Source organism: Scaptodrosophila lebanonensis, unplaced genomic scaffold (assembly GCF_003285725.1).
Source record: "Scaptodrosophila lebanonensis strain 11010-0011.00,11010-0021.00 unplaced genomic scaffold, SlebRS2 tig00000053-arrow-pilon, whole genome shotgun sequence".
NCBI lineage: Eukaryota > Metazoa > Arthropoda > Insecta > Diptera > Drosophilidae > Scaptodrosophila > Scaptodrosophila lebanonensis.
Window position 1 is genome coordinate 7,914,927 of NW_022060548.1, and position 242,514 is coordinate 8,157,440.

The 242,514-nt window shown below is 37.5% G+C and overlaps 32 protein-coding genes and 1 non-coding gene across 42 annotated transcripts; 18 read left to right on the plus strand and 15 right to left on the minus strand.

Annotated features, from left to right (window-relative positions):
* Positions 1 to 1,659: 1,659 nt before the first annotated feature.
* Positions 1,660 to 5,037, plus strand: LOC115624309. Its single transcript, XM_030518932.1, has 3 exons — positions 1,660 to 2,746; positions 4,464 to 4,643; positions 4,719 to 5,037. Exons 1-3 carry the CDS (start codon positions 2,719 to 2,721, stop codon positions 4,751 to 4,753), a joined length of 243 nt encoding a protein of 80 aa, XP_030374792.1. The 5' UTR covers positions 1,660 to 2,718; the 3' UTR covers positions 4,754 to 5,037.
* A 5,791-nt stretch (positions 5,038 to 10,828) lies between these two features.
* On the plus strand, positions 10,829 to 17,601 carry LOC115623915. The gene is made up of 9 exons (XM_030518471.1): positions 10,829 to 10,832; positions 11,659 to 11,896; positions 11,950 to 12,195; positions 12,269 to 12,463; positions 14,003 to 14,025; positions 16,468 to 16,602; positions 16,658 to 16,895; positions 16,950 to 17,089; positions 17,170 to 17,601. The coding sequence occupies exons 1-9, from the start codon at positions 10,829 to 10,831 to the stop codon at positions 17,469 to 17,471; spliced, it is 1,521 nt and encodes a 506-aa protein (XP_030374331.1). The 3' UTR covers positions 17,472 to 17,601.
* Positions 17,602 to 21,050: 3,449 nt separating this feature from the next.
* On the plus strand, positions 21,051 to 24,695 carry LOC115623916 (protein takeout). The gene is made up of 6 exons (XM_030518472.1): positions 21,051 to 21,247; positions 21,306 to 21,445; positions 21,531 to 21,743; positions 23,883 to 24,120; positions 24,179 to 24,318; positions 24,388 to 24,695. The coding sequence occupies exons 1-6, from the start codon at positions 21,051 to 21,053 to the stop codon at positions 24,693 to 24,695; spliced, it is 1,236 nt and encodes a 411-aa protein (XP_030374332.1).
* An 822-nt stretch (positions 24,696 to 25,517) lies between these two features.
* LOC115624139 (protein bag-of-marbles) lies at positions 25,518 to 27,334 on the minus strand. The gene is made up of 3 exons (XM_030518735.1): positions 26,804 to 27,334; positions 26,379 to 26,749; positions 25,518 to 26,169 (listed from the first exon to the last, which is right to left on the minus strand). Exons 1-3 carry the CDS (start codon positions 27,262 to 27,264, stop codon positions 25,679 to 25,681), a joined length of 1,323 nt encoding a protein of 440 aa, XP_030374595.1. The 5' UTR covers positions 27,265 to 27,334; the 3' UTR covers positions 25,518 to 25,678.
* Positions 27,335 to 27,897: 563 nt separating this feature from the next.
* On the minus strand, positions 27,898 to 28,991 carry LOC115623696 (40S ribosomal protein S27). 3 transcript variants are annotated; one of them, XR_003995425.1, is made up of 4 exons: positions 28,940 to 28,991; positions 28,270 to 28,489; positions 28,123 to 28,213; positions 27,898 to 28,057 (listed from the first exon to the last, which is right to left on the minus strand). XR_003995425.1 is itself a non-coding variant. In XM_030518171.1 (3 exons), the coding sequence occupies exons 1-3, from the start codon at positions 28,943 to 28,945 to the stop codon at positions 28,185 to 28,187; spliced, it is 255 nt and encodes an 84-aa protein (XP_030374031.1). In that variant the 5' UTR covers positions 28,946 to 28,991; the 3' UTR covers positions 28,118 to 28,184. The 3 variants fall into 3 exon arrangements, 1 of the variants encoding a protein (XP_030374031.1); XR_003995426.1 differs by having other exon boundaries at positions 27,898 to 28,060; XM_030518171.1 differs by lacking the exon at positions 27,898 to 28,057 and having other exon boundaries at positions 28,118 to 28,213.
* Positions 28,992 to 29,449: 458 nt separating this feature from the next.
* LOC115624199 (40S ribosomal protein S27) lies at positions 29,450 to 30,701 on the minus strand. 2 transcript variants are annotated; one of them, XM_030518802.1, is made up of 4 exons: positions 30,568 to 30,701; positions 29,904 to 30,123; positions 29,804 to 29,847; positions 29,450 to 29,700 (listed from the first exon to the last, which is right to left on the minus strand). In XM_030518802.1, exons 1-3 carry the CDS (start codon positions 30,571 to 30,573, stop codon positions 29,819 to 29,821), a joined length of 255 nt encoding a protein of 84 aa, XP_030374662.1. In that variant the 5' UTR covers positions 30,574 to 30,701; the 3' UTR covers positions 29,450 to 29,700; positions 29,804 to 29,818. The 2 variants fall into 2 exon arrangements, with proteins under 2 accessions (XP_030374662.1, XP_030374661.1); XM_030518801.1 differs by having other exon boundaries at positions 29,517 to 29,700; positions 29,770 to 29,847.
* A 499-nt stretch (positions 30,702 to 31,200) lies between these two features.
* On the plus strand, positions 31,201 to 41,495 carry LOC115624197 (E3 SUMO-protein ligase RanBP2). 2 transcript variants are annotated; one of them, XM_030518800.1, is made up of 6 exons: positions 31,201 to 31,513; positions 31,922 to 35,015; positions 35,395 to 38,717; positions 38,784 to 39,663; positions 40,060 to 40,983; positions 41,060 to 41,495. In XM_030518800.1, the coding sequence occupies exons 1-6, from the start codon at positions 31,442 to 31,444 to the stop codon at positions 41,365 to 41,367; spliced, it is 8,601 nt and encodes a 2,866-aa protein (XP_030374660.1). In that variant the 5' UTR covers positions 31,201 to 31,441; the 3' UTR covers positions 41,368 to 41,495. The 2 variants fall into 2 exon arrangements, with proteins under 2 accessions (XP_030374660.1, XP_030374659.1); XM_030518799.1 differs by having other exon boundaries at positions 31,205 to 31,513; positions 38,784 to 39,672.
* Positions 41,496 to 41,613: 118 nt separating this feature from the next.
* Positions 41,614 to 42,925, plus strand: LOC115623592 (protein RER1). Its single transcript, XM_030517992.1, has 2 exons — positions 41,614 to 42,066; positions 42,131 to 42,925. Exons 1-2 carry the CDS (start codon positions 41,989 to 41,991, stop codon positions 42,671 to 42,673), a joined length of 621 nt encoding a protein of 206 aa, XP_030373852.1. The 5' UTR covers positions 41,614 to 41,988; the 3' UTR covers positions 42,674 to 42,925.
* Positions 42,926 to 43,625: 700 nt separating this feature from the next.
* LOC115623733 (eukaryotic translation initiation factor 2-alpha kinase) lies at positions 43,626 to 50,815 on the plus strand. The gene is made up of 4 exons (XM_030518243.1): positions 43,626 to 44,110; positions 45,718 to 46,456; positions 47,033 to 48,199; positions 48,877 to 50,815. Exons 1-4 carry the CDS (start codon positions 43,890 to 43,892, stop codon positions 50,302 to 50,304), a joined length of 3,555 nt encoding a protein of 1,184 aa, XP_030374103.1. The 5' UTR covers positions 43,626 to 43,889; the 3' UTR covers positions 50,305 to 50,815.
* Positions 50,816 to 55,139: 4,324 nt separating this feature from the next.
* LOC115623365 (ras-like protein family member 10B) lies at positions 55,140 to 124,160 on the minus strand. The gene is given in 7 exon segments (XM_030517651.1): positions 55,140 to 56,170; positions 56,540 to 56,607; positions 56,676 to 56,789; positions 56,869 to 56,982; positions 63,143 to 63,265; positions 69,964 to 70,712; positions 124,028 to 124,160. Coding segments are annotated over 6 exon segments (972 nt in total). The 5' UTR covers positions 70,396 to 70,712; positions 124,028 to 124,160; the 3' UTR covers positions 55,140 to 56,049.
* Positions 86,326 to 87,397, minus strand: LOC115623366 (probable proteasome subunit beta type-2). Its single transcript, XM_030517652.1, has 3 exons — positions 87,282 to 87,397; positions 87,001 to 87,226; positions 86,326 to 86,936 (listed from the first exon to the last, which is right to left on the minus strand). The coding sequence occupies exons 1-3, from the start codon at positions 87,370 to 87,372 to the stop codon at positions 86,594 to 86,596; spliced, it is 660 nt and encodes a 219-aa protein (XP_030373512.1). The 5' UTR covers positions 87,373 to 87,397; the 3' UTR covers positions 86,326 to 86,593.
* On the minus strand, positions 103,542 to 105,868 carry LOC115623364 (casein kinase I). The gene has a single exon (XM_030517650.1). It carries the CDS (start codon positions 105,773 to 105,775, stop codon positions 104,348 to 104,350), a length of 1,428 nt encoding a protein of 475 aa, XP_030373510.1. The 5' UTR covers positions 105,776 to 105,868; the 3' UTR covers positions 103,542 to 104,347.
* On the plus strand, positions 106,434 to 108,869 carry LOC115623363 (dynein regulatory complex protein 1 homolog). Its single transcript, XM_030517649.1, has one exon. It carries the CDS (start codon positions 106,517 to 106,519, stop codon positions 108,737 to 108,739), a length of 2,223 nt encoding a protein of 740 aa, XP_030373509.1. The 5' UTR covers positions 106,434 to 106,516; the 3' UTR covers positions 108,740 to 108,869.
* LOC115623367 lies at positions 109,423 to 110,507 on the minus strand. The gene is made up of 2 exons (XM_030517653.1): positions 110,390 to 110,507; positions 109,423 to 110,322 (listed from the first exon to the last, which is right to left on the minus strand). The coding sequence occupies exons 1-2, from the start codon at positions 110,395 to 110,397 to the stop codon at positions 109,722 to 109,724; spliced, it is 609 nt and encodes a 202-aa protein (XP_030373513.1). The 5' UTR covers positions 110,398 to 110,507; the 3' UTR covers positions 109,423 to 109,721.
* Positions 124,161 to 132,311: 8,151 nt separating the features above from the next.
* On the plus strand, positions 132,312 to 138,308 carry LOC115624222 (odorant receptor coreceptor). The gene is made up of 8 exons (XM_030518836.1): positions 132,312 to 132,444; positions 133,999 to 134,303; positions 135,258 to 135,394; positions 135,459 to 135,836; positions 135,900 to 136,134; positions 137,274 to 137,478; positions 137,546 to 137,701; positions 137,815 to 138,308. The coding sequence occupies exons 2-8, from the start codon at positions 133,999 to 134,001 to the stop codon at positions 137,863 to 137,865; spliced, it is 1,467 nt and encodes a 488-aa protein (XP_030374696.1). The 5' UTR covers positions 132,312 to 132,444; the 3' UTR covers positions 137,866 to 138,308.
* Positions 138,309 to 148,180: 9,872 nt separating this feature from the next.
* On the plus strand, positions 148,181 to 155,125 carry LOC115623494 (alpha-tocopherol transfer protein-like). Its single transcript, XM_030517870.1, has 3 exons — positions 148,181 to 148,307; positions 153,448 to 153,752; positions 154,315 to 155,125. The coding sequence occupies exons 2-3, from the start codon at positions 153,448 to 153,450 to the stop codon at positions 154,934 to 154,936; spliced, it is 927 nt and encodes a 308-aa protein (XP_030373730.1). The 5' UTR covers positions 148,181 to 148,307; the 3' UTR covers positions 154,937 to 155,125.
* Positions 155,126 to 156,713: 1,588 nt separating this feature from the next.
* On the plus strand, positions 156,714 to 157,573 carry LOC115624268 (granzyme M-like). The gene is made up of 2 exons (XM_030518894.1): positions 156,714 to 157,259; positions 157,320 to 157,573. Exons 1-2 carry the CDS (start codon positions 156,753 to 156,755, stop codon positions 157,521 to 157,523), a joined length of 711 nt encoding a protein of 236 aa, XP_030374754.1. The 5' UTR covers positions 156,714 to 156,752; the 3' UTR covers positions 157,524 to 157,573.
* Positions 157,574 to 157,891: 318 nt separating this feature from the next.
* On the plus strand, positions 157,892 to 159,604 carry LOC115623918 (odorant receptor 83a). The gene is made up of 4 exons (XM_030518474.1): positions 157,892 to 158,449; positions 158,584 to 158,783; positions 158,841 to 159,387; positions 159,545 to 159,604. Exons 1-4 carry the CDS (start codon positions 157,892 to 157,894, stop codon positions 159,602 to 159,604), a joined length of 1,365 nt encoding a protein of 454 aa, XP_030374334.1.
* Positions 159,605 to 160,395: 791 nt separating this feature from the next.
* LOC115623920 (odorant receptor 83a-like) lies at positions 160,396 to 162,040 on the plus strand. The gene is made up of 4 exons (XM_030518477.1): positions 160,396 to 160,947; positions 161,110 to 161,309; positions 161,369 to 161,915; positions 161,978 to 162,040. Exons 1-4 carry the CDS (start codon positions 160,396 to 160,398, stop codon positions 162,038 to 162,040), a joined length of 1,362 nt encoding a protein of 453 aa, XP_030374337.1.
* Positions 162,041 to 163,010: 970 nt separating this feature from the next.
* LOC115623572 (ubiquitin domain-containing protein 1) lies at positions 163,011 to 166,783 on the minus strand. 2 transcript variants are annotated; one of them, XM_030517968.1, is made up of 5 exons: positions 166,605 to 166,783; positions 166,143 to 166,351; positions 165,824 to 166,076; positions 164,566 to 164,806; positions 163,012 to 164,509 (listed from the first exon to the last, which is right to left on the minus strand). In XM_030517968.1, exons 2-5 carry the CDS (start codon positions 166,225 to 166,227, stop codon positions 164,327 to 164,329), a joined length of 762 nt encoding a protein of 253 aa, XP_030373828.1. In that variant the 5' UTR covers positions 166,228 to 166,351; positions 166,605 to 166,783; the 3' UTR covers positions 163,012 to 164,326. The 2 variants fall into 2 exon arrangements, with proteins under 2 accessions (XP_030373829.1, XP_030373828.1); XM_030517969.1 differs by lacking the exon at positions 166,605 to 166,783 and having other exon boundaries at positions 163,011 to 164,509; positions 166,143 to 166,588.
* Positions 166,784 to 177,435: 10,652 nt separating this feature from the next.
* On the minus strand, positions 177,436 to 177,525 carry Trnar-ucg. The gene is given in 2 exon segments: positions 177,436 to 177,471; positions 177,489 to 177,525. It is a non-coding gene; the product is annotated as a tRNA-Arg (tRNA).
* A 657-nt stretch (positions 177,526 to 178,182) lies between these two features.
* LOC115624117 lies at positions 178,183 to 179,548 on the plus strand. Its single transcript, XM_030518712.1, has one exon. It carries the CDS (start codon positions 178,286 to 178,288, stop codon positions 179,387 to 179,389), a length of 1,104 nt encoding a protein of 367 aa, XP_030374572.1. The 5' UTR covers positions 178,183 to 178,285; the 3' UTR covers positions 179,390 to 179,548.
* A 2,399-nt stretch (positions 179,549 to 181,947) lies between these two features.
* On the plus strand, positions 181,948 to 190,356 carry LOC115624290 (chitin synthase chs-2). Of its 2 annotated transcripts, none has more exons than XM_030518914.1 (11): positions 181,948 to 182,069; positions 183,513 to 183,756; positions 183,816 to 185,045; positions 185,113 to 185,383; positions 185,439 to 187,366; positions 187,458 to 187,634; positions 188,961 to 189,161; positions 189,226 to 189,439; positions 189,822 to 189,973; positions 190,028 to 190,129; positions 190,195 to 190,356. In XM_030518914.1, the coding sequence occupies exons 1-11, from the start codon at positions 181,948 to 181,950 to the stop codon at positions 190,354 to 190,356; spliced, it is 4,803 nt and encodes a 1,600-aa protein (XP_030374774.1). The 2 variants fall into 2 exon arrangements, with proteins under 2 accessions (XP_030374774.1, XP_030374775.1); XM_030518915.1 differs by lacking the exon at positions 187,458 to 187,634 and adding an exon at positions 187,822 to 187,998.
* A 744-nt stretch (positions 190,357 to 191,100) lies between these two features.
* On the minus strand, positions 191,101 to 192,448 carry LOC115624294. Its single transcript, XM_030518918.1, has 2 exons — positions 192,277 to 192,448; positions 191,101 to 192,218 (listed from the first exon to the last, which is right to left on the minus strand). The coding sequence occupies exons 1-2, from the start codon at positions 192,293 to 192,295 to the stop codon at positions 191,440 to 191,442; spliced, it is 798 nt and encodes a 265-aa protein (XP_030374778.1). The 5' UTR covers positions 192,296 to 192,448; the 3' UTR covers positions 191,101 to 191,439.
* Positions 192,449 to 192,653: 205 nt separating this feature from the next.
* Positions 192,654 to 193,987, minus strand: LOC115624292 (zinc finger protein 436). The gene is made up of 4 exons (XM_030518917.1): positions 193,830 to 193,987; positions 193,138 to 193,760; positions 192,979 to 193,077; positions 192,654 to 192,929 (listed from the first exon to the last, which is right to left on the minus strand). The coding sequence occupies exons 1-4, from the start codon at positions 193,953 to 193,955 to the stop codon at positions 192,779 to 192,781; spliced, it is 999 nt and encodes a 332-aa protein (XP_030374777.1). The 5' UTR covers positions 193,956 to 193,987; the 3' UTR covers positions 192,654 to 192,778.
* Positions 193,988 to 194,684: 697 nt separating this feature from the next.
* Positions 194,685 to 196,688, plus strand: LOC115624291 (protein downstream neighbor of son homolog). The gene is made up of 3 exons (XM_030518916.1): positions 194,685 to 194,824; positions 194,900 to 195,051; positions 195,105 to 196,688. Exons 1-3 carry the CDS (start codon positions 194,777 to 194,779, stop codon positions 196,615 to 196,617), a joined length of 1,713 nt encoding a protein of 570 aa, XP_030374776.1. The 5' UTR covers positions 194,685 to 194,776; the 3' UTR covers positions 196,618 to 196,688.
* On the minus strand, positions 196,647 to 197,292 carry LOC115624295 (DNA-directed RNA polymerases I, II, and III subunit RPABC2). Its single transcript, XM_030518919.1, has 2 exons — positions 197,157 to 197,292; positions 196,647 to 197,099 (listed from the first exon to the last, which is right to left on the minus strand). The coding sequence occupies exons 1-2, from the start codon at positions 197,183 to 197,185 to the stop codon at positions 196,733 to 196,735; spliced, it is 396 nt and encodes a 131-aa protein (XP_030374779.1). The 5' UTR covers positions 197,186 to 197,292; the 3' UTR covers positions 196,647 to 196,732.
* Positions 197,293 to 197,440: 148 nt separating this feature from the next.
* Positions 197,441 to 198,680, minus strand: LOC115623603. Its single transcript, XM_030518015.1, has 2 exons — positions 198,548 to 198,680; positions 197,441 to 198,464 (listed from the first exon to the last, which is right to left on the minus strand). Exons 1-2 carry the CDS (start codon positions 198,549 to 198,551, stop codon positions 197,554 to 197,556), a joined length of 915 nt encoding a protein of 304 aa, XP_030373875.1. The 5' UTR covers positions 198,552 to 198,680; the 3' UTR covers positions 197,441 to 197,553.
* Positions 198,681 to 200,522: 1,842 nt separating this feature from the next.
* Positions 200,523 to 201,682, minus strand: LOC115623604. 2 transcript variants are annotated; one of them, XM_030518016.1, is made up of 3 exons: positions 201,629 to 201,682; positions 201,253 to 201,564; positions 200,523 to 201,193 (listed from the first exon to the last, which is right to left on the minus strand). In XM_030518016.1, the coding sequence occupies exons 2-3, from the start codon at positions 201,254 to 201,256 to the stop codon at positions 200,700 to 200,702; spliced, it is 498 nt and encodes a 165-aa protein (XP_030373876.1). In that variant the 5' UTR covers positions 201,257 to 201,564; positions 201,629 to 201,682; the 3' UTR covers positions 200,523 to 200,699. The 2 variants fall into 2 exon arrangements, with proteins under 2 accessions (XP_030373876.1, XP_030373878.1); XM_030518018.1 differs by lacking the exon at positions 201,629 to 201,682 and having other exon boundaries at positions 201,253 to 201,576.
* A 717-nt stretch (positions 201,683 to 202,399) lies between these two features.
* Positions 202,400 to 212,521, plus strand: LOC115623454 (ceramide kinase). Of its 2 annotated transcripts, none has more exons than XM_030517811.1 (5): positions 202,400 to 202,768; positions 208,989 to 209,322; positions 210,282 to 211,846; positions 211,945 to 212,156; positions 212,218 to 212,521. In XM_030517811.1, exons 2-5 carry the CDS (start codon positions 209,055 to 209,057, stop codon positions 212,366 to 212,368), a joined length of 2,196 nt encoding a protein of 731 aa, XP_030373671.1. In that variant the 5' UTR covers positions 202,400 to 202,768; positions 208,989 to 209,054; the 3' UTR covers positions 212,369 to 212,521. The 2 variants fall into 2 exon arrangements, with proteins under 2 accessions (XP_030373671.1, XP_030373670.1); XM_030517810.1 differs by lacking the exon at positions 202,400 to 202,768 and adding an exon at positions 204,226 to 204,291.
* Positions 212,522 to 212,919: 398 nt separating this feature from the next.
* On the plus strand, positions 212,920 to 214,051 carry LOC115623479 (proteasome subunit beta type-4). Its single transcript, XM_030517847.1, has 3 exons — positions 212,920 to 213,142; positions 213,203 to 213,704; positions 213,769 to 214,051. The coding sequence occupies exons 1-3, from the start codon at positions 213,003 to 213,005 to the stop codon at positions 213,934 to 213,936; spliced, it is 810 nt and encodes a 269-aa protein (XP_030373707.1). The 5' UTR covers positions 212,920 to 213,002; the 3' UTR covers positions 213,937 to 214,051.
* A 22-nt stretch (positions 214,052 to 214,073) lies between these two features.
* On the minus strand, positions 214,074 to 215,613 carry LOC115623480 (uncharacterized protein CG1161). The gene is made up of 5 exons (XM_030517849.1): positions 215,472 to 215,613; positions 215,158 to 215,330; positions 214,982 to 215,090; positions 214,788 to 214,913; positions 214,074 to 214,491 (listed from the first exon to the last, which is right to left on the minus strand). The coding sequence occupies exons 1-5, from the start codon at positions 215,538 to 215,540 to the stop codon at positions 214,333 to 214,335; spliced, it is 636 nt and encodes a 211-aa protein (XP_030373709.1). The 5' UTR covers positions 215,541 to 215,613; the 3' UTR covers positions 214,074 to 214,332.
* A 102-nt stretch (positions 215,614 to 215,715) lies between these two features.
* On the plus strand, positions 215,716 to 216,753 carry LOC115624060 (stromal cell-derived factor 2). Of its 2 annotated transcripts, none has more exons than XM_030518644.1 (2): positions 215,716 to 215,883; positions 216,016 to 216,753. In XM_030518644.1, exons 1-2 carry the CDS (start codon positions 215,823 to 215,825, stop codon positions 216,606 to 216,608), a joined length of 654 nt encoding a protein of 217 aa, XP_030374504.1. In that variant the 5' UTR covers positions 215,716 to 215,822; the 3' UTR covers positions 216,609 to 216,753. The 2 variants fall into 2 exon arrangements, with proteins under 2 accessions (XP_030374504.1, XP_030374505.1); XM_030518645.1 differs by having other exon boundaries at positions 216,019 to 216,753.
* The last annotated feature ends 25,761 nt before the right edge of the window (positions 216,754 to 242,514 follow it).

Consider the following 242,514-nt stretch of genomic DNA (forward strand, 5'->3'; position numbering starts at 1 on the left):
CATCTTTGATCTTGAACTCCCATATCAGTAGTGGTGCTCGTAATTTGTTTGCTTTTGTGTTGAGGAGACATTTTGCCAATTTAAATGCTGTTTTTGTTATTTATTAATTGTGCAGGAATTGTTTACTTTATAACATTTAATTAACATGCTGTCCCCAATAGGTAAAACCCCAATGAAATTATATTAATTTTAAATGTGCAGCAAACCTCAAATGGAAAATAAAACGGTGCGCTTAGTCACTAAACCGCAAAATATAAATGCATACATACATATATATATATATATATATATATATATATATATATATATATATATATATATATATATATATATATATATATATATATATATATATATATATATATATATATATATATATATATATATATATATATATGTATATAATACAAATTTAATAAAAACAAAATCATAAAACGGACCAGACTAGGAAATGCTCTTTGTAGAAGGAACAATATGAACAGATGATTGTAAACAAAAATTGCGAAAATAATAATTGTGATAGAAAATGAGAATATATCAAATAATAACAACAATAAAAGCAATAATAATAAATTATTCAATATAAAAGATTTAATATTTAAAAGAAATATTTATATTATTATTAAAACAAATTATAATAATTATATGTACTATGTAAATCCATACCACGGATTTCATAGCATAATAAGAATAACGGAAAATAAATAAAAGTATATGCTATTAATATAATTAATTAATTAATTATAATATTAATTTTATAATATTAATTTGGACATATGAAAGAGTAATGTATGGGAAAAGGTGCCTTTGGAGAAGCAGACTACTAGACAAGAATATTAAAGTCAAAATAAACAGCTTAAAATATGCATATTTTCATAAATAAATAATACCTGTATACTAGGTTTCATTCACTTAGACATTATCCTTCCATGCACTATTAAATACCCTCTATATACAAGTAGGTACAGAGAACAATTATTAAAAAAAGTGTGAATGAATTATGACACAATATTTGCGAATACATACATACATTATAAGTACATATGCAATATATAGTATATGTACATATACTAGCACTTTTTTATATGCATGTTCAATCGAAACTGATAAACGACGAGCGCACAAAAATGTGAGGAAAAGCAGTGTAGAAGCAAATCAAAAGCGTCGCGCGCTCATAAATTAAACATTCATACATCGCTATGTACATATGTACATACATACATATGCATGTATGTGTATGTATATGTATGAAAGTATGCTATGTATTATGAGCGTGTATGTATGTATGGAATTAATATTCAAATATTTTATCATCAAAGAAAATTCGTAGACGGCAATACACTGAGGTGGTTGGGTGGAGTGAACTCGTGGCGGCCGCAAAATAAAAATAAAACAATTCGAGACACACATTTTTCTCGCATACTTGTACAACAAAATTCTCAATTGGGTGATAAGCGTGCGGCGGCGGCGGTGGCGGCCAACAAAGTTCATGAGGAATCTGGGCATCAGTAACAGTATTGAACGGAACGTGAATCAATTAACATCAGCAGTCAGCAGTCGCGTAGCAAAAAAATAAATAAATAAATATATAAATAAAAAAAAAGAAGAGAGATGCGAGAATTTTAGCAATAATGTTCTGTGTGACTGCATAAATGTTTCAAATACAGAATTCACCAATTCACGACCACATATGTACATATGTATGTACATGCACACATAAATACATATCCAAATACAATTACAGATGTGTGCATAGGTCCGAGAACGTGACGTGGCACGCCTACAAAATATATACAGAGCTCAGAGCGTGTATCGATCGATCGATCGATCGATGGTTCGGTCGATGTTCCAGCCAAGCTAACAAAAGGCAAAATGTATAAAACAAAAACACCAACAACAATAGCAGCAGCCGCAACAGCAACAGCAAAAGCAACAACAATAACAACAACAAGAAAACTGAAGACGACGACACGAGCGTAAATCTTTTTAGCGTGAAAAAATTCTATAAAACTAACAGGCACTGTGTGGTCGCACATCATTCGTGTGTGCTACGACAGCAGACGACAGCCATCCATCCAGCCAGCTAGCCAGCCAGTCAGCCAGCCAACCAGTCAACCAATCAGTCAATCAGTTTGATTGATTATTGAACCCAAACTCGAAACAACAACAAAAATCGTACGGCTCTCTGGTTCCATATCTAACAGCAGCAGCAGCAGCAGCCCAGTCAGTCCAGTCCAGTCCAGTCATCAGCATCGTCCAGCCTCATTTCATCAGTCAGTCAATAACTAACTGGCACTCGCTCTCCGCTCGCCGGCTAGAGGATATCTTTGTGCGACGCTTTAGTTTCAGTTCGCATTTGGACGCGTGCAAGAGAAATTCGTGCGCGAAAAAATTCAATCGCAAATATTTCGAGTGTGACAATTTTTCAAACAATCTCTTCAAACAATTTGCGCACACACGTGCCCGACATTCGCGCTGACTAAAACAATACAAATAAACAAATCAAAAAAAAAGCAACTAAATTTGTTCTAAAATTTATAAAAAAAAAAAATCCAATTCAAAATCTACGTTGATTAATTTGTCTGACCCCTGCAGTTCAACTGAGTTAACTTTGTGCTGCAGTTGTGTTCGAAACATTTCCGGTGTTTCATTGTGAAAGCGATATCTTGGAATTATTGGAAAATATTTGGAGAAAATCCCAAGCTACAAGAAAACAAAATGAAGCTGTTTGCAGTATTGCTGGCATGTACGTAGAGTGCACAAAATAAATGTTTAATTGGAAAGCAGTACTAGTAGTTACAATAAATTAGTGTATTTTTAAAAGAAGTGAACATTTCTCCAGTTAAATTCTTAATAAAATCATCACTTGATGTGTTTGTTCTTTACTTAAGAATACCTTGGCCCGGTTTGGAAAAATTTGTGGAAACCAGACCATTTTCAATTTGATATTTATCAACTTTAAAATTAAAAATATATTTCTTTTAAGTTTATAATCAAAGCCCTTTTCATTTTTTTTTTTTTCGCATAGAACATTTTGAATTGAATGAATTTATGAAAAACTGAAATTTTCGTTTACAATAAATATGCATTTTTAAATTTAAAGTAATATTCTTAAAAGTATAATTTTTTTTCATTAATAATATTATGGCAATATATGTTTACATCGAATTGAAATAATTTATTAAATTCCGAAAATTTTCAAAATACTATTTATAAATTTTCAGTTTAAAGTTTCAAAATTGAGTTTTTGTTCATTTTTGTTTTTAACGAATGTGCTTCGAAAATGATTTTCTTGAAGATTAACTCTATCATTTAAGTTACGTTCTGATAGTTACAAAATTTTTAAAAATTTATTTTTGAAAAAATTAATTTAAAATGTTTAACTTCTTTAGAAAAGAAAAATTTTAAACAAGCTTTAATTTATTTCAATTTAATTGATTTTCGATTATATTTTTCTGCTTTATATCAATTGATTTTTCAAATATTTTCTTCCTTGTAGACCAAATTGTTTAACAACCTTGAGTACAAACACTTTAAAAATTCGGTAATCATATTGTTTAAACACGTTCAATTTTAATAGTTCAAAATCTAGTGCTTTTAATAATAATCTACAACTTTCTTTGGGTATTCGATTGAAGGAATAACATTATGAAATATAATAGGGTATTATTAATGATTAGAAAACGACTGGTTTTTTTTTACGAATTTTAATTTAGAAAAGTTATTAAAAAATATGTTTTACTGCAAAATATAGTAAGAGTAAATTTAAAGGTGTACTTGGAATATTTAAAATTTGAGTTACACTCAGGAACTTACGTTTATCCGAGTAGTTTATGCCAACAAGTAAATAAAACAAATTAGTTCAGTAAAGCTTTCCTTAAATACTCCACTTGATATACTCACTATCCAGTTCATGGAAAATTTACTCTAAGCCAAAAAATTCCTGCTAATTTCTACAGCATTATAATTTAATCGTTTCCTTGGAAATTTAGAGAAAATTCGGTAATAAATTGAAATGTTTTTTATGGCCATATAAATGAACGATGCCAACGTTGCGTGCTTGCATGACTAATTAGGCAGACGGTGTGAATAATAATGGCTAGGTGGGCTAGCACTGTGGTACGAGTAATTACCATTGGCTGGCACACCCACACCCACCATATCCAGAACGACAGCTAACGCCACCACCACCACCATCATCACCACCAGCGCCACCGCCACCGCGTGCTGGCAAATAAAATGCCAGACGCTCTGGCGTCGCCAAACGATGGGCGTATACGATGAGCGAATACGATGAGTGTCAAGATAGGTGGCTATGGCACATTTATTGGTGGTAGTGGTGGATTTGTGGCGCTGATATCATTTGCCTTATTCGTGTGCCGGGCACGTTATTGGAGAGTGATTAATGATGAGATTGCAGTCTAATTTATTTTGATGTGACGATCTTTTTTAACTATTTACAGTAACGCTGTATGCTTTGACGCTGGTGCAGGGCCTCAATCTGCCCGATCCGAATGTGAAGTGTACCATGGAGTGTGATACGCAGGAGTACAAGAAGATCTGTGCAGCAGACGACAAGGGTACCACAAAGACATACCTGAATGTTTGTGTTATGAAGACGGAGAACTGTCTACAGAATGCAAGTGAGTGGGCGTTAAACGATCTATAAGTCGATATATTTTCAGTTAATAATTCCTCTTCAATTTGCTTTAACACAGACTTTCAAAAGATAAGCGACAAAGAGTGTCCTTAGATGCTAGACCGGATGAAATGGAAGCACGTAGAACGGTAGAAACTTAATCAAGAATATGTTGAGATGAAGATTTATTTGGTAACACGACATTCGAGATTTTGTTGTAGAGGCCGCTTCAGTTATAGAAATTCTTGCGTGGTATTTGTGTGTGATATGTTTAAGTTGTGCTCTAGTAGAATACTATACTAAACGCTCCCCAATCGTAATGCATAAACTATTTTGTAATATTAATTTAAAATAAAGTACATTTTTATACATACAATAAAATAAAACAAAACACCAACAACAACAACAACAATAGAAAAAACACGCTTTTGTTGCTATGAATTTCGACTTTGACGCTATAAATGATGATGATTTCATTCTACCCCACTTCTTATCTCTGTGTGAACGTGAATTGTTTTTGAACCTAGCATTTGAAAATAAATAAATAAAATACAAATTCTATGAAGACACACACCCATACACACCCATACATACATTGAGGCAAATGTTATTCAAAAAACCCATCACGTGTTGATAAAAATTCAGATGGGGCGAAGGCAATCGCTTCCAAATGTGACCAAATGTGGAAGTTCAGTTAGAAAACGCTGATAACGGCCTCTCAGTGCCAACGGAGATGCTCCAGAAATATGTATCATCTGCCTACCCGAAAGCAAAATGGCAAAGCATACCATTCAGTGCTAGTTGCGATATCCACCTCTAGCTGCTGATACCGCACAGCGACAGCCGCAAAGTATGTGACATTTCTCAATTCTGCGACACAGTCATTAATAATCGAATGCAATTAAATAAAAAGCAAAAAAATCAAACCGATAACAATTCGTTATTGGCAGCATTTTCGATAACAAAAATCGATACGTGGATAATACCAAAACATTTAAAGAAAAAAGATAAAAATAAGACAAAAGAGGAAGTTTAATCACTTCTGAATGGCTTCGTTAAAAATAGCTAAAAAAAGAAATAATTTAGGAAATAAGACCACATGATATTTGTAATGGGCCCGTTTTGGAAAATATTTTAAAAGGCAAATATTTCAGTTTTATTTTATCTTTATCGAACATTCAAACTACTATACTTTGGAAAGAACAGAATTTACTTCGAACAAAAGAACAATTACATTAAGAGCTAAAAAATAATGCCAAAACATTAAAAAAAAAAGATAAAAATAAGACAAATGAGGAAGTTTAATCATTCAGAAATGAATGATTAAAAATAGCTAAAAAAAATTAAAATAATTAACAGAAAAATTTTAGTTTGTTTTTTAGTTAAAATGCTATGTTTTCGAAATTGTTTTTTTTTTCATTTCTATATTTTTAAATAAAAAATATAGAAACATATTTAACAATAAAACTTACAGGTCAATCAAAAATTACGTTATAAATTTTGAAATCAGGAAAACGACTGTGGCAGTGGTTTATTAAAACAATTTTCGTACAACGTAGTGCGATATCTTTGTATATGTTGAAAGAAACATTTTAGTGCCAAAGAGCATCCCTGATAAGAAATAAATTTTGAATATGTTGAATCGTCATATCTAATCATTCATCTGAATTTTTGTGGGTAACACTGAGAACAATTTGTTCGCATGGCAGCCATCTAGATTTTGTTTACTAATTCTACAAGTAATAGTTGCTTGCGCCACCAGATGGATTTTATGGCAACTACATATAGTCATTCAATGGGGCTTTTATATTTGCCATAAACTTAGTATCTGTACAGATAAGTGTATACACCAACTATATGGATATGGATGGACGGGCAGACGAGCTTGCATACTCGTACATACATATATGAATGAACAACCGCATTGACTAGTGCTATTAGTATTAATTTATGAATTTAGTTTTGAGCTTTGTTTCGCGTATTTGTTTTTAATGTGCGAATAACTTCAATAACAAAAAGTCAATGCACTGCAATGATGAGAACTACAATGTCGATGGAAAAAATGATTCGAATAATAAGTACTAACTTAATGTGCTCAAGCGAATAAATAGTTGACAATTTTGTCGTCATTTTTATTATATACTAGTACTTTAGAATAATCAACCAATTTTCACGACAATGACTACTGGAAATCGCACTTGTAGACAAAAAAAAAAAAAAGCAACGAGTCTGAACACAAATCGCTCTAGAAGTTTCCTTTATATATAGGCCTTTTTATTGATACCACGAGATTGTTCCAAAACGCTGCGTAAAACCAATCACCATTCCTATTAGACCTCTTGGTAAGTTCCAACCTACCAATATAATTATTGATTTGTTCTTATTTTTTTATGTTTACAAACATTTTACTGACTGCAATTCAACATAGATAAATATATTTTTTTTATAAATCACCAGTCTTACCTAAATTTAATAAGAATTAATTAATATCAAGTGTTGTTCCTCCATCAACCTTTAATCGTAGGTATTTACTTTTGAAAGTTGTTTATTATTTGTTTTATAGCTAATATAGCTAGCCGAAGAGTTCCCCCAACATGTCGGATACTTATTAAAAAAAATTTTGGGAATTTTATTGCATTTTGTTAATATACTCTATACTTGAAAAGTTCCTGCTTCCTCCCTTTCCCAAGCTATTATTGATTTTACATAGCTCTTTAACCAAATTCGGCAAATTCCTTCATTTCCAAAGAATGTATAATTGTGCAAATTTTTTTTTAACTTAATATAATTATTTTATTTTTTAAATTATAAATTAACTATACGAGTATAAAAAAACACACACTTTAATCTTCTATCTATTTTTACTTCCTTGGGTGTCGAATTTACGAAACATTTTTCCTTTATTTACAGTATACGATTGTAAGGTGAGCGGGCTGCTGGATTCAAAGTCCACCTCAAATTGCCAAACAGATGGATTATAAATAATTCAGTTCCAGTTTTAAAAACGTCATGTTTCCATATTATTTAAATGCGAGTATTTAGATGAGACTTCGAGACGTTAAATATGTTTACGTCACTCAGCTACCTCTCGTAGCTGGCGTTTAAAATCCATTAGTCACTGTGAGAAGCAGCAAATTGTAAATTCTACTATAGACTTAAATATGTACGAAAATATGTATTTGTTGTATTTACATTATAAACCTTAGGTAGGCATATGGCTGGCGCCAACAATAAAAGCGTGTGTCGAATATTTGTAATAAACGTAAACTTAAAAGCGGCAGCCATTTAAATATTTTCCCTACGAAAGCGGCTAAGAATTTTGTATATAAACAAAACAAATGCCAGAAGCGAACCGAAACTAAATTCAAATACGGGTCTGTATGAAATCATGTGGCGTCAATTGGAAATGTAAACAAACATATTGTATTGTATTGTGGCACAAACAGACAACGGACAGACAACAAACGAGTAAGAAGCCGACATCCAAACAACGTAAATCAACCGACTTTACCGAATTTACGCGACTGATATGCAAATTGGCGATGACGAATGGCTCGAAACTTCAGGCAAATGATTTTCGTGTTTGCACGCAAAATACCATTCGAGCTGCAGAACATTTGAGATATAAAATCTCACAAGAGTAGATAGTGAGTTAAGGGTAGTAATAATAATAGTAAAACCAAAAATGCACAGATGCTGATGACGCTGGTCTGACTGGCTATGCGACAACTTTTTCCCTCGTTATCATAATGGACAAATTTGAACACATACCCATTATAGATTCAAGCGCCTCGACATGCGGAACCAGTTTAACATCCTATGCCTCATTATATCCAATTGCCAAAGCTTGGGGCAGCAGCTGAGCAGCATCAGTTGGGGCTAAATAGAGCTGTTGGCGAATTTTGTCTAATGGTCCAATGACGTCGCCAATCGGAAATTCTGTGATCAGCATGCTTTTTCACCTTGAGCTGACACAAGCATGCGATCCGTTAAACATTGAAGTTGGCCGTATGGCGCCAGCACGAGAGCTGCAAAAACTGATCAGTAGATATATGTGAAACATATGCACATCAATGCTTTTAGCTTTAGGGTCAATAAAGCAAAGAAATTAAGTCATAAATCTAGAGATATATTTTTGCATATGTAATTGCTTCTATTCAGTATAACTCAGCCCCTAATTGGGTGAAAATGGCACTAAAAACAGTATGGAAATGTTCAATAAAAAACCATCTAAATATTCCTAGTTCGTAATTACTGTGGACTTTCAAATAATGATGTCCTATGAAAAAAACTAACAAAGTTATGTATTCAACTCGTAATTGGGTTAAATTGCCACTACAAAATTGTATAAAAAATAAATGCACTCAAAAAATGTGTGAAATGATGGCCTATGAAAAAGAAAACAGTCATTTGGAAATGCTTTGGCTATAGAAAAGATCTCTTTTTGGCTTTAAATAAATTTTAAGACTATCCAAGTAACAAACTGAGCGAATTCAGGAATACAACATGTGAATAATCAGAGAAACTTTGTCGCTGAATAGACTGCCTCAGCAATTACTTTTGTGTGTATAGCATTGATTTTATTTCTTAACGATAATTTTCATTTATAAACTGTTTTACTGGATTATGACATACATGATGGCAAATGTCAATAAATATCTAATTAAGCTTGCTTATTATAGCTGCCAACCTAACTGCACATTTGTTTGTTAAAACTTAAGCCAACCAGATTTCGCATTTCAGAAAATATCCATAAAAAATCATTGTAGCCCCACAACCTCTCCGGAAATTCCAAAATTTGTGCGGGATTGCATAAATAATTATGACTTAAAAAGCTTTTTCTTCCAAAACTTGATCGCAGTGGTGATGTCAAAGCAAATAGTTCATAAAGTATATATGTAAATAAATGTGAATTAATGCAAAAATTGCAAGTTCTACTCATATTTATATATAAATCAGTATTAGCACTTCATTATAAAAAAAATTGTTTGGAACAAATAAGTCAATAACATAATGGCGTTGAAGGCAGACAGACAGACTGGCAGACGAGTGGACAAAACGCACACAATGAGTGCGACTTAAAATTCTATAAAAAGCCCATTTAAAAACAGTAACACGGGCACCGATTCCTATAATAGTAGATGTCTATCAAGTCTGGAAAAAAAAGTACACCGCACTACAACACAAAGGCGCGACAAAAGCGCCCAAAACTGGCTGAGGAACGAGCATTAAAATTTATAGAATCACTTTTGCTTTATCGGTGTTGTTGGGCTTGGACCTGTTAATAATATTAATTAATAACATTGTCGTTGTCTTTGTTGTTGTGTTGTTTGCTATTGTTGAGCCAACTGCGAAATCGAAACCGATAAACATTGTATCTACTCGCAGTTTTTATGGCCAATGCTGAGAAGTAAAAAAATATAGAAAACAAGAGCGAATCTTATATGTGGATACAACAACTTTTAAATACTCTTTACCAGAAAAAACGTAAAAAAATATGTGTGCGATAAGGAATTTTAACAGAAAAACAAAATGGATAGAATGGTTAGAAATAATAAATAATTAAGGAAACAGCGGCCATAAAAATAATTTTAAAAAAACCAACCTGATAGAAATAATCAATCAACATCAAAAGCAAATTATTCAACTATTAAGTGAGGGAACAGAGAAAAGGAATCGAACTCTGGAAAGAAAAACTAGCTGAGTCTTATAATCAAAATTTCAGAAACATATTATCAGATTTTTAAAATTGATAAATTACTTTCAAGTTAAATGTTAGGCTAAATAATTAATGAAAAGACAACTCTCGTTCTTGGCTTGTTGTGCGGAACAGCTCATGAATTAGGATTAATAATAATCAATCTATGAATATTGGATCAAAATAACTTATCGTATATGATTGATGATATACATATATCGATTTATTTTTAATAATTTCTTTTAAATGTGTCTAATAGCGTAGTATTCGGGCAGTGATCAAATCTTTTTGATGCTTCGATACTTATACTTCTACTGCGGTACTTATACTCGAGTATACGATACATCTACGATACTTCTGCTAAGATACTTCTAATACGATACTTTTGCGACGATACTGCTACTACGATACTACTACCACTATGGCACTTCTACTGCGATGACTCTATTACGTTATTTCTACTTTGAAACTTCTGCTACAGAGCTTATACAATGAGTAAGTAATGCTTCTTCAACGATACTACGATGCAATTATAAGACTGATACTTGTACGACATACTCATAATAATCTTTTGGGCAGGGTATCATAAAACAACAGCTAGCAGAGAACAGGAACACCAAGCACTACCATAATAACGACCACACTGCCAACGATGACGATGAGACAAGTTGAGAATGAATAAACTATGAAATGTATGGGTTGGCTAGCTTCGTGGCTGGCTGACGGACCGGCCGGCCGTCTCTGAGCGACATCGACGACGACGACGACGCCACTGTGAGTCGAAACCGAAAGATGCGAGACGTTTCAAAAACAAAAAAAAAACAAAAAAAAGAAGCAAAACGGCAACGAAAAAAAGGTTATAAATGGCTGCGTATGTCCCGAGCCAATTTACAGTTTAGCATTGAACTTGGACTAGAGTTCGCCAAAAAGCGAAGCTCCCGCCGCGAAGGAGCAAAACTAATTTGAGAATAACTTTACCTCCGCAAAGTGCAGTGCAAAATTCGAATTCCACAATTTGTGTGTGTGTTTGTGCTCTGAGTGTTTCTGTGTGTGTGTGTGTGTGTGTGTGCGGGTAACATTGTAACCGGGCCATCATTATCCTTTTGAATTAAACATGCGCGCTTCCAAATTGTGCCCTCAAGCGCTGGCAACGGCCTTCGCCTCAACATCATTTAGCCTCCTGAGCCTGATCTGTTTGGCGCTATGTGTGTTCACTGCTCGTGCGGCTTCAAATTTTCGTGAGTTGCTTGCCTTCCCCGTTTTTTAACAAAAACATTTGATTATGCCATCAATTAACATTCCTGGTTCTGGACCCTGTTAGCTGCCGAAATACCACGCTGTCATAATGGCGATACCGATTGCATCATAAATGTTTCGCACACTTTGATCCGACAACATGCCCGTACTGGCTATCCGTCGGCCGGTTTTCCCCAAGTCGAGCCCTTCTTGGTGAAGCGTTTCGACATTTCGGACGGACGGACCGGTTCGCTGAACCTGAAACTGGCCTTCCGCGATGTGAATGTGGAGGGATTGTCGGGCGTGAAATTCGATCGTGCGGTGTAAGTACTGAATAGAGTTTGGAAACCAATAATTCTAAACGTACTCGATGCAGTGGCTTCGGCGCCAATCCAGCAACCACCAAGTTCGAGATGTACGGCTCGTTCCCGAAAATTGTGCTGCGCGGCAAATACAATGCCGACGGCCGAATTCTGATTCTGCCCATACGCGGTGATGGAGACGCCGACATAACTCTGCACAGTCCGAAGTTCTCGGTCAAGTTCAAGCCGGGCGTTCAGCAGCACGATGGTCGCACCTACCTGACGGTGGACAAGCTTAAGGTGCTGGTGGAGCCACAATTGTAAGTGCCACAGCACCACACCTGACATGTATACATATATATATTTTACGCTCTTCATTAATCTTTTCCGCAGAATGAACATTAAGCTGACCAATCTGTTTAATGGCGATCAGGCCTTGGGCACTAATCTAAATCAATTCCTGAACGAGAATTGGTCCGATGTGTGGGGCGAGCTTCAGCCCTCGATTCATGTGGCCATTGCCGAAATTATGAAAAGCATCCTGTCTACCCTGTTCAAGCGCTTCGCCTACGAGGACCTCTTCCTAGAGTCCTAAATGGGTCTCGCGTAGCAGCTTTAGTCTTAGCTAGCATTTGTGTACGAGTGTACGAGTATTTCTTCACAAGCATTTCATTTTACACCAACCAATCAATACATCAACAATGGACTGTTTCCCGTTTAACAAATAACAATTAAAAACACTTAAAATACTTTCTTTATATTTAAGTTTAGATCGTAGCATTAAACTACTTATAATAAATAATCAAAATACAAGTATACGGCTTTTTGTCTAAGCTTTTAGATTTGTTATATTCGTTTTATTGTTTTTTTTTTTGTTACGACCTTTAATTTGTGCTGCGAAAATTAGTTATATATAGTACATACATATAACGCTTATAATGCCAGTCACGTGAGCAAACCGATTTCCATAATAAATAGCTCACACAAACAGCATTTTAGCCAGTGGCATTAATATTATATACAAGTATGTTTGTTGTACATACACTCGACGAAAAATATAACATATTTAAGGCCTGATTTTGGGATTGAAAACAAACACAATATCAAGACGACTAATAAGAATTGATAAGCTTGCTAATACAATTCCAGTTAATGATTCTATGGTAAATACTATAAAAAAACAAATCGTACAGCTCATAAAGTTTCTGGAGAATAACAGAAATATTTGATCTGAAAGATAGCTAATCATCCGAAAATTGTAATACCCTTTTGTACTGCAATATTAATAAATAATTAATAAATAAGCTCGTCTATGTACTATAGACCCCATAAACCTATAGCAGCAATTATTCCCAATGAAGCGAAAATTCCCTTTTAACCTGAATCCTATGTATATAATAATAATATAAATTATTTCAAATCATTCCGAACGGCACTCGTTCTGCAAAGAATCAAAATGAATGTTGCTATAAAAAAATATCTCCCCCTGAAATGAAATACTTAACTTCTTCTTGGCCTATGTGCTTCTATATTTAAAGAACAGGTCAAAAATGATGGTCCATTAAGTGTAAACTTTATATAATGTGAGATTTTCCATGCCAGTCAGATGAATCAGCAATCAGAACAGTGAGAGCGGCATTGCACAATGGGGTGGAAGATAAGAATTTTAAATATAAATGCGTTTCAACATTTAAACTCTGTGCGCTACTTAATTTACAAATTAGTCTTTATTTTCCTTTTCACATAAAACCACTTTATGTATTGGTTAAATTTTATAAAAATTTGGTTTTTTTATTATAATCGGAATAATGCTTGGCATCCACATACCCTTGGTATTCTGTCTGCAGGAAAAGTTAAAACTAGAGTTACAAAACTAGGCATCGAAAGGTCTACATTTACAATTTGTTTGTTATCTGGTGAGAACAAAGAGATAATAATTATTATTTTATGTTACTTAATTTTTTATATTCACTAATTCACGGCTTTCATGAACCATCTGGGCATAAATCTATTATTTTGATTTCAATAAATACAAGTGTATTAATTTATATTCATTTTTGGTTCGCCAGTCTACTGTGCGACTGTTGCCATTGTCTTAACTATTCTATATCCTCGATCTATGTATAGGTTGCTTGTCATACAAAGATCAGGTTAAACAAGTTATTGAGATTTGTATTCATGTTAAGTGTTCGGAAGCTTCTCGAAGAGGGACAGTGGGATTAGGAGACTCTTGAATGCAAGAGGGCGTGAGTCTATAAATAAGAGAGTGCTCTGATTTTGAATTATACACATTTATACATACATTTGTACCTATATACAAGTATGTACTATACATAAAAAACATTACATGAACGTATTATTTTGTATTTAGATGGAATAACTTACATTTTCCAGAATACTTTGTTAGGTCGCAATATTGATATTAATATCTGTTATCTTCTTATTAAATACACTTAGTTGATAGCTATTCTTTGTTTATAAACGGTATCGGTATGCTTAATTAAGCGTTGGTATAATCTATTGTATCTACTAAACTACTAAACTGTAGACTCTTGGAAATAATACCCTAATGGAAATATAGAGTAGCCATTGGGTATAGTGTTGGGCAGATCATCCAACTTCAGACGGACATCAAGCTCAGATACTTAAGTTATTTATATGTACCTTTAAAATTTTATTACATTTTGACTGTATTCTGTAGGCTCTGATAATTGAAAAAATTATTACATTCCCTGTCGGCCAACGCTCTTTTTTTTCACCTTCCAGTGATCCCAGTAATCCCTCCTTTAAATACTAGAAATTATGAAAAAAAAGAACACCTTTCTGCTTATTGCCTTAAAATCTGACCGTTGACATTTATCAATGGCGTTAAATAAAGCTATCAGTGCTAGAAAATAATATAAAAAATCAATAAATTAAGAACCAGTTTTAAGACTATTCAAATAATGCTATACTTCTTTACTTTCCTCTGATTTTCGAAAGATATTTCATATTTAATTTACCTGTCTGAATAATGTAAATAGTTTTAATTAATAACAGGCGCCTGGTTAAGTGGACAATAAAAATTAAGCCTTTATCCGACCCGAAGCCTACAAGTCAGTTTTTAGCATATACTTAAAATACTGCCTGTCAAGAAAGTGTTCTTATTCTCGTCTTTTCGTTCTCCCCCATTAATACATACTTGGATGCACTTCTTAAATCTAAAATGGTGTCATTTGTAGTAATTAACAACAACAAAACAAAACTGACAGACTTATTCCTAATTTCATACTTGAAATTGAAATACAAAAAATTGAAGTATAAACTGCAGCACAATATTTTGTATTAAATATTTTTCATCAATTTTCAATTTTAGTTCGAAATTCCAAGAATTACGGGAGTTAGAAAAAATCGCAATTTGCATGGGAGAGGGGGGAGGGAGGGAAATTCCAAAATATACATTTTCTGCGTATTCACACAAGGCATCTTGGACTAAAATTTGGTGTTCCTAGGTCTTATAGTCTCCGAGATATAGGCGATTATACGAATGGAAATTCGGGAAAACCCCCATAGGGGGGAAGTGGGGGGGGGGAATCAAAAAAATAAAACAAGCTCGTATAGAATACACACATAAGGCATCTTTGTGCAAAATTTGATGTCTCTACCTCTTATAGTCTCTGAGATCCAGGTGTTCATACGGACGGACAGACGGACAGACAGACAGACAGACAGGGCTAGATCAACTCGTCTCGTCATGCTGATCAAGTATATATATACTTTGTGGGGTCTGCCACGCCTTCTGTACATTTCATGTACAGAGTATAAAAATACACCTTTTAGCTGTTATTGTGGAAGAAAAGAAATCAATTTCAGCATGTATTGTATATACTATTCATACTATACATAGTACGATTATAATAAAATTGAAGTCAATTTAAAACTAGTTAATGACTTCTGATTTACTAAAAAAAAACATATGTAAATGCAATGTTAATTCTAGTTAATCATTAAAAGTGACTTATATTGGATTCTAATTTACTAAAAAAAACGTATGTAAATGCAATGTTAATTTTAGTTACTCATTATAAGTGACGTATGTGGCCAATTAGATGGAAATCACTGTTGTTAAGAACAGAATTTGACGCCCTAATATGGTTCAATAGCCCCTTAATAATTACAATAGTATTCGCGACTGATCGAACTCTACTTAATTAATATTAAATGCAAAACAAATTCCGCTGTATTACACAGTTGGCTTATGAGAAAATCGCAAATAAATGTATCTCAGCAATCTCCTTGTTAAGATCGATACAAGCAATTAAATCGCTTCAAAAGGCTTAATTGCAGTCCCAAAGCGTAAATAAATAGATTAATTAATTAAAATGGGGTCTGATATGTAATATGAATCAAACGGAACAGGTTTAAGTTTGAATAACATACAGATAGAGATGCTGCGACTCGCACTTTAAATAATTTATTTATGTACTACTATATAGAAAAAGGTTAAGTAATATCAAAGTTCAGTTAACTAAGCTAGCACTCGCGTTTGCCAGTACTAAAATACTATATATGTACTCGAATTAGTTTATTATTGTTGCATTGAAATCATTAAGCGCTCTATAAAAACAAGGCAGCAGCACGAGAAATTGTTAGTTTCGCAAATGCATGCATAAGAATAGGATTAGAAATGTTCCGAGTTGTAGGCTTGTTGGTTCTTTGCTTAATTGTGGCCGGTCAGGCAAAGTTTCGTGAGTAGGAAAACCTATCCTATTTGAACCAATCAAGCGTATTCCCTAATCACAGCTGATGATCCGAAGCCTTGTAAACATGCAGATAAGAAATGTCTTCTAAACATTGTTAACCACCTTCTGTCCGAGAAGGCTGTGGTGGGCGATAGTTCTATAAATCTGGTAAAGCTTGATCCGCTGCGTGTCGCCAAAATGAATATTAAACAAGGCGCCGACAGTCCTGTAAACATTGATCTGACCTTTACGGATAATGAAGTGTTCGGAATAAAAACCTTAAAATTGCTTGATATCAGGTAAGTTAAAATTAATTACAAAACGCAACAAAATTGTACTATTTGTTTTCTCAGAGGCTTCGGCACCGATTTAGCCAAAAAGCATGAGTTACGCATGAAGTCCGATGCCGTCTCCCTGGTGGGTCCTTACAACATCAAAGGCAAAGTTTTGATACTGCCCATAAGTGGTTCTGGGATAAGCAACTTGACGCTTGGTAAGCATTACATATTTGTTTAAAACTAAAGCGATTTAACTTCTCCCTCTCTCTCTCTTCCTCTCGTTGAAACCCATCAGTCAATTGTAATGTTGTGATCGTATTTACGGGTAAAGCGTACGAGAAAAATGGCGAAACCTACATGAAAGCTACCAATCTGAAGGTGGAAGCGGATCCCGAACGCTTGATTTATAATTTTACCAATCTCTTCAATGGCGACAAAGCATTGGGCGATAACATGAACGCCTTCCTAAACGAGAACTGGAAGAGCATTTTTTTGGAGGTACAACAATCCATGCAAAATGCCTTTGCCAAAATATTTGAGGCTATCATCTCGAATGTTTTCACAAAGTATCCCTATGCCAAGTTCTTTGAGGCGTGAAGTGAAGTGAAGAAAAATAAAAACATTAAAGTGTTGAATTTTGCTTAAATGATAGATATTTTCTCCTTAATTCAAAATAAAGTGCAAGGAAACTAAAAAACAAATAAACAATAAATAAACAATTTAAAAATATTCGTTTGATTATGAGCTTTCAGCTTTGATTAATAAAGTGAATCGGTATGGATTTCATTGCCATTTGATAGTTGATTCCCAAGACAATTTTATAGGACTCTTCGGAGAGGGTAGAACTATCAAATAAATTGCTTCTCTAATATGATTAAGACAGCAGTAATAGCGGCGATAAATAGCGTCTAGAATTAAAAATAATAATTCTATAAAAAAAACTTAAAACCGGTTTGTGATGACCTTATTCAAAGAAAAAAATACAGACTAATAAAACGTTCTACTTCTGGTCTACAATCAAATGTCAATGCGATTCCTTGTTTATTTATAAATGAAATTGAAACTTATTTCGTTGATTTGATCCATTTAAACACAACAGTAATCAACTGAATAATTGCTTATTAAAAATGCAGAATAGTTTGAGCTTTTAAAATTGTGTCAGCTTTGTATGTTCTAATATCAAATGTATAATAATTTCTAATTTGATGTAATAAGCAATTAAGTATGTAATATTTATTATCGTATGAAAATATTATGGAAGCCCTTCTCTGCGATTCTTAAACTAAGCAGCTAAGTGATGACATTTGGCGAATCAATTTTTAACTTTATTGTGGCTTTTAGTTTTATGAAAAGATTCTGCGTGCTCTGGCTTCTCATACGAAGGAAATTAGTGGCGAATAGTTGGAGGATTATCTTTTGATTTCGTGTGAATTAAAAAATAAAGTTTGCTTATAAATATAAAAGTGCATCTAAAATAAATTTTAGAAGAGATTTTTGGAATGCCCCTCGAGCTACTTTTGTTTCTGCAGCCTAAAAGTATGCCATAAATTGTTACTTGAAAATTTGAAATAAACATTCAATATAAATTATGTGCCAATAATAAATAATTTGAATAAATAAATTGAAATAAATTAAAAATGTTTTGACAAGTGCAAGTTTCGTAAGTGCTAATAAGGAAGAGTTTATCAAGTTTATGAAATGAATGAATTATTATTTGTGCACAGCTGCAGATCCGAAATTACTATTAATTAATATTTATGAGAGCAGCAAATTGAAAGACGCATATATTATCATTTCGATAATATATTCAATGCCGAATAACCCAAGGGCTAAAACATACTCAGGTGTACTTTATAATATAAGAGTGCATAAAAATATAGCAACATACAACAACAACATTTTTCCAAACAAAATACAAACATTCGTAATAAGTACTAAGAATGCTGTTATTGATTTATATTATTTCAAATTTAAAAATATTCAAATTAAAAAAATTAAACTTATTGAAGCCTGAAATAATTCAAAGCCTTTTCAATATGTGATTAATTTTCGTTGCTTTTCAAATATGGTATTTCACAAGAAGCTTATTCGATTTCTATAAACAAAAATGCACTGAAACTGGATATTTTTTCGTTCAAACAATTTTTGTAAATTAAAGTAAATAAATGGGCTTCGTTAGCAAATATAAATGCCTTTTAAATGAAACATCAGTTGACACTTGCTAACAACAATTCTAAATACAATTGTGTGTCCACTCATAAAACAAAATTATTTATAATATTATATTTAATTACCTCAAAATTCAAAATAAGTATATTTAATCAAACTGGAAGCAAGTTTCTTCATTTTTATCTCAGCCTTTAACTCATTAATATTTAACAGACAAAACCATTATACTTATTAGGCTTTAACTGGTTTGTTTAAAGTAGATTTATTTTACTGTGCTATAATTTAATTTGTTTTTTGTTGTTTGCAACCCTTGAATATTAAAACATAAAGAGAACTTTTGTAAGGTACGATCAAAATCATAATTTTATAAGTTACAGAAATCAAACACTATATATTTCTAATTACGTAGCCATAATTTATATAATATATCAATGGTTTTCTTTGCTAGTTTCTTAAAAAAGAGAGTAAAAGTTAACATAAAAAATGAATAAGCAAAACTGCAATATAAAGTCATGTTTTTCTTTGTATTTGTGTTTGTTTAAGTATATTTTAATCAATAACTTAAGTAAATAATGAACTGTGTATATATTTCTAAAATAATGGCATTATTATAAAAAATAAAGTAAAAAGTTGCTTTAGAAAACAGGTAAGTCTGCCGAACCGTATATAAATATGAAGTCATACTCAATAAAGGTGGCCGTATTTATTATAAAAATATAATAAATATATTTAAGAAAAGTGTAACTTAGAAAACAACAGCCGATTCGGCGGGAAGGATTACACAGCTACAGGGTATACGAAGTCAGACTCTCCACTTTGTTGGCCCTAATGAGTGCTGTTGTAAGTTTAATGCACAACATGCATATATTAAAGTAATACGCATTATTTGAAGTGTACTTCGAAAGCAGGAAGCACGTTATTAAAAAATTTTGCTGTAGCAATTAAAGGATGTCAAAGGTTCAACGCTTATGAGTGCAATTGTGAGGGGAGTGAACGGTAATTGGGAACAAGTTCGTCAGTAATAAAATGTATTATTACCTAACCTATTAATACATGGAATCAACTACTTAGTGTAGTTAATTCATTATAATAATCAATAAATGAAAAATGTCTCATATACTTGTAAATATCAAAAAGTATGGCGTGATTCGCACCCACAACAGAACTAACGCGGAGGTTAAAGTTTCTTTGAAATCGAAAGTTAATTTAGAAAAAGTCTTAAGAAGTGTTTAGGAGAGGCAAGACTTTTTAAATTTGCCGTGATAGATTCTTTGTAATAATTTGCATGCAGCTTTTTGTTCTTCTGGGCCATAAAAATCAAATCAGTATATAGTATATATATATATTTTCGCTAACAAGTCAACGGCTTTTGATTAAATAAAAAACGCTAAACAAATGGCAATGCAGGTAAACAAAACAAGTTCAACTAGCAGCCGCAACGAAAAATTAAAACACAAATTAGAAGCTTTTTGGACAGCTGACGACTTTTAAAACAGCACGATATATTTCAATATTCAATGAATGCGCTAAAATGTGTGAAATGATTACAATTCTTCACATACTGACAAAGTCAGAGTCGAGGTGAAAAAGCGGTTTGTGCTTTTACAAGCGAACTGCGTCGATTACAGGAACAATAAAAGGACAAAATCCATTTCAATATAATACTTAAGCATTTTAATTAAAGCCCACAAGTGCCACAAACAATGAACCTATATAAGTAGCCGCATGTCAAGGTGAATTCAACAGTCGACAGGCAGCAATTGCCGCAGTGAAAGTGAAGATACCTTTTCTAAAAAAATCGTAAAATTACCAAAATAAATAAAATGCACGGTCCTGTAGTTGTTGAAGTCGCGTTGCTGCTGAGCAGTGTTTTCCTTTTATGTGCTGCAGTCGAAAATGAGTTACGTATGTTAATTTTCTTTTTCCCCCACAAGTTCGTTGCCTAAGTCTTTTGTTTTGCAATCAGCTGCCGGGATTAAACAATGCACGCTTAATGACGAAACGTGTATGAAGGATGCGATGCAGTATGTGCTCAGCACTCACGCCCAAACTGGTATCAAGGAACTAGGTTTGGTGCCCCTCGATCCGCTGCATATCAAGAAATTACAAATGGGTCGTAATCCTACTAGTTCGGTCAGTGTGGATTTGGTGTTCAGCGAGGTGGACTTGTTGGGATTGCAGCATGCTAAGATGAAGCATTTGAAGTGAGTGGTTTACTGTCGTTACTTAAACAATAATCTCACTTGCCATCCATTATCTTAGGGGCTTCACCCGAGATCTAAGCAAGCCCATTGAATTTGATTTGGTTGTACCCAAAATTGTGCTCAAAGGTCCCTACTCAGTCGATGGCAGAGTCCTGATTCTGCCTATTACTGGCAAAGGGGATGCCGAAATACTTCTGGGTAAGCATGCAACACAGTTAATACACGAAATAACTTAGAAAACAACATATATTATATATATAATATATTGTTTGATTACGAATAGAAAAATCACACTTCCGCTCCATACTTAAGTTGAAAGCGCTGCCGAAGGGTGAGGGTCAAACATTCGCAGAGGTCGTCAGCATACAGCTGATTATGGAGCCGGGTCATGTCACCTATAAGCTGGGCGGTCTCTTTAATGGCCAGAAGGAGCTGAGCGATAACTTGCACGTGCTCATCAATGAGAATTGGCAGGAAATCTTCAACGAGATCAAAGGTGATATGGGCCATGCTATTGCTCTAATTTTCAAATCGGTACTAAACAGGTTCTTAAGCAAGCATCCACTGGAATATCTGTTTGTTGACTTTTAATTATTTCCCTGTGATTGTTAACATACATGTTTTATAATAAAACATAAATTTGAGTTTTGTTTTCAAACTTAATTGGCTTTTTGGCATACAATTATTGTTAACTTGTAAGTAAAGGCTTCTATGTTTGTTTTCGATTAATATTTATCCACTTTTAAAAGCTAATTCAAAGTATTCTTTTAATTAGCCTCACTCATTAATATTTAACAGAACAATTATTTTTAGGCTTGAACAGGTTTGTTTAGATTTGTTTAACAGGGTTTTAATTAGATTCGTTTGTTGCTGTTGTCTACGTTTGAAATGTTTAGGAGTGTATCAAGATACAAATGTTGCTATCGTTAGAAACGAACAGAATCTTTAGAAGCTATACTTATGAATCAAATAATATATATTTTAAATAATCCTGCCCAAGAATATATATAGTTTGTGGGGTCTGCCACGCCTTCTTCTTTATGTTACATACATTCGCACAAAACTAGATATTTTAAACTCATTTCACTGCTGAAGCTTTATCTGCTTGTAAGTATTTAGCTATAATAATAATAATATTATATTAATATAAATTATTTTTTTCAAGTAACTTTAAAAATGATTTATATCCAATATTTAGTATATGAATTAACCTAATTTTCGGAACTGATTATTAGAATTTAGAACTAAAACTACTAGTTTTAAAAAAGAGTGACTTGGGTAAGCCGAGTCGGCAGAGACTTTAAAGATTTTATACTACTATAGGGTGTACTAAGTCTGACTCTCCACTTTGTTGGCCCTAATGAGTGCTGTTGTAAGTTTAATGCACAACATGCATATATTAAAGTAATGCGCATTATTTAAAGCGCACTTCGAAGGGAGGAAGCAGGTTATTACAAAATGTTGCTGAACATAGCAATAAAAGGATGTCAAAGGTTCAACGTTAATGTATGCGAGTGTGAAGGGAGTGAGCGGTATTTTAAAACAAGTTCGCTACTAAAAAACTTACCCTATAAATAAATGGATTTGAACTCGTCTACTAAGTGTAGTTTATTCAATGTACACTAATAATGATTCTTTCTACATTGATTTATAATCAGGTAGTGGGTTTCTTTGTTTGGATGTTATAAAAATGAATTATGAGTATGATGATTTGTTTGCATTATATGTCGATTGTACTGGATTGTTTTTGTTTTTTAATAATATGGATTTTAATTTAGTTATTCATCGAATAAAAATTTAATATTTTTTTGAAATGGGTAAAAAGTGAAAATGAAAGTAATTTTGTGATAAATAACTAATTTAGAATACAGGCTTTGGAAGGATTTAAGGAATTTATAAAAGTGGTATGATCTTAAGAATCTTTTACTTTAAGATGACTTTTTTGGAAAACTTTGAGGTCATAGTTTCCTTGGAATGGGCTTATACATTTTTCTTCTCAATTTTAAAGTGATTATTTAATTTTCTAGGCCATTAAAGAACAGCATTTGATTAAATGTAAAAAGGAAAAAAAAATTCTAAAATAATAAAAGCTGAATAATAACACAAAACAAGTTAAAATAGCAGCCGTAACGGCAGACTTAAACACAAATTAGAGATTTAGTACAGCTTGTGGCTTGCAAAACAGCTTGATATAATTCAATATTCAAAGATGTGTGCTGAATATTGTGAATTGAGAACAATTCTTTGTTTTAGTAGCGAAACATTATCACATCCACACAAACTAATGAAGTCAAAGCGAGCGAGCTACAACGATTACAGCAACAACAAAAGCACAAACCCCATTTTAATTAAAGCCTCCATTGTGACAAATAATGAACCTATATAAGTAGCCGCACGTTAAGGCGAACTCAACAGTCGTCAGGCAGCAATTGCCGCAGTGAAAGTGAAGATACCTTTTCTAAAAAAATCGTTAAATTACCAAAATAAATAAAATGCACAGTCTTCTAGTTGCTGAAGTCGTGTTGCTGCTGAGCAGTGTTTGCCTCTTAGGCGCTGCAATCGAAATCGAATTACGTACGTTAATTTATATTCCTTCCCGCATGTTCGTTGCTTAAGTCTTTTGTTTTGAAATCAGCTGCCGGGATTAGACAATGCACGATTAACGACGAAGCGTGTATAAAGGATGGAGTGCAGTATGTGCTCAGCACACATGCTAAAAACGGCATCAAGGAACTGGGCTTGGTGCCCCTCGATCCGCTGCATATCAAGAAACTGCAAATGGGTCGTAATCCTACTAGTTCGGTCAGTGTGGATTTGGTGTTTAGCGAGGTGGACTTGTTGGGATTGCAGAATGCGCAAGTGAAGCGTGTGAGGTGAGTGGTTCACTATTATTTATTAAACATTAAGTGCACATGCAATCCATAATTTTAGCGGCTACACTCGAGATCTAAGCAAGCCCATTGAATTTGATATGTTTGTTCCCAAAATGGTGCTGAAAGGGCCCTATTCTGTCGATGGTAGAGTGCTGATTCTGCCTGTTACGGGCAAGGGAGATGCTCAAATTGTTTTGGGTAAGCACGCAACAGAAAATATATCATGAACATACTCTACGTACTTATATTGTATTTGATTGTGACCAGAACAATCACACTTTCGCGCCAAACTCAAGTTGAGGGCTGTGACGAAGGGCGATGGTCAAACATACCTGGAGGTTGCCAATATTCATCTGAATATGGAGCCGAGACATGTTACCTATAAGATGAGCGGCCTGTTTAATGGCCAGAAGGAGTTGAGCGATAACCTGCACCTACTTATCAACGAGAACTGGTTGGACATATTCAACGAAGTCAAAGCTGATATGAGCGAGGCTGTTGGCCTTATTTTCAAAGCAGTACTAAACCGAACTTATGGCAAGATTCCAATGCAGTATCTATTCGCTGACTTATAATTATTTCCTTGCTATTGTTAGGCTTAAGGGTTATTTGTTTTATAATAAAACACACATTTGAGTTTTGTTTCTCTATTCAAATAAATGAATTCGTATCTTGTTGGCAACTTATAATAAAGAGGTTTTATAAATACAAGTATGTTGTTTAAAATCTGTATCCCCTTTTAAAAGCTTCTTCAAAGTATTCTTTAAATGAATATAAATCATTCATTTTCACTCATAGGTTTACCAATGTTTTCTGCCTTCAAGTTTACTTTTCTTTTATTTTTTTTTTAATCTTATATTATTAATACGATATATAGCATATCCGACATTTATTTAGCACCTCAACTACTTTTAAATTCTATTATTAAATAAAATTGTTTTTATAAAAATTGAATAGGTATTTGTTCACTTCTCAATAAGCTAATTTTTTTTATTTAAAAGTTGAACTAAAAAGTGTTGTGTGTGCCGAACTTTGGGTTTGTGAAATTTGTAAGCGTAATCAATTTATAGTTTTCCTGATTAAATCATAACTCAATACCATTTTGGATTTATTACAGTAACAAAATATTCAATACAATACAATTGAATTCAATTCAATCATAATTCATTCACTTTTCACATTCAGTTTGTCGCTAATTTTTGTTTTTTTTTTTTCAATTCAGGTTAATCTTAAACTCATTTTCTGTTGTTTCTCAATTTGTGTGTTAATATGAACTTAATAATACTTTTGATTTTTAGCTTAATTTTATTTATACAATTGTGGTTTTATCACCACAAAGGTTTAAAGTTTTACAACTTTATTTGAACATAAACGTCAAGCAAGCTTGTTCAATTTACTTTTAAAGTACTTAATTTAAAATTTTTAATTGGAGATCTGAATACGAAACAAGTTTTCATTTAATGAATCGAAAACAAAATATACATTACATCAAATTGAGAAAGAAAATAGATGCAAGCATTCATTCTGAGAAGCAAAGGAAATCAATTTTCACTTACGGCTAGCCCCTGTAGATTTGGGGATAATGTCTGCGATGACTTATCTTCGGTGGCGATGTGGGCACCTCAATAATATCAACATCGGCCCACAACTCATATTCTCCGCCAATCGTGCCATCGAGCTGTGTTGTTGCCTTATTTTTGGTATTGAATTGGGCAACAATTTCCGGCGGAAAGTAGTTCTCAGGCATTTGAATGAGTGCATTCAAAGTGTCCTCAAACTCCTTGGCACACATCAAAACATTTTCCAACTGGTATACCTCAGCCAGGAACTGCTCCTCGGGTGTCATTTGTGGCGACTGCGACGCAGCCTGCTTTTCATCTTCGCATGCTTCCAAAGCGAATTTATTAGTAGTCTCACGGCTCTCGGTCATGGCCAGGGAGTAGCGATGCTCTTGATCCATTTCCCAATTGAAAACAAAGATGTTGATATAGGCCGCTCGTATCGATTCACGCAGTTTCAACATCACCTCCTCCAATTGTGTGGCACAGGCTGTGGGGAGAAATCGTAATACTAATATTAGTTTTAAATTCATAGTATTGTATTCTAAAATTCTGAAATGTTATAAATCAATCATATTATTAAGGTATGATTTAAGCAGGAAAACTATTAATTGTTCACGTTTTAAAAGCTAAATATCGTTTTGAAATATGTCTACTTAATAAAAATACTAATGTATTGCCTTCTATATTTTAACTTACCCTTTGCCTTGGAGTTCACAAACTTGCCCTTAAAGTGCCGCATTTCGACGGTGCTAAATTGTCTTAAAAGCTGCGTCCAGGCCGTTGCTGCACACAATAAATCGTCGCACTCATTATATTTGACTAAGTCGAAGTGTCGGTTCGACTCCAAGACGCGACGTTGGGCGCCTAAAAAGCGCTCACATTTGTTGACCAGCACCATCACCTGATGGCGCACATTAATGCTTTTGGGCAAAGTGCATTTCTTCGGCCAATCGAAGAGATAGTCGGATGGCAGAGCGTTCATTTGAGAGCTCGGCAACTGGGAATTCAGATGGTCGTGCAACGAACAAAATAAATTCATGAGCCGCATGACAGGATTGTGCTCAACGCTGGGTGAGGAGGAAATATTGTTAACTACACCAATCACAATTAGATATACTCACCCATCGCAGTGCAAGCCAATGGACTTTAATTTTTCCATTGATATTTCTTCTTCCCCATTGCTGGGATTGATCCAAACATTTAGCTCTTGTAGTTGTTGTTGCTGTCGCGAGTTTTGGCGCGCAACAAATTCATGAGACTGTATGTCGCCACCTGACTGTGCATGTTTTTTGTTACCAACAAAAGCGCGCGAATGTTTCGGCAGCACATTAAGACAACCATAGCCATGAAACTCCAATACCGGAGCATTCGCATCTAAATTTAACTCGGCAAAATTACGCTTTAATTGCGCCAAAACACCTTTGCTACTGCCTCCCGGTCGCTGGCTCTGTACGTTTGACGACTCCTCGTCCACGCCTTCGGTGAGAGAAATTAGCTGAGTGCTTAGGTGCTGCATATTGAGAGAAAGTTGTATATCGTCGGAGTCCGTAAAATCAATGCACTCAGTCGCATTCTCATTCATATTTATCGCACGAAATGTAATTTAGAATGTGTAATTTTTTCTATTTAATATAAACGGATTCTCCTTTACGTGGAATTTTTGCATCGGCGCCAAGCTGTCTGGAGCGCGCGAATTTAATGTCTACAGTGCTAGACAGAATTGAACTAGGCTCGATAATAGTTTTGTAGCAGGTAGCTTCTGTGACATTTGTGTGATATTGCTATCGATAAAGTACGAGGGATGGAACACAATTTGTAGTCGCGCGAAATGGCAATATTTCAAATTAAAAGCCGTTTATATTCGCACTTGACAACGACAGACAGGTGGGATGGGTTGGTTAAAAGAAGCTGCATAATCATAGACAAAAAAAGTCATTGAGCAGGGCTATTAAAATTACATTAAGACCCATAATGACGACATTCCCCTAAGTCTGCTGTATACAAGATATATCATGAACGAAATATTTGGTCCAGCCAAAATGCCTTTTTGTTTAGCAAAACACACGCTTAGTCACAATTACTATTTTAAAATATTGCAGTTAAATACTGCACCCCGTATAGCAAAATATACACTTTGATTACATTACCAATCACAATTTTATAATATTTTAATCTACAGGAAGGATCACATCATTAAAATGACAAAACGTCTATATTACATGTTTATCTATTTTATAGCCAGTGTTGGGTTGAATTTAGGTAGTCAAGATGTGTCTCAAACACAATTGTTGTTATAAAACTACCTTTACTTAGATAACACAGATGCTGCTTCTGCTGCCACTAATCCTGCTCTCGTTGGACATTTGTTGTATTTGCTGCTAGGAAAGAAAATCGGCGATTAGTTTAAATGAAAGCCTTGTCGATTCTTCAGTTTATTTACGTTTTTTCTTAGAGTTTTTATTAAAAAATGATTATATTGTGGTTCAATTTGAAGCAATCCATTTACTGTGGCTTCCTACGGAACGAGCAGCCTGCAATGAAAATGGGATTGGTTTGTTGGTTGATTAAATATTTCGAGCTTCCATACCTTCTGTCAGCTTAGCACGTCCTCCAGTAGGCTGGCATAGAATGGTGGCGCAACCTGCGCAGACCACAACGCCTTGTGCGTGACTGAACACAGTTGTAATTCTGTAGCATCCAGGGCACTTGACGTCCATGAAGTAGGAGTTGGGGTGCTGGACCAGGCGCTTTAGCTTGTGCTTACGCTTCTCCTCAGCGGGCAGAGGGTGCAATAAATCTTTTGCTAGCTGCAATAAGACCCAAGCAAAATTATCACTGATGAATTCAATCGACAGGCCAAAACAAATAATAGCAACAAATTTGCAATGCATTATTTTTTAGGTTATGTTATATTTGCTTGCATTGTACTCAGTTGATTGCTGCAAAGTTTCTTTACTAAAATAATTCTGAATTCACTAATTCACAAGTCTGCGCAATGCATACATATGTTGCATTCCCATCTATTGCACTAAAAATTTACCGCTCGCCATGCGTGCTTCACGAACGCACACACACACGCACATACACCAGGGCAGTGCGACCACGCAGAGTGGACTGCATTTTTGAGGGGTTTGCACGAATGTTTTCACAGCACAACCACCTTTCAATATAGCGAGATTTGACCATCACAGCTCTCGCGTATGCATTTGCAATTTATCGCTTTTTTAATGAATGTTTTAGTAAAATTCCACACCCACCGGCATGTTTTTTCTTTCACAGCTAACACGGGAAAGGAAGTAAGATAAATCGCAGCCAACTTAATAAGCAGTATTTTACATTATAAAACCCTAAATATTCCCAAGGCAACGCTGCAAATAGTTTTTTTTTGACGCCCTCCAGCACTGAACTAATACCTAGTGCGCGATGCCTAATATCGATATACATATATATTTATTGTTTTCAAATCGAAGTGTTTTAAGAATGCGAAAAAAATTTAATATATAATGATTTTAGTACTCGCGATGTGTTTTTAAAATTATTCTGTTTTTTGTATATGTTTTGAGCAACAATCACCGTATGTTCTAGGAATAAACTGCACAATGACGATATTCCCCCTAAGTCTGCTGTATACAAGTTATATCATGAACGAAATATTTGGTCCAGCCAAAATGCCTTTTTGTTTAGCAAAACACACGCTTAGTCACAATTACTATTTTAAAATATTGCAGTTAAATACTGCACCCCGTTTTGCAAAATATACACTTTAGTTACAGTACCAACCACAATTTTATAATATTTTAATCAACAGGAAGGATCGCGAGATTGCATACATCATTAAAATAACAAAACGTCTATATTACATGTGTTTATCTATTTTATAGCCAGTGTTGGGTTGAATTTAGGTAGTCAAGATGTGTCTCAAACACAATTGTTCTTATAAAACTACCTATACTTAGATAACACAGATGCTGCTTCTGCTGCCACTAATCCTGCTCTCGTTGGACATTTGTTGTATTTGCTGTTAGGAAAGAAAATCGGCGATAATTTAGTTTAAATGAAAGCCTTGTCGATTCTTCAGTTTATTTACGTTTTTATTAAAAAATTAATAAATTGTGGTTCACCTTGAAGAAATCCATTTACTGTGGCTTCCTACGGAACGAGCAGCCTGCAATGAAAATGGGATTGGTTTGTTGGTTGATTAAATATTTCGAGCTTCCATACCTTCTGTTAGCTTAGCACGTCCTCCAGTAGGCTGGCATAGAATGGTGGCGCAACCTGCGCAGACCACAACGCCCTGTGCGTGACTGAACACAGTTGTAATTCTGTAGCATCCAGGGCACTTGACGTCCATGAAGTAGGAGTTGGGGTGCTGGACCAGGCGCTTTAGCTTGTGCTTGCGCTTCTCCTCAGCGGGCAGAGGGTGCAATAAATCTTTTGCTAGCTGCAATAAGACCCAAGAAAAATGATCACTGATAAATTCGATCGACAAGCCAAAACATTAACAACAAAATTTGCAATGCATTATTTTTTTGGTTATGTTATATTTGCTTGCATTGGGCTCAGTTGATTGCTGCAAAGTTGCTTTAATAAAATAATTCTGAATTCACTATTTCACAAGTCTGCGCAATGCATACACTCCTTTTGCACCAAAAATTGACTGCTCGCCATGCGTGGCTCACGAACGCACACACACACGCACATACACCAGAGCAGTGCGACCACGCAGATTGGATTGCAGTTTTCAAGGGTTTGTACGAATGTTTTCACAGCACAACTATCTTTCAGATACACTACAATACAGCGAGATTTGACCATCACAATTCTCGCGTATGCATTTGCAATTTATCCATTTTTTTATGAATGTTTTATTAAAATTTGCACCCACCGGCATGTTTTTTCATTCACAGCTAACACGGGAAAGGAAGTTAAATCGCAGCCAACTTAATAAGCAGTATTTTGCATTATAAAACCCTAAATATTCCCAAGGTACCGCTGCAAATAGAGTTTTTTGACGCCCTCCAGCACTGATCTAATACAAAGTGCGCGATGCCGAATATCGATATACATACATATTTATTGTATTCAAATCGAAGCGTCTAATGAATTCGAAAAACATTTAATATTTAATTAAATAAAATTTGCTGCAAATTGTTTGTAATGATTAACCATTAATTTAGTACTAGCGATGAGTTTTGAAAACTCAATGTTTGATGTATATTCATATACATGTTTTGAGCAGCCGTATGTGCTAGGAATAAACTGCTCAATGTGAAAAATCGAAGGTAGCACAGATTCTGCCTAATGCCTGCTGCAACTGAAATAAATAATATAATTTTATACATTTCAATTTCATTTAAAATTCAATTAAATTGTATACACAAAATTTCTTTCTTATATCGGCGAAACTTACGCCGATTGGTAAACCGATATACCGACACATAGCATTTCGCACACCACTAGGCACATAATCTTTCTTACATTCGGTCGATGTGCTAAAACATTTAAACAGTATATAATCCAGAAGTCTCATATTATATTGCATTATTCTGGAAAACGACTAAATTGACAATCAATAATATCAATTCGATTGAATAAATTAAGTGTTTTATAGCAAGAGAAAATAATATAAGTGCAAGCTCGCCGCTTGCTCGTCTGTTCATGACGAGTGAATGTAAAAACGAAGCGCCGACAAGCACATTTTTGCAACTAAAGCAATTACCAAATTGAAGGTGACAAATAGAAAACCCAAAGACATTAAAATGTTTACAACTCGAAAGGAAGTGGACGATCACGTCCACAGGATGCTCAGCAAGTTGCCGTTCGGCTCTGAAGTAAGTGTAAAGGAATTTTTAATGATGTGTACATGCAGTTGCGAAATCGAGGCTCGTTGCCGCCATTCGTCTGCTTGTTTGTGTGTGTGTTCGACGGCGTCACTAAGGTGGCCTTTGTATGCATATATGCATACATACATGCATATGTATGTATGGATGTTGGTATATACATACATATGTGCGTTTTTTTTTAAATAAAGTTAAAAGCGGGATTCCTAAGTTTTTTACACAAGCGGAAAATTTGGTCCTTTCCACATTTTTGTTTCTCTATTGTTAACGATTAAGAAAGGAGAACGTAATTTAACTAAGAAGCAAATTGAGGTTAGGTTTTCATTTAGACGCCGGCAAGCGGCGCTGTTAATATTTGAATGAGAAAGCAAAAATACTAAGTCATTTTTACATCCACAGCGCGATATCAAAGGACTGACTGTGGCCAAGCTCTACAATAAAATTGGGGAGTATCCTAAGGCCATTGAATACTTAAATTCCTATCTGAAGATCAAGGACGAGCCCTTGGCACACAAATTAATTGCGCATTGCTATAAGCTGCTGAAAACGCCCGATCGAAACAAAGCGCTACACCATTACCAGCGCTGCATTCAGCTGAGTCCACGGCAGGTGGATGTGATTAAGGAGGCCTGTCAGTTGCTTCTAGATGACGAGAATAGCAAAGGAGGCGTTTACAGTGACGAAAAAGCCAAATACTGGTGCGAGTTGGCCACCAAGGCTGGTTTGGCCGAAAACGATTTGGTTTACGCTCTAAATAGCAAGCTCGCGCTCAAGGAACATAAAGGCGGAGGTGGCAGTGCAGCAAATAACGGCGAGGAGCATAGCATGGAGATGCTGCTGCTTAAGGAGATACAGTCACGGCCACAGGATATGTCAGTGCGTGTCCGCCTGTTGCGAAACTATGTGGAAAAGCGTAAGCTGGATGATGCCTTCACCTACATCCAAAAAATAGAGCACGAAATGAACACTTCAGGTGCGAGCAGCGATTGGCACAATGCCGTCTGGATGGTGCTCAGCAAAATTGAGCAAATTAAGGACACGAAGCGGGATTGGGCCTTCTGGCAAATTACACTACACACACTCGAACGTCTCATCTATTTAAGTTTGGGTGGTGACGATGGCAACACGGGCATAAGCCTCCCAGAGTCCAGTGGCATTCTATTCAAGTTTGACCAGTATCTGCACAAATTTAGTCTGAACTTGGAGCGTCGGCCGCAGGAAACGCCGCAAAATGAGCTCCAAAACTACTGTTTGGAACATTATGTCGGCCAATTGCTATTGCATGCCGCCACATTGCTTATCAAGCGTGAGCTGTTGAGTAATAAAAACAAATGGCGCGACACGATGCGGAATGTGTTGCCATTGCTCTTCCTCGGCTATCAAATAAATACAATGGGCAGCAAGTCGAATCATTGGATAAAACACTGCGAAAGCAGTGCCAGAAAATTGATAGAACAATGGCGTTTGGAGGGCGCCTTTCGAAGAGCCCAATTGGGTCGCACGCTGTTTGGTTGCGTGCAGGAACAACAGAGCGCCACCGTAGGCCAGGAGAACCAGTCGGATTTCAATTTAATCGAATGCTCGCAGCCCACAGGACTCTGGCAGAACAGCGATGACATACTCTCCTTTGTACGTCAGATATGCCTGGAAAAGACCTGGCGCCGTCAGCTGTTCCAAACACTCTTTACACACGCCGAGCAAAAGCTGAAAGAACAGAGCTCCATGCTCGTCCACTACGCGCGCCTCCAAGAACCGATGTACACTTGGCCGTCTTTGGCAGAGGTTGAGGCCAATGAGCAGCAGGCACTGGCACTGAGGCCCCAATCCCTCTCACATCATGTTTATCTGGCCATGTGCAGTGAGGATCTTGTGGAAGCGCCACGTATCACCTTTTATGAGGGCATGCCCGAGGACTGCAAGCAGAATTTGAGCTATTGCGGTCCCGATTCGCTGTCTAAATTGGACTTGGACACGTTTCTATATGCCGTTGTGCTGCAGTCCCAACGTAAGCTAGAAGTGCAACGCGCAAACTATGATAGTTACAATGTAGGCAGTCGGAGTGCTACCGCCAAACCGCACATGCTGCCCTTTGTGAACATTGCCGCCCAACTGGCCACCGATGAACAACTGAACTGGTGGACTCTGGCGTACAAACTGCACACGCATGCCGCTCTCGAAGGTAATCGCGCCGAGCAACGCACGATACTTCAGTATGGTCTGGAAGCAGTGCGTGGCATCAATGGACCTCGTGCCGATCTCTACATTATATTCCGTTTGGGTCAGTTGCTGGCGGTTCGCGCACAAGGTGTCGTGCACGCCGCTGCCCCGGAACGTGTCAGTTTGGAGGCACGCGCTGAGTCGCTCTACCTTCAAGGCTTTAACATGTTGAAGCGCGAGCATATGCAACAATTTGAGCCCTTGGTGCGATACTTCAAATACGCCAATTCGAATGCAACTTCAGTCAGGAAGCTTGTGAATAGCGCCGCCGAAGGAGCAATTTCCTTTTTGAGCAGCCGCTATTTCAAGGTGGGAAAATACGAGGAGTTCATCGATGAGATGCGTGGTCTTAACCTGCCGATGGCGACATACATGCAAGCCGAGGCTTATCGCATACTCGAGGACTGTAGTCGCACGCCTCGCGTCTCGCGCTCCCGTTTCCTCGAACGTCGACAGGAGTGTCTGCAGCAGACCCAACAGCTCCTGCGCAACGACACAGACCATCCGCTCAGCTCGTTGATTACGAGTGAGCTAATGCGCACCTATCCAGTCGGCATTGGCTCCAACACGCGCTTCAGTCTGGGCAAAAACGACTTGGACCCGTACGGTTCGGATCCACATAACAATTCCAGTGCTTATGAGGACGCTGAGGATGATTTCTATGCGGCTGCCGCACACCAAGTCGCTTCAGTGCCCGCGCTCAATCGCTCGAAACGTGCTCCAGAAACACCGGTCAACCATGAGCTTGAGCAGTCTGTCAAGCAAATGAACAAAGAATTGTGTGTTTTTAAAGAGGATGTGGGTGGGAATATGGAGGCCATGCGAAATGACATCAAAATTCTAACTGAGAAATTTGCCAACCTGGAGGAACTACTCAAGAAGTGTCGCATTAGTCGTGAAACTCCCACTCGCGAGGTAGATGCGGCAGCTGCCGCTGCGGCTCTCGGTCTCGATGATCTCTTCATTATTGACGAGACTTTGGAACAACAACAGCGCGAACAGCAGCAGCATCAACAACAACAACAGCAATTGGCGGCGGTCTCCCAACCAGCTCCTATCCATGCAATGCCCCCGTTTGGTCCCGGCTATTTCAACAGTCCGCATGTAACGCAAGATCGATTCTTCACACCAGCCAGCGCCACTCCTAATGCCTTCAACAGTCCTATTCCCTATAATCAGCAGCAGCAGCAACAAATCTACAATTATTATCAATATATGCGCCCATCTCCGGCAACGCAAGGCCTGCCGCCAAATATGCCGCCCGCCAATCTTTTTGGTAAGTCAAAACCTGAGCAAACGTATGTTTAAGTTTCAACCCAAATGGATTTGATTCGTATTAAACTCTTAAGAGGCAGCGCGCATTTAAATACCGTCATAGGGAATCTTTTGTATATTTAAAAGGCTGCCACGACTTTAACGTAACACGTCTTTTATTTAATAAGCACCTGAGAGCGAAAAAAAGCGGACAACTTTAAATAATACCTTTACATATAGACTTCTGACAACACTAAATTAATTATTAATAACCCCAAAATAATTATTGTTTCCCTGCTCCTAATACCATACAGTAAACCCTAAAGTAGCGTATATAAGTGACCTAGTTCAATAATTTGAGCTATTTTATATTTTTATTTTTTCAATCTTTCGATTTTCAGGTCCCCGCGGTCCGAACTACGGAATGCCTAGTATTTATCCGCCGAATGGCGGTACTTTCATCGATAATTATGGTATGCCGCCTGCAGCTCCACCAATTTTGCCGCAGCAGCCACTACTGCCACCAGTGGCGCCGGTGGCACCTGCAACCACACCAACATTAGGCGTACCCTTAGGTCTGGGCGATGGGAAGACGAGTTTCTTTAACAGCTCACCATTTGCAGCAGCAGTCTCAACACCGACAGCAGCACCGCAGACCAGTGTGCAACCGCAGCCACAATTACCGGCAGTCAAACCAGCTGTTCCACAACAAGTACAGCCACCAGTACCCGCGGCCACATCAGTGTTTAATCGCGTCTTAAATAATCAGCCAGTGGAAAAGGAACCGCCGGCCAATGTGGTGATCACTAATTCAGATCCGTTGCCCAAGCCTGGGCTAGCTGGCTCCAATGTAGTAGCTGTGCAGCCAACACTAAGCGTAACGATACCGTCGCAGCATATTAAGCCAAGTGTGGTGCCGGCCAGTGAACCACCACCAACCACTGCACCCATAGTACCCAGCGCTTTGCCCACGAGCGGATTCAGTTTCAATTTTGGCGATGTCGGTCAAAAGGCGACTGCCAATACTAACAGTGGTACCAACTTCTTCAGTGTTTTCCCGAGCCAAGCTGGCACCGGCGCCACCAACTCGGTGACTACACCATTTGGCAGCTCCTTCACTAATGCGTCACCACCAGCTGACAGTACTACCTTCTCTTTCAAGAATCAAGTGGCTCAAGCTGTGGCTCAGAAGGAAAAAGAGGAAGCTGAGACCAAAACCACTCCCCAGAACGACAGCACCAACAGTGATCTAAACAAAAGCTTCTGCGCAGATGGCTCTGCAGAGTTGGACTATGATCCGCGACCAGATTTTAAGGGCATCATTCCATTGCCTGATGAAATCGATGTACGCACCGGTGAGGAGGATGAGGAGATTATGTTCAGTCATCGCGCTAAGCTTTACCGTCATGCTGAAAAAGAATGGAAGGATCGTGGTACTGGTCTTATTAAAATATTAAAGGATAAGTCTGGTTCGTGTCGTATTTTGATGCGTCGCGATCAGACACACAAAATATGCGCCAATCATAAGATCAACAAGGAAATGAATTTAACCACACCCGTACAGGATAAGGAAGCCAAATCCTTTATTTGGGTAGCCAACGATTTTGCCGATGAGGAACTACGCCTAGAGAAATTGTTAGTGCGGTTTAAGCAGGCAGATACAGCTGCCCAATTCAAGAAGGCCTTCCAAGAGGCAAGCGGTGCATCGGACGTGGTTGACAATAATAAAGGACAAACTAATGGTGAAGCACCATTGGCGGTGACAAAACCATTTGCGCTTTCCAAGAGTACAGCCGTCACGTTTGTGACCAGCACACCTGCTCACAACAATGCTAGCAGTGGTGGTACTGTGACAACAACAACCAATGCTCAACAAGCGGACAACAAGGAAAAGAGCACCCCCGCCGAAGTCACAAGTACCGTGTCCAAGACTTTGTTCGGAGGCATAAATATGAAAGCTGCTGTGGCCGCCACTACCACCACCTCAGGTAGCAACGCGACCTCTATTGTCAGCACCACACCAACCACCAGCACCTCCACAACGGCAGCGACTTCAGCTGCATCATCGCCGTTTGCAAACTTTTCCTTTACCAATATGAACGCCAAGAATGGTGCTTCGCCTTTCGGCATATTAACATTTGGAACCACATCGACAATGTCATCTTTCCTTAATACGGACACCGTAGCTGAGCAAAACAAATCAGCCAACGAAGTAGCGACTACACAGAGTGCGGAAGATGCGGAGGAATATGAGCCAACAGCTCAGTTCACACCTGTCATACCACTGCCGGAGCTAATCGAAGTGGTTACCGGTGAAGAGCACGAAGTGGTGCTTTTCGAGCATCGTGCCAAGTTGTTGCGTTTCGTCAAGGAGAGTGGGGAGTGGAAGGAGCGTGGCCTTGGCAACATTAAGCTGCTACAGGATCGCGACAATGTGAATCAGGTGCGTCTGGTAATGCGTCGCGAGCAAATCCACAAGCTATGCTGTAATCAGCGTTTGCTTAAGAACACCAAATTTAATCCGGCTAAAAACTCCAAAGTGGCTCTCACTTGGGCTGGTCAGGACTACTCGGAAGAGGAGCTGAGCACAGAGCTACTGTGCGTGCGCTTTAAAAACGCGGAGATTTGCGAACAATTCCACAATGCTGTGTTAAAAGCTCAGGCTGCTATGAGCGGTGATGATGATGAACCCACTGAAACGCAGTCGGCGGCATCACAGGAGCAGAAAGTGAAATCAGAAGCGAAAGAAGCCGTAAAACCCGTAGTTAACGCAGAACCCAAGAGTTTCGGCGATGCTTTCAAGCCCAAGGCTGGCTCCTGGCAATGCAGTGGTTGCTATACCACCAACGATGGCACCCAACTTTATTGCCTCTGCTGTGAGGCACCCAAGGACTCAACAGTGCCACCTAAGCAAGCAAGCTTGCAGACAGGGGGTGCCATCAATCTAAGCACCAGCAGCGCAGGAAAGTTCACATTTGGCTTTCCGAGCGGCACTAATAATGCAAACATAACCACCAGCACTGAGCCGAAGCCATTTAGTTTCGGTTCGACAAAACCTGCGGAGAAAACTAGCATCACCAACGTGGTTAGCACCACCAATACCACCAAAACCACCACCGCCAGCGGCGGTTTTGGCGATGCTTTTAAGCCAAAGGTTGGCTCCTGGCAGTGCGATGGTTGCTACACCACCAACGATGCCACTAAGGACTATTGCATTTGCTGCGAAGCGCCTAAGGATGCGACAGTGCCACCCAAAAAAGATAATCAATTGTTGGGAGGCACTGGTTTGCAGCTGCCTGCCACCACCAAGTTTACATTCGGCTTTGGAGCACCAACGACCAGCACTTCCGACACCGCAAGCGTCGGCAGCACCGGAACAATTATGAATAATCTTTCGTCCACTTCAGTGGTGACGAGCAGTATTTTCGGCGCTCCATTGACCAGTTCAAAGAGTGAAGGCACCACCACCACCACCGCAACGCCCTTTGGTTCCAGTTCTTTCAATTTCAAAGCACCCTCACTTCCATTGACAAGCAGCACGCCAGCCTTGGGCTCCAATACCTTTAGCTTCTCCATGAACAAGGCGTCTGGAACGCAGCAACCAAAGAGTCCGTTGGCCGCTGATGCTGATGCAACCAATACTGGCGATGATGAATTGCATGAAGAGGTGGAGGAAGAGGAAAACAACGCCTACTTTGCGCCCGTTATTCCCCTACCTGATAAGGTAAGCTTTATCTATCGGTAAGACTGTAATCTTTCTAACTAACTTTCACACTTCTTTCCCACATAGGTTGATGTTGTAACTGGCGAGGAGGATGAGGAAGTGCTCTATAAACATCGTGCGAAGCTTTACCGTCTGACCGATGGCGATTGGAAGGAACGCGGGCTTGGCGATGTAAAGATACTGCGTCACAGAAAAAATAAAAAGCTGCGCGTGGTTATGCGACGAGACAAAGTCCTAAAGACTTGCCTCAATCATATACTGAATTCTAGTGTAACATACAAGGCGAAGGATGACAAGTCCTGGTTGTTTGTGGTGCATGACTTTAGCGAGGGAGAGAACGTTCTCGAACGCTTTACATTGCGTTTCAAGAATGCTGATGTGGCGAAGGGCTTCGTTGATGCCATTAAGAGTGCTCTAAACGGAACAGCGCAGCCTATAGCGGACGATGAGGATGCCTCCACGAACACCACCGAAGACTCTCTGTGCAGCGCCAACGTTTCCATATCCAACGACCTCAAAGCACTCGCCGATAAATTGAAATTGGATTATGACTTTTTCACCAGCGAAACAAAGTGTCCAGGCTGTCGTGGCTGTGATCCTGACAAATTCAATTATGGATCAGTCTCTCCAACCACAGCAACAAATGTGTCCGCCTTGCCACTTGTTTTGCCAGCTTTACAAATACCGGCGCCGCCATCAACAACTCCAGAAAGTCGTTCAGTACTCAAGCCTGCCGCCTTTTCGCCTGCCACAACTCCAAATGCCAAGAGCTTCAGCCTCTTCGGCTCTGCTGCTTCGGCAAATTCCACTACTGTGGCACCTGGGACACCTACAACAGCAACAACAACGTCAGCGCCCAAGACGGATGCTGTGAATTTCTCGTTTACAAACGCATTCAATGCATCACAGGAAGTCAAGACGCCATCCAGTGGAGGTTTCCTCTTTGGTAACACAGGTATTTTTTTTTATACCGAACAACCGAAGCGTGGAAGAGTATACCAGAAATTAGAAAAAAAAGACGAACTTATAGTTGTATAAATGTCGTATTATGTTCGTCTGCCGTTCCGTCCGACTGTATGAACGTTTATATCTTTTAAGTTATAATAGGTAGGGCCACCAAACTTCATCCACATTTTTCTTAACCATACACAGTCCGAGTTTACTACAATCCATGAACGTCTCATTATTTGATATAGCCATATATGTACAAATATAGCCATAGGAATGATCGGTGGAAAAATCACAAAGTAGTAATACTTTCTTGTCTTTGACGATATTTTAACGAAACAAATTATTTATGTTTATTGTTTTACTAACTTTCTTTTAAATCTATTTATTGCAGAAAAATCCGTCTTTGGTCGGGCGTGCTTTGGCAACACAACAAGTCAACAGTCGATTTTTGGCGGCAACAACTCTACGGCTTCTGACAGTAACAGCACTATGAATATTTTCGGTGGAGCGTTGAATAAGAAGAATGAAGTTGCTACAACAAATCAAACAGAAACGAAGAACGCTACCGAAAACAGCACAAAGTCAATTTTTGGCTCATTTAATACAAATGTAGGTTCAGGAAACTCCCTCTTCTCTGGTGGCAATATTTTTGGTGGTAGTCCCAATACCAATGCCAGCCAAGGCAATTTTTTGTTTGGCTCGGCTGCCAACGCAACTCCGACGCCAACGTTTGGAAGTGTTGCGGCTAAGGAACAGACTACGATTACGTTTTCTGATTTAGCCAATAAAAAGGAAGTCATCGATGATGTCAAGGAGAATAAGGAAAACAATAACGCCAATGTTAAGCCGACGGCTTCTGTGCCACCAGCAAATAGTTTCGCAACGTTAGCAGCCAAGGCAAGCGAAAACAATAATACTGGAAATGCGACACAGACGAACACGTTCGCTGATCTGGCGGCTAAGGCGGGCGACGATTTTGCTACCTTGGCTGCTAAGAGTACTGCGAGTCCGAATGCGTTCCAGAAGTCTAGTACTGGCGGCTTTTTCGGACTGACTCATCAGGACGCATTCAAGAGTTTTTCATCGCCGGCATTTAACGACAGCGCCAAGAATAAATCCCTAGGTGGTAATAATAATGATGCCAGCAATACTGAAGACGCAACCGATGAGAACTATGATCCTCATTATGATCCCATAATTGCATTACCCGATGAAATTGTAGTTTCCACGGGCGAGGAACATGAGACGAAGCTGTTTGGCGAGCGAGCAACACTCTATCGTTTTGATAGCGATCTAAAGGAGTGGAAGGAACGCGGTACGTATAATTCATTCCAAAAATTCAATGGTGTCATTACAAAGTTGGATGTCCTTTTGTCTTATTTCTTTTTTAGGTGTTGGAGAACTAAAGATATTAAAGCATAACGACCTAAAAACTTGCCGCATGGTTATGCGACGCGAGCAAATCCACAAATTGGTATTAAACATGCAGATTGTGGAACGATTCAAGGTTGACTACATGAACAACAACAAAAAGAGTTTTGTGTGGGCGCATTTAAACTACGCCGAGTCTAGCGAAGGCATTTTGGAGCGCTTGGCATGCCGTTTCAGGAAACAGGAGTCTGCGGATAGTTTCCTTGAGGTTATCAACTCATGCATACCGAAGGGCTCTTCGTCGGATGGTTCCACATATGATGTCTAGATGCGCCTGGATTATATAATTACACAAGAATTACGTACGTTAATTTATAGCATCTAAAATTAAATGTAGCATGTATTGATTGTTGTATCCTTGCAAAATTACACGGAATAAAGATACTTTGAAAAAGGCTTGTTTCTCTATAAATGCGCGCCCATATCTGGCAATCTGGCAACACTGCACTGGCGAAAGCAACTCTGCAGTTTTGACACATCAGAGAGTGAGTGAGAGAACGTACTTGGCTTATGACGTGTACGTGAAAAAAGAACAGAAATTGCCGACATAAAATTTTGTGATTTTTTAATTAAATTAGTTTCAAGAATTTCGTAATTAATAAATTACCGGCTAGAACAGAAATTTGTTTACTTGTTGACAGCGTAGGCAGTTAGAATAAAGCCAACACAAACACAAAAAGGCGCTGGAAAAAAAGTGCTCTACGCTTGGCGAGAGTAAGCAAGAAAGAACAAGAGCAAATGATTAGAAAACAAGAGAACACGAACACGGCAATGAATTAATTAAAAAGTGAATAGACTTCACCTGTTTGTGTTAGTGCCTTGCGAGTTTTCCCTTCAATCGGCGTACTTGTGCAAATTGACTGGCCGATCACAGGAGTGGGAGCCAGCCATGATGAATGAAGAAAGAAGTGCCACGACGTCAAGTGGCGGCGGTGGCATAAGGATGTTCTTTCAACGATTGTCCCAGGTGAGTGTTCCAAGTGTCCTTATTGAATGACCAATAAAAGTAGTGATCTGGAACTTAATTGCAGCTCTACCAGTCTACACTTGATCGTTCGACACCACACACACGTCTGCGATGGACGTTTGCCGGGTTTCTTGTGCTGCTCTTTGTCCTCCGCATATTTATTTACCATGGATGGTACATCATTTGCTATGCGCTGGGTATCTATCACCTGAACTTGTTTATTGCATTTCTAACGCCAAAAATAGATCCGGAGTTTGATCCGTATGCGCAAGACGACGAGGATGAGGGTCCAAACTTACCAACACGGAGCAATGAAGAGTTCCGGCCATTCATACGCCGCCTGCCCGAGTTCAAGTTCTGGCTGTCGGTGACAAAGAGTACAATGATTGGTGTGTTCTGCACCTTCTTCGACTTCTTCAATGTGCCCGTATTTTGGCCCATACTGGTGATGTATTTTATTACATTGTTCTGCATAACGATGAAGCGACAAATTAAGCATATGATTAAGTATAAGTATTTGCCCTTCACACGGAATAAGCCGCGATATCAGCGTGTCAACGATCCGGCGGGCGCATCGTCTGCAGGCATCGGCGGTAGTGCGAAGTGACAATTAGCCGCACAGACGCCGGAAACACAAGCAACAGCAGGAGGAGGAGCAACAACAAGCGACAACGCAGCGACCAAGGATATGGGGTCGCCAGTAGTATCAGGAGTAGCAGTAGGAGCGACGGTGGCAGCGCCGTCCGCAGCGGCGGTTAGCGCTAAACCACCACAAATCATAGCAATTGAGGACTACTAGGAGTTGAATCAAAAACTAAAAACTAAAGATAACATGCCCAACAAGAGAAATGAAAAAGCAGCAATCATACATATGTATATTTTGAGTTCACACTTTTGACTTTAGTGATCAAATTTTGTTAGTGTATATTGTTTTTAGTTGGTGATTTGAGTTCAATTTGTAATGGATTTGCGAAATGGCTACTACTATTGAGTTGTCGCTCGGCGTCTTGTGCAAAGAATTGTTTATTGTTTAAAAATCATTTTTTGATTAATTGTATTTATTACACTGCAATCTAACTTAATTTCCAACCACATCGAGCAGTTTAACTAAAACGGAAAATATGTTAATTTACAAATGGCACGCATCCCATATGCATACCTGCAAATATTAGTGTATTGTTTTCTTTCATCCAAAAAGTAGATTTATTAAATCTAAAAATTATTTCTATTATTTTCCGTTAACAAATTTTTGTTAGCTGTAATTATACAAAAATGTTTAAGACGAAAACTATTTGAGTAAGTTTAAACCGGGTGCGCATATGAATAAAGCTAAATGAAAACAATTTGTGGTTTTTGAATTTTGTCAACGAATGCAGTATTTGAGATTTAAGAGGCTGCCGAAAATGTGTATGAAAGTGCTGACAGATTGGTATGGCCAGACACAAAACGTAAACAAAACACCAGGGCTGACATGAAATGTCATATTTTCATACAGGTGGCAACACAGGAAGCATTCTGTGTTTCGCAATTGTATAGGCAGCGTGTCGCGGACGGTGTTAATAATTAACAAAACAAACATTTTTAACATAATAACTTTAGTTTAAAATACTCGTTATCGTTCAGTGTACATCTCCTCCCACCGTTCGCATTCAAGGAATGCGGCAATGTGCGCTAATTTTAATGGCTGCCACTGCTGCTATTACACCAAAACCAAAGACCCCAATCACCAAACCTTCGCCACACGCATTAATTAATAGCTAAATAGGTTGGAGAAACGCGTACGACGAATCGCTGTACATTTATATGTACGTTGATCGCGTATAATGGGAATACAACATGATTTGAACAGCTTCATCGAACAGCGTCGTGGCAAACGTCTCATTCTTCAGCTCGCCATGCTCACATCTCTTGTTGCCGCCGTAACCGCAACTCCCACTCATTCTGATGCAGATCTGCAACGACAGGAAAGCCATCCGCCCCCTACCGCCCCCGCTGCTGCCATTCCCTATTGCGTGGAGCAGCAGGAGCGCAGAATTGGACGCAGGTAAGATTCTGGCGTCAGTTATTGCTTTAATTGTCGCCGAAGGGCACTACGAAGGCAATATAAATGTTCTCGAATATTCCTGAGCGAACGAAAGTAGAAACGCAGTAGAACGCATTGATAAAAAAGGCGGAGCTAAGCAAACGCATAGGCATAATTCAAAAGTTTTGCAAAAAGCATAAAAAAAAAACTAATTTTATAAAAATTTGTTTTCGCGTCTGCCAATTTTTAGTGCTTATCAATAATGCAGTGAGTCATGCCAAAAACAGTCGACGACAGACAATAGTTAACACCGACATGTGTATGTATGTATGTATGTGTGTATAAGCTTGCATGTGTAGTTGTGTTGTTTTCATTTTAGTACAACAATTGAAATTAGCTAACAACTACTGTGCAATTAGCACACTTAATAATTGTTTGTTGCTAAATTAAAACCACTTTATTTAGTTGTTGCTTTGTATTTGCATTCAATTACATACATATGTATGTATGTAAGCTTAGTTAAAAAGAAATTTGAATTTCACCATTCTTGCCGCCTCTGCTTCACACGCTTGTACGCAGACAGCAACAACAAGAAAACAACTTGGCAAGCGTCGTGCGCCATCTTCTGGGGCCGTCGTCTTCCGTATACCAATTGTGTTTGCCAAAACACGCGCGCATATAATTTTTTTTCAACGTATGTATGTGTGCGCTCGTATATCTACATATATCAATGTGGGTAGCCAACACTTGTTGCCCCAATCAGCTGTTCATTCCAGCTGACACAACGCTGATGTGGTCTTCTGCCATTTGTAACCCACTAACCTTTTCGTGCTGGACCTCCCATTTCCCCCACATACATACATACATATTTACGAGTATATATGTATGCGTGTCCTGTGCCCATGCCGTGCTGAATGATGCAATTGCAAAGTGCATTGCTTGCGAAATATATATGTATGTATGACATTTGTATATCATACATACATATGTAGAAATATGTACATATGTATGTATAGAGCACGTGTTGATAACAGTGAGTTTATTGATTAGGTCATGGCCGTAAACTAGCTTGAAGGCGCGCCAAATACAATTGAGTTTATTATTTTTTTAAACAGCTGATTAGTAATCTAATTTTGAGAATTATTTGCAATGGATTTTGTGTAAACTTAGTTTTGGAGAAATTATTGAGTGATGGGAAAGGGTTTTACATCTCTTCTTGCTTTAAACAGCTGATTATTAAATTATATATTATTTATTAAACTTAGTTTAGTTTACAAAACAAGGACTGACTACAAACGTATGTACATAAGTATGTACGTAAAAAAATGTTCTTTAACTTATTTGGTATTATGTGAAATAATATGAAATTTAATTATTTATTATTAACAAATTTATCATTATCTGTCAACAACTTGTAAGCTCTTACTTTTCTGGTAATATGCTAGTTTAAAAAAATTGTAATTAATTATATCACTTTCTAGAATATTTTTATTGTCCTTTTCACGTGGAATTGAAACTTATGTATAGCTTTAAAAAATTATTCAAATTTATGTGAATCTTTGTCAAAGAAATATTTTCGTTGAAATCTTTGTTACACAATGCCTCTTTATGTTGCCTTCTCGTCACAGGCTGCTGTATATAAGCACACTGGATGGACATCTGACAGCCCTCGATATAGCGAGGTCGGGAAAAGTGCGCTGGAGCATACCCACCGGACCCGGGGCACTCATCTCATCTAGCATACATCGTCTCGAGCTCACTAACAACGGACAGTTTGTTCGCATGATTCCCTCGTTGAGTGGCGGCATCTACAAGTTTGACGGCGAATCCATAGATCCTATACCCATAACCGCCGACCACTTGCTTAGTTCGAGTTCCAAGTTTTCGGATGATCTTGTTATATCTGGGGGCAAGGAGACGCGCACATACGGCGTCTCAGTGCGTACCGGTCAGCTGCTCTACGAATGCTCTCTGAATGGCTGTGTGAATGCGACGGATGGAGGACGTGCCATCCATGACGATATGGGCGATACCATTGACAACGTGGATGACGCCAATAATGAAGATCATTTGCGTGATGAATCTGGTTACATTTTGGCGCACGATCCATTGGTGGACGATGTCATTGTGGTGCGTCGTCAAACCCAAACGGTGCGCGCAGTGGAGTCTCGCACGGGCATAGAACGTTGGAACTTTAGTGTGGGACAGCACGAGCTGGATGTAGTCAGGGCTGCCGAATGCCCTAACCAACAGCGCAGCGAACTGGAGTTGGCTGTCCTAGATATTGACATTAAGGTGGTTGTCCCGGAGGGCGTGATTTGTGCATTTAGCAAGAGCGAGCCACATACAATGCTATGGAAGTACAAGGTAATCCAAACGGAGCTTGACAGAAGAAAATAATTTATTTAAGAACCATATTTTTGTACCTGACATCCAAGGGTGAATGGGTGAAAACCAAAAAAATCTGAATGCATCAATATAGGCATAAACATCTGCCCGTTGATCCTCTATCCGACTGTACGAACACCGTGAACATTTCAAACATAACAGATAGGAGTACAAATTTTGTTTTTGTTCGTTTTGTATAAAGCCTTATCACATATTGCGGTGGCTCAACAAAGTCGTTGGACTATATCATATAGTTCCCATAGGTCTGATCATGCAAAGATAATCTTAGTACCAGAAACTTATTTGCTTTATAAGATATCATACCAAATTAATTCACCATTATCAGCAAAATCAAAGCACTATGCCATACAGACGATTGATGCAGCAAAGTTTGTTGAAGGTCAAGGACTGGGGACTGGAAAGATGGGCGGGTAAAGGGTATGCAAAAAACCGGTTTGCACATGTTTAACGTCTTAATCGTTATTTTTAAAAATACCATCATTGATCTTAAAATAAAAATTTCGTTTTAATTGGATTCTCTTTAACTTATTTTAGTTCGATCATCCTATCGTCAGTGCCTGGCATACGAATGCAGCTGATGAATTGCAGTCCATCGATCTATTTAGTTCCTCGCAGTGGCTGTGGGAACAGGATCAGGATGATATATTTGAGGCTCCAATGCCGGGACGATCACCTGCGATGTATCTGGGCATGTATCAGAAGCAGTTGTACATACAAGAGTCTGTACAGCTGCGACAGGAAATTGTGGATAAGTCGCAGCTATATCAACAGTTGACTTCGGAGACAAATCACATGCCCAAGATACCATGGCGACCCATAGCGGCCAGCAGCAACTCACTGGTGCTATTTCAGAGCGAGGAACAGGCTTTGGTGGCTGGGGCACTGCCGCCAAACGATGATAATGACAACAGCAATGGGAGAGAGTTGGTGCCCTACGATGATCAGAACTTTGCTGTGGCCGCACAATCCGTGCTGAATGCTTCGGAATTTGTCAACGGCAATGGTTTCTTCTTTTACACAGCGACGCAATGGGAGGGCGAGGGAGGTGCACTGGAATGTGGCGCTAATGAGACACCCACTGGCTTTCCAGCTATTCAGGACACTCCGCCAGATACACAGTCGAGCAACGAAACCACCGACAATCGCACCATTAATGAGGATTTGGGCCTCAGTCTCGATGTGCCTGTGAATGTCGTAATCTTATCGCTGTGGTTCTGGTGGAAGGAGATCGTGGTGATTGCTTTTACATCCGCCGTACTGCTGAACATGTTTATGGGCCATCGCAACCAGCGAGTGGAACGGGAATATCTTGTCATTGAGCGTCATGTGCCAGTACAAACAGCTATTGAAGCTACGGAGGCATCGACGCAGGCCTTGTTGGGACCTGTGGTGCCTCTTTCTAGAGGCAATCGCTTTAGTTTGCCCCTCAATTCTACTGGCGCACAGCGTTCGATATCCGAGTCAACCACACATTCGGGCGAACAATTCACCTCACGTTTCCAAACAGACTTCGAGCTGATGCAGTGCTTGGGTCGTGGTGGCTTTGGCGTTGTCTTCGAGGCAAAGAATAAGTTGGACGAGAATAAATATGCCATAAAGCGCATCACGCTGCCAAACAAGGAAACATCGCGACAACGTGTCCTGCGTGAGGCACGGACCCTGGCCCAGTGCGAGCATCAGAATATTGTGCGCTATTTCCATGTAAGTTGTGCCACTTAAAAATAAGTTTCAATTACTAGCTGGGTTTGTTTAATGCTGCTTACCTACATAAAGATAAAAAACCATTTTAAACAACAGCATAACCAATTTTAAGCAAAGTTTCTTATTTTTATATTAATTAAATATTTAACGTAATATTTTATTTGCCGTTACCGAAAATGAGAACATGTCGACCAACGACAGACTAATTCCAAATTAAATTAATTACATAATATTGTTGTTCCTAATCAAAATTTCTAATCGAGGTTCAATTTATGAATTAAATTGCATACAATAGATTTTTTCATTATGATAATGTATGTATAGATGGTTCGTTTTGATTTATGATTTCACTCTTAATCAATCGAAATGTAATATATTTATTTTAATATTCTATTTCCAAACCAAAACACTTAGAATCCCTAATCTGGATTCTAAGAAAGGAAAAGGGCGTTTAGTAATTACCAGGGGAAAGAACAAATGCTTTTGATTAAAATAATATTGAAATACTTTCTTCAGTATACATTCGTGAGTGTTTAATAGAAATGTGTTTACTTCTATACAATTACCTAGTTTTGCGAATAGTAAACTGCAGAATAATGTTTAATTGCTATAAAAGAAATATGTATTTGAATTTTTAAAAACAAATTAAATTATTCAACATGTATTTTCTTTTGCAGTCGTGGGTGGAAACACCGCCTGTTGGCTGGCAGGAGGAGGAGGATCGCAAGTTGCTGGCCCACGAGATGTCCACATCGATACAAATCGAGACTCCCGATGGTAGCACATTGCCATCGCTGGCAGATGGATGGGCCAAGCATCAACAGGATAAACGTAATCAGTTGATCTCATGGGTCTCGGATGCGGCAACAAGCACGGCCTGTAGCCATGAGTATGGACATGAAGACTCTGGCTTGCATAATATCAGGGAAGAGTATGACGATGAAGATGAGGACTCTTGTGTTGTGTTTCGTAGCGAGTCACAGTCGGCAGCAATGCGTGATAAAAATGATGAGGATGACGATGATGAGGAAGACGAATATGATGAAGATGATGAAAGCACGCCACCACTTCACCGCCGAAAGAGCACTTCTGTTTCTATTGACATACATTCAGTGTCATTTGATCTTAAGAACATAAACTACTCACAGCATCAGCTGTCTAACTCATTTCAAATCGAATCTGTGCGCTCCAAAGACAGTAATACCGACGATCTGAACGACAATGGACATTCCCAGCTGCCCAGTTCTGCCAAATCCAAACCGCTGACCCTAGCTTTGGCTAAAAACCATAACAACAATCAGAATGGTAGCCAACCGCCGGCGTTTTCAACACCTACACAAAGCGCAGCCAATCAAAATTTCAGCGGAAACAGCGTCAGTAAGCCCAGCAAGGTGTATCTCTATATACAGATGCAGCTGTGTCGGAAGGAGAGTTTGCGGGACTGGCTGCGGGATAATACCACCGATGCGCGCTCCTCGCACATTGCTCACATCTTCCATCAGATAGTAGATGCGGTCGATTATGTACACGTGAAGGGTTTAATACATCGGGATCTGAAACCGAGCAACATATTCTTCTCACAGGATGGCCAAATAAAGATTGGCGATTTTGGTTTGGTCACCGACATGTCGGATATTCCCAATCTGGTGACCGAGTGTGGCGACGGTACGGGCCTGCCGTCCTGCGCTCGTCACACCCAGCAGGTGGGGACACACCTGTATATGTCGCCGGAGCAGCTGCGTGGTGGACATTATGACCTCAAGGTAGATATCTATTCGCTTGGTTTGATTTTCTTTGAGCTGCATGTCTTCTTTGGCACCGAAATGGAGCGTATTAAGACATTGCGGCAATTGCGGGATGGCAACTACCCGGCGGAGTTCGTCAACAACTATCCAGCAGAGTATGAGTTGCTGCAGAAAATGCTTGCGACGGAACCATCGCAGCGGCCGCAGACAAAACAACTAAAACAACAGCTTAACGACATCCTGCGCCTTCCCGAACATCTCGCCGATGGACGAAGCGAGCAGGCAGCCATGGCGGAGGCTGCCCGCAGACTCAGTCGTAGTCGCACCTTCAGCAGCAATGAGTCGCCGTCGCCTCAGTGATAAAGGACCAACAAAGATGCGCCATTAATTAGATATAAGTTGAAAAGTCATCATTTCGCATTTTGCTTTTATAATTATATATCACTCATTTAACGATCCAGTCTGATTATTAGGGTATGAAGTATATGTTCTTCGATTTCAATCGCTCTAATTCAGAAACAAGTTTTGTTATGCCTTTCGAACGCTATCGCTTTAATCCTAATTTTAATTTTAAGAATTGTTATCACCACTCCCTTGACGTCCTCTTGCACTACAATCTACAACGTTGTATCTTTGTCTTTGTTCACATCTTCCGATTGCCGATTTCTTGTACTGTTTAGTATTTATTGTTTAAATATGCTGTCGCAAATACAACTTAAAACAACAACAGTCCTTTCTTTATAAGACTTCAACTTAGCAATTAGAGCAATACATACATATGTAATAATGCGATTTAAAATACAATTGTAGATTATTTGGCACTTAGCTACGTAAGATTTTAGATAATAAATCATTTTTTTGTGAAATTCAAGCAACAATTGTTCTAATTTAATTAATTGGCATTAGTTCAAATATTTTTAGCACAGTGGAAGGCCGATCCTAAATGTTCAAATCCCTTAACAGAACATTAGGGATTATGGCAAATACATAAATGAAATGGTTTTGACAAAAAGTAACTCTAAACAAATGTGAATGTTTCGGGAAAATACAAACCTCTATGAGTAGATCAATTATTTTTGGCTGATTTGCAAAGAATAACTACAGGAATTGGGGGAACTGTGAATCCAAAAAGTTGTAGTTATATTAGAAATTAAAAAATTGATCAAAATAAAAAAAAGAATAATTGCGCTGTGAATGATTTTGAAATTATTCTTTCGATTCTTTATGTGTTTTAAAGCTGTTTGCTAAAAATGTCAAACAGTAAACGTAAGACAAACTCTTTTAATTGACGAGTTTCACACTAATAAAGTATTTAAAAATTGTATTCGATTATAATGCCAAAATGTACTTACTAAAGGGTGAACATTTCAAAACTAGATCTTGAAAAATTTTAATTAAGATATGTTGATTATTGTTTTCCGAAACGCAATATATAATATTAACATACTGTTTAAGAACCATGACCTAAGCGAAGCTGCGAGCTTAATAAGTTTATTAATAAAAACGCCACTGTAAGAATATTAAAAATATGTTAAAAATAAAAACAAATAAATAAAACAAATGTTTTATACATTTCTGTATCACTTTATTTTCCTTTTATGTTTGCTTTTCAAAATCGTGTCTACATTGCTAAACGGATTAGTCGTCGTTATATTTTTTCTGCAAGTTTTTCAAGCTTATAAATGGTGTGCGCGAAGCACATACAGACATACATATATGGTACATATCATTTCCGTTACTTTTTGAGGCTTCAATTTGCATTGTTTAACATTATTAAGTTACTGTGTGTGTGCATAGCTCCTGTTAATTAAATAACGATTAGTATCCTCAACTGTCCGCTGCTGTGTTTTGTTAAAAAAAGAGATCATTCACGGCTTATGTTGACTTATTATACATATATTGTATTTAAATAGTTACGTTACTAAGGCTTATTACGAGTATTTGCTTAAATAAAGCATATTACTTTTTATTTAACGCTCTGAACAAACAACAAGCGGATTAAGCATTTCCTTTTATGTATTAAATTGTTTTATCCTACATATTTAATATTTGTTATTTTTATTGAATGGTGCAGGCAATGCCTCGCATAAATGTTATTTTAACAATATTTGTGTTATGCATTGCATTTATTTATTTTAAATTATTGTTATCTTATTTATTTTTCGTTTTTAGCGTACGTGTTTTCTGGTTTTTTTCAAAAATTAACAGCCATTTTGACGAATCCGTAAATGTTGAAAATGATAAGAAAAAACTTCAACTAAATACATATACATATTCGTATTTATTTGTATATACTCGTATGCATGAATATTACTATACTTAATGCATAATTATTATTTTTATTGCATTGCTTACTCGTCTACTTTCACTTCAGAATCATAAACAAAATCATTCTCGAAAACAGTTATCTATTAGTGATGTCAAAGGGTCGACATAATTTGGTTCATGAACATAAGAAAATGATTTTATAGTATTGACGTAAATAGAAGAAAATCATCACAGGGGATTCGAAAAAATGTAAAATAATTGTTTAGAGTTCAATTTGTCGATAGGTGCCTTAGAAATGAGAATGTAAGCTTCGAAGCAAATATTTGAAGTTAATAAAAAACTATTTCCCGATTACAACAATTAATAATATTGAACAGAACAAACAAATAATCTAGGCAATGTTTCAACACCATTCGATCTTAAATCTAAAATTACTGAAGTTTCTTTACGTATTTCTATTAGCATACCTCTGCTCTTATGAACACAATATTTATATTTATGTATTTTTGTAAAATGATAAAAAAAGGAACATTTTTTTTGATCTGTTAAAAAAATACGTATATTCTTCACGTACTATACTAGCTTTAACATTTTGGAATTAATCAGACAAATGAGAGGGATAGAAAAAATTGTGTATAATTATATGGTTACTATTCATTAAATTAGTTCTAAATCGGAGATTGGCAAAAGGTTAATAAATAAATGTTAAGCCTTAGTGCTGTGGATCCTTGAATAACATTTAGGAAGCCTCAAATGGAATAAGTATCATTTAAGTTGTATTTGAATATTCAGATGATTCGATACCTCACTTTACATCACTAATTTATGTTTATATTGCAGTCAAATGCTTTTTGTTTAATAAAACAAAGAAAGCGTAATCCACAAGCAGAACAAAAAAACTTATTGTGCATTGTACTTAATTTCTTATGTATGTATTGTAGCTAAAAAAAACCCATAATTTCAACAAGTAAGCAATTACGTAAGCTACTATTTTATAATTACATTATAACTAAGTATTTATGAGCTTTTGAATGAGTTCTTAGTAGCTCCATAATGAATATATATTTTTATCAAAGCCAGCACACTAGACAATGTATTTAAATGATTTATTTATTTTGTTACCTAAGGTGGCGCCAAATCTGCTTTCTTTAAATATTATTATCGCTATTACATGTTACCCTTTAATTAAATTCTAAAAATGTTTATTTCTACACATTTCTAATGCAAATTTTTTGTTTAGTTCACATAAACATGAGCGGGCTTTTTAGACCCATCCGCTTATCAGCTCGGTGTTTCTTTAAGTTTAGATGATAGTTTTAATTGCTGTTAAAGTTAAGTATACTGTAGTTTAATGCATAGTTCTTGAAATCTTTATATACAAAGTCAGCCTTGATTGCTTCTTGTTTTGCAATACTCTTATTGTTGTGTGTTGAGTTAAATAATACTTGTATGTTTGAACAGAGTTTGAAACTGTACTGAAGAAATTCTAATTGCAATGAAATGTAATTATGTTGAGCTTATTTATTACTAGAACTTTTAATTATTAATTAATATATACTATTGCAAACGATTTATATCCCTATGGTTTTACAATCTGTGGGCATTCAATTTTTCAATTATTTGTTAGCTAATTACATAACTCTAAAGATAATAACACAATCAGTTTTTTTTTGTGCGCTTAAATAGGTGTATTGTTAAATGTATGTAATTATAAATTAATATAATAACTATTTGTATGTTTAGTCTACGAAATATTTGCTTATTTTTAGCATAAGGCATTACGCTAAACTTTGTTCATAATCGATTTGAGGAAATGCCAAATATGCAGCATTGCAATGAAACTCTTTTAAAAATAGTCAGGCAGTTGCAAAGGACTATAGTACTATTACTAATAAATTTAAGAGGATTGAAAAGAAGAGGAGCTTAAAAGGAATGCATATAAAGGATAAAAAGTTTTTAAAGTAGGACTTAAAAGACATTTAAAAGTTACAAAAATGTGAAGCAAATCAAACGTTGAATTACAGTATCCTCGAAGTATTGTATATTAAAAAGTTTAAAAACCCAGTTTGGGTTTTTCATATACCTTTTATGGTATAACTCTATAAAAATGGGTCAGCTTCCTGCCGATATTTTGGCGAAATGTTGTCTGTCTTTAAAGGAAAGGCAGTCTGATTTCTGGTATAAATATTTAGATCGTTTACACTTTAGCCTGAGCTGCAGACACTTTTGTAAAAATGAATTTAAAAAACACCTAACAAAAAATTCAAAATCTAATAGCATCAACAAATAAGTACAAAAAATAATTTTGATTTATTTGTATGTTTTAACTGACTGAAGAAAATAAAATGTGAACATCATGTATAATTAAAAATGCTTCGTAAGTTTTAAAATGTCAATTAAAGAATAATTTATAATTAAATATTATTTGTTTATCAGTCTTTGATAACAAATATTTTTATGTCAGCTAACTGAGGAGTGAAATAAATTACTTCTAAAGGTTAGAAACTGCCGTTTTTATTAAGATATTGGGGGCTAAAGAACTTTCATTGATTTTTTAAATATCTATGGCTTTAATGATTTTATATTAAAAATTTGAATAACGTGTAGTTATTTATGGCAGTCGAGTTTGATTATGATTTGATGTTGTCTAACATTATTTGTTCTATTGCATTTTTTGTTTTCATAAAATTGATAAACGAAGAATCTATAGTCGTCGAAATGATACAAGTAAATGCAACTACCTGTTGGAAAAAAGAAATTCTTATAAATTTGCATTATTATTTGTTCTGTCTAAAGTACCTTTAAGTGTGTTTGGGAGCACTCGGCTGAGATTTTACTTGACTTATTTCCACTTGAATTATTTTCTTCGTGCTTAAAACTAATTCTTGAAATGATCACAACGTTAAAGTATTTTTATATGTGTATGTCTTACAATTAGGCATATTTATTTATTCACTATAGTCGTATAATATTTATTTAAACGCTATTGCCGTTTTGTTAATACCAGCATTTTATTCATTCGGTTTTTTGTTTTTTGCTTTTTGCATAAAATGTATTGTAAATTGTGGTGGGATAATTACCTATTTACGTACCACGAGAAATAATTCTTCAATATGTCTATTTGGTAACAAAAACAATTATTCAATGGCAGATTTATATGTGTGTGCCTTTGGTGTGTGGTGCATTCTTCCTGCTCCTTGCAGCCGCTCAGTTGAAGCATCTAGATAGGGACAAAGTTTCGTTGCTTCAAGTTAATAGCAAAGTGCTTGCTCAAAATTGAAATTCAAATGAACGAAAGTTGTCAATGAGATGCTCGGGATGGCTATAAAGAGATGGTGCAATGGCTTCACAAACGTTCGCCATTTGCAATGGTGAAGCGTTCGTTTTCCATTTAAAACGGCAGCAAACAAAAGGAAGGAAAGGAAGCGGGCAAACACAAAGGGGCCCCTTAAACAAAAGCAGCCAGCAAAATGTTGTAATAATAATAACAAAGGACTCGGCAGTAAATGCAGCAACTGCAAGTACTGCAGCGTCCAGAGTATTGCCCGACAGTCAACACTAAAAATATGCTAAAATATGCATGAGCAAGCAGGAAAGCGGGAATAGTGTATTCGACGTGGTGATGCCCGGGCCGGGACTGGTCTACAACAATGTAGCAGCAAACTTTTTTGGCTTTTTTTCTACTTCTGCATTTGCACTTGGCCCATTTCATGACACGTTCTCAAAAATTTCGCTTTGCGCGTTGCGCATACGCCCCGTGAACTAACAATACAGTCGTAGGTAAAGATAAAGGCGCTTACATCAAAGTGTTGGCTTTAAAAACTTATGCAGCATTTGCTAAAGTATTGTACAACGTCCTTTATTTCTAGTTGATTGTGAAAATTCAGTACCAACCACGCCTCCCGTGCTAGTACAGCCCATCAGCTCACGAAAGACGTCGCCGATTTTGTAGTTATATCTGTAAAGAAGCAAGGACTTCCGTAAATTATCGTAATACTTCAATTCAGGAGTAGAGAAGTAACCAAATGCAAAACAATATTGGGAGAAAAAAAAAAAAACAAATAAAAATGGCGTAGCTTACGCAATTCCCAAATAATTTTTAAATCAGTTTCTTACTAGCTATGAATCGGAAACAACCTAACATCTTACCAAGAGACTTTAAAGTTCTGACTCAAAATTAATGAACACAAAATATAGTTTAGACGAGAGTTTTCTGTAGAGATTATGACTGTTTCTTTCCTGGCTTAACTCAACTGGAAAATTTATGAAGCTTGGATAGACCTGTCTTTTTAACAAATAATTTCTACACTATATAGTATATACTCACTGCGCGGAACACTCGACGTAGCCGCAACGCCAATGCTTGCGCACCAGTGTGGAAATGTCCTTGAGCTCCTGCAGATGGATACACGTATGTAGACATATTTCAGAAATGTAAATAAATTAGTGTGTGATTGACGTACCTGCGAGTTGGCTTGCGCCTCAGTCACACTATCATATTTATTGCCGACCACAATTATGCTAAAATCACGATGACTGAAACTATCCAATATTTGATCTCTCATCGAGCGGCAGTACTGCAACAATATATACCATAAATACACCATGTGTGTGTGTGCTTGTGTGTTTATTGTGTCACATGGCAAATCAATTTACCTGAAATGTTTCCAAATTGCCCATGTCGTAGACGAGCACATATGCGTGCACCGTTCGCAGCCCCAGCGGATGTCCATTATTCCATTCAGCAAAGTTATCAGCCGGAAATCGCTTCTGGCAAGAGTACCGTTCAAAATGTGTTCATATATACGTGTATATATATATGTTTTTGAGTATATGTGTTTATTTTTCATCAGCACCAGCGATGCCCATATCATCATCAACGGAAGCATAAGCGGGCGGAATTGGGGGGCGGCGAAGAGCAACAATTTCGTCGTATATGGAGCGGCCATATAAATTGTGTCAATATTGCCGCAGTTGTGTATTTGTTGCATATTTTCGAGCGCACATGAAAAGCAAATAGTACAAGCGAAAAAGTATTTAAAGAGATTTTCACAAATGGATTCCAAAGAACACATTCACACATTCCTTGTTGTTGTTGTTGTTTTATTGAAAGGGTATTATGAGTGAAATATAAAGGCAACGAAAACAATCGCGCCTTGTATGTAACTCTGCCTAACGGTCTCTCCACATGTTGCCACTTACCAGCCGATAAAATAAATATTGAACATTACTATTTTTACCATCAAGAACAATGCAGTAATGTAGGCATGGTCGATAGCATTTAAACAGTCGTTTATTAAAGGTAATTAAAAATCTCAATGAGTATTGCTTTAAATGAATCTTTATTAAAATGAATACATGAACTTTGTTTGCGAAAGGGAAATTAATTATCTGATATATAAGTTATATAACATATCAATTAATAAATGAGTGAAAATTTACGCATATGTTAAGAGCTTTTTGAAGAACATATAATGTAAAATAAAAACTTGATTATGATCGATTTTTGCATATTGTTAAATAAATATGAAAGCAAATCTTCACACAATATACTTAATTATAAATTCAACTCTATAGTAAGGGTATTTTAGCTTCGTTGAGAGAAAAGAAAAGCACTTTTATTTATTTGTTTTGGGAAAACTTGCTGCAGAACATGTGGAGCGTGTGCGACTTAAATGTGTCAGATATCAAAATACTAAAAGCTTTAATGAAAAACTGTGGAGACAGGGAGAGAAAAAGTGAACGACAGTCTGACCTTAAAAATATATTCATTTCTGATACAAAATTCGATCAATTTCGCTTAGGAAGAAAAACCCCGAAACTTGTGTGCATTTAATTTTTTAAATTATTTTTAAAATAAAATCATGGATCATACCAAATATATTTTTTGCCGGCGTGGCAATTACCTCAGCAGTAATTAAAAGAAATTAATGTTTTAATCTAAAATCATTTGTTATACTTAAAAAGCAAAAATAATTGCTATAAAAATCGACTTAGTCGCTGATGCAGGCACTTTTTCGAACGAATTTGAGTTACTTTACTAATCGCATTTTGTAATTTTGTGAAGTTAAACATTTTTAATTATTACATTTTTATAGCAATATATTGAAATTATTGCTAGTGGCAAGTGCATGACATGAAATCCGATGTGAAATCCGATAAATTTGTGTGGAAATTATGTTCCTACATATACCTTAGATTAAATTCTTTTCTGAATTCAATGCTCGAAAGGACTCATCCGACCATTCCAATGTTTTGGGGTCACTTGGAGAAGGCGCCGCTAATGAGCAGCGAACAAACGACGCTCAAATGGCGGAGGGGAGGGTGGGGTGCCCTGCTCAAGAAATATGGCGAGCGCAGGCAAACGTTATAATTAAATTTACGCGGCAGCATTTTAGGCGCCAACAAAAGTCAACGTCAAAGGCACAGAGCAAGGAGCACAGGCAAAGACACCTACAACAGGAAGAACCACAACACCACAACACCACCACAACAACAACAAAAACAATAAAGTACGCCGTGAGATAAGACACCGATTGCCTCACGCGTTTATAAACGCTACAAAAACGCGTCGGTGTGCATGACAGAGAAACGCGTGCCAAGTTGTGGCGTCCAGCCTGTTTGTGTTAGCCTGCCTCTGGCCATGGGTGTGTGTTTGTCTCTCTATCTCGTCCATGCTTCTCTTTGTGTTTCATTGCCCGCCAGCCCTGGTAGTGAGTTAGCTAGATTTACGTTTTTGATTAAATTTCATTTAATTTGCGCTCTGTTCTACGTCTGCGAGTAATCTGTATAGTCTGGCCTTGTTTTTGTTGCTGTTTGTTGTTCTTATCGCTGCTGTCTTGGATCTGATTGTTGTTTTGTTGGTTGTTGCTGTTGTGTTGTTAATTAACGGTACAGTTAACTGAAATGCGAGCAGCTCGTTAGCCAGAGCCGCTCTCTCATTGGCAGTTTGAAATTGTTGCATTGTCCCATTGAGATTTGTCAGATTGCCTTTTTACTTGGGCAAACATTTCGATTGGAACCATTTCTGGGCTTAACATCATTACCTCCCAGTGCTGCTGCTGACTAGACATTATTAGGAATTTTGGGGACAGCTGATTGAAGGACAATAGTGTCCAATTAAAATGTTTTGGCTGCTAGATTACGTACAATATGTTTTAAATTATAAAGAAGATTATTTAAAATTTCTTAAACGATAACGAGCTGTAGATTGTTTCTTAGAGGGGGAATACACTAATGATTCAAAAAATAAGACCAAAATTAATTTAAAAAAATAAAAATTATAATGTAATAACAACGACAACTTATTAATACCCATAAAGTTATGTGGAAATATTAACAGTTCTGAATTCAGGAAATGGATTGAAATATTCTGAAACACTTTCGAGTCCGGATAACTTGAACTTTGCGCGATTGAGAACATTTAACAAGTTTGCATCATGTAAACGAATTCGCCAAGGGAAAAGCTCTATTTTAAATGTATTTTGTAAATAGGCTTACTGGGATTGTGCTTAAAAATATTTTCACGATCGTACAAATTATATGCGTGGCCTGTTCTTAGTAGCATCCTTATATCGGTTTATGAGTTTTTTGTATATTTTCAAAAAAGAGAAAGAAATACAAGATGTTATTAATGTTGATTGAGATAAATGTACATTTATTTAAATTTTGTTTCAGCTACAGCACCAATTGCACACTTCAAAATGCTGCTGAGTATTCACAACAAGAAACTGAGTTAATTTCGAGAGTCCGGGGAAAGCACTCTCTAAATATGACTGAACAACAACAATGGGAATGGGCGCTATAAATTGTCGTTTTAAGTTACTCTCGACCACTTCGACTAAACAAAAGGCAGCTAAATCGCCGTGCACACACATACATACATACAGACACACAAACATTGTCACACATAGTCGTGTGAGAGCAAAAATCTGTTGGAAAATAAATGTTGTTCGCACAAGTGGAACCATTAAGGTGGACTTTGAGTTATGACTGCCAGGCATTGCACTTGACGATGAAAAATTTCACCACAATAAACAGACGTCCGTCCGCCGCCGAAAAACACATACACACACACACACACGCGAACACGAACACAAACACACTTCCCCCACAGCCATGACACCAAGGCGGCCATTGTACAGTCCAAATAAAAAGGCAGCCAAATGGTTGCCACACAAACACACACACACACACACTCACACCTACAAAAAGAGTGAGCATAAAATATACTCGAAAACAAATTCACGCCAAAATGGACATGAATAAGTTAAAAGGCATTGGCAAAGGGGGTGTGCCAGGGCCCGGCTGCCAGTTAATATGACAATGGCGGCTCTTTGCCATCTACCTATTATTCTTTTTGTTGTTAGCCACCGCCAACTTTTTGCATCTCAATGCAAATTTTTCGTTGTTTTGTGGTTTCAGTGAATGCTTATATTTATAGTTGTAACTCAAGCCGAGCTCATCCATTCATTGTTGTTGTTGTTGTTGCTGTTGCACCGACATTGTCAGTTCACTTGGCCCAGTTTCGTTTTTATTATTGTTGCTTGAATGGCGCCATTTCTTTTTTTAGGTTTTCATTTCATCTATTTTTATTTTGTTCTCGCTTTTTCAAGCTTCTACTTGGTGCTTGCAACCTTGCCGTCCAAACAAAATGCAACCAAAGTCAGGCCAGTGAGCAACCAAAGTGAAGCGCGTCTTCTAAATATTTTATGATTGTAAAACATGCACAAATACACATATATACAAATACAGATACATACGCACACACCCATTCATATGCAAGGGAGTAGAGAGAATAGACAGGCGGACATACTCGCATGCGAGTATAGACAGACTGGACACATGCAAATGCCTGCCAAGCCACACAAATGAAAACACATCCTCACACATATACTCAGTACAGTGGCTTCAAGATTGTTTAGTTGAATTTGCAATTTGGGTGAAATAAATACCCTGAAATATATTGGGGAAGTTGAAACACAAAATACTCATGTCTTTAATTAATTTCTTGATATCTGAGGAAAATAACACACTCTTTGCAACAGCGGTGAGGTCAGCTTGGTTGCCATGAATAATGCTTGCACCACTGTAAATGCATAGCAGCATGTGGCATTCAGTCGACTGTTGATGGCCAACATGTGCTTCGCCTGACCGGTCCACTGGACGTGCGTTACCGACTCTGCTGGTTGAGTTGTTCAGCTGTCGGACACGACGATTTAGTTTTCAGTTCAGCAAACCGCACACAGGCGCCGTTTTAAAAAATGTTTCCTCTCTCCCAATGGATCGCACAGTTTTTTCTGTCTGTCATTTGTGGTTTGTAGAAGGGGAATAGGTAATTCATGTGGTCATGTAAATTGGTCAGATTGCTTGTAACTATCAGACAATGGGCAAGTTGTCACGGCTTAGAGTGTGTTTGGCTTTTTGTGGCACCAGCTGCCAAAAGTGGGCCATAAAGATCCTGGGGTCTCAGAGCCGACACAGGCTGGGGGCAGGTAATAAACTTTAAGACACTCCTCGGCCTGACATTACATTGCAAGGATACATATATAGTATGTAGATATAAACGCACTCACGTGCCTTTACGTGCCCTGCGGTTAGGCCATGGACCCACTGGCCAACTTACGAGCCTACTTTATGACAGCAATAATTGCGCCTTCATGTAGATAATAGCACCATAAACAGTCGAGGCTTGGGCGTGTTTCCACGAACAGCAATTTCAGGCAATTAAAAATTAATAAAATATGAGGCTCTAAACCGATGGCGGCAGCTTAACTGCTCATCAACAGAGGCAGTATAATAAATAAATCTATTATTTATAGATATGTTGATATTTAATGTATTTGTATGTAATTTACAAAAAAATTAGTTAAGCAGAAAAAATCAAATGATGAAAACGATATGTGAGCGGATGGGTTATTAATTGAAATATAATTTATAGATATTATAGATATGAGAAGACAATGTAAAAGCAATTACAAATGCAGAATCGCTGTTAACTAAAGCAAATATCAATTATCATTCACTTATGAATGATAACAATAATATAAATAATACTTCTATTAAAAGGCTTAACAAAGTTCTAAATTCGAAAATAAAATATATATCGCTTTCTCTACCTCTCTATATACTTTGTAAGGAAACTAATGGGATTTCTTTAGTTTGTTGCTTAACTTTAAACCTAGTTAAGAGAGTCTGAGAAGAAAACACAGTCGCATATTTATTGAAAAATAAAACTAGTAAGCCGTATAAAGTGGAAATCTGTTTTTAGATACTTTAATAAAAGTTAATACGTGGCAACTGGAATTTGTGCTTCACCCTTTATACATAGCATGTGCCCGTAAGTTTAATAAAAATAAAACTGAAATGGTTCCACGACTGCCGCGTGGCTAACACAGCGCCATTTTGGGTTGCGGTCGTTGTCTGTGGTAAGCTGTTGCTGCCATTTGATTATTAAAAAAACTGTCGGCTAAAATGAAAATGCAGCAACCTGTGTCTAGACGGCGACTGTGACGGCAACTGTGATGGCGAAGGCAACAACCGCAACAACGGCAACAACAAAAACAACTAAGAGAACACGTTACCAAACGCTTTGAATATTTATGCGTCATGTGGCGTTACAACTTGGCCATAAGGCATCAACGCCAGAAGATTGCAGCAGCTGTTGGCTGTGGTGTTTGTGGCAAAAATATTCTCCAATTAAATTAACGTTTAAATAAGAATGGGGGATGAGGGCTAGCCGATTGAATTTATTGCCGCAAAAGCTCTGTTCACAGCTTGCCTCCAACAATATTGCGACGTAATGCACCGACAAATTTTGTTCGGCCACAAGCCAAAAGTTTCAGCAATAAAATGAGAGACCACATAATCAAATGCATGCCAGCTGAAAGTTTTTTAATGAAATATTGTTGGCCAAAAGTTGGCGACTCACCTGGGGCGGAACGTCCAGTACCATCAGCTCCCGAATGCAAGTATCGCAGACCAGACAATTTTTGTAGATTTTGCGACGTGTCGTCGTCTGATGAGTTTTGGGAAAGTCATGGTAGAAAAATTGCTGTAAAGTGCAATGGAAAGCAAATTAGTGAAACGGCAAGGGCAACCAACATGGCGGAGGCTTAAAAACTAAAAGCAATATTGCGCATACGCCATGTGAGCATTGCAAGCAGTGAAAGGTTTTCATATCTGAAAAGTATTTATATAGTTAAACAGATTTAGAAGAAAACAATCATTAAACTATGCTGTTTAGCCATTATTTGAAATATCCTCCAACTATTTATTCTTATTTTTTTGCTGTATTTAAATACAATTAAAATAAAATTTATTTGTTAAAACCATTCACCAAATAATGCCATTGTGTTTTTGCAGTCAAATATAACTTTTTCGATATTTAATCAGCATTCAGCATTGACTCTTGTTTGTTGCACAATTTTATCTTACATTAAGGAGAGAAATCATGTTGGCCCGAGTTTATTTGATTTCTACGAAACGGATGAGTGGTTCTGTTTCCGCACATTTGTATTTATTTAGCCTTCTTCAGATTGCAGATGGCGCAGACATTTCTACACATTTCAATGCTGTCCTCTATGTCCCTATGTTTGTGTGCACATATTTGAGTTTATGGTTGACAGAAAAATGCATAAGCATGCATAGCATTTTACCTTTTTATTTTTCGAAAAAGCGTTTACAAACATTTTGTTGGCTTTGAAAATGTTTAACGATGCGGGCAAAAAAACAACTTCAGATTGTGTGTAGAGTTATCAAAAGGAATGCGATGCGTATTTTTAACATGTTTATTTGGATTTCAACTTTTTGAGTTGACATTTCGAGATTGCTTGAAAATGGGTTTTTTACAGAAATTAATTTTAATTTATGATAATACTTAGAACAGGATGTAAGAGTCGAGAAGTTGCTGATATGTTAATAAACTGATTATATAATGGCAGGAGAGTGGGTATATATTGAGGGGTAAAGCGGAAAAATGAAGGTGAACGAATCAATACCGGTCAAACAATTTGTCTTAGGAAGATTCAAAACAAAAAGTTGAAGTCTTTAAGAAGAGAAACTAACACTTAACGAGGACTAGAGGCTATGCAAATTTTCTCGAAGTGCCATTGGAACTCCAATTACTGTTAAGCATGGAAATCGCCAATGGTGAAGATAGATGGTGAAGAAGAGTTCAAGAAGTAGTTGAAAATACATTTCGATTGTGCCCTTTTTTTCACACTTGGGGAACAAACTAAAATCAGCTACACATTTTAGCAACTAATGCCTATGTAGACCGGTTGCCTTTAAACTAACGAACTGGCCTCCAATCCATTGCAGTAATCAGCGGAGCATTCACTTTCAATCCATCTGTCATGTGCAGAAGCAGTTGCTCATCCATGACCGACGCTTTTATCTGCTGCCACATTGCCGCCGTAAACCTTTTGATATATTGCGCTAATCCTTGCAATAAAAACCAAATAAAATTGCATTGCACGCGCCGGGACGCCAAGGGAGTTGAGGGAGAGATGAGGCTTTGACTCCAATGGCGCATCATAGTCGTATAAATTACAGCATTGCCATGAATAACCATTTGAGTAAGTTTCCAAAGCGGCACCACTCCGCTTATTTATGTGCAATATAATATAGCGGGCTTTATTGTGGCATTGAGAAAGGCCAACAGCAATGGCCGAGCACGGGCAGAATGGGGAGCCTTGTCGCTGGCGGGCGACCATCAATGTCATTCCTTATTCAATTACGGGCTCAATAAACATAAAATTCAATGATATGCGTGCTGGTGGCGGGGATGCATAAAACTGGAAACTGAGGCGTGCGAGTCGGTGTACGAGTCGGTGTTTAAGAAAATGTGTGCAGTGTATAATTTTAAAAATTGCCAACTCGTTTGATGCTTGTCGGTCCGTATGTCTGCTGCTAAACGCGTTTCCGTTTTGCGTTGGCCACTTCCGTTTCCGGTGCGCAACATAATTGAATTGGAGCAAGCATAAATTGTACTTGATTTTATGACTATTAGCGCGACAATTCTGCTGATTGGCCAACTGATTGACGAGCGCGTTATCCGAGAGCTTTCCCAACAAATTTGCATATAAATTCAATGAGAAGATCAAGTAAATAAGCGATGGGCCGAAGTCTGAATACTCTTGTAAATGCACAGAGAGCATATTAATCTATAAATATATACATAAAAAGATTGATTCAAGGACGTTTTCAGAACCTGCTTTATGATATAGTGTATTATTGATTGATTATTTCTAAAGGCCTTCCATTAGCAAAGGCGATTCTAAAATCTTTCTATTCAAAAAAGTGTTTCAGAACTAGATATTCGCTTGGAAATCATATGATAGATTAGTCTAATAGTCTGATAGCATTAAATACAAAAAATCAGCCAATAGTTTCTATGATATCTATGGCATTCATTTCATGGACAGACCAAAATTGTTTCATTTTTCTTATAATTTATATACTAGTATGTTTTCACAATTCACAAATTTGAAACCAAACGCAACATACCCTCTCAAAGGGTATATAAAATAAAGAAAGTGGAAAGCTCCCAAATGATTTTGTCTTCATTATTAGCAAATGTTTTCTGGCCTGCTTATCACACCCAGCCGTCGTCACATACTCGAAAAAAAAAAACAAAAATAAATCTGAGCCAAGGACATTGCCTGCTCGCCTTGGCTTTGGCTCGTTTGCCTCGTTTGGCCAAATGGCAGGGCATCACTTTAAAATGCAATCAAGCGTTAAATATCCTTTGAGCCTGTCAGCATCATCAGCACTGCCTATCCGTCGTTGCGACTCTTTGACTCATGTATTGATATCCTATGCGCAGCCATTCACACACACGCACGCATAAACATTGCCGCCCATTTTAGCCGATTTTTAGAACAGCTTCTCCCTTTGGGGTCATTGGGCTTTCCTTTTATTTCATGTTGCTTTCCCCGTCAGTCATTTATTTTGGGCGCCTTAACATACTCTCCGTGATTCCTATTATATTAGTTTGTGAGACTCGCACGCCTATTCCGACACTGATACCTAGAGATTCGGCTGTCTAGATAATGTTCGCTCAGCCTTGAAATGTGCGGTCATACAAAAGTACGTCTAGGATTCTTGTCTCACATATGGGAGGGCTGATTGAGATGGCAAAGTTGGCTTTTCAAATATCGATCTCTAGTGCAATTACCGTGATTAATTGCTTGCTGTAGAGAATTCGTATAATTTGTTGAATATAAAATATTTTTCTATCTGAACGTTTCGCAAAATATTTCTTATTATTGCAGTTAAGAAACGAGTAACTCGAAATGTGCATTTCATTTTTGAATGTGAGCTTAAACTTTTAGATATATTAGAAAAAGTTAATAAAAAAGCATTAGGGAACTGTCCATAAGTGCTGCAAACTTGTGCAAGAAATGAAAAACATAGTTCGGAACAATTACATATATTATAATTGAAGTCAATTTGTATTCAAGTATAATTTTTTATAAATGCTTCAAATTTTTTTCTGCGATTGCAATGAAAATCTTTGTTTTTTGGGGTAAGTAAGCAGTAAGCAGATTAATCAACATTTTTATCAGTACACTAGTTTGAGTCTTTCAGTTAAATAATTAATTGTTTTGGAGGTTGCTGATCTCCAAAAAAATAAGAACTGTAGACAGGAAATAGTTGATAAGAAATTTTCCAAGGTTTGAACTTATCAAATAATATCTAACGATTACCTAACTGTCTTTCAAAAAGTAGTTAGTTTCCAAGTAAAATATCATATTTCAGAAAATTTTCAGAGTTTTCAAAAGTGTATTGATATTTGAAGAAAATAAATTTGTTAGGTAAGATCCCTGCAAAGCGCTTTGCTAGTCCTGTCTTCATTTCGCACTTATTATGTGTATATTTTAATTACTTCAGTCTCTTATGAAGCTGTGTATTTAAATTTAATAATTAATAATTACTAATTTTATTTCAAAGTAGTCAACTAACACTTTAGCCAGCAGTGGGGTTGTAAACAGAGCTTACAAATAAATACGCATTTGTTTTTATCAATCAAAGCCCACGTAAGTTGGTGGTAAAACATAGAATTATATCGCCAAGTGAATATTTCCTGACTTTGTCGACCTGCAACACTTATGAATCGGCCATTAAACCGCTTGAAACCGATTCAGAGTGTTGAAAACGTCATAAAAACAGCAGCGAAACACATTTGTGAAACTCTCGGCTTAGACGCAAAATCGCGATACTCGTGGCGGCTGGGCAGTCGGGCAGAAACTCGTAAATGAGCATTAAGTTTATGCACAAACACAAAAAGGCACATTAAATGCAGTGTTGTAAAATGTGCGCGGAGCAAATGGCAATTGAGGGGGATGTGTCACACATATGTGTGTGGAACTGCAGTTAATTGAATGTTCGGATCGCAAATGTGTAAAACAGCAAAACGACACGAGAAACACGGTCCGTTCTGGCATTTTGTAATTACAAAAGATAAACCACAAAAGATGTGAAGCGAAACGAACCAACCGAGCGCAAATCAAATTAACGGCATACCCACACACATGCACATGCACACACAAATGCAATTAGAAATGAGTTCACGACACGCGGCGTTAAATGGCCGCTAAATGAGCAGCAGGGTCGACAAAAGGGTCGAGGGTGGCGACGACACTGCATCTGGACGGGCCCATTAAAAAGTTTGCTGTTAACCGGCTAAACTTTTCAGCTTTTATGGCGCCATCACCACTAATAATTCAAAGCCAGGTTGCATCCACACGCATAGTTGCAACGCGAACTGAGGGGTGGCGGCGTTCGGTCCTGCAAATTATAAATGCTCGTTGCATACTGTTGCACATCAGTGCAAATTATTGATATTAATGGAAACACACACGGCTGCAGAGCAGCAAAATGATATGAGTGGAATGAAAATGGTTACATAACATAACGAACATTACATATACTCTCCCACACCTTTATTTTTAGAACACAAGATTGATGGCAGCTAGATTCTGCTTATTATTATAACATGTAAGCAGCTTAAAGGCATAATTAATGTATAGATTGTAGCCCAGACTTTAAACTTAGTACATATGATTATGTAAAGAAATGTGTATCGATTGCAGGGGTGACAAAACGTAGTTCATTTTAAGCCATAACTGTACTACTCTGCGTATGAGTAATGCACTATTTCATTGCCAAGACTGAATGTATATTTTGATTTATAACTGAACAATAAAATATTTGAGTTGTATAAAATGTTTGGCTTTACGAATATAATCGTTTGTAAAACGTCCGTCCTTGCCATGAACGTTAATTAAATTTTAATGAAAGGCATTTAATAAACATTTCGCAAGCCATTCGATTTTAATAACCACAATTAATTGAAATTTGAGTTTTGGCATCTATGATAAAACAAATTGTATGAACATTAAATTTTACTGACCCAATTCTGATTGAAATATGAACGTACAGCTTTTGTTTGTAATTTCCAAAATAATGACACACTTTAAAGAGGAATTGGTTTTTAGATGCTAAAGTTTTAAATTTAATATTAAATAAAAAGTATTACAGCTCGTTAGAAATATTATCATTATCTCTTAGTACCAGTATATTCAATTGAATTGTTTAGTTATCGAATCTATTGAATCCACAGCGTTAAAAGACAGAAATGATTAGGAAACTTACACAGTAATAAATCCAGTCATAGCCATAGCACCAAACCATTTAATTAAAATCTATATTAAGTATTGTCAAGATTTGCAAGGTTGGTATATAAAATGTCATTTTGCAGAGAGTAGTTCGTATTTAGTTTCTGAACTGATTCTGCCCAACATAAAATTTATATTGTTTTGTTAAAAAAGGCTGTTCTACTTATTTATACTTCAGCTTAAGAAGTCATCTCTGCTAAGACAATGTGCCAATAGGATTATCAATTAAGTTCGATATTCGCAATCTTTTATGTGTGTATTGCTTTTGATAATAAATAATGAAAAATAAATAATGAATATTGAATAAATATATATTTAGTTGATTCATAATCTAGTTATTATTAAAAGTTGATTTTTTAAAATATCTACTAGTGATATTTCTAAAAATCCTTGATTGCTTTCAACGCACAAAATCAAAAAATGAAACTATCTTGCGTTACCCAAGGATAAGGAGAGTTTAAAGGATATGTTAATGTGGACTCAGCCGTTGTCAGATGGACGGACAGATAGGCGGATTGATTTGTCTACATCGTTTTGTCTTGTCATGCTCTTAAGAAATACCTATACCTTACGGGAGATGCTTCCTCCTGCCTGTTACGTACTTAGCATAAACCTAATATATCCTTTTTACCCATCCGGTATAGGGTATAAAAAGTTGTAGTCATTGTTATGCTTTTCTGTAGTGGCCTTCCGTTTTGCGGTTAGCATTGTCGCTCGGCAATTACGAAAAGGCAACAATGGCGACTGGTTAACCAGTTCCTGCACTGAAGAAGCTCGTTGTATTACAATAATGGCTCTTTGATTCACGCAGAATTTAAACGATCCAGCATTGGAGATACAAGCACATTTTATCTACAAATTATTCTACTTAAAAATAGTGTATAGTACATAAATATTTTGTTTTTAATGCCAATTCATTTATTTACATTTAAAATTATTTGTAGTTGAAATAAAACACACTTTATCATTATTATTGGCTTAAGATTAATATTTTTTTTTCCTTTCCATATTGGAGCATCTATATCTAATAATGGCAATAGCTATTTATGATTCTCCATTGCTGACTCACCTGTAATATGCTTGTTTTGCCGACGCCAGTAGCCCCCAAAAATGCTGCTTTAAGGGGGCCCTGCAGCCATGGCGGCTCCGCACCACCCTCCAGAGTGATGCGCTATGCCGAAATGCACTTATTTTGTATATGAAGTTCCATTTCAATTGAGATTTTAGTTGTTGTGTTTGTTGTTGCTGCTTGTGCTGTTGTTGTTGTTGTAGTTGCTGTTGCTGTTGCTGTCGCTGTTTTGTTGGACACCACCGTATACGCTTTAGCCGTTGCCGTTGGCTTTGCTCCAATTCCTGCTCCTGCTCCTGTGGCTTGGATTGTTTTGGCTTTGGGTGCTGATGTTGCTGTTGTTGTTGCACTATCACCGACATAATCGACGCTTCGTGTACTACCGATTAACAGTTTCTTTGAGTTTGTTGGTGATATCGTACTACTCCACATTATATTGTTATTATAATTGCTTATATTGTTGTTATTTCGCTTTAGGGACGCCAGCTTGACAGATTGCAGTTCACGCTTGTGGGGAGGAAATAATTATGTAACAAACAGCACGCTGTGCGCTTTCAATTGCAGTTGTTGTTCTTGTCCTTGTTGTTGTTATTGTTATTATATTGATAGTTGTCGTTATTGCTATTGTTGGCGCTTAGCCTTTGGAATATGGCAGCATTGCAAGATACAGATATTTCGTTGTCCTTTATATTGGGGTTTCCTTAGTGTTGTAGATGTAGTTGCTTGGAATTAAATCAAATCAAAAGTTGCTGTAAAGAGAAGAGCAGAAAAACTGTTAAAGATTTTAGTATGAGTTTGTTTTCAGTATTTTACAATATTGCTATATGTTTTATTATATCATTTAATTTAAATTTATTGTGACTCCAATGAGAGTTTAAGTTACTCTTCCAAGATCACATGTTTTATTGATGGAATTAAGAAGTTCTTTAAATAGACTCTATGGTCCCCCTAACTATAACTTAAAAATTCATGAAATTCTCTAAATGTAACTCTGTTTTTATACCCTGTACCCGTAGGGTAAAAAGGGTATATTAGGTTTGTGCAAAGTATGTAACATACAGAAGCATCTCCGACCCCATAAAGTATATATATTCTTGATCAGCATAACGAGAGAAATCGATCTAGACATGTCCGTCCGTCTGTCCGTCCGTCTGTCCGTCTGTCCGTCCGTCTGGATGAACGCAAGGATCTCAGAAACTATAAAAGCTGGAATAACCAAAGTTGGCATCCAGATTCTCCTAGGTCCGAGTAAGGACGAGTTTATTTTATTTTTTTTAATTTTCCCCCCCCTTCCCCCGCTACAGAATTTCGTCAATAGCGTCCACATTTCAAATGCTACCTAAACCAAACTTTGCACACATAATTTATATATAATTGTCTACTGTTGTTCAAAATTTATTCAATTCGGTCAATTCTAAGAAAAGTTATTAGCAAAACAAATTTTCGCCAGTACAACCCCCACAAACTGCAGCAACAAGTTCGCTCTTCTTCTTCCTCTTTTTGCTGCTGCTATGGGCGCATATAACTCAGTGACGCAAGTTTACCTGGGTACAGGGTATTACACTATCGGGCTTGCTCGACTGTAGCGTTCTCTCTTGTTTATTGTAGTATTATTTAACTCACCCTAAGTTGTCTTATAATAGAATTAATAACAATTATTTCGATTGTGGATTGGAGAATAAAAAAGCCCGTTTTTCAATTACTTTTATGGCTTTGTTTTCTATTCGTTTTTATTCAGTTCGAGGCCTTAAAAGCTTAGACCCTGCCATTGGCGATTAATCGTTGTAAATACATAATTTGCGCACACAAACAAAACAACAGTTGTTGGTTTCTATGGCCATACCATAAAAATTAATTTTCCCTCAACAAATTATTTTCATTCAAGCATTTCCTTTACAGCCAAACATAATGTATCATATATCATTGCTTTGAAAATCTGTTCGCTGGCACGTGCTGCTCTCTACGTACTTCACTTTCTATTCCAATTACAGAAATTCATCAGAAATAATAATAAAAATACAAAAAATACTGCCTAAAAGGCCTACAAAACTTTGCCTCTCAGTTTAAACATCATTAGAAGTACATTTTACAAATCAAATGCAATTTCATTTCATTTCAAACAGCAAAACTTTTCTAATTATAACTGTGCTCGCTTCGCTGTAATTTACATGTAGCCCCCAACCCCTCTGTAAGGACCAGTATGAACGCTGGGCCCTAAAATTTAATGAAAAGACACTTGACTATGGTTTTGTTTGAACTTTAATAATAATGATTTTGTGGATAAGTAATTATTGAGAATATGTGATTAAATGACCGTTTTAAATTAAATTCAGATAAATTTCAGTAGGTTTCGGAGAGTTTCCGCGAGTTTCAATTTCGTGTTTTGTCGACGACCAGCTTCTTCATGACACTGTGTGACCATAATTCGATTACAATACAATAACAAAATATTTCATATGACTTAATCGATAACATTAGTATAAATTGGTATTTCGATCTTTACACCCCCCCTCCTGGTGAAGCGCTCCGCGATTCACAATTAAGCTTCAGTATAATAAGTTTTGACACCGGACGACGTAAGCTGCTGGTTGCTGTTCTTATGTCCACATTACGAATTTGTCCATCTTTGGCAGGATATAACTTTGTAATTCGTCCTCGCTTCCATTTTTCTCGTGGGGTGGATTCATCCATTATAATGACCAGATCATCTACTTTGATTGCTTCTGGGTTGTCATGCCATTTGCTGCGACATACAAGTTGTGGTAGATATTCATTTATCCACCGTTTCCATAAGCGGTCCTTGATCGATTGCGCAATATGCCACTGTTTTCGCAAACAAGTTATATTTTCTGGTGGGTATGGCGTCTGTGTCGAATTTACGCATCCCAATAGGAAATGATTTGGCGTAAGTGGCTCATCATCCTCGTGATCGACCGGTAAGTCTGTCAATGGGCGGGAGTTCAATATGTTCTCAACTTCGATCAGCGCTGAACGTAGCGTTTCCACACGTGGGGCGACGTCCTTCAATGTTTTTCCAAGCAGTCGTTTCACTATACGTATTAGTCGTTCCCAGCAGCCACCAGCACTTGGGTTTGCAGGCGAATTGAATATCCATTTAATTCTTTTAGCAGAGGTCTCATCTATTAGTGTCTCAATATTCAGCAATCGATCAGTTGTAGTCAATTCCTTTTGCGCGCCAACAAAATTGGTACCATTATCACTTCTGAAGACTACTGGTACTCCACGACGATTAATAAAGTTCCGTAAACTAATAATAAAGGCGTCCGTCGAAAGGTTTTCAACCATTTCCAAATGGGTGGCACGTATAGTGAGACATGTAAATATGGTTACCCAGCGTTTTTCGCATCGACGTCCAATTGTGACATTTATGGGCCCAAACAGGTCTACACCACAGTATGAAAATGGGCGTACATAAGGTGTTAATCGGTCAATTGGGTGTTGACCCATAAGTGGTTGACGTGGTTGACTTCGATCAATAATGCATCTATTGCATGTCTTCTGAACTCGTTTAAGTAGACCTCGAGCATCCGGTATCCAATATTTTTGGCGGCATTCGTTAATTATGACAGCAATGTTCTGATGATGGTACTTGTTATGAAAGTGTTGCATGATTAAAGATGAAAACAAATGATTTCTTGGCAGTATGATGGGTCGTCGTGCACCAAATGGTAGATAGTAAGCTTCATCAATTCGTCCAGACAGGCGTAACAGGCCATCCTCTTCCAAGTATGGTGACAATCTGTATATACTGCTTGTCTTTGGCAGCAGTTGTTTCTGGCGTAAAGTGGAAACTTCGTCAGAGTAGACTTCCTGTTGTACAATTTTGCATAACATATTTTCAGCATCTACCAACTCTGTTGATGATAATGGCGGGATCCTCTCACTCTTCTTCATGGAGGTGCGGTAGACCAGGTTGTGTTTTGCACGCAAAACCCAGGCAAAGACTCTTATACAGCTTGATAGAGAAGAAAATTTAATAAATTTTACAATGGGCTCGCTTACTTGACAGCTTAAAACGGTTTTGGTCTCGATTTCTTCCTCAAGTATTCCACTCTGCGGTTCACTAATTGTTTTTGGCCATTGGTTTGAAGACTTCTTTAAAAATTCAGGTCCAGTTAGCCACATACTATTGTGATTAATTTTCGGCACTGCAACTTGACGCGTGGCAGTGTCCGCTGGATTTTCGGCAGACGGCACCCATCTCCATTGATCAGCGTGGGAGATGGATAAAATTTCGGTTACTCTGTGAGCCACATATGGCTTAAACTTTCGATCCTTTGAATGCAGCCATTGCAAAACCGTTTTTGAGTCACTCCAAAAAACTGTCTTATGCAATTTGAATTGCTGATGCTTGACCACCAGCTTATTTAGGCGTACTCCCAAGACTGCGGCTTGCAATTCCAAACGAGGAATTGACAGAAGTTTTGTTGGTGCAAGGCGAGTTTTCCCAATGACAAAGGCAACATCAGTTTGGCTTCCATAGACAATGCGTAGGTACGCGGCGGCGGCAAAGGCGCTTTGACTGGCGTCTACAAATATGTGTAACTCTATGTAGTTACTACGGCTCAAATTCGGTGAATAACAACGTGGTTTTCGAAACTCTTGCATGTTCTGCAGTGCTGTCCACCAATGACCCCATTCGTCCTGCAATTCACCCGGTAATACCTCATCCCATTGAATGCGACGACTCCAAGTTTTTTGTGTGAGGATTTTGGCGAATATGCAGAAATCCGCTATTAGGCCAAACGGATCATAGACTGCCATTACAATACCCAGCAGCTCTCTTTTGGTAGGAATGCGTCTCCCTTGCATTACTTCAGCTGCGATTCGATGAAATTTAGTTTTAAACTCAAAACTGTCAGTTGTCGTGTTCCAGTACATTCCAAGTATTTTGTCGTCAGCACCTTTCCCTTCAACGTTAACCACACTTGTCTCAATCGGTGTTTTATTCAGAACCTCTTGTAGCAGTGTTGAATTGGAAATAAAATTACGCAGTTCAAACCCGCCACGGCGATGGACTTCGACAATGTCATGGCAAATTCTTATGGCTGCTTCCTCTTGGTCAAAACTAATGACTAAATCATCCACGTAGTGTCGTTCCAATATAGCTGCTACAGCTTCTGGCTTCTGTTCTTGGTAGATTGCGGCGTTCTTGTTTTTTATGTATTCAGCACAGTAGGGGGAGCAGACTGCTCCAAAAATTAATGACGTCATGGAGTAATGTTGTATTGGCTGCGATGTAAGTCCGTCGCGCCAAAGGAACCGTTGTGCTTGTTGATCATCAGGTTGGATTCGAATTTGTGAGAACATCTCTTTAATGTCGGCTGCCACTCCAATGGCACCATTCCTGAACTGTAACAGAATAGCAATGAGTGGATTAGTTACTTCTGGACCTTTTAGCAATGAAGTATTTAACGATACTCCATCCACTGTTGCTGCGGCGTCGAAAACTATCCGCAACTTTTCTGGTTTGTGCACGGTTTGTACTGAAAAGTGCGGCAAGTACCATACTCTTTTTGACTCGTTCTCTATTTCTTCTGGCATTAATTTTCGAGCATATCCTTTCTCCAAATATTTGTTCATTTCATTTCTGTATTTTTCAGCATAAATTTCATCACGTTGCATTTTCTTCTCAATTCCCAAAAGTCGTCTCTCTGCCATCTTATAGCTGTTTGGCAACTGTACGTTCTCTTTCCAGAGTAATCCTATCTGAAATCGGTTGTCAACTTGAATAGTGGTGTCGCATAAAATTTCTCGAGCGCGAATATTATCTTTAGATTCCAGCAATTGCAAATCGTTAGTTCCAAAATGTTCGGTTGAAAAGTACTGTTTAACCAATTCGTGAAGGCTGTCTGTTTTAATGTGCATAACAAATGACGTGTCTGTCTTATGATTGGTCGGCCCATAAGCCAACCACCCAAGTTTTGTGTAAAGTCCTATTGGCTGTGTCGCACCATTAACAATACATGTTCGTGACAATCCCAAATGTGCGTTATCTAGCCCAATAAGCAGGCTTGGCTTAGCATCTTTGTAATCAACTATTGGCAAATTTCTCAAGTGTTTATATTGATGTCTTTGGAACGATTGTCGCGGCAGGTTCAACTTATGCACTGTCTGTGCTCCCTTTATTGTGTATCTTACTTTGTCCTTACTATCAGCAATCTCAAAACTAGTTTTTACAGACATTTCTGTGATTATATTTTGATCGTACCACTGCAGATTTAAAGCTTGACGTTGACCAGTCAAACCTAAAGTTTTTGCCATATTTTCTTCCAATAATGTAACAGCGCTACCTTCATCAAACATTGCAAATGTTTCGTACCTGCCATTTGGGCCATAAAGTACTACAGGAATAATTTTGAAATATTGGCTAAGCAATCCTGATGTAGTACTGCAAGTGAACATTGGTGCTGTTTTCTCTGTGACTGGACTTGACGTCTTGTTAAAAGTTGGCTGGCTTTTTAACAAAGCACTATGTAGTGTCTTGTGATGTACGCGTGTACATCCTCCAATATCGCATTTCATCTTTGAATCACAGTCTCTCATACTGTGTCCTTTTGACAGACATGAGAAACACAAATGGTTTGCTTTGGCTATGTCCCATCGGGCGGTGATATCGGTGTCATCACACCATGATTTACAATCACTTAATGTGTGATTTTCGTTGCATAACAAACACTTCTTTTCGATGTAATTGGTGTGAAGGATAGGCTTCACGTTTTTCTGTTTAATGGCATTCTCTGCTATGGGCAATCGGCTTATAATTCTAGCAAAGCTGCTTAACCATGTTGAAAACTCCGCAACTGAAGGATTTACAGACAACGAATCCGCATGTCGTATCCAATCTATTTGAGCATCCATTGGGAGCTTGCTGATCAGCTCGTCCAGTAGTATTGGATTTTCCAAGTGCTTAGTACAATTGGCAGATGACAAAAAGGCAACGACCCCACGTACCTTTGTAGACAAGACTATTACTTGATCCAATTTATTAATGGAGATTTTTGGGAACTCCCTTATCATGGCGATCTGGGATCTAACAAGTATTTCCGGGCGTCCAAATCGAAATTTAAGCTCTTCAATGACAGTTGGCACATCGTCGGGATATATTAGCATGGCTGCTACTGTTTCTTTTGCTTCGCCGGTAAGGCATTTCTGAAGTCGGATCAAATTTTGTCGATTGGTGTAATTGAATTCCTCTGTTGTGTCGTTAAAGTTGGCTATGAACAACGGCCATTGTTCAGCGGAACCAGAAAACATCGGCAAGTCATATATTTTGACTGTAGATACTGCAGGCATCGCTGTTGTGTTTGTCACTGTATGGGAGACTGAAAGATTAGGATTAGCATTATTACTCCCAACATTTACACATTCTGGATTAAATTGGTTGATACTTAGCGGTGTCAAGTTCTTTTGTTTATCTTCTAAACGGTTCTCTGTGAATCGGTGGTTCATGTTCACAATGTCTTGTTGACCTTGTTTTACCATCGTAGTTAGCTCCTTCAGGCTAACTATAACAGCTGCAAGATCGTCACTTATTTCGTCTCTCTTTTGGACCACTGCCTTACTTGTTGAAGGCTTTTCATTGTCTTCTTTCACATTAGAGTTGTCACGCATTGTAGCGTCTAAAATATCGTCTTCACTTGAACTCATTTTGTTTGGCTTATTTCGCAAATTATATCGGTTCATCAGTACTAAAAAGTCACAGTTCACTAATATTACACACCGGCAACCCTGGAGAATTTTATTTGCCTTAGGCGCGCTATGCTCCAACTCACAGCCTTTTTGGTTCGCTCAGTGTATTCACTATTAGTGATTTAGTTCGGTACCTCAGAATTTAAGTCTAACAACTTTGTCTTTATGTATTTGTCACTCACACATATCACTCGGTATTTTTCTACATACATGCACATATTTTAGGTATGTGGCAGATACCGTACGATTTTACCGTTACCGGCGTCACTTAACTCGGCGTCTCGACTAGATTTCAGGGTCACTGTACATTTGGCGATATGTACGTAAATTTTCGTGTGAATCTTGGCTCGTGTATACCAGTTGACATCTGCATAACACTTCGATTCCACACTATATATTCCACTGATCGTCGACTTTAAATTGAAAACACGCTCAACAACAAACGAAATTGAAAGATGTAAGGACCAGTATGAACGCTGGGCCCTAAAATTTAATGAAAAGACACTTGACTATGGTTTTGTTTGAACTTTAATAATAATGATTTTGTGGATAAGTAATTATTGAGAATATGTGATTAAATGACCGTTTTAAATTAAATTCAGATAAATTTCAGTAGGTTTCGGAGAGTTTCCGCGAGTTTCAATTTCGTGTTTTGTCGACGACCAGCTTCTTCATGACACTGTGTGACCATAATTCGATTACAATACAATAACAAAATATTTCATATGACTTAATCGATAACATTAGTATAAATTGGTATTTCGATCTTTACACCCTCATTCTTCCAAGTTTCCCCAAAAAGAACGAACAAAAACAACAAAAGGCCAATTTCATACACCCTCTTAGCCCACTCACATCCCAAAAAAATGGCACACATTTTTCACGCCTCACTGACAGTTTTTTCCTGCGCCTCCGCATCTTTACAATCGTTCTCGTTGCCATTGTTGTTGTTGTTGCTTTTGTTGTGTATATACAACAACAAGACAAAAAATAGGCAATAAGAAAATGTGCCCTGGCCGCATTTCGTTCGGGTGCCAGAAATCAACTTCCGTTTGTGCAGCGGAAGTGAAATGTGAAATTTGAAATTTATTATTGAGCCCGTGTTGAGACAGAGAGAGAGAGAGACAGAGAGGGAGAGGGAAAGAGAATCTGAATCTGGTTGGCTATATTTATGTTATTAAAATGAAATCATAAAATAAATGTGCAATATCCGCGCGAAGGTTATTTCAGTTTCAGTTTCAGTTTTTTTCCTCTCCTAAGCCGGACGCCTAAAAGCGCGCAATAAATTCAGTTAAGCGTGCTGGGCGGCGCTAAGCAGCCGTAAAGTTGCATATAAATTATGTAAGTGTTTGTGTGTGTGTGTGTGCGCTTGTGTGTGCTTGCTTTCAAGGCATCCTATTTATCAAGGCAACCCAATGTGCTGTATTAGTTCATTCATTAACACCCACCCACACACCTAAATCTTACATCATACACCTACACAATTAGCGAGCTACAAAATGGCCCTGAATTTCATCTATCATCATCAGGCACCCACGCTTAGCTTCTTCTCCCTTAGCTTTATGAATTTAATAACCCTCAAAAGATGCCAGACACCCATAAAAATGTTGGCCTATTTTTGGCGCTCAGCTCGACCCTTTATGGCATCGAAAAACATGCGTCATCGTGCTCTCACACGCACACACACCTACGCCAGGGTCATGTTGATTTGATTTGATGTTATTTGGCGCCCCATAGGGGCGTGGCATATTACACTAAATAACGCCCAAGTGGAGCCAAAACAACAAACTTTCCTTGGCTCATAAGTAAGTATATAGACTGTCGACGCCAACTACTTACGCCGTGTCATAAACATAAACACTAACACACGCTTCCTTTCATTATTGTTGCTCATACGCCCTGTGGCGCGCTTGATTGATACGCGATATACGTCGGTAGGAGAGCCAGCGCAAAGGTAGCAGCACGCTAAATTTCTGAGCTCACTTTACCAAAATTCGTAAACAAGTTGTGGCGGAGCTGAGTTTGTGGCAAATCTGAAAATTCCTTTGCCGCTTTCGCGGCTTTTCTACACACTATGCTCGAAAAATAAGGAGGGTATATTAAAAAGTTCTGCACTTATGTAACAGAGACTACATATTCTATCAGCCTGATGTGGCTGTATGTGTTTGTCTGTCTGTCGAGACATGCGAATGTGTCTTAAGCCTAAATAGCTAAGGTTTATTACAATTACAACAATTTATAGACTTATTTTTGTACAAAGCTGTCACTTATAATATAAAAAAAAACTATGGAAGGTAAGGGCGATTTAGTTGGTAGAGTGTACACAAAAGTCGTGGGAAACTTTCGTATTCTACTCATTTTTCTCTTTCGTTTTGCCAACACTCTAAAGCACTCAGACACAATTGTTAGTCGAGTTATACTTTTTTTTTGTCTTGTTACAACAGAAAGCAGCGACAACAACACCAACAACAAGCTTAACAACAACAATGTTTATCTTGTAGGCAAGATGGTGCATCAGTCAGCAGTCAGACCCGCCACCGCCATTTCATGGCCTGTCTGCGTTCACTTCCTTCAACTTACCATTGCTGCCACGTTTTATGTTGGTTGTTGTTGTTGCTGTTGTTGTTTGCCTGCCGCTTTTCCTGTTTGAGTTTGACGTTTTTTATGCTACGTGCCACTAAAATTTTATTGGTTTATTTATTGTTTTTGGAGCAACTTGCTACATAGCCAAAGCTCTCTAGCTCTGCAGATTCTGTATTTCTTTTGTTATTGCTTGGGTCGTCGCGTCGTCTCAGCTGGGCAGCTGTTGTTGTTGTTGCTTCCTTTTGTTGATTTGAGGCCAGCGGCGCTTTATTTAGTGCGTCAAGTGTTTAACGGTAGACAATCAATTAAAAGTTTTCTGATTTAAATTGCGCAGACAATCTTTCTCTACTCTCCACAAATGTGTGATGGCATAGCCTGTGGCACACAAACACACACAGATTCGCATAATCGTATGTCTCGATGGCAACCTGAATTTAACAGCTGGCTTAATTTAAAAAGCTGGAATTGCATTTCTATCCTAACTAGCAGCTGCGGCTTCTCAGCTCACAAGAGACAGCCCGAAGGGGCTGAGCCTTGCATTTCATGTTTGCGAATCAAACAGCTGTCGCATAAAGAGACATGTAAAGTGGCATGTTGAACATATGTTCGAGGGCTGCTTGAGAAATTACTAAAAATATTCGGCAATTGAATTTGAAAGCAAACGCTACAGAGCATTACGGCTTTATTCTTTGTTTTGAGTAATTTACTATGATTAGATTTTGAAGTAGCAGTAAATAGCAGGCCGATTAAACAATAAATAACAAAATGAAAAATGATTGCTTTGTTGTTTTTGTTAGCGGTTCCACAAAAAAACATTCCCAATTTTAGTTAATTTTTTCTAGCCTTATAAATATGCGGCTGGGGAAAATATATCTTTAAATAAGGAATCTGTTTATGGTATCAATGATTCCAAATGGGATTTATTTTAACCTACAGCTTTGTTAATTCTATTCACTAGAAGCTATGAAAATAAACATACATTTATGCTGTAATCGAGCACAATATTGAGGGATTAACAAATGATTATTGTTGATAATTTCACACAACTAGAGTCTGAAAGGAATGTAATGAAAATATATCGTTACAATTTTAAGATATTTATAAATGATCTTCACGATCTTCAAACACTTCAAACTAAATTGATAAAGCTTTGAATAATCTAAAACTCATTTCCTGATTACAACAAATATATTGACTAGGATTATAGCCCGACAATTAATTTTACTTTCTTAAATGGTGCCTTTTATAACGTAGATAGTATGATGATTTAAAAGGAAATACATTTATTGTATATATTGAATAACTTTGTCATTAGTGAACCGATTGACTTGACCAGTGTTGAAAACCTCAGTTCAAGAACCAAATTATATAAAAATATCTCATACTTGAAAATCGGTTGTTTATTTTCAAAGATATTCAAAAAGATGGCGCACCCTGTATAAATCAAATGGTTACACTCTGGGAAGGTTAAATGCAGAGAGATGGCTTGGGAGTATCCGAATTACATACGTTATGAATTATACAGCGCTTTTAAGCTACCCTCTTAAACACATAGGTTACTAGATCAGTAAATATATACACGGGAGTATATTCTATGTTACCGTAGCTGCATTGCGAATGGGTGCCTTGGGCACACAAACCGTTTGCGTCTGAATTGAAAAAGCAAGAGCCGAGTGCATGCACATCAAATGGTAAATCGACATTGGTTTTAGCATATTTGAGGTTATGTAAAAATGGTGTCCGGATGCGCACAGACAACCGGAAATGAAAACTGTGACATGAAATGTGTATTTTTTTCTTCTTTGCTGCAGCTCGAATAAAAACGTAGGTTTGCAGTTTTATTTTTTGAAAGCACGAAATCACGGTTTTTTTAAATTTATTTCTTTTACTCTCTTTGTTTCTATTCGGTATACAAATTTTATGATTCCGTTTTGGAAGAATTGAATTCAAAAATAAATAGAGTGACCAAGAGGCAGGCAAATTTAGAAAAAATATTATTAAATAGAACAATTTTACCTCAACAGACAATAATGCTGAACAATAATTGTATTTTATTCCTCCCTTTTACATAATCAGGCACATAATGCCCGTTGCCCAATTAAGTGTGATTTCTAAAATGACGCGCAAAATGAATTGATGCTCATTTAAGCAAGCAATTTGTGTCTCTTAAGCCGGGCATTAATTAAAATTATGCTGCTAATGTAGAGCGTTTAATCAAAATGGTCGCTTAAGTGAATTATAACGGAGCGTGCGCACGCAAGTATGCTACACTTCTTGTCGTCCGCCATTCGCGAACGAAGCTCAGCGGCATCTCTTAAGCAAAGAACTCTGTTTGTTCATCAGCGTGTTTGTATGTTTGTTTTATTTTTCTCTACATATATATAAATATGTCTTTCTTTGTATTCCACATAAGCTAATTTTTTTACGATTATATGCGCTTTATAAACGCCGTTAGGTATGCAAACAGACGTCCCACAGTGGCTTTAAATTCCCATTTCGCCGGCTCAGCGCAATATTTTCATGAATGTTAATACCTTAATAAAATGTTGATTTTAATTTACAAAAATGTTCAAAAATAAACATATTATAGATATTTTTTATATGAAATTATGATCGATTTGAAAGAAATAAGTTGTTTGTAGAGTCAAGGAATATATTATTTACTATGTTTATATGTATATAAGAGAGAATTAAATGTCGTTGCTGAATATCTTCTTTTTTATTAAATGTGGACATTAAAAAATGGAAAACTGAGCCTGCAGCAAATCTTTATATCTTCAAACTCTATTTTCAAATATATCTTTCAACTACAAGTATGTTTCTGAGTGAATTTTATGATGCTTTTTTTTTTGCCTATTTTTTGGTTTAGGTTCAACCACTGTGTCTTGCAGTCCTTAGCATTAAAGAATGTTTGCGAGCCTGTCAGTCGAGTCGAGTCGAGCACGTGCGGCGATAAGTGCTGAGACTGGGATTATTTAAGCAACGCAGCGGAAACAACAACAACAACTACAACAGCACACAAACATTGTCAGCAGTTATAGAAACAACAACAACAGCGGATGTAAGCAAAACACACAAAGATGGTGCTTAATACTGCCTGCACTCCTTGGTGAGTTTTGTGTGCTCCCCCTTCCCCCTCCTTCTCCATCACCATCAGCAACTCCCCCACCATCTCCTCAAATCCCAGTCCTGTTACACAATTATTATGAGCCACATGCATGGCTGCTACCTGCTGCCACAATGCCAGAGCCGGGCTGAGCTCACCCACAGCTCCCATTTGTTGCTGCCACTCTGTTGTCCTTTCAACTGTTCAACTGTTGCCCCCAAAGTCAACTTCACGGCGTTGTGCACAGGTAGGGAGGGCGATTCAGTCGACTGAGTCAGTCAAGTGGGGCGATGGCTAAGACGCGACAGCCAAAACACTTAAGCACTGTCAATGCGTTTGGATTTTGGTGATTTTGCTTGCATATATAATAAGTGCACACCCACACACCCACACACTCACACAACCACACCGACACCAACATGAGGAGGCAACTGCTTCCACTACCACTATCGCGAACAGAACGACATAAATGTTTTACTCCATTTTCCACGTACACGTTTCCGTTCACAAATACGCGACGCCCTGTCGTCATCAAGTTGGCTGTGGGTGATGCCGCCAGGACTCTGCGTTGTTCTGGTCCTTGCCCTTGTCGCGGGCCCCATCCTCGTGCCCACCAAGTCGTTAAAGTGCGCGTTTTGAGTGCTCAGCAAATACACTCGGTGTTGCTTACAGCACCAGGCACAACCTGAACCTGAACGCATTCGAGGGACGCCAACACAAACGGCCATGCGGTTGCACTGAGTGGATTCTGACTAGCAGGATATATAGTATTTGTGTACAACTAAATAGTGTTATGTTTCCAAAATGCTCTATAGAAGGCGATTGTTTAATGGAGAAAATAAATTTTAGTACAGGATATGAAAGACTGTTTAAAGTTCTGATTTTGTTCAAGCTTTGTTTTGTAGTTTAGTAGAATTTTGTAGTTTTGTATTTGTATTAAACAAATTTTATATATAAATATATATATTTATATAGTATTTGTGTACAACTGAATAGTGTTATGTTTCCAAAATGCTCTATAGAAGGCGATTGTTTAATGGAGAAAATAAATTTTAGTACAGGATATGAAAGACTGTTAAAAGTTCTGATTTTGTTCAAGCTTTGTTTTGTAGTTTAGTTGAATATTGTAGTTTTTTTTTTTTATATAAATATATATATTTATATAGTATTTGTGTACAACTGAATAGTGTTATGTTTCCAAAATGCTCTGTAGAAGGCGATTGTTTAATGGAGAAAATAAATTTTAATACAGGACACGAATACGAAATATAAAATGAGGAGATGAATGACTGTTTAAAGTTCTGATTTTGTTCAAGCTTTGTTTTGTAGTTTAGTTGAATTTTGTAGTTTTGTATTCGTATTAAACAAATGATATATTATATATATGTTTTAATGAAAATGATTGATTTCCCTTTCTCTGATTTTATTTTGTAAACCACATCATTACTGAGTTTGCAATTCTTTCTCAAATATGGAGTTTTAATTGAAAGCAATTGAAAGAAAGTCAGTTAGGAAATCCAAAATTCTTTCCATTGCGTTCAACAGCACTTATGTCTAGGAATGTGGCCCGCATTGTTGTCATGGCTGGCTTGCTTTTGTATTGGTAGTTTACGCAACGCTTAGTTTGTTTAGTTTTTCGGTGGTTTTATGATGTTGCATTAGCATGCGACACATAAACGGCTGCCGGGAAGATGCGAAGTCGGCGCTCTAGAGCTTCTAAGTTTTTGTATTGGACTTATTAACTAGACTGGAGGGGGCTGTTGCATCAAGTGTGAGTGGCTGGGTAGTTGCTTAGTTTGTCTGATTACATTACTTAGCACCTCGGTTTGGCCAAAAACTTCAATGCCAATTTCAGCTTAAGTGCACAGAAAGTTTTTGGCTAATATTTACAGTAGAGGGGAGGCAAATACTGTAAAAAGTGCGTCGTTGGTGTCGTTGGTTTACTTAGCGAAAAAGTTTTCCAATATTTCAAACTGCACGAAAATGGGATTGTACGTTTGTATTTTTGAGTATTTTATGCGCTAGCAGCTGCAGCTTTATATAATTGAGTGGAAGGAAGCAGCTTTAACCGCACGAGTTAACCGCTTTCGGATAGAAGTTGAGTTGGTGGTCCCTTTGTCGCTTCGTTTACTTCTTGCTCGGTGGCATTAAGCAGACGCTTGAGTGGCAGCGTCGCTTACAGCTTAGCTTAGGTAGCAAACAATTTCTAAAGGATTTATTTATGTATACTCGTAGCCCATCATGATGCTTTTTGATTCTCATTTTCATTCACCACTCAGCTCAGAAGTACGCTATGAATTATTTTTTTGCATCTTCCTTGTGCTCTCCAATGAAAACTGAAGAGACAATTCATTTAATGCTTGCTTGGCCGCCGCAAATAAGGTTATACTTTTCAAATTTCAGTCCAAGATTGATGGTGAATGGCAGGTAGAAGTGCGTATTCATGAGACTCATTGAATTGGGTTAATTGGCATCAGCTGGGATTATTGTGTTAAGGAGGTGTAAGGGACTGACGCCCGAAGGTGCGGAATTTCTAAACTGAATGCAGCAAACACAACACTTAACGTAATCAGAGAATACAATACGGGCAAAAATTACTACCATTGCCGGCATAATATTATCATATTTAACTCCAAAGAAATTATAAATTCGAAATTGCGTCACCACTTAATTCTAAATAAATAACTAATTTGGTTCGCTATGCTCGAATCACTGGCAGATGGAGCCAGAAACAGCATTGGAATAAATAAAATGATTTTTATGCCATTCAGCTGTTGCGCCTACAGAAAACATGTAATGGATTGTGATATCTAAAGATATAATCAATGTTTTCTTCTCACATTAAGATATATTCGATAAATCCATGTTGCATGGTTTGGTTTCAATATTTCCTTTAAACCACTGTTAGACTGTTTTCAAAGCTGGTTCAACAACATAATTATTTCAGATACAAATCCATATAAGGTGTAAAATAAACTGTTATTATGATTTTTCAAGTACATAAAAGGACAAAAACGAATCTGCTGGATCATCTGCTGGACCTAGTATAGTTCTAGTCCAAAATTAAATAGAAACCGCCACAAACTTTAAGTTAAATCGAAAATTAGTGTTGTTTGTTTTTAAGTTTTAGTACCATTTCAAATTGTTAGTCGATAAATGTAACGAGGAACTAAACGGATATAAGAAAAAGTAATTTGCTGAGTATATTAATTCTCACAGAAGCAAGATCTATTTCCTTGCTGTAGTGGGAGGGAAAACGCTTTTTTCAGCAAAAAGACTAGCAGGAGATTTTAACGTCTTTGAATTTATGGCTTCAAGTCGACGTATGCCGTTCTTGTCCACCATATAAACATCAAAGTTTTTCACATTTAGCAGGAACCGTTTGTCCATTTGTGTGACGCACTTCTTTAGAATTTCATACGCCTCTGGTACTTTCAGCTTGTCATGCCAATATTGGGCAAATATGCTTGAACAGAACAAGCTGCCGAGTCCATGTCCAGCATGATTGATTGATTGAGAGGAGCCGAACTGGTCAATAAATTGCAAGTTTGGTCCTGTTTTCTGATCATAGCTACAATGTTGTACCTATGTTATAACAAGAATTTGTGCATTTATTTGATCGACTTTTCATTTACCCGGCCAGCAGCGTAGAGACTTTAAAGTTCATATTTGTGCGTATATAGTCCCCCAAGGAGCTGCGAGTGAACTTATCCACTAACAGTGGTTCCATTGCATATCCATTCTGCACATGATATAGTTTAACGTGTCTTTTAACGTAATCGGCGAACTGCATACAATTGCCTGTATCTCCAGTTAGAGCCATCATGTTGAAATCGTTAAGGCGATAGATTTTTACATGATCTGTGTCGGACAGAGTCTAGAGTGTTGTCATCTGAAAGATGTCTGTCTAACTTACCACTTTTCACGATGACCACAGACTTGATTTGAATGGTATCGCTACCGAGCATAACGAAATCGCAGCCTTTAATGCCCAAAACTGTCTCCATTATGCGCGAAAATTATGTAATTTACTTTTTATTTCAGAAATTCTTTTTGAATGGTGTAGTGTGACTAAAATATTTTTGTAATACTTATATATATATGTATATATTTTTGTTTGTTTATTTGCTCGTCCGACTACTAAGTCAGAGAAATATTTGTGAAATTTGATAGCTTCAAAACTGAAGTTTTGTTTTTCTGAAGCTAAACAGACTTTTATTGGCGGAATCTAGTTGAACATTTTTCCCATCATTAAATGCAGTTTAAAATTATTTAAATTTAACTCAATTTTGAAATATGTCTAAACAGCAGATAATTCATTAATCTGCTGCTGCTTAGATCGGGGCTCGGTTTTCTATGGCAAGAAGAAGATCTTTGTAGGAATCGCTACAAATTCGCATGTTTATATAATTTTTTATTCCATTCAGTAAACTAAATAGCTATTAATTAGTGTAGGCTAATCACATTTGTATGCTTATTTTTATTTTATTTTACTTTTAAATTGAATTTATAATGTTTGTATATTTAAAGCTGCTTTTAAATAAGTTACAAATTCGTAGGTAAAATATCATTATTTTCAATAGCTATGTTTTTAGAGTCTTAAATACTTAAGATATTCTTTGCGACCTGTCTAGTGCGATTCACAAGCAGCCGACAGTTGATAACAACAATGTATTTCGATGAAAAATGGAAAGCAATACTGTTGTCCTTCGTTATATAAATTCCACAGCTTTGAATTTTGCTGGAAATGTTAGCATCTCAAAATATCGATCTCAATAGTCCAAGAACAACTTTGAAACGATAAAGGACTTGTAGAAATATAAAAATAGTTTGGAACTTATTGAATGACCATTGAATGCACAGTGCTGGTGCTTTATTGCTGCCAAGTTTGTACTGCACAGCTGCAAGGTGGACGAAGTTTTTATAAAAACGTTTAAGTTGAAGTCGACCAAAACTGTTCGTTAAAAAGTGTACGCATCAGCACAGTCGGTGTTAGCTTAAAGCTAAAAATGCCATTTTAAATTAATTAAATGCAGTCCATCTTTATGGCAGTTCATGTAGTTTTAATTAATTTTCATAGATTATCCATTTTATATTGGCAGACATTTAAAGTCTGTGACGAACATTTGAAAATAATTATAATAGAGCGGATTAAGTGATGTGCTCTTTAATGCCACCTCCAACTGTTAGTTGTTACATAAAAACTACAATTTAATTGCAATTATTCGCTACCTGTCACAAAATTAACGGCGGCAAATAAAAGCGCGTTGTCATTAAGAGCGAGCCAGAAGGCTCGAATAGCTCCATACCTTCCTCCCTCCCTGCGGGCTCGACATTGTTGCATGGGAATAATATACATGTACACAAAAATACTCGTGTGTACGTGTTGTTATAGAAATGAGCAGCATCTGCAATTGCCGCGCATAAAAATACACACACGTACACGACTGGCTCAAGCTACAGTGCTAGGCAAAAATATATAGACATTTTTAGTAGAGACTATTTAGTTTAGACTGCATTTCATTAGGTGTTCTTGAGAAATAAAAATAATAATTTAAAGCATTCATGTTCCATGCTTATCCGTAAATATTTCCTTGAAAATTGGAATGTCTGACATATATTGTATACGACTATGGAGAGATAGAAAGAGAAAGAGATGTTGAGGTAGATTCAACTGATAAAACTACATGATATATTTAGTTGATTTTAATACAGACTATTTAGTTTAGACTGCATTTCATTAGGTGTTCTTGAGAAATAGAAATAATAATTTAAAGCATTTATGTTCCATGCTTATCCCTAAATATTTCCTTGAAAAGTGGAATGTCTGACATATACTGTATACGATTATGGAGAGATAGAGAGAGAGAGAGAGATGTTGAGGTAGAATCAACTGATAAAACTACATGATATATTTAGTTGATTTTAATACAGACTATTTAGTTTAGACTGCATTTCATTATGTGTTCTTGAGAAATATAAATAATTTAAAACATTCATGTTCCATGCTTATCCGTAAATATTTCCATGGAAAGTAAAGCGTAGTTGCGAGCAAAACATGTCTAACATATACTGTATACGAGTATGGAGAGATAGAGAGAGATGTTGAGGTAGAGTCGACTGACAGCAAACCGAAAAACTATAAAACTACATGGGTTGACAAGCGTCGAGTGATGAGGGGCCATGGGCCATGCGAAGGGATGTGTTGAGAGTCGCTCGACAACTGTTGGGTGTGCGTGTGTGTGTGAAAGTCATAATATAAAATCCAAATAAAACCTCATTTCAGGCACGCAGACACCAAAAGTCCTCGGCAACACGCGCGCGAGCGTGCGAAAGTCATGGGAAAAAATCAGCAAACAAATGCAGGACGCCACGAAACAGGACGATGCGAAGGGATGCGATGCGATGCGACACAGTTGATGAGGCGGATTTAGTTTGGCTGCGTGTTGGCGCTCCCCAATGTGTCGCAATGCCATGAAGGTGTGAAATGTGGCAGGGATATGGCCAACAAGGACGAGAACGAGAACAGCCACAGCCCCATTGACAGGAAATAATGCGAGACACGACTAGACACAACCAACAACACAGTACAACACACACGAAACTGACATAACTGACACAGTTGGCATAGTTTACCGACATCATTAGTAGCCTTTTTTTTGCGAACAAATTTGTCAGCTTCAGCAGGGAGCTGCCTTGGCAGCCATTTTGCTCGTGCGTGTATCTGTGACAGTTGTCCTTAACGGAAATTACAAATATCCTTTGAGAAATTGTTGAGGAAAATGAAATAATGAAGACGAAACAAGCGAACACACTACTATATATTGTTGAATGAGTCCGAAAACCTGCCTTCCATTCCCATTCGCATATTAAAGTAGTTGAGAGTTCAACTGACACTCAGCTCGATTGTAGTTTTACTAATTTTGACAACTGTGAGTTGCACTTGATGTGAATAGTTTGTTGTTGTTGGCTATTGTTGCGAAAAGGCAACAGTTGGCACTTGAGTCTAGAAGCCGCTGGGAAAAGTTTGTTTGTCTAAGACTTTCTTTGTTGTGAAGCAGGCATTGGGGAACAGTCTTGAAACAAAAGACTAAGCAAAGAGAATATTTGATTGTGGTGTGCATTGTACAGAGGACATGTGGAAGGAGATTTGCAGAATGATACACGATAAGGAGGGGATTAGAGCATCAGAATGATTTGATTGGAAATAGAGTTAAAGCGACAAAGTAGAGACAAATAGGCAGTTCGGCATATCGAAGTTAAAGTTTCTGTAAGCGTTGTTGCTTTTTGAAGCTGCAAATGATTGAAATACTTAGTAAAGTTTTTAAAGCAGTGATTAACCAAATTTAAACAATATTAAATTAAATATTTATTGAAAAAGAAAATAAATTTTAAAATTTCTAGCACAGCCAATAAAATTGTATTTAAAGAAATAAGCAAACAGTTTAATCAATAAAAATGTGTCCCATTTTTTTGAAGTATAGTTTTTGCCAGATTTTTTATTAAATATGTAATTGAGAACAGCATGGGTAAATAGTGCATAAATAATCATCGAAAATTATCGCATGAATCAGAGAAGTCAAAGGATAATTGCATGCAGAGTGTAAATGTGATTATGCTTTTATGCAAAATAGTTGCAAAGACGCAATAATCAACTTAAATAGTACATACCTGTGAATAATTATGCCAAATCTTAATGTTGTTAACAAGCCAGATAGACACACATACATATGTAAATTCAAATCTACATGTGTATGCGTGCTCCACAAATTAAGAGGCAAAACCTTTGCCTGACAGGATGAGAGTTGAGCAGGCAAGTAGAATCAAGCCCGAGTGAATTGAATCAAATGCAACGTCAGTCAAAGGAGAGAAAGCAAATTTATTTTCATGAGCAAATACGTTTAACGAGCAAGAGGAGAAGAAGAGCGCAGGAGCGCACACATATACAATTATGCAGATATGTTTTATATATACATATATATAAGTATGTATATTAAGCTGAAGAACGAGTACGAGATATGTGACATTGGAGTGTATGTACATATAAGCTTATGCAAAATTAAATCATTAAAATGCAAGGCAGATGAAATTTCTTAAACTGTTTTATGCGCGAGTTGCCACAAACATTCACACACACACACACCCACACTCACATATACACGTGCAGCTGCTTAAGTCGAGAAATCGGAGATAAAAATATGGCCACAGAAATTGAAGACATTTAGGGAAGGCGACGGAAGGCCCAGTTTAGGGACTTAGCTAGCAAACGTGAACGTCACACTCACACACATGCAATTATCTGTTCCACATAGAAACCGCCAAGCCATGGAAAATTTAAGCCCCCACAGAAAAAAAAGACATTGCTTTGTCTTGCCTCGAAATGTGAAATGTGCCTAACATGATGCGCCCACACGCGCTCACGTTTAACGCGACTTGTTTACTCTTTCTGCGAGCGGCACGAACCAAACGCTTAAGTCTACAACAGTGTTGGCAAAAAGAGCTAGAGGAGCAATTGAAAGAAGCCAGAAATAGCTGAATAAATTCGAATGCAGATTTTTCGTTCGTTTTCATTTCCATTATTGAGAAACCAAGCTCAGATAGTGTCGAAATATCGATAATGGCAGTAACGATCGTTTTACAATTTCTCGAAAAGCTATCAATACTCATCGATAGCTTAAGCAGTATGGAATCTTTACCATCGAAATGGACAAATATCGACACAATGGCAAACAATTAAATAAAGTTGTCAATATGTTAAGAAAGTTAAAGTACATTAAAAAGCAATGAATTTATTGTTCTATTTAATTTTTGTTACATTTGTTTTACTCTTAGTAAAAAAAGCTGACTCGGCAACACTGGCCTACAATGCGAATGAAAAGACCACCACGATGCCATGCATATATGTATGTATGTATGTGTGTGTTTGTTTGTCTGGCATCCCAAAACAGCGCTGAGTAAAGAAATTAAATTCTAGTTACGCCTACAGAATTTAAAAATAGCTAACGATAGAGCTTTGCTAAGCAGCCTCCTCAGGACCCTCAAGTCCCTACCCAAGGCGCTTGGATTGTGAGTGAGAGGTGCTCGGCCTGAACGAACGTGTTCAAATTGCCGAAACGCGTCAAAATTATTCTCTACGTGCTTCGATGGGCCCCACAAATTGAATATGCAATATTGAGTAATACTTAAGATGACGGAACGTGGGCGTCACAGCTCCTTTAAAACTGCCCCACTCTAGTTGATTGGATGTCTAAGGAAATGAATTTGTTTAAATTGCGAGCAGTTAGCTGAGGGTTAAGACAGCGAATTGATTAAATCTAAAGTGGTACTTGGGTTAAGACGAGATGAGTTAAACTTAGAGGTGGATTAGTAGCGGTATTACCTATGTATGTAAATAAAAAATATCCACAGTATTAAGGAATTTATTTATACTGTTTTATATTTCTTAAATTTTTTAAATAATTTAAGCATGCAATTTAATAAAACACTGCAAACTATGGCGAGTTAATTTCAGTTAATTTTAAGGGCTAATTCCTTAGGGCGACCACTAGCGTTTTTTTTTTTCTTTGTGTATATAGTATTTGAGTTTCTATGATATAGTTGTCTACAGAGCTTATGCAATATACTCCAGGAGGTGTCTTTTTTATTCGAAACAATCAATCAATATGTATGTATGGTTTGGGAACGTTTATGAAACTGAAAGTTTGTTTTGGCTTTCAGATAATAGTAAATATACTTGTAGTAGATGCAGAGTGACAAAATAATATACATGAATATTAAAACTTTATTCAGTTATAAGTTAATAACTTCGATAATCATTACTCAAATATTTTTTAACACAAACGAAATGAAGGACCAATAGTCGTAGCACTAACTTTCGTTGAATACAAACGGATTCGAAGCGGTAACAAAATGTTGGCAACATTGCTGAATTGACTTAAGTTCCTCCTAGTTTTGTTTACATTGAATTAGCTATAAATACTTTAAAGAAACATAAGAAGATTATCAGATTGAGAAAAACGCTGTTACTTAATTTGATATGCCGAGCCGTTAATTTGTTACTTAGCCAGTCCTGTCTAAAGTTTGCCGCCATGTAACTAATGTTCTAAAAGGACGCTCAAGTTTTCAATTGCCTGGTATTCGGACCCATAAATTATAATTATAAAGCAGCGCACCTAGGTTAAATATTAAAGCAAACCATGCTTTTTATAATGGGTTTTGCGGTCGATATTCGAGAAAGCATTTTAAAAAGCGAATCTTAGCAAAATAAATTGCTGCTTTACAACTGTGTTTTATTTTTGAATTGCTGGAATTTTTTTTAACGTTTTAAAGGTAACAACTGATTAAGATAAAGATGTTGAACTACGTTTTTTCGACTTGATTCTGTTTAAAAATAATATGTATCAACAGTTCAACAGTCATGCTACTTAGGCAGCATTAAAATGTATAGTAAACTCTAATTACGCTTTTAATAATAAGAAACAAGAAACCGCTTACGTTAAAACGTAGTTTATGGTATAAAAAAGAATTTCTTTCCATTAGTGAAATCAAAATTAATTAAAGTTTTTACACGCTTTGCTGTTTTAATTAAATAACTTCAGAAACTTCTTAATTAGTTTTTACATAAAGTTTCTTGAGATTTCACAGCACTTGCAGATGGCCCCCAAAAGTATGCTATACTTGATGCACATTTTGTTTTAATTCCCTCGAAGGGTAATTGCCATAGAAAACCAATTGAAATAAACGAAATTAAGGAGAGGCTAGTTAATTTACCTATTGAAACAGCTGCCTATTTAGCATTCTTTTACCTTTACTTCTAAATTAAGGCCATGGCTATTTTTTATAGCTCTCTCAGTTTACGAAAACAGACCGTTGTTTGCCAAGCGAGAACATGCAAAAGGCATTTGTTCTTTATCGCATGCCTCGCATTGTCATAACATTGTTTGTCTATGTCAGGCTAATGCCTCCCAAATTCATGTTTGATGTATATTTGAAAGGTTGTGCCACGCGCTACGCTTCTCTGACTTCCGCCCCTCCCCGCAATTTAACCCACTCATTCGCCAGCTTTTTTAATGACTTTTTGTGTTTGGCATTTTTTGTATTCCTCCTCTCTTTGTTTTTTTTTTGTTTCGTTACATTTGCATATTTCTGCGCTTTTGCCAACTTGTTGGCAACATTGTCAGCGAAATTGTCAACATTATGCCGCGACGCTGCTGATAATCAGGCCAGAATCAGAATGCTAAGTGGAAGTGGGACGTGGCAGTGGGAGTGGGGCGTGGCACAGTGGTCTGACAGCCAAATCGATGCTGAACGATTTTTCAATTATAATAAAGAAATGTAATGTAGAAAACAAGGAAAGCAAAAAGTTGACTCAAGTTTGTGGATAGTGGGGTTTTGGGTAAAGGAAAAGTTGTTTGCTTATCAAAAAGGAAAACATCAATTTTTTAGTTGGGTTTAAAACGTTGAATTTGCAGTTTTAGTTTTCAAGATAATTATCGAGAGGCGAATATAAGAAAATTGAGAAAAATCTGATAGAAAACAGAAGCAATACCAAAAGATTGGGCCACATAGTTAGAAACTTGTTTTGAGCATTGAAATAATACAATTAAAATCAATTAAGCTTTACAGAAATTACATTTTGACTATCAATTTATTTGCTCTATAGGGTATTTGAGTGAAACAAAAATTTTGCTACAAATATTTTCGACATTGACTTTATTCCATTGCCTCAAAAGTTAAAGAGTTCTTTACCGGTGAAAAATGCTTTTAATGCACAGTTCAGTGATTTGTTGGGGTAGGGTACATGATGATGGGCGACGCATTGTCAGCATGATTATAATTTTCAAAAAATTATGAGCGCAAATTATGTAAAGAGCCAAAAGGCAAGGGCTGGCGCTGGAGCGAAGGATGCGGCTGTGGCTGTGGCAATGAAAGCTTCAACTTCATGTCTGTGTGGCAGGCTACAAATTAAACTGACGTTAAAAACGCAACGCAACAAAAGTTATGCAGAAGTTGCGGCTCATCGAGCAAAGTCAGAAAAAACAAAAAAACAAAAAAGAAATTAAAGCTGACGGGTTTCGGCAAACTTGCCGTAAAAAATTAGTTGGAAAGTTACGCAGGGCTTTTGCTTAAAATTGACCGAGTCATATTTAACTAATTTATATTTGAAGTGTATAGAAGTGTACAGAGGGAGAGAGAAAGGGTAGCAAAGCGCACGTTAAATGTACACACATTTTTTATTTATTTTTTGTTCCCACACAAAGTTCCATAAAAACCACAAAGCTCGTTAGAATGGGGTTTTGTTGATGTGTGTGTAGAAATCTGCGGAACATAAACCATAAAACAAACACATGACTGCCACGCTCTGCTATAAATTTGCATTTGTATAAACAAATGTGTGTGCTTTTCCCTGCTTGTGTGTGTGTGTGTGTGTTTATGTGTGCAACAACAGCTGCTGCTGCAATGCCAACAAAGTACGTATGCCACTTGGTAATACCCAAAACTAACTACAACTAACGCCACTTGTGGGGCAACTCAACATTGAAACGTTCAACGTGTTGACAGCTTCAGCTTTAGTCTCAGCCCCCACCCTCCTCCACCTCCACCTCCACCAACCTCTCAACCTCTCAGTCTGTGTGTCAGTTTCCCATTGAAATGTCATGTGGGATTGACTGATAGCGAATTGGAAGCACATTTTTAGCACCTCGCACGCACTCCCACACACTCATTGAGTTGCCTGCATATCAAACAAATTGTGATAGCTAGTGTGAGGTTATGGACGAGCTGTTGCACAAATATCACTCATACGACAGGTGCAACCTTAGGAGTGCGGCTGAGCAAAAAAGAGCTTCAATTAAAAATATTAGTTTTCTCTGCAAGAAAGTGCTTTCAAACGTGGTCATGGACATGCACATGTATAGTACACATTAGTAAAGAAAACTTTTGGGGTGATAAAATAATAATAATAATAATTCATACATATAATCATTGATTGAACTATAAAGCCAGCTGAAAGGCAACCGTAAGATAGTAGAAGACATTTAAGAATCAACTTACACAATAAAGTATAAAATAAATGTATTTGCAGTCAATTGTGATTAATTTTAAGAGATTATTTAAACAATACTTTGTATATATGCTTCCAAAAAAATTTATAAATGATTCAAACAATTTGTAAAAAGAGAAAAGACTGGGATTAAATGTGTCTATGATTTTAACATTCATTCATTCAGTTTAGCTATTAAAATTATAATACTATTCCATGGTAGCTAAACAAAAATTTCTTACATTATTGCTTATAAAGAAAATTCATGGAATTTTTGTTCACTTTAAGTTCATATACGATTTGCGTATCTCTGAACAATTTTTTCTACGCTTGTGTTCTGCGGAATTAAACTAAATACTAGCATTCAAAAATCTAACAATAATAATTTATATTCTTTTTCAGTAAACCTTTTCATATACACATCTAATTGCAGTTTAAGCAAAAAGTTTGTGACAATCTCATCAAATTTGTATTTAAAGTGTGCGCTTCGGCTAAAACGAGAGCCCTGGGAAATGAATAATGTACTTGTACTTTGTTATCATTATTGTTGCTGTTGCTGCTGCTGTTGTTGTTATTGTTGTTGGGTCTGCATATTTGGCAACTACGAGAGCGGCAATTACTCCCCACTCTACACATTTTGTGATGTGTGAACCCAAGGGCTAACAATGTCTCGTAAATGATTTGCCAACAAAAGTTGTGGCGAAAACTAAAACACACACAGCAACCAACCTCCAAAAAAAAAGCATTTAGAGCGCCACCACAACAACAACAGCAGCAACAACAACAATGACAAGCTTGCATGCATAAATAAGCAAACGAAAAACTATGAAATATGCGAAACATGTGCAGACAATTTTGTCATAACCTTTGACACACACACGTATAGAAATATATCCATACCCACACACACACACTCACATATAAAGTTAGACAAAGTTTTGACAGCCGCCTCATACTTTGTGGGCAAGTCGCAACTTTTCAATTGGTGGGCGTGGCAGATATGAAAAACGACACGTTGATGATGCCACAAAGTGGCAGTCGGACAGACCCATATACCCACACACACACACACACACACACACACACACACACACACACACACACTTAAGCGCACATAGTATCTCAACACATCATCTTCACATTCCAAACATTGACAAACGAGCGCAAAACGACAATCAGTTGAACGTATGGACGCGTTCCCCTAGAGCTCAGTTCTGTCTTCTGGCATCCTCACAAACTGATTGTTGCTGCTTTTTACTATTCTATTTGTTGTTGTTTTTGTTAAAGTGCTGATGACGTCACAACATACACACACTGCGAGAAAAATGCAATGTACCCTAAAGCTTAATAATATTTCGCAATTTATTTCTAGCAATTATCTTTTGGACAACATTTCTAAACGACGCTGGTGCTTGATTTCGTAAAATTTTAATTCCAAAATCAAATCAAATCAAATTAATTAAAATCCACGCCAACTCCTTTAATTATTTCTGATAATAATACAATTCAAAAGCCAGTCTTTGTATTTGCCTAAGTTGATGAGACTATTTCAATATCAAAAATTATTTTCTTTTCTCGACTATGCCTTGCAGTTGTTTTGCAGATAAGCTTCAATGTACTATTAGTCTGTGTATGATGCGGAATTTTCTTGATTCAATTTTTATCTCTGTGCATATAAACCCAAATATGTAGTTTCCTGTCTATCTTGGCAGCCTGTCGAGGCGTCAGCCTGAATGGCCTGTCATTTGGTGTCAGGCGAGATGCTTTAACGCTGCTAATCATCATGTCTTGGTGGAAGTTTTCGTCAGACTCACATGCCTCTGAATATGTAGGTCCTTTCATATGAGTGGATTTGTGGGTGTGTGTTGGCGCCAGATGTAGCATCCAAGTGTTGTCGTTGTTGTTGTGATTTTCGGGTGGTTGTTGATAGTTGCTGTGGCAGCACTTTAATTAAAATTAATGCGCCATAAGCTTTAAATTAATGTCGCCTTTTGGAAATTCTTCTGCCATGTAATAAGCTAAATATACTTGTATGTAAAAATATATGTCAGCATAACTACGATACACACACACACGCACACACATGGATTTTATGCTCATAACTAAGCCGGCTTTTGTTTGGTTGTCAGCCATTGCTGTTGTCCTCAGTTCACATAAATCGAGGAAACGAAGCTCCCTCATGCAAATCGCAGAGAAAATTGTACATTTAAATGGCCAGGCGAGCAGTTTATTTCATTTTATTGTAGTTTATAGCGACACAATATGCAGATGATTATTAATTGTGTCAGGATTTTCTGGGCCAACCCAACCCAAGGGTTGTCCTCTCATATTTATGGGGGCGCCTGCTTTATGTAGATTGCATTAAGCTCGATTGTGTTATGTGGGACTGTTCCTTAAAATTAACAAATTGGGGACTAAGACATAAAATTCAACATAATTTGCTTCACTTATTAACTGAAATGCTTGCGGGAAATATGTGTTACATAAGCATAAAAGAGATGGTAAAGAAAATTGAGAGTATTTGCAGAAAGAAAGAACAAGTTGTTTTATTTTTTTTTTTGCTTTGGTTCGGTGAGAGGAAAACTATTCACTTTATCAACGAGGCAGGAAATTCTAAGAGAAGATGAGTATAATATAAGCAAAGAAAGTATATCCTTTGTTAATACATACATATAATACAAATCATAATGTGAATTACCTTTCAAAAAAGAAATAAAATATTTATGTTTATCTATCCATCTCGTTTATAAGATTCTATAAATCAAATTCATAATTTTTTTTATGAATATGTTTACAATTCAGAAAATGTTTCCAACTACCATAAATGTGTATTTTATTTTCTTTTCAATTGCTAAAATGGAGGGGTTGAGGTCTACAATTATTTATGTGTTTCACTTTTGTAGAGGCCCATACAAAATGGTTTTTGTAATGACCCAGTTGTGGGTTTTCTGTTATTTAAATTTTACGTTTCCTGCCATTTCCATGCACATAAACAGTTACCGAATCAGAGTCAATTTAATTACAAATGCTTAAAAGCATTGTGCGGCCATAAATCTAATAAACTTAAAAGCGCGCGTGCAATGTAACCAAAGCAACAATAGTTTACCAATAACAACAGATAACAACAATGAAAACAATAAAAAGACTACAAGCCGAGGCAGTGGAAAACCTATTAGGAAATTATGTGTTGTGCAGTCTAAATATTTTCGCAACAACAGCATAATGTGTACGCCCACAAAATGGCGGCAGCGGGCGTGAGTTTGTGCAAATAAATTTAATTGAAAGTGCAACTGAATACAGCAGTCGAACAGGCAGTCGCAAGGCTGTGGGCGGCTATGTGGGTTGCTATGCTGACTCGATGGCTGGGAGGTTGGCCGACTGGCTGGCTGTTTGGCTGGCTGTTTGGCTGGTTGGTTGGTTGGTTGCATAATCAATTTGCAAAATTAATCAAGTTTAAAAGAGCGAGAGACGAGGGCAGACCAACAAAACTAAAAGCAAGCCACATGCCATGGCAGGCCAGGTTGCACTGCGAATGGATGGCTGGCAGCTTGTCAGTTTGGCAGGCGAAATGCGCACACGGGACGTATGAGCGATGCGTTTTAATATTGACAGCTTTAAGCCGAACAAACTTTGAACTCGGCTAATTGAAAAGCAAACAGTGGAGTGCTCTATAAATACAATTACACATTGGTGGGCGCATCCAATTGTTTTTCAATTTTGATGAAGTGCTCGAAGAGACCTCCTCTTGTTGATTTTGGCGCGTTGCCCTTGAATTTTGGCAAACGGGTCCGCAGCTGTCCGCTGCTCTAAAAGAGTGTCGAGTACTCCCGACTGCTTCGAGAATAATTTATTAAGCCCTTAACTATCGTTTATGGCCTTTGGCAGCTCCAAAGAATTTTATCACTTCATTTTATGGAACCACCCTAATGGCCAAGTGCATATTAATTACATTTATCGTTGCCATTGTTTTTTACCCCCTTTTTTATAGCATATTTTTACTTAACTAAAAAAATATTTGTATAAACCAATATTTTATCGCTTACAAGGCACTTATGTAAACGGTTTTTATGCACTCAATTGCCTTCAATTGGTATTAAGTTTGGCAGCAACTTTAGAGGCCATAAAAAGTGGCACTGACGTTCAAATTACGCAACAGTGCAGAATTCAATTTACAATTTCAATGCGTCGGAGCGCAGGTAAAACAATTTTAATTGAAATCAAATGAAATACTGTCAACTGCACCGAGAATTTAATTTGGTGTTTTCAATGTACATACCGGTTTATTAAAGGAAAGGAAAAAATTTGTTAAATGTCCTGTTGTTTGTGATATAAATTGTCTACAAAAGGAATAGGATAGCTAGCATTTCTTTTTAATAATGACTAAAATTTGTAGCTATAGATAGGTTTATATAATTGGTTTTTATATTGGTGTCTACTGAGAAACTAATTTAAGAGGAACAAGAAATTTCCATTATAATAAGAGGACTTTTATTTCTGAAATAGAGCATTTGTTTTCTGATCAATCAAAGATCAGGAATATGAAATTAAATGAAATATGTCAAATAATTTGTTGGCATGTAATTTTTTTTCTAACGAAATGAAGTTGTCAGTTATTTGGAATATACTTATTTCTACTATAAGTATATTCCATATTCTATATTTCGTTCTCCATTGAAAGAATGTTAAAATTATAATAAACTTGTGGAAATGTAATAAATATATATTTATTTCTACCTTACCATAGCTACCAATCCGTTTTTGATATCTACAAGTTATGTGTTATATGAATGTTCATTACCTGGAATAAATATAGAAAAAACTAATCAGTATAAATCCACGTTTTATACATTTAAATTCATCCTTTTGCAACAGACAATTAAGACAATTAAGAAATCTGTGCATTTTGAAAAAAATGGTCTTAAATAAAAAGTGATAATTGCTGGGGCTTTAGAAAAGTATATGTATTTATTGGTTGATAAATCAGTGCCATTTAGTACCTTTTATTAGAATGATATGCTTGCTAATAATATCCCAGCAGTTTTGCTCTTTAAATGCGTTGGTCTTCTTTTTTCAGAATTTATTTAAAGGCCAGGTCGCCTGCATTGAAATTTCCTTAAGTGTTTTGAACTGAAATCCGAAATGGAATTTATAGATATCACATCTATATATATCTTCATGCATTCTATACGTATAGATGCTTCTACTATATTTCTGCCTATCTATCTTTTTAGCTGTATTTATTTATGCAAGGCTACCTATCTATCTGTTTACCTATCCATCTGTACATCTCCATATCCATCAAGTTGTCATACAATAATCTGTCCATTCTTGAATATCCAACTTCAAAGGGAAGACCTCCTAAACCCAATCCAATTTCGATTAGTGGCGCTTTCTTTTATATGTACGTTGCCCAGTGTGATGCCCTTTTTGTAGTCCTTTTTGAACATGATTTCCCAAATATCGTTACTAAGGTTAGCTGTTCAATAAATTCAAGTTATTTTCTGCTTTGACTCAAGCACCGCCGTCGCACACAGTTCAGCTGCAAATATCAAATAAACGTCGCCAGTCTCGCATTATCAAGATAGTAGCTGCCATATTATGCATTTGAACGAACACAGACAGCAGCATTAGCCCAAGATGTGACTCCTTATCGTTTAATTTTCTGTCACTTTGCCGAACTTGCTGGCCTTCGCCATCGACCCCAATAAATGTTAATAAGTGTCACAGAATTGCATGATTTTTGATAACTGTCTACGAAACGAAAGCCGCCGCAAGTGGCAATTTGAATGTCTAAGTTGGACGAAAGGCGGCCAATTGGGGATTGGCTCATTATAGTATAAAGGAAGTGGACATTTTTGGCAACTTATAAATAAAACACGCAGAGTTGTGGCTTTTTGGCTGAAACAGAGAAACGTTATGTGATAAAATAAAATTTTATTTGAAATCTGTTCTCGAAACGAACTTTAAGCAGCGATAGAGATGGTGGCTTGCTTGCTTGGCTGGCCAATGTCCAAAACCAAATGCCCACAAATATTTTTCCAGTCGAACGCACTAAAGCGTGTGACTATGTGTGTTTGTGTGTGTGTGTGTGTGTGTGTGTGTGTGTGTGTGTGTGTGTGTGTGTGTGTGTGTGTGTGTTAGGCATGCAACAGCATGCGGCAAGTTGGTAGGTTGGTTGGTGCTTTGGCTTTAGCTTTGGGTTGGACTTGGCTGGGCTGGCTTGGGTCTGGGCCAGAATTAAGGACTGGCTGGGCTGCTTAGCCAAGCAAAAACACAAAGACAAGCAGCAGCAAGCCAGTAAGCGACTGAGTGAGCAAAGTTCCCAGCACTACGTGGCCAAGTTATTTATAGATTTATGCACACACATACTTGTACACACACGCGTGCAAGGAAAGCCCACGTATAAGACCATGGCTTGTTCTGATACAAGCCATCAGGCAAAGTCGCTTAGGGGCAGCAAATACTCGTAGCTAAGAACGCCATGTGTGTGCATGTGTGTGTGTGTGTGTTTCTTGTTTTTGTTGTTGCTTACGCCTTATGTGCTTGCGCCTTGTGCTCCATTTCACATTATTGCAGCGCGACTAGGCAAAATACTCATGCTCTGACCTTCTTTCCCAGCCATGCCACACACACACACTGTTGCCCCACAATGTTGCCCCACAAAGCTGCAGTGCGGCCAATTTTTGGAACGACCAATAAGCTAAATCCACCGGATTTGCATAACCAATCAAAAAATTTGACATCTACGCACTTTAATAAAAAATAACAATATCAGCTTTAATATTTGTTCATATGCCATTTAAATATAAAATACAATTTTTTCAAGACAACGACTTTTTAAGAGAACGTCAACTTTTTGGAACAATTTCCTTTTTGTTAAAAAGCTAGGGATAAGATCTGTTTCTGTTTCTGATAACCAACCGAGCTTTTACATTTTCTTCAAATTCATTTCTTTGGCATACAGAAAGTGGATTTTGACTGGAAAAAGTCTAGAAATCGAAACAAAAAATCTCAACTGATTGAATAAGTAATTTTTAAATACTCAGAAAAATATGCTTGTAAGCTTTTATGCGAGTTAACTTTGAATTTTGGAAAGCTGAAAGGGAAGAGCATTTTTAGTCTAAAGCTGAAAAATAATTTTAAAACACCTTTATTGCGTTTTTCTGCAATATGACATAAAAATCTGGCGGAAAATAAAGGCTAGTTGGTCAACACTGTGCACATATTGCAGAGCAGGACTGCTTGTTGGATGGATCTGTGAGAAGCCGCACTCCACATGTCCAAGTTTCCACATTTCCACATTTCCACATGCACATGCACGTCAGCCGTAACACGCCATGACTTGCCTTCTAATTAACCCTTTTATTAACATGCTTAAGCGTGGCACACACGCCCACATATACAATACACAATACAATACATACGAATATACACGCACACTGCCATAGATGGTGTGTATATATGTGGAGTGGGTTTTCTGTTTGCACAGTCAACACGGGGGCGGCTCAAATTGGTTTCTAATACTTTCGCTCTGCTTTCTTTCCCAGCCATGGCCTTGTGTGTGTGCGTGTGTGAGTGTTGGAGTCAGTGTTAGCATGTGAGTGTGCGTCGGTTCTTTGTCTTTTGGCCAACTTTGCGATATATTATATTGTATGATAAAGGAAAAGTTTTGACAATGCCTTAGTGTTTGCTCAGGCATCGTCGAGTTGCTTCCACGCCTTGTTGTGCCAATTATATGTGCTATTGATTCGATGGACAATGTGTACACACACGCACGCACACACACACACTCACACAGACAAAAGATAATTTAGCTAAAATATACATAGTTAGTTAGTGTGCGATAGTTAATTAGAGAGGTCTGCCCTGGGAACTGAAAGCAGCTGAAACAACAGCTGAGCAACTAGAAACTAATGATAATTGCATTCGATGGGTCGGGGTCACTTATCAGAGAGCAGGAACTGGCCCAGGCGCTGTTCGCGCTCCCTGTCCCGCTCCCGCTGATGACGCTGCTGTCGATGCTGTCGTTGCTTGTGCTGATGATAGCTGCAGAGGCAGACATGTCGTGCCGTCTTCTCGCGCTCCTTCACCCGCTGTCGATCGCGTTCGCCCTGACGCTCCCGCTGCTGACGCCGCTCTCGTTCGCCGTGCATCTTCATGTCGACCCAGTCGTAGAGGTAGTCGTACAGCATGTTCTGATTACGGAATAGCACCTTGAACAGCTGACGTAGATACATGTAGTCCGGCTGCTCGGCAAAGTGTAGTGTACGGCAATACTTCATGTACATATAGAACTCGAAGGGTAGACCTGCACAAAGGGCCGTGAGCGGTGTGTTTGATTTGCTTTCGGCGATCTTCTCATACTTCTGCAAACGTGTATCTGCCTTGATGCCCTGCCAGGGCAGAAAGCCGCGCACAAAATAGAGCAGCAAATAGCCCACAGATTCCAGATCGTCCCGTCTACCTTGCTCCGCGTAGTGCGCATGCATGGATGCATATCGAGCCGTGCCCACCAGGTCGTGCTTCTCATTGTAGCTGATGTGCTGCTGAGTGCGTGGACTATAAAATTTCTTGGCCAGGCCGAAGTCAATCATAAAGACACGTGTGCGTTGGCGTCCCAGGCCCATCAGGAAGTTCTCCGGCTTGATGTCGCGATGGAGCAGACAATTCATGTGCACGTACTCGACACGGGCCAATATCTGATCAGCCAGCATTAGAGTGGTCTTCATGCTGAAGCTGCGCTCACAAAAGTTCAGTAAATCCTCCAGTGTGGGTCCCAATAGGTCCAGCACCAGCACATTGTAGACACCCTCAGTGCCGTAGTGGCGTATCTGCGGAAAACCAACGCCCCCACGCAATATGCTGTAGATTTTGGCCTCACGCGGAAGCTGCGGATGCTTGACACTGGAACTCTCCAGTTTGACGGCCACCCTCTCGTCGTTCTGGAGAGCAATTGCGCGATAGAGTTCCCCAAACGAGCCATTGCCTATACGACTGATCAGTTGATACTTCCCGCCCACAATGATGTCCGGCACTGGATGGCTGCCAAACTTTGACGACCGCTGTCGCGTCTGATATGAATTGCGTCGACGCTCTCCTTTCCACTGCGGCTCCTCCTGATGTTGCCTCTGTGCTTGTTCCCTTGGCTGATACTCTCTCGGTGGAGGCTCCCTCGGATGAGACTCCCTTAGTGGTGGCTCTCTATGTTGCTGATGCTCCCGGTGCTGATGTGCGCTTTGCTGGAACAGCTCCTGTTGCTGAGTATGTCGTGTGCGTGGCTGTCGCCTGGCATGGGCTTGCCTCTGGATGTGTTGCTGCTCTTCTCTGACGTGTGGACTTGAGTGGAACTGGTCCTGTATTTGTGCCATCTTGAAGTTCTGCCTTAAGCACTGTCTTCCCGCTTTTGTTTTTCGAATAAAACAGAAGCTACAGATAGCACAATAATTGTTAAGTGTCGACTTATGAGAAATTCATTGCGTAACTGAAGTATTGGCTCTCAGTTCAGACATATTTCAATGGCAACTAAATCTATAACCTGTGGAAATGTGATCCAAAACTGTGAGAAGGGGGAGAAACATGTGAAGCATCAAAACTGCTATCAATACCATTCGAAGTTAAAGGTTTAGTCAATCGAGAAACTAGTGATGTGGAATTGTTGAAAAATGTCAATAAAGCATCTAAAAACATGTCTTCTGAAGTTCTTACATTTTGAAGATATGGACACAGTTCAGCTTCTGCAGACTAAATGGACCTCAATTTCCAATTTTAATTAGGATTTGGAGTTCTTCTCATAACTACAAATTAAATAAATAGAAAGTATTCAGAATATTAAATTAAAATAATTCTTATATGCCGAGCCCATAATGAAAACCCTGACCATCTGCTATACAAATAATTTGTTGTAAAACAAACACTCTACAATATGTTGAAGCGCCGTTGCCAAGGACCGCATTTTAGTTGCCAAGCGGCGTCGGTACGGGCTCATCGAACAAACAGCGGCTTTTGTTGTCAATCCAAACAAAAATGCTTGGCAGTAGTTGTACTTTTTCAATTAAATAGCCAAGAGCTGTATATTTTATATTCGATTTAAAACAATTTAAATACTCAACATGGAAGACGAAGAGGACTTTGAGTTGGATAGCAATGCTGTCGACGAAGGGAGTGATGGGGGTGAAGAGGAGGAACAGATAGAGCTCGAAGCGGAAGCTCTGGATAGCTGGTCCTCGTTTCATGAGCGCATTGATGCTTTGCTGGAAAACGAGCATTGTGAGAAGCCGGTGCGCAAGCTAGATGAACGGCGGAAGAACACATTGGAACGGGTACGGGAACAGTTTCGTACTGCACCCAAGTCCATAGCGGACCGTGCTCGCTCGCAAAAGAATCAAATTGAACAGCAGTTGGAGCTGTCGAGCACTCGTCTGGGTGAGTTGATGCGGTTCGGGGATGAGCTTGTTACGAACATACGGGTGGCGAATGAAAGACGCGAGCTGGATCGTCTGGCGTTCGAGTCCTCGCAGCAGACCAAGATGGCTGTGAACCTGCATCGTGAGAGCATGCAGACAATGGCCAAGTTTTCGAACATCAAATCGCGCTGGACGGAGCTGAATGAGATCAACGAGCCAATGGCGCTGTGGGAGCAGATCGAGGATCAGAAGAAGCGCATAGGCGAGATCATGGAGAGCAAGGACGAGATGATTGCGGCTTGCCAGCGGGAGATCGACCGTATGAATGCAAAATACGAGTACGACTGTGAGCGACAGGCTGCCGATCTGAGCTGCCTGGTGGAGCGTGTGGATCACCAGGTGGAGACACTGAAGGATGCTTACAAGCAGCATCTACAGATGCTGCGTCACACCATTGAGGACGAACGCCAGCTGTTCGCCATCACATCTGTGGAGAAGTGGCGCAGCTTCTTCGATGCCCTGAACACAAATTTTGAAGAGAAGACAGACTTTCTAAAGACTCGAGAGCGTTTCTACGCAGCCCAAACACATCTGATCACCGAATCCCAGGAGGAGTTGACCAAAAGTACGCGCATACGTCTGGAGAAGGAGTGCGAGCGTCTAGAACTTGAGCTGCGACGCACTCGCGACAATGTGCTGATGAACTCAGAGAAGCTGGACTACAACTATCAGGTGTTGCAGAAACGGAATGATGAGAACGTCATCATCAACAATCAACAGAAGCGGCGTGTGGCGCGTCTGCACGAAGCGGTGGTGCGCATGCGTCATAAGCTGGTGAGTATCAACCAGACCGGCAAACAGACGATCAAGCGTCTATCGACGGATATCTATAAGCTGCATGCAAGTATTAACGACATGGAATCAAAAGCGCACGCCACACGTCTGGCCAACAAGGAGAAGTTCGATCGCATGTGGGAAATGAATTACACGGAGTTGATGGTTCTGGTTAATCGAGTATTCGAAATCGACCGCATCCTGCACGAACAGCAGCTGGCCATACCTTGGCAGAAGGTTGAAGTGGATACCACTGATATTAATCCGATGCCGCCGCGTCGGCACAACAATATTATGGAACAGTTTCGAAGACGCGCTGGAAAACCGTCCAAGAATCGGCCCATTGTTAAGGTCAAGGCACACGAACCAGACGTTAAGGAACTGCCGATAGAGACAGTGCGTCTGATGCACAATTTAATGCGTAAGTTGGCGGATCGGGGCGGATTTCTCATCGAGGAGCGCCTGATTAAGATACTAGAGCCCTACTCTGAGGAAGATCAATGTCTGGTGCGCATCGACAACATCTTTGCGGCACTACGGATTCGCCGTCTACGCGATGTCGAGCAACTCACACGCATCTTTATGCCCTTCACCTACTGTCCCAATTGCCAGCCGGCTGGCCTTAGTCCCCAAAAGTGCGCTGAAGTGTTTATGCATGATCGCAAGCATAGTCGCTATCTGAAACTGGCCGATGTGGAACACCACGAGCATTACGCCGAACCGGACTCAATGATCAGTATTGCCGATGGCAGGAAGTGTGACAAACACTATCTAGTCATGGAGCCAGCCCTCATACTGCACGCCCTGAATAAGTTCACCAAGGAGATGCACAAACGCCTATATCTGACTCCGGTCGATCCCCATGTGCACGAAATCAACTATATCCAGGTCACGGACGAGACCATTCGCACCTTCTGGCGAAAGTTTAGCGCCTGCTTCCCCCAATCAAAGCGCAGACTCTGGAAGATCCTCGAACATGGTCTCAACCACTATGTAGATGTGTTGAAGCTGCGCCAAGAATACGACGCTGAGGTCGAACGTTTGCGTCTGCAAAACGTCGAATTGGGTCACTTGCTCCAAAAGTATTTGGTCTAGCCAACTACTCAGTGAACTGATATCCCCTTTTTACTTTTATGGCAGTACAATTTCATTTTTTCAAAGTTTTTACTAATGTTCGCTATAAATTCTGATTGTATAATTCGCTCAATAAAAACCACTTCTATAACTCTTGTGGATTCTATACAAAAATGCATTCCAGTGAAGTACTTTGGAGCTTTTTAGAACATGCTTACTTATTTAATAGGGCTGAAAAGGAACTGATACTTTACACAATATTTGTAATGCTATTACATAATATTTCTATAAATAAATCAGGCTTAAATTCAAAACTTTGCTTGCACATATTGCAACATTTAGTATTCCACAAAGAGCGCTTTAATTATTTCTATTACAAAACTAATTTTGACTTATATATGTCAGGATTTTGGGACCAGTTTCTTGAAAAAACTATATTAAGTCTCTCATTAGCAATATTTATTACACATACAAATGATGCCTATTTGCATGTGTTCGTATGAAGACTATAAAAACAGGCTCTTTAGCCAATCCATTGGCATTAAGTTTTCTAAATATTCCTTCAAATGTGAGCATTAAGCATAAATTCGAGATTATGGAATCAATATTACATTGGGCTTTGAGTAAAGCTTCCTTCCAGACATATTAGGGTTTCAAATGCAAATCATATACCAGCTGATTTAATATTTAAAATAAATAAATAATTGGTTTTCCTTTTTCTTTATCCAAAAATATTACCATAATTTTGATTACATTTTAATTTTAAAACAGAAAGAGCTGATCCGAAAATTGCATTTAGAATTTGTGATCGCAATTGTTGTTTCGCAAATCGGTAGATAATCTAAGGAAAATGGCGACTCCCTAATGACAGTGCTAAGCCTTGATGATGCTGACGTAAGCGTTGTGTGTATGTGTGTGTGTATTGGGAAGTGGGACTAAGTGTTAAGTTTGCAAAATAGAGAACAAAATATAGTAAAAGTGTCGTTTAAAAATACGTTGAAGACTAGGATTTGTGCATGGCAGCTTTCCGGCCCCGGGGCTTCCTTGTTCGAATAGCCGATAGCTTGGGCGAATGCTTGAAGCCACAGTACAGGCAACAGGCACAATTCTTAGCTCTCGACTTCACAGAGGCATGACTCTTGGTTAGATCGATTACATCTCCTTGTGAAGAGGCAGAAGGCAGAATGTTAATGCTTGGCTCGGCAAATACTTTCGTTTTGGCGCGGCGCACGGGCCGTTTCTTTGGCGGAGCCAGCTTGCCGCTGGTCGCCACTATCTTGCTACGTTGACTGCCTGCTATGGACAAGCTGCTCATGAACGGAGCCTGTGAGGGCAGAGCCTCTAGGAGCTCTTTATCCAACACCTGAATGGTCGCATCGTGTGTGAGAGGCGCCACATAAAAGCAGTTGCCATTGCGATGCAGGAAGCCCAAGCGAACGCCCATTTCCAGTGTAGCATTCACGGTGTGCCTCATCTGAGGATCGAGCGGCTGCTTAATTGCTTCCTCCATGCTGACCATAATCGATTCGTAGCTAACAGGCTTATTGATGCCCTGCAGCAGTTGCATCAGCAACAAGCCCGTTTGGTTGGTGGAGCCCTTTGCTCTATGGTTGGGGAGTTGTGTATTGAGTGGATCCGTTCTTATGGAACCGTCATTTCTTATTCACTTACCCCGCCATCCTTTAGCAACGCGTATAGTTGTCTTATTGTGCTATTGTTTAAACTTATAAGTAACTTGAAACTATTGTAAAGTTTGTTGTTAGCTCTTCGAATTCTAGATAACGAATGAATGAAAGTTAAGAAGAATGTTAAAGCCACGAGGAAAACAATTTCGAAGCTTGCTTTGTAGTTCTTAAAGAGTTTCTCAAATGTCTTTAATTCTTTTTTGTATTTCACTTCTTATTTTTTTTCAACTTAGTCCATGAGTTCGAGATAAGAGTATAAAGCAAATAAATTATAATGATGGCTTCTAGCTAAAGATTCTGGCAGTCATGGCTGAATCATGCTATCATATTTGTTTTAACTTTAAGTTAACAATATATAATAATAATAATTTTTGTTATCAGCAGAGTGTTTTTATTTAAAACTATCCATCGCGGACAATCATTAAATTTGTATGTATTAATTAATTTATTTATAAATAATAATAATGTTGCCATATACAAATCAAATAGGTGGTCGAGGTCTGAATTTCATCAAACGATTCTCATTTAAAACTATATATTTTTTTAATGGTGGTTATATATACTACATACATATCTAGAAAAATATATTATGTGTTGCGTAGAAAGCAGTCAACGTATTTATTAGCATTTGAGTGGATTTTTATAGATTAATATATTATTCATATTTTATATGTTACATACATTTTGTCACACATTTTGTCGATTTTTTTAAACAACACATGCCCTTAGCTGATTTCTCTTCAACTATTTATGTGAATAATTTTACAATTTTTGATTGTTGATACTTTTCCTATTTTGGCAGCTATTTTACGTGTTTTTTCAAAGCTGTGTTGCACACGCAAACATTTAATTAAAATAACATTAATTATGTTATTTGCACCGTGTGGCTGTTGACGGCTTTCCGCTTGTCGCCGTTTTAATTACCACTGCCCTAATTTGGCAGGCTGACCTGGGCAGGTAGGGAATCGTTAGCCAGCTAGGAGCGTTAGGTAATTTAATTACGAAACATGGCTGCGCGGAACTAACTTAATTATAAATAAAATGATGACAATGGAAAAGTATTCAAATATCATAAGTATGCCTGCACTGCAGATAAATTATACGCATACATAAATAAAGTGCGCTCAAGTAATAATTAAAATTATTTCTTTATGCTACATATAGTATGAAATTTTTTAATGTTTGTATTTCCGCTGGCAAGGACCCAAAAAACTGGCTTTTATCTTAATGTTGTTTATGAGCCGCCAACGAACCAACCAACCCAGTCACTGAATTTCGCGCCGGAGCGGCATGTTAATTACACACACATCTATACATACATATAAACCAACATATTTACATACATTTAGCAGCAAAAAAAGAGAGAGAGAGAGAGAGAGATAAGCATTGGGTCCAGTTTAATAAAGTCATAAATTCGCTCGGACTGTGGTCATTCCGCCCATTCTTGTACTGATGATGCCTCCTGAATAACTTTGTGCGACTTTGTGGCCGTGTTGTTTGTGAGTCATTGTTGTTGTTGCCGCAGTTGTGGCTGTCGTTGTTGTAATGAATTGCCTGACTGTTCTGCATGTCCAACATCTGCTGAAAATCAGTCAAGTTGGCAAATGATTTTCATGTACGCTCGCACATCGATGGACAGGGCAAGAGGATAATAGGGCAGCCAGGCAGCCAGGCAGGAAGGCCGTCGCACGTGGCGTATGATTAATGCAATGTCATGCTGTTGCTATATCGAGTGCCCCGGGACTCAAGGCTGCTGCTGCTGCTGTCACAGTGCGCCGTTTAATGGCTTTAAGTAGGCATTCATAATTGGCCTTTAAGGCCGTTAATTGCAGTGGAAATGCAACTTTATGTTCATTTGCAGGCAAAAAGGCAAAAAGGCTGATACAGGGGCAGTGGCAGAGGCAGAGGCAACACTCGAATTGGGGTCACACTCAGCTCGGTTCTCGGACCTCGTCTACTATTTTTTATTTGATTGACTGCACAGCTGTGCGAATGCTTATTGCTTGCTTTTCGCATTTGCTGCTGTGTGCTTTCCTCTGGAGCGGCACAATTACAAAACAAAGCTCGACAGCAGAAATCTTCATTAGGAACCCATTTCTGCAATTGCAGCTCGCATAACTCGACTAGTCGAGCCGACTAGCAGCATCATAAAGGCAAATTGTGTTTTCCCAACAAGCTAATGAAAGAGTTGGCCAAAGGAGCTCCAGCAATTTAGCATTGGAATTAAAATGGAAGCATCGCCAACATACAAGTATTTGCAACGATGTCGGGAAAGTTTGAAAACAAACTGTAACACTGTTGTAGTTAGATTCGAATAGTTTTGATGGAAACGTGCAATCCAATTATTGACTCTGAATGACTCTAATGATTAGCTCATAGTTCTATCTCAACAATATTTAACAATATTTAAGGCAGACAAAGAAGCAATTAAAAAAGTTACCAAACAATGATTGGAAAATATTCAGGTTTGTTATTCTGGGAGAAGAGTGTATTAGTTTATATATTTATAGTTGCCTTAAAAGTGTTTAATGTTATTTCAAAGATAAATATTAAAAACCGCCCGAATGGAGTACGAAAATTTGCCTGTTTTATTAAAATTAGAATGGACTGCTATTCAAGAAATTTGATACAAAAAAATCGCCCGAATAGAATACAAAAATTTGCCTACTTTATTAAAACTAGAATGGGCTCCTATTCAAGAAATTTGATAACAAATAATAAATCGGTGTTTAACAACCTACAGCCAATTAGAAGACTAGAAAGAAGCTGCTACAATTATAATTCGGACGATCACTTAAAATTTATAATTTCCCTGTGTGTATGCGACAATTTTGAATATAGATGTTTCAAAAAACTCTTTCAAATATGTTATTGAAATATGTTTCTTTATCTTTTTTTACTTTATCCTTTGAGACGTGGTGTAGTACGATCGGGTTCAATTGTTGACTCAATTCATAAAAGTATTACTAAAATTTAATCACTTAGAAAAATATTAATGAAGTTGAAGTGTTAAAAAGTCAAGTTTCTTTTTTGTTAAAAGATTTGGTTATACGAGTATGCGGCAACTCGAAAAGGAAAGCCAAGAATGCTGAACAGCACACGCAAAGGGATTTGTAAGTGTAAGACAATTAGAGTAATTATGTCTATTAAGTATGAAAATGATTAAAATGGTGAGCCCACAATTATTAATTAAATATTCTTGGCCGTCTGGGGTTAAGCAAGTGTGAAATGCTTTTGATAGCATGCTTTTAAGCAATAGCACAAGCACAAGCACAAGCTGCGGTTACTTTGAACGTCAACTGCCTTACTAATTGGACAAATATTTGAAAACTATTTAGGCACTGAGCTGGAGTCAACAGCATTATTATGATGACTTCGCAAAATGTTCCTGATTGATGCGCTAATTGAGCATATCAATGAAACGGCAAACACGCGCTCCTCAATATTTGTGTGGTTTTGTGTATATATCTTAAATGACTATACAAATATTGATTTTATTGGCACATATTGTGTCTTTAATGGAGTAAAGCCTCAATCAAAAGGGCAACACACACACACACACACACACAAAACATACACAAATGCAGACACCCACACAGCGGCAGACAACGCCATTTGACAAAAGTTTCTATAAAGTTTGTGAGGCTCGTGTTCCTTTTACGGTTTTGTTATTGTTGTAGAGGCTCGTGCAGACAGGTCGTCGTCATTGTTGACGGTCTTTAAATTGCCACAAAATACTTGAATACTTGTTTGTATATATTTTGACTTTGTCTATGTGTTGGTGTATGTCTGTGTCAAAACGTTTGTCAAAGCTCTTTGCCATTAAACCAATTTGCGCAAACAAAATAAAAAGCTACCTTCGGCTGTTCCCAAACCTGTGATACCCTACACGGTATTCCTTGATGCCATTCACATAAATTGTATTTCATTTAAATTTCCTTTTGCGTTATTGACAGCGTGCGAAGATTTTAGCAATGGGGATTGAATAAATTCATGGGTTTCTTGAAAAAGTAAAATGCAAAAAAACGATCAAGTTTAAAAATCTTAAAAAGATTACTTTAAATAAGCTTACCGCCAGCTTCAGAATCGTATGTAAGTATGTATTAAATAAAGTACTTTAGAAAGATAAGATTCAGGGGTGCCGTTACCTCCACTTTTTGTTAAGTCGGATATTAAACATTTTATGACAATTTCTGGTGTTCTTTTAAAGTGTATTTTGTTACTTTAGCAGATTATTATTTAGTAAGTATAGTACTGCAAGCTTTTCTCTTTATAGCCTTAGTTGCTTTGGAAAGGACTCTTTGGTCGTAGGGGATGATAAAACGCTAAAAAGCGACGCGTAAAATTTCTATTGCTATTCCAGCCTCTGTGCTCGTTGTTATTGGTGTTGTTGCTCGTATTGTTGCCGCTGTCGTCCTGCAAATCCACATAAACACACAGACACGCACACAGACACACTTTGACATTTGACAGTTTTTTGCCGGAGCCGTTTTATCTCATAGAGAGGCCTTTTTTAATTGCTTGTGCGTTGGAGTCGTTGTTGTCGTAAATTGGCCGAATTTTCGTTGTTTAGCCTATGAAATACGTAGCTTAAATTAGTTGGTGTCTGTTTGCTTTGGCCTTTCAACTAAAGTGACGAGCTGAGTGGAGCACAACACAATAAAACGAAAACAAAAACAAAGACAAAGACAACGACAACAACAAAGGCAAAGGAGGCCTGAAAACGAATGGGAGCCCCATTTAAGCCGCTTTCCGCTTTGTCTTGTTAATTGCTTTGATTGCCTTGTCTGTGCCCTCAACTTCGAAAATATACATGCTGATGGGGAGGGGAGAGGACGGCTAGTATACCCACTTTGTCAACTAAATCCTTTTAGCTATTTTCTACTGCTTGTGCGCATTACTCGGAATCGTGTTTAAGTTTAAATTACAACTTTGTCCACCCCGCTGGCAAGTTCAGTTCAAATGAACATTTAAAGCACTTAAAAAGATCTTGAAACTACGAAATTGAAAACAAGTTTTTTTTTTCTACTCTGCAGTTTTCTACGCGCATAGCTGTAAGTGACCAGAAAAGGAAAAGTTCCAATTGAATAGCAAAAACAGTATTAGGGCTTAGTTCTGCGCGCGTAGAGTAAACAGAGTGAATCCCATAACAAACCAACAGTTTAAATAGCGCGGAATGTCGACACTAAAGCTGCAGGCAAGATAGGGTCATAAACGAAGGCGACGGCCACTAAAAGGATCAAAAGCAGACGAGCAATTGACAGGAAAACAGACAGGCGCGGCACATATTACAAACATTCTTAATAGAGTAGCTATGGTTAAAGAAATAATGACATAGGAATGGAGGACTGGGACTAAATATAAAGAAGAAAATATAAAAGTAATGATTATATTAAAAATCAAGTAAAAAAGAAAGACAATAGAAAAGAACAATTATCTGAGATCGTAAGAAGTCGTAAGACACAAAAAAGGGTTAATACGAAAAATTTAAGAATTTTGTGTTTTCTTTTTTAATATCATATCAGTATGCAATGCAGAAATCTGCTTAATCATATCACAAAATGTATGCATATTGGAAAATCTGCTAATACACTGGTTTGTTTAGATATTTAAGAAATATCACAAAAGTTGAAAAAGAAAAGTTTCCTTTTAACAAAGGCAACTACAGTATAACTGGGCTGAGTTTTTATGGCCAAAAGTGTCCCCTCATCTTTCCCGGTTACAGTTCCAGCATAGTTCAAATAACCAAAACGAATACGAATTTTTTCCCAAAAGCCGCAGGCTTCTTTGAATAAAATTGCGGCAACTGTGACTGCAATGCTGAAATTAATAAACCTAAAAGCCTTTACCTGGCAACAACAACCATAACTACTGTCAGAATAAAATTTTAAATGCAAATACATGCAGCTCACATACACACACACACACACACGTCTGCAGCAGCAACTGTGGCACTGAGTGTGCGGCAGTGGTGGCAGTGCTGGCAATGGTGGAGAGTGGGGGCGGTGCTAAATGCTTTGTAAATGCTGGAAGTTGCAAGTCAGGCATGTCAACCAGGCTAGCTATTTTGCATGTCTATGTTAATACTCTGCTACAGCATAAACAACAACAGATAAACACAAACAAAGAGCGGACAAAAACTGCAATTTAGGAGACAACAATTACACACACACACACACACACACACACACACACACACAGATACACAGGCAGACATTGGCGCAGACAAAGAAGATGACTTCATTTTATGTAATCCATTTATGCCATCGTTGGGTCGCAAGCACGCACGCAATTTAAAACGGGTTAACAGCGCAACTATGTATGCAGCAGCAACTAGAAATTATTTGTTGATTGCAGTGCAGACAGCATACCCGTTATTCGCCTTCCCTTCACACCACCTATCTGCGAATCCTCTGGAGCAATTTTATTCAGCCATCCTGCTGCAAAAAGCGAACCGCATTTAGATTTCACTCTGTCAGGAACTTTGCATTTGTCTGCTTCGTTTCCTGTCTGTTGTTGTTCAGTTGCAGATATGTGATTATATATACAGATACACAGCCACACACACAGTTGTGGGCAAAATAATAGTATTATTTATAATAGAAAGCGAGTTAAGTACAGAAGACTTATTTTATTTTTATGTGCAAATACAAATTCTCCTTAATCATAAGCAATATAATTCAGATTATTTACATATTTGTTATTATTATAACACTAACCAGTTAGTTGGGCATATTGCAGATATTATTAACAATGATTTTTTGATTTGCAGATTTCTCCAGAGGGATCGCAACATTTAATCGGCTTTAAGATTCCCAAAGACTATTAATTGGTAACGAAAGATCTCCCATGATAGTACTACTTTCAAAAACCATATGATACTTGTATGATAATTTTTCAAAAGGTTTTTTAAATTATCTTTGGGAAATTATACCACCTGCATATGGGTTTCATTTATAATTAACAGCAAAAAATACTTTAAATCAAGCTGCTTCAAAATTCGCTTTTTGCAAGTAGTTATGTATTAAGTTTTCACTAATTGGTAAAATAATGGGGCTATAAAGTTACAAATTAATTGAATTTGGGACATTAATACAACTATGTGGCAGCTTTATTTTCATGATGGACTTAACGTAGCTAACAAAACTAAAAATCAAAATGTCCAATTAGAATACATAATCTATTTCGCCATTTAAGTGCATTATGGAAAATCACTGATGGTGGACCGACTCCCAGTACTAAAGGGTATATTTTTTGGTGGTGCATTGAAGACACACTAACACTTATATTTCTTTCACCACAACTGTATACACATATACTTATTTATATACATATGTACTTATATACGCGTTTGTGTGGCTTTGGTTTTCCGGTTTCGAGTGTCCTTTCCATGACTTGTTCATGTTCTGGTGGAATGCCTTTGTTTGTTCGCCTCGACACAAGTTGTTACAAGTAATTGAAGTTTTCCTACCGAAAATGCTATAATTTTTGTTTGTTCTCCACATGTTTATCACAAAAATTTGCCAAACACACACACATACACACACACAATTACACCCACATAACTTGTGTTTATTGTTTTTATTTGTTTTTATTAGTTTTGCAATTTAATTCAACAGACCATGAGTATCTCTGCCTACATGGCGTATGCGTAACTTTTATTTTAGCGAAGCTGCATATAAAATGCAACATGCGCTTATAACTTTTAACGCCAGAAAGCACAACTGCCAACTTTTTACCTCGAAGCAGACTAGGAAAAAACTTTTTTACCCTTGTACTTCCTACAGACTTAGAAAGTTCTCCGTTCCCAAATGCACACCAAGAACACACAAATACACACGAATACAGATGCAACATGGGGATGGCATCTCGCAGCCACTTTTGCAGTTTTCTGTTGTTGGCAGTTGGAATGGAGGTCCGGAGAGCTGATACATAAATGCATAGAAACGCAATAAGCTTCTCTAAATTCATTAAATCAAAAGCGAATTATGTCTAGAAATGCAATTAAGACAGGCGTCCTTTTCAAATGTATTTAATTTGTGAGCTGGGAATTGAAATTTTGCCACACATGTGTTCAAATCGAAACTGTAGTTATGGTAAATAGCCCAACAGATTAAATAATTTCTTCAAATTAAAACCTAAATTGCTTGAATCATTGAAGCGAATAAAAATTATCGTTACGCAAGAATAATCAGACTTTATTGACAAATTAATACTCAAAGGCAACACTCAGAATAAAATTTAGAATTTAATTCTAAAATCGAGAACAACCTTGATTGAACTCTTTTGTTTTTTTCCACATGAAAATTTACCTTTGAAATTTACGGATGATTTTTATATAATTAATTGTGGAATTTACTCGATGGTATTAAATTATTTTGTATTTTTATGTTTAATTTTGAATTTTAGATTAATTTGTATTTAATTTATCATTCTAATGACGCACCAAAAATAGGATGAAGTAATTAATTATATAGCTTAAAAAATGTTATAAAAAAATTATTGTCTTTTCTAGATATAGGACTTTATCAACATTTTACGCAATATAAATGTTTCAATGATATTCAAAGCTTCAATTCATATTCATTCCAACATAAAATAAAATTAAAAAATCTATTTTCTTGTGAAAAGTAATTTCAATATACTTATGAAAACAAAAAAGGATAAATTTTAAAAACTTCCAATGTCACTTTCTTTCGAAAATACAATTTATATGTTCACAAAATTGTTTTAAATATTTACACAAATATTATTGCGGTTAAATTTACTTGGTAATAAATAAAAAGGGTGCTTCGGAATTTATTGAACTGAAATATAAATAAAAACAATTTATAATTTTGAAGCAATGGTCGACTGACTTCCGATATGTTTAAAGAAGGAGGAATGGTACACGTATAATAGTAAAAACAGCAGTATTATATGCAAAAAAAAACTTATGGATTTACTAAAATAATAAATATTTACGAAAAATGAGTAATTAATTGTATTTATATATCGCACGAACACACACAAAGCCATTACTCTATTTATTATTCTGATTCATTTTTGATTTATTTATTTTGTTACCCCATCTATTTGTTTACGTCGTTCTGTCATTTTTCCCAACATCAACAGCCATTTTTGTTGACTTAATAAATAAATAGGAATGCCAATACTTGTAACCCACGCATCATAATTCTTTTTTTTATGTTGTTGTCTTTCATTTCCTTTTTTGTGGCACTCCACATTGTTGCCGAATATGTTCTCTTCATAATATACAACATATTCCCACATTTCCGCATTACAAGCAAAATTGGACAGCGGCACAACCGCACAAACGCACACACATATGTGCATACAAGATTAATGATTATCGCTCACACTTGTCGTCCACGTTTAGCTCTTGTTGCTAGCTGTTGCTGTTGTTGTCGGTCGCATTTTAATAATTAATGCATAAATAATGATTTCATGAAGTGCGCTCAGCCGCATGCACGTACGACCACAACCACCCGAACGATATAATACAGGAGCAACCAAAAGAAAAAAGAAACAAAACATAGTCCATGATACAAACAACAAAGCATTGAAACGAATAACGAAAATAAGACAAAACAAAACTCAGCACTAAAACAAGTTGAGTGCAGAGTTGAGTTCTACTAACCTTTTTTTTGTGGAGCTGAAGCTGTTGATTTTGTTGTTGCTGCTGTTGCTGTTGCTGTTGATGTCCGCTTTGTTGTTAGTGCTTTAGTAGTTGCTTTGCAGTTGTTGTTGTTGTGTTTGTTGCTTTTTCTGCTGCCTTCACCACTTTGTGCTGCACTGCGAGTTCCACTTCCGCTTGCCACTCGCCCTCGCACACGCATTCGCACACACACATATGTACGAGCAACGTACAACGTCCAACACTTTGCAATTGGCACGCGCGCCCGCACATACACAAACACGCACGCACACACACACACACACACCAACACACGGACAATACAAAACAGTTAATCCATCATCATTATGATTTTCGTTTTTCTGTATCGTCTATTTTTGTTTATTTATTTTTTGCTTCCCGCACTTTTTACGATCTTCCCATTATTTTATGTTTGCCTGTTGTTGTTGTTGCTGATGTTGTTTTGGTTGTTGCTGTTGCTTTGCTCGTCGACGTTGTTGCCTTACTGTTGTTTGTTATTGCGAGTCCTGTTTTGCTTTTATTCGTAGTTTTGCTTTTGTTGTTGCTTATGTTTTATGTGTTGGCCACAGAAATTGCTGCTTTATTGTTGTTAGTACAGCTGTTATTGTTTTTGTTATTGTTGTACGTGTTGTTGTGTTTCTTAGCCTAGTCCCTGCCAACATATTTCTTTATATTTTAGCAAGAAAATGGTACACACGCTACCAACCTTTAGCATTGAAGTTTGTTTCTTTCTTTGTTGTTTTAACACGTTTTTATGGCATTTTTAAAGGCAAGCTTTGTGTGTCCCTTTTTTTTTGTTTGCTTGTTTTATACTTTTTAAGAATCTGTGTGTGCGTGACAATGCACTGTTAGCTTCTTGTATGCTTCTTTGACTTAAATTTGTTAGCAACCAAAAAATTGGCCAAGTGCTTAATTAGCTAGACCTAATTTAATTCTCACAAGCTCCAAGAATCAGTGTTGCGCAAATTTTTCCCTTAACGCTTTTTAAGCCGAAAACTGAATTGTGGCACGCCAGCTTAAAAGTGTTTTTCGTGGGCTAACGAAAATTTAATTATAATTTAATTGCGGTTGGCTCTTGCACTCGCACCCTCTTCTCGCTACCCATCCCCATCCCCATCCACTACCTAGCCGGCCCGAAATTATTCGTTTAAAGGCATATAAATTTTAGTAGCATATATTTGCGGGCAAATGAAATTTTCATTTTACATGCCGCGCACATAGTTTTGGTTGGTTTTGCGAAACAATTGCCAAAATTGGTATGGCTTTGTGGTTGTTGTTCTTTCTGCTGTTGCTTGTGTTATTGTTCTTCTTCTTCTCTCAACAGCTGCGCAATTGAAATGAATTTTAAAGGCCAAGCAAAATAAACAAAATTTGTTATAAGTGTGTTTCTGTTTGCCTGTAAGCAGTTGTATGGCTAATTAACACACACACATACACACGCAGACACCCGCAATACATACACCCACTTATATGCTCATAGCATGTGCATGCAAAATTGAGCACACATTTATCAAGCGCTTGCCGACAGCACCTTCAATATCTTATCTTTAACCCAAGCTGCTGCCACATTCCTGTCTGTATGTTCTTTCCTACTTAATTTGTTTGGTGCTTTCGCTCCCCCGCCCACGCTCCTGATAATGTCGTTACGCTCTGGCAGCTGCGTCAGCACCATGCTGAGCTCGTCAGTCTGTCAGTCAGTCAGACTCAGAATCAGACTCAGTCTCAGTCAGTGTTGGCTTGCCTTAAGTTCTGGTCCGCCTCTTCGCCTACTGCTGATTTGCCAACAAAGTTTTTTAGCTCAGCTGGCTTTTGTTGTTGTTTTTAATGAGCTCGCCAAAGTTGTGCCTCAGTATGTGTGCGTGTGTATATGAGAAAAATTAAAATGTAACACCAATGGAAATTGCACGGTTGGCTGGCTGCTTAGAGCAGCAGAATCGTGCCACAGTGTCTGTGGTGGTGGTGGTGTGTGTATTTGAGTGTGTGTGTGTGTGTGTGTATGGCATATGGGAAGCGGCTTGTTAAGGTGCACGGCAGCTGTTTAATGAGTTCAAAAGTTAAAAGCAACTCAATATATTTTAAGGCTTTCATTCTTTTCAGCTCAGTAAACAATGAAACGCCTTTAGCTACAACGAACTTAAAGAACTAGAAAAACAAATTCAACTTCATTTTAAATTCTTTCAGGTGAATAAGAAGGTAAGGAAGAAAATAGTTTCAAAGAAAAACTGCAAATGAAGTTTCTAAGATCTTTTTCTCTAATAATTCTTAAATCAAATTAAAAATGTGTTAGCCTTTCGCATATTTTGTACTAAATGGAACATTTATTTGCTCTTGGACTATCTTTTCATTTTCCATGTCTGCCTTTTCTGACACTCATTTTATTCAAAATGGAATCCAAATTTTGTAAAACGCACACGATATATATTTTCTTGAATGCATAGTTAATAGTAAAATGGAATAATGATGTAAAATATCTAGCTATTAAAACTGAATAAAACAAAAACCTCAAAACAATTTACTTATAACAAGGTCTTTGCTCTGACTTGTTAGAGTTATCCAATAATATGTAATTACACTGAGTTATTATTTTAAGTTATGTAATTGTAGTCTATTATATACTATTAGCTTAGTCTTTGCTTTCTAAGAATTGCAGAAACGCAACACATAAAACCATTAGTTCCGTCTGTTGCTGAAATACTAACACATCTAAATTCTGTAACTGCTCTTAATTAACTTGTTTCTTTTATTATATTAAATATAAAATACTCAAATACCATATTCAAGCATACAAGTATATTAGCACTACATGCTTAGAATAACACAATAACTTTGTGATATGAGTGCCTCATTTTAATTTTAAATTCATGCATTCCTGCTCTTAACAGAATTTGGCAAGAATTTCAGACGAATTTGAGACTTCAAATGTCATTCCACATGTAAGTACATTTTTAAATTAAGTTCGCTCAAGTGGAACTAAATGCGGTTACTTAATAATGAAATTTAAATGTTTACAAATTTAAATGAAGTGAGAATTTCACATTAAATTTGCAGCAGTGTCGTGGCACTGGAGAAGTGTTGACGCTATTTCTAGAATATGCAACAAAATTTGCCATTGCCATTACCAGCTTGGACAAGCATTATACAAGCTAATAACACTTCTTGGAACATAAAAGCGCTCAACCAGTTAGTCCAACAGTGCGTATGCGTTATTAATGAGCAAGAATTTCATACACTTTCCCCCAACAATGGTTGCCTGGGTGATGGGCTTGTTGAACAACTAAGAAAGGACACAGATTGCACAGAAATTGTCGTTTGGGTTGCCTCTAATAGTACATATGTACATACATACATATATGTACATACATATGTAATATTTCTGGTTGCTTATCAGAGGCAGCTGAGACCCAAGCGTAGCATACTTTTGTGCGTTGCCGCCTCCGCTCTCTACTTCGGCGATGTTGATGATAACTTATGTAACTAACGCTGCATAAATCCACACACACACACGCGTAAAGGCCGAGACACACAGGCGAGCAACTTTTTTCCTTCTTTTTTTCCTTACTTAACTATTCAAATGGCATTTCTTTTGCTTTGGTTTGCTTGCTGTTGTTGCTGGTGGGTGATTTGGCACATTTTCTTCGATATATATATCTATGTATATATTTGTTATTGTCGCAGTTTTCTATTTTATTTTTTACCCAGCAACACTTTCTTCTATTTTGGCGCACTCACGCTGCGTGCTTTTAACACTAACAAGCAGCAGCAGCAGCAACAATAACTGAAGTGCGGAGTGAGGAGAAAACAAAAAAAAAACAAGCAGCAGAACCAAAAGAGCCAACAGCAGCAGCAGCAGCAGCAGCAGAGCCAAAGAACATTATGGACATTTGTCGTTGTCACACACACACACACACACCTACACAGCCATAGACACACAACAGCACGCACACCGACAGGAACACGGGCACTCACTTTGCTTTGGCTTGGCCACACTTCACATTTGGTTTGGTTTGGTTTGGCTGGCTTCGTAGTTGTTGTTATGGTTGTTGTTGGTATTGTTGTAGCTGCTCTCTGTTCTTCATTTGAAGACGCACACACACGCGCAAACGGTTTGCATAGCACACACACACAACTGCCAAATGGCCGGGATGCTGTTCATGTCACGTCGATGGACCATTTTTGACTGAATTCAAATCGAACTTATTTGGCATGTTTTCTGCAATGTGCGCTCTGCTGTTGCCTCGCAGTCGTCGTCGCTGTCGGCGTCATCGCCTCGTGCACGAGTCGTTTCGAGATCTTATAACAGCTGCTGCGCTGGCTATCGTTCTTGCTCTCGTTGTTGCTGTTGCTGTTGTTCTTGTGAGCGAGTGTCTTTGGCTGCGAGAGCGCGAGCGAGACTGAGGACGAGCTCCGGAGCATAAGAACTCCCATGTTGCATTTTGAGGCCGTTATGCTTTTTTGTTTTCCTTACTGGGACACAACAGTTAGGCTGCAATGGTTGGAGAAGGGCTTAAATTGATAAAAGAGCGTTGCCAGATAGTTTCAAATGTTCGCAAAAACTTTATTAAACATACTAGCAATACGTTTTGTATTGTACAAGTATGTATATTTACATTAACTTTACTTTAATTAAGATTTATTTAAAGAAATTTTATGAAATAAAAGATTAAAAGCTTATGAAAATTACAATAAAATTAAAAATCGGAGTTAGGGCAATTCTACCACACCATAAAAAAATTAACAAATAAAAGAAATGGGTTGCGACAAAATTCACCTTAGTCTTACTTATCATCCATATAAGGTTTATTTTAAAAATACACTGCAAAAAATATATATATAAGAAGAAAAAAGTTGTAATGGTATCCAATGAAGAAATCACAAAGACTAGCTTGAAAATATAACTTAAAAGTCTATTTTGTGATACAACAATTAAGATTAACTAAATTTTAATACGCAATGGCGTAAAATATATGTATTTAATTTACGTTGTATTGGTATACTAATAAAATAATGTTGAAACAGATGGTTAATTCTAATATAATTGAACGATAGGTTTATTAAAAAAAACTTATGCAAAATAAATGTAAACGAACAGATTTTATAGTTGCGAGGAGATATTTATGCATTTAAAAAATTAACAGTATTTTGTTTTTATTATTTTTATCATCAATGAATAATCCCTTAATTTAATTTTTTTATTCCCGCTCCTACTCAACTCTGAAGCTATTTAATCGTTTAAGGCTATTCGAAACATTCTGGCAACACCTAAAGTTGTTGTCTCGCCGCTCTTATACTTGTTCTCTTCTACGTGCTGAAACTCTCACGAGAGTGCCGCTGCGCAGTGTTCGACACAACAACTTCGAATTTCGAACAACGAGAAAGCGGCTTGCTTCCACAGCCCACTTATATAGGCAAGCCAAATACAAAGAAGAGTTTAGTTGCCGTTGTCGTGTGGACAACTGTGTGGCTCACTCACATACACGCACGCATGCACGCACATACGCACATGTAGAGCGAGTCGCAAACAAAAGATGCGGTCAAATATGTTGACAATACAGGGCGTATGTGCAATGCGCCATCAGCTCAGCTTCTTTGTTAAGAAGTTGGCCAAGCATCGGCATAAGCATTGACCTGCTTACACACACATGCACATACTCGCACACACACATACCCACAGAGACTGACAAAATTTATGCTATTTGTAGATAGTGAATTCTGTGGCGCTGCGTGGGAGCTTCAACCAAAATAGGAAGCACAATAACAATAACAACAGCAACAACAACGAAGAGCATATAAATTTAACGTTAAACTTTTGACACTGTCTCGGTGTGGTGCTGAGGGCAGAGGCGGTGGCAGGAGCCATGGCGACGGCGTCGACTTCCGGTCTGCGTGTCAGCGACAACAAAAGGAGTGACACACACACACACATACACACACATAGACGAGAGCGTTCTCGTGCAGACAATTTATGGCTTTGGGTTGTTATGCTGTTTTGAGAAATCTTTCACTTTAACCCCTCCCGGCACGCCTCACCACTCTTCACACCATGACGCATAAACATAAATAATAATAAATTTTGTGCTTTTTACGCCATTTTTCGGATATGTCTCGCATATTCTTTTTCTGCTCATGACAATGTCAACATTTCTTTTGTAGATCGCCTTGATGACAAGACACGGCACCCATATAGTAAATAATGTATATATTTGTAATTCTTGGACTAACAGCTCATCTCAACGTGTTTGTTTATATGTATGTATGTATTTTCAATCAGCGTGAAACCATTTTTACGATATACACTGCACATAAAGAGTAAAATTGTATTCTGAGAAGTCATAAAAGGATGATCATGTTTTAGTTAATTTTTGTATATTCTACGCTTGACGGCAATATTTTCTGATTATGGTCCTATTCTATTTTATAGGTCATTACTATTAAAAAGTTTCCAAAATATGAAACAAGGTGTTTAAATACATATTGGTCAATTTTTCTCTAAATTCTTTTTCAAATAATGCTCATATTATTAAGATTTTGAAATACCTGCTCATCTTATTTTTCTAAACTTTATCAGAACTATGGGGGTTTTGCTTCTTTCATTTTTGGTTAAGCTCCTGGAGAATTATTCAAGATTAAACGCGCTTAAGAAACTTTAAAAAATAATTTAAGGGAAAGAAATTATTTGTTTTAAATGAAATTGTGAATAATAGGGTCAACAAATTCGAGTATTTTTAGAAACGAAAATTAATGATTATGTGTGTTGAGCAAAGAAGGACGGAAGGAAGAACGCAACGATGTATAGGAATCCCAATTGGGTCAGCGCCTGCTGCAGTAAGCTTCCATTCTACGAAGACCTTTACTAACAATATGCACCCATCGGGCTGCTGAGAAGTATGCTATACTTTTTTCATTAATAATTAAAGCAATACAGCAATAATTTATGTATGTTATACCTACATATATTTATAATTTTTAGTATATTTCAAATTCGTTGATGTGCAACTATTTTTACCTATTTTTCTATTTTGTTTTTACTTTCACTTTTGCCATTGTGCGCAACATTTTTAGTCTGCTTGGCCATAAATTTGATTGCGTGCCAGCTTCCTAACAGCCAGCAGACGGGAGACGACAACCGTCAAACGACACACGTACATGCACTCACCCATACACATACATTCACAAAGATATGTACAGACATACATACATATAGACGTGGCTTGCTGACTGCCACTGTCGCTGTCGCTATCGCTATCGCCTGCTGCTGTAGGTTATAATTTCTGATTTTATGCGACCAAATAATTCTTGGCTTGCCTTACACTTACGAGTTTATACAGATGTATGTATTTGTACACACACACACACACACGCAGATATTGCGCCATAAAATGGCACACGCACGGTTGACTGTGTGTCCGTGTGTGTCTGTACGTGCGTCCTTGCGTCCCTTTTCATACATATATAGTGTGTGTAGGTTTGTCATTTAACAGATTTCTGTGCTATTGATTTCTAATTTTGGGTTTAATAAAAATTGCGCATAGACCGATGCGGCATGCGGCATACGTGCGACATGCTGTACGCGAACGGCGTGTATTGATTCCGTAATTTATTGCCCATTTGATGGATTATATAAAATAATTTTTATGATTTTCCAGTTTCTATTATTGTCACTGTTTGTCGTCTTGTTTCCTGTTGAGCACATGTTGGCGATTTGGTTTTGCTTGTCATCGGAATATTGCTGATAATTCATTTATCTGTTGGATATGCTTGAAATACGATTTGTATTTATAAATGAGGACGAATAAGTTGAAAGGATTCCACTTAAGTATTCCTTTACGTATTTGTATTAAATGAGCGTAAATGTAAGTTAGTGTTTTTTCCATTTCGACTTTCTCGGCAGACTAAAAAGTAAAAGATTGTTGATGTAAGGCTCCAGAAAGCCAATAAGAAAAGTCAAAATATTTTCAAATCTTTGTTTGTACAAACTTTTCGTGTTTTAAGAAACTAGATCAGAATAGTGCCACAAAATAAAAATAAACTCTTAAACATTGTTTAAAATGGCGTACAATTTTGAGCCTGTAGTGGCATTATTCGCGCTCCTTTCTTGCTGATCCTTATAAGGATTTGATAAATAACTTTTGTATTACAATTTATCATACTTTAATACTGCAAATAACCGCAAACAGGAAGAGATTTCTATAGAAATTTAAATCAAACTAAATGCATGCACTTATTTATAAATAAAAAGCGAAAAAGAAACAAAAGGAGGCCCAAAATGGAGTCTATATAATTATAAACTACTAAGCAATTTTAGTTAGTTAGGCTCAGTCTAATAAAAAGTTTTTAACAAAGCAAAGCAAATAAGCCACAATTTGGTCACCACAGCTTAACAGGCCACTAACTGGTTGACAAAGTTTGCTATGAATTGAAAAATGCATGCAAAATATTTACAAAATGTTTGTCTTTCCAAGCAGTGAACAAATTTAATTCACAGCCAAATACGTTAATTAAAAGGTATTTAATTAAAACAGTTTTTATTTATACAATTAAACACATTGAAAATAATTTGCGTTGGCGGAAGTCAAAACATATTTAATTTAAAGGCAACACTAAAAGCAATCGAACACTATTTAAATAAATGCCAATGTAAATATATAATATTATCTACGACCACTGACAACCGCTTTGTTCACAGCAATTAATTCCGCTTTTTGGTACATTTTTGATAGCCACAGCTAATTGCTGAACAGCATTTTAATTACATTTTCAGCTGTTGCATTTACAATAGAATAGGTATAAATAAAAAAAAAACCCCGCTATTATAAGTATGTCTTTTTTCTATCCAACATTTTAGCAGGCTTTGTGGCATTGGTTTTAAATATGTAAGCTATGCATGGATATGGAACTGACCGTTCATGTGCAGAGCCAATTAAAAGTTCAATCAATAATAACAAAAGGCATTACCAAATGGCCAAATAACTGAATAATCCGATAAATACATGCACACCTATACATATATGTGTACACAAGCCAGGTCACGTTCAAATCGAACGCATTAATTGGCGCAAGCAACTAACGAACCAACAAACCAAACTATCGATAGTGGCTGCCTAGTTTTGTGTTTAGTATTTGAATAATGCATGTGATGCATATACATATGTATATACATATATATTGATGTGTGTGTGTGCATTGCCGCTGCAATCTGAAGAGCAAACTCAGCTGCGGGCAGGCAGCATTCATATATCTGCTCTCATCTGACCGCACATATGCATCCTTCTGTGCATGTGAATAGGACGTTGAGGGGGAGCTGCGAAATTTGCAGTTCAACAGTCATACTATATGTTGTCTGGATTTAATGTACGTGTTTTAAACTTATTAAGCCACTTGTGTATGGGTCCGCATACTTGTATTAGAGCATGTCTGTTCATTTTTGTTCGCCATTTTTAATTATTTAACACAGTGTGTTCGATATTTGGATATACTTGTTTATATATAATGTATCATTACTTTAAGTGACGCATATCTAGCTGGATAATCGATATTCAAACTTACTCTATTAATAATGCAAACACAATTCAAAAAAAAAATGCATTTTGATAACAATAAAGTTGAAACAAAATGTTCACTTAATCAGTTACGACTAGAAATGCTGGTAATGGCTTAGGTTGTGTTTTCTCTAAATCTATCATCATTAGCAACCACTTTTTCAACACAACCTTATTATTGGCGATGTAGACTGCTCTGTCTCCTTAAGCCTACCTAACTTTTCTGTTCTTTGTGGACCAAAAACTTATTATTTTCCGTTGATCTGACTATGCCTAATTTCAACAGAACTCTCTCTCTCTCCGGGGAAATCCCACAAACGGGGCATAGCTTGCCTGCTTGGAATCTATCCTATTAAGTACATATTTATCTGTTAATTAGAATTAGTTATATTACTTACTATTTTTTACAATTTTTTATTTGGTTGAAAAGCTCCTTTTTCATATGATTACAAATTAAAAATGGCCTTCTTTCTTAAGATGGACTGCTAACAAGAAATAATGAAGCAATTGAAATCAAAAACTAGAATGATTTTTTGAACTCTTTTTAAAACAAAACAAGACTCTTAACAAAAACGAAGAAAGACTTTAAAACATCAAGGCTCGGCATAAATGCATAAAGTACACAGTATTGGCATTATTGCGTCATTAAATATTAATAATATTTAAAAAGTTCCCAGTTGATTTCACAATAAATATTTTTTTGAAGCATGAAGGTTTTAGTTTCTCTGGCTATAAATTAAGATTTCAATTTAGGATGAATACTAACATACAATAATATAAAAAAAAAACAAATGAATTAATTAATCTTTAGAATAGTACTTACCGCAAACATAATTATAAACGCCTATCATGTATTGAATGGGCATTATGGGATCGTATTGTTCCTTTGATTTTTAGGTCCAGCACAACAATGGCTCTATCCTGTATTGGTGTAAAAACATATTTAGTTATGTATAAAACAATAAAAAATAAAATAAACAATAAATGCAATAAAATGCAGTTTATTCTTTACATTATTCTTGAAATAAATAATTCTGATATGCAGAGGTAAATAGTCCAGGAAATCACGCATCACGCAAGTCAATATGTACACATACTACATATAGTGTAAGGATTAAATAGTTGTTTTTAAGCGCACCAAATAAATCAGTAAATATCAAACAATAAAAAAACACAACTAACAAATCAAGATTAACTAAACATAAATAATTAACTAAAAATACGCAGAAAGATTTATGTGCTTAGCAAGCCACAGATAAATACATTTTATTCGTAAAGTTTTTAAAGAATATTCCGAATTCTGTATTTATGCTCACGTTTTTTAATCATCTGATGTAGTACACGTATATGATTAATTTATATTTATCATAAAAAAGTACCATCATATCTTTTTTGTTCATCTTTTTAAAATTGTTTTACCTAAATAAAGAAAATTGTTTAAATTGACAATTTCTTAAAGTTAAGTTTCTCTACTTTTCTGTAAAGTCCAACACATTGGTCGGGGATTTGGATTAGTGCTCTCTTTTTATCCTTTTCGTTTGCCAGCATCATTCACATTAATCTATTGCCCAATTCTGTCTGTCCTTCTGTCTGTCTGTCCGTCTCACAATCTCACCACTCATTTCACTTTCAACTAGATACTCCATTTGTTAAACAACTCAACACAACACCCCAGTGAGTGCTTTGAAGGCACTTTTCGCATTTGGATAAATGTCTCGAAGGGATTGCTGACATGTTAATGCCCGGCATTTGAAACCTTAACCCATTTAAGTACGAGTGCATTGGGCCCAGTACACTATCCATCTAGGCTGGCTGGCGATTCAAGAGTTCACTTTAAGGTCGATACGTACATACATACACTGTACAGAATTGGGGGGCAGGGCAGCCACTGAGCGCAAACCACAAAAGGGGCACAGACATTGTGATACAAAATAATCAATGCTTTTAAAATTTGCATAAGTTTGCCACGCACAGATGCTACAGATGTTGAGCAAGGCCCTCAAGACCATTTCACAATGCGTATACGCCGCGTGTACAAGGCGAACTCAAATACGAGTACAAGTTCAGGTCGCTTGCTAGGGCAAGGCAAGAGGGCGAAAACAAGAAGCCACACACATTGGCCGTTCTGTGTGTGTATTGGTAAAGCCTAATTGTGGGAATTTCGTGGCTGTCATTCGTGACGAACACGCGCACATCGCATGGATAATATTGAATTTTTAATCGAACTTAGTTCCATATGCACCGTTCTAAGTACATAGTCGATAGAGCCTAAAGATTTTCATTAAAAACGACAATTTAGTGGCACACGCACACACACACATAAAGGCTTATAGAGTATTGTAGTGGACGTGTCCTTGCTTTATGTACTTGGCCTACCTCCTGACTGGAATCCGTGTCCGTGCCCGTGGCGCACTTGGCCGCCTTTTTAAAGCGAAGGTGTTGTCGGCCATAGCGTGGGAATTTCGTCTTCAAAGTACACGTCCTCGCCCTACACTATATACTTGTACATGTGGATATATATGTATAACATATAATAACTGCTGCTCGACTAACAATTTCCAACAAAACTGGCAAAGTTTCAAGATTTCAGTTTTCATTAACGTTGGCGACTTGAAGGCGGCAAGTCAAGTCACTTCTTTTTGCGGCGCCTGGCTCTAATTGAATAACATTTACAAAGTTCTAAGCTGTTGGTTTTGTGTAGTGTTGTTGGTTTGTCAAAAAAATATTAATAAACCACACATTCCCCAAGAATGTTGATCTAGGCGCGGACTGTGCCTCCGAGTATTTAAAAGTGTTTTAAATAGCTATTAAATTTGACAATACATAGCGTATAAAGCAACTGTCAAGGTAAATTGAAATTACAAATTAAATAAATAAAAATATAAAACATTATAAGCGTAAACGTTCTGAACATTTTTAAATATAACAAAAAATAAATCCGGATTAAAATTCACCATTTTTATATTCTTGATTCATATCCGAATATGAATATGATTAATAGGATTATAAATATAGCAGAATTTATAAATAGTACCATAATTTTTTAACAAAATCAGAATGGACAAGTCAAAAGTGGATTTCCATTATAATACAGTTTTTAGGAGCTTTTTTTCTTACTGTTTTTCATGAACACATTATTTTTTGATGAATTCTTCTTTTTGATTGATGAATTCTGGTACTTAATAAACTAAGCTTAAATAATTATTTAACAAATTTCCCCTCAAGAAATAGAATAGATTACCTAAAATAGGCCAGAAATATTAAATAATAACAAAACCAAAACTCTTTAACTTAAAAGGCAGTTAAATTAGAATTGAGATATGAATTTATATATTTACAAATAGTAGGTCTTTCTTATATATTTATGCAAATACATACCTCTTTATTACAGTATAGGCTTCTTAAGGCAAATAATTTAAACAAAAATTGTTCAAAGTTAATAAATATTATTTAAATATAATGTTACTTCAATCAAAATCTACGAGAATTCTTATACAAAAATATGTTTTTTCTGAAAATTGCCTCAGCTTTTAAGATAAAATTGATAAAAATTTCTTTTCATTTTTAAAATCGAGGATAAGCGCTTTATTATTTCTTGGTATCTATTTTATTCGCTTAGATTTAGAAACTTAAAAGTTATACTTTTCACTTGAGAAAACGATACAAAAAAAATTGTGCAGAAATCCAATATATTTGAAATAAATAATTAATACCAAATAAACAAAATAAATCTAAGAAAGCTATAAAATAATATTCAGGAAAAGTCATTGAATTTATAAAGGTGGATTAGATAATAGAAATCTGATAATTAAAAAAAAAACATATAAAGAGATTAAGCAAAAAATAAGCTATATAATAATATATGTATATCGAATATACCTATAAAACAAATGAGATAAATAAACAAAATAACGAAATTAAAAGCACTGAAAGCAGTATATTCAAATAAAATATATAAACTTATTAAACTAAATGAAGAAGCAAATACATGCATACAAAAGAACCAGATAAACAAATAAACTAAACACAAAAACAAAAAATTAATTTAATAAACGCACAATATCTCATTTGTAACGTAATTGCCGATTTATTCGACATCTCCTTTAATATATATTTCTTCATTTAAACCTAAAGCTGAGAAATAATTATGTATGCACTTTAAATCTGAATCCACATCCATTAATTCAGACACATATGTATGTATGTGTTTGTGTGGTTTGTGCCAGCAGAAATCGACAACCTCTACTTTTTGCACTCAAATAAAACGACACGAAGCGACAGCCATGAGAACCATTTTCAATAATTGCTAATTAAATGAAAAAGCAATTAATTTCACACGGATTTCTTTTATTATTTGTTTGCGTGTATTTTTATTCCGCTTTCTCTGCCTACCCCAAGCAGATGACGACAATGCAGCCGAGTAAATACACGGGCCTGGTGGCCGATCTGATGCCCAACATCCGGGCGATGAAATATTCCGGCCTGTTCATGCATAATTTCACCGGAGGAAGCGCCTTCATGAAGAAGATCTACTCGTCCGTGCACTTGTTCCTCATTGTCCTACAGTTTGGCTTCATTCTGGTCAACATGGCGCTGAATGCCGAGGAGGTGAACGAGCTATCTGGAAATACCATAACCACACTCTTCTTCACGCACTGCATCACCAAATTCATTTATCTGGCTGTGAGTCAGAAGGGCTTTTATAGGTAAGCGGTGGTGTCTAATTGATGCTGCAAATAAATTAAATGTAAGGCAGCTACTCGAGCTCCTCACTGTTGCCGTCTTAGCCGACACTTGGAGAAAAATAGAACGACTTTTTACACATTCCTAGGCAATCGAATGCAGACCATTTAGCAATTAATGTATTTAAATACGGTTTAAAGTTAGGTCCTGTTAGAGGTATAATGAATCGATCTTAAATTAAAATAGAGACAAAAGTTGATGTGCCAAGTAAGTAGAATAAATAGGTCATTCATCATTAATAATACCAGTACTAGAAAATGTTATAATTTTTATAAAAATAAAACAATTTTGAAAATATATAAATAGCCCTGATAATTTGGACAGCAAATCGAAACTTGCGATAATATACAAGTACATATATGTACTTAACAGGGATTGCAAATAATGATTATTTTGTTATTTTTAAACAAAAAAATCATTCACTTATAGTAACTTTGAGAAAGCGGGGTCTTTGCAGATATCATTTTCTAAAAATTATGTATCTAATTATCTATATTTTTTAATTTTTATTCATTCTCTAAAAATTTATTAATTATTTTTGAGTGTAACTTTAAAAATTAACCAATAATTATTTTTTTTGAGAAAAAACAAATAAAACTTAGAAAATAATGATTATGCTTTTAGTTTTATTTTTTAATCAAAAATAAAAGTCAACGTGTAATTTTAAGGATACAATTTATATAACATGCTTTTTATTGTTTATTGATTGCACCACTTAATTATTTCGTGCATATTCTTCAAGTTATGAATGTGAAAGAAATGCGTATTATTTAAGAAGCCAGTATTCTTGCACGTATCCAACTAATGTCAGCGTCCGAACTTGAACTGACTTGAGAACGAATATGAATGCTAGGATTTTTATCCGAGTGCAGGGCCATTAATCAAACGATTTACGTTTAATTGAACTTTGTGCACAGAACCCTGAACATTTGGAATCAAGTAAACACACATCCTTTGTTCGCGGAGTCTGATGCTCGTTACCATTCGATTGCGTTGGCCAAAATGCGTAAGCTCTTCTTTCTGGTAATGCTGACGACTTTTGCTTCAGCCACAGGTGAGTTGAACACAATACTTTCCCACTCCCACTGCAGCTTTTTTTTTGCCGTCTTCTCACTTAGCCTGGACAACCATTACCTTCTTTGGTGATAGCGTAAAGTTTGCGGTCGATAAGGAAACGAATTCCAGCATTACGGTTGAAATACCACGTCTACCCATCAAGTCCTTCTATCCGTGGGATGCCGGCAAGGGCATGTTCTATATGATCAGCTTCGCCTTTCAAGTCTATTACCTGCTCTTCTCCATGGTGCACTCGAACCTGTGCGATGTCATGTTCTGCTCCTGGCTAATCTTCGCCTGCGAACAGCTCCAGCATCTCAAGGGCATCATGAAGCCGCTAATGGAGCTGTCTGCCTCGCTGGACACCTATCGACCCAACTCGGCCGCCTTGTTCCGCTCACTGTCGGCCAATTCCAAATCAGAGCTCATACACAATGAGGGTAAGTGTGCGGTTTTAGCCAAAATGAACAGACTTTGTTGAACTCACTCGTTCCATTCCGCAGAGAAAGATCCTGGCACTGACATGGACATGTCCGGCGTCTACAGCACTAAAGCGGACTGGGGCGCACAGTTTCGAGCACCATCCACGCTGCAGTCCTTCAACGGTGGCACTAATGGTGGTGGCGGCTTCGGTAACGGCGTCAATGGCGCTAATCCCAACGGGTTGACCAAAAAACAGGAAATGATGGTGCGCAGTGCCATCAAGTATTGGGTCGAGAGGCACAAGCATGTGGTGCGGTGAGTGATGACTTTTTTATGGCAATGTCGGAAATTTAAATCCAAATTGAGAGACGAGACCAGCTCCCATCCTTTTGTTTGACTCTGCGCCCCTTTGCGACCCTTTTTCTCATCTGCCGTCTGCGCTCTGTAAATTTTTCATGCTCAGCAATTTTCATCCTTTCAAGAGCACTCTCCCGTTCGCTTTTCAATTTCAATCGAAGTCTGCTTATTTGTTTGTGTGTGTGTGTGTATTGCATGAATGATTGCATGTTGCGTTGAATTTGTTTGTTCATATGTATGTATATACTATACATATATATTTATTCGATAACATGCGAGGTTGGGCCCATTACCAAAGAAACATTTTCTTGAAAAGGAAAACATTCTACTTAAGAGCTTAAAATTATTCAGTTATCTTAGATGGCCACCAAAATAAGATATTACGAATAATTTCCAACATAGAGCACCGAAGCTAGCTTGGAGTTTATTTAATCTTTGCTTCTGTAATGCTCAATGATGTGGCATTAATGAAAAGCAAATGCTACATTTATTTGTTCGTGATGCTAAATAAAATGCCTCCTACAGACTATTCTTAGAATTATCTTTTGAAATTTCTTAAGCGAACTTCTTTATAATATGATTTTCCAGTGGAATCATTTATTAACTCAGCGCCGAAAAGACGAGCTGTACTGAGAACTCTGGAAACTTCTAGACCGAAAAATATTTTAGCACCTAAGCTTACGTCTTAAGTGAGGTTGTTGGTACAGCATTCTGCCGAGCTCTACGATTATTTGTTACCAGTTACCTATACCTTCTGTAAAGCTGCTCAATTATGTGAACCGAAAACTTGTGAAGGCCGACTTACTTATTAGTTCGCCCTCGTAGTTCGTATGCTGCCTTATGTAGGAGTTGCTTGACTTGGGATCTGCCTTCGGCTTCAGCTGTTGCCGTTGCAGTTGATGTTGATGTTGAGCTTGTTGGTCCTTGTGGACTAGCAAATTGCTTTGTTAGTTTTTAAATTATTTTTACTGTTGTTGCCGACCGTCTGGCAATTGAGTTATCGCTGGCAAATCGAGCGCACAACCATTCTGTTGGGCAAATCAAAGCCATTGCATCTGCCATTGCTCGTCAAGTTATTGGACTGTGCGTTTTTACAGGCTGGTAGCCGCCATTGGCGACACCTATGGAGCCGCCCTCCTACTCCACATGTTGACATCGACCATCAAGCTGACCCTTCTGGCCTATCAGGCAACAAAAATCAATGGCGTCAATGTTTATGCATTTACGGTCATTGGCTATTTGGGCTATGCGCTGGCTCAGGTGTTCCATTTCTGCATCTTTGGCAATCGTCTGATCGAGGAGGTGAGTTAACAGTTGTTCACAACTACAAATTAAACACACATACATACATACATGCGCCCAAATATAGAGCTCATCAGTCATGGAGGCGGCTTACTCCTGCCATTGGTACGATGGCTCCGAGGAGGCCAAAACTTTTGTGCAGATCGTGTGTCAACAGTGCCAGAAAGCCATGACCATATCGGGTGCAAAATTCTTCACCGTTTCACTGGATTTGTTTGCCTCGGTAAGTTTGGCGACCAAACCCAAACCCCCCAGCACAGGCGTGCCTGCCGTGTTTACAATTTATCTCATTCACAAAACTTTTCCTGTTTCTTCGTGTTCCTTTGTGTCGTGCAGGTGCTGGGAGCTGTTGTCACTTACTTCATGGTGTTGGTGCAACTCAAGTGAGCAGTCTACAACAACAACAATACTCACAACAACAACATGCTTACAAATATATTGTATGCCACCAACAAGGACGTTGGCGATGGCGAGAAGAAGGACGTGGAGTTTCGGCACCTTGGCTTGGCTAACTTGGCAAATGAATTTGATGAATTGTTGTGCTTGTTCTACAAATTGTGTCAAAGTTTTTTCTTAGCTCTATAATTCCCCAATCCCTACCTCCACCCCGCCCCTCTCCCACACACAGTGCTAAAGAAATACGTGCATGTACCATCAGATGCCACATCGCCTTAAATCAACTCTTATTCAAAAACTTCGTATACCAAGTAGCTTTAAAGGCATCTCTAGCTGACGAGCTGGTCGAATAAACAGTAGCGAATAATTATTTAGCTGCTTTGTGGTAACTCATATGATGGCGTCGTATTTTGAAAAATGTTAAGCTACCAACCACGGCCAAACAAAGCGTATTTTTTACACCCAACATATCAATTAATCTGAAACATGAAATGTAAAAATATTATTATGTTTGATCAATAATAAATGTGTAGTGGAAATGCAAACTAGATTTGGTTTTTCTCTAACGTCTTACGTACGAATAATCAAATAATTTGTAGACAAAATTTAATTAAATTATTTTAAATATATAATATAAAATTAACTCTATCTTAAAAAAAAATTGCGCATCAGTTGAGTATATTATAAGAACAAAAATTATTCTATAGAGTTGCTTTATGTAAGGAAAGGTCAACAAACAGACTGTAAATGTTTTGTTTGCAAGTCATCTAATTGAGAAAAGAGTGCCAAGTCCATTTGTTTTGTCCGATAGCTCACAGTTAACACAGTAATTACACCAAATTCCTTTCAACAGTGGTTAATAATAATACTAATTAATTATTGTATATGATAGAAAAGACTTTCGAAATGGCAATTAGTCATTGCGTGCAGCAGTTATGAGCAGCAATGTAACTCAAAATTTGGCAACAGCGATATAAGCAATACATATATACTCATCTACTCATGTCTATTTACTGCAAACTGCAGTGGAAATGCGTTAACGATTTTGCAAACTGTACAAAAATTAACAGCGGAGTAAAATCAAAATAATATTTTTGTACGCCACAGAAGTAGATTGGTAATGTAAGGTTAGTTAATTCTCTATATGGATTATACAATTATACGATTTTATACATAATTATATCAAGATTTAATATCGGTCTGCAAACATAATTAAGAATCAGCTACCTTCTGAAAAGTTGATTAAACAGCGACGAATGGAAAAAGTGGAATGGATGGATAAATAATAAAACCCTGAATTTAGTTTAAAATTATGTTTGTAATTCATTCTAATTTCCCCAATCCGAGAACCCCACATTTATTACATATAGAATTTATCCCCCTAGTTTCTAAATTTCTTAGATTTTTTTGGATTTGATTTTTTTCAGAATCAAATATGGAGGTAGAGAGACGTGATCAAAAGTTTTATTACTTTCAATTTGTTCACATAATAAAAAATATACTAAAAGCTTTTATTGTATAAAACATAAAAAGGAATACCAAATATTAAATTCGCTTTATGCATTATCTATTGCGTGACTAATAATATGTACACAATTAATTGGAATTTCTCATGAATTTAATTTTCTTTCAATTGAACTCAATTTAGTGCAATAATTTAAGTGGAAATAAGTTAAATGCCTAGTAGTAGTTTAAATTTAATCCAATGCATTGACAGATTTCTTTGGCGACAAAGAAGCGACAGAAAAACATTTTATTGTTATTTTCCATCTCTTAGCAATTTGTAGAGCAATTAAAAGCGATTCTAACACGATACGTTATCAGAGTCTCCTGCAAATGTTTGCAGGGTAAGTGTGCGTGCGCGACTATCTTCGAGTGTTTGTTCGCCAATTTGGCGTCTTGGCCAATTAGCTTGTTTGTCCGTGGCCATCACGCAAATGGGCACGTCCACATAATGGGCGTCACGTGCAAACAAATGAACGGTGCATCTGCACGCTCCGCTGCATGTTGGCCAGACGGTCTTAAGCCGTCTTAATTGAATGTAAATGAGAAATGCGAATTTCTAGTCTAGTTAAATATTTTTTGGCCAAGTTATTATTCGTGAATGCCGCAACCGAAGCAACGGCAATGGAGCAACAATTGCAGTTAGTAATTAAAAATTATACACACACACACACTCACACACATGAGTGTGCGGGCTTAAAAGTGTGTGAGTGTGTGAGTGTGTGTATGTGTGTGTGTAAAACTATTTAACGAAATGTAACAGAAATGTAATTTAAAAATGCTTTTTTTCGTCTTGTCTTTTGCGTTTTGAAAGCGTGCTTTATGATTTTCGAATTGCTTAAGAAACTCGACTCTCAACTCTCGACTCGCCACTTGCAGCTAAAACCGAAGCTGAACTCAAAACGTAGCACGATTATTTTTATTTTTTATAATGCGGCCACGCTTTGTTGTATATTTTTCAGTTTATTTCTTTTTATAACTTTTCATCATAAGTGTTGGTACTAAAAGTTTGCAAGGAAATAAAAAAGCATAAAAATATATATAGTACGTACAAGTATATACCACAAGTAGTAGCAGCAGCTTTAGCAACAGCAACAGCAACAGCAACATTATCAACAACAACATATGTGTCAGTTGTTGTTGTTGCTACTGTTTTCTTTATTGCGAACACTTTCGTCTGCAAACGAAAGTTTCTTGTCGGCAGCAGCCAGCACTGTTTAATTTATTAGTTTCAAGTTTAATTAGTTTTCTTTTTTTTCTCATTTCTTTTCTTTGTTGTTGTCCGTGTCCAGTTGTTGTTGTTGTTGTATGTCTGTATATGCCTTTTGCGACAAGCTTCTGGCTTGTTGCTGTCTTGGCGTTAATTTCTTATTTATGCGAAATTTTTCGCACAACTTGCCAATTTTCAAGTGCATTTCTTTATTTTCAAATCAATTTATCTTATTTTTTAGGTTTTAGGTAATGATAAATGATTGTTGAAGCAGGTTTTTTTCTGCACAAGCACCGTGTAAAATGCAGGATTAATAAGTGTTAATATTATTTGCTTATTTTACAAGTATAGTTTGTTATTTAGACAGTTTTATTTTATGATTATGGTGTTTAATTTGTTTATTGCAGAGATGTCTAAATTACTAATAAGCTAGATAAATTTTTTCAGTAGTCTGAATACTTTTTTATTCTTTTAATTGCTAAGATTCCTTGATTTGTATATTAATAACATTTGTAATACAAGGTTGGTCATTTTTATATTCTTCTTTAATTTAGGTTTGTTTTGGGCTTCTTTGACGTATCCTTCTGTTGTGGTTAGAAGTTATTCCAAAAATAATAAAGATGCTTTCATTACTTTTTGCTTAAAGACTTCATTTTTCTGTTACCAAAGAAACGACATTCTAACTCCAAAAAGTGCCTCACCTTATCAATCAATGGCTTAGCTTTTTTAAATTGTTTTGCATATAACTTTATAAAAAATTATGTTGATGATATTAGGATATGAATGATCGAAGTAATTTATAGTTAATTTATTCAATGCTTATTTTTAATTAACCTGGGGCTCCCATTCCATTACATTTTTATGAAATGATATGAAAATTCTTCATGGAAACTTTCTTTTCAATTTTCTTAATTTTTTTCTTCTCGACTTGCTTTGTAGTTAGTTTTGATTCGATCTAACTTAACCTTTTCATTTGCTAGACTAATCTTTATTCATTTCTTCAATCTAAGCATTGTGAAGTGGGATAAACTTAAATCATTTGTATATGATATATGTACATAGATATTCAAATATTATTATGAACATCGATAAAAAACATTTGAAAAATGATAATTAATTGAATGTTACTAAATATTTTCAAAACATTGTACGATAGCAATTAAGTCAAGTAAAAATGTATTAAAACGATTTTTTAATTCATAATGCTGTTTTTTAAGTATTTAACTACAATCAAGCAGTTTTTCTTAAAAGTGTAATTAACAAATATTTGTACAAATAATTAATATTGCCTAGAAATTATTATTTATTATTTTTATTGAGGCTAGAAATTATAAATTAAGCGATTTTTTAAATATATATTGAATGCTTGTTGACAATCATCGACTTCAGGGTAGCTGCGTATATTTTACACGCCCATGTCTGATAGGCGTGGATTTTAAGGCACTTGCCCTCGAGCCGGTTAAACGAATTCAACAGAAAGTGCAAGGTCATCAATATATTTATTGATTCTTTAAGTTTGATATTGTATATTTTTTCAACATATACTTAACTAACTTGAAAATATATATACGCCTTAGTCTTAGTATATCTCAACTCAATGCCACTTTGAATTGCAATTACATATACTTGTACCACCATCAAATAGCTGAAACGTTATTCATCTGAATTTCTCCTTTATCACATAATCCAAGACTACTAAAAACTCGTCACACCGTCTATGCCATTGCCGTTATAGTCGCCGATCTGTAACTGTTCATTTTGCATTTGTGCCTTTTGATTATTGTTACCACATAAGCCGCAATTGTGTCTCTACGGCTATAACAAACCAAACAAAATAAAGGGCAGCTAAGTTCAACTCATGTACAGCTCTTAATGTGCGCAGGCAAAGTCTCGCTGACTGCCATATCTTCATCAGCCGACTATATTTGTTTACGAGCGTTGATAATTGTGGTAATCAACAAGTGGAACAATAAAAAAAATAAAATAAAAACATATATAAGCCAAAGACAAAGTTATGGCCGCGTGCAATTTACGCAATATATATGGAAAAATTTCCATTTAAATGAAAATGAGGAAATGGCTGCCAAATGCCAAAGAAAATGTTTGCCCCTCAGCATCAGCGACAAGTTCAATGACTTGCTCGCAAAATGAAAAAAAAAGAGATATGCACAAAGAAAAACGCATTCGAAGCGAAAAAATAAATTGCTTCATTTAACAAAAAGCAAAATGTCGAGAAAATAATTATCAGAAATAATTATGTTTCGAAAATGCAATGTGCACGCAATGTCTGGCGAAGCGTTCGGACTAGACATGTATGGCGAGCTAATAAGCGCTACAATAAAATAAAAGCAGTTAAATGTTGCAAACGTTTTCTAAATTTATATACAACAATATATATGTGGCTGCATTATTAGAAAAAGGCGTGTCTTATTGTTATTTCAATGGCTTTTCAATGCATTAACAGTTTCATTTTGCCTTTCAGTTGTGTTGACCTCAGAAAAACGAAAGACTTAAGACACGAACCTGGCAACAGAAAACATTCGTTTCGTTCCATATATGTTGAATGTAACGAGTTATTTAAATTTTTGATTTTATTTAATTTTATTTTCCTTTTATATTGTTTTTGAATTTATATTTGCTTTTTTTGTTATATATAATATTTCATTGTATATTTTCAATACTTCTTTTGTGTCTGTTGAGACACCGATGGGCAGGAGTCGAAAACGAGCTGCAAGGTCGGTTTCTGACGGACCTGGCAACGAGTGGAGGACCACCACCTATATGCGACGATGCAGGATGGCATCAAGGCAGGGTCAAGGCCATCGCTTGTCATGACAAGCGGTCAGCCGAGGCCTACAAGAAATCCATTGCAGCACTCGGAGAAGTGTATCCAGGTGCAAAACTGGTTGCGGTGGACTGGTGCGACATACCCAGCAGACCACGTGCCAGGGTCAGGGTATCGGCGAAACCAGAGAAGCCAGAAGAGATCCTGAAGGTGTTTCAGATCTGCAACCCGAGCATGAAAACGGACGACTGGAGCGTGGTCAAGGTAGAGGAGGCGGAAGGGACCACGCGCCAGATCGTACTCGTTATAAACAAGGAATCGGTGGACGAGCTGGCAAGATGTGGAAATCTGGCCAGGTATGGCTACAAATCGGTAGCCATACGTGTCTACCGAGGTGACACAGCGAGTGGTAAGCCCACCACACAAAACGCGGAACCAGCAGACGCAGAACCAGTCGTTCCAGGCAGTCCTGAAACAGAGGTCGCGTCGGATGATGAGGATATCCTTGAAGGATATTCCTCCGAAACCTCCGAACTGACGAAAGGGTTCGCGACTTTAGGCCACGAGGATGAGGACTTCATCCTAGACGACGACGAGGCCGATAGGACAGTGGTGGAGATGGAGGTAGATGCCCTTGAGGTTTCTACAGATTAACCTCCACCACTGCAAAGCAGCAACAGCTGCCCTAATACATCGTCTGAGCAAAGACGACATCGACGTAGTCCTCATTCAGGAACCTTGGGTCCGTAGGGACAAGGTTTCTGGACTGGGGACGAAGGAGTATAAGCTGATCACAGCGAAGAGCTCAGGCAAGACCAGAACCTGCATTTTAATCAAGAAAAACATAAACATTTTTCTGCTATCCAATTTCAGTAATGAAGATAACACAGCCGCATGCATTGAGGCTAAGCCAAAGCCTCTAAGAATATGCTCAGCCTATATGGCTTACGAGGAAGCTAACCCTCCACCTCTGTTGACAAGACAAATAATAGAGGACAGCAGGCAGAACAACATTGATCTGCTCATAGGATGCGATGCCAACGCTCATCACACTCAGTGGGGTAGCACTGATACCAATGTACGGGGTGAGTCCATTTTTAACTACATCCTGTCTACTAACATACTTTTATGTAATGTTTCCCAGCTCTACAAGCATCAAACCAACCGGCCGTTCAGCAAGCGCTGGTCCATCTCAAACGCCACCCTATCTTCTATCTGAAAATAATATCAGATGGGCAATAAAAAGCTTCAAGCCCTATAAGTCTGCAGGGCCGGATAATATCATTCCGGCGCAGCTTATTCACGCAGGAAATACTGCCATCAGATGGCTGGCAGATATTTTTCACAAGATCTTCCTGACAAGGAATATTCCAGAAGCTTGGCTGAGATCAAGAGTGGTCTTCATACCCAAAGCAGGTAAAGCCTCGCACACTACCCCGAAAGATTTTAGGCCGATAAGTCTTTCATCTTTTCTATTAAAGACTTTCGAGAGATTAATGGGTCTCTATTTGAGAAGTAAGATCCCCCTCTCAGAGCTTTCAAGCTCTCAACACGCATACTGCAAAGGCAGATCTACAGAAACGGCACTCCATGCTGTCACTTCGGGCGTCGAAAAAGCTCTAAAAATCAAACATTATACTCTAATCGCCTTCCTAGACATAGAGGGTGCTTTCAACAATGTGTCTCCAAGCGCCATCACAGGCTCACTCACCGATCTAGGGATGGACAACTCCATTGTGGAACTGATAAGACAGCTCCTTACTAGGCGGTCCATTAAGTCTACACTGGGGATGTCCACGGTATCTAGATATGTGAGTGGCGGAACGCCTCAGGGTGGGGTGCTCTCACCCTTCTTATGGAACGTGGCAGTTAACTCACTCCTACGATCCTTAGAAGGGATAGGGGGATGCCGCGCGATAGCCTACGCAGATGACGTGACCATTTCCTTCTCGGGTAAATTTCCCCAAACCTTGTGCGAACGCATGACTGACGCATTAAGCACACTTTCAACTTGGGCAACGTCAAGTGGCCTAAGTGTAAACCCCAGCAAAACTGAGCTGGTACTATTCACGAGGAAATACAAAATCCCATCTCTTCGTCCCCCATTACTAAATGGGGTACCATTAGCTTTCAACAGCTCAGCCAAATATCTAGGCTTGATACTAGATAGGAAGCTGGACTGGAACTTGAACATTGAAGACAGAGTGCGGAAAGCCACAATCGCACTCTATACCTGCAGAAAATCCATTGGACTGAAATGGGGCATGGCCCCCCATGTGGTCCACTGGCTATATACTGCAATAATCAGACCCATACTTTTATATGGTGTCTCCATATGGTGGCCATCCCTTTCGAAAAACTCATCTCTTCAGAGACTTAACAAAGTTCAGCGACAGGCTGAACTAACGATCTCGGGCGCTTTACGCACTACTCCAAATGATGCACTAGATGCAATTCTGGGAATACTCCCAATACATCTCATGGGAAAAATGAACGCCACGCTGGCGGCTCTTCGCATGAGAGAAACAAACCAGTGGTCAGAGGAATGCTTTGGTCATGCCAAAATTCTGAAGGGAAATGACAACATCCCATCAGTCACTGACCACTGCATCGCAGAAGAGTATCCACATACTCCTTTCCACACCATCATTCCCTCTAGGGAAGATTGGAACTTCGGCCCGCCAGGCCCAACCAATTCCATCAAAATATATACAGACGGTTCTAAGCTGGACAACCGCGTAGGCGGGGGTGTCTTCTGCGAAGAACTCGGAATCAGAAAAGCCTTCAGGCTACCGGATCACTGCAGTGTGTTCCAGGCGGAAGTAATAGCCATTCAAGAAGCTCTTCTTATACTGCCAAGCCCAGCCACACATACCAGAGAAATCTGCATTTACTCGGATAGCCAAGCGGCTATAAAATCCCTTAACGCCATCACGTCGAACTCGACGTCAGTACAGAACTGTCGCAAATCTCTTCACGAGATGGCAACACAGCTCTCTATATACCTCATTTGGGTCCCAGGCCATAGGGATATCGAGGGAAACTGCATAGCCGATGAGCTGGCAAGACACGGTACTACCGCCTCCCTCCTCCCAGACAAGGAGAGCGTCGGTACACCGATGGCCAGCTGTAAACTGTCAGTCCGAAACCACTTTGACTTGGTCGCCAATCAAATGTGGACCACCGACACAGACTCCTGTAAAATCACACGCCAAACATGGCCAATCCTCAACAAGAGACGATCTTCTGAACTCTGCAAACTGAGCAGAAGCCAATGCTCAGTCGTAATCAGAGCCATCACAGGGCACTGGCTGGTGGGCACCCATGCCGCCAGACTAGGGCTCCACCATAACGATTTCTGCAGAAGCTGCAGAGACGTGGAAGAGGAGGAAACGGTAACACATCTCTTCTGCGACTGCCCGGCCTTGTCAAGAACAAGACATCGATTCTTAGGAGACAGTCTCCTACCAAATCTATCGGCACTAGCAAACAAGAAGCCGATAGACATCTTCAAGTTCATCCAGGCAGCTGGATGGACGTAATACTCGCGCAGACATGCAGCCAAACACGGGTATTTTGGGAAGTGGACTTGTCCATGCGGTATCACAACGGGCCAATCTACAAGGCCTAAGTGAGTCGGGGTGCATACCCTGGCTGCCGCTCCGACCTACCGACCTACCTTTGTGTCTGTTAGTTTTACTTAATTTTCTCTATTTTGATAATAGTTTTATTTTTATTTATTTATTTATGTCAACAAACATATGACTGTCGACATAGGAGGAAAATATATAAAAATTATAAAAAGAATCTTATAAGAAATCAAATCAAATTACAATAATATCTAATTAACGCCTCCAACACAGTGGGGGAATATTATTTTCCTTTCAGCTAAATTACTTTTATTTTATTCGTATGTTCATCTCATTTTTCTTTCATTTTATTTATTTTTATACTTATTTCATTTATTATATTTTTCATAAATTCTTTATGTTTATTTAAATTTGTATTTCTTTTACTTTCAATTTTTGTATACATTTATTTTTATATAAAAGAAAACAAATCATGACCTATAATTTACAGTTGATCGATACCAAAAAAATAAAGAATAAAAATCGAACAAAATTTGAACAGAAATTGTTAATTTATTTAAATATTTACTTAAATAAATTGTGTGTTTCAAAATGATTTGATTAGGAAAGGTAAAATATAAATTTTAAGAGCAGTTTATACTTAAGAAATCCATAAAACGATTTAGAAACGTAAGTATAGAATCACTTACAAGTTGAAAAAGAATAAGTCAACTATAATGCTGAGCTCTATTTGGTAACCAACCTCAGCCTGGACACAAACCATTCAAAATGATACAGCTGTGCGCTGTGGTTTCGAACATTGTCAAACAATTAAAGGCGCTTAGTCATAGCAGCTGACCGTTGTTGTTGTTGGGAAAAGCGCCACACTTGCCGCACACACTCAAGCGTGCAATTTGTAGTTTTTCGTTTTTTGTTTTTGAACTTCTTGCGCAAATGGCAGGCGATCTGTCTGGACTGGCACTCCAACTTCAATTCCAATCCCAAATGCAACTTCGCTTCGTCGCCGCTCGCTAGTACGAGCGGTATGTTTTTCTCTTTGACCGATTTTCATGGCATGATCTGTTTTAACTGCTTTCGGTTTTTGAGCGCACTCACTTGTTGTTTTTGTCGCAATCGTCAGTCAGTCGGCGCCGAAGTTGGCGGTGCTCGCGTATTTATATGCCGCCAAACATGTTTCCAGACGTTCAGTTTTAGTTATCGTCTTTAGCGTTTCGGTTGTGTCGCGTGTCAGAGCACAGATCGCTTATACGCCGCGGTTAACCACTTTGGATATATCCCAACACAAAGGATTACAGCTTTAACTCTTTGTTTTAGGCCCCAAGCTAAAAAACCAACTGCATTCAAGGTGAGCTTAGCCGTTAAAACGCGCTGGACTTGATCCGTAAAACAATATTAAATAAAACTTCAATTAAAATCGTGCTAAAATTCCACGCCACAAGGAGCTCACATTAACTAGAAAATATATACATACATATGTATATATTATCTTGACTTTTGCTACTCACAGTAGCTCTTCGTGACATGGTTTGTTGCACTTGACAATTCATGCGATTTCAATTCAAATGCCACATTTCAATGCTGAGCATTTAAATCTTCATCTTTAATGACAATTCGTTTTGTAAGGCGCATTGTGTGGAGGACAATGCGGCATGGAATTTAAATGAGTGTCAACAATAAAGCAAATACAGCAAATGATGTGCAGAAATTAAATGCAGAATATATTTGATAATTGTGCATGTCTTTTACAAAGCAAGAATACAAAAGAATACCGTGGCTTTGAAATGCGAACAAAATTTAGTTGAAGATCCATAAATATTAAAAGAGATACATTTAATAAAAAATTCGTACACGTTGAAGAAATTGTGAATGAAAGGATTTTATGTGCTTCAAAATTGATTATATGTTGAGAATAATATTTAGTATTTGAGTAGCTGTCTTCGTTGAATTTTCAAGCGTGTCTTGCATTTTAACTTATTTATTGTACTTAATTTTGAGCTTAAAGTTTTTAAGCCTACATGAGCCTACAGCTAACACCAGTTTAACAATATATTCATTCGCAATAAAGGGATTCTTTTGCAAATCGAAAAAAGATTCTTCTATAAGATTTTCAGAAAGGCATATTAAAAATTACTTGCCTCGGAAAATGCAAATTTTTCATGAAATTCTCATTATTGGGAAGCTTAAAGTCTTGATTTAACATAGTTTTGAAGAAGATGAAATTTACATAATGCCGAATATATTTCATTGACCATTTTAGGAGAATATATGAAGGAGCTTTAAATTGTTATAAATCGAGAGGTTTTTATATCTCAAAAACTGACCCTAAGGCTTCCAAAAATGAATGGATTCTACATGACGTTGCAAGCATCACATTTAGCAGGAGCCAAATATTTTTTATACATATATCGTTAAACAATATTATTAATTTATTTTGCCTTATTTTCCAAATAAAAAGTAGCATAGATTGCCTAAAGCATCTGAATTATCAATATGTACATATATTGCAAGTGTATAGTGTAGCTTAAATATATTATTAAATTTGAAAGAAACAAATGGCACGAACGCCTTAATTATAATTTTAAAGCAGACTTATTGACTAAGTTAGTACTTGATGAATACTAGAATGAAAAGCACCAGTCTACATGCAGGTAGTGTAGTGCAAGAAATTAATTCATCTATCGTTTTAATATTGGACTCCTCGTGCACCCGTGCAGCCAATAAAATATTGTTAATGAATCGACAAAACCAACAAAACTTGTTATGGCACATGGACATTAAAAACAAAACCAAATAAATATGTTCATTTAACATGAATGACAATTATACTCTAATAAGGAGGAGAAATATTTAACCACAATATTAAACAAGTTCTGAAACCAATATTGCGAAAAGGAAAAGGCGTAACTAAAGGCGGAGAAATGCAAATTTTTGAAAAATGTGCAGCATTTGTACTTCATTTATGGGACTAAGCCGTAGCTAACTAACTAAGCCGTAGCTGATTTAATGACTTTGGACTGCATTTTATTGAAGATAGAACAAATTAAATGGCTTATCTATTTTATTCGCTAATTGAAAAATATTCATAAATCTACACAGAAACAAAAATGAACTTAAACATAACGAAGACTGACATTTTACCAGCCATGCATTAAGATTATTAGTTAATTAATTTATTTATTTATTTATTAATATTTAGTTTATTAAATGCATTTATTGGTAGTTTCCAAAGAACTCTCAAATCTAAAACTAGATAATCTATCATGTATAACTAGAATCATTGAACATGTTTTGACCCCCTAACCTACAGCCATGGTTTTATAGCCAAGCTCTTAGTTATTAAACCAGAAATAGTAAGACGATTCATTTGCATTTTTTTCGCAAAAAGAAAACAAGCAAAAATTATACAAATTTATTCAAATTGAACAAAGTGTGTTTTTAAAATTAAATTAAACTAATTCATGGTGAATATATTCATATTATGTCATATTGCGGAAACATTTTGGGCTCAATTAACCGGAGTAATTATCATGGAGAACTTATATTCTTATTTGCAAATCATTTCCTCATCTCCATTCCTAATGGCCGCTGCCCACAAACCGTCAAAACAAATTCCGCGAAATTGCAAAACATGCACATAAAATAATTGTAAGTAATAATGACTGGCACACACACATTCACATACCTAGAAATAGCTACAAGTGTGTTTACACAGACGGAGAGCAAAGAGCGAAGTGACCAAAACCCAAAAACCCAAAACCATGCAAACAGAGATAAAGCTGAAGCAAGTCTCAGAGCTAGTCCGAGTCGGGCCTGAAGATATAAGGCAATAAACCTGTTTCTTCTTCTGACTTTTTGCCACAAATACTTATTTTTCTTTTTTCGTTTTTCGTGAAGATTTTCGCAATGTTTGAAGTTGTTGCCGCAAAACTTGCAATAAACGCAATAACCATTTACAACAACAACACAGCTAACCACATGAGTGCACAGAGAGCAATTTTGAATGCGCAACTGTATGTGTGTGTGTGTGTGTGGGGTTTTGGATCTCAGTCCGAGAAACCGCCAACCGGTAGTAATTGTGGCTGCGGACTGAAGTGGCCTGTCGATTCTAGCAGGTTGCTGCCACAGCTATTGTTGTTGCAAGCAAAATTACAGTTCCATATAGCACGCAGTAGGCACAATGGTGTTATTTCTTGTTACTACTATATATTGGGAAAGCCAAAATGCAACACGCTCGGTGATTGCTGCCGACTGTTGGCCTCAATGAGCCGCACACTTTTGAACGTTGCATGGCGCGAGCTAACAAATCTATCAAGTTGCTACAACATGTGTATATAGTATATGTATATGATGGCTTAGACAATAGGCGCTGCCGCTTTGCCTTTATTTCATTTTAAAATCGTTTTTCAAAGTGGATTATTGCAAATTTTACACACTCAATCAATGAGCAAAATATGCGGATTTATTGCAGTGTGGGATATTCTTTCATGTAACAAAAGTTATTTGACAACATTTCATCAAAGCTACTATAGGGAAACATATAAAATGCATTCATAGATCTACTAAATGCAAAAGCAAAACAACGTGTATTTTAAAGGGAGTTTTTAAACTCTTTCAGCTTTTAGTGCGAAACATATTTCAGTGATTTGTAGGTTAGAAATTGAACCATTAATCAATTACTTTAATTAATAAAAAATATAATTCCAAATGATTATACCAAAAGGATAGCTTTATTTTAGTTGTTTAAGAATATTAGAGACCGTTTAAATAAGAAATCGTTTTAGGCACAAATAGAAACAAGATTTATAATTATTTTCAGTTCAAGCTTAAGGTAAATTTATAGAAAATGTTTAAGTGTTCCACAAAAATGTTACCTTTTTGTAAACTAAACTTATGCACTTTGTATTTCTAGTTTTTTGTTTGTTGCCAATTATTCCACATGTGGTTATTTTTTGCTAAATATTTATAGTCATCAACATCTTAATATTTTATTTAAATTTTTCATTTGGCTTATAAAGAATTAACATCTATTTGTGTGTGGCTCGTTTAATACAGCTCTTCATTCTAAGTCCACATAAATATTTACCCATTGGCACATATATAACCATTTATTTACATACAAGTATAAGTATACATATGAAGTATATGGCCAGCAAAGTGAAGTCAACAAAAACCAAGCATACGAGTATATATATTTGTCTGTATGTATGTTTGTGTGGACACCAAATTTGGCGCTTTAGAAAACAATAAACCATAAACAAAACGCAAAACAAAACCGTTTAAGTAACAATCATAAAATAGCACTTACCCGAAATAAAAATGAATACATACTCGTACATAATACGAGAGCCGATGTACTCTCTAACTAACTAAAATTTACGAAAGTTTTAACGATGCGCCGGCTGTACAATTTGCATAAGCGCACGATATTTGTTGTTTTTGTTTTACATTTTAGATACTTTTTGCGCTTACTTTTATGGTTGGCAGGTAGCTACTACTGTTGCTGTTGTTGTTGTTGCTATTTTGTTGGCCAAGTGCGCGTCGTGGACTTTAAAAGCGCTAAAGAGACTTAAACGCTGAATAAACGCAAAAGCCATGGTTAGTCTTTGAGGTCATTTGCGGTTGATTTAGGTTTACGTTTTACGTCTTTGGCTTACGTAACGCCGCCGAAATGTAGGTATGACTATGACTAGGGTATACTATACCTCTAAGTACGGCCGGTCATACTTGAGTACTGTTGATGTCAATTTTGTTGTTGTCGTGGCTGTTGTTTGGCATGCCAATGAAACGACGACGCAGTGGCGTGTAACAAACCCAAAGACGCACCATTTAAAATGTCAAAAATAAATTGACGTCTGTATACAAATTTAAAAAAAATGTATTTTTGCTTATTTTGATTTTACGAACCGATAAAACGTCATTAGACAATTGTGGGTTGGCTACATTAATGGGCTATTAAGCATTATACCTTGCCCCCCACTCTCTCTTCTAGCTTTGTTGTTTTCAAGGTTTGCAGGCAAGCCCCTCAACACGCCCTATTCATTCACATATTATCGTCCATCGATGAGGATTTTATACTCTTACCAAATATTTTGAACTAATTTGTAGACTACAAATACTTTTTATAAATGATGTTTACTTTTTGAAGTTATTGAGCAAATGCTGAAGCTTACAAATAGATTATCTCACTTGAACTACAAATGAGGCTCAGAATGTTTTCAAAAACAGGTTGGTTCTAGTTGGAAGAATGTTTAAGTACTTTGTGCTAATAAAAATATAAAATATGGACTTCTAAATTATTTTAATGTATTCTGCTTATGTCTTAAAATTAAAATCAAGAACATTTTTACTAAACTTGCGGTATCCCGAAAACTTACCATAATTCCGATGAAAAATTTTCAAATAAATAAAGAGTTGGTTAATTTTTAACAATTAAATCAAATTAACAAATTTATTTATCAACTTATCCCTTTCATTTCGCACTCCAGATGATGATGCTACATCCCACACCAGACCAGCGCGTCAGCATACGCGAGGAGTTGCGCGAACCTGAGGATCCTGCAGATATTGAGCGCGACATTAAGCTGATACGCGAATGGCTAGAGACGCAGCCACACTTGCCCAAGGACATGGATGATATGCGTTTGACGACCTTTTTGCGCGGCTGCAAGTTCAGTCTAGAGAAGGTGAAGAAGAAGCTGGACATGTACTATACCATGCGAAATGCTGTGCCCGAATTTTTTTCCAATCGTGATATTAATCGTGAGGAGCTGAACATAGTGCTGGATTATGTGTAAGTTGTGGAACGCAATAAGGGATCTTCAGGAGTCGATATGTAGTTTTTCCATGCATCAATAGCTTTAGGTGTTAAGCGCATACTTGTTCTGATAAGTAAACATTTGTTGTCGCGACATTTGATGTGTATACATTTAATTTAGTCCCATCTGACGTGTAGATATCTGACGTGGATAAATGGAACGCATAGAGATCAAAGGCATTAACTTTTAACGTGCAGATGTTTGAAGTATAGATATCTGACATATAGGCATCTGATGTGGAAACATTTAATATATACACAAATCAAATGTACGCATCTGACGTCTGGATGTCTAAAATCAACAAGTCTGATGCGTAAAAATCTAACGCAGATGTGTACAAATTTGACGTTTAAACATCTGCCATTTAAAAATCGTATTTGAAGAAATCTTAGGTAGTCCAATCAGCCATGTAGACATCACCCAAAAAATCGTATTGTGTAGACATTTCACGATTGTAAAATTGACATTTTAAACAATAATGTGAAGAGATCTGACATGAATGCATTAATATTCAATGATATTATTTACCATTTCTAGGCACTGTCCCACACTGCCTGGCATTACGCCCAATGGACGTCGCATTACCTTTATACGCGGCATTGACTGTGATTTTCAGCCCCATCATATACTCGACGCCATGAAGGTGGCCCTCATGATTGGAGATGTACGTCTGGCCGAGGAGAGCGTTGGCATTGCGGGTGACATTTTCATTTTGGATGCGTCGGTGGCCTCAGCCTCACATTTTGCCAAATTCTCGCCGACGGTAGTCAAAAAGTTTCTGATTGCCGTACAGGAGGCCTATCCGGTTAAGGTTAAAGAGGTGCATGTCATCAACATTTCGCCGCTGGTCGACACCATCTTCAACTTTGTGAAGCCGTTCGTCAAGGAGAAGATACGCAGTCGCATCACCTTCCACAACGATGTGGAGAGCCTCTACAAGGTGGTGCCTCGTGAGCTGCTGCCAAACGAATATGGCGGCAAGGCAGGTAACATTGTCGAGCTGAATCAATGGTGGAAGCAGAAGCTGGCCGACAACACCAAATGGTTCAAGGAGCAGGAGGACAAGAAGGCCAACGAATCATTGCGTCCGGGCGCACCAAAGACCAGTGATGATCTCTTCGGCATGGAGGGCACCTTCAGGCAGCTAAACATCGATTAGGCTGCCAGCGGCATACGCAGAGATTATCCATCCATTTTTTCCCCATATGCGTTTTTTATCCATTTTGCATAAACTTACTTATATATATTGTATTATAATACCTTCCTTTTTCCAATTCCACATTCATTCGCGCATTGCAAATATTCGTTAGCTTTTTACGCTTCATTTCTGCTCTGTCTCATACGTAAATACCAGAAGAAATTACAATAAAAGTTGTTGAATATTAAGGAATGAATAAATAAAAATCACTTGTTGTTATCCATATAAGTATCCACATTTCCAAGCATCGTCACATCGTCCTCACTGGCTGGCCATTTTTCAACGACTGCCATTAAAGCGATGGCAATGGTCGCTTCTTGATGTTCATGTGGTGCTCTCAGTGTGTCTGTGTGTGTGTGTGTGTGTTAGATATGTGCGTGTGTGTGTGCGTGATAGTTATATCACAAATTGCTTAAAAAGCTGACGTTCAAAGATATTTAAATATAAAGAAAATTTAATAAATAAAAACATATCATCTATGTAAACGATTTTCGATAACAGCTTATATTGGAAAAAATAATAATAGAATTGAATAACAGATATATCTACTTTGAAAATTGGGGAAACTATATTAACTAGAATTATGCAAAGCTCGATAAAGCACCCAATCCACAAGAGTTCTACCATTTACAACAATAAGAAATACGTTGCATAAATAAATAAAAATATACCTATATTTGATACCCAAAAATTGACTAGAATTCCCAATGTTGAAGAGAAAATAGTGAGATCTCAAAACAAACACTTTAAAATTTCATCAATGAAAAAAATATTGGTTTTTGGTTATTAAATCTGCGCGATACCATCAGCTTTTCTTGTCACGCATGCATCTCTAGTTTGTGTGTCCGTTGCTTAGCTTCGTTGATGTTGATTGCTTTTTCACATTTCCACACATATTTTTTTTATTTTCGAATTGTGTTGGTCCTTGGTCGATGGTCATTGCTGCTGCAGCATCCACACTGTCTCCATTTTGTGCAACATGCACGTCCGCCATTGTCCTGAATGGCCATGGGGAGGCCAGGAAGCGGAAACTTGTCGCATTTTAACTCACTGCTCGGGCTACGAGCTGTGGGAGCTCACCTACATACAAGCAAACACATGTACTGGCTCACTGTACAGATAGTTGTAAGTCTCATATGTTTCAAATGGACTGCGCTGACATATGGGCCCATTGTTGGGTTCGCCTTTTTGGCGTATGTAGCCAGACTGAAGTGCTGCCAACATAGCGCCTCTGCATATGCTCAGTTGACTTCGAATGCTGAATGGTTTACTCAAAATTAATAGCTTCCTCAGTCTAAGTATCCATCATGATGTGAATGGGTCTGTATTGTGGCTGGCAAAACGTTCAAGCACACTACTCTTACGCTTTAGAATCAATTTCAAAATAATGTCTGCTCGCATTTGAAAAAAAAAAACGTAAAGCAAACAACACCTACATTAATTTGCTAAAATCGTTGTTCATTATTTTTTTGCTCAGTGTAGAAGCTGTCATCTATTCGTTATGCTTAATTTACTGCACCGATATGCATAGTTTTTCAAATGCGATCAGCAAAACATTCCATACAGGTACGTTGCTTTGATCATGAGAGAAGTTTTAGCGCAACTTATAACAATTTATTTAGTTTTCGCCTCAGCGGAGTATTTAAGGACATCGGCAAAAGGTGCGTATCGAAATTATATTTACGCTAATTATATTATATAGATAATATTCTCATGATCGGCAGAAACAAAATATGTTGCCTATCTGGAAAGCAAAAGCAATGTTAAATGGCCCTTCATGGTCTCCTTACAGACACCTGGCAAGAAGCAAGAGAAACACTTCTGCAGTGGCGCGATCATTAGTGAGCAATTCGTCCTTGTCGCAGCCCATTGCCTTACCAAACCAGTTGAAAAGAACTTGAGATTGTTGAGCATTGTTGCTGGCACCAATCAGATATACAACAATACGTATACGCAACGTTTTCAAGTCAAAAACTTCAAACGGCACAAGCGTTTTGGACAGCAATGTAGCGATGATATTGCTATTCTGCATGTAGAGCCCAAGTTCCCCAAAGACAAAGCCCGCTTCACCACGATTAACTACAAAAGTAACCGCAGAACGTTGGCAGGCATGGGGGCTCTACTGCTTGATTGGGAACAAGACACAATTGGCGTGCCAACGCATATTGCTGCAACAAGCTTCCAAATGGTAGAAAACAATGACTGCGGATATGATAATAAATTCAGCAATGCCAAACAATTTTGCGCTTTACGCACAGATGGACTTCGAAGTATTTGTAAATATGTAAATACGGGTAACAAACTAGAAAGAAATTGAACTTAAAAGACTATTTTCTTTTTACAGAGCGACAGTGGTGGCATACTTATAGATGCAGACTCTAAAACACTGTTAGGTTTTATATCGTATTGTGATAAGAATACTTGTGAGATGGAGAAACCGACTGCTTTCACACGCATTAGCTTCTATGGAAACTGGATTAAAGACCAAATGGAATCCATGCTGAATGTGCAGTCGAAAAATAATAAAAAATTTCCAATTGGGAAATAGACAATGCATGACATTTCTTATAAATACTTATTATATATGCCTTAAGGTCAACAGATTGTTCTAATTTTTACTTCATCTACAAATATTTTGAGATAGAAAAAAAAGAAACATTCGTAAATATTGAAAAATTATTATCTTACTGCTGCTGCCAACCATTGATAAATTGTATAAAAAATGTGCTGCTCATAATTTATTAATATCTGAAAAGTTTTACCAATCGAGTGCGAAGCTTCTTGCGCTTCAGCCATATAATTTAAAACTTTTGGTAAGTACTTAATATATGCATTCATAAATCACTTCCACACCTATAAATGTGTGTTAAATATAAAAGGACGTCAGCTTACCAACTTTTTCATTTTCACAAAACCATGAGCTCTGACAGTGTAAATGCGGATTGGCAGCGTCGGGATCTCTTCAAATTCATTCGCTATACGATGTATGTGGGTGGAATGTATCCACTGCACTACACTCGAGCCAACAAGCCGGGAATAATTACCCAACTACTGGCCATCATTGACTGGTTTTATGAGAAGTTCTCCTATTTTGTGTCCATACATCTGCTGGTGTTATATATCTGCACAACGGCCATGACCTACAGTAGTGGGAACGCAGATCTAGAGGGTTTCGTTAGCTGTTTCATGCAAACTCTAATCTTTACGTGGACCATCGCCATGCAGATTTACTTTCGTCGCGTCAGACCGAAGCTGTTGAATGAAATTATCGAATATATCAACAGCAAATATCAGACACGATCCGCTATTGGCTTTAGCTATGTAACAATGGAGGGGGCTAACAAATATTCAAATATTTGGATGAAAACATTTTGCTATTGCTGCTATATAGGCACCATATTTTGGTTGGTACTGCCCATAGCATATGGAGATAAGAGTCTGCCTCTGTCTTGCTGGTATCCTTTTGATTATAAGGTGAGTACAGACCCTTTGTATAAACGAGATTTTAAGATTAAAATCAAAGTGCAGAATATGGTATATATTCTATCCCCTTGATATTATTGAAAAACTTTAGAACTAACTTTATAACCTCTTCCCCCCATTTTCAGCAACCAGTTGTTTATGAAATTGTTTTTTTCCTGCAATCGATGGGTCAAATCACTGTTGCAGCTGCCTTCGCTTCCTCCAGTGGTTTCTATATGGTGCTTTCTATTTTAATATTGGGACAATATGACGTTCTCTTCTGCACTCTGAAGAATGTGATAGCCACCACCTATGTGGAAATGGGTGCTAGCATGGGTGAACTGAGGTAATCCTTTGCTGTATTCCTTCAACACCCATTTCTTAATATTCAAAAATTAACTAGCAATCTACAGGCTGCTCAGTCGGTTACCAATGCTGAACTCGGCCAGTATTCATATTGCGTGGAAGAACAGACACCTCTGGATCAGTTGTTAGCAATGCGTCATAGTAGATCCTGCGATTTTCCCACTGCCTTCAAACGCTGCTTTAAACGTTGTCTGAAGCAGCATCGTTATATTTTGGTAGCGCTGGAGAAAATGGAACTTTTCTTCAATCAGATTTGGTTCTTCAAAATTTTCGAGAGAACACTACTCATGTGCCTCGTTGGTTTTGTTTGTGTTAAGAGTAACACTACCAATTCCGTGATGCGTACGGCCTCCTTGGGTCAGTATCTGTTGCTGATATTCTACGAGCTCTTCATCATCTGCTACTTTGCGGAGCTGCTCTATCAGAATAGCCAGCGTTGTGGCGATGCCTTGTGGCGCAGTCCTTGGCATTTACATTTATTGGATATACGTAGCGACTATAATTTCTTTATGTTGAATTCAAAGCGACAATTTCAGTTGAGTGCTGGCAAGATGTATTACATAAATGTGGATCGTTTTAGAAGGGTTAGTGGGCGCTATGAGTAATATTCAGATATGCAAATAGTCTGCACACAAGTGAAGAAGTTTATTATTATAACAAAGATTGGTATGATGGACGTTATTGTGCAAATTATTTGCTTTTCTGACCATAGCTTAAGCAAACAATCTCGTTTCTTTTCAGACTATTACAATGGCATTCTCGTTTCTGACGTTGCTACAAAAAATGGATGCGCGCAATTAGAGGAGCTCAGATGATATCTCCCGTTTTGCAGACCTATGATCCTACACTAAAAACTTCGTTACATTCTAATAACATCGAATTATGTACTTTATCTAGTCCAAATTAATGATTTTAAACGGATCAAAATTACCATCTTATGTTGATTTATTTCGTTTTCTTTCAACAAACTGTGAGCATGGAAAAAAGCATATAAACAATGTTTATGCAGTAAAAAGACTAAAAAAACCACCTATTAAAGATATGGAGATATATAATAATGATTTTGCGCTTGTTTGGATAAATTGTTAAGCTAATTAATACTAGTACAATTTATTTGATCTTCCCTATAGCAGTGGGGATATCTTTATTAGCCGGTTCGCCCAACAGATTCTCCCAAAAAAAGCTGAAAAAAGGAAAAAGATAAAAACCAGAGTTTTTTAAATTCCATATTTAAAGTTAAAAAAACATATTGAAGTTGCAAATACGAACTAATTATTATTATTAATATATTAAATATTTATCATGCAGTCTAATATTTTGCCCTTGCAGGATCTCACTGAAGCCGCTCTTCTTTAAAAGCGATTCAATGTGTCTGCATATTTATTATATGCTATTCCATATAAAGCGATTAAGTGATTGCGATTAAGTATTAATATCAATTGCTTAAATATGTCACTTTAGCCAAACTATCAACTCCCATTCGCCCAATTAAGACAACTTACTCGTCACGATACAAAACAAAAAAGTAACGCCTCCCAGTTAGTCTGCCATATAAAGCAGTGACACGGCCGACTGTCTCACAATTTGAAATCATGGAGAGGCAGAGCGATACAGATTTGAATGAACGTCGGGATCTCTTCTCCTTTATACGCCATACTATGAAGGTCGCGGCCATGTATCCTTTGGGCTTTGATCGGAGCAGCGAAGCCGGACTTTTAGCGATCCTTTTCCGCATTATCGACTATATGTACGAAGTGTTTTGCTACTTTGTATCGGTACATTTAGCTTTTTTATATGTCTGTACCGTTGTCATTTATTTCGGACACGGCGATCTGGAATTTTTGGTCAATTGTCTGATACAAACCATAATCTATTTTTGGACCATAGCTATGAAGGTCTACTTTCGGCGCATCAGACCAAGACTCTTAAACGAGACATTGGACTTCATTAACAATAACTATCAGACACGCTCAGAAATTGGCTTTACTTATGTAACCATGGCTGGCGCCTTCAGGCAATCGAACCTGTGGATTAAAAGTTATGTATATTTATGCTATTTGGGCACAGTATTTTGGCTTCTACTGCCCATTGTATACAGAGATCATAGTTTGCCCTTGGCCTGCTGGTATCCATTTGATTTTCGGGTAAGTGAAAACTATGCGTAACATTTTCTATTTTCAAATTATTTATTTGGTCTGAAAATAGGTTGCTTTTTAATGAGAATATTGGTAATTTTTTCTCAATAAGTAATTCTTATCCTGCCTCATCTGAGGCTCAAATTATCCCTAAATTGTTTTATTTTTCAGCAACCCATTGTCTATGAAGTTGTTTACTTTCTGCAATCCGTGGGCCAAATACAGGTAGCCGCTGCCTTTGCCTCATCTAGTGGGTTCCATATGGTGCTGGCTATACAGATATCCGGACAATATGACATACTCTACTGTAGTTTAAAGAATGTTCTTGCCACCACCTATGCAGAAATGGGGGCTACCATGGCACAGTTGAGGTAAGTATATAAGGGAGTATAAATACTTGGATTCGAGTTACATTTCTTCACTTCAACAGCACCCTGGAAGAAGCACAGTCTGTTACAAATACCGAGAGCAATCAATATGCCTACGCTGTGGAGCAACATATGCCTCTAGAAGAATTGGTTCGCCTGGGAACCAATCGATTTCATAATTTCCGCACTGCTTTCAAGTACAGCTTCAAGAGGTGTTTACAACAACATCGCTATATAATTGCGACACTGCAGAAAATGGAACTGTTTTATAGCCCGATTTGGTTCTTCAAAATCTTCGAAGTGACATTACTCATGTGCCTCGTGGCTTTTGTTTCGGTTAAGAGCACCACAGCTAATTCTCTAATGAGGATGGTTTCCTTGGGGCAATACCTATTCCTGGTTCTTTACGAGCTCTTCATTATCTGCTACTTTGCGGAGCTTCTCTACCAGAATAGCCAACGCTGTGGCGATGCCTTGTGGCGCAGTCCTTGGCATTTACATTTGCTAGATGTGCGAAGTGATTATCTCTTTTTCCTGCTTAATGCCAGACAACATTTTCAATTGACCGCCGGCAAGATGTATTTCCTGAATGTCGAACGCTTTAGAGGTGTAAGTAAGCTAGTCGGTTCTGATTTGTTAGAATATATAAAATATATTTTTTTTCATCTCAGACCATCACTATGGCCTTCTCATTTCTAACAGTGCTGCAGAAATTGGATGCGAGGAGCCCCTAACTAAATGAATATCAATTAGTTGTTAAAAAAATTTGATACACAAAAATAAACAAATACTTATATTTTAATAAAGGCAATTTAAATTCTTTTTCCCATATAATCAGCAGCTAAATTCGTTTCAGAATTCTTGACCATATTTTGCAGCATTACATCGGTAAGTTTTGGCAGCAATACTCGTAAAGTTGGCAGCAACTTACTAAAAAGCTGGCCTAGATTTAAAATGTGAATCTCAAATAATCAACTTCCCTAATCCCTATATGAATTCCTAATTTAAATAAATATAATAATATAATATAGCTTAAATTCCATTTTGCTCCCCTGTTAAAAAATATATTAGTATAGATAATAGAAAAGTTTTTTAAACCTAAATTATTACAATTCCAACAAAATATCAACATATCTAAATGTTATTATCTTTATTCCAATCGCTTCATTTTGTAATCGGAACCTTCGATAAAGCTCATTAAAAACCATGCTTTAGACATACTTTTAAATATCTGTCAGATAAGCGGGATCAAATATTTTCAAAAATCTATGCTTTTAGAATTATTTGAAGATAGTTTGGTTAATTATTGTAATGTTGATTTGTACTACAAATATATGTTAGGATTGGTTTTATTTGTGTAAACTTAATTTTTAAATAAAGTCTTTTAATTTTGCAAACTTGCTTTACAAAATTTAAGACTTTAGTCCGTAAAAATTTAGCAGAACGCTTTAATATTAGCCACACGATGGACATGGAAGACCTCTCTATTAATAGTCATGCTTATTTTTAATTTCCCCTACCCTATTTAAAAATTTAGTAACCGCTTTGAATAAAAAACAATGACTGTTGCATATTTTATTTTTTCCTAAAGTTCTTTTCTTCAATTTCTTTTTCTTTGAACAATTGATATATGTAATAAAAAAGTAATTTGTATTAAAATTTACATTTTTAAAATATACACAGGTATTTTTTCATGCACATTAACACATTCGAACAATTAATTATGTAGGCCAAGAGAGACAACTTTTGTGTTCAATATGTAATTTTACTGAGCGAGCACGCAACTTATTGAACATTTTAAAGTAATTGTTGCGACTAAAATGCGATTCTTAGTCATACAAGTATAAAATAAAAAGCGAATAAAAAATGTAATTTGCGTTGTCGAATAGCTTTTCTTGTTCTGTTCTCTCACTTTAATCTCACATTATGATGAATTAAAGTAATTGTGTTCTTCTATGTTGTTTTTGTGTTTTTAATACCATAAGCAAAAATCATATACATTTATAAGGTACTTGGGTTTATTCTATGCCTTATCAGCATCCTCATCGGTTATTTCCACAAAACTATTCCCAATAATTGAACAGTTGTTTAACTATTTTGAGCAAATGAGATGTGTGTAACAATTTCCTTTTTTTCTAATTTTTTTTACATCATTCTCAGTTTGCATTGTGCTTAGCATTTCTTGTTTGTATATATTAATTAATCTTTTTTTTCAACAGTATCAAAAGTACTTTGTTACTAAATATTTATTTTTGTTGCTATTATTTTAACACTTAGAGCAAATTTATGCGTTTCGTTTGCTTCTTCACTACGCTTGTTACATACAAAATAAATTAGGCTTGTTTTGTTTGATTTCTTCTTGTTTCTTCATTCCTATATCTGTCGCTTAGACTTATAATTAGTTAATAATTAATTTGTTTTTTATCAAAATGTACATTGTATATATATATAATTTTCCACTTGCTTTATTTCATACGCAGTACTCAAATTTTTTATAGATTTTTTTTCTTTCAATACAGCTGCTTGTATTTGTTTTTGTTTGTGTGTGTGTGTTCGTATCCATACAATTATTATCAAAAAAATATATATGTATATGTATTAATAATGTTGTTTTCTCCTCCCTTTAATTTTACTGCCTACAGCATTCATTGTATGATACAAAAGCATAACAAAGATAACAACAACAACGAAACCACTAGCGTTGTGCAAATTGTGACAACAACAATTTTAAATTGTTGCTTTTGATAAATGCAGTACGTATTTTGTTGTTGCCTATGCTGCTTAATATTACATTTACAGTTGCATCTTGCAATTAATTCCTTTGTGCTACACACTGAGTATGTTTGACGGCGCTGTGGCTCATTGTTGTTGTTGCTACGATTATTAATGCTGCTGTCGTTCAGCGACTGAGTTATGGCTTCTTGCTGTTGTTGTTGCTGATTTTTATTGTAACTTTTCCGGCACGACTTCTTGTTTTTAGCTGTTTTGCAGTAACTGACTAGTTTGTGTTTAGTGCGCCGCTAGCTTGAGAGCGCCATTTGTATCGTACTCGTGCTATTGTCGTGATTATAATGTTCGATATTAACAATCACTTGCACCACATAGCCCGGCTGTATGCTGCACTCATCGATTGGCACTTTGTCGCCCAACAGCTTGCCGCTGTAGAACCATCGCTGGCAGCAAGCATCGACGCCTTCAATGGCCTGCAAGACATTTGTTTGAAACAACTGAAGAAATCTACATCTCATGCCTTACTCACCTGCAACTTCTTTTTGCATTGGCCCACCGTATCTTTTGAGTATACTGGCAGTTTTACGTCAGTCATTGTCGATGATATACGCAACTTTAAGCATATTTCAGTGCCGCCATCAACAGGCTCTGAGTATTCCGCCGGCGAGTCGCGGCCATTCTCCTCCTTCACAATATTGATGGGATATGAGAGGCAATAGATGGGAACTTTGTACTGTGTGCCCAGCTCATCGTAGCATTCTGTGAGGTAGCTGCAAGCATAAAAAAACAATTAATCTAGAATTAAATAATTATCTTATCTTAAAGCTATAATTGATGGCAGCATATATCAAATCATAGCGCTAAATATAGTTTGAAATAAGCTGCACATTGGGACACACGATTGTTACATTTATTAAGCATTCAGTCTTCAAAAACAGGATATAAAAACATAACCCAATGGCGCGTGTAAACATTACAAAAATGAAAAGGTAAGCATAAAATTTTGCAATTAAAATGTTTCTCCTTATCTTTTTGTTTAAAAATATGACTTAAGTCGTTATCTTATCATTATTAAGCCACATTTAGTGCTAATGCTTAATAAACATTCAAATGCCAATGCTCTATCAGCTAATGGCTGATAAAAAAAGTGAAATTCGAGTCGCGCTCAGTGAAAACACAACACCAAGTGCCAAAAATATACTATATACTATACACTCACATATACATGCACACATTTCTAAAACTAATAATGCATAAGGTCATAAAACGCGCAATGCGTTGCATTTAAATGAATTTCACAAATACACACCATATATGTATGTACGAACATACAAATATGAATGTATATATGTATGTATGTATATATAGAAAAATACTTGTATATTTGATGCCCGCATGAAGTGCAAACCAAATGTCAGGCAGTCACTCAGTTAGCGAGTCGAAAATCGATTTCTAATAAAAGCAAACGATCGGGCAGGCGATAAACCCCCTCTGTGTCGGACCTTTCGTGTGTAGGTAAGACAAACAAATCGTTGCAAACTGATGAACGGACGAACGGACGGAGCGAAGCGTCGTTTATACCTTGATGGAGTTACGGCTGACAAATCAGTGTATAGCCATGTGTGTATTATTGATTTTCTGTGCGCCTGGTCGTTAGCAGCGCGCTAACAAATATAATTAGTACCTTGTGCGACCAACACTCATTACAATAGCCCCTCCCCAAATGTGATGATTGATACAAGCATTTCAAAATGGTGGGGCGAGGTTTGCGACTGTAGCTGGCTTACCCATTTGGCACAGAAACATTAGCGCCGTCGAGTATGGCTTGCGCCATGCTCCAATCTAAAGCTTCCGCTGCATTCGTGGCCGCACGCAATGCATCCCAAATCTCTTTGCGTCCATCAAATGCCGGGGCCGTGTCCCAAAACTCATCTCGTTTAGAGCGCAGCTGGCCCTCGGTGAGTGGTACATCGGAACGCCAGCGTATGGTCTCATGGCAAAGTGGACGATTCTTGCGAGCAGCGCCGCCCAAAGCGATACCTTAAAGAGCAACAAAGAGAATTAAAAACAGAATTTCAGGTAATTGGCAATTACCACCGCACTCACCTGCGCTGGGCTGGCGTGACACGCTCGCCGATGATACGCTCATCGTCTCATTATCGGGATTCATGCGACAGACACAGGCACCCATTTTGCTGGCCAAGATTAAGAATTTGTGCTGATTCGGAATCTTTCGCACACGCACACACAGCACGACGTACGCACAATCGCTCAACTTAACCGTTATTGTTTTTGTTGAATATTGTCTTTTTGCGCTATGTATGTATTATGTTATTTTCTTGTTACTTTTGTGCACAATTACGCTCTACTTCTGCCTTATTGTTGTTGCCGTTTTTATTTATGCGACTACTTTATTTTAAGTATATTACAGTATTACGGCGCCGACAGCAGCAACAAGAACAACAATGTCAAAACCGGACACGGCAGCAGCAGCGCGCAATGCATTCAACCTGACTGAAAATACATACATATGTATGTATGTACATATATTTATTTTCAGGCACTTACATTATTATTTGTACGTTGGCGATTTTATTGTACGATATGTTGTTGATCTCGCGTCTTTGAAAAGGCACACGTTGCCGTGCGTACGCGCGCGTGTACAAATTTATATTTTTTTATTTAAATTTTTGCCTTTATCTATTTATTGCCAAACATTTTACACTCACAAAAAGGCAACGGAGTCGAGTCGGGCTAGGGATGTGACTAGGGATGGGAATTCAAGCTGCACATCTGACTATCGATATGAGTATTTCTATCGACTTAATCATCGGAAGTAGATATCGATGTACCGTCGACTTTACCGATATTAATAGCATGCCATCAAAATGTTTATAAAACTCTGTAAATTGGTTTTTTGTTTATTTACGTATTTACATTTAACGTTGTTTGTGATAAAAGCCACATCGAATTAGTTTTACAAAAAACTTGAAGTCCTCCGCTACATCTATACTTTATTCATCCATACTTCACGCAATTCATGCAAAATCGATTGTACGAAACAGTGCTGGACATCGTCGAAAAGCCACACGCGGCTACAAAATGTTTAAAAAGGCCTTCAGAAACTTGAAAATTTTAAATTTACTTACAAAATACAAAAAGAAAACATTAAATTAAATGAAATATTTGAAGGTAAATTAGTAGAGCCTTTTTCATTTAAATTTAATTGTATGCCTATTTTATACAATCCAAAGAGTATTTATTTGTTTTTTGTTGCACTCTTCAAATGCACAAGCGCTCTTTGTGGCTCTCTTTGTATGCAACGGGAACTGTCGCGCATGCGCGATAATGCTTTATGCTCCAACAGCTGGTGGAAGGTTTCCAATTGCAACACTCACTCGCTAACGCTCGCAATCTGGAATTGTGGAGCAAAAGCCAAAGACGCCACAGAAAGCAGCGCCTTCGGCTGTAGAAAAGCAAAACAAGAAACCAGACGACCTCGACAAAGTTGTCGCAAAAAAAGAAATACATAAACGTGTACGAATTATAATATCCATAAAGCGGAGAGGGAGAACAAAAAATGGTTATTGGTGTGTTTAGCTGTGAGCGGTTACTTTTGAGTGAAGTGAGTATTTTTTAAATACGGACGGAAATTGAAAAATAACGGTATTGGGGAAATTAATAGTAAATAAAGAAATAATAAAGAAAATTTGACATTTGGCTGTGACTGTAAAAATAAATGGTTTTTCAATGTTTTAACAAAATTGATCTTTTATTTGCTTAAATAAAATATTTAAATTATTGTGTTTTTCAGATTTAAAATAATGAAAATAATTTCATAGAAAATTTGTTATGCTACACATACTAAAAAGTAACTGTTGGACTTTGTTTCAATTAATTGATTAAGTGAGCTGGCCAGCAACAAATTCTTGGCCAAGTACTACAATTCGTTACCAACACGTATCTGTTTTTAAAGTAAAAGACAGCCAAGTCAAGAGCTCCAGCTATAACAACAAAAACAACTACAACAGTACCAACGGTACGGCCCAAAACATGCGCGCTCATAAAATTACATTCCAATCAAGTAACGAGCGCCAATGCTGAGACGGAACTGGAGATGGAGACGAAACGGAGACGGTGCCAGAGAATGGGCCGCAGTGCCAGCCACTACCACTTCCAATGAGCAAAAACGAAAGACTTCAATTCAGTTTGGCGAAGACAACGAACTCGAAAAGTGCTCAGCGCGGACAGAAAATTTGAAAAGCAAAATCCACGTCGTAGACACGAACGAGGGCCGAAAACGGTACGTGCGCGCATGCGTAGTGAACGAGTGTGTGTGTGTGTGCATGTGTGGGCCTGTGTGTGTGCGTAAATGTGTGTAGCTGTGTGTGTATAACTGGCTTAAAGTTTATTGCAGCCACAACAATACCAACAACAACAGCTCTAAGTAAGCCAAAAAAAGCGCAACAGCAAAGAAAAAATTGAATAAAAGAAATTGAATACGAATCGAAAAATTTGAAAATGTAAGCCACGCAAGCGCTGCAGAAATGAAAAAAGTTGAATTTTTAATTAGTGAAATTTTGTGGCAATCAACAAAATTACCAAACAAAATCTTGAAATGCGCGAAAAAAGTTACATATGCTTAAGTGAAATCAAAAACAAAGTGTTTTTCTTGCCAAATTGTTGCCACATAACAATTATTCCAAAAGTGAAGCATCTATAACTTGCGCTCACTCCCATTCACCTCGCTTCCCACTCTCACTATCGTCAACAACACCAACAGAAAAGAAGTTAAATAAAAAGAAAGAAAAAGACGCAGCAGCTACCACAAACAGTTAACAAGTTGATTGAAGCTGCTGCGATTTCCAGCAGACAGTTGCCACAGCCAACATCATTTTTCGTGGCCTTTTCTTTATGCCATTTCATCGTCGGTGACTGTCGCAGCATAAAAACGGTACAATTTTATGTGTGAAAGTTATTCCAACTACCATACTATATCTAAACAATGTACAAATCTCTTTCTGTTTTCTTTTGTGTGTCCGTGTGTGTTTGCTAACGGGTTTCTGTAAAACAAACCTTGGCTGGGTTTACTTTTGCTTTTCATCTGCTGCTGGCTATAAAAAATATTATATGTACATTTTTAGCATATAAACAAACGGACTATTTAGCTGAAATGGCTTCGGAGACTGAAGCCGAAACTCGTTCCAACACACCTTAAACAAAAGAATAACAAAAAGTTGTTCTATAAATTAAAAAAAATTAAATTAGCAAGACGTCTTTTGGCATTTAACATAATATTGTTAACTGTGCTGATTGGGTTTTTTCTTCTTCCTCTCAAATTACTCGATTTCAAGCCGGTAGTGAAATCAAATTTTAATTAGTACAGACTTTTCACAACATTCCCCAATCACGACCTTCTGCTCTCTTTTTTTAGCCAACTCCGACGTACTTGCTCATCTGTTTGGCATTTTCAATCAGTCTCACTCGATCTTTACTCAATTTTTATGGTCGAAACCGCCTCCACGCTAATACTTCGGGGCTTGTTTATATTACAGACGAGTCTGCGAGTCTGCTGCTCTTTCGACCATCTTTCTCAGCTTATTTGTGTATTCTACTCATTAAGCTCAACAAAATCTGGCCTCTGTTTGGGTGTCAAACAAAAATTCGCAATGTTTATTTATTTTGTTGTACTCAAGCAATTGCCGCTGTAGGTTTTGTAGCACAAATAACTGTGTTTTGGGCTTTGGAAAGCAAATCGTAAACTAATTTGCATACATACTTGTTTAAATCCAAAAATGACGTTGATAGCTTCTAAGAACATCTGCAATATATGCCCTCAAATTTAGTAGAGATAATAATTTATGTTTATGAGCCCTAAAATTAGCATTAAATCAGCATTGGCAACAAGTTAAGGCGTGTTTTCTGCATGAATAACTAATGAAAGAGTATTTTTTTCTCATAGTAGTTTATGAACTAGTCCTTCAATATAAAAACACACTCATCGCAACTGCCTAAAAACAAAAAGAAACAAAATTAAAAAATTCATCAAAAGCCAAATAATTCCTTTAAAAAACCACAAGATGCTCATAAAAGACAACTCATCCAATCTGCCAAAAATCCAAAAGAGACACAACAAACGAAATTAAACACGAGTTTCGATTTAAGATACGCGTTACGTAAAGCGCCATTTTTTTTGGTTGTTATTAAATAACATTCATTGTGAGTCATGGCGCATAATTATTATGTTTTATTCAAGTCGAGCTGAATTGGGTGAAGTAACAAATTAATATGAATAAGCAGAGCCATAATCTCCAGAAATCTGCATGCATACAAGCATTTCAAATTAATGTGCGATTCTTGCATTTTAATGCAATTTAATTGGCGCGTCCAAAACCAACAACAAATAAAACAAAGCCAAGGCATAAAAAATAAACAAATCGAAAATTGGTAAAGCAAAGAACAAGGCGATGCAAAAAACACTTAACTTCACTGACTCAGAGTTGAATGCATTTTGAAGATAAAAGATATACTTTATTTACATATAGCAAGAGGGAACAAATACTTATATATATAATACGCTTAACGGTTAAATGCTGAAAAGGAAACAAAATATTTTATGCACAGGAAGTTAAGTTGGGAATTTATTTTGACTCACAGACAACGTGAATGGCACAAAGAAAACGTATTTAGTTCATTTAGTTTTTAATGCGATTAAATGGTTTGATAAAGGAAAATACCAAATTGCTGATTCAAGGAAAAATTAAATAAATAATGGGCTTAAATTAGAGAAATACGTTTTAATGAAACCTTTTAAACTGCTTTAACTACAAAGAAAACGTTTTTAATATTCGCAAACAAATAAATTCATATTGAGCCTTCTTTCGAACTTTTCAAAACTTTGCAGTTTTGAGAGTGTTACTTATAGTTTATTACTTCAATTTCAACTAAAGCAATTAATATTAAATATTATTGAAGACAACATTGTTATTAATCCATTCAATTCAAACATTAATATGTTTTTGACGTCCCGTTACATAGTTTATAACGTTATATAGTATATATTCGGTCCATCAGTTTGTTCGCTTTAAGCCAATATCTCCATCAATACTATTGACATTAAATAATTACTACCTGTGGTTCTAAAGCATCTAAATAAACAATTTTCGAAAGATTTCGTATATTTGCAAGATGCTTAATATTAAATATGTTGACAGATATTTTTCCAAATTCTTTGTAATAGCAGCGTAAGAAGCAATTATTTCTGAAAGACGACAGATATTTATATATCAGAATTTAGACAGAAACAGAAATAGCTATAAACCTGGTTAGGTTTAAGTACAAAAAATTCCTTAACATTTATCTAAAACATTCAAATGCCTATTTGAACTTACCTGGACCTATTACGAAACTTTTCATAATTATAATAATTAATTTCATAATTTGGATTTTTTAAATACAATTTTGGAACTACTAGCTTATCGAACCCTTTTTCTTTTGTTAGCGTAAACTTCCTGGGAAATTCAGATATCTATTATATTAACTAAGTATCAAGGTAATGCCCTAAATACCTTCTTTAAAGCATATGATATATAGTTTATTTCATAGCCACATAGAAAATTAGTAAAAATATTTATAATACTTTAATTATTTACTTTATTTAGTGTTTTTCTTTTTGAAATGTTACATATTTGGCAGAAATTAGGTTTATATGATATCAATTTATTGCTAAAAGCAGTTTTAAAGACAACTCTGTTAATATACTTATTATATGTGCTTTAAAATATTTAAAAACACATTCGCTTTTTTAAACTCCAAACTTCATTTTTGAGTAATACTTTATTTTTTCATTTCATTTGCAAACATAATTTCCTTACCACTTAACAGGCATATAAATCAGGCCTTAACAATGCAACTGAACTTGACGTGCAACTCGAAGCCTCCACACCCATTTGAAACTACTTCAGGCGATCAAAAGCCACACCACCTCCCCCTTAGAACAGATTCTGCCGTGTCACCACCATTACCCAGAGCTTTAAAAACTGCCGACGCCTTGATGTTGGCTGCATATTTTATTGCTCTCATTATTGGTCAAGTATCTTTTCCTGTAGCCAACCTATAGCCAAGTTAATGCCAAACCCGAAGAAACAGAGAGACACAGAAAACTACAAAACTGGTTATCGGTTACTGGACATGGTGTGGCCGGTTCGATTGGTTCGGTGGGTATGGATTCGCTTTGCAGTTCCAGTTCCCGTTTTGACTAGTTTTTATAAATGTTGCAATCAATTTACCCTGCAATTACAACAATAACAACAAAAGCCACAATGGCAACAATTTAAACGCCAGTACGCATTGCAAGCGGACTAGAGACCGTTATACACTTGAAAAAAACCAATTGCTCGAAATAGTTCTAACAGACATACTACTTTCAAAATGGGAATAGGAAAAAATCAGTCAGAAGCTATGTTCAAATTAAATTTTGGTGTTTACCGACTTAAGCTCAATATATTATTTAATATGGTCTTGTCTCCGCAGCGATAACATTATTTGACTATAGTCGTTTGCACGGAGCTACACCAAAAGGATATATTCTTAAAAATTAATTCTAAGAACATGGGAATTTTAATTAGAATCACTTTTTGAATTTTAAGAAATGCAAGGCAATTAAATAGCCCCAAATTGCAATTTTTCAACGGTTTTTATAAATTTTTAACAAACAATTTTATAGCATTTTTACCTTTCCATGTAGCAAGTATAGTACTTGTATGTGAGTTAAATTGAGGCCTTTCGTTAAAATACTTTGCATATATCAAACGGTAATGATTTAAATCATTTCCCAATCTTAGTACTGTTTTGTGAAACTATTATGAAAGGAATACATTGATGAAAAATATTTCTTTGAAAATGAAATGAATGAAATGATTTGAATGATTTTGAATTTAGAAGCAGCTATATTGAAGAAAAACACTATCTGTTAGAAATAAAAATGGTAAGCAAATAATCTACGAAATTCAGAACAACTTAAGCATTTTTTTAAGTGTAGCGGCTGCGACTGCGCCGCCCGCAAAGTCACAGCATTTGGCGATTGACGGTAGCTCTGAGCTTACGCTCGTGCGCTTTGCTTATTCATGGATTGTGTTTTTGTTTCTACTATGTTATTTTTTTGCTTTTGTAAAATGTATCTTACAAGTATTTTACTTTCACTTTTTTTGACGTTTGCTCTAGCTGTAGAGCTGACTGGCTGTGCGCGGGTTTTAATTATGGGCTGCCTCTTTTGGTTAACTGGAATGGTGCCCGGCTGGCTTATGTGCACAAGAGGAGGGGGAAAATCGTTCGATGCTATGCCAAAAATAACATGCAACTATGTCGGATACATACATACTATACTACTTGTATTATAACATTTGCAGTTGCGCAAAAGACAAAAATTTGTTTCAACCATTATCTTGAGGCCCATAACTAATTGTGGCCCCCAATCCATTCACTTTGGCCTGATTGATGTATAACACTTTAAAGTTCGCCAACACAACAATAGCAATTGACTCATGCCACATACGCCTTTCCAAGGCGTTAATGTGATTATTACAACAACAATAAAAATAAAAAAAAAAAAACGTTTTTATACCAAATCGCCAACTCCGGCTGTATGCGACCCCACAAAACTGAAGCAATTTTTTAAGTTAAGAAAAAATCAAAATGAAAGAAAAAAACCGCCCGCAGCTGTCCAATTGTTGTTACCAGTTTTGGATCTAGAGGCGCCGCCCTGCCCCTAACCGACTCGCCAACCAACATATCGTGCACATGGCCAACAAGCTCGAGTTTTATATGTTTTTATGTTTTTGTTTTCCTGTTACCCAAGAACCGGTCGCTTATCAGAAAGACACACCAAACTGATCTATAACTTGCTGTCTTTTTCCACAACTTGAACTATAATCCTTCCCCACTGGAGTCTTGAATCTTTCTATTTGCGGCTTTACTGTAATTTGGAGGTGCGTTGGCCTGCATGCGTAATTAGTTTCGCATTGTTACCGAGGCCAATTTTCAGACTTTCCGTCCGATCTCAACTTGAATTTTCGACGCTGAGGTCAACATTTGTATGGAAGGCACGTTTCTTCATGTTTGGGCATTTTTCATGACTATTGTGGGCTGTTAACTGTTATTTGTCAGCTTACACGAATGAGTTTACTCTTTAATAAGTCGATCTTAAGTAAGATATTTCAAGTCTGATTTTATCAAAGCCATTACCAATCAGCATGTATATAGTACTACATGACTCTTATTTGCGAATTTATTATACATATGGCTATGAATTTTTATTAGTTTTATTAAAAGGAGCTCTTTTGCTTTTTGAGGTTGTAGATAAAAAACGATATATATATATAAACGTGTGTATATTGTTAAAATTAATTAGGAACAGATATTCTGTGTTCAATATATGTTTTATATGACTCAACTTAAATGGTTGAGCAAATGCAATTTGATTCAATTGAAACGATTTATCAACATTACAGATTATTAAATGTATTTTTTAAAACTTTAAATTTGTTAATAAATCAGTCAGTTTCTAACGTCCTGCGTCTCTTGTTGCCTTTAAGTTTAACCATTTTTTAAACGATTTATCAGCCAACAAATTATTGAAAGTATTTTTTCACACTGCAGAGTATTACTTTTCGTTTATTTTTTTTTCATCTATAAATTTTTAAAAAGGTGTATAATTTTGTTTGTAATTCATTCAAATAATGTTTATAGAACCATTTAATTACGCTCCAAAAAGATATTCGTCAAAAATTGCATAAACACACCATTAATATACTTATGAAGCTAACAATCACAAAATGCACATAAAAATGTAATTAGCACAGCAAATAAAATAAAAAGAACCTTACCCCAAATTCACCGTGCCTGTCACAAAATGTTGGTTTTACGTTTGCTAAAAATATATATTTAAACACCCAATTAGTAATATTAGTCATATTAAGGTAAATATTTAGCCGGAAGCCGAAGAATTTATGATTTCTCATGGTGTGTGTCAATGGTGAGCAGAACAATGATCAGGTTTGGTTATCGTTCTTTTATTAATTTATTTATCAATTAACTGCCAGCTAAGCCGACTGTTTTATTATCGGGTCTAAAGAATATACTATGCAGTAAATAAATATGAATAAAATTATAAACAAATATAAAAAAAAATTAATTTACTATGCCAACAAAATAAATTGCATCAATAAAATTTAAAAAAAAAAATTAAATTAAAAAAATTCAAATAAAAGTAAATACAAATTCACTTAATATATTTTCTACATATGCATCAAAAGTTACAAATCTACACAGTTTATGGGAAAATTAAAAAACTTTTACTAAATTATTAAAAGTAGAGCTACTTATAAACAATGTTATAGAACTCATTACACTTTGGCCATAAAGGTAGTAAGTATGTGCATTGTGCCTGCTTTTAAAAAATGCATTATATTCGCGTCTTTACAAAATTTAACGCGGTCATATATAATAATTATCAACAGAAGTTTTTTTTTTAAATTCTTTGCTGAACTGTCTTTTTTTAATACCAGCACTTAAGTATGAACGCATGAGAACCGCAGCCAGCACAAATAGCACTGAAAGACAGCAAATGGAATACAATTATTTGACCGTCTGACATTTAAAGAAATGATCAGAAATATGAACAACAACAACAAACAACAACCAGCGACCAACGGGCGATGGAACCAACATTCAAGCCAAACCAATCCAAGCCAAACGCAACGACAACGACAACAAATCGCCAACTGTCAATGGTTAATTTTGTTGTTGTTGTCGAAATGCATATTTATATATAAACTCCACCATCACCATCAACAGCACATACATACATGTGCAATATAAAAAATTGATTTTAAATTTCAATTCGAAGCCAAAACAAGTTTAGTTTGGATTTGTGTTAAATTGAAAACATGATTGACAAGCCGAAGGGGCAAACGATTTTATATTTTGAATGAGGAGTTCTATTTCGAAATGACAAAGACAGTGTCACATAAAATAAAATTCAAATAAACAAGGAGTTAAATTATTATGCTGCGGCAATAATTTAATTGAAGCAAATGAGCTAATAAAAAATTATAAAGTAAATAAATGCCAAACAGTCTAAGGTAATTCCAAGATATATAGTATACGAGTATAATGACTGCACATTTCAATTCAAAACAGTTTCGGACTTTGGCGCCTGACTAACTACATATTCTAAATTTTGAAGTAAAGACTTTTTCAACTGTTGTGCAAAGAAATAAGCTTAACTAGTCTACGAAACTTAAAATCTTCACAACTTTTAATAATTACAATATTTCTAAACTCCAGTTCCATTGTAAAGCTGAAAAAGATATTTACTGCTAAAGGTGCTAAAAGAAATAAAATAAAATATAATTGTTTTTAAAATAGTTTGAAGCGTAAATAATAGAAATAAATAATTCTGAAAATATAATTTCCACAAATGTCTCGAAAGCGGATTCCTTAAAAAAGCTCAATGTACAATCGCAAAATACTTTTAAAATTTAAGAAATATATATAACAAAAGGGGAAGAAAGCAACAAAGCAAATCTTTAATAAAGGCCGTGTTTTGTAAGGTTAAGCAATGAGCAAATATGTTAACAAATTAAATTCATTAAATTCCTGTAAAAAGTTAAGAGTAGTGTTCGCTTCAAAACTTTCTTACTTTTTTTGAAAAGTATTTAAATACCATTTACAAATATTTCTTTAAATAGTCAAGATCAGCATTCTCATAGAAAAAATTCCTTAGATATATTTTTATTTAAAATTAAATTAAAAACAAAGCTGGATTTCCAATACTCATTTATTTTAAATTGAAAAGACAAACGCTGCGAAATACGGTAAAGCACATTCGAAGTAAATTTAATATTTTTCCCTCAACATTTATTGGTTAAGGGATACCTTAACTATATTCTGAATTTCTAGATACCTACTCTAAATTAAATGTAATCTAACTAATTTAATTTATTAATTTCTCTACTTGAAATATTATTCTGGTTCATCGCTTGAATAATCAGACAAATTAACTAATTAATTTATAATATGGCAGATTAGTGCAATGGATTTAGGCATCACATATAAAACAATTTAAGATTGTTAGAATATTAATGTATACACAAGCCAAGTCAGGTCTTCAGAAGCTTCCTCCTTCATTAATTCTTTCATCTAATAAGGCATGCAATATATTTTTTTAAATTTGCATATAGATATAGCATTGAAACATTAATTATTTTATAAAATTATTTCAAAAAGAAAAGAAGAACTTGTGCAATATTTAACTTATAACTACAAAAGAGGGGTAGAAATATTTAAATACAAATAATAATAAAAATTGTAAAAATTACAAAAAATATATCATAGGCTGCGACCGTGACAGGACTCGAACCTGCAATCTTCGGATGTCTTCTAGGTTTCGATTCGAAGTCCGACGCCTTATCCATTAGGCCACACGGTCCTTTTGCACAGCAAGCATAAATGCGGGCATTTAAGTTACAAAAGTGCGTTATGTGCGCGCACACACACACGCTCACACACACATTTAACACAGAAGGTAGCAAAAAAGAGACATTTAGAGCATCCTGCCATAAGGACACACAACAACCACCCTGTAAACATTGAGGGTGTGCATCACTTGGGGGTTGAGCGGACAATGAACTAATATTTTACTTTCTCTCTAAAGCCTTGGCATTCGTTATTGTTGTTGTGCGAGTGTGTGTGTGTGTTTTTTTTTTGAGTGAATGTGTGTGTGTATGAGTGTGTTTGTGTGTGTGTTAGTGTGTGAGACACGTTGCGTTCTGCGCAGAATCCACACCTTCAGCTATGCGCCCAGCATCCCTAGGGTTTTGCCGGGGCTGTTAAATTTAACAGCAAAATCCTACAAGTTTCGCCACTAGCGTTTTAGCAGAGGAATCATGTTTACTTTAAACATTTTTAACGAATTATGAATTTGAAATAAATTTCTTCTACCATCCAATAGATTATCTTTCTTTCAAGCACTTTGGCTTCATTTCTAAAGCACTGTGTTTTTTGAAAAAGGCCAGCCAACTTTTTGAGCCGGCAAGTCCAGCTTTTGTTTAAAAAAAAAAACAATTTGTTCATTTGAAGCAAAGCAACTACGTTATTTTGGCTCAAAATTACACACAACTCGGTAAATTCCAATTAATTTCAGTTTACACGCATACCAGCGCCCAAACACACACAGATACATAGTCCCAATGTCGGCTGTGTGCCGTAACGCCAAACCCTCAGCTCAGCCCTCCAAGCCCACAGGCCGGTCCCAAGCCCAAGCCAGATCGCCAACCGCTCGCACAAACAACTATGACGTTGTGGAGCTGAGTAGCAATGAGGTGTGCAAGGCCGGTGGCATCTCACTCGGTCCGGTGCTCATCAAAACTCAAATCAAGCCAGATGATGTGGTGAACGCTCGATTTCGCATCATTAAGACGCCCACGAATAGCCCTAAGGCCGCGGAAAATGGCGAACTGAGCGATGATCAGTATAATGTGAAAATGGAGCGATTGCTGAAGTGCATCATGGCCGAGGTGGAGATTGGTAAGCGATTGCGGCGGGAGACGATACGACTGAAGGAGCAACAGTCCAAGTTGCAGCAACTCAAGAAAATGGAACAACTCAAGGATAACTACGAGAGAGAACGCTTCCGATTGATGAAGGAGCTACACTTGAGCTATGTGCACCGCACACCCTCGATGTCACCAGAACGACCGCAATCCGAACCGGATAAGCAACGTAGATCCCCTCCCGTTTCACCAGCAACGCCCACACTGCCCACTACCTGGAAGCCTCGCAGTGCTAGCCATGCTCCTCCAAGTAATCGGCATACACAACGTCCGAACAATCAGACTAAACGCCAACGAGCTGTCTATGAGCCACAAAAACCAAAACAATTGAACATCAGGGCGCCAGCTCCTACCTCCTCCAGCTCGCTTAAAACTGCCTATTCCCGAACACAGTCCACAACATGGCAAGAGCACCAGCGACAGCAGGGAGCACGTGTCCTGCAGAAGCCCATCCTTAGCAGCTATATAGTGCCACCCATCGATCTCTGCGCTAAGGTGAAGGCTAAACTTTCGCAGATGTCGCGCAGCAAGTCCAGCACTCCATCGATGGTTTCGGCCAAGTCTCAAGAGCTTTGCACGCCATCTCAAATGGACATCTTCCATGACGCCCCCGACGAAATAGCCACCGAGTCCTACTACGATATGCTCGAAGTTCCACGACATAGTTCAGTTGCAGTGAGAGCTTCTAAAATGGCGCAGGGTCGAGCGGCCAGTGCCAGTCGTTTTAGCAGCTGTCAATGAAACTGTTAGGAGCAGCAGGGGAAAGCTACAATTCTTTTATAGTGTGTGTGTGTGTGTAGAGTATAGTATGTTCACAACGAAATTGAAAAGTATTATAAGTATAGTATACCAAGCATTATATACTTACATAAATCATGTGCAATACTTAAGCTATAACAACTCAAAGAGCTAATCGTTGGACAGGTTCCAGGGGTGCAACGATGCCTGAAATTTGCAAAAATATGTGGAAATCATATTGCATCGCAATTGCAATATACTATACATATGCATAGATATATACTCGCAGTATATGGTTCCCATCTTCACATATTGGAAAAGCAGCAGAGTTCTTTGCCCGCTGCTGCTGCTGCTGCTGCTGCCACTGTTGCCTCTCCAATACCTATGTTTGTGTCCGCTTAGAATGTGGCACAAGGTCTTTTTGTTTTATAGCAGAACAATAACACTTGCAAACTTAATTACCATAATACCTAGAGCAACGGTAGTCTGCCAGTTCCGTACCGCCAAAGCGACCAACTGCCACATGTGGAACAACTGAGGCGTGTCCAACGCGCGTCTGTTGCGCTTGCGTCTTACGTTGCTTGAAGACATATGTATAAGAAGTATACAGTATATACACATACTCTTGCTTAATTGGTTGCTAATACTTTGCTATGCATTTTGAATTAATTATGTGCGCCTTCACAATTTGAATAAATAAACCACTAAAAAGTATTCCTCATTTAAGTTCAATACTTATCCAATGCATTTCACTTTTACTTGAATTGTACGGAGCTTTAACTAACTAAATAAAATTCACAACCAAATGCATCAGATTTCTTGCGTCAGAATGTGTCGTATTCTCACTCTTTTGAAATATGATTGTGAATACTTTGCTAGGAATGAGACATACATGAAATGAAATACTAAATTGTGACAAAAAATTATGCTTTTCACTTTCAAAATTATTATTAGCTCTCTAGATACTCGAATTTTTGTAGACAGTGAATAATTGCTTGATAATTATCTCATTCTCACTATTTGAAAATTATTTTGGTAATACTCTACTACGAATTTGGGATATTACTTTTTGTTATCGTTATTAAGCTCCCAATTAAAAAAACACAAGCAAAATCTTAATTGATTCATTAGCTGCGCAAATTAATAACAAGCGTCATTATTACAAAAAATATTTATATTTGTAATCTGTTTTGGATACCAAACTATTCAGTAATAAAGAGTGCTGAGTAATCATTAGAATAATTGTTGATAATTGATATTTCATGCTAATGCTGATTAAAGCAATTCTCTATTAAATATCTATAAACAAATTTAATTAAACATTTAATTAAATTGGTGTAGTTATAGTGCCAATGGGAATTATAGTATTGTTATAATTTCTACAAAACAATACTTTGTTCAGTATGTACTGTTTTGCTTCTTGTCCCTGAATTTAAAAATAAACTAAAGATGTTTAATATACAGCTTCTATTTATATTTATTATAAATCTGAAATTGTTGGATACTTAAATTATTTTTGAAGTGAACTCCAATAATCCGCTGTCAAAGAATATTTGTTAAGAAACGATTTGAATTAGTTTAAAATAATTGAAATACTTTTCACTTGGAAATATGGCAGATACGAGAAAGTCAAATTCAACCCACACTGTTTCCAATTTCTATACTTTTTCTCTGGCAAAGGAAATGGAACTTTTCGAATTGGCCTAAAACAATTGAAAAGCTTTTCACTCGCAATCAAGAGCACTGTTCAAAGCTATGACAATTAATTAGATTTATAGAGTATTTTCCCTTCGTCTTGCGAAAAATAAATAGTCTTTTGTCTTGAAAGTCAGCATGGCATGACTTGGTTTAAAACAGTTTCTAAAATAACTTCATTATCATATGGGTACGCATATTTGGCGAAAATTAGCGGCGGCTAGTTGGGAGTGAAAGTGAGGAGCGCGTCAAAAGTGGTGGCAGGTGACGAAAGGGCTGGGAGATTTATGTTAATGGGTGAGGCAGGTTTGTGGCTTTTCTATGGGAGTTTAATGAAAGCCAAATGAAATGGAAAAGTTTTCTTCAGTCCACACAAACATGCGACTATAGTACATATGTATATGAAGACATACCTTTAATAAATATGCCAACAAGTTAATCTCTTGATTATTTATCTGCTGCCATTGTGCGTGAATCATTAATTATGCTCGACAGCTGTCTGCGATTGTAACTTTAAGCGCTTTCAAGGTTTAAAATAACTTAAGCCACGCATATAAACCGGTCCATTGTCAAGTCAAAGGACGCATGTCCTTGAATATGGGCACCATGCGTGCGGGTTGCCACGAACGAGTTGCAGAAATGCGCGCACAACTATAAATTTTTCCATTAAAACCGGCTCACAATTATCTGAGCCAGAAGACATCGAAATGTGTAGAAATCTACATTATTTCTTCTTTTTTTCCACTCGTTGCAGCATTGCGGCTCTAGCTACAATTTTTCTCGACTGCGGCGGCTCCGATTGCTGGTTGCTGGCTGGCCGCCACGTCTAACAACAACACCAACAACCACCAACACAACCGTGGGAGATGTCTGCGGTGCGGCATCGGCCGATGGCACCGCCAGCCCCGGGCGGGGAGCACGGCGATAGCGATGACAACTTCACCGACGACGAGAGTACGCCACTGACACACGATATTTATGGCGGCAGGTATGTGGCTCTTCTTGTTGTTGCTGTGTGGTTGCATCCCAACACACACACAAACACACACACATAGTCGTACTTACTATTAGTTGTTATTAGTTGCTTGTCTAGAAAATTTATGCAAATTGTTGCCTGAGAAGCTGGAAATAATGTAACTACCTGTCAAGGAGTTATTAATGTGCACTCAGAAAAAAAAGATTGTCCCTAAAGATTTCAAATTGTATCGCCCTTTAAAACAACAAGTAAAATGAAAGGCATATTCTAAAAAACCAAGTGTTTTCCTTTTTAGAAACATGCTGAAATTTATGCAAATTGTTGCCTGAGAAGCTGGAAATGTGCACTCAAAAGATTGTCCCTACAGTTTTCAAATTGTATTGTACATATTCTGTACATATCTATATAACTGTATTCCTTTTTAGAAACGTAATCCTTAACTCTAGAGCTTTAGAAATATTTGAAAATTTGAAATGTATTTCTCTGAGTGCATCAGTCGGCCGTTTCGATCGTCTGCCCTAAGTCTGGCCAAAATTGTGCTGGCTCTGGCATAGCGGAACCGGAACTAGATTCATTTAACCAACACCATTGTCTGCAGTTGTCCACTAATTATTATTCCCACACCTGGTCTAGCACATTGTTTCACAATCACTTTCGATGTGTTGCTGAAGCCGATGCCGATGCCGATGCTGGGAGTGGCGCTCACCAACCACTGGCATTTGCACTTTAAACTAAAGCGGGGCTTTAAAGAGTTATGTCAGTGCCACATAAAATGCCGGAAGCGTGTGGCAAGACCAGCTAAGTAGTTCGTTGGCCACGTTTCACTGTCATTACACTAATTACGAGTTATACACGATTGGCCAATCCCACAAAATACTTGTATATATTATCACTACTCGTACTCATGTATATGATTTTAGCACCAGGCTCTGATACATTTTCAAGGACGTATATGAAATCCTTCTACGCCACGTTTTTGATTAGACGAGTTGGTACTTTTTGAATGATCAAACATCAGGAATAGAGACAGTCGATCATATAATTTTAAAGTTTTCTTAAATCACCTTAATAACCTTACGTTTTTTAATGAACAATTTAATAAAGAAATATCTGCTATCCAAACAGTTTGATCATTATTTTCTGTTAAAAGAGCTTTGTCTTTTTAATTAAATATTAAAGTACATACATATTTATTCAAAGAAATATACACTTTATTTAATTTTAAAAAATAAGTTTTTATTTTTTAATTTCTGTGTGGACATGCGTGTATATTAAAAAGAGATCTTAAAGCTGGACTAAAAACAAGAGCTTAAAATGTAAAAAAATTAGAATAAATTACAAATAAGAAACGAAAATAAGATAAAGTTAGTAAATTTTGTTTAAAACTGATATTAATTATAAATAATATATAAATTGCCAAACTTCTAATATACATTTTGTTTATTGTGTTTGCAGCCAACGCACCATACAGGAAACAAAAGGCTGGGATGTATTCCGAGATCCACCCATTAAAATTGAAACTGGCTCGACAGCCAACCAGGAGTGTTTAGAATTAACTATCAAGATCTTGAAGATCTTTGCCTATATATTTACGTTTATTATAGTTTTAACCGGTGGGGTCATAGCCAAAGGCTGTGTGCTATTCATGACGTCACAAATACGTAAAGATAGAAAAATTGAATATTGTAATAAGGATTTGGTAAGTAACCTTTCATTTTACAATGGATTTTATAACAAAAAAATGCAATTATTTGATAGGGTCGCGACAAAACATTTGTGGTTAGCCTGCCCGAGGAGGAGCGCATAGCCTGGATTTGGGCATTGATGATTGCGTATGCGCTGCCCGAGATCGGTTCACTTATACGATCGGCGCGTATCTGTTTCTTCAAGACTTTCAAGGTGCCCAAGAAGGGTCACTTTCTGTTTGTGTGGCTCATGGAGACCTTCAGCGCTCTGGGCACTGCCCTGCTAATGTTTGTAGTGTTGCCGCAAATCGATGCCATACAGGGCGCTATGCTGACCAATTGTTTGTGTGTGGTGCCGGGCATCTTTGGGCTGTTTTCGCGCACCGCGAAGGAGGGCAAGCGTTTTGTGAAAGCCATCATCGATATGGCAGCGATTGCTGCTCAAATAACAGGTCTGGTTATTTGGCCACTGCTGGAGAATCGACGGGAATTGTGGGTTATACCCGTAGCCTGCGTCATGATTTCCTGCGGCTGGTGGGAGAACTATGTCTCAGCGCAGTCGCCAGTGGGCCTGATACGCGCCTTGGGACGCATCAAGGAGGAGATGAAATATACACGTTACTTCTCACATATGTTCATTTCGATTTGGAAGATCCTGTTGTTCTTCTGCCTAACGCTACTCATCTATTGGGCGCAGGGCGACGAGCCCGGTAACTTATTCAGCATGTATGGCGATGCCTTTGGACCGCACAAGATTATTGTGTATGAGCTGCCACCGGGTCTAGGGGGCGTCCTTCCAGATACCCTGGAGGCGGCCAACATCGACACCGTGGATGTGGACGCAGCCCATAGCTCGGTAATTTATGTGTTGTTGCTGCAGATCTTTGGCGCCTATTTGTGCTATATTTTTGGAAAGTTTGCCTGCAAGATTCTCATACAGGGCTTCAGCTATGCCTTCCCTGTTAGTCTAACAGTGCCGATTTCCGTCTCCCTGCTAATTACCGCCTGCGGCATACGTATTGATGATCCATGCTTCTTCCACGACAGTATACCGGACTATCTGTTCTTTACAAGTCCCTCGAACTTTAGATTCCATAATTTTGTCACTGAGCAAATGGCCTGGGCCTGGCTGCTATGGCTGTTGAGTCAGACTTGGATTGCATTGCATATTTGGATGCCGAAATGCGAACGTTTGGCCACCACAGAGAAATTGTTTGTGCGCCCCATGTACTCGGCGCTTCTGATTGATCAGTCGATGGCCCTGAATAGAAGACGTGACGATCAGGCGGATGTAAAAACCGAAGTGAGTGGAAACTATTCATACGAATTTTATTTCACAATCTAAACTGTATCTCCCACAATCTTCGTAGGACCTCTCGGAAATTGAGAAAGAAAAGGGTGATGAGTATTATGAAACAATATCGGTGCACACCGACCGATCCACAGCACCCCACAAACCCTCAATCAAGTCTTCCGATAATATAACACGCATCTTTTCCTGCGCAACCATGTGGCATGAAACTAAAGACGAAATGATTGAGTTCTTGAAAAGTATTATGCGCATGGACGAGGATCAGTGTGCCAGACGAGTGGCTCAAAAGTATCTGCGAGTTCTCGATCCCGACTACTACGAGTTCGAGAGTAAGTTCTTCAAAGTCAACATTTAACGTATTTCACATTTAATAATATCTTGCAGCCCACATCTTCTTCGACGACGCCTTTGAAATATCGGATCACAGCGACGACGATATTCAATGCAATCGCTTTGTTAAGTTACTGATTGCCACCATGGATGAGGCCGCCTCTGAGATACATCAGACCACTATTCGTTTGCGACCACCTAAAAAATATCCCACACCTTATGGCGGTCGCTTGGTTTGGACACTGCCCGGCAAAACAAAATTCATTACCCATCTGAAGGACAAGGATCGCATTCGTCATCGCAAGCGTTGGTCTCAGGTCATGTATATGTACTATTTGCTCGGACATCGATTAATGGAGCTGCCAATTTCGGTGGATCGCAAGGATGCCATAGCAGAGAACACATATTTACTTACCCTGGATGGAGATATTGATTTCAAGCCCAATGCTGTCACACTGCTGGTCGATTTGATGAAGAAGAACAAGAATTTGGGCGCTGCCTGTGGACGCATTCATCCCGTAGGCTCCGGTCCCATGGTATGGTATCAACTGTTCGAATACGCAATTGGCCATTGGCTGCAAAAAGCCACCGAGCACATGATCGGTTGCGTACTCTGTAGTCCCGGATGCTTCTCACTCTTCCGTGGTAAAGCGCTAATGGACGACAATGTGATGAAGAAGTATACGACACGTTCAGACGAGGCACGGCACTATGTCCAGTACGATCAGGGTGAAGATCGTTGGCTCTGTACGCTGCTACTTCAGCGTGGCTATCGTGTGGAGTATTCGGCCGCGTCGGATGCTTACACCCATTGTCCAGAGGGCTTCAACGAGTTCTATAATCAGCGACGTCGCTGGGTGCCTTCGACCATTGCGAATATTATGGATCTGCTGGGCGATGCGAAACGTACAATCAAGATCAACGATAATATTTCACTGCTCTACATCTTCTATCAGATGATGTTGATGGGTGGCACTATTCTGGGACCGGGCACTATATTTCTTATGTTGGTGGGCGCTTTTGTGGCCGCCTTCCGCATCGACAACTGGACCTCCTTCCACTACAACATTGTACCGATATTGGCCTTTATGTTTGTTTGTTTCACCTGCAAATCAAATATACAGCTATTCGTGGCGCAAGTCCTCTCGACGGCATATGCACTGATCATGATGGCTGTCATTGTGGGTACGGCCTTGCAGCTGGGCGAGGACGGCATCGGGTCGCCATCGGCGATCTTCTTAATATCCATGACGGGCTCATTCTTTATAGCCGCATGTTTGCATCCACAGGAGTTCTGGTGTATAACATGCGGCTTAATTTATTTGCTGTCGATCCCATCTATGTACTTGCTGCTCATTCTTTACTCGATTATAAACTTGAATGTGGTCTCGTGGGGAACACGCGAAGTGGTGGCCAAGAAAACGAAAAAGGAGCTCGAGGCGGAGAAAAAAGCAGCGGAGGAGGCGAAGAAACATGTGAAGCAGAAGAGCATGTTGGGTTTCCTGCAGGGCAACATTGGAGACAATGCGGACGAGGAAGGTTCTGTGGAGTTCTCACTGGCCGGTCTCTTCCGATGCATTTTTTGCACGCATGGCAAGACCACAGACGAGAAGCAACAACTCAATACCATTGCCGAATCTTTGGACACCATTAAACAGCGCATAGATAGCATAGAGAGCGCTGTGGATCCCCATGGGCATCATACACGTCATGGACGTCGTCGTACCACATCCAGCGGCTCTAAGGATCACCACTTGCTGAGCTCTGTGGCCGAGAAGTCGGGTGATGAGTCCGATGAATCCGATTCAGATACGTCCGCTGAGCCCAAGCAGGAGCGTGACTTCCTAACCAACCCCTATTGGATAGAGGATCCCGATGTACGCAAGGGTGAAGTCGACTTTTTGTCAAGCTCCGAAATACAGTTCTGGAAGGACCTCATAGACAAGTATTTGTATCCCATCGATAATGATCCCGTCGAACAGGTAAGTGGAAGCAAAAACCTCTATATAGTTTTATCTTGCTGTTGTTGCCAAATACCAGCGAGTGGTCTCTAATCCATATTGCCCCATATAGGCACGTATAGCTAAAGATCTCAAAGAACTGCGCGACTCCTCGGTGTTCGCTTTTTTCATGCTCAATGCACTGTTCGTCTTAATTGTGTTCCTTTTGCAATTGAACAAGGATAACTTGCACGTGAAGTGGCCATTTGGTGTGCGCACGAACATAACCTATGATGAAACCACCCAAGAGGTAATTGCCAAAGTATCAGAATGTACTAATATATTGCTTTTTGTTTTTTTCTTTTCTCTTCTTATATTTTTCCCATTTGTTTTGATCAACAAAATTGAATGAATTGAATGTGAATATAAAAATGAAAAAAAAAATATATATATATATATATCTGTGTATACGATCGATCGAACGTTCCACTCACAAGGCACGCATTGCCGCCGATCTGATTGAGCTGCGCAATAAGTCGGTCTTCGCATTTTTCATGGCCAACGCCTTATTCGTATTGATTGTCTTCTTGTTGCAACTGAACAAGGATAAATTGCATATCGTTTGGCCCCTCGGCGTCAAAACGAACATAACCTATATTGAAGAAACATCTGAGGTTTATACTACAATTATATTTTGTTTTACAAAAAATTCTACTACTACCACCAACCTGTTTTTTCTGTGCCTGTGTATGTGTGTGTGTCTTATCTGTTCCCATTATCCATACGGTCCCAATAGTTTTTAATAACTTGTTACCAATCTTATTCAACCTCCCTCTCTCATTCGTACTCTTTCCCCAATAACAATTTTTGTGGCTAATGTGCTGCCCCTACTCCTGCCATAACATCTTCCCAAAGTATTCCAACCCCTCCATATTTCTCTCTTTCACTATCTCTTATATAATCCTTGTGGCTAATTTGCTGCTCTTGATCCTCCTCCCCTCACACTTTAACTCATTACCAAAGTATCCCAAACTCTCTTTATCCTTTTCTCTCTATATGTATATTTTTCTCTCTAATACTCGCTGTGGCTAATGTGCTACTCCTACTCCTTCCCTCTCACGTCACGCCACACACACACAGCTCTTGTTACTGGATGTCTCTAATTTACTATGTTTCTGTGTTTATATAAAACGTTCTTTCTCGTTGAAAACCCATCCTAATGGTTCAGGTACCACCAAAAATGTATCATATACAAGCAACAACTAGAATACAATAACATCTCACAACCATATACACAGAGGGCATGAGCCTTTGAGCAAGGTCTAAAAAGCCTCATCTACTACATAAACATAAAAAACATGCAAACAAGTTCCTAAACCCAGACTAGAGTCAATAAATTCAATGCATGTCTCATTGCTCTTCGGTTTGATCCCGGCATACTCGTTTTAACTCACTCCAATCAGGTGTACAAGCACCCACACATACGAACGTTCACACATAATATATAGCACTACCACAGACAATTGGTACTACGAGTCTACCCATTTACCCAAAAGTGTTGAATGTCACTAATCTAAATGAATACCATTATGCTGAGCTCTAATTAATGTCTCTATCTCAACCATATCCACAACAGGTGCACATCTCCAAGGAATATCTTCAATTGGAACCTATAGGTCTTGTGTTTGTCTTCTTCTTTGCCCTAATTTTGGTCATACAATTTACGGCTATGTTATTCCATCGTTTCGGCACCCTCTCCCACATTCTGGCCTCAACTGAGCTGAATTTCTGTAAGAAAAAATCCGAAGATCTAACGCAGGATCAGTTAATAGATAAGGTAAGTGTGGGTGGGCTTAGTACAACAATTCTACGTATATTTCTCACAATTCTTTTGTTACCAGCACGCTGTGGAAATCGTAAAAAATTTGCAACGTTTGCAAGGCATTGATGGAGATTATGATAATGATTCGGGCTCTGGTCCCGATCGCATAGCACGACGCAAGACTATACAGAACTTGGAGAAGGCGCGACAACCTCGACGACAAATTGGAACCTTGGATGTGGCATTTAAGAAACGCTTCCTCAAACTAACGGCAGATGCAGAAAATAATCCAGGTAATAATAATTCCGTAAAATTTTATTAGAGTGAATTGAATGAAGTTTTGTGAATTCTTCCAACGATTCGTTGAAAGTTTGTAGCTTTGACACTTCGCGAGAAGATTCTGTTCAATTTTAGGAGACATTTAGCTGTCTTAAGCATTTTGAGTAGCTTACAATACAAGCTAAGAGGACTAGATCTTACGAGGGTTATTAGGCACTATTATACTACTTCTAAGGAGATGGCAAAGCTTAGACAAGATAGCCACAAAAATGTTGAATTTCTGATTTCATATCGGTCTCTAATACAGTTTTCAAATAATCTTAAGTAGATGGCAAGAAAGAGGTTTACCCATCTAATAAGCTCATTTTAAATTTAAATTTTTCGACTGATCCACAGCTACGCCCATTTTAACGCGTCGCCTAACCATGCGTGCCGAGACCATTCGAGCTCTGGAGGTGCGAAAGAATTCTGTTATGGCGGAACGCCGAAAGTCGACGATGCAAACGTTGGGGGCTAAGAACGAATATGGCATAACAACATCGGCTGTGGTAAGTACCTAATTAAAGTATTTAATTAGGCCTAACATTTTTGACTTCGAACAGCTGAACAACAATGGAGCGTTGCCCAATCATCGAAGTGGACGCGTTTCCAATGCCGGCATTAGCATCAAGGATGTATTCAATGTCAATGGTGGACCCGTCGAGGTATGAATTGAAATACCACTTTTATAAACATATTTATATGTTGTAATTTCTGGGAATATTTGCAGCAAATTTATGGGTCCAATGGTGGTGGTACCATTAATCAGGGTTACGAGCATGTGCTCGACGAAGACGGCGATAGAAACTCTTTGCGTTTGACCACACGCAATCCGCATCCTCAAGTATCCTGGAGTCAAAACACTAGCAGTAGTAATACGGGACGTTTGTAAACTATACCTAGCTATATACATACTATATATATAAATAGGGCTAAGCTAGCAATTTCAATTTCAGCAACTCTTCAAGTCTGTCTCAAAAAAAAAGCTGCCTTCTTTCTTTTAGAGTCATAGTCAACATTAATTTGTATATATGGCAATAGGACGCGATCTATCGCCCCAATTTGTCAACACACAACGAACATTATGCTTAGCTAATCACACTGCCAATGGTGTTTAATGTGAAGAAACAAAATGTAAGACAACGTTTTCATTCATGTACATGCATGTATATCATTTGTTAGGTTATATTTAAGAAACAATTGTTGTACGCCCCTTGCTGTGGAAACAGATCAGGGGGGCCAAGCACAATGCCAGTGTATGATGACTTGTAATACTCAGTATAGAGCTGATGCGTGGATTTCCAAAAATGGAATTACCTATTTAAGCATACATATATACCTATATATGTATCGCTGCCGTAGTACTTAAATAACTAAAATTTTCTAGAGTTTTGTAAATTTTTTGATATAAAATAAATATAAAATGCGATGATAAATTAAAAGTGTTGCATTATTAAATTATGGAAAAAGGAATATTGGTAATGGGCGATTAACTCTAACTTATTTTATTATTAACTTCAGCTTTAGCGGTGGAAGTTCATTAACTTTAAACATTATGAAGAATTTTAAGATATATTGTCTGAAAGACCTAACTCCGTAAAAAACACTTGTAACTATACAAACGAAAAAGATCAAATTGTTTTTCGGCTCTAAGCCCTTCTTTAATATGTATATTTTTATTGGGGGGACACAAATGTATATTTATTTTTTTGTTTTTGGGGAAGCTCTTAGCATTCGTTTAAGATAAAAGTATTATGTATTTAGTATGCAGTTTATGTAGAACAACACTAAGATTTAAATGTACACTAAATACATACATATATTATAGACGCATGCTGGGGAATACTTTGAGCTTTTAGTATCTATGTGTGGTTGTTACACTTTTTAAAACAATTCAGTTATTCATTTTGTTAAGTTAGGCAACGAAAATAAAACACAAACACTTTTTCGTCTATTTTTGCTGACGGCTCTTAACTTAATGGAACAGCATGTTGCCTTTTTTGGCGGCAATGGGCAAACGATCGCCCTGTAGGAACGGATTGATCATAGCCTCCATGCGCAAGTCTGGCTTGAAAGCCTTCTTAACAACGCTGTTGGCACTATCAAGGACATTATCGTTCTGAAACTGATGCATGAGGAACTTCTCTACGGCTGAATCCATGTCGCTGTTGCTCGAAGCAGAGCTTTCTTGGTCGGCGCAATCAAACATATGTTCACTATCGCAGGTACAATCCTGAGCAGCTTGGAATTCCCGACTGAAAATGGCGGTATTCTCGAAATCGGCGATGCAGCTGCCGGGCAGATCCATGTCATAGCCCTCGGGGCAGGGATTGGGCGGATTGCAGTAGGCGGGCAGACTGGCATCGGTCTTCACAATGGTGTTATATCGATTTGGCACCTCACCCATGCCACCCGACACATACTGATGGCCCCAGAGCGAGCTGTGCTGCAGAAATTCCTGATCACGCAGTGCCGGATTGGAAGACTGCAACACACAATCGGTGCTGCCATCGCCATCACACAAATTCGGGTACTCGGAGCGTGAAACCAAATCGACATTATCCTTTGCAGCGGCGGCAGCAGCTGCCAAATCGGACTCATTGTCCACATCATAGTAACCCACCTGCATGTCATTAGCCATGCGATTGAGCAGGTCAGTCAGCAGGACGTCAGCAAAAATGCTGTCCTTCGACTCAAAGGCGCGCACAACGCCGCTGCCTAAGAGCAGCAAACCACAAAGCAGCATCATTAAAGCTAAAATATAAAAAAATATAAATTTTCAAAGCATTTTCTGTGTTTTCTAAGCACTTACACTTTGACTTTTCCAACATATTGCGTAGTTGTTCTTTACACAATTTCGCACGTTTGTTGCGTGGGTGTGTGGCAAGTTTATTGATTTTTTTTTGGCTTGCAGCTGCTTAGGTGGCTTGCTGACGTATCGCTATGCGGGTATGTATAATAATGTTAGACCGATGTGGAGACAACCAGTTGATTATACAGAATACACAAAACTGCATTTACACTCTCACATATATATGTATTTAAGCTAAAGAAGTGATAAGATGGTAGCCTTCAAGGCGCATGAGCAGGCTATGAAAGCTGTATAGCACTGTTAACTAACATAGAACTGTTAAAATTAAGTTACTGTTAATGCGATGTTAAAATTTAAATATGGATTCATTTAATCTACAAATATACATACAAAAACTTAATCGATCCACTACTTAGGTTAAAGTCTTTATTTTAAATAAAGGACGTTCAATTTGAACGATAAATGTAGCACCTATATAAAGGCATGGAGAATTTAATTCAGTCTATGAATTACTAGCCACGCCATTATCATCCTCAGCACACAAAAAATCGATCTCCATTTGCATTTGCTGCACATTACGTTTGTGTGGCAGGGTATTTGAGTGTGCTAACAAATCATCCCGAACGCCAAAATCCTTATTGCAAGGCTCGCAGCTGAAGAAAACACAGTGATATATTCGGAATAAAGCCTAGAAGTACTTACCGAAACACGTGGGAGGTTGCATGCTTTTTCAATTCTTCGCTACTCTCAAAGTTCTTCTCACATTCCAGACAAGGATACGGCCGCTCATTCGCATGCGCTCTATAATAGTAACAGAAACTTAGTTTCAATATTAATCGCTTTCTTATACAAAATGTTTACTTCTCGTGTCGCCGATAAGCTCCGATTTCTGCAAAACAGCGCCCACATTTTTTGCATTTGTGTCGTCGATCGGTACAATGGGTTTTCTGATGCTGTTTTAGCAGCAATTTGCTGGCAAAGGTCTGAGGACATAAATTACATTCTATTTTCTTGCCAGCCTGGGTGTGCTGTATCAAATGCGACTTGTATTTTTTTTGGTCACCAAAGTATTTTCCGCATTGTTGGCATATGTAGAAATTTGGCCGGCGTTCTGGCGGATTATGTGTCTGTTTTTCCAGCTCCTCCAAATGGCTTTCCGCCAGCTGTGCTTCTTCTACGAGCGCCGCTTCCACTTCGTCTGTAGTTCGAACAGAATTATCGCTCATTTCCGGCTCAGTCAGCACTTCACCATTTTCCATAATTGATTTTTTATCATCAGTTCTTTCGGTTTTCTCAATATTTTCCATGTCTGGCTCATCGGATTCTACTCTTAAATGTTGCCCTTGTTTGACGCGCTCCTTCTTCAAGATTTCGTTCAAATACTTTTGCGAGAAAATGCAACGTTCCCGGAACTTCATCGCTAGCTCCAATTCGGAGTTACATCTCTCGCAGGCGCGTTCTGGCATGTTTTTCTGTTTCGTCAACTGAAATTGAAACAAATTTGTATGAATTATTTATGTATATGGAATGCTCATTTTTGTTGCCAAAAATACCTGCACGCCCGTAATTAATGATAGTTGAAGGAGCAATTTACCACGCGACGTTGTAAAAAGATTGCGTGAACGCTCCATATCCTTTATGGTGTTTGCGCAAATCCGACATACATTCTCCAAAAGCATTTTTACTCCCAAAGCGTTTGTATTTTTTTAGTGTAATTCGCGTTTCATCCAAAATATGCCTAACAGCTGTTTAATGCAGTATGAAGAAGAGCATTGTTTCCCCATTGCCCTTTCCAGCACTGGCTCATGTTGGAAAACGGGCGTGTACACAAAAAAAAATGTATAAGCGCGTCTTTAAATTGTGAGATCGTGCAAAGCAAAAATTATTTCAACATGCTTGTGTTTTTATAGAAAATATATATTATAAGGATAATTATAGGCTAGCCAAATATTCGACTATGTACATACATATCTTCGATTAATTTAATATTTTTTTTATTACATAAGATGTATGAATTATTATTGATGCGTTAATTTGAATAATGAAATAACTAATTTAAATCAATTTAAATTTCTCATTACAATTAGGTATGAGCTATGTTATACATTTATTTAATATGAAAATAACCACAAATATGTGTGTCTGTACTATATAGTTAAGTATAGTAAATATTGTTTTTAAATATTTTACCTATTTAGTTTAATATTCTTTGTAAAATAATTTTATATTGTACATCAGCTTTTCTCACATAACCAATTTTTATGTGTGCCTGGACCCCAATTGATACATATATGTATGCATACACACATACATGCATACATACATTCTTAGCCACTTTCATGCCAGAACTGTTTCGCACTTTCCAGCACTTAGTTGTGTTTCACTTTCAAAACAACAACAAATCCAGGAATTTGCGCGGGAACAGTCTTCAGAGTTTATTTTAGCCAATTTTATTTATTAATTAATTTATGCAAACAGGGGCTTGCATTCCAATTCCAAAATGTCGAGCGAAGCCGGCTTGAATGCCAAGTGGACACGTCCAGATGATGTGCGTTGGAGTCGAAAAAAAAAATATGCTTATGCGGTCAATTTTAATGACCTATTTTTCCTCATTCATTTGCAGTTTATAAAGCTACAAAGATTGAAACAAAAGAAAAAGCAGTTGGCCGCACGTGTGAACAACAACAACATTAGGCGACCCGAATTAGATGAGAATGATAGATCTAAATTGTTGGAAGCCAAAATTGCCCAGAAACGCAAAAATCCTTTTGCCAAGTGAGTGGTAATTCTGATCCCATATAAATGCTTTACTTATTCAAAATTGATAGATCCACAGATGGTGCGAAGAAACAGAAAACCGAGGAGTCCACCGATGCAGAGTCCATGGCAACATCCACACCCAACTGCCTGGCAACTAGTTTCGTAAAAGAGACGCCAACGAGACCCCCACCAGCAAAATTAGTGCTTCAAAAATTCGATGCTCAAGCCTTTGCAAAGCTGCTGCATCAGACAAATTTCGCACAGGCCGATGAAGAAGATGATGCCGCACTGGCTTCCCAACAAAAGCACACACTTCATCTGCCCATCGATTGGTGTATAAAGACGCGAGCGCGTTTCTTTTGTCCCACAGAGCTGCCTGCCACGCAACTGAAGACGTCCCAACTGGCTAGTGGACTGACTAGCTTTGTGCGCTGTATCGATATGCAGCAGACGGAGACGACACTGGACATCTCCGATGCCACACGCTTCAATCAGTGCACCTATTATTGGCAGCATCCGCATCTGCCGTGGCTGACTCTATTTCCGCGTAACAGTAAAGAGAACATTGGCGTCACGGTGGGGGAACGAGAACGCAAGGCGCTAGCTGAGGAGTGGGACTACAGTTTCCGTGGATTGTTTCAGTTGTTGCGTGCCAGGCAATGTCCATATTTCTATCTTTGCGCCAACATGTTTACGGTGCTGTTTCGAGCTGCGGGCACCGGCGGAATCGCAGAAACCCACGCTTTAGTCACACCTTCCACACGAGGCATGCGTCATGCGCTGCGCCAGGAGGGTATTGAGTTCAGCATGCCGTTGAAATTGGATGCGACAGGCGGTATTCTGAACAAGTCCGGTGAGAACAGCTTTAATGAAGACACCAACGATGCTAAAGTTGAACCAGAAACCACCAAAAGCGAACCGAAAGCCGACGAGGAGGAGGATGATGAGGCCTGGCTAGAAAGCTTGGGCGTAGATGAGCGCGAATTACGACGCATACAGACGACGCACGCGCGAAAGTTGAAAGCTGCAGAAATGACTGAGGATTTTAGCGACAATTCGCTGTTGCTAATCGAGGGCGTGGAATGTCAGGGCTTCTTCAGTTATCTCCTGAATGCGAAGAGCACTATCAATAGTGTCGGTCGTTTGGCTGGAGTGCCGCCCACACTGCTCGCACCCGTCGCCTTCCCCAAAGCAACGATGCAACATTTGGTGCCACGTTCGAAAAAGGTGCGTCTCGATGGCGTGGACTACTGCAGTATCGATGTAAAGGGTCTACTTCTGCCCACATTCCTGCCCAGCGTGGCGACGCTTCTCTGCGAGACGCGTCAAGTATTTAGTGCCACACTAGCCAGCAACACCAATACTCTCGCCTTCAGCAAAGCCACACAGAAACTGCTTGGGTCGGTGGCGCCAGAGGCCAGTGCTGCCGAGGGCGCCGACAACGTTTTTGGGGAGCAGAACCTATCTGAATGTGGTCTGTTACCGTCTGTGGTGGGCGCTATTTGTCGCACAGGCCTGGATGCTGTCAGTTTGTTGGAGCGCGTCTGTTACCAACGTGGCGAGGGTTATGCCTGGAGCTGACGCAATGCTACATTTAAATTGTACACACATTTATGCGGCATAATAAACGCGTTTTAATTGTTTTTGTAAAACCCACCCCATACTTATTACTATTAAATCCCCCAATGAAGTGGTCTCAATTGTCCACCATAATGAGTTCGTCAATGCTCCAATCCTCGTAGGAGTGATCGGGCAGGTAGCGGCGTATAATGATCGGAATCTTTTTTTGCTTTAGCTCCTTCATCGCAATCTGCAACGGATCGGTTTCGCCGTCCAACTCCACCATAATCGGCGCACACATCGCTATTTGGAGGGCACGTGTGCCCAAAACACGAGCACGTTCATATTTCGTCATATACTTGGTGGTTATTCGTTTTGATTTCGGTACTCCACCACCCGCATTGCCGGGCGCAATGATCTCAATATTGTCGACTTCTTCCTCCTGATTGATGTCGTCAATATTCTCGTCCTCATCCGCATCGTCGAAGTCGTCGCCACCAACACTGTAATATGCAAATTATACTTTCTGCTAAGAAATAAAATTGTACTTTAATACTTACTCATCATTATCGTAATCTACGTCATCCATTGCGTTTAAAATAAGTTATTTCTTAAAATTCGCTAATAATAAAAAAAATAAAATTTCCTGCACGCCACCTATGCTTCTTCTTGAACACGCTCTAGGTTTCAGGAGCTGGTTCACAATGGAATTCAGTTCAGTATAGTGTTGAAACAGTGTTAGCTGCGCTAAAAAGAAGTGCTGCCACTTCGATTAAAGCTGTTAGAAGTCAATATCGACTGTGTTCACGCTAGTGACGAAAGCATTAAATTATAAATACTATTATTATTGGTGTTATCCGTTTTATTCATTTCGTGGACATTTATTTTATGGACGCTCAAGAAACCTGCATTGTAATTCTGGGGTTTACTTTCTGTCAGAGATCTGCTTGCTTTACGTCAACGATATGGACATTTAATGATCCTAGTACCCCCCCTATTGGACTGACGAGGTGTGCAACTGCTTGTGTTACTGCAGAGTTCATCGTTCGGCTCGTAATTGATGGATGTGCGTACCACTATATTGCGACCTATTGGCGCTTTTGTCTGGGCAAAGTGTGGACCGGATCTATCAGAATCATTGTCACAGCGTCCACGCCTGCCTGGCTCCGCGCACGATGCGCCGGAAGAAAAGGACACATTATTTTGCGGTGGTCTTTCGCTATCACAGCTGCAGGGCGGTACGCCCTGTGCTTGTGTGGACGGAGCGCAGGCAACTTTTTCGCCGCCCATTGACGCACCATTGCCTCCGGGTGGGTAATAGGGACAAGCGATCGCAGGCAATGGATACGCACAGGGTGCGCATTTGTCTTTTGTCTTGCAACGTTTTGAGGAAAAGCTGCGGGCCTTTGAGTTCTTACGTCCCGAAGCGCAGAATGAACGGTCCATGGATTGGTGAGGTGCAGGCGTTGGGTAAACAAATCCTGAATTAAATTGTTGTTGTGCGAGATCTGTTGGCGGATAGCAGCAGCATTGTATTTCTGCATACTGATCCCCCATCATGAACGGCGGCATTGGAGAGCAGCAGCACTGCATTGCTGCGGCATCCTGCCAACCCGTCTGTGGCATTGCACAACAGCATGGCTGGGGGTTGCCTCCTCTGCCCGATATAGTTGGCATACAGTTGGCTGGTCCTGCGGCGTTTCTATCTGCCGGAAAGGCTATCCAGCCCAGAGCACGCGATTTTCGTCGCACCAGATGCGGTCCATGGCTGTACTGCTTCGCCGGAAAGTTATCATACGGTTGCTGTGATCGCCGGTTGCACCCGTACCCGTAGCGTGGTGTCGACCTGCGGGAGCTATAGGCAGTGCCTAAAAGTGATGAGAGATGTTGGGAGTGAGAGGAAATCAAACACAGGTGGCATGTTGTTTTAGTTCAAGTGATTACTACTTGCCCATTAGCAATCACATTTGGTTTATTGTCTTTTGAGTTGGCCTCTTGGATTGAATCCCTGACGAAATTCAAGGGATAACTGATAATTTTGTATTAGGCTAAAAATCAAAATGCTGCAGTGTTTCATTTTTGTGTCCGTGAGCACCTCGCCTGCTATGATGAGCTCTGCATAGCCCTCCGATTGGTTGCTTCGAAATCAGTTGGAAACCCACACGTGCTTTCTAGTGGACAAACGCCTCGAAGAGATGACTCTTCAGGAGTCCTTGTGCTTTCTCATCCGACTGTTTGTTCGACTTCGTTTCGTTGGTGACTGTCTCCAGCCATTGTTTACTACCTTTACTGAATGCTACACTTATTCTTCTTCTTCTTTCTGGCACTACGGCAGTGGGTACAGGCGTTGCTCTTCCTACAATCGGGCACGTCAAAAGATTTGTGAATGCCTGGTATTGGATCGCCGCATTTAATTGAGATCCGCTCCTGTTGCTGTGATGCAGCCAACGAACCCATTGGCACTCCCGGACATGTCCTGGCCAAGGCAGTTGCGCTTGAGGTAGTCTTCGACGGGGTTGCCCTGCAATCGCAACCCCTGCCCACACCGTGGGGTGTTCTGGAACCTGACTGAGATCTTCGAGACATATGGCCGGTTGGTGTGGGAAGGGAATTTAACACGGAAAGGTACACCACACGGACGCAGACTGCGTCAACAGATGTTTCAAAAGAATTCTGGTGATTTTTTTATAAACCTACATGTGTGTTATATTGGAAAGATGACAAATTTTGTACTGTGCCTGCTGTATTCAAATTTTACTAAAGAAAAAAGTGACAGCCCATACATACATACATATACATACATACATTATGGAATCTGACTTGGTATCAGTAAATTTGGGTCAACAATTTCGATAAGGTAGCCTTTGCAGCAGACGTGGACATGACCATCTACTGAATCATCAACTTTTTTCAACTTAAAAAGGACAACTAATGTGCGGAAAGTTGTATTTTTCGCCTTTAACTCAAAGAAATCTATAGTTCTGGCGAACTGGATGACTGTTGAAACTTATGGTGAAGTTTCTTTGTCATCCTTAGCCATTCTAAAATGGGAATGAAGAGGAGTAAAAGCTTTCTTCTAGGTACAATTATAAATCTCTGAAATGCTACATTTTGATCATCTTCCCTTTTTATCTAGTGAAAATCTGTTTTTGAGAAGTGCGATATCTGATATTGATTGGTTTATTTTTGTGGCATAGTCGCTTAGTGGTTTACGGAAAATTTTAATAGAATTTCAGTTACAGTGCTTCTTCTTCGTCTTGCTGCTGGCTATCCTGATTACTGTATGGAACAACCCCGTTTTCTCTTCTGCCTCACATGGCACTGCCCACAGGAACCCAAAACCGGAGCATTATAGTGTGGTTTATAGTCACAACTGTTTGCACCACACTGAGCACAATCGGTTGTATCTTTTGGGGCAGGACATGTTGCAGTTCGTCCTTGTGTGCGTGACACAGCTGAAGAAGTTGAGGGACGTGAGATACGTGAGGCACGTGAGGTACGCGAAGTACGTGATGTTCTTGATGCTGATTCCGATCTTCGAGACATAGACAGACTGTTGGTGTTGGAACGGCTCGCACCACGCTTCACACCCACACATATACAGAATGGGCCAACAGATGTTTCAACTGAATGTTTAAATTGTTTTTGTACTGTACTAAATGTGTATGATGTTGAAAAGGAGATGAATTTCGCAACCGGAGCCTGCTGTGTTAAATTCGGGGGTACGATCTATGAGAGTCTATCTATGAACCTTATCTGAATACTCCTGCCTGCCTTGCCTCTTGAGTTTACCTACAATATATTAATTAAATACCTCGCCTCACATCCCACCTTTCTAATAATCCGCAGGTTAAAAGAACATCGTCCAGTCTTGGACAGTCCCAACTCTCGCTTCCTTCAACCCATCCCATCTAAAACAAATTGCATATTGTAGTCCTGACTTTAATTAGTTTATTTCTTTCTTTATATAAGTTTTGGTTGGTGGGTAGGAGTTTCGTAAGTATAATGGGTTACGGGAAATTTTGAATAGAGTAATGCCTGAATTTGCCGTGCTTTGCCGCCTTAACGCGCTTTTTCGGGATTTATATTGTTAGTCCCTCCGATCATTGTATGGAACAGCCCTTCTTTTTTCTTTTGTTTGTCGCGCTACAGTGTCCACAGTTGCCCAGACCGGGAGCATTATAGTTCGGTTTAAAGTCACATTTTTCGGTACCACACTCGACACACTCATGCGTTGGTTCTTTGGGAGGACACTTGGGGACTGGCGGCTCTTTAGGACAGGCGCACTCTATCTTCGGTTTTTCTTTACAGTTACATTGCAAGTCCAGCTGTGGCGGTTGGGGACGTTGTCTGCTGCAGGTGTAGTGATCGGCACATTCCTCTTCCTTTTGTCGGACTGGCTTGCACATGCAATCAATCTTTGGGCTGTGCACCCGGGGCTTATCCGTGCTACATGCTGCAGACCTGGGCGTGTTCGTACCTGTGCTGGGACCGGCTTTGCAATCGCAGCCGGCGCGGCCGCTAGTGTTGTTGCCACTTCCACCTGCCTTGGAACTTCCGCAGGGGCAGGCTTCGCACTTCCCACAGCCAGGCTTACCTGAGCTCAACAGTGTGCGTCAGTGAGGTTGCATTTACGTAATATACGGGCGTACTTACTCATTTTTAGCCGGCAAATTTATACACAGAATTTTCGACAAAAAAGGGCAGCACAGTATTTTGACATTTCGATTTGAAATTCTAAATAAGTAATCGCTTGAATTTAGGAAATTAAACAGCACTTTTTGCTTCGTTTTCGTGACTTCTCAGTTTTAGGGTTACATTTAGTTTCCGTTTGTTCGGGTTCCGCTTTAGCCCCACACTTGCACGGAACACGTTCCGGTTCGGTTTTGGTGGCCTTCCTACTACATTGCTTCTCAGTGCAACAACAGGATTTCGGATTACCACATGGACAAGGATTGTCCTGTTTGCCTGTAAATTGGAAGGTGTCTTTTGATTGTATATTTCGATATAATTCTAGGGAATCTCCGCCTACCCATGCCAATATATTGCACTGAAATAACTAAACTGACATTTCCAGAGAGAAAAATGTACGTAATTGAAGCCAGACAGGTGGCAGCATTATTAAATTCTCTATAATATAACATTTCAAATTTTCCAACCTTCAATAGCTGCCAAATGTGCGAGCATTTACCATTAATACCTTGGCAGGTTTACGACTTTTTATAATTCAAATTGTAGGTGAAACTGTTTAAAGAGAAACTGCCCACCCCTTTATTGGCTTTTCTTTTCCTGTTGGTTCATTCTTCTGCAATGTAAGATACATATGTACATACATATTTGTGAGAAGAAAATTCGAGAATTCGAAATAGTTGTTTACCAACTAATCAATTGAACTAACTGTTTGTAAATATTATTATTAAATTTAATCATTAAAATGTAAAGCAATTTAAGCAAGAGATAATTAATATATTTTTTTCTATACAAAATTCAAGATTTTTAAAAGTTTGTGTATGTAAATCTTTTTTCTAAGGGTTAACCAAAAAGCACAACTTTACTCATGCAAAAAGGCTTATTATGCACCTATTAAAACTGTGTTATATTTTTTCAAACTATTATTCTTACTATTTTACAATTTATTTCTAATATAATTTAGTCTTGCATGCCTGTGGTGCGTTTTCGTCACTGGCTTATACTGTTCCCCGCAGTTATATCGATAGTTTAAAGTTATCGTTGCTGAGCCACATCTCTAGTCAAGTTTTGCTAGTCGTTTCAGTTTATTAACTGAAAGCACGCGCGTCGGTTGGTTTGTCGGTACTCGTTCGTCGCATGTAACGGCTCCGTCTGCTTAATTATTTGGTGTTGGTAGTGTGCTTTGTGCATAGTTATTATTGTTTATTGCCAATTCTAAGCGGGTGTTGGTGCGGACTTTTAGTTGACAATACATTCTTTTGCAAAAACACCGTTAGCAGATGTACGCGTAAGCAATTTTCTGCTTGCTTACTTCTTGTAGTTGCGATTTGTGTGCATGAAAAGTGCAATGTATGTGGAATTTTCTTGATGTTGCAGCAACTACAACAACTGCAAAAAATGCAACAAAGTCGTTGAATAAAACGTAACAAACAAACAAACAGTAAACGACATTCACTTTTATGGATAAACGGATATACAGCAGGTATTCACAAATAAATTATATTCTATTGCAAAATTCTTGTTGAACAACTTTAAAAGTCAATTACAGAGTAATGCATTACAGTTATTGAAAATAATTTTACTTTCAATACACACACAAAAAATATATTTATACATATGTATGTATGGATGTGGATACAGAATTGTTTTGTTGTTTCTGAAGCAGCTGTGTTAACTGATAACTGCGCTTTACGTATTATGTTCCAGAGAGTGTGTTGTGTGTGAATGTGTAGGGGGACAGGGCCACCCGCATACTTTTGCATGCATGTGTGTGTATGTATGCATATTTGGATGTGTGTGTGTGGGCGAGTGCGCCTGTACTCGCTGGGGGCATCATCTGTTTTTTTTTGTTTACAGCTGTTCTGTGCACAAAAAAAGGGCCACTTTATTAAATTTGTATATTTTTGACTTTGCCTGCACATGCGCACAAATATTTTTCAATTTCGTCGTCCATATATATATATATATATACATATGTATGTACATAGCTTGCGTTAGTAGCCGGTTTTGTTATTGCTTCGTTTTCGCAGACACGTCATAAAGAGCATTGCTCTATATTTACGGCTTGCGTGTAGACCTGAAAAGGTCAGAAGTTGCTGTCTAGGCGGGTAATTAGTTCTGATATCAAAGCGGGTCAAGTTTTCGTTATGGCCATTTTTTAATAAATTATAAAAGCTAAAAGTTGCACGCGAAACTTTGTCAATGCCCGCACTGGCACGTATCTATGGAGTCTTAAGTGCAACTGCCTTTATCTTTTCTTATTATCAGTTCTAGTGGCAGCAATAAACATTTGTACTTTTACTAAATGTTACATATATGGTCGTATATTACAAATCAATATAATAAAAAAAAAGTACCCAGTGCCTAGGCATTGCATAATGGACATTGTAATAATAAAAAGAATGTACGTTTTGCTTTTATTTTTTGTTTTTTGATATAAATTATTTATTTAGATCTTCTACCAAATTTATATATAGATTTACTTTGAACCGTTTTTTTTTTTTTTTTTGAATTATCGCTCCCACTTGAAATGGTTCGAAATTTGATTACACTCCGAATCTATGAGACAGTCAATCAATCCATTATTTAAATGTATATAAATGTATATCAAAATTTCAATTGATAGAAAAATAATTTCAGTTATATTAAAGTTACTACTATCCCACATTTTAAGTAATTCAAACCAAATTATCAAGGAAGAACAGTACTGTTGTGTTAAATATATTTACAGCTTAAATACTTTCGAAGATATAGCTACTGAACCAATTCAGTTAAGCCATAAATAAATGTAAATGTTATGACGCTTATATTGCCGGCATTTGACTTTTGTTTTTTCTTCCTATTATTCCTATTATTTTTGCTCAAGACCTCAAGATCTGAAATAAATACCTTTTTCCGTTTTAAACAAATGTTTTAATACAATAGTAGGCCGTCCAGTAATATTATTTTATTTTTCATTGTTCAACAAATTCGAAATTAACATAAGAGGGAATAATGCTTCATGAGGTATGTAATGACAAAAAAATAAAGTATTCTTTTAGGTAAGCCGGTAATAAGTAAAAAACCATTGTCAATTAATTTAAAATAGAAAGACGTTATGGCTTTAAGAAATACTTGAAATACTCTATTGCCAAGCGCTTCAGATTTTTTAAATATTTTTCAAAACTTTTGATAAATGAGTTGGTGGCAAGGGAAACTTAAATGAGGGCTACCATATATAATACGAATAGGTATCGAAAGCAAGTAAGTTTGTGGCCTGAAAATTCAAATTCGTCCCATTGTAAAAAGAAACAAGTATTTGTATGTACATGTGTATATCATATGTATTTATGGCCGCTTCGATAAAAGGCAACAACATCAAAGCCCATTTCGTTTTCACCCACCAGCAGATATACAAGCTTTTTTACCTGAGACAGACATGAAAAGTGAAGAGCACGAACTGAGTGTACTTGAACTATTGGGACTTAATTGCATAGAAATGTTTATTTAAAGGGCGTTACGTACGTAAATAGGTAGAATTACCAGTTAACATCGCCAGTATCTGGAGTCATATGTCAATATTTCACCTTTGGTTCGGCACAACATAGTCATCAGTCGTAACTTATCAGTATTTTCTGGTGTTATATATTGATTAACTGATAACGGCTTGTCATGCTGGCACTTTTCTTTCCATTTATTTTTAGATAAGAAATGTTTCTTCGCGTACAAGTACTGAAGCACTTGGTTGTTATGGTTTTTGCCTCTCAGCCATATAAATACGTGCCTCCATAAAATCATAAAGAATATAAGCGGCTTCAGGCTAATGAATTAAAGACTATATAGTATGTACTTGTAGTTTAGTTTACAACCATTTCAAGTTAACGAATATTATTCAATTTAAACAGTTGTTAGTCACAGTGTTCTTATCAAATGAATTGCTAGCAATTATCGCGTTTAATAAATACAAAAATAATTTTGCTTGCGTGCTTTGGCAACGCAATGCTCTCACTGTTGTTCAGCAAAATAATGAGTTTCTATCTAAACAAAAGACCCAATTTGTTTAATAAACACCCTTTGCAAGAATCAAAGCTAAAGTGTCGACAACAATAATGATTATCGTGCCCCCAGCCGGCAGCAAATCTTACACCCTCGTCAGGTTCCAGTAATTGGCGCTTTCCGCTTAGCGTTGCTCTGAAATGCGTGCCAGAACGCTGGTGCCACTGATTATTGCTCTTCCGCTCTCTCCCTATCTTCAATAAAAATTTATTAAATATATATATAATATATTGTATAAACTCTCTTTTCTCTGTATAGCTCTATTTTATGGAAGATATATTGCTTTGTTGTGCTTATATCTTTATGAAAGATTTGTTAAATTGGGGACGATTGTTAAAAAATGAGTTGCATTAACACTGGAAAAGTTAGATTAGGGAGGAGAAACCTTAACTGTTCTTAATAAATAAAAAAAACTTCAGCGACTTGTGTAGTTCTCGATGAATTTTTGTTTTTCGTCCACGGCTGACATTTACATTTATTTATTTCATTGCTTATATTTTTCATTCATATCTTTCTCATATTTCTTTATAGTCTAAAAGTATAAGCTTAAGTCTCTTTAAAGCCTGTTTATATGGAATTTATAAAATAAACTGCTGTAATATTTCAACTGTACAATACCTGAGGACTGTGGAAATTGGCAAAAATATTTTTGGCACTTCATTTATGATTGATTTTTGTGCTGTTAATAAAAGCATAATGAGGCGAAGGCACAAATATTTACCGTAACGAGAAGCTGCAGCGCTTTTCTTTGAAAGTGATTCACAAGTGTTTATTCAAATTTTACACTGCGAGAAAAATGCGTTGAGAAAAGTTCGTGCTGATAATTTTCATTCGTTATAAACAATTTACAGTTCATTTGAATGTACACTGCAGTGAAATTCTTCGGGAGAATATGTCAGAGATATATACTTTTGTATCTTAAGGCGAACGTTTTGTAAAAAAAAGGAGTCGCACGCTCTTGTCCGAATCGTAGTCCAGCAGTATAGAAGGAAGCTCTTGAATTGATTTAACAGCATTTCTCTAAACACTTATCCAATGTCGAAGACCCTGAGTATTTTTCTTGCTCAGCTAATACTTTTCCCGTAATTCAGAAATAGGAATATCATTACTACAATCGTAGAACAATAAGCCATCATGCGTGGTTAGAATTTTATTGATAAACGAAGTTTGTTTATTCTAACTTTCATAGTTTCCGAGCACCTTACGGAGGGACAGAATTATTTGTAGACCCAAAATAATATTAGCTCTTATAAGAATGGCTACCGTAATTCGATTTTATTAAAACGTTCTCCTAACCATTATTTCTCTGAGTGTACGTACGTGTGCTGGTGCTGTATTTAATTAATTCTCGGCACACATTGCCAAAACTCATTACAAAATACAATTAATTAAAAAATTATAATTAGTTGATGGCGTGAAACTTTTGGATTGTCACACAATGAATGCTTAAAAGTGAAAATAAAATTTGAAAATACGCCAACTAACATGTAGATGGGGACACCGTTTTAAAATTGCTAGCTTTTAAGTTCGGCTATAAACTAAATATAATTGAAGTATTGTCTACAGACACACGCAAAACATTCGCAATTTATAGGAATCATTGAACCGACCTTCTTTTTAATGATAAGTTATTGTTGATTTTGTTTGTTGTATGTACGAGTAACTTTTTGCAACTTTATTCAACGGCTATTAACCTTCAATGACCGGTCGTGACAAGTTCAGGCCATCGAGAATCCGCAAATCGCTTTTGGGGCCGGTAAAAAAACTCATAAAACCGATTCGGAAACCGACAATGTCGGTGTCAAGAGCAGAAAAAGAGCTCAACAGAAAATGCAGCTGCAGGAAATGCGCAAAAAGTTACAGCTTGTTCTCTGCCTTTGTTTGGAGGTAAACAAGATGCATGTATGTATTATTTAAACAAAATTTTTAGCATGCACAACCAACTATTTAGTTGGTTGTTAGCGAGCCCCGACTAGAGTAAGCCTCAAGCCTCTCAAGGCGAAGGTCAACAACTGTTCGGCACGAGAACCCGTTTCAGCCAACTCGTTTCCAAGTTCCGAATGACAATAATATTGTACAGCTTCCTCTATACTATGTATAGTATATGGTGTTGGCGTTATTCTAAAGCTCGACTTTAGTCTGAGTTGGCTGTCATCTTTTCTCATTACGTTGATAACCTTGAACAATACGTATACGACGCGTGAGTTTTTCGCTTTTTCTGTGTGTCTCATTATGAGATGCGCTCGAATATAATAAATACATACAAACATATTTAGTTTACTCGTATGTGAATTCTGGTTTTCTGTGTTTGCCTCTAATTAGCAGCAACCCAAAATTTGTGCTTCAAGTATTATATTTGTTAGGTACATTTTTTTTTTGCGCGCGCTTCGCTTCGCTTCTCGCACAACTAATTTGCATTTTGGCCTTTTCTTCACGCATTCTAAAAACTGAAATATGCGCTTCATTGTGCTTAAACAAAAAAAGAAACAAATATGAATTTCTTTGTGTTTTAAAAAGAAAGAAAATAGCCCAACAAGAGCAAACAAATAATTAACCACAAAAACTTTGTGAGCTTAGAACCAGTTTAATTTATGAGTTCAATGCTTAGTTATAAAAGCGGCTGATTTTTAGCAGATTTGATATAATTTCTTCATTAAAATAGAACTATGTTTCATATAACCTATAATTTAAAACGTTCTAATTATTTGTAGTAATATATAAGGGAACAATCGGTGCAGAAATCCCACGTAGTAGGGTTTTGAGTTTTGTTTGGCATAGCAACATTTTTTATCTTATAGCTGTCTTAAGAACGATCGGTGCAGAAATCAAGCTTAGTACCAATAGTTATTTTGTTTATGAAGATATTTTCAGCAAGTTTATTATTTGCTTTTGTTTGTACTATCTGAGCCTTTAGAGGGCAGAAGAGTGGGGATAGGGTGTTTAAGAGTCGAGCTAGCACGACGACAGCTGATTTAGCAGTTTTATCAGTAATAGCAGTTTTAGTGTAGTAAGGCTTAAGTCTACCACATTAGTCTGGCTAACATGTAACTACATTATTTATCAGCGCGTGCAAAGCCACAAATTTGCGTTGCAATTTTTCCTGTCATAAAGTACTTTATGGATTTACAAGCTTGACTTGGCAGCCGACATTACTGGCGGGTATTGGAAAAAAAAAACAGGTTTAAATTCTTGTTGACAATTACGAAAGCCCAGTGGAGTTTGTTTATCTTGTTTGCAATCATTTAAATATACGAAAACTGTTGTAAAGGTTGACTGAAACTTTTAAACACTTGTAGATAATGTATGTTAAAGGTCCGAATAATTCAGGGTCCACTGAAGTTAAAAATAATCAGACATTAATAACATTTTAGAACGCCATTAGCTCTAGGGCCTTGTAATTAACAATTTGACCCAAATTAACATATAATACGTACACGTATTCAATGAAATGTTAGCAAAGTAATGCTAACGACCAAAGCCAGTTTAGACTCGGCTTTGAATGACTAAAGGCTGCAGCAACTAGAAGGAAAAAAGAGAACGTACAACGCAACGCTTAGTACCTTTAGTAACACAAAAGCTTTTTTATTTTTTTTATTTTTCTAATGAAAACCAGTTTTTGAAACTCATTACTCATATTGTTGTTGTTGTTGTTGCTGCTGCCTTTACAGTACCCACAAAGACGACGTTGTTGTTGTCGGAACAGTACCAGTCGCTGTACCCCCCCGACGACGAAGATGACGCAAAGCAGCAGCACAGAATTCGCCAAAAAGCAGCAGCATGAGGCAACCACAGCTGTGACTACAAAGATGCCGCCAAATCATGCTGCGTCCATCGATGTTCTCTTAAATAACTTTCAGTTTAAGAAGAAAAGCTATAGAGTGCTCCTCAATGGTCAGCATTTTGTTTGGGAGCGCCTCAAGCAGACACAAAGCGGCAAGAAGCAGCACAAAGCAGCGCCACAAGAGCCCACAGGGCAATCGCAGTCAGGGGCACAGACAAAGGGTGAGTGAACTTAATTATTATTAGCATCATAGGTGTTGATTATTTTTATTTAAAACAAGCTTAGCCTTTTAGCTTTAATTAAATTAAATTATAGCCTCTTTCACTACCCAACAAGTTGTGTAGAAATTACTCTTAAGTAATTAAATCGCTTCCAGAAACTAGTTATAAAGAGAGGTGTTGAATGTTTTTTAAGTTCAAACAATAATAGTCGAGATGCTGTAATAGTTAAAGTATTAGAAGCTATAAAAACTTTCCAGCCTAACCTTTCTAATAAGTAGTTTGTTGTTAGACAAGCAGTTCTTTTTGCTTAAAATAAATAATTTTTCATACTACTTTCCCATATCACATCAACTAAACATTGTTTGGAGAATTACTCATAACAACTACCTCGCTAGCTATAAGGTGCTATCTTCTTTAAGCTTAAACAGCTTATCTATGGTGATTGATAGTGCTTCAAAGCCCTAACTCCAATAATTGCTTGAAATAAAATAGTTTCTGTTGCGCTTCTCTCTTTTTCATGACACTATCAAATCTCTATCTTAATTCCTATGAGTCTTAGCCTCTATCGTCTTTACAAACACACTCAAGCGGTTAGGTTTAAACTAAAGTTCATTTCAATACTACGACCTCAGATGATACCCGACAGATTGCCTGACTTTAAAGCTATAAAGAGTACAAAGTCTCTTCTCTTCGGTGACAGACAACATTTCTAATTCGTTATAAAGCTGCAGTCTTTTCAGCTTTTTGGGAAGAATAGTAGTTAATTCGCCTGTAAAAAGTATATATAATTTGTAAAGAGTAGTTGGAGTTAAATAATTATAAGTCTTTCATTTCTTTTCCCCCAGCTCTTTATGGCTAAATAATCCAGAAGTTAAGCTTTGCCCTCGATACCCCATTAGTTGTTATAATTATAGAATCCAGACGTCATAAATAAATTTACTCTTCTCCCATACCCACAGAGACTGAAAGCGATCAACTTTCCAATGGAAGCTCCACGCTTTGCTATGGGCCAGACAGTCATGTCCTGCATCTGGACGACATCATCAACGTGCGAAAGGGGGACACCAAACAGGCGACGCTCAAACCTCCCAGCACGCCGATGTCGAGTGAGGATGAGAACAATGAGTTATCGACATCCGTGGCTCTCAAGCCCACGGCACAGTATCTAACCATAAATTATGCGGAACGGCTGCTCAAATCAGCCACAGATTGCAATCGCTGGCAAGTCCGTCGTCTGACACTCTACAACTCCGATCCCTATATCGTGGATCAGTGGTATCGGCAACTCAAGGAACGTTTATATTGTTCGGCTGGACGATTGCGGGTACGCCGTCTGCTCGTCTTCATCAATCCGTATGGGGGTCGGAAGGCAGGCCTGCAGACATACGAACGGCATTGCAAGCCACTCTTCCAGCTGGCCGGGATCGATGTCACGTGCATTACCACGCAGCGTGCCAATCAGATACGTGATATATTGCTCAGCCATGATTTGAGCGTCTACGATGCAGTCTGTTGTATCGGCGGCGATGGTACTGTGGCAGAAGTTATCAACGGACTAATATTTCGAACCATGCGGGAGCTGGGCTTGGATGAGCAACGACCGGCTTATATACCCAAGCCGATGATGCCGGTGGGCATAATACCAGCAGGTAGCACCGACACTATTGCCTACAGCATGCATGGTACGGCGGATGTGCGAACGGCGGCCATCCACGTGCTTCTCGGCCAACGTCGTGGCCTGGATGTGTCCAGCGTAAGGAACAGTCAGACGCTGCTACGTTTCTGTGCCAGCATTCTAAGCTATGGCTATTTGGGGGACGTGGCGGCGAAGAGCGAGCAATACCGCTGGATGGGTGCAAAGCGTTACGAGTACACTGGAGTGAAGGCATTCATCAACAATCGTGGCTACGAGGCCGAGTTGCGTTTCCTGCTAGACGAGGACGGATCGGAACAGCAGGAGCAACCGGAACGCTGCGAGAGTCCCCAAAGTCCCAGTGCTCAGAGTCTGCAGCGTGCGCTCAGTGTTTGCTCCGTGGGCAACACCTCCGTCTGCTATGCGAATTGTCAGCGTTGCAGCTTCGCCGCCTCGCTACAAGATCAGCCCTCGGTATTGTTCGGCAGCACCGGCGGCGAAACGGACGACGATGAGGAAGAACGTCCAAATCTGCCCTATGATGGCAGCACCGAACAGCCTGCTGCCACCCCTCGGCTGAGTACTGGCGATGCAGCTCTCTTGCCACCCCAGCGTCCACGCACTCTTAATCTGCAGGGTGCCCAGTCCCTTACCTCCAGCCTCAACTTTGGCAGTCCAACATCCACCACAGCCCAATGGAAGAGCATCAAAGGCAATTTCTTTATGATATGCGGCGCCAATATAACCTGCGCCTGCTCCCGCAGTCCCAACGGCATCTCACGCTACAGCCATCTGGGCGATGGCTATCTCGATCTAATATTGGTGCGCAAGACCTCCCTGCTGAACAATGTGCGTTTTCTGTTGAATACGGCCGGTCGGGATGGAGATATTGTAAGTTGAAAGTAGTAGTTCATTTTTATATTTTTTAATTGAAGGGTGAAGGCAATATTAAGTGTGACATTAACGCTATACTTATCCACTAATTGCAGCGCAATTTGCCATTTGTGGAGGTGTATAGGACGAGAAAATTTAATTTTCGCACGCTGACCGCCGCTATTACATCGCCGGATGAGGGCTTTAGCATTAATGGATCGTGCCAACCCATAACCGAGCCCAGTGATGCTAATAGCACGCAATTGAATGAGTTTTCCAGCTGGAATTGTGATGGTGAGGTTGTCACCGATTTGGACATCACAATGAGGTAAAGGATCTTACTACTATTTTATAAAATTAAAATATTTAATCTATTTTTTTGCCTGCAGCTCGCATTGCCAGCTTATCGACGTGTTTATGCGTGGTCCACATTCCTACAACAAACCCAGGAAGTCAGGCGCAGGCCCTAGTACTGTTAGTGGCACAGCCACGACGCCAGCTAGCTCAAACGATAATGTTTATTGCTGCTGCAAGGACTAGCAGAAGAAGAAGAAGCTTTAATTATTATACGTGTACATCTCTTATACAAAATCCTATAACCGTTGGCCGTGACACTAGCTCGTAAAATAGTTGTTAAAAAAATGCTTTTGGGTATTATGGCACAATGTAATGCATACCTACCATCTTGTTAAATGTCTATATTTGGGTTTATTCCTTAGATTAAGTTAATTAGTTGTTAGCTTAGCTCAAGTTGTAAAACTATGATTGATATTCGACTGTATTAGCTATCTAAAAGATGCAAAATCCATATAAACATTCCGTTTAAAAAAAGCGCATTGTATTTTATTAACGCACTGGCAATAAAGAATGTATTTATGTACTGTCAAAATTTAAAAAAAAAATTGCAGTTTAAAATTTAATTTCAAAATTTATCAAGGCGCTACTGAAATTTATCGGTTGTCACATACGCAAAAATCGGAACTTGCGGGCTATCGAGTTGGTGTTGGTTTCAGTTATTAACACTGCTCTTTTAACATTCGCCAGCACTGCTGCCGTTGCGACTGTCTTGTTGAAACTACACTTTCGGCATTGAGCAACACTGCCGCGTTTGTGCCTGTCATTCTCCATTCGCTTTATTTTTCCTTGTGTATTGTTAATAGCAGCTGAAAGCACAATGTTTAATAACGGCATTGTTCAACCACTCTGGTATAATGGACCCTCGCCCGGGCAGTTCTACAACTTTCCGGGATATGCCAACAATGGAAATATGAAGCAATGCCACGAAACTAACAATTCAGACTCTACGCGCAGCACGTAAGTGACTAAAAGCGGACATTGATGCCGGCTGGATTTCATTGATTAATTTCGTTGTAGTGCTATGATCACCACAGGCTCATCGGTATTGGGCATCAAGTTCGACCAAGGCGTCTTGATTGCCGCCGACACACTCGTCTCATATGGATCGCTATCGCGTTTCCAGAACATCGATCGCATCTTTAAGATAAACGACAACATAATAATGGGTGGTGGTGGCGATTTTGCTGACATACAGTCCATTATGCGCAGCATCGATCAGAAGATGATTGAAGATCAGTGCTACGCTGATAACATCGCGATGCGCCCCAAGGCGTTGGCTACATGGATGACTCGTGTGCTTTATAACCGTCGCTCACGCATGAATCCACTCTTTATCGATGTGGTAATTGGCGGTATTGATGAGAACAATGAGCCCTATTTGGCCAATGTTGATTTGCGTGGCCGTGCCTTTTCCGATTATGTGGTCTCTACAGGATTTGCGCGCCACTTGGCCTTGCCATTGGTGCGAGAGAAAAAGCCCGCAGATCGGGACTTTACCCTTGAAGAGGCTTCTGAATTGGTGAGTTGGGAACAATGTGTGTTTCAGACAAACTTAACTTCTTTTGGTTTTGTATTCTTTCTAGATACGTCAATGCATGGAGGTTTTGTATTATCGTGATACTAAAAACAGTTCTCAATACACTGTGGGCGTTTGTAAAGTTAAAGATTCAACATCTAATCAATGTGATGTTGAGGGTCCCTTCCAGGTCGACGAAAAATGGAGTTTCGCCAAAATGGTCAAGGGTTATTAAGTGTGTTGAAGTGGTGGGGCTTTTCTATATATAATTCATTTGTAAATTAAGTCGCTACACAGATGTGCGAGTTTTGTAAACCAATAAAAATAATCCGATGGATAACTTATTTCAACTTTTTTTAAAACACTTTATCCTTTGTTTAAATTTTTTATTTAAATTACAATTTGGACTAAAAGTAAAAATACATTTTGTGTTTACCAAAAATATTTTTTGGTCACCGGTAGTTACTATCTTTTAAGCCGAGGCAATCGCATTTGTCTTCTCCAGCAGTTAAGGATATAAATTATACAAATAATGAGAAAGGGTATACAGATACATTGATAACATAGAAGAATTGTTGGAATACATTTTGCTTTGCTTAAGTCGCCCGCCAGGCCCCCATTCCGTTTTTGTTCAATTCAGCATGGTGTGGCGATCGTAGATGTGACGCCGTTGTTCGCGCACTTGTCTCTTCCATTTATCCTGCTGGTGGCCGACACGGTTCAAGACATTGGCACGAGCGCTCAGTTCCTGATTGTTTGACCCCGATGGCATTGGTGGCGAAGGTTCGTCCTGTGAGCAAATGGTAAATATGATATATATTAGAAAAATTATAAAGCTCATTCCCACAAAGCGGTGTTAGTAAGGCCTGCAATGTGTGTATGGGTGTGTATGTGTTGTTAGAAAACTTAACAAAAAATGAAACAAAAATTGTTGCATAAATTATGTGCTGAGTATAAAAATGGTGTCATCTTTATTGCCAACTAGCTCTGTTCATCATCATGATAATCATTATGATCGTCATCTGCTGTGGTTGCGACTAGTAAGCTATATTGTATGCCTGCATATTTAGAATTTTTCATATGTACATCTTCATTGGTGTGCTCCTGATAATTGGCTTTGACGCGTTTATTCAGCAATGGGTCCAAACACATCAGGAACAGCATATATATTACTAAAATGGATATGATCCAAATCACAATAATGACAACGACCTGCAAAAACATTTAGGAAGTATAAGACAGCTAAGCCAAGCTTCTTTTATGATAACTGCATAATTAACCTTTATCAGAGTGGTGTTGCGTGCTACGTGCGAACATTTACATTCGGGACATATTGGAAGCTCCTTGCCATTGCCATCCACACGCGGCAGCAAGGCGCCCGCGCATTCACTGCGTACATATATAGATAGGGAGTTATTGGATCTATCCAGTTAGCTGTATATATCGGCGTACTTACCACTCCGGCGTAGCTGCTGCGGTCCCATTTTTTGTGGCTGTGGTAGCCGTCGTACTTCCGATGACCTTTGATGCGAAAGACGGTGCTGGAGTGACCGCTTTGGCATCTGCCGGCGCATTTGCTTCACTGATGCTGGTATTGCTGTGCACCAGCGGTTGTGTCGCAGTCTCAGCCTATGTTATTAATTTTTTAGTAGTTGTTGACAAAGGCATGCATCATATGTATGTACATACATATGTACATATGATAATATACATATAATCGTCTTGTTAATATAGCTACGCAATTGCGTTTATTGCACTCCGTACACTTACCCATGTCACGCCAATTAAATAACATATCGCCAGTAATGCAGCGTAGATGAACAAACGCTTATGTGCCATTAATTTTTGTTTTAGATCAATTTTTTCACTTAATTTTTGCTGTAGCAGATTAATTTTGCAATGCTGCCCAGCTGCTGCGTTGAACAGTGCTGCCCAACCCAAATTGTAATTACTGACAACAATTACTCCCGGCTTACAACACTACACAACTGCGCTGTCAAAATCATTTGTTTGCGTGTGCTCTCTTGCCGCATAGACAATTTAGTTTTTTTGGCAAGAAATTGCGATTAATTTTTGAATTTAACTTATTTTAAGTGATAACATACAAAGCAATTACCTAAGATGCTACAAACACTGCTGCTCATGGGGCTGGCGCTGCTCAGCTGTCTGAGTTGCAACAATGGTACGTATATGTGTATATATGTGGGCTTCTGTGATTGGCCGTGGCTCTGGCCATTGCGTTCATTTGCCGCCCCCAAAAACTCATGGAACTGGACTGATAAAAATCATAACAATTATAATTACTTTGTTTCAGCAGCTGACAAAACCAATTTTGTGACCTGTGGCTCCATATTGAAATTGCTGAACTCGGACTATGCCTATCGACTGCACTCGCATGATGTGAAATATGGATCGGGTTCGGGGCAGCAATCGGTGACTGGCGTGGAGCAAAAGGAGGATGTGAACAGCCATTGGGTGGTAAAGGCACAGACAAACAAGCTGTGCGAACGTGGCGAGCCCATCGCATGTGGTTCTACCATTCGTCTGGAGCATTTAACCACAAAAAAAAATCTGCATTCACATCACTTTTCATCGCCACTGTCTGGCGAACAGGAAGTCTCCGCTTATGGTGAAGCTGGCCTGGGCGATACTGGAGACCACTGGGAGGTCGTCTGCTCCAATGATAGTTGGATGCGCGACGCACACGTACGCTTCCGTCATGTGGACACTGGGGCGTATCTAGGCATGTCGGGCCGTTCGTATGGCCGACCTATTTCGGGTCAGATGGAAATTGTCGGTTTACATAATCCACAGCATGGCACACGCTGGACCCCATCGGAAGGCCTGTACATTGTGCCCAAAGAGAAGGAGCCGACGCATGAGGCATCAACCCACACAGAGCTGTAGATTGATCCCACTATACTATTAGAATTTTAAATTGTAAATTTAGTTAAATTTAAATGACTGTAATTGATTTTCAAAGCCAATTTAACTGTTGAAGCGCCAACAATGTCACAATAAACTTAACATCGTTTTTGTTTGTGTACCGGTAGCTACAATTGGCTCTCTTTACAACACCAAAAATAAGTCAAGTGCTTGAAACAGTTACCCGTTTTTTAGTTGGGTTTGTGTGTTAGCTAAAATGTGGCTGTTGCGTTTTTCAGCACTACAATTTAATCACTAAGCAGCAAATTTTTAAAACAAAAAGCATTTCGATGCATATCTTCTAAAAATATTGGCATATTTGTTTAAAGCTTTTTAAAAGTAGTGCAATTGTTTACTTTAATAAAAGAAAATCTAGCAAATCGTTTATAGAAGGATTTAAACTAACGATAGTTAAGTTAAAATCGCTCATCAAATATGTTATTTCTTTAATGGCAATAAATAATCAAGAAGTAATATTATTTTAATAACGCGAAATCATTTAAATAAAAACGATATATAAATTCATTTTTAACATACAGTTATATGCCACAATTTTTTGTTAGTACGCACAAAAATTACTTGCACTTTGTTGAATAGTGTAACCGGCCTGCTCTGTCAGTTGCTCGCGTTCTTTTGCGTTGTGCGCGCGTTTTCTTCTGTCAAATTATTAAATCGCTGAAAATATTGTAATTTTTCAGCTGTATTAATTAACAATTTATATTGTGCGTTATGAGTGTGCGTGCAAACATATTTAAAAGCAAACAGATACATTTAAAACATTTGTAAGTCCCACTTTAATTGATAAATTACTTTCAATTTAAGTTCATAAATTTGTTGTTTTTTGTTTTTGTTACTCATGTTTATATAATTCACTTTTTATTCGTTTATTATTTAATCAGCTATGCACATTTACTGTGGCATTACTAGCAAGTAGTTGCCTAAAACCTATTTAAATATTTAAACAAGTTTTTTTTTGTACCCGCTGGCAGCTGTTTGGACCAATTGTTGTTTTTTAATGACTTACTCAGCGAGTTTGTTGAAATTTATGGTTAATGGTTTATTGTCTGGAGAAGCACCGCTAAGCTTGTTAATTGTTTAAAGCGTTTGGCAGGCTTGCTAATTGAAATTGATGTTGTATATAAAAAGTAGAAAATAGATCATAGCCTACTTGTATATATTTACATATGTTTTTAAAAATCAAATAAAAATATCTGCATAATTTCGATTTAAAGATGTGCGCAATATTTTGCATCGCTTTGCCGACTATAGCTACTATAGTTATTTACAATTCGCCTTTGCCATTCATCCCAACCACGCCACGCAGTCATTATCTTTTCCGGGCCCTCCTTTTGTTTAACATTGTCGATGCTTTGTCTATTCATCCTGTCCGCCTCCTCTCGCCGTCCCTGACTGCCTGTTTGAAACAGTAACAGTCTTTGCAAATGCAAAAGTCTGTTTATATTTCGTAAGGTCAAATGAAAACAAACCAGACCGCGCCCCTGCCAAGCCCAACACACTCACACATGCACGTATAAACATAATCGTGTTGTCCTTGTAACCATTTTAGCATAAACAAAAACAACAATAACCTATGATGTCTATTTTTGATATTTATTTTCCTTTTATTTGCGTGCAGTATCATCTTTCGCATGGAGAAAAAACTTCTCTTTTTATTCCACTGATCCTCAGGAGCTTTTTATAATTATGAGTTTCCACCAGACGTTTTGTAAATTCCCACATTTTGATATTTAACAACAGGTCCAAAATTTCCCTTCGCTCAGCCCTGCTACTCTAAATATTGTAATATTTTTCTATACAAACCAAAATGAAATTAAAATTTGCAAAAAATTAAAATAAATGAAACCTGAATTTTCAAATCTGAAAAATGTAAGAACTTTATTTTAAAACAATTTGTTCCTTGCGGAAAATTCTTGGATAAAATCATTGCAATCCCTAAACTTCTCTTTAGATGTTCTTATTGTGGCTTCAAAGCCAATCCTTTTAAGGTCAAACCGACAGAGTATGAACAGAAATATCCAGGTAAAAAATTTAGTAATATGTATTAAGAAGAGATCTGTGAATAGCGTTATTCTGAATTAATTTTGGCTTTTTAAATACCTTTAGTTCTATAGTCATTATCTGATTCCAGTACTGCTATTTCCTTGGCTTGATCATAATAAATTACAACAATAATATAGGTATGTATTTTTTGTAAAAAAAAGTTTCTGAATTTGAAGAATTATAAAATGTCTAATGTAGGGACAATAATTTGATTTTTCTGTAATATCTGTGGATAGTTCATTCAAAATACATATTTTTTGGAAATGTACATAATTATTGCAATATAGGTTTAATTTAGGATTTTTAGGGATGCTATACCTCTTTGAAAAATATTTTTGTTTTTATCATTTCAACTATAACTTTGAGTTCATAGCCAATTAGCCGAAAAAGTGTTTATAAATTATTTAGAGGCCCATTCAAGACTTGCAGGCATCCAGATATATATGTATGTACGTACATATGTCTGCATGTATAGTACATACTTGTACGTATAATTTAATTTTACGCCAATTATCTTTAACAGGTGTTGATAATTTCCGTTGTGGGTTTATTGATTTACTATTATCTCTCCTGAATTCGAACGCACACATGCTTTCCCTTTTATAACTAGCTCAGATGGGCAGGTGATGGGGATGTTTAGCATTGTTATGCGTACAGCAACAACAACAATAACAACGGCAATGTATCCTTTTGTATTGTTGTTTACATACAGACACCCATACACTGTAAAACAAAGGGGAGGTCTAAAGTTCAGGCGAAATCTAACAAATTGGTTTTCCATCTATACTTAAAATTTTAGGCAAGAAATATAAATATAACAAGTAAAAAAGCTAAAGTCGGGTGTCCCGACTTTGAAATACTCTGTACATATGTTTACAATAATTATAGAAAATAAAAAAAAAATTAAGAAAATAAAAAAAAAAATTTGATCGATTTTACCTCTCTCGGTATTCGAACTCACGTAAAGGGTGTATAATTGCACATTTACATAGCAATTGCGTCTGTGTGAGTGTATGTATGCCTATGCGCATCTATTCGTGTCTGTGTAAGCATTTTCGCAGTCAACCAAACAGCAACATCAACAACAGCCGCGGGCAGCGCTTGAGCAGCGCTGCAGCAGCGCTGCATCAGCAAATATATTTATGGCTATAACTTCTTGTTAAATCGGTCTATCATAATGAAATTTGGCATACGGACACATAATAACTAACTGGGGGTATTTCCAAAATTTTAGTTCGAAATTCCAAGAATTACGGGAGTTACGATTTGCGGGGTAGAGGGGGGAGGGAGGGGAATTCCAAAATATACATTTTCTGCGTATTCACATAAGGCATCTGGGACTAAAATTTGGTGTTCCTAGGTCTTATAGTCTCCGAGATATAGGCGATTATACGAATGGAAAATCGGGAAAACCCCCATAGGGGGGAAGTGGGGGGGAAAATCAAAAAAATAAAACAAACTCGTATAGAATACACACATAACGCATCTTCGTGCAAAATTTGGTGTCTCTATCTCTTATAGTCTCTGAGATCTAGGTGTTCATACGGACGGACAGACGGACAGACGGACAGACAGACAGACAGGGCTAGATCGACTCGTCTCGTCATGCTGATCAAGAATATATATACTTTGTGGGGTCTGCCACGCCTCCTTCTGCCTGTTACATTTTTCAGCTCCCGCAAACCTAATATACTCTTGTACATTTCATGTACAGAGTATAAAAACATTAGGTCGAAAAAAAAACAACATTAATCTCATTCTCAAAAGAGCCCAACGGATTAATTAGGTACATAATCGGAAGAGGAAGAAACTAAAAGAGGTAATAAACGGAGCACGTTCTCAGTATTCGAGATTTTAAACTAATTACTCGCATTTATTCACTATTTTGGATAATAATTCCCCAGTGGTAAGTGCCTGAACTTGCCATTAATGTAACAAAGAAATGTTGAGGCGATACGAAATTAAAACACTCTTAAATCAAGATGTACTTGATACAGATTTTTTACTGACAAATTTCTAAGCATAATTCCACATATTTTTGTTAGGTGTATAAATAAATACGCTTATAGGCAGGCAGGCAGCCAATGGCTCAGAACCTCCTTGGCTCCATACCAGCGCCACTTTCAAGTATGTGCGTATATGTGTGTGTGTGTGTATGTGTGTGTGTGTGTGTGTGTGTGTGTGTGTGTGTGGTGGGTGGGTGTGTGAGTGTCAAACAAAAAACGACAAACTCACGGCCAAACATCTCGCGCCTCGTTTGGCTTTATCGATTCTTGTTTATCAGCAACAACGCCCCTAAGCCCCACCCTCGTTTCGACAGCTAGCGAAATGCTTTAAAACGCAGCAGAGCCCGCCTAATACTTAATGTACAAACTGAGAGACTGCTGGCTTGACTGACTAACTGACTGACTGACTGACTGACTGAACGAAGGAGAGATGTACTTCTTCGTCTTGCCACAAAGTGTTTGAATGTTTGAACGTTCGTTGTGTGTGCGCACATTTCGCTTTCGTTTGGTTGCCCACAACAATATTGTGTAATGCCCATTATGCACATATTTGGGTGTGCGTGTATGAGTGTGTGTGTGTATGCAAGCGTGTGTATTTAAATGTTTAAACGCACGAGTGCATATTTGCAAACATAAGGAGAGCCCTTGCAAACAAATGTGAAGAATCGAAGGACAAAACTTAAAACATTATTTTTTACTACTTTACAAAACTTAATAATTATATTTCCTGAAAGATGGAAATAGTGTGGAAGTCAAAAAATACTGTTAATAGGAAATTTAATTGCTTTCAATAGAAAGTACTGAGGGAAGGAAGGATACCTTTAGATTTTATGGGAAGGAGTAGTTGTGATGTATGTGTTGTTAAACCTTCCGACATTGGACAACAAATTGATTAAACAGTTTCTTCCTAAACCAAAGTATGCCTGTAAATTTATTTATATTCCAAATTTCTAGTTTTATAGGATATAGGAAAACAATATGTAAAAATTATTTTAAAAAACATTATAAGCTAGGAAAGCCAATGTAGAAGAAATCTAATCATATTATAATATTATCTAATAAATATTATCTAATAAAGGCCTTCCGGATAGCTTTCCTTCTATAATCGCTATGATTTAATTTTTCTGCTACAATCTTAGAATAATCATAAAAATAATAAAAAGAAGAAGTTTGAAAAGATTTTAAAAGTGTTGTTTTTAAAAATTTTTAAAGACGTTTTTTAAAACAGAGTTATTATTTTTCAATCAAAAAGTTCTAGGGTCAGTCCGTTAAATGATCACCCTTTAATAAACCTGTATGGCAAGCAACGGTGAAGCCCTTGAAATATATTCCCAATAGAGGGTATAACATAGTAATTCGCTTAAATTCGCGTAAAATTTTGGAAAACACATTTGAGTGAGAGCAAGCACTGCTGCCTGCTTTCAGGCGCGCCAGCAACGCTTTGTTTTGCGCCAAAGCGGAAGAATGTATGCTATAGTCGTATAATATATTTATTCACTCATTATGTGGCATGGTCGATGCATTTGCTTTTCACGCTCTCGTGCACAATTTTATTAATTATTTTGCAATGCAAATTGGCACTTTTATTTCAGAACTAATTGCGATATATGTTCCAATTGTACATATATTATAAACGTTTTTATGTATTTAAATACAAATATAGATGTCGGTCAATAGTGGCCTCTAATTAGCGTGAAAAGTCTGAAAGCCGAAAGCTGTGAGTTTGGTTTTCATTTTAATTGAGCCATGGCTGAAAAGTTTAAATAGTTTTGGTCCAATTATTGCAATTTTAATAACGATTTGTGGGCCACGCAAATTTATTGAATTTTTTATAATGTCAGTGACGTGCTAATGTTATGCAATAAATTCGATGGAAATAATTGTTATTATCAATTTCGGTATTTTGTGGCATTTAATTTTTTGCTAATGCACATTTAATACTTCAATTAGCATTGTATACAAAAGTTTTCTTTCTAATCAGGCTACACAATGTTGATAAATATTTATTATTAATTATTAAAACAAATCACGTTTTCTTTCTAATCAGGCTACACAATGTTGATAAATATTTATTATTAATTATTAAAACAAATCACGTTTTCTTTCTAATCAGGCTACACAATGTTGATAAATATTTATTATTAATTATTAAAACAAATCACTTACATGCCAGAAAGATCTCCAGCCTACAATGATAATTTTATTTGTCCATTTAGATTAAATGTGAACATTTTCCGCTTCTTCTTAGTAGGAAACAGTTAACCTGAACAATCTTACGATAAGATATAGCTAAGTTCGATAAGAATACCTTTTGGTTATCATTAAATCTGTTATTTGTCCTGCAGATTAAAAAACAAGCACAAGAGAAGAAAAGCCTTTCATCCGGCTTCGTATATTTTTGTGTATGGTGTATACTTATAATAATTGATTAGCCTTTGGTTCTTCTTATAAAAACTTGCCATGGGGGCAATCAAATAATCATGTAACTTGTAAAAGCTGCTGTTAAGATAATTTACTTAAGTTTTTGGGAGACTAATGAAAAATTCAATGAGCTTCACTGAAATTTTGTAATAAATAAACGTGAAATTGCCTTTAAGCCCTTCCACACTCCGCCACGAGCATTGAAGATGTGAGTACGCTTTCGCTTCCTTATTTTCTTTTTTTGTTTTCTTTTTTATTGGTTGTTAAAGTGAAGGATTCTCACATGTTGATATGTAATGGTTTCGTTATTACAAATTAAAAGGGTAGGGATCTGATAGGTTCATTTAAAAAGAGTAGACTTTTTACACATGGAGAGCATACTTGTAGACATTTCATAGGTAGATATGTTATATATAGCGTATCAATATGACGTGTTTTTACACATTTGATGGGTAGAGATCTGTTGTGACGCAGGTTGTCATCTACACTAGAAATCTGAAGTGTGCTTTTTTGCTAAAGCTATCTTGTTATTAGCTCTCTAAATATCTTAACTTGTCTTTTCTCTTCTTTGTTACAGTCAGGCAGAAGGGAATACATATGTATAGCGCTATATATATACACATGTACATATATGTATATAGACTCACATATATTTTATGAGGTTCGCCACACCTTCTTCTGAATGTTTCCAACAGGCAGCTACACATTCCAAGCTTACTCAGTAGCCTCACTTTTAAGCAAACCAATGCTGACTAAATCAAACAATTTTCAATTAACACACACGCACACGGAAACACACACACACACACATTGGGATGATAATAAACATGGCAGCCACAAAAATGGCAACTAAATAGTGCGAGGCCAAGCAAAAATTCAATCATAAACAGCAAACAGTTACATAACACATGCCACACGCACCGCTTGAGGCTTCGCATCAGTCACTTGAGAAAGACATCCTGTCAGGGATAGGTGGAGGGTAGAGGGCAGGGAACGCAGCCAAGCGCACGCCCACGCACAACATCGAAATGAAATTGAAAAAGAAAAAGAAAAAAGAACACAAAAGCATTGAGAAGGGAAGTTTCGAAGCATAGACAACGAAGGCGGGAAAATTGGGGCAACACAAAACAGCTGTTTCAATTTACAAAACTTAATGAAGCTTCGCGGCGTTAACAAAAAACACAAGCACTCGCACACTCGCACACAAAGCGAAGTCAGCCAATGGAAAATGGAAAATGCTTTTCATGGGCAAGTGGCATTAAATTAATTGCAAGTACTGTACAACAGTTGTGGCTGAAAGTGTTGGGTGTGGGCAAAATCTTAAGGAATAATTAATAAATAATTGCGATACAGCGATTCCCTGCATACATGCATACTCGTATGTATGTTCGTTTATTTGTATGTATGTGTTTGTGTGTGTATGTGTGTGTGTTTGAGGCCGAGGCCTGGCGATGGGCGCGCTCAATCATCTGCTTGTGCGTAGGCGGGCAGACCCATTTGCATTGAAATCGCCCAACCACTTGGGAATTAGACGCACAGCGACCGCTGTCTGAACATGCAGGCATTGCTTTACCCGCACCTCCCGTCTTTCTCGTCTCTCAACGACGTCGGCGTCGTCGTTGTCGTCGCTCTCACGCACTTAACATTGAAAACCGAAAACAAGCCTCCCAAAATGGCAAAAAAAAAGCCTGCTGCCAGCAATAACAATAACAACAGCAATAAAAACGACAACACAAAAGGTACAATAACAACAAAAACAGCATGAGCAAACATAAAGTTTGACGCTCTGACTCGGAGCGAGTTTGCGCATTGTTTGCAGAGCTTGATGTGTGTGTGTGTGTGTGTGTGTGTGTGTGTGTGTGTGTGTGTGTGTGTGTGTGTGTGTGTGTGTGTGTGTGTGTGTGTGTGTGAGACTACAACAATTACAAATTGACAACAACAGCAGGCATTTTAATTGAAAACGAGCAGCAGGCAGGCCACAACAACAAATTGATGTACATATACATTCTGATAGTGAAAGTTTATAAGTACATACATACATACATACATACATACATATAAGCAGGAACAGGAGAGTAATAGCAGTTTTATGATGAAGTGCGGTTTTGAAGTTTACAGCGCGCTGTTAATGAGCCGCCGGCTGTTAAACACAAACGACGCTTGAAAGTAGGCAATATTTTTAAAGGAACGAACTCTTAAGTAATGCATAAACACGAAACCCAGTTGTTTATTAATTAAAGTCAATAAATAGCACACACGAAAAAATGAATTATTTTATAATATATTTATATATGTATACTCATGTTTCACAAATTGGCATCAGCAGAAATATTTATTTTTGGAGGGTTAGTACTTTGCATTAGGCCTCCAAAAGAAAAATTTAATATTAGTATTATAATTTTGTAATTTGTAAGTCGGCAAATAGAACTGTAAGCACATACAAAAATATACGAATAAATGTTTTGAGTTAAGGGAAAAAATTTATAAATAATATGTCTAGTAAAATAAATAGTATTAATATAAATGGATTGGTTTTTAGAAATTTGAAGTGGTATTGAAGCCTGCGTTTCCTTGTGTACAATTTAAAAAAAAAACTTTAAAAGCTCTTGTTGACAACTTTTAAAACAGATTTTCTTCTTTCTAATTGCCTCATTTCTACTTCGTACTTATTCATTTTTTATTACATTAAACTAAGAAACTTTTTAGTTTTTGTTTTTTTTTTTTTAATTAAATTTATTTTGTAAAATATTGAAGTAATTAATTATTTGAATTTTTATAGATTATCCGCTTCTTAAAAGTGCAGTTTTTGCAATTAAATGCTTGAGTTAGAAGAGTTAAAAATTGTATGTTAAATTTACAGCAACGGCGTAGTTAAATAACAGCAAGCTGTGTTAACTGCGCACTGTTAAATGCTGCCCGTGTTGAATGTTAGTCGTAACAGTGCTTGCGAGAGCGCGCACAGAGAAGAGTGTCTAGCAACTGCCATTGGGTTGCAACGAACAGGCAACGTAAATACCGTTAGCAGTATATCGTTGACAGTTGAGCGTGCAAGTTTAGAAAACGTGCCACCAAACTTAATTTATTTGTTCAAATAAAAGAAATTACAAAATAAAACACAAAAGTAAACATTAACATCAATGTAATCGAGTTAACTATCTGGTGTTGTGCACTCCTCTAATCTAGTGATATACTTATGTATTTATGTATTCACATATCTATATAGAAACTGCATTTTTGGTCGAATTTGTGAAGCAGCGCGCATTACGGTTCCGAAGAAGATTGTGAGGCCCCACAGCCTTAAAAGAAAACTGACGAAACGCGACGCAGCTGTTTAGCTGCCTTGTGTTACATAAATCTCAGAGTGTGTGCGTGTGTACATGAGTGTGTGTGTGTGTGTGTGTTTGTCTTAGTGTTTATGTGCGCGTGTACTTAAATATAACAAAGTCGACAAGAAATACAAGTATATAACTACTTATATAGAAATATTTATGCATCAATTTTGTTTGCTGTGCTTAGTCAATTCTTGCGTTTATTGAATATACGAAGAACTCAAATTTGTTAAAGCCGCGTGTCAATTATTCGAAAGTTATATTTACATATAAATATATTACGCATACGTCACGTCTAACGCATTTAGATTTAAAGACAAACACAGATACAATAATAACAACAACAAGAACTGCAGCTGCGCCCACAACTACAACAACTACTGCGAACCACACAGGCTAAGCAATGTGAGTCTGTTTCCCTCTCTTAGCATTTTATTTGTGTGTGTGTATGTGTACGTGTGGTCTGTCAGTCAGTCAGTCGGCCTGCCTGTCTGACTCTTTGTCAGTTGTTGACATTGAGGCGCGTACACAAAAATTTGCATTTGACGCCCAACGTTAAGTGAAAAATTTTTGTTTTTGTTTCTATACCCTTTGCCCCAAGAGTTGAAGGCTATACTAGAGAGTCTAAACGTCATAGGAGGTGTGGCAGATCTAATGTTCTATGCAGCATAACTAGACCAATCGACTTAAATATGTCTGCTGGCTTGTCCTTTCGTTTGTTCGTCTATTCGACAGTATGAACATCGAGAACTTTTAAGCCATAACAGCTATAGACACTTAATTTGGAATGTAGACTTACCTTAACTCTACGCAGATTAAGTTTATAATTAATTATATGTAGCCCCATTATTTTTTATAGCTGCGTATATATAGGTATATTCGTGGGAAAATTACTCTTAGTGCCAAAAGCTTGTTGGTTTCTAAAGATATCCTATAAATACTTGATATTCATGATTTTGTATTAGTACCTCAAAATTATCTAAGGTTTTATTAAAATCGGTGCACTATATCACATAGTTGCCATAGCAACGTTTGCTGGATAAATAACTCATATTATCAAAAAGTGATTTGTATTTACTAGTTTTTTGAAATGTCTCCGGAATATTTAATATTTAATTAAAATCGGTGTGATGATATAGTAATCATATAGCTGGCATAGATACAATTCCTCCAGAGAAGTAACTTAATTGATGGGAGGGGTTGGTACAGGGTATACAAAAGTCGGGCTGGTGTTTGTTTGTTTTTTGTTTTGTTGTTCCACTTTTTGTTTGTTTTGTGTGTGCAATTATCATGATGGGTTTGAAACATGTGTTAGAATTTCTCAACATTTCATTTTCCACAACATTTATTGATTATTGGGTATTCGTTTGACCCCACGACCCCCTTCCAATCGCTGTTTGGGGCACCATTGTCATCGCCGCATCGCCCTTTGGCGCAATCAATTGCTTGCAAAATTTAATAACCGCACGTTTTACGTTTTGTTTTGTGCTTTAATTTTGTTAATTTTTCTCTCTCACTCACTCACTTTTACTCGCTGGCTTCTTTCTGCGCTATGCGGCCACCTACGCAGTTCCTCTTTTTTCTTGTTCTTCTGCTTGCTTTTTGTGTTGCTTTTTTTTTTTTTTGTTGTTGTTGTTGCCTTTTACCCTCTTCGGGCCTTTTTTATGGCAAGTTGCGTTCGTGTGTGTTAGTGTATTTGTGAGCTCGTGCGTTGTATTCTCCGTTCTGCTCCACCTTGTCTTCGTCTTCCTCCTTGTCCTTCTCTACCGTCGCTTGCTTACTTTTTTTGGGCGCCTCTGCCAGTTGCTGGCTACGTGTGTTTCTCATTTTGTTTGGCGCTCTATGGGCGGTTATCCTCAGTCATATTAGAAATGTAGATAAATGTATCATTTAAGCTGGCTAAGCTTTTCTGTAGTGCAGCTTAAACACTGCTTTTTGATTTCAAATACAATAGCTATTGAGGCGCTAATCCTATAGTTTGTTATTCGCAAATACAACATCTTAGCTCTCAACTTAGCTATTGGATCAAAAGGTAGATTAGATGCAGTTTGGTTATATTATGAAGCCAAGAGCAATCTAGACCATATGTCTCAATACTGACTAGAAGATTTAAATGCCGATTCTAGTAAATTTTATGTTTATTTGACGATTTAAGGCTAAGCTAATATTTGCTCAAGCTCTTTATAAGTAAGGTGTACATTTTTATGTAATTTTTCTCAATAAGAAATTATAATACTTACACTTTGAGAAAATGTTCTCAGAGGGATATTTGACATCAACAAAAAAAATGTTTAAAATACAATCAACCATACATCTTGAGACAAATCTTTTTTAGATATCGTTTTTTAAATATATTTCTTACTTCACATTTTTTTTTAATTTTTATTGTCCTTTGATCATGAAAAAGATTATTATATTATTTAAAATTATCTTTTAATCTTATACTTATAAGCTATAATATTTATAATTTGACAGTGAGGTTCATTTTTATTTATTTATAATTGTATTTAATAAAAAGATACCTCCTATGTATATCTTATGTTTTCAAAATTCATTTTAATAGTGAACTCGTGGATAGTTCTAAGCCACAACTTTGCACCTAGATTAGTACAACTTATTAAATAAAATTTCACTGCAGAGCTTCAGACTGCGTTCCAGAACCTATAAACTGAAGACTGGACAAAAAAGCCGCCTACACACTATCAGCTATTTATACAGCTACAAACCATCAAATACAATATACAGTTGTACTCTTAACAATTTCCAGTTGCAACTGCAGTCGGCGATTGCATCAAGTGCTCGTAAGTGTCAACTGATAGCTCTTTGACTAAAGTTTCTTCTCTGAAAACTCAAAGTCTTCCTTAAAGAAGTGATGTCGCACGTGCCGGCCAACAATGCAGGACCGCTAGCTGGGTCATAAGTAGAAGAAACTAAAAAACTCTTTTACAAGAGCCTTCACGTTTTATATGGTTCTTTGAAATTTTACACACTCTAGGCAACAAGTGTTGGCAAAGGCAGAGGCTATGGAAAATGAAAAACAAGAGAGAACGCTACAGTCGAGCAAGCCCGACAGTGTAATACCCTGTACCCAGGTAAACTTCCGTCACTGATATGTGCCCATAGCAGCAGCAAAAAGAGGAAGAAGAAGAGCGAACTTGTTGCTGCAGTTTGGGGGGGTTGTACTGGCGAGAATTTGTTTCGCTAATAACTTTTCTTAGAATTGACCGAATTGAATAAAATTTTGAACAACAGTAGACAATTATATATAAATTATGTGTGCAAAGTTTGGTTTAGGTAGCATTTGAAATGTGGACGCTATTGACGAAATTCTGCAGCGGGGGAAGGGGGGGAAAATTAAAAAAAAAAAAATAAACTCGTCCTTACTCGGACCTAGGAGAATCTGGATGCCAACTTTGGTTATTCTAGCTTTTATAGTTTCTGAGATCCTCGCGTTCATCCAGACGGACAGACAGACGGACGGACAGACGGACAGACGGACAGACGGACGGACATGTCTAGATCGATTTCTCTCGTCATGCTGATCAAGAATATATATACTTTATGGGGTCGGAGATGCTTCCTTCTGTATGTTACATACTTTGCACAAACCTAATATACCCTTTTTACCCTACGGGTACAGGGTATAACAAGGTACAGTTACAAAGGCGCGTTTTTCAGTCTGTTTCCGACTGACACTCGCGAGCGAATTGCTCCAGTAACGACCTAAGGCGGGATCAGAGTTGTCAGAGCTGCAGCGCCCGTTCCTTACCTAATACATAGTTGTAATGTACAGTACTATACATATATGCATGAAATGTTGCTTATAAAATAAAACAATGGCATGGGAAGTGAACAGTTCCCCGCCCTATTGTGTTATATTTGTGGTAATTAATTAGGCGTTGATTGAACCGAATCAAGACAAGTTCTAGACGGCTGTGTGTGACTGCTTCTAGTAGAATTAAAAAAAAAAAATTACTACAGAAACTGTTTTTGTTAATGTAGCTAAAAGCAAATAATTCATCACCGCTCAAGGCATACATACTTATACATTTTACTTTTTATTTTATTTTTGTGAACTAAACGACTATACATTCTTACACAGTATGTTTGTCATTAATTATTTATATTATTAATTTTTAAAAAACTCAATTAGTTTTGAGAAAGCAAACATATAGTGGATATATATATAAACACATATATAATATATCTGTCAATAAAATCAAAAAATTGTTTATAATTATAATAAAAATGTTAAAAAATTCATTTTTGCGATTTACGTTTTTCTTTCCGAAAGTTTTTAATTATATTTTTAAAATACTTAATATTTAGTCAGATTTCTCGACAAAATACGATTTTAGGTGAAATACAATCGTATTTATACAATCTTTAGTCAGATTTCTCAACAAAATACGATTTTAGGTGAAATACAATCGCCTTTTTACAACATTTGAATACTTAGTTGGTAGCGTTTGGTTTGTGTAATGTGGCCCCCATAAGTAGGCAATGTATTTTAGCGAGCTCTGCTTCAGGCCAACTATTTCCCCCAACTAGTACTATATGCGTCTTGTATTTTAGATAACAAGCAGCTGCTTTTTTATGTTTATAAATTCTTTTTATTCAGCTTCAAGTTATTATGCTGCTTGTCGTTGTCGTCGTTGTTGTTGTTGTTTCTGTTTTAAGTGGGACCCCTCGCTTGCAAACGCATGTCCTTCTGGCCCTGTTTTTCCTGCTGTTTTCCTGCTGTACGGTTTGTTGGATGCCTTTGTTATAACATTGTTTGTTTGCTTGTATGCGTGCGTGTGTGTGCATGTTTGTGGCCACCCACGATGAAGAGTAAGTCGCAGGCATTTCAACGACATTTTCCTGCGTCGACGTCGCTGTCGACGTTTCATTTGTTGTGCCGTTTATTGCTTTTGGCTTCGCTTTTGTTTATTGCTAGTTGTGTTCTTTCTGTTGTCGTTGTCGTTGTTATTGTTGTTGTAACCGCTGCGACTTTTGCAGGATTTTGACTTGAAGTATCTGAGCCATTTGTTGGTCAGTGAAGAGAAACGACCACGGCTCGGACCCATCGAATGCTCGTCCATGTGAAGCTAAAACGCTCGCAAGGATTTTCGCTTGAGTGTTCGACGCTCAAGCTGTGGTCAGTTTTATGTCGCACACATGCGCTTTTGTGTGTCAATTGCACAACTGTCTGGCTTTATTTTTTTTTTAAACTCTGATATTCTCATTTTGCTTTCTGTCGTCGCTTTGCTGCAAATGAAAATATATTGTTGTTTATGGCAACCATTGATACGTGCAGATGTCATTGTGTGTGCGTGTGAATGTGAGATTTTGTCATTAAAGCAGCAATGAAATTGAAAGTCATTTATTATGCGAGGCTTTAAAACTCTGGCTTTTATCGGTATTTATAGGTTAGAGTGGCTTTTATTTAAAAATACCCTTACACAGGGGCTAGCCGCAGAATATAAGTGATTTAAATGGGTCAGAATGGGATACGGAATTTTTTGCTAGAGATAGCGCGAGGCACCTTATTTTATTTATTGAGGTAGGACAAAGGTGGACGCTTACCTATTTATTTAAATGATGAAATGTAAGGCTGGATTTTAGCATGCGTGGTAGACAGGAGTGTTAGGTCGAGCTCATATGTTGCACATGGGGAAGCATGTTTTCGTTTTAAATGGGATTTCCATGCTAGCCAAAAAATAGAGACAAAAATGATATAAGTTCTTCCGACCATAATGTTTGCTTATGCAGTTTTTGTACACAACAGCTGTATCTTTCGTATTTAAATAGTACATTTTTATAAACGATTCGAACGAGAAGGAGAATGAGCAGCTGAGTATTTTATATATTATTACTATTTTAAAACATACGAGTAGTTGCCATTCGATTCATATCGATTCTTGTGCTTTATGTGTTGAGTTCTACCCATGCTCAATGGCTTCAAATTTTCGTGCAAAATTTTCAAAACACTATCCATGCCCTTCCCCAACACTCATAATACAAAAGTTAAAAGCCAAAGAGCTTACCATTAATACATAGCCCATTGAAAAGTTGCTGCCTACTGCCGCAGACTGGTCCCCATCTGTCAGGTCAACGTCGACTTGCCTCATCATTAGTCTCGCCACTCAAATATGTCAATTTGATGTATGACACCCAAATACATGCATACACAGATACACACATACATATGTACATAAGTATGTATGCGTATATTGGCACATTTGTCTTGCCTGTCCAGGCATCGGTCCTTGCGGGTATATTGGCTTGGAATATACTTGTATAGTATATGCGTGATGAATTATGCATAAGTGACATGAAGAAACTTGCAATATGTGCGTTAGTTTTGCATATTTTATTGCGGGCGCACGCTGCGTATGCGTTATATACATCGAACACACACAATCGCACACATCTATTGAAATGCTTGGCACTTTAATTTTAATGAAGCGACAGCAAAAACTAACTTACAGTTTTCGGGTAGCTCATATGTTGCTCGTATAGTAAGTACGTATGGGGGAGTAAATAAATAAAACAAAAGTATGCATACATTTTGTGCTGCATATCCCTAGGCGCCATTTGATTTGATTAGCAGAGGCTTTGGCTTGGCAGTCATGCCTTTGATGTTTGCGGCATAGCAGCCAAATTGCTTGTAAAACTTTCTGTGTTCCAACAGCAACAACAGCAACCAATTTGACAACAACGACATAAAACTTGGCAATCCGTAAAAGCAAAAACAACGCAGAAAAAAGTGAATTAGATGTGCCCATTTGTAATGCTTGCCAAAGCCAAAAAAAAAAAAAAAAACGGAAGGAACCCCTACGCAGGGGCCATTAAACCTGCCAAAAAGCTAATAAAAAGTTTGTTGACACTGCGCGAGTATGGCGACGAAAAAAAAATAGAAAGAACAAATATAATTTCTGGAGACGCGCAAACATAACGTAACAATTTGATCTCCTTTTTAGAATATCTATAAACTGTTGCTTTAATTTAAATTATTTTTCAAATGTTCAATATTTGCTTAAGCAAAGGTTGGGAAAAAAAAGGCGCTGCAAGTCTAATAATCAATTTTTCAGCATGTTTACTTAAACGTTCAACAGTGGCTGTTAAGAGCTAACAGTGGCCGTCTGCTAACAGCGTCCATTAACAGCATGCGCAGTAAACATTACGAGAGAGTGTGTGTGTGTGAGAGAGAGAGTGACAATTAAAGCATGGGCAGCCAGCTCAGCTGTTTTTGCTCTGGCACTGCTGACGCTTGCGTTTGTCCTTTGTCCTTGACAAGGTTTTGTTTTTTTCATAGCAAACATTTTTCACATTTCGCTTTCACAGCACAGCAGAGAGCCACGACTGGGCTGAAGTGTGAGTGAGAGAGCGTATGTGAACGTGCCGGAGAGCGAGCGTTGAGTGCTGTGTTCATTCAGTAACAAAAAAAAGGAGGCGAAGAAGCGGCAAAAAAGAAAAGCAAAAGTAAATTCTGTTGCCGTTTTTCAGGCAGGCAGGCAGCCAAGGCGGAAACCTTTCGGACAGTGCGTAGGTGCTGTGTGTGTGTGTGTGTGTGTCTGCCATTCGCGTGTCAATTGCGCATAAGTTTTGTGAGAAAGAAAAGAAAATGGCAGGCGAGGCAGGCTAAGCAAATTGCCTGATAGTTTCACCAAACCGTACAACTTTCACTTTGGCCCATTAATTGCAACATTCATTTAAACACACACACACACACACACACACCCACGCACACTGATGTCCGTATACACACCAATATATATACTATATGTGTTTATATGTGTGCTGGTAATGGCATATTGACTGGCCAGCAGAATTATTGCGCACACCCCGAAATAAAATATAGGAAAAAGAAAACTGCTTGCTCTGTTGTCGCTTCTCTTCATTTCTTCTGTTGCCTGGGCCAAGGGGTCCTTGTGTTGGGGCAGGACATGCTCGCAATTGAAATTGCTGCTGGGCTCACCTTTAATTGTCGCCCATTTGCGTTGGGAATTTTAATTTTAATTGTGCGGCACGTGTTCTGACTGAGTGTCGGGCAACTCATTAGCCCGTCTCTTAATATTTTATGGGACTGCTTATTTATTTTTAGTGCCCACATTTTCGCAACTCGCTTCGTATGTTAATTAAAACGTTGATAAATTGTTGACGTTGTCGTTTTGACAGCGCCTGCTGTCAGCTGTCGGCTGGTAGGTGTGTGTTGGTTGCCAAGACGTTAACAATCCAATTCGGAGATAGGGCCAAAGGTGTGTTTTCTTTGACCTTATTAATTTTTATATTTATGTGCGGGTCATTAAACAGCATGACTTTTAGGCTCCATTGTAGCTCATTATGCGCTGAAAGTAGCCCCATAAATGAAAAACAGTTTTAAAAGGTTTGGCCAAATAAAAGTATTTGAAGTGCTTGTGGCATTCAAACTCTTTCTGAGAATTGTATTTTGAAAGTGTTACTTAAAAATGTTAATATTTGCAATTAAATAATCAATTTTATTAAATTAGTTTTCAGAGTTCAAAATTTACAAAATGTAGAGAATTTAATTCAAATAATCTAAAACGTTTTTTAGATAGCTTATTTCATTTGAAATTAAAACTTGAAATTAAAAACAGCATTCATTTAAAAGTATTCAAGTTTTAAGAGATTTTATTTCTCTTTTCTAATTCCTTATTTTTTTCACATTGTTTTTGATTGAAGTTCTAATCGACTACATTTTAATACTCAGTAAACTTTCTAATTAAATTTAATAATTTTTTTCGAAATTATTTTGCTTTCCTTAGTAGGTTTTTTATAATTTCTAATCTTATAATCATATTTTCGCTGCTTTGTGTAAAAATATGGCAAATCAATGATAGTTGTTTATAACTCTATGTATGCGTTACTTAAGAAAGTCTTTAAAATGATTAGTTTGTTGTGGAAACATAATATTAACTAAAATTTCTCTGCAATCATTTAGCTAAGGGCCTTAAGCCATATTAGTTTAGTAGAGAATATTACAAGAAGCCAACGGCTCTATATGGTACTTCATTGGAATTCTTTTGCTTGTATGCTCTTGACAAATTTTTGTGAAAGCTTTTGGCATTCATTGCCGTGCTCTACTCGTTCAGGCTGAACGGGGGTTCTTCAACTGCCTTTGCTGTGCAGCCACTTACCACTTATAGTACCTGGCTTAGAGGCGTACATGAATGCGCATTCGTTATGCGGCATACGTCATACACGACGTATACGTAACATGCAACTGCCACTAAGCTTGGCATTAAATCTGAACGTAATACGCTTTTGTTTTTGCTTAATCTGTTTGCCAATGTGTACGCCGACATAGGCGGAACAATTGACAAACAAACACACACGCACACTCACTTATGCATAGGGACAGAGACAGAGAGAGAGAGAGAGAGAGAGAGAGAGAGAGAGAGAGAGAGAGAGAGAGCGAGAGAGACAGAGACAGTAAGCATGTGAGCATTAGAGGCATTTGCCAATGTCATGCAGTTTGCCATTCTTTTGTGGCTGCACTCGAATTTAGCTTGGCAAAGAAGGACTTACGAGGATGTCATTAATGCAACTACCACAAGTATGCCGTGTAATTTGCTATCTCCGCCACGCACCCACACCGCTACACCCATTGCCCCACGACATCTTCAACCCCAACATTGTCATCATGATTGTCATTATTGTTGGCGAGTCGCATTGTTCGACTCACTTTTGCTTTGTGGCTGACATTTGGGGCTTAGGCAGCTTGCATGTTGTGTGCGCCCCGGCCAGGTAAATGTCCTTGTGCAGCCTGCTTGTGCTTTTGTAATTGTAAATAATACGCCTAATAGCATGAATGCTTGTTGCCTCGTCGGCATGTTGTGCTACAAGTATATATGTTTTGTAATGCCTTAAGACTTATCAAGCATACGCCCTGTTGCGCACAGTTCAACATGCATCTGCTGACCGACCCACATGCCTTTAGCATTGTTTTATTGAGTCTTTGAGCTCCTTAAGTCGTCTTCGTTGCTCACAGATGCCATTTACGTGACCCATTGGCTAAACTGAAGGCTTAACTACTCTCTAACTACAGTAAAACCTACTGCATGTGTACTATAAAGTTGATTAGTTGTACGGCGATTTATAAAAAGGAGTTTTTGTTTTTAAAATACGTACAATTAAAGGTCAAGCATGCATCACTTTATTCTCATATCTCCTGAGCTTATTCCTTGAAAACTTGAAATCATCGATATATGATTTCAGTCCTATATGTCAGTATGTATATATCCTGTTTAATTGAACATTTTCTGGCTAGATTATTAGGTCAAGCGTCATTAAACAGAATTTTCTAAATGTTATTTTTTATTAAACCTGTTTGAAATAATACTACAGAATTAGCGAACGTTTTATGTTTTTCCCACTGTATTTCTAATCAATACCACTTGACCTATATGTAGCTTATCTCTATAGATAGTTTAATTAATTTATTGTCTTGTATAGCCCCAAACAATGGTCTCCACTTTGTTGATTGTGTGTGACAACTTAATTGCTATCCAGCCATAGACAAATGCGTTTTCATTCATTTTATTCTATTTTTTGCCGTCACATGCCAATTGATTTTGTCATGAAACCAAAAATTGTCGCGCGCCATAATTTCTGTCATATTTCAAGCACCCACCTCGGCATGTCTCATTGTCACGCTCCCTGCTCGGCTAGTTGTTTCTTTTTGCCTCTACCTACCTACTCGTATGCCAAATTGTAGTTGAAGGAAGCCCTAAAACATTTGTGTTGAAATGTGAAATTAAAATTTATGCGGTCGTATATGCTTCACGACAGTGATTTGCAAGCGTATCGCCATTTCCCATGCACTCGCCGATTGAGAGTAATGTCTGAGGGGTGTAAAATAGCTCTACAAATAATGTGCGCCATGAGCACAAAAGCAGCAAACAATTTGTTAAAGTAACTGAGGAATTGATAAGCAAATGTGTGTGTGTATGGTATGTGAAGAGTGAAGAAAAGTCACCTGATGTTAGAGAGATAAAAGACATGTATAAATTGCTGCAAAAAAGTGCGATTAAATACAAAATAGATATATATATATATATATACTATATACTATAAAGCATAAAGTAATGTCTATTAACAAATTACAGCACAAAGTAATCAAAAACCACCTTAAAAACATTATTTAAGAATACAGAGTTTAACTTAAAATGGGAAAGAATAGAATAGAAAGAATTAGATACTCGTACAATACATTCAAAATGCGTAAAATATAAGAGAATAGTATAATTGTGATATCCTCTAACCCGATTTATTTTATAGGCCAAATCGGCAAGCTATTCTAACCCAACTCACAGTCAAGTGCGATCTGGGAATGGCAAAAAAAGGGATAATCACTGACTCGATGGGGAAAGATGTATGTGCCAGTTCGCAAGCTATGGGCCACTGATTCTCTAAGGGATGCTTTCACTGAAGAAAGGGATATTGAGATTTGCTGAGAAAATTCGTTAGAGCTTGAGCATTTGTTAAATGGGAACTAGGGAAGAAATATGACCTAAACGGACAGAAGCATCCACGTCTCCGCCAATCCATTTATCGAGAAACACAAAGCTATCCAACGGTTTGCCAATAATGGAAGCTTATTAAGCAGGATGTAAAAAAGAAGAGCAAATAGAATAAATTGTCTCTATGCTCACCTAATGCGATTCTGGCTCTTATATTTATACAAGTATACATATAAAAGATTAAATATTAATATTATATTGACTTCAACGCAATCGATTTTAAAGCATGGCCAAGTATTTCTGTGATGGAATGAAATATTTTGTAAACATGAAAAATAATAAATCAAATAAAACGATGCAATAAATTGAACACAAAACAAAGCTTAGTATTTTAAAAATCAGATAAATACATGCTCGTAAATGCTCAGTTAATAATAATATAATAAAAAAACAGAATTATTAGGTCTCCTTTAATTTAAACGTTACAATTAAAGTTTGTCTAAACAAGCATATTGAAACGTTCAAACTAAAACCCAAACAATCTCTTCATTTACATGTGGAATCAGCTATATCTCTATACATACTATATATACAGCGTTGATGGCAATCCACATTACGCAGGCCATGGTGGCAGTATCGGGCCAAATAAAAGCCACTTGCATAAAAAATTGACTCGATTTAAGCATAAATTACATTGCCAACCCATTGAAGCGCTTTTATTGTTGAGCTGAGGCCCAACGCACACACACACACACACACAGAGACAGAGGTACACATACATACGTAGCTACATGGCAACCGCACACAGTCCATTATACGTACGGCCCAGCCACTGCTAGATTTTCCGATTTTCCGCGCTGTCAATTCCATTACGTATGCGCCCTGTTGTCCTGCAGCCTGCCGCCTGACGTCCTTGCATGCTCATTGGACTATAAATGGGCGAGTTGTAATGCAAAAAAAATTAAAACAAAAGTAGCAGAAGCAGGCAGGCAGGCAGGCAGGCGAAATGCAAAACAAAAGAGCATGCATGCAAAAATATGCGAATGCATACAAATACAAACACTACATACATACATACACACATGTACACAGACAGGCTTATGGGGAGCAACTAAATGGCATTTCGCATTGAGCGCATTAATGGGCGGAATGCCAATTTGGCAACTAATACAGAGACACATAAAGGCTCGGAGCGGCGACCACAAATCAACGCAGGCAAATGAGAACTCAATTAGCCCGAAAGTTGAGCTCGAATTTATGTTGATGCTATAAATTAAAGATACGCATACAAGGATATAGACATATAGGCATACATAGATATGTGACGCATTTAACCCAAGCGAACACACATCCTTCGAAATAATAATGGAGCATACATTATGGATTATGTTGGTACTCTTTTCAATAATTTAAGAATTATTACAGTTGGAAGTGTTGTCAGAGATGAGAGACCAGTTTATATAGAAACTTTCATTGCGGACCGACAGCTGTAAATTGCTACATCGGGTCAAAAACAGTGGCTCGATAGAAGTTTTAAATGGCTGTCGAAATGTTTTAGATTAGGGATTTAAGACGAAGGAAAAAATATCGATGCATCAATGTTTTCAAAAAAGAAGCTCATAGTAGGCAGAAAGTCAACATAGATGTTGATGTTGTCAAAAAACGAAAGTACATATATGTATGTATACCTTCTCGGGTAAACCACACAACAAAATGTGACCACCCAACAAATCATGAAAAATGTTCGTTGTTTGGACAAACATCAATGGATCGCCGATGTCTCGCAAGCAAAAATGCATGGTGTTAAAAACATCGTTGATGCTCGATACATCGGAATTTTTATACCCTGTACCCGTAGGGTAAAAAGGGTATATTAGGTTTGTGCAAAGTATGTAACATACAGAAGGAAGCATCTCCGACCCCATAAAGTATATATTTCTTGATCAGCATGACGAGAGAAATCGATCTAGACATGTCCGTCCGTCTGTCCGTCCGTCCGTCTGGATGAACGCGAGGATCTCAGAAACTATAAAAGCTAGAATAACCAAAGTTGGCATCCAGATTCTCCTAGGTCCGAGTAAGGACGAGTTTATTTTTATACTCTGTACATGAAATGTACAAGAGTATATTAGGTTTGCGGGAGCTGAAAAATGTAACAGGCAGAAGGAGGCGTGGCAGACCCCACAAAGTATATATATTCTTGATCAGCATGACGAGACGAGTCGATCTAGCCCTGTCTGTCTGTCTGTCCGTCTGTCCGTCTGTCCGTCTGTCCGTCTGTCCGTCCGTATGAACACCTGGATCTCAGAGACTATAAGAGATAGAGACACCAAATTTTGCACAAAGATGCGTTATGTGTGTATTCTATACGAGTTTGTTTTATTTTTTTGATTTTCCCCCCCACTTCCCCCCTATGGGGGTTTTCCCGATTTTCCATTCGTATAATCGCCTATACCTCGGAGACTATAAGACCTAGGAGCACCAAATTTTATTCCCAGATGCCTTATGTGAATACGCAGAAAATGTATATTTTGGAATTCCCCTCCCTCCCCCCTCTACCCCGCAAATCGTAACTCCCGTAATTCTTGGAATTTCGAACTAAAATTTTGGAAATACCCCCAGTTGGTTATTATGTGTCCGTATGCCAAATTTCATTATGATAGACCGATTTAACAAGAAGTTATAGCCATAAATATATTTGCTGATGCAGCGCTGCTGCAGCGCTGCTCAAGCGCTGCTCAAGCGCTGCCCGCGGCTGTTGTTGATGTTGCTGTTTGGTTGACTGCGAAAATGCTTACACAGACACGAATTGATGCGCATAGGCATACATACACTCACACAGACGCAATTGCTATGTAAATGTGCAATTATACGTGAGTTCGAATACCGAGAGAGGTAAAATCGATCAAATTTTTTTTTTTATTTTCTTAATTTTTTTTTTTTCTATAATTATTGTAAACATATGTACAGAGTATTTCAAAGTCGGGACACCCGACTTTAGCTTTTTTACTTGTTTTTTTTTAATTTTCCCCCCCTTTTCCCGCTGCAGAATTTCGTCAATAGCGTCCATAATTGTCTACTATTGTTCGAAATTTTATTCAATTCGGTCAATTCTAAGAAAAGTTATTAGCGAAACAAATTCTCGCCAGTACAACCCCCCAAACTGCAGCAACAAGTTCGCTCTTCTTCTTCCTCTTTTTGCTGCTGCTATGGGCGCATATGACGGAAGTTTACCTGGGTACAGGGTATTACACTGTCGGGCTTGCTCGACTGTAGCGTTCTCTCATGTTTTACCTCCAAATTGTAAATACTCTGCATTTTTTCCACGTCTCTGAAGATCCAATGTTAAGCAAACATTGTTGCATTGATTACACTAAACATAAAAATATATATAAATTAAACAAATACTGCAAAACTTTGTTTCAATTTGATGTTTAATTTTTTGAAAGTATTTTCGATTTAATTGTTGAGTTGCGAAAATAGAGTTGTCCAGCGAGGCACTTCAAATTTTTTATTTGATTTTTTATTTATCTTATTTATTTTTTATTTTATTTGGAAATGTTATTACCTATTTTCATATATTATTCTGATATTATTTTTGATATTTTTATGGTTTTAAAAATCAAAGACAGTTGGTACTCGAGCTCTGGGAATACATAAATTGAATCTTGCTATTTAAAAAACACTAAATGCACTCGAAACCACTCGAGCGAATACATCCGAGTTTGTATAACTTTTTCATAGTAACTTGTAACTCCAGACCGGCAAAATGAAATGGGTTTACTGCCTGGCTGGCACTTCGAAACAAGGAAAGCAAAAACTAAACTAAAATAAAATAATAATAACGACTGGCCCTCGGCAATGCAAAGTGAAAATATTTTTTCAGTGCCAACTCAAGGATATCCTTGATGTTTGAACAAAACTGTAGAGCAAAAGAGCACACTGCTAACTGCTAGCAGTGGGTGGTGAGAAAGGGGAAAAGGAAGATGTAGGGGTAGGGAGCAGGCTACGAGAACTAAAATAAATGTATCCTGCAATTATGAATGAAAGGAAGCGCCAAAGTGTGGGAACACAAAGCAAAGCGGAAGTGGCGCGCATGCAAATGCATGACTCTATATATGTTACTGTGTGCTTGTGTGCGTGTGTGTGTCGGCTGCCGGCCGCACTTTGTGCATAAAATGTGGCCAAACACGAATGCCCAGCCATTTTGGCTTGAATTTTTTTGGCTTAAAGTCGCCATCGGAATGCTGCCTCTCTTTTCCATTTCTCTTTCGTTTTTTAGCAAGCATTGTGCATATTTATGACCTCGCCTAAGTGCATAGCCTTCAAAAATGTGCGCAGACAGACAGACATGCACACAGACACATACATATATATATTTGTATACATATGTTTGCCTTGTGGCCATGTGTGCCGCTGTAAGGACATTTGAACGCTCTTTTAATGCTTAGGCAGCCATTATTCAACACACATCCACCAACGCATACATCTATATGTGTATTATGTATGTGAAAACATTAAGGCATGCATACATATTAAAAGTACACACACACATGTACATATATTCACTGAGCAAAAAATTTACTTGGGAAGATCTTGAACT

What these genes read in the sequence shown, in the direction of transcription:
- LOC115624309 (XM_030518932.1), top strand. Translation starts at nt 2,719, where the DNA reads ATGAAGCTGTTTGCAGTATTGCTGGCAT. An exon ending in GTTTGCAGTATTGCTGGCAT is followed by an intron (nt 2,747 to 4,463) that starts GTACGTAGAGTG and finishes AACTATTTACAG; the next exon opens with TAACGCTGTATGCTTTGACG. An exon ending in GAACTGTCTACAGAATGCAA is followed by an intron (nt 4,644 to 4,718) that starts GTGAGTGGGCGT and finishes GCTTTAACACAG; the next exon opens with ACTTTCAAAAGATAAGCGAC.
- LOC115623915 (XM_030518471.1), top strand. An exon ending in TACGAGGACCTCTTCCTAGA is followed by an intron (nt 12,464 to 14,002) that starts GTCCTAAATGGG and finishes ATCTATGTATAG; the next exon opens with GTTGCTTGTCATACAAAGAT. An exon ending in GGCCGGTCAGGCAAAGTTTC is followed by an intron (nt 16,603 to 16,657) that starts GTGAGTAGGAAA and finishes CCCTAATCACAG; the next exon opens with CTGATGATCCGAAGCCTTGT.
- LOC115623916 (XM_030518472.1), top strand. Translation starts at nt 21,051, where the DNA reads ATGAAGGATGCGATGCAGTATGTGCTCAGCACTCACGCCCAAACTGGT. An exon ending in AATCTTCAACGAGATCAAAG is followed by an intron (nt 21,744 to 23,882) that starts GTGATATGGGCC and finishes TTTTGAAATCAG; the next exon opens with CTGCCGGGATTAGACAATGC. An exon ending in GCGCAAGTGAAGCGTGTGAG is followed by an intron (nt 24,121 to 24,178) that starts GTGAGTGGTTCA and finishes CCATAATTTTAG; the next exon opens with CGGCTACACTCGAGATCTAA.
- LOC115624139 (XM_030518735.1), bottom strand. Translation starts at nt 27,264, where the DNA reads ATGAATGAGAATGCGACTGAGTGCATTGATTTTACGGACTCCGACGAT. An exon ending in ATTGGCTTGCACTGCGATGG is followed by an intron (nt 26,750 to 26,803) that starts GTGAGTATATCT and finishes CTCCTCACCCAG; the next exon opens with CGTTGAGCACAATCCTGTCA. An exon ending in TGTGAACTCCAAGGCAAAGG is followed by an intron (nt 26,170 to 26,378) that starts GTAAGTTAAAAT and finishes TTCTCCCCACAG; the next exon opens with CCTGTGCCACACAATTGGAG.
- LOC115623696 (XM_030518171.1), bottom strand. An exon ending in ACGTGCTAAGCTGACAGAAG is followed by an intron (nt 28,214 to 28,269) that starts GTATGGAAGCTC and finishes TTTTCATTGCAG; the next exon opens with GCTGCTCGTTCCGTAGGAAG.
- LOC115624199 (XM_030518802.1), bottom strand. An exon ending in ACGTGCTAAGCTAACAGAAG is followed by an intron (nt 29,848 to 29,903) that starts GTATGGAAGCTC and finishes TTTTCATTGCAG; the next exon opens with GCTGCTCGTTCCGTAGGAAG.
- LOC115624197 (XM_030518799.1), top strand. Translation starts at nt 31,442, where the DNA reads ATGTTTACAACTCGAAAGGAAGTGGACGATCACGTCCACAGGATGCTC. An exon ending in AGTTGCCGTTCGGCTCTGAA is followed by an intron (nt 31,514 to 31,921) that starts GTAAGTGTAAAG and finishes TTACATCCACAG; the next exon opens with CGCGATATCAAAGGACTGAC. An exon ending in GCCGCCCGCCAATCTTTTTG is followed by an intron (nt 35,016 to 35,394) that starts GTAAGTCAAAAC and finishes TTCGATTTTCAG; the next exon opens with GTCCCCGCGGTCCGAACTAC.
- LOC115623592 (XM_030517992.1), top strand. Translation starts at nt 41,989, where the DNA reads ATGATGAATGAAGAAAGAAGTGCCACGACGTCAAGTGGCGGCGGTGGC. An exon ending in TCTTTCAACGATTGTCCCAG is followed by an intron (nt 42,067 to 42,130) that starts GTGAGTGTTCCA and finishes ACTTAATTGCAG; the next exon opens with CTCTACCAGTCTACACTTGA.
- LOC115623733 (XM_030518243.1), top strand. Translation starts at nt 43,890, where the DNA reads ATGGGAATACAACATGATTTGAACAGCTTCATCGAACAGCGTCGTGGC. An exon ending in CAATGCTATGGAAGTACAAG is followed by an intron (nt 46,457 to 47,032) that starts GTAATCCAAACG and finishes AACTTATTTTAG; the next exon opens with TTCGATCATCCTATCGTCAG. An exon ending in ATATTGTGCGCTATTTCCAT is followed by an intron (nt 48,200 to 48,876) that starts GTAAGTTGTGCC and finishes TTTCTTTTGCAG; the next exon opens with TCGTGGGTGGAAACACCGCC.
- LOC115623366 (XM_030517652.1), bottom strand. Translation starts at nt 87,372, where the DNA reads ATGGAGACAGTTTTGGGCATTAAAGGCTGCGATTTCGTTATGCTCGGT. An exon ending in TGTGGTCATCGTGAAAAGTG is followed by an intron (nt 87,227 to 87,281) that starts GTAAGTTAGACA and finishes TGTCCGACACAG; the next exon opens with ATCATGTAAAAATCTATCGC. An exon ending in GTCTCTACGCTGCTGGCCGG is followed by an intron (nt 86,937 to 87,000) that starts GTAAATGAAAAG and finishes ACAACATTGTAG; the next exon opens with CTATGATCAGAAAACAGGAC.
- LOC115623364 (XM_030517650.1), bottom strand. Translation starts at nt 105,775, where the DNA reads ATGGCACAAATACAGGACCAGTTCCACTCAAGTCCACACGTCAGAGAA.
- LOC115623363 (XM_030517649.1), top strand. Translation starts at nt 106,517, where the DNA reads ATGGAAGACGAAGAGGACTTTGAGTTGGATAGCAATGCTGTCGACGAA.
- LOC115624222 (XM_030518836.1), top strand. Translation starts at nt 133,999, where the DNA reads ATGACGACAATGCAGCCGAGTAAATACACGGGCCTGGTGGCCGATCTG. An exon ending in AGAGCTCATACACAATGAGG is followed by an intron (nt 135,837 to 135,899) that starts GTAAGTGTGCGG and finishes TCCATTCCGCAG; the next exon opens with AGAAAGATCCTGGCACTGAC. An exon ending in GCAATCGTCTGATCGAGGAG is followed by an intron (nt 137,479 to 137,545) that starts GTGAGTTAACAG and finishes GCCCAAATATAG; the next exon opens with AGCTCATCAGTCATGGAGGC.
- LOC115623494 (XM_030517870.1), top strand. Translation starts at nt 153,448, where the DNA reads ATGATGATGCTACATCCCACACCAGACCAGCGCGTCAGCATACGCGAG. An exon ending in AACATAGTGCTGGATTATGT is followed by an intron (nt 153,753 to 154,314) that starts GTAAGTTGTGGA and finishes TACCATTTCTAG; the next exon opens with GCACTGTCCCACACTGCCTG.
- LOC115624268 (XM_030518894.1), top strand. Translation starts at nt 156,753, where the DNA reads ATGGTCTCCTTACAGACACCTGGCAAGAAGCAAGAGAAACACTTCTGC. An exon ending in TTCGAAGTATTTGTAAATAT is followed by an intron (nt 157,260 to 157,319) that starts GTAAATACGGGT and finishes TTCTTTTTACAG; the next exon opens with AGCGACAGTGGTGGCATACT.
- LOC115623918 (XM_030518474.1), top strand. Translation starts at nt 157,892, where the DNA reads ATGAGCTCTGACAGTGTAAATGCGGATTGGCAGCGTCGGGATCTCTTC. An exon ending in GGTATCCTTTTGATTATAAG is followed by an intron (nt 158,450 to 158,583) that starts GTGAGTACAGAC and finishes CCCCATTTTCAG; the next exon opens with CAACCAGTTGTTTATGAAAT. An exon ending in ATGTGGATCGTTTTAGAAGG is followed by an intron (nt 159,388 to 159,544) that starts GTTAGTGGGCGC and finishes GTTTCTTTTCAG; the next exon opens with ACTATTACAATGGCATTCTC.
- LOC115623920 (XM_030518477.1), top strand. Translation starts at nt 160,396, where the DNA reads ATGGAGAGGCAGAGCGATACAGATTTGAATGAACGTCGGGATCTCTTC. An exon ending in GCTACCATGGCACAGTTGAG is followed by an intron (nt 161,310 to 161,368) that starts GTAAGTATATAA and finishes TCACTTCAACAG; the next exon opens with CACCCTGGAAGAAGCACAGT. An exon ending in ATGTCGAACGCTTTAGAGGT is followed by an intron (nt 161,916 to 161,977) that starts GTAAGTAAGCTA and finishes TTTTCATCTCAG; the next exon opens with ACCATCACTATGGCCTTCTC.
- LOC115623572 (XM_030517969.1), bottom strand. Translation starts at nt 166,227, where the DNA reads ATGGGTGCCTGTGTCTGTCGCATGAATCCCGATAATGAGACGATGAGC. An exon ending in GTCACGCCAGCCCAGCGCAG is followed by an intron (nt 166,077 to 166,142) that starts GTGAGTGCGGTG and finishes TTGCTCTTTAAG; the next exon opens with GTATCGCTTTGGGCGGCGCT. An exon ending in AATGCAAAAAGAAGTTGCAG is followed by an intron (nt 164,510 to 164,565) that starts GTGAGTAAGGCA and finishes AATGTCTTGCAG; the next exon opens with GCCATTGAAGGCGTCGATGC.
- LOC115624117 (XM_030518712.1), top strand. Translation starts at nt 178,286, where the DNA reads ATGTCGGCTGTGTGCCGTAACGCCAAACCCTCAGCTCAGCCCTCCAAG.
- LOC115624290 (XM_030518914.1), top strand. Translation starts at nt 181,948, where the DNA reads ATGTCTGCGGTGCGGCATCGGCCGATGGCACCGCCAGCCCCGGGCGGG. An exon ending in AGGCGGATGTAAAAACCGAA is followed by an intron (nt 185,046 to 185,112) that starts GTGAGTGGAAAC and finishes CAATCTTCGTAG; the next exon opens with GACCTCTCGGAAATTGAGAA. An exon ending in AGATGCAGAAAATAATCCAG is followed by an intron (nt 189,440 to 189,821) that starts GTAATAATAATT and finishes ACTGATCCACAG; the next exon opens with CTACGCCCATTTTAACGCGT.
- LOC115624292 (XM_030518917.1), bottom strand. Translation starts at nt 193,955, where the DNA reads ATGCTTTTGGAGAATGTATGTCGGATTTGCGCAAACACCATAAAGGAT. An exon ending in GCTTATCGGCGACACGAGAA is followed by an intron (nt 193,078 to 193,137) that starts GTAAACATTTTG and finishes TTACTATTATAG; the next exon opens with AGCGCATGCGAATGAGCGGC. An exon ending in GCAACCTCCCACGTGTTTCG is followed by an intron (nt 192,930 to 192,978) that starts GTAAGTACTTCT and finishes TGTTTTCTTCAG; the next exon opens with CTGCGAGCCTTGCAATAAGG.
- LOC115624291 (XM_030518916.1), top strand. Translation starts at nt 194,777, where the DNA reads ATGTCGAGCGAAGCCGGCTTGAATGCCAAGTGGACACGTCCAGATGAT. An exon ending in AGTGGACACGTCCAGATGAT is followed by an intron (nt 194,825 to 194,899) that starts GTGCGTTGGAGT and finishes ATTCATTTGCAG; the next exon opens with TTTATAAAGCTACAAAGATT. An exon ending in CGCAAAAATCCTTTTGCCAA is followed by an intron (nt 195,052 to 195,104) that starts GTGAGTGGTAAT and finishes CAAAATTGATAG; the next exon opens with ATCCACAGATGGTGCGAAGA.
- LOC115624295 (XM_030518919.1), bottom strand. Translation starts at nt 197,185, where the DNA reads ATGGATGACGTAGATTACGATAATGATGA. An exon ending in GTAGATTACGATAATGATGA is followed by an intron (nt 197,100 to 197,156) that starts GTAAGTATTAAA and finishes TGCATATTACAG; the next exon opens with TGTTGGTGGCGACGACTTCG.
- LOC115623454 (XM_030517810.1), top strand. An exon ending in GTCAGGGGCACAGACAAAGG is followed by an intron (nt 209,323 to 210,281) that starts GTGAGTGAACTT and finishes CCATACCCACAG; the next exon opens with AGACTGAAAGCGATCAACTT. An exon ending in CCGGTCGGGATGGAGATATT is followed by an intron (nt 211,847 to 211,944) that starts GTAAGTTGAAAG and finishes CACTAATTGCAG; the next exon opens with CGCAATTTGCCATTTGTGGA.
- LOC115623479 (XM_030517847.1), top strand. Translation starts at nt 213,003, where the DNA reads ATGTTTAATAACGGCATTGTTCAACCACTCTGGTATAATGGACCCTCG. An exon ending in TCAGACTCTACGCGCAGCAC is followed by an intron (nt 213,143 to 213,202) that starts GTAAGTGACTAA and finishes ATTTCGTTGTAG; the next exon opens with TGCTATGATCACCACAGGCT. An exon ending in TTGAAGAGGCTTCTGAATTG is followed by an intron (nt 213,705 to 213,768) that starts GTGAGTTGGGAA and finishes TATTCTTTCTAG; the next exon opens with ATACGTCAATGCATGGAGGT.
- LOC115623480 (XM_030517849.1), bottom strand. Translation starts at nt 215,540, where the DNA reads ATGGCACATAAGCGTTTGTTCATCTACGCTGCATTACTGGCGATATGT. An exon ending in GCAGCAGCTACGCCGGAGTG is followed by an intron (nt 215,091 to 215,157) that starts GTAAGTACGCCG and finishes ATATGTACGCAG; the next exon opens with TGAATGCGCGGGCGCCTTGC. An exon ending in GCAACACCACTCTGATAAAG is followed by an intron (nt 214,914 to 214,981) that starts GTTAATTATGCA and finishes ATGTTTTTGCAG; the next exon opens with GTCGTTGTCATTATTGTGAT.
- LOC115624060 (XM_030518644.1), top strand. Translation starts at nt 215,823, where the DNA reads ATGCTACAAACACTGCTGCTCATGGGGCTGGCGCTGCTCAGCTGTCTG. An exon ending in CTGTCTGAGTTGCAACAATG is followed by an intron (nt 215,884 to 216,015) that starts GTACGTATATGT and finishes ACTTTGTTTCAG; the next exon opens with CAGCTGACAAAACCAATTTT.